Source organism: Choloepus didactylus, chromosome 13 (assembly GCF_015220235.1).
Source record: "Choloepus didactylus isolate mChoDid1 chromosome 13, mChoDid1.pri, whole genome shotgun sequence".
Taxonomy (NCBI): Eukaryota; Metazoa; Chordata; class Mammalia; order Pilosa; family Megalonychidae; genus Choloepus; species Choloepus didactylus.
Window position 1 is genome coordinate 75,613,807 of NC_051319.1, and position 282,846 is coordinate 75,896,652.

At 38.5% G+C, this 282,846-nt stretch overlaps 6 protein-coding genes and 4 pseudogenes across 10 annotated transcripts; 5 read left to right on the forward strand and 5 right to left on the reverse strand.

Annotated features, from left to right (window-relative positions):
- Positions 1–3,428: 3,428 nt before the first annotated feature.
- GDF9 (growth differentiation factor 9) lies at positions 3,429–8,219 on the reverse strand. Of its 2 annotated transcripts, XM_037801525.1 has the most exons (3): positions 8,059–8,219; positions 5,917–6,112; positions 3,429–4,772 (listed from the first exon to the last, which is right to left on the reverse strand). In XM_037801525.1, the coding sequence occupies exons 2-3, from the start codon at positions 6,047–6,049 to the stop codon at positions 3,841–3,843; spliced, it is 1,065 nt and encodes a 354-aa protein (XP_037657453.1). In that variant the 5' UTR covers positions 6,050–6,112; positions 8,059–8,219; the 3' UTR covers positions 3,429–3,840. The 2 variants fall into 2 exon arrangements, with proteins under 2 accessions (XP_037657453.1, XP_037657452.1); XM_037801524.1 differs by lacking the exon at positions 8,059–8,219 and having other exon boundaries at positions 5,917–6,971.
- Positions 8,220–8,257: 38 nt separating this feature from the next.
- Positions 8,258–9,611, forward strand: LOC119508135 (cytochrome b-c1 complex subunit 8). The gene is made up of 3 exons (XM_037801638.1): positions 8,258–8,373; positions 8,575–8,742; positions 9,414–9,611. Exons 2-3 carry the CDS (start codon positions 8,589–8,591, stop codon positions 9,506–9,508), a joined length of 249 nt encoding a protein of 82 aa, XP_037657566.1. The 5' UTR covers positions 8,258–8,373; positions 8,575–8,588; the 3' UTR covers positions 9,509–9,611.
- A 4,793-nt stretch (positions 9,612–14,404) lies between these two features.
- Positions 14,405–15,480, forward strand: LEAP2 (liver enriched antimicrobial peptide 2). Its single transcript, XM_037802203.1, has 3 exons — positions 14,405–14,549; positions 14,761–14,900; positions 15,202–15,480. The coding sequence occupies exons 1-3, from the start codon at positions 14,493–14,495 to the stop codon at positions 15,236–15,238; spliced, it is 234 nt and encodes a 77-aa protein (XP_037658131.1). The 5' UTR covers positions 14,405–14,492; the 3' UTR covers positions 15,239–15,480.
- Positions 15,481–16,081: 601 nt separating this feature from the next.
- AFF4 (AF4/FMR2 family member 4) lies at positions 16,082–158,008 on the reverse strand. 4 transcript variants are annotated; one of them, XM_037802200.1, is made up of 23 exons: positions 157,588–158,007; positions 126,962–127,087; positions 122,017–122,108; positions 121,430–121,556; positions 118,466–119,260; positions 117,073–117,117; positions 113,330–113,416; positions 61,364–61,400; positions 59,758–59,806; positions 55,944–55,998; positions 55,448–55,485; positions 54,737–54,899; positions 53,116–54,033; positions 50,680–50,768; positions 49,850–50,090; positions 34,983–35,077; positions 34,323–34,386; positions 34,067–34,203; positions 33,732–33,803; positions 32,367–32,460; positions 31,492–31,535; positions 28,311–28,531; positions 16,082–21,916 (listed from the first exon to the last, which is right to left on the reverse strand). In XM_037802200.1, exons 4-23 carry the CDS (start codon positions 121,550–121,552, stop codon positions 21,789–21,791), a joined length of 3,495 nt encoding a protein of 1,164 aa, XP_037658128.1. In that variant the 5' UTR covers positions 121,553–121,556; positions 122,017–122,108; positions 126,962–127,087; positions 157,588–158,007; the 3' UTR covers positions 16,082–21,788. The 4 variants fall into 4 exon arrangements, with proteins under 4 accessions (XP_037658128.1, XP_037658126.1, XP_037658127.1 ...); XM_037802198.1 differs by lacking the exon at positions 122,017–122,108 and having other exon boundaries at positions 157,588–158,008; XM_037802199.1 differs by lacking the exon at positions 126,962–127,087.
- On the forward strand, positions 84,047–84,479 carry LOC119508554 (thymosin beta-4-like). Its single transcript, XM_037802204.1, is given in 2 exon segments — positions 84,047–84,176; positions 84,179–84,479. Coding segments are annotated over 2 exon segments (120 nt in total). The 5' UTR covers positions 84,047–84,109; the 3' UTR covers positions 84,232–84,479.
- Positions 104,161–104,568, forward strand: LOC119508552 (annotated as a pseudogene).
- Positions 140,723–142,684, forward strand: LOC119507759 (annotated as a pseudogene).
- A 4,112-nt stretch (positions 158,009–162,120) lies between the features above and the next one.
- On the reverse strand, positions 162,121–164,203 carry LOC119507760 (annotated as a pseudogene).
- Positions 164,204–196,684: 32,481 nt separating this feature from the next.
- Positions 196,685–219,090, reverse strand: ZCCHC10 (zinc finger CCHC-type containing 10). Its single transcript, XM_037802107.1, has 4 exons — positions 219,033–219,090; positions 203,289–203,450; positions 200,176–200,217; positions 196,685–199,516 (listed from the first exon to the last, which is right to left on the reverse strand). Exons 1-4 carry the CDS (start codon positions 219,071–219,073, stop codon positions 199,249–199,251), a joined length of 513 nt encoding a protein of 170 aa, XP_037658035.1. The 5' UTR covers positions 219,074–219,090; the 3' UTR covers positions 196,685–199,248.
- LOC119508505 lies at positions 207,522–208,285 on the reverse strand (annotated as a pseudogene).
- Positions 219,091–282,846: the final 63,756 nt, after the last annotated feature.

Sequence of the window (282,846 nt, forward strand, 5' to 3'; positions counted from 1 at the left end):
AAGGCTCAAAGTTTCAAGGGTAGAGGGGAAGTGGTATAAGTTGAAAAAAAAATGTTGAATCATTAAGTAAATCCCATCAGGGGATATCAAAACTCTATTGATGTTAGGTTCGACATTTCCTTGGCTCAAATACATTTCGATGTCAAACATTCTCATTGAATCAATTCAATATTTTGGTTGTGATAGTCTTTTATCTTTAAGGGAAACTGGATTTAAGGATACTCAGGATATCTCTGAAATATTTCTTATAACTGCATGTGATTCTACAATGATCTCAAAATTAAAAGTTTAAAAATTCTAGTGTAAAGGTAAGATAATTTAGTGTTCATTCAGCTGCTTATGTAGTACCTACCCAAAACGCATTCCTCAACAGTGATGAATGCTCACTGATTGAACTTTGGATAATGAAAGAAATCTCCATTTCTGGTGGGTGATATATTTTCCTGGAGCTGAGAACATCAGCATCATTACCTGCAGTGCCTGGCCCGTAGTTGGTGTTGAATAAATATTTATTCAATGAGCTAATTATTACTGAGAAAGTCAAAATGACTTCCTGGCATAGGCTGTGAACTCTTAAAACACTGCCTGCCATGACATTCCAGTGGGGAAAGATAGAGCATCAAAGACAGGTCTATAAATGACTCTGTAAACTGTCCACAAAGCACTTATTCTGAAACAAGAGGATGCCCAAAATATAAAATTGACCCTTATCCACATGTTTACTTACTCAATTCTTTGATACAAATTGCAATATATAGTAAGGTAAGACAGAGGAATACACTGTTGGGCCATGTATAAAGTCTTATTCTTTCAATGGATACTGAAATAGTCCTGGTCTGAAGAAAGCAAGGCCCTTTCCAGAAACTAACTAGTAAATCGGTGGTTTGGAAAGGACAGCAGCCATCAGGAAGTAATTAATACCAAGAGACCCTACTTGACTTGTCAACTTTGGTGAAGAATGAAGTGTCTGAATCTCCTGGTTGTGTTTATTTTTTCCTTTTATTAAGAGAACAATTAATGGATAAAGCAGCATACTTTTCTATTGAATTCAGCCAATCTAAATACCTAAGAAATGTGTTGGGGACTGTCATCCTCTAAAAGAACAGTTAAAACATTTTAATTTCACTTCATTTATCATTTTATAGGTTACAAAGTCTTCAAAGTTACAAATTATAATTGACTACTTAAAATTTTGATATAAACCAACTTCTCGTATCTGACCAATTCTTTTACCGCTTTATGTAACCATGAATAGTTCCTTCTTCACCCCATGAAAGAGTAACTTTATTTTCCCCACAGACTGTCTAAACTGAGCTCTAAACCAAGCAGTGTCAGTCGGAGTCCCTGCTACCCTTGAAGCTGATTAGTAAAACACAAAGTAGCCAATGTAACACAGGAGTTGATTTAAACGGATAAAGGGCAGGAAATTCAGAGCTGAAGGTAAAACCCGCTCCTGACATGCCCCATTGTTCCTTGGCTTACTTCAGCACTCATCACATTAGGTGACCTCATATCTCATCTGGACTAAATACCAAAGTTGAATGCATCTATTTAAGGCAGATGTAGCTTCATCCTTGAATTTCCAGATTTAAATCACTGCTGTCCTTTCTTACTTATTTTCTAAAGTGGCAGCTTTTCTAAGAGTAAATGAAGCAAAATGGGTTGGGAGTGAGGAGGGAAAAGAATAGTATATCCTTCTTGATTGTGTATGAGAATCTTTGAAGTTTAAATTTAACAGACATATCAGCCTGGAATATTAAAAATAGCCTACAAATGAAACTAGATTGACAATGTCCCCCCAAAAGGCCAAACACTGTTCTATTATAGTGCTTCAAGCTATCATTACTCAATTATAGCATTAAAAACACTACACAAAGGAAGATTTTCAAGTAAAGCAATTTTAAAACTTGCTTATAAGGGTGACCATTTTCCTTCCCCTAAATTCTGAAATGACCATACTACTTAACTTTCATCAGAATTCCCCTTAATTTTCTTTCTTTTTTTTTTTTTTAAACCTTCAGCTTTCAGTTCATTCCATTCTCAGCCACAGAACTTCGCCATGTGAAAAATAAAAACACACAAAACCAAACCACCTGTTCCAGCCAAAATCTACAAATCAGCTTAGGGTAAGTGGGAAACTAGGAGGAATCCTTTAAGCTGATACATATTTCATGTGGTCCATTTGAAACCAGGCATATTTAAGGTAGGTTTACTTTCAAATAAATTCAATTGAACATTGCCACATTACTCATGCCCTTCATTCCAAATATTTTTCACTTTTAAGAATGATACAAAAAGATGATACAAAATCTTTAACACCATCTTTCTCAGACTTTCAGCCTCATTTTTTAAAAAAGGCATGATTCTTTTACGTTACCCAGCAAGATGCCAAAGTTATTTGGAATTGGGTCATCTAAAACTTCGTTTCAGTTCTACTTGTGAAAAACGTTTTTGAGAGGAAAAAATCGTGCAGGTAAGACATTTATGTCAATACATGCAGGCTGATGTGTGCAAAGGATAACACCAGGAAAGGATCATTTAACAAGAATGAAAGACACTTCTTGCATCTAGGAGTTACTTTTGGTTTATGGATTAGGGTTTAAGAAACATTGAACCACCTGAGTTGCATCAGCCCTAACTCTGTGTCCCTCCCCCAACAACTCTCTCAAGGCAAGAAGTCTATAGAAAACCCCTGTAAAAACTCTCAGATCCAAACAAGGCTAGCTGGATAGAAGGCCCTAATCACTGTCAGCTCAGTTTACCACAGCAGCCCTCAATCCACCTGGGAGGCTGGGATGGGTGTGAAGGTATAAGCAGAGGTTGCAGTCAGGGGGTGCTGAACAGACGTTTCCTGGGCCCCTTCCCTCACCCCAGCTTCTGACAATTGGCACTTCAGTTCATGTTGAGTGGGGCAAAGGCGAAAAGGTCTGTAGAGTGGAGGGAGCTGAGGGGAAGGGGAGGAGCGGCGGGGGGGTGGGGGGTGGGGGTGGGGTGGGCGGTCACTTCTTGGCGTCTTTCCATAGGGTCAGGTGTTTCAAATATATAAAGAAAATACATTTTAAAAATCTTGGCCAAGTTTTCCTGGAAATATCTGCAAGGCAATCTCCTTTAAAGGGGACAAGGATGTTCTTCTTTTATGTGACTCAATTGATTTACATAAACCAGCTAGCATACAGAATTAGTATATTGTTTAGCCACCACACTAAGACAACAGCAATGGTTATGTTCCATACTCTCTAGTTTTAGTGAATCTCATTTCATCAGGATTTAGGTAGAGAAGTTAGCTGACCTTTTATTCTGAAGAAAGATCAAAAGTTGAGCACAGACCAGCTTTTAGGCATACTTCCTCTCTTCCAAATGGTCATTTAAAAATGAAAATAAAGAAATCTTTAATAATAAAACACATACACAAAACTTATGCCACTAACAGGAATTTATTCTTCCATTAAATAAGATTACAGCACTTGGAATTGTCTATTTATAGCTGCAATTCCAACCAAGATTTATGCTAATTAATATTTCCCCCTTACATCAAAAACAAGACTCCTATGAAAAGAAAACTGAAGGGGAAAAAAAAACTTTTAAAGCTCTCCAAAATAATCATGTTTCAGTTAAATTTGGAAATAAAAAAGGCTCAGTAGCAACAAATGATACTATCCTTCACACACTGAAAGTTGCCAAAGAACATGCTAGTCTACTGATAGGCTCCTCCTTACACATTACACTGCATTATATTTAGAGATTTGACACATGACATCTCCTCCTCCTGAAGGCACAGATAGGCACACAGCATTTATATAGCCCAAAGAGACTCAAGGTTTTAGTTTAGAGGACCATGTGTTAACGACAGGTACACTTAGTGGCGATCATGTCCTCATATTCTTTATAAACAATCGAGCCATCGGGCTCAATGGTCAAAACACTCAAGGGGCTATATTTGGCAGGTACACACGATGGCCTTGGCACTGAGGAGTCGAGCTTCTCATAGATGATGTTCTGCACCATGGTGTGAACAGGAGAGCCATACCGGTGCCCAACTGCCCTTGGACAGTCCCCTTTACAGTACCGAGGGTTGTATCTGTGTGGGGCCACAATCCAGTTGTCCCACTTCAGCTGACTGAAGCTCAGTCTAAAGTCATGGAGCTCACACTCGTTTTGGGGAAAGAGAAACTGTTTGAAGTATTCACTCAGATTGAAGGAAGGTGAAACCAGGGGCTTCTTCACTTCAGAGCTGACAGTTTCCTGACCTCTCCGGTGCCTGGGAGACCTCCCACCCTGTGCTGCCTCTTGTCCCTTGGGATGGACAGACAGCCCTGCCTTCTGGTCAGGACCTCGCAAAGGCCCCCTTTTATAGTGATAAGCCTGAGTGCTTGTGTCGTTCAGGTACAGGAGCAGTGAGGGAGATGCCAGAAGAGACATGTTAAACAGACTCTCCTGCAGCTGGTCGTTCACACAGGTAAAATTTACAGAAACGTGAATACTTCTCTTGTTGGAAGCCACTAGAGGCTGAATGACAGTAGTCACATCAAGCTCAATCCATTTGTGTGTCTTTCTAAGTTCAAACTGTGAGTTAAAGGTAAACGAGTGTGGCACTTCAGGGAGAGTCTTGCTGGAAGGCTTTGGGTTCTTTATCACAAGGTTGCACATACATTTAACAGCAGGGGGGAAAGAAATGGAGTCGTTGAAAGGGTATAGCAAGACTGACTTGAGTAAGTGTTCAAGAGCAGTAACACCATCCAGGTTAAACAGCAGATCCTGGGACGGAAGGATTCCTGAGAAGAAAAACAATCACCAGTAGTGCTTGAATACAAACCAAACATCATAGGAAGTCAAGCCAAGGAATCAGTACTTCTTATGCTTTCTCCTGGCTTTTCCCCCAATTACTCAAGCTTAAAAAAAAAAAAAAAAGCTGCATGTGTTTTCTATACAGAAAACAACGGTAATCAGTACCAGCAGCTACAAGTATATATTTTATCACCAGGAAGTCATCAGAACAGCTTTGGTGGTGAGTTAAAGAAACAGGGAATCATTAAATCCTGAATTTTAGAGTCTTGATAATTCGCCACCCCCCCATCCCCCCAAATAAAGAAAGCTAATAAACAGAATAGTATTTTCCTCTCGGAGATTCTCTATAGGGAAAAGTATCAGGCTCCTAACAGGGTTGTTAAGAAGACATTCTAAGCCCTAGAGGGGGAAGTTAAAGAAAACTTAATTGTCTGAGTTAATTTAGAACACCTGAGGTTGAAAACGGCAGCTCTAAAATCACTATAATAAAACAGGACATCAAGAAGGCTGGAAGGGTTTTAAACCGCCAGAGTTGACCCGTTAGGGTAGAACAGTTTTCTTTAAGTCATAAGCTAATGAAGATAGAATTTTTTTTTTTTTTTTTAAAGCACTGCAACTCTCCCACCTACCAGCTGAGTTAAATTGTTGACCAATACTTCTCTTCTTGTAAGGACCTACCATTCCACATTAACATAGGATTTAAGCTATCCTTTCACAGAAAGCAATAAGCAAGGGAAAAATATCATTTTTAATAGAGCATATCAATAGCTATAAGCAATATTTCAGGTAAATTTTCAGGCCAGTAACTTCGTAGAGTAGAAAGAATAAGCAATTACAAGTCAAAATACCTGATTCCCAGTCTTGATTTTGTGCTCCAGTAGCACTTTCCTCAGCCTTTAGTGTCATTATGTCTCTTCTAGCTCTAAAATTCTATCACATTAGCCCACCTTGACCCATGAGGGCATTAAGAACAAACAATAAGATCAAGTATCACATTTGTCTGAATTTGGATGAGTACTATGCAAAATAAAATGCAATTCAAGGAGCATGGCCCAGCTCCCTTCTGTAAGAGAAAATCAGAAGCTTCTATCACCTTCCCTCCACCCAGTTAAGCATTTTGCTCCTACACACCTGTCACTTCGTCACCAGAAGCCTGCTTGTGCTGAGCACAGGAGGTGAAAAGCCGAACAGTGTTGTAGAGGTGTCTTCTGTTGGATTTAGGGATCCCTTCCTTGGTAGCATATGCCTTATACAGTCTCTTCATGTAGTGTAAAGCTCTGGAGTCTGGCTGCAGCCTAGGGATCCCTTCTTGCTCATCGGTCAGAACCTTGAAGAGAGGGGGAAAGAGGCCAGATCTGTCTTTCCTTTCTAGAGGCTGCAGCGAGGACCAAGGCTTAGCTTCAGTTTCCAACTCGGCATCGGCTGCAATCTGAGCTTCTCCTCTAAAAACCTGAGAAGCAAGGCCAATACAAAAACACAGCCAGGGAAAGCAGCAAAACCAAAGGAGGAATTTGCTGGAAAGTGCCATGGCTTGGAAGAACTAGCAAGGAACACAGTCATTCCTCCATACCACTCTTCTTCCTAAAGGCCCAGAAGAGCCTAGCTTAGTTTCTTAAATAACTTTTAGGTGCATGGATAGACTAGGGTCACTTCTTTAATCAGTTCTCGGGGATGCCCAGCTGAAGATAATTTTATTGGTTCTATATCAAACAGCTGATAGCATCCTGGTTATACAATTTGTCCTTTTTAGATACAGATTTATTGGGTTATTTAGCTTTCCTCTCCCTTTTTCCTGGCATTTCCAAAAAACTTAAGTTTTGGTTATACCAACAGGCTACTATGTAGCTGAAGGCTAAAAGAAATTGAGGAATAATCTTAAAGCCTCCCCTTTTTTTGAGAGAAATTGGGATTCTTAAAATTTCCTTAGCGCTTGCTGAAACTTCCAAAGCATGTGGAAAAGCTAACTAATTTTTCATGATGACACATAGATCTGTTGGTATGTGATTTATGTATTGAGTTTACTCATCCTGTCTCCATCCTCGTCACCTCTCCCAATCCCAGGTGCTCAGAATAAATACTTTAAAAGTAATTATTTACTGAATGTTGATTTGGAAGATGAAAGTCACAATTGGCATAGAAATTCCAGACAGCAGAAAACCATGGTGTTGTCCAGTCCTCCCAGATGACTTGGCATAGAATATGCATTTTAAATATTGCAATTGTATTGCAATATGCTTAAAAGAGGACATCATCTTCAACCTTGACTTATTTTTAAATATATCTTGATGTCCTTACTCTGACTGGCCTGCATATCAGAGTTTGTTTTTCTTGAAAGGTTTAGTGATGTTTGCATGTGCTATAAAATAAACAAATGCTTTATTTTTATTAATCATCTAAATGGTGGTTAGTACAATATTTTTGTCTTTAACTGTCATAAGAGTTTATGCTCTTGCTTTGGGACTTAGACCAGCCTAGAGATTGTTTCAGAAAAATGAGGCAAAGATGCACCATAAAAAAACCAAATGAGCTATCCAGTGCCACCCAAAGGAGACTATTTGCTGAAAGACAACCTACATTCATAGTACTAGATACAGAACCAGTATGTGCAGTTCCTAGACTGAAAAAACTGAGGCATGCTTGCAAAATTTATTTACTGCCTGCGGTACCTCTCCTCAAGAAGGTCTGTGGCTGGAAAGCACAGTGATCAAGCACATCCAAACTACTGATTATATGGCCAGTAATTCCATCAACAAAACATTTACAGATACTGCATCAAGTACAAGTCATCTGATTAGGACAACAGCATCCTTACTTGGAAAACACAGGAATACCTCACACACAACCTTCCCAGCTTCTCAATGGAGAATTGCGGTTATCCTGACATAAAACCACGGGGTCAAAGAAGCTGGGGGAAAAGCTGGATGCTGTCGTGTTAGCCCCTTCCTTCCCGCCTACCACCACTAACAGCCATTTATCAATTACTTGATTATCTGATGGCCCCTGCTGCTGAATTTGGGGAAACGTTTTTATTATGTCTTGGGAAAGTCTGCCAATTAATTTTAAGAGAAGCCCTGGAACTGTGTCACTGGTTTTGGTACTGGAGAAACTGACTGTCTGAAAATAACCGAGCCCCCTTTTAGCTGCTGGACCACATAAAACTTCCCATCCCGCTGCCGTGTGGTGACACCCCCTCAGGTGCGCTCGTCACTACTGTGAGGATTCACAGGCCCTAAGCTTCCGGGCGGCACGGCCCTCGAGGTCGTTTCTCTTCACCTATTTGTCCTTGTCGGCACCCAGCCACTTCCTGCCCGAGGCGCCACAAAAAGGCCAAGGGCTGGAGCGAGAAAAGTGAGCGCCTCGAGGGGTCTCCACCTTTCCGATAGCCCCCGCCCACGTCTTACGGACACGCGACCTCACGGGGAACAACGGCCCCTTCCCTCGAATAGCGGGGGAGTGGGGGAGTGGGGGGGGTGGAAATGGTATTTTCCGGAAGTGACTTCATGGCCACCAATAGGAGTTTCCGATTCTGCCGGAAGTGACGGACGGAGGCCGGTAGATCCCGCAACTGTGGAGGGCGAAGTGACCCCGGTGAGGGAGTGGGGTGGGCCCGTGCGGCTTTGGTGGCCTCTGGGGTGCTGGGAGCGCCCAGCTCTTGGGCGGCCCGCGATCGCGGGTGTGGGAGGGATGAGCGAGCCAGCGCCAGGCAGGGCATTTCGAACAGGGGACCCGGCGCTGGCTGCGATGCGTCCCGGCACTGAGCTAAGCGCCTGTCCGCCCCTCATCTTGCAGGTGTCACCGCGACGATGGGCCGCGAATTTGGGAACCTGATGCGGATGCGGCATGTGATCACCTACAGCTTGTCGCCGTTCGAGCAGCGCGCCTTTCCGCACTACTTCAGCAAGGGCATCCCGAACGTGCTGCGCCGCACTCGGGCGTCCATCCTTCGGGTTATGCCGCGTGAGTGCCCCGGGCCGGGTGCGGGGAGAGAGGCGGGTGTCCCATCCACAGTCGTAGTAACAACTGCAGCTCACCTCTTCGCGGGGTGGGCACTACGTCACATGCCGTACACGTGTTTTCTCGTTGAGTGAATATTCCTGACGGCCCTTAGAGCTAGTCATATCATCCTCCCCGTCTTACAGATGAGAAGCTGAGTCACAGAAAACTTAAGTGAATGGCTCAAGGTTGTGTGACTTCAGCGCCTCTCTCTGAGGTCATCTTCATCCACTTCTTTCCTAGACAGGGATGAAATGTTTTGCGTTAAATGTGCAGCAGATAGTTGAATAACATTGTGAATATACTAGAAAAGCAGTGAATTGTACACTTTAAACTGGTTACAATAGCGCTTTTTATGTTATGTGAATTTTATTTCAAAAAATGTTTTATCTTAAATTTGCAGCAGGGGAGAGAGGAAAAAGTGGCAAATTGGTCTCAGATTTCCCTGGACACACCCCTTTCTTTTTTGCCACCTGAAAACTGGGTTTGTAATACTACCTTTCTTGATCATCTGGCTTAAAAGTGGTTTTTCAAAAACTAGAGTCAGGTGGGCATGATTTGCTGTGAAGAAGAGGACTGGGACGCCTGTGTTTGATATGCGCTCACTGCTTTACTCTCCCTTTTGATTTTTAAAGCGTTTGTAGCATTTTATCTTATCTACACATGGGGGAACCAGGAGTTCGAGAGATCCAAGAGGAAGAATCCTGCTGACTATGAAAATGACAAATGAGCAACTCACCTGGATGATGTCCCTATCTGTGAAAGACCCTTTCTTGGGAGAAGAGTATGCATTGTGGTGTCTTGAAGACACAATAAACTTATTATGGGCTGCATTATTGTGATGTTGCATTTTATGAGTAGATTCTTTTGTATGACTGCTCATATTCCTTAACTGGAAGGCAAGAGGCCTGAATAATTTTGGCTTGTCTGAGGGTTTGGCAAAGGAGTGGTTCCCACCCCTTGTTCTAGAATCTTCAAGAAAGTGCCTGCCTGCCTTCTGCAGCTGACCAGTTGTAGGTGGCATGAGCTGTGGGGAGTTTTGCTTCCTGACCCTCTGCCCCAATAACGATAAAATCATGTAATTATGCTGTCAGGCACTGTTCTAAGCCTTTTATACAAATTCATTCTTAAGCTTCACAACACTCTTTGAAGTACGTATATTATTATACTTATTTGGCAGGTGAGAAGACAGGCACAGAGAGGTTAAGAAACTTGCTCAAGATTATATTGCTAGTGAGTGGTGGAGTCTGGCACCAGAGTTCATGCTCTTGATGGCCTTTCCTTTTAAGGCAGGCCTGCCTTAGCCCCAGGGGGAATCAGCTGTGAAAGGAGATGAGATGATCCCTTGGCCTCTAGAAGAGGGGATGGCAGACTACTGCTGTTTTTGTAGGACTATTTTAGAATGCTTTTCTAACCATATGTGGCCCATAAGGCCTAAAATATTTACTCTTTCCCTTTCCTTTGTAGAAAAAGTTTGCGAACCTTTGCTTTAGAGACTTCGAGTTATCTTTTTAGTTAAGAAGGTTCCCTTTTTCTTCCACCAGGAGATGGTAGGGCAGGTTTGGTTGGCAGAGTTTGTTTTATGCCTTTGGTTCCCTGCTCTGTTTCTAGAAATTTCCTCTCCTAAAGATACTTCCTGCTGGTCCAGGGCAGCACCTTTCACAGTCTGGCTCAGCTTTTGTCTCAGGCAGTATCTTCTTATTTTAAAGATTGCTGTTGCCTTTTAAGGACCAAAATTAAATCTATAAACAAAACAAAATCTATAAGATAATTTGCATTGATTGTGAGGCAGAATAAGAGGGAAAGGCTGAGTTTGAGAGACTTGGGTTCATACCTTTAAACTTGTTTCCTTAGTCTGATACAGGCAAATAACCTCTATTCTTTTGCCTTAGGTTTCTCGTCCACAAGTTAGATGTAGTAATACAAAGTCATAGGGTTGCTGTGATGGTGAAATGAGACACCAGAGTTTCTGGTAAGGTGGTGCAGGCTGAATAGAAAAAAGCTCTCTGATGAAAACTTGCCTCACCAAACATGGTCCAGGTTTTTCCCCAGGGTTTGCTGTCTGATGAGTAACATATTTGGGTTATGGACTCCTCTGAGGATCCAATGAAAACTGGAGCTGAAGATGGTATAAATGCACCCATCTTTAACTTTGCATAGTTTCAATAGGTTCACAGGCCCAGGGAGGACCACTGCCCTAGTAGGCCTTCAGTCTCTTCTCATTGTCTCTTCTTTCTCTGATTTTATCCCCAAACTTCTTAAGGGAGATGACCATCCTCTCCCATCTTCCTGACCTGATTTTATCCTTTGACTCCTTTGGAGATAGCAGCTCATAAAAATCAAACTTACCCCTTCTCAGACCAGGCAATACACCTGTTGATCTAAATCCTTTTTATCCCAGGAGTGCTGTACTGAGAAAACCCTTTGATCTGGCTTAGTTTCTGCTTATGGCTAAAATTGTTAGAGGCTGCTTTAGATCTGTCTCTCATACAGGGGCTTCCCTCTCTTGAGCCTGGGAATCTGGATCTCACCTGTGAGGCAGGGGGTACATGGAATGTGATGAACTGTCAGCTTAGTGCCTATACACTATGGAATCGGGGATTATTTTAGGGTCCATTCTATCTGTGGAAATCCACAGAGAAAAGGAGAATTTGGTTTTAAGGAAGGAGGTACAGCTGCTGGGGGCCTCAAGGCCTATAAACCATCCATGGAGCCTCCATTGCTGACTGGCTCCTTCACTTGCTGCGGTGCAACCACTTGCTCCACGTACTCCTATGCCCCTGCAGTCCTCCTGCCCCCACACTGTTGTGGGGCACTTTTATCTATGGGCTGCAGAATCGGGTGAAGGGAGCTCTCTTCAGTCTGCCAACATAATTCCCAAAATGCAGGCCTAATCCAGGCCTGGGATTCTTGCTAGTTCCAGCCAGCAACAAAACAGATACACTTTGGCCCTTTGTTGAAATTTTACCTGGAAACATTTTTCCATTTCAGAGTCATCTTTTATTAGGCATGTCTGCTCAGACAACAAAAAAGTATACAGTTACTGCCAAGTCCTAATGCCTCCTCCACCTGGAATGTATTTTAAACAACCACTCATGCATCTCCATCCTCTTCATCCCATTTCATCCTAGGTACTTACCTCAGAAGCAGAAAATCCCTAGGAGTTGTGCCCAGAGCTACCGAGCTCTCAGCCATCAAACCTACTTCAGTCTCATTTTCTTCTTGTAAATGAATCATTCGAACCCACTAATGGTGGTACCTGAGAGGCCTCAAAGATCTACTCCCATTTCCCTGACAGGATCTTATAAAACCCACAGAAGGGGAGGGGTTGGCCTGTGGTCAGTCACTGCCTAGACCCTAAGGCTCCTGCCTCTCAGCCAAGCATTCTTTCCTTATGACTAAAATCGTTGAAAGACCGCAGGTCCCTTCTGCTGGAGGAAAGAACATGAAATTATGTGTTTATTCATTCAGTCAAATTACTTGATTGAAGAGAGCCCATGAATTTTTTATTTTTATTTTTTTTTTAATTTCAGGACGAGGCTTTTACAGGTACTCACAAGGGTGTGGGATACCTGTAGATAACTGCTGCCACTTAAGTTGAATATAGCTTGAATGCTGCTTTGCTTTTAGAGGTTTGATTTTTGCTCCATATTTAATTTAAATAAAAACTACAGAGTTAGTGTAGTATTTGTTGAAACACTTTCCTAACAGTGGTTATTTCCACAGGCAGTAATAAATGGGTATTTTCTGATGGGGTGAGGAATGGAACACAGGATAGGGGCTTGAGCACAAAGGCTTCTGCAGTGTTGCACTTATGACCATAAATGGTCCATTTTTCCACACAGTGGGCCTGGGGGCATACAGGCTCTTCCCTTGACTGTGGTATGGGTTTTACCAAGTAACACAAAAAGCTCGTTTGGTTTTACTTGGGAGTATAGGAATGAAGAAATGGAGGATTAGGAGAAAGTACTCATCTTTGGGATGAGCAGTTTCCAAAGCCCATTTGGCACATCACTCCAGGTTGGTTTAGGGGAAGCTGGCACTGGGTCCATAAACCCAACTGTCTCTACGACATCACGTTGCTCAGCCTTTTGCTTATCTAATCAGATTTGTTTTCTTACCAAAGGTTCACTAGGTCACCACGTAGCCTACCCTTCCTCCAGTTCCTAGTTAAGCCCCCACCTGGTGCCATCCGCCATCCAAGCTCAGGGGTAAAGGAAGGGAGCAGCTAGCTGGTCTCGAACTTGCATTACAGCCTAGGTGGGTTGGGCACAGATCTGCTTCTCAACGTTCACCAAGTGCAAGCAGCAGAATGCCCTTCCAAGCCCAACTGCATGGTCCTGAGAGGACTGGAAGCAGGACAGACAGATCTGATGTCACACCCCACCAAATATCAGCTTCTGAAGATCACCCTACCACCCTCTTCTTCTTCGGGGAGATGCAACCTCTATTCCCCTGGCAGCAGGGTTGGTGACCCTCCTGTGTCGCCATCAGCTGTGCTCTTTTCCTTGGGGTTAGAGAACAGGAAGGGTCTTATCCAAACACCCAACCTCAGAAGATAAGAAGGGCCCCAGGAAGAGCTATCAGACAAGTTTTTAGGGAGATACCAGGCAGGAGAAAGAATCTTGTTGCAATTGCCTTGTTGGCTTATCTTTCCAGATCCTAGGAAGATCTTAATTCCTATGAAACTCCTTATCCAGAATTCACACCTTTCCCTCAGATTAAAATGACCATCTTTAAACAAGTACCCCGAACTACTCATAATTTGGAGATACATATTCTTTCTTGATCTAGAAACCTGCAGCAATTTCTTCTTAAGCTGTTGGGCGTGTTTTGGGTTTTGGAGATTTCCCAGCCCTTGTCCTGCCTCACTGAGCCTGCTGAAAAGAAGCTCTCAAGAATGCCCTAGCCCATAACTCAAGGCTTGCAAAATGATTTGTCACTGCATGAGCTTTCCTACTGATTTAGGAGTGTGTGTCTGCCATCTTCTCATTCACATGTGTTTTAATAAAAAGTCCAACTATAATCGTCAACTTAATTCACCCATGGTTCAAAGAGCTCTCACATCCATCCTGATTGCCCTGGAAGTGATGGCAGGCAGACCACACATTTAACTTTCCATAGTTGAGTGTTCATTCCATAAAGGAGATAATCTGGAACAGACGGTGACAGTCCAACTGTGCAAATACAGGATCTGGGCACTGTAGACCATGCTTGCTAAAGCATCCTATCACAGAAGGGAGATAAGGGCCTTGCCCAATTCCCTGTACACATCAGTTTTCCTTTCCTGGACAAGGCTGAAAGGGGTCAACACTATTTCTGAAGACATGATTAGAATTCTATTTTGATTAAAGTGATCTCACTGAGCTATTTTGGAACTGAAATGTGGTCAGGTGTCTGGCTTCCCTCAATAGCTTCACATGGCTTTCCCAAGGGAAGGAAGGGGCAGTGCTGACACTTGGCAAATGGGTAGAAGGGTCCAGGCCAGCAACACAATCAAAGTCCAGATGAGGGATCAGTAAATCAGTTCCAGGCTGAAATGCAGCCTGGAACACATTTCCTCTGACCGACATTAACTTATCAAATGGACCCTGACTGCAAACATAAACTTTGCCATCTCATCTGGCAACCACAAAAGGGGTGGACCTTAGCCTATAAAGGGAAGTGAGCACTGACCCTGGCTTTTCAGGGTCCAATATTTTCCCTCTGTCAAGATGTGGCACCTCAAACTCTTTGCAGTGCTTATGACTTGTCTGCTGCTGTTGGGCCAGGTAAGAGAGAGTGTGTGTATGTATGTTTGTGGTGGTAAAACTGTTAAGTAGAACTGAGATACTAAGAGCCAGACAGGGCACCAGACCTCACTCCTGAGGAATGCTTCCTTTGCTCTGAGTCTGCAGCATCCTAGGGGTGATAATTCTTCCAAGGTGAGCAGCAGGGTGCCAACTCTTTCATCCCTGAGGCATATTTGTATTTGTCCTACAGGTAAATGGCTCACCAATACCGGAATTGAGCTCAGCAAAGAGAAGGCTGAGGAGAATGACCCCATTCTGGAGAGGGGTTTCCCTCAGGTGCATTGGAGCCTCCTGCTTGGATGATTCGGAATGTATCACAAGGCTATGCAGGTACTCCTCAGAGTTGGAAGCAGGGCTGGCCAGAGAGCCCTGGGAAGCCGAGCAGGGGAGAGGTCAGGAAATATTCAAACCAAGGAAATAAAGCTGGGACTGAGGGATGCCTGGGATGAGACTGGGAGCCTGTGGAGAATCCCTCAGGAGTTAAGAGCCAAGGAAAGCTTTACACATGTACCATGACATAGGTCCTTTGGTCTTTCCTGAGACTGAACAGATAAAGCAGAGGGGAAGGAAATGTAGGAGAGGTGGCCTTGGGCACTGGTTAAACCTTTGTCTTAAACTTCTCCCCCACCAGAAAAAGACGCTGTTCCCTAAAGGTGGCCCAGGAATGATGTACAAACCAGAGAGAGAGAGGATTGTCCTCACCTACAACATTGCTGTGTTTTATGGAATCCTGATTAACTGCATTTTGGCTGGAGATACATAAGTGAAGCAATCTTGTATTTTTAATATTTAAAGACAGATGTATGCTTTTATTGGTCTCCATTTTTTCTTAGAATCTTAGTATATGACTAAACTTTTCAACTTAGAGTTTATTTTTATATGTATACTATTAAATGTCTCAAATGTGAAATCTTGGCCATCTGGAATTCAAGCTTTTCAGGGGAGGAAAGATTCACTTCCAGACATTACAGAAAAAACAGCATTGTCTAATAATGATGTGTTAACTTTCAATCTGGAAAGTATAAAAGACTTAATTTTTTTTTTTTCAAGAAATACAGAACACAATGGCAGTTTAAAGGCAAAAGTTCAGCAATAGCTAAGTAATCAGCCTTGGCAATTTCATAAGCTGTGGTCCTAGATCCTAGCCCTTCACTCTTCATGTAAGAAACTCTTCAGTGTGGCATCAACGATTGGCAATTTTGGCACTCATCACCTAATCATACATCCATGTCTATATGACTATCTGAACATAAGGCAGAACTGGAAGAAAAATCTAATGTAATAAAACCATAAAAGCCAATTCCACTAGGAACATCAAAAAGGATTTGTTTGAAATCTTTGTTGGAGCAGAGTGAATTTCCATTTTTGTGGCAAGTTTGGAATTTCTGTAATTAGAAAATGTGACCTGGGATAGTGGCACCAGACTTTTAAAAGCATTAGACCCTAAAATACACAACAGAAACGAAAGGGCAAAGTTAAGAGTTGAAGAAGTATAGAGAGCACATTGTATATAAACTTTAATACAGAAAATCTATTTGATATTTATTAAACTTAGTTTCTCCAGCTATGGTTTGGCATTATACAAAGCATCTTAATGACACAGTAGAGTTAAAAAGATCTTTACAAATTGAAATGTGATACCCCTGTCTCCAAATATTTTAATTGCCATAAATTTGTTTAAAAATACACATTAAACGCATGTTTGACACTCTAAACTTTCTATAATCTCAATACCACAAAATACATATATTATACAGATGTGAAAAAATCTAGTTAGTATATAATACTTTGCTCACCATTAACAGCTTTATTATGTGAAATGCACATACTGACTTAGAAATCCTAGATTTTGAGCCCCCAAGTACCTCTGAAATTTTAATGTATTGCAACAAATAAAAATCACAGTATATATAGTTGAAATTTTGGTTGAAAATGTCAGATGCCTCAATATTTTGGATAAAAGAAATGTAAAACAAAGATTTGAATCATGTACAAAACAAAGGCATCCTATCAGTCACTAACAGTACCCTTCTGCAGAATCAACAAGGCTTTTATCAGTGGCATTACCTCCCCTTCAAAACCCTCCCCAAATATCAAACCATTATTCACCAAATAATTTTAATTTCAAATAAGATAAAAGGACTTTCAATAAATATATAAGCATTTCTATCCTCCATACACAAAATTTCTTAAAACCTTTCAAAACGGAGGCTAGATAGAAATTTTCATAACTGTGCTTACCAACCCCATATCTGGTTCTCAAAGGAGTCGCCTTTTCAGGAACTGCCACCAATTGAGCCAGCTCTGTTGGTGAGCCTCTCCCACCCACCCCCCACCCCAAACCCAAGTACTGATGAATGCTCATGTCAATGATTTGCTAGGTGTGTGCATAAAGTTGTAAGATGGGGACACTTCTTGAACAGCAACAACAAACTCAACAATATGGATAATCATGGCATTGATTTGAAAGGCAGCATTTCCAAATAGATATTTTCTAGAGAAAACACAGCAGGTAGAAAATTCCAATGGTTAAAAGCTGAAAAGAAACCCCACACAGAAGCAGTAAGAGTTCAAAATTGAGTATTACTAAAATTTCTGGGTGGGAGCTTTCCATTCTCATTTGGAGGGCTTTGTTGTTTATTTCTTTTTAAAAATGGCAATTTATGCTTAGCTGAGCAATGAGAGGTCAATGCTGACACTCTTAAAAGTCAACTTCATCACATGATGATTATTTAGGCTGCTATTTTAGGATGCTTAAAGACCTACAGATCTTGATTTATGCCTAACCCTAATTTATTGAGATTCTGTGATCAAACTCCATGAAAAAGAAGAGATTTAGATATTTTCCATTCACTTTCCTGGAAACAGCAAGTTCTTTTTAATGAACCATGGGGTTCGTTGAATAGGAGCCTGGTAGACCAGCATCCACTTTACCAACTACAACTATCAACAACTTCTGGTCACTTGCTCACTTGGGTTCTAGGATACAGAGAGGTTTGAACTCAATTTCTCCATTAGTGAATATATTAAAGATACGCTCACAAACATGGGAAATTTGGCCTTTGTTCACCACATATTCCAATTCATTCAAAAGTTAGTGTTAGTTATATCTCCTATTCATTTTACCGAATAGCAACCTTAGATGTGTAACATTATTTATTATTGGAAAAAATCTGCCTCTCCAACACACTAATACATGAAGTTGAAATGAAATCTGTGTTCCACATAATTAGGAAATATGAGTTATAGGAGTCCAGAAGAATTTGAAATGCTTTGCTCTCCAAGTTATTTCATTTTTTTTTTTTTTTAAATATCATCACAACCTGCCTAAAACTGTCGGTCATCCCCAGTAGATGCTCCTGGGACCCCTACAATTAAAAACACATAATGAGGCCATTTTGTTCAATTAAAACTGGAAAATTAAAATCTTTCCCACCCTGTGAGAGCCCTATTATACTACAGAAGGACTCAAATATATTTTAAAAGTTACTACAAATCATAGTAATTAAACTTCAACAATCTAAAGGAATACACATTGCACCCCTGAATATTAATATTCAAGGTGTCAACAAGAAAGTGTCTTAGATCAATTTAATAAATAATGTGGAAATAGTTGCACTAAGCTAAAACACTGAACACACACATTTTTGACAAACTAATTTCATGTTTCCATACATACATACATACATATATATAAACTGTGTATGTGTACATAATTTTAAAATCCAAAGTTGCATACCCTCACACCTAGAAGAGTACACAGCATCCCTTGTGTACTCTATCTAATTAGGCATCACTGATTGGAGTGACCACTTGGCTGCTCTGCAACTCCACTGGCCTCCAGAGCCAGAACTTTCATTTATAACAGGTGCCTTTTCTAGGCTCTTGCTTCACAATGCAAGCTCATTCATTAAAAGTTAATTTCCCCAAGTTTCTGTCTTTAAATACAAAATGATGCTGTCTGATCTAATCTGATAAAAACCTTTCCTTAATGAAAAGATACAAATGACAATTTAAAAAACCAACAGTAAATTTAATAAAGCCACAAGTGTGTCATTCAAAGTGCAGCCCAGATGCCTATGGATCCATCAGTGCAAGAGCTCCCGAGAGGCACACGTGCACACACTGCTCTAGATTGCTTTTACACACTGGAGAGTTAAATCAGTGCTTGTTAACCTTCTCCACTCTTCAGCAGCTACAGCTGTAAATGTATCTGAACATATCCGTATTCACTGCTTGTAAGTCACTTCTTGGCTACTTGCCCAGAGAAAGGTAGCACTGAGGCAAGAACTGGGCTGGAACCAGGGCTGGGCTGGGCTGTGGAAGCTTGAATCACCTGGATGGGAGGGCTCCGCGCAGCCCAGCCCAGGCTGGGCAAGACCACCATGTGACAACTTCATCCACCACAATCTGTGTGTTGGTAGCCTGTGAAGAGTTCGATGCTGCAGGCTGCTGCTTCCTGGCATACAAGTGTAGTTTTAAAGAGCCATCAACATAGTAATTTTTTAAATAGTTGCTATTTCTATAATTAACTATAGAATAAGTACAAGTTTCAGACTAAAGTTTTTAGCCACTTGTCAAATTCAGCTTTCAATAGTTAGAAAACATTGAAGACACCTATTGAGGAGGGAAGAATGGTTACCTGTACAGGAGTATAAAATATGTGCTGGAGCAGATCACCCAGTCAGAACATTTATGAAGACAGACCCAGATGAGAGGGAGTGGTATTTCCACAGACTATAGCATTGAAAATTCAATTATTTAGAATAAAATTTTGATCCACTGCCCATTACCACCTGGTGGAGAAAACTCTCCACAATGAAAATCTTCAAAGAGTCATTCTCCAAGAAGTAACACAGTTTTAAAGAGAGAATATCTTAGAGCAGCACCATAAAACATGCAGGAAACTCTGCTTGAACAAAATATCAATGGGACCCCAGAAACATTCCTGCTGCTTTTCAGGACACACAGAGTCTAGAACACACTGGACTCAGAGGCACCCCACTCACTGTTGTTGTTGAAAGTTAAAAGCCCAGAGGACACTTTTTCCATTTCTAAGACATCACTGCCAACTAAGGAAGCAGGGTCAGAGAAATCAGAGAAGGAGAGGACATACATCTACTTGATTAACAGTGGAAGGTTTCTTACTAAGTAACTATCATGACTGATGAGAAAGCGGACTCTTAAGGAAAACTGTTGCTAAAACACACAGTAAGATTAAATTAGAAAGGTATCAGAGATAATTTCTCCAAGAGAAAAAGGTTAAATTCAACACAATTCATAGATCTTAAAATCTTCAATGATACGTAAAATACAACTCGAGATACAAAACGTAAAGAGCTCTAAAAATACAAAGCCAAAGGACAACGAAAGTTCACTAGCTTCAGAAATAAGGGTAAAAGAGACACAAACACAGAGGATTCACTGCACCATCGGACTTGGGGATTTTCTATCCCTTGCTTCGCATTTCCCCCTTAGAGCCTTGGCAATCATCTATAAATAGTAGGCAATCCTTTCTTTTGATTGGATGGATTCATTTTTGGAATGGGGATAAGGACAAATTATTTTTTGAAGCAGCATTACCTAACAGGTTAGACTAAGTCATGTACCAAAGCATTAGCTTTACTGAAAGAATCTTCATGTGACCCTAAAGGAAGATATAAAAGGAAACAGAATTTAACATGATTACTACAGAAGACCAATCATGTGTGGACGACCTGGTCCTAGTGTAAAACTTCATCTGTAAACAATCCACAGAGTCTTCATCTAAAGTTAAGATTTAAGGCACACCAGACATGATAGGGGCACTAAAAACAAAGTATAAAGGGTACATTTCTCACCTTTGACTCCTATATGCACCTTATAGGGGAAAGTACTTTGATATACAACTCTTACAGAGCTGACTTCTTAAACTTGAACCTTGCTCCCATCCCCTTTCCAAGAGAGCTCACATTGAACCAAGTTAGGTACTTTTCTAGTGTAAATTTTCTGCTTCCCTCAGAAACATCCACCATTTGTGGGGGGGCGGGAGGGGTGCTTCATAATAATAAGGGAGTAAATAACAAGATAGGTTTAAAAAGAGAAATTCATCATCTCTTCATCAGGCATTAGAACTATAAGTTGAAAAGCAAAAGCACACACACCATAGCTCTAGCTCATTAGTCACTGCATGCTCACATGAGAGCATCACAATCTAGTATGGGGAAAAATTAAAATAACAATTCTGAAGAAAGATTTTAACCTCGAAACATCATCAATTAAAGAGATATAGGCAGCAACCCTCAGGAACTGGATCACCCTTTTTTCAACAACAATTTGAAGCATTCTGTTTCAGGTAAGTGTCAAATGACTAGCAACAAAAAAGAACATATAGTTTTAATAAAATTGGTTAAGTCCAAGATTGTCCTTTTATGAATGCTTTGCCTGATGTATTTCTCCTAGAAAGTTTGCCTGCCCTCTTTTATAATGCATTAAATGCAAGTTAAAGTCACCTTGTGATTGCTATAGTGTTAACACATTCACAGTTCTTGAAATAATGCATACTGAATCAGACACATTTCATCTCTCATTCACGAAGAAGTCCATCTTCTCATATTTAAGTGATTTTTCATGTGTAAAAGAATATCCTTAATATTAAGTAGACATTCTGAAATAATAAAATTGTAGTTAAGATTTGAAATAATATTGGGTAGTAGGTGTGTAAAGAACATGTCCATATTTTAGATGAACCAACTGTTACTCTTTTATAAGAGCTACCACAAAACGACATTAAGTAACAAAGCTTGAAAAGTATATAAATAAAAACATCTATATTAAATTTATGCTAAATATTCAACAGATTAAGTTTATAGGTAGAAATAACTAAGTTTTTTATACTAGCCCCAATCTGGTAACTTAAAAAAATTAAAATAAATAGAATTTCAATTGATTAGTTATGAATTGCAATTGGAAATTCAATCTTATTATGGATCAGTGAAACCATCTTATCAATGTGCTACAGATTTAAAAATATTTAAATAATTTTTCCATATTGGGAATATTGAAAGGGTCAACAGACATGATGGCTTTGGGTTATTTAAAAACAACAACACATGAACCAGGGAGGAGAAAACCATTCCTCATTCTTAGTGTCGACTAGGTGGTGTGTTATGGCAGTTTTCCTTCATGATGTGACACAGTGTTGTGGAGAAAATCAGAGGCAACGAGAATGTGTTCAGTTCAAGATATCAACTTGGAATCCTGGCGAAGCCAGTGCAATCCCTGCCGGGTGTAACGAACTAAGTCCGTCATGATGCTTGCATTAAAGATGAGAGGGCCCATTACTTTATCCAGTTCAGCAAAGAATTCTAGAGAATAAAAAAAAACTTATTAAATGATGCATATCTTTGAAGTACTGTTTTAAAATCTTGAGTCCAGCCTGTAAAATAACATTTATATAAAGTAAAAAACACCCCACCCCGCATTAAAATGATTACTGTCCATGTTTTAGAGAAACCATTCCAGAGTCTCTTAAGTTCTCCAGTCCCCCTAAATCAGGCACATTTTACATAGAATGCATAGTTAGGAATTAAGTATTACACATAATAAGCAGAATTCCACTGATGGAAATTATAAATTGCTATTATGCAGTTAACTTTATTAAAACAGAATCTTACTGTCAAAATGTATTATTTGATTATTCAAAACATTCTCTATGTACTGTGTACAAAAAGGGAAGGTTTTTTTTGTTGTTGTTTTTTGGGTGCATGTTTCCCCATAAAAGCCCCTAAGAGGTGAGATACTTATGTATCCAATCTTTCTGCTGTAATAATTTGCCACATACCATTAATAAATTAAATCCCATGTTTTTAGACAGTAGTTTAAATATTTAAGGGATGGAAAGAAAGATTCTTTATATAGAGACAAGGAAATGTCAATATCCTAAGATTGATCCCTATGCAATTAAAAAAAAATTTTTTTTTAAATTAGAGAAGTTGTAGGTTTATAGAACAATCAAGTAGAAAATACAGCATTCTCACATACCCCCGCCCCCCATTATTAACACTTTTTATTAGTGTGGTACCTTTGTTACAACTGATGAAAGAATATAATAATTTAATGGTAGTACATAGTTTACATTAGGGTGTATTATTTTTTTCTCCCAATATACCACCTGGTTGTTAACACCTTGCCTCAGTGTGGTTACATTTGTTACAATTTATAAAAGAAGATTTTAATAATTATACTATTAACTATACTATCTATGCATTTTGGGATGTAGGACACAGACATTAAGAGGGTTTTTAGAAATGCAGAGAAATAGGAATCATTCCCATGATAAAGATATCAACCTATTCAAACAAGGCAAGAAGTAACTGAATAGTCAAGGAGGGAAGGCTCTTCTTTATAGAATTCTAGCTAATAAATGCAGAAGGAATGTCAGAATAGAAAACTTCTAATGAATATCTATTCCCTAATGAAATAATGAATCTAGGCAATGATCATCAATGGATGCTAAAAACCTTTGAAGTTCAGTAGGGAATCATACCAAATGATCAGGTTGACACCAACTGAATCTACTCCTCAATCTTAGTATCACTGAAAAAGGGATAACCATTATGTCTTCTAATATGATGCAAGAGGAAATACAGGGCACCACCTACAAAATATTCTTATCTAAAATACTGAACTTGAATCTATCAAAGTCTCAAGATATAGTATCAGTAGACAGGATATAGGGGAACAGAGGAACAAGTTAAATTATACTGCAAGGAAGTAATCAGTCCAATCCAGAATATGACACATTCTACAACCTGGTTTCTCCCTGACATCAATGGCATTACCAAAAATGAAAGTGGAGGAGGGGGAGGTAGGACTATTACAGAATAAAAAATATGTAAAAGATTTATCAATGAAATGCAACGTATAGACTTTGCTTGGATCATGTTTGAAACAAATCCAACTTTAAAAGAGGCTTATTTGAGACAATGAAAAAATGTGATTATAGACTAGGTATTACATGACATAAAGGAGTTATTATCAATTTGAGGAGCTGAGATAAAGGAATGGTGTTTATGTTTTTGGAAAGCCCTTAACACTTAAAGACGCATACTAAAGGATGCAAGTGAAATGTCATTGTATCTGGCATTTGCTTTAAAATATTGCAGGAAAAAAAAGTGTAAGTGTGTATGTGGGTATCAGAAGCTAATGGTGAGAGTGAAAGATACATGGGGTTCATTATAGCATTCTCTTTCCTTTTCCCTATGTTTGAAAATTACCATAAGAAAGAGTAAACAACAACAAAAACAATGAGAAAAAAAGAGAAAAGAAAAAAAAGAAGCTAGAAAACTGGTTATCAGGGAGAAGAATGGAGAATAGGGAGGACTAAGATGAATTAATTTCTGATTGGTACTAACATTTAAAAAAATTTAGGAACAAATTAAGTTTTTAAAAATAACAACTTTAGATAAATGTTGGGGTGCCTTTACTACCTTTCTATCACCTCTACCCCTCATCATTACCTCCTTTTTCTACAATTCTATCACCATTGCCCCAATGAAAGGAATCTTTAATTTCCATCTGATAATCTGCTCGTAATGTAAGTATTTAAATGAACTCTGTGACAAAAGGACACTTGACTGGTTGGCTACTTTAGTGTTTCTCTAAAAAGGATCTATGTGGGTAGATGCTACACACATAGTTGCTAATAATATCTACTAAAATTAATATGGTGTTTATACAGGAGTCTTCCCTAAGATCTTTATAAATACTCTATAATTCTCAATGTCCTTATTTTGGGAGATAATAAACTCAAAGTGCAAAGGCTCGGGGAGGATCCAAGATGGCGGCATAGAGAGAAGTGGAAGCTAAGTAGTCCCCCTGGAACAACTGAAATAAAAAAAAAAAAAAAAAAACCAGAAACAACTAGTAAATAATCCAGAATAACTGCAGGTGGACAAATATTACTGTCCACTCATCATACACTAACCTGAATTGGGAGGATTGCCCGAGATCACAGTATAAAATCTGTAAGTAAGAACTGCAGATCCAAATCAGGTGCCAGAGAAAAGCTTTCTCCCAGCAAGCGAATACAGCTCAGCTGAGCTCCAACTGGGGTTTTAATTAGTGAGTGTGAACTGCTCACTATGAGGTACAAATCCCCAACAAGTAGACAGAGGCTTTGGGTGACGACTGACCTTGGAGAGCCGGAGGGTCGCCTTGGACTAGCTCTGTTCCTTTTTCGACTCAGTGGAGAAAGCCTCAGCCATTTTCAGTTCCCAGTTCTGTGACCCAGAGAGGGGTGTGGCATAGGCAGAGAGAGACCATTGAAATGCTAACGACCTCCCCCTAAGGCGTCTATCTTCTCTAAGAGGAAAGCAGTGGGGCCCAGCTCTACTACCTGCCTTTCATTCAGAACTTACACCAGTCAAGAATTATAGACTAATCTTTGCATTAGGCAGAGAGAGCCCCTGCACGGCCCGGTGGCCCGGGGCTTCCCTTGAGGGACGACGCGCACTAGTGATGTAGCACAGCCTTCCCTCAGCAGAGATCCTGGAAGATCACAGCTGAGAAGGGGGGCCCGCTCGGAAAACCCAGGGACGCTATATTAATGCCGGTGGTTTGTGGGTCAGCAACAGAGAAAATCTGGGGCAAAACTGAAATGAAGGCTTAGACTCTTGCAACAGCCTTGAATCTCCGGGAACACCTGGGAGGTTTGAATATCAAAAGCTGCCCTGCCTACCTAACGACCCAGACACATGCCCCACATTCAGGGCAGACAGCTCCAACAACAAACCCAAACTGAGTTCACCAACTGAACCCCACAAAAATCATTTCCCCAAACACCACAGACACAGAGTTGGGGAGAACTGACTTGAAGGGTATAGGTGACTTGCAGATGCCATATGCTGCTTAGCTGGAGAAAGTGTATGTCACCAAGTTGTATTTCTGAAAAATTAGATTGGCTATTTTTTTTTTTACAACTTGAAAGAACCCTATCAAGCAAAGCAAATGCCAAGAGGCCAAAAACAACAGAAAATCTTAATGCATATGATAAAACCAGACGATATGGAGAACCCGATCCCAAACACCCAAATCAAAATATCAGATGAGACACCGTACTTGGCACAATTAATCAAACAATTACAATCGAGGAATGAAAACATGGCACGGGATATAAAAGACATGAAGAAGACCATGGAGCAGGATAAAAGGGACATAAAGAATACCCTAGAAGAGCATAAAGAAGAAATTGCAAGAGTAAATAAAAAACTAGAAGATCTTATGGAAATAAAAGAAATTGTTGGCCACATTAAAAAGACTCTGGATACTCATAATACAAGATTAGAGGAAGTTGAAGGACGACTCAGTGTCCTAGAAGTCCACAGAACAGAAAATGAAAGAACAAAAGAAAGAATGGAGAAAAAAATTGAAAAAATCAAAAAGGATCTCAGGGATACAATAGATAAAATAAAACGTCCAAATTTAAGACTCATTGGTGTCCCAGAAGGGGAAGAGAAGGGTAAAGGTCTAGAAAGAGTATTCAAAGAAATTGTTGGGGAAAACTTCCCCAATCTTCTACACAATATAAATACACAAAGCATAAACTCCCAGTGAACTCCAAATAGAATAAAGCCAAATAAACCCACTCCAAGACATATTCAATCAGACTGTCGAATAGTGAAGAGAAGGAGCAAGTTCTGAAAGCAGCAAGAGAAAAGCAATTCACCACATACAAAGGAAACAACGTAAGACTAAGTTGTGACTACTCAGTGGCCACCATGGAGGCAAGAAGACAGTGGCATGACATATTTAAAACTCTGAGAGAGAAAAATTTCCAACCAAGAATACTTTATCCAGCAAAACTCTCCTTCAAATTTGAGGGAGAGCTTAAAGTTTTCACAGACAAACAAATGCTGAAAGATTTTGCCAATAAAAGACCTGCCCTACTTCAGATACTAAAGGGAGTCCTACCGACAGAGAAACAAAGAAAGGAGAAAGAGATATATAGAATTTTAACAGACATATATAGAACCTTACATCCCAAATCACCAGGACACTCATTTTTCTCTAGTGATCACGGATCTTTCTCCAGAATGGACCATATGCTGGGACGTAAAACAAGCCTCAATAAATTAAAAAACAAAAAACAAAAAACAATTGAACATATTCAAAGCACAATCTCTGACCACAATGGAATACAAATAGAAGTCAATAATTTTTGAATTGTAACTCCACTATTTACTTCCTACAAGATAAAAAATACACAAACTCTAATGACAAATCAGCGGTTTTGAACTCAACGTAAAATATGTAATTTTTGACAAGAACTATATAAAGGTGGGGGAATGGAGGAGTATAAGAACATAGTTTATGTGTCCTATTGAAATTAAGTTGGTATCAAAGAAAACCAAGATTGTTATGTATTTAAGTGGTTAACTTTAAGCCCCACAGTAAACGCAAAGAAATTATCAGAGAATATGACCACAGAAATGAAAAGTAGAGTATGGGTTAAGAGAAATGGGAGAAGGGGCAATGGGGAGTTAAGAAATGAGTGTAGGTTTGCTGTTTGAGGTGAAGGGAAATTTCTAGTAATGGATGGTGGGAAGGAGACAGCATTACAACATTCTAAATGTGATTAATCCCACTAATGGAATGCTAGGGAGGGGGTGGAATGGGAAGATTTAGGCTGTATATATGTTTCCACAATTGAGGGGAAAAAAAAAAAAAAAGACAGTCTAAATAGATGACAATTGAATGCCAAGGATGACCCTGGATGGGATCTGAGGATGGAGGACAGGAGGCTCAAAGGGACACAGTTGAGACATAAGGAAAAGGAAATATAGAATGTAAGCTCTTTATCATTGTTGAATCTCTTGTACTTCCCAGCTGCGCTTAATGGGATTGCCTAAAAGAATGTTCTTGTTCACGGGAATTGTATGTGAATTATAGTGTTTGTTCAAGGATGTGTGCAGCTAGTTCTCATATGTTCAGAAGACAGAGCAATAGATGATGGATGATAGATAGGGAGGGAGGGAGGAAGGGAGGGAAGGAGGGAAAGAAATAGCGGTGTGACAACATGTTAAAGTTAGTGGATTGGAGTACTGGGGGGGGTCAGGGAATGCTGGAGTTCTGTGTATGGGGTTTGTATTGTTTTTGCAACTGTTCCTATAACTTTGAATTTATTTCAAAATAAAATGTAAAAATAAATAAATAAATAAATAAAGTGCAAGGGCTCAAATGACCTAATTTTAAAGAATACTAAGATAGCTATTCATCTCAAATCACAGAAGTGTCTTTTCAACACACCTAAAAATTCAGTATGTACATGCTTTCTTATATATTAAACATTTCAGGTATACAAGATGTCTGGATGTAATCCTTTTATGCCTATAGCCAAATTTACTGTTAACAATTCTGGAGTAGAAAATTTTGTTACTTACATAGTATAGTATTAGCTGCATATAATGTGTCAGAATAGAGGCATATTTGTCTCAGACTAAGAACTACTTTTAGTGTCACCAATATCATAAAAGATACATATATATATATATATATATATATTTTTTTTTTTTTTTTTTTTTACAAAATTCAGGTACATTCAGTATTACTGTTAAGCCATGGATATTAGCAAACCCATTATCATTGACTCTACACTAAATAATAAATTAAATACAGACCAGGTAGTTATTTAATTAGGACATAAAAGTTCCTTTTACCAATTTCACCCCTCAGTCAAAGATTTTCCAGAGACCTACCTACCTTTTTGTTCTTTGGAAAGCTGTTCAGCTTGGTCCCAAATTTCAGTAGCATAGAGGAAGTTAGATGTAACCTGAACATAGCTGGCTGCCATGTGGTGGATCCTCTGTGGAATGGTCACTGAAGAACCACTTGCTGAAGCACTACTGGCCCCAGAAGAATAATTTCCCGAATTGCCAGGCGACAACTTTGGAGAAACAGGAGAAGGCATCCCAACAGCTTTGCTACACACAGAGAAACAGGAATCTTGTTCATACGGATATGGTCAATGTTATGAAATCAAAGTAGTACTGGTTCTTCTTAAATAAAGGCTTTTAAAAATTTAAAGATTCTTTTAAACTAAAAGGGTTCCCAGAGAAGTACAATTTCTTCTGAATAAGTACTTACCTCCCTAAAGGCCACCGTGAGTGATGATCTTATCTAGACCTTTGTTTTAATGAATGGCAACAGAACAAGAGTTGGGAAATAATCAAAGTTGCACACTTTGTTAGTAGTGTTCAAAGACTTAGAAACCAGATCTCCTTGTGCCCAGTATAACATCTATTCAGAGATACGTATTCAGAGATATGATTATGTATTTTTTAAACTGTTTCATATAAGGGTGGGTGGAGTTAACAATTAACCCCCCAAATTGTGATGGTAAGTGGGAACATTTTGAATTCCATAATGCCTGACTCTTTACTAATTTAACCAAATAATTCAAAGATGATAAAGCTGATAGCCCTCTCAATCATTTGCAATGATCTCAGACTTCCTGCCGATTAAATATTTCCTAGAAAACACATGTTGAAGACTGACAGATTCATTTCAAGCATTTCAAGAGTACTAAAATTTGTGAAAATGCCTAAGACCAGGATCACATACACACAAACAAACAAACAAAAGGAAAACTGAACAAAAGTTGGGGAAAAAGCTATTAAGAATATTTTTGCTCTGTCATTTGGTGCATAAATGTTTAGGCTGTTTATGTTTTTCTGATTAACTGACCTGTTAATCACCATGAAATAACCTTCTTTATCCCTGGTTATAGTCTTTGCTCTGAAGTCTACTCTACGTGAGCATTAGTGTATATAATTTTATTTATAGTTTTTTACTTTTGACATATTTGTGTCTTTATGTGCTTCTTGAAGACATCATAAAGTATGGCTTTTAATTCTATCAGAGAATCTCTACTTTTAACTGTGGTGTTTGACTATTTAATTATTGTGATTATTGATATATTTTGGTTTAATTATATCACTTTACTGTTTGCTTTGTTCCATCTTTGTCTCCTGTTTCATTTGGACTGATTAAGTATGCTTTATCACTTTTGCTTGTTTATTAGCTTTAATTCTTTGTCATCCAATGGTGATTGTTGCTTTAAAATTTATTGTAAATATGTATAATTTATCACAGTCTAACTTCATTCGATATTATATAATCTCATGTATAGTTAAAAGAAAAAAAAATACTTTTACCTGTTTTCTTTTGCTGCTATAAATCTTGTTAAGAAACTAAATAGTGGGCAAAGACAGAATGACAATCTACATAAACATAATAATTTAACAGACAAACTTTAAAAATAAAAAAGATTTGATGATAATAGAGTTGAGAGGCTATCCTGGAGGTTTCTCGCATGCAAGCTCCATCTAGACATCCCAAATGGCTACAGTATGCCCTTACCAAAAGCAGTCCCCAAATATCTAGGTCCCTACCTGAGATTCTATAAAAGATTCACTTACTAAGTTTTATCTCTCAGAAACTTAAATCCACCCAAGTGTTCCTATGCCAGCAAGTCCTAAAACCCAGAGGCAATAGCGTCTTTAAGAATAACAATCAGATGCAGCCCCCTTCCCCATGCTGTTGACACCCCCTTTCAATATGAACATGTTAGGGTAGTCACTGTCTGGACACCCCTGAAGATGGAGAAAGGGATTAAGTGAGAGGAAGGGGTAGCCACAAACACAATAGGATTTAACAAAGGTCTATAAATACTGAAACTTTATATAAATACATACATATTTTTAGATGCTGAGGTGTTGGAATAGCTGGAAGGAGGTAAATGACACGGTGGAACTGTAACCTGTAATATCCTTTGAAATTTGCTCTATAGCTACTCGTTGAATTGTGCTTTGGAAGACTTCACCTTTCTGTATATACTCTATATTGCATAATAAGGAAAGAACTATAACCCATAACAATTTCTGAAATTACCTATATAACTGCTTGTTGAGCTGTACATCAAAATTTGACAACTTACTGTATGTATATTTTACAATGAAAATAGCTGAAGTTGTGAACTGTGACCCACAACATTCTTTAAATTTGCTCTCTACTATTTGTTAAATAGTACTTTGAAAATTATCACTGCTATGTACATATGTTAAAGTACAATAAAAAATGCATTAAAAAAAAGGTTTGACGGTATTTTTCCTTCTTCTGGGGATTAGTGGAATAAGGTGATGTGGGGATGGAAGAGAAACTACAATCATGCCACTGTTACCAAATTCTCTCAGTGTTAGGACTTGAGTAAAGATAATCTCATAGTTAAAAACCCAAGTAACTATGGAAATGAAACTGTGAGAAAGGCTGAGGTACTCTTGTAGAAAATTCAGATTTTAAAAAAATTTTATTGATGTAATACATAAATTTGAAGTGAAATTTGTTATTTTAACAATTTGTAAGTGTACAATTAGTGGCATCAATTACAATTGCAGTGTGTACTATCTTCACCATCATCCACTACCAAAATTTTTTCATCACCCCAAAAGAAACTCAGTATTTTTATTAAGATTAACAACACCCCATTTCCCCCTCTCCCTACCTCCTGGTAACCTCTAGTTTCTGTCTCTAAGAATTTGCTCTTTCCAGATATTTCATATAAGAGGAATCATACAATATTTATTCTTTTGTGTCTGGCTTATTTCACTTAGTTTAATGAAAAACTCATATTTTTGCAGGTGAAATGTCCCATCTCTAATTTTTCTAAGAGTATGTTCATTTATACTTTCAACTTATAAAAAAACAAGAGAAAAAAATGATGACTTCTAGGACAGATAACAAACAAACACTTTATTGAGATGGTTTTAATATAAAACATATACTCATCTTTCTATTTTTGGAAATTGGACCCTAGCCATTCCATTTTTACATAAATAAACAAACTTGCCACAAACAACATTTTATAGAATAAAATTTTACCTACCTTCCCAAGCCAGGTGATGGAACTTGAGAATTATTATAAGAATTCTGTGGGGAAAATAAAATGTGCTTAAAAACAAAACAAAAACTACTTATAAAGTACTAAATATATTTAAAAACACTGGACTAGAACTGATCTTAAGAAGCTTTATAAATTTAGCAAAATGTGTGTGTGGAAATATGCAGCAGAAGGAAATTATTTAGCTGAGAGCTGGGAGGTTCTGGAGGACTTCACAGGGGAGAATAAGTAACATTCAGCCAGATAGAGAGGGAAGAAGGCGTAGAGAAATGAGTCATACTATATACAAAAGCTGTAGGAAAGAGGATACATGTGACCCATTCAGTTTGGCTGGAACAGAGATTTAGACAAGGAACAAGAGACAGAGAGATACTAAGGGCCTTGCAGGCCAGAGTAAGAGCCTGGCTTTTGACTTGGCCCTGTAGGCAACAATAAGCTACTGGAGGGTTCAATGTCATGATCAGAGCAGGATTTTAGGAAGATTTTTGTGGTGCTGTCACAAAAAAAAAACCACAGGAAGACATTTTAGGAAATGAAGATAGAAGTCTAAAGAAAGGATGGCAGTGAAAACAAAAGACCATTTTTAAAGTATAAATTAGGCTTCACAATAAAAATAGACTACATCTACTGAAATGTTACTAATTGCTGCTGCAGAGGACTAACTAGGTTATATAATCAGATATATGTGCATTTACCATGGGTATAAAAACTTTCCAAGAAACCTCCAACATTTCAAAGTTCCTAAACAGTAGCTCCTCCCTTGCTGTGGGTAGGCAAAATATGAGGGCACTTTGGGGTAGGGATGGGGAACTTCACAAATTTTGTCTCTTGGAAAATGGACCCTCCTCTTCTACACTTACCTTCAGGTGTTCTGTCAGTGTCTTTGAGTACTTCAGAGCATTCTCCTTCTTCAGTTTGAAGAGCCTCAGGTACAACAAAGACTGGCATCGTAGGCTAGCCAATGGAAAAGGGCAGTTTACATTAGATTCTGGCCACATCTGCACAGGCAACCTTTGTGTCTTGTTAAAGTACAGGGCTGGCTCATGTGAGCAGACCATGTCATAAGGTCAACAACTCTAACCCTTAGGCAAAGCCCAAAGATATGTTCTTATTGTAGTACATATCCTAGGGAGGAGAAGATGGCTAAGAAACCTAGGGCTAGCCTCCAGTTATGTGCTCACATTACAAAAGCAGAACTTCACCCATAGGACACTAAAATGACACTGTAAGATGTGCATCAAAAAAAAATCCCTGAGGGACAGAATCTCCAAATCAAATTACAAATAATCTAAAACTTTAAAAAACAAAAACTAAACTAAAAAAAAATCCCAAGAAACTAATTATGAATGGCACAATCCTAATGAAACATATACCCTAATATGGTTTACAAAGGCCCTGCATGACCATCCTGGCCTGCCTAACCATTCACTTTCACCTCTCACTGGTATTGTTTTAGCTCCTTGAAAGTTTCCAATTCCTTTATACCACCTAGCTCTTGTACATGATGTTCCCTCTACCTAGAGAACAGGTCTCCCTACTCTCTATTCTTACGGTTGCATATATTTTTCTTTCAAAGTCCTTACTTTGTATACTTGCGTGATTATTTGATTAATTTCTGTCTTCTCAGGCTAGACTATATACTCCAGGAGGAACAGGCCCATGTCTGTTTTATCCACAGCTGCATTCCCAGTGTTAAACACAGTTCCAAGACTATAAGTAAATACTTATAACAAAGGAATTGATACTGTTTCCTGGGGACAGAGTTAACAAGTCACATTCTTTATTCTGAGCAAACTCATTATGAATGGGGCTATGCCCACCACCACGCTTTGGTTTAAAGGAGAACTGCCAAACTCCAGGTCTGGTTAGATACTTAAGACTTCAAATTTGCTTCTGTTATCTGCTGTTCGTTCCCTAAAAAAAGGTACATACAAGAATGGAAAGAGAGGGTACCAAAAGAAAAACCCAGAAGAGTGACCACTGAAGATAGTGGAGAGTTCTGATACCAGCCCCACCTTACCAAGGCTTTCTTCAAGAGAGCAATGGAAACTGACAAGTAAAATCTTTCAGTAGGAATTTTGAGTTATTTCCTGCTTTATCCATCAAGAACAGTCTCATGACAGGGTTATGGATGGTTGATTCAGGACTTTCAGAAGAGCATATACAGAAGAATTTAATACGGGACTGCCATTATCCAGCAGTAGCTAGAACACAAACATGCTTACCAAAGTACTGTGAGTCTTTTATCTGCAGCTGTAGCATCTGGAGCCAAGTAATTCTTAAGCTTCATAGTGTATCTGTGAGTTAAAAGGACAAATAAATGACAAGCAGAATATAATACTTCATTTTGGTCTTATGACCTCTTTTGTCCTCAAAACATTAGAATCAAACTTGGAAAAAGGCAAAAATATCCATTGAAGTATCTAATTCTCCTTATCCAAGGATAATAAAGTATTAAGTATTCTCTTCAGCTTTACTATATATATTTTATGGAGCCCCTTCTTGGACAGACCAGAGAAGCAATGTTATTGCCAATGATGTGGCTAGTCTTTCTACTTACTTTATGAGCTCCACTGTCTCTGAATACATAGGGAATGGGGACTTGGATTCCTGAGCATTCTTCTCTAATGCATTCCCACATTCAATAAAAGATACAACAGCATCAAGATAGTATACCGCTTTCTCAAACCTATCAGACTGAAGAAAGGAAAATAAAGGTAGTGAGAGCTGCACAGATCTACTATGGGTATAAACCACAAATTAGGATTTAAGGTAATTTGATTAAATATATAAATGTGAGAACAATATTTACATACCAATGCATCTGCATTGTGCTTTAGCTTTTTTGCTTCTTGTAAATAATGGTCCGCTGAATAATTTCTGCAATAAAAGTTTTATTATAAATAAAACGGTAACATTTTCCTAAGATAATACTAGTTCATTTTAGTCTCTAGCATCTTTCAGTTTTCAGGTTCTCAAAGAAAATGAGTTATCACTAAACATTTGTTTCAGTTTTTCTTGACAAATGTTTAAATCAGGCGAAGAGCATAAATTGTTTTGGTTAACTCATGGCAAGTCTTCAACTTAACAAAATAGAAATCAAATTCCCTAGCATTAAACACTAACTTACCGAAGTTGTTTCAAAAGGTTTTGAGTAAATAAAATGTGGGTAGGAGAAATGATCTGTTATGAAAATTGCTTAAACATAGCTAAGGAAGCCCCTTATTTTAAACAGTGATGCCAGAAGCGGTAATGTTCTATTGAAAGGCACATTATTCATATCCCCCCACGAGAGTCATGGAGTTAGTTAAAGGAGAAACATTTGGATTAATGGGTTATCTTTCAATTTAAAATCAGAATACTTAGTGGATCACAACATCTACAAGTATTAGTTCTTTTGGTCACTGACAGAAATTAAAATGAGCTAATCACATGCTGATTGAACAATTTCTTGTTAAAAAAAATATTTATCTTACCTGTCGTCAAAGGCAAGCTTTGTTCTCCGAGGCTTAGAAGCATCAGGAGTTGGTGTAGATGGAGGACAGTTAGACGAGCTATTTGGAGCCTTTTCCTGATCAAGAAAATTCATAACTATGTTGAAAATTGTGAGGAAATTAAAAATTAAACTAAAAGTATTTCTTCAGCCACTGGTTGAAAAGAAAAGAAATTTCCTCTGTTATGAAACTTTAAAACTTCAGAACATAAAATTTCTTTTTAGAAAGGGTACATTTTATATAAACAAAATATTCATTATTATACATATTATGGATCTACTATGTGCCAGGCACTTCAACGTAAGGAATACATTAGTCTTAATACCAAAACAGCAGTATCACTTTGGGCAAAACTTATTAGTAATTACAGATCAATGAAGAATCACAATAAATAATATCTAATGTTTACTGTGTGCTTACTACTTACCAGGCACTAAGTTAACTAAATACTTAGCATAGTTGTTAATCCTTCAATAACTCTTAAGAAATAGGTACTGCTGTTAGAATATAACAAGAAACAGTCTCAAGGAGATTGAGTAACTTGCCTAAGTTTGGACCACTTTTAAGTGGCAGTCCTGGGATATGGGTTTTATATCCAGATCTATCTGATTTCAAAGCATGGCTGCTTTCTTATATTCTATTCACTCTATGACTCCTACCACTGTCTTTCCTATTGCCTCCCTATCTAGCTTTGATAAACTGAATACATGTTTGTTTGTTTTTTTTCCCATAAAACACTCAGGAACAAGATAAGGATGCCCACTGTCACCACTATTATTCAAAAGTGTATTGGAAGTTCTTGCCAGAGCAATTAGGCAAGAAAAAGAAATAATAGGCATCCAAATTGGAAAGGAAGAAATATGTAGAAAATCCTGCAAAACACACAAGGCCCCTAGAGCTTATAAATGAATTCAGCAAAAGTGGCAGGGTACAAGATAAATCAGTAGTGTTTTTACACACAAGCAATGAACAATCAGAAGAAGAAATCAAGAAAACAATGGACATGATAGCATTCATGATAGCAACTAAAAGAATCAAATGTCTAGGAATATATCTAACCAAGCCTGTAAAGGAATTGTATACAGAAAACTACAAAACATTGCTAAAAGAAATCAAAGACAACCTAAATAAATGGAAGGAAATTTCATGTTCATGGATTGGAAGATGAAATATTAAGATGTCAATCCTACACAAAGTGATGTACAGATTTAATACAATCCCAATCAAAATTTCAGCAACTTTCTTTGCAGAAATGGAAAAGCCAATTATCAAATTTATATGGAAGGGTAAGGGGCCATCTTGACAAAGAAGAATGAAGTTGGAGGGGTCACACTTCCTGATCGTAACACTTATTATGAAGTCAAGGTAATCAAAACAGCACGGTACTGAGAGAACCTAAGATGGCGGCTAGGTGAGACAGCAAAAAAACACCTCCATGAAAAATACTAGATAAAAACCAGAAAGTGACCCAGAATACCACTTCCAGAGATGCACCAGCCGGAGAAGGTCTGCTAAATCCACAGGGGCCATGCACTCAGTGAAACCGGGAGTCTGCATTCTGAAATAAGTGAGGAAGCCGGCTGAAAGTCCCGTGGCCGCGCTGGGGTGTGGGGAAACTGCGGGTTGGCATTTGAAGACGGACTAGTTCTTTTTAAAAAAAAAAAAAAAACCAAAAAACCTGGGAGCAGCTGCAGATACGGCAGTGAGAACTGCGCAGCACTGCAGGAGCGGGCTGTAGCCAATGCCTCGGTGTCTGGCATGGAGGATAGCCCTCCCCACACCTGCTGCTGATTGTCCCGGGGCCACAGGGACAGAGGGGAGAGCCAAAAGGAGAAAGAAACCGCATCCCTTGCAGCCAGCTTCCTGGCGTGCTGGCTACACTACTGCCCAGGGTCATACCCACAGCCCAGAGCTGCGCCAGGAAACCCAGTCTGACAAGGAGTGTATCCCACAGCACCCCATGCACCCCACAATATCGGCTGTGGACAGTGGCCTTGGGTGCAAACACAGCTAGTTGTCCCGGGGCTGGGAAGGCGGAGCGGTGCGAAAAGGGGGGGGGTTGAGACGCCCCATTCAGCCATTTTTGCAGCAGGCTGGGAGCACCCCTGCATGGCCTGGTGGCCTGGGGCTTCCCTTGAGGGAAGGCGTGCACTTGTGACGTAGCACAGCCTTCACTCAGCAGAGGTCCTGGAAGATCACATCTATCAAGCAAAGCAAATGCAAAGAGGCCAAAAACAACAGAAAATTTAAAGCATTTGTTAAAACCAGACGATATGGAGAACCCAATCCCAAACACCCAAATCAAACGGTCGGAGGAGACACAGTACTTGGCACAATTAATCAAAGGACTACATTCAAAGAATGAGAGCATGGTACAGTATATAAAGGACATGAAGAAGAACATGGCACAGGATATAAAGGACATAAAGAAGACCCTAGAAGAGCATAAAGAAGAAATTGCAAGAGTAAATAAAAAAATAGAAGATCTTATGGAAATAAAAGAAATTGTTGGCCAAGTTAAAAAGACTCTGGATACTCACAATACAAGATTAGAGGAAGCTGAACAACTCAGCGTCCTAGAAGACCACAGGACAGAAAATGAAAGAACAAAAGAAAGAATGGAGAAAAAAATAAAAAAAAATCAAAATCGATCTCAGGGATATGACAGATAAAATAAATCATCCAAATTTAAGACTCATTGGTGTCCCAGAAGGGAAAGAGAAGAGTAAAGATCTAGAAAGAGTATTCAAAGAAATTGTTGGGGAAAACTTTCCCAATCTTCTACACAATATAAATACACAAAGCACAAATGCCCAGCGTACTCCAAATAGAATAAATCCAAATAAACCCACTCCAAGACACATTCTGATCAGACTGTCAAATACTGAAGAGAAGGAGCAAGTTCTGAAAGCAGCAAGAGAAAAGCAATTCACCACATACAAAGGAAACAACATAAGAGTAAGTTGTGACTACTCAGTGGCCACCATGGAGGCAAGAAGACAGTGGCATGACATATTTAAAACTCTGAGAGAGAAAAATTTCCAACCAAGAACACTTTATCCAGCAAAACTCTCCTTCAAAATTGAGGGAGAGCTTAAATTTTTCACAGACAAACAAATGCTGAGAGATTCTGCCAATAAAAGACCTGCCCTACATCAGATACTAAAGGAAGCCCTACCAACAAAGAAACAAAGAAAGGAGAGAGAGAGATACAGAGAATTTTAACAGACATATAGAACCTTACATCCCAAATCACCAGAACACACATTTTTCTGTAGTGATCACGGATCTTTCTCCAGAATAGACCATATGCTGGGACATAAAACAAGCCTCAATAAATTAAAAAAAACAAAAACAAAAAACAATTGAATGTATTCAAAGCACATTCTCTGACCACAATGGAATACAAATAGAAGTCAATAATTTTTGATTTGTAACTCCACTATATTTACTTCCTACAGGATATAAAATACATAAAGTCTAATGACACATCAGTGGTTTTGGACTCAATGTAAAGTATGTAATATTTGACCAGAACTATACAAAGGCGGGGGTATGGAGGAGTATAGGAACATAGTTTACGGGTCCTATTGAAGTTAAGTTGGTATCAAAGAAAACCAAGATTGTTATGGATTTAAGAGTTTAATTTTAAGCCCCACAGGAAACACAAAGAAATTATCAGAGAACATGACCATAGAGATGAAAAGTAGAGTATGGGTTAAGAGAAATGGGGGAAGGGGCAATGGGGAGTTATGAAATGAGTGTAGGGTTGTGTTTGAGGTGAAGGGAAATTTCTAGTAATGGATGATGGGAGGGTGAGAGTATTACAACATTCTAAATGTGATTAATCCCACTAATGGAATGCTAGGGAGGGGGTGGAGTGGGAAGATTTAGGCTGTATACATGTTTTCACAATTAAAAAAAAAAAAAAAAAAAAAAAAAAGGACAGTCTAAATAGATGACAACTGAATGCCAAGGATGACCCTGGATGGGATCCAAGGATGGAGAACAGGAGGCTCAAAGGGACACAGTTAGGACATAAGGAAAAAAAAAAAGGAAATATAGAATGAAAGCTTTGTATCAATGTTGAATTTCTTGAACTTCTCAGCCACGCTTAATGGGATTGCATAAAAGAATGTTCTTGTTCATGGGAATTGTATATGTGAATTATAATGTTTGTTCAAGGATGTGTGCAGCTAGCTCTTATAGGTACAGAAGACAGAGCAATAGATGATGGATGATAGATAGGGAGGGAGGGAGGGAAAGAAAGAAATGGCGGTGTGAGAGCATGTTAAAGCTGATGGATCAGGGTATCGGGGGAGGGGGGTCAGGGTATGCTGTGTATGGGATTTGTATTGTTTTTGCAACTGTTCCGGCAACTTTGAATTTATTTCAAAATAAAATTAAAAAACAAAAACAAAAACAGCATGGTCCTAGCACAACCATGGACATAAAGACCAATGGAATTGAACTGAGAGCTCAGAAATCAACCCTCACATTATGACCACTCAATTTGGAAAGAACAGTCTCTTCAACAAGTGGTGCTAGAAAAACTATATCCTCATTTTCAAAAAAAAAAAAAAAAAAAAGAGGAGGAGGAGGAGGAACCCTACCTCACACCTTATACAAAACTCAACTCAAAATGGATCAAAGACTTAAATATAGGAACTAGCATGATAAAACTCCTAGAAGCATCTTCAAGACCTTATGTTAGGCAGTGGTTTCTTAAGACTATACCTAAAGCACAAGCAACAAAATAAAAAATAGATAAATGATACCTCTTCAGAATAAAAAACTTTTGCACCTCAAAGGACTTTATCATGAGAGGGAAATGACTACCTACACAATGGGAGAAAATATTTGGAAATCACATATCTAATAATTTTTTTTTTAGGATTTTTAAAAATTTAATTTATAAAATAAAAAATTAACACATTAGCATCCACAGTGTACAATCAGTTCTTCACGTACTATTATATAGTTATGCATTCATCACAATCAATTTTTGAACATTTTCATTACCACACCCCCAAAAAATAAGAATAAAAGTTAAAGTAAAAAAGAACACCCAAAACATCCCATAACCCCCATCTCTCCCTCTTATTCACTTACTTATTGTCCTCAATCTTCTATACATCTGTCCACACACTGTATAAAGGGAGTGGGAGCCACAAAGTTTTCACAATCACACGGTCACACAGTATAAGCTATATAGTTATACAATTGTCTTCAAGAATAAAGGCTACTGGGATGCAGTTCAACAGTTTCAGGTATTTCCTTCTAGCTATTCCAATACACTAAAAACTAAAAAGGGATATCGATATAATGCATAAGAATAACATCTAGAATGACCTCTTGACTCTATTTGAGATCTCTCAGCCACTGAATCTTTATTTTGTTTCCTTTCTCTTCTCTCTTTTGGTCCAAGAAGGCTTTCTCAATCCTATGATGCTAGGGACAAGCTAATCCCTGGAAGTCATATCTCACGTTGCCAGAGAGATTTACACCCTGGGAGTCATGTCCCACCTAGTGAGTTTACCCACAGAGTTGGCTTAGAGAGAGAGGCCACATATGAGCAACAAAAGAGGTTCTCTGGGGGTGACTTAGGCACAATTTTAAGTAGGCTTAGCCTCTCCTTTGCATTAAGAAGCTTCATAAGGACAAGCCCCCAAATCAAGGGCTTGGCTTCCTAACTTGGTAGTCTCTAATGCTTGTGAGAGTATCATTAATTCCTCAAGTGGGGAAATTTAATACTCCCACATTTTCACCCAGTCCCTCAAGGGAGCTTTGCAAATACACCTTTATTTTCTGCATAAATTACTCCAGGATGTATTGGGGCTTCACACTAACCTGTACAAACCAACCAGATTTCACTCCCTATTCAATGTTTCATGTAATTTTGTTGTCTGAATAAACTAATCATACAAGTTAAATTAAATAATGTGTTACCAAATCATATAGATTTTACACTTAATAAAATCTCTTCCTCTGGTCTCACACAGAAGTTGAAGTTTTAAAACAGTCAACATCATCCTTTATCCTTTAGTCTGATATACCTTAGTCCTATTTTATCTATTTTGTCCGTATCTCTAATTGAAGTCTGACCTCTTTTTTTCAGACTCTTTAACATTTGTCATATGGGGTAATGCTGACATTCATAGCTGCTGGACTCTGGCTCTGAGTCTCAGGTGTCACACAGATACCCAAAGTTCCAAGGACTGACTAGATTATACACAAAGAGCTCAGCATCTCAGAATTTAGAAATTAACTATTACAGCTCAAAAATGGATGTAGCTGCTGTAAGAGCTTACAATCTAGGAACCTTTACAGAAAGCCTTCCCCTGATAACCTATGGTCTCAGATTCAATTCTCAGAGCCTGCACATTCTAGTTAGTCCATATTAGTGAGGCATTATGTTTTTCTTTTCATTTCTGGTTTATTTCACTCAACATACGGTCCTCAATGTCCATTCACCTCACAACTTCACTCCTTGTAGCAGCTCAATATTCCATTGTATGTATACACTACAGTTTGCCACTCCATTCATCAGTCGATGTACCCTTAGGCCGCCTCCATCCATTGCAAATCGTGAATACTGACACCATAAACCCCACTGTGCAAATGTCCATTCATGTCCCTCTTTTCAGTTCTTCCAAGTATATACCCAATAACCAAGTTGCAGGACCATAAGGCAACCCCGTGCTTAGCTTTCTGTGGAACCACCACACTGTCCTCCAAAGGGGCTGCATCATTCTACTTCCCCACAACGGTGATTAGGTACATCCCTTTCTCCATATTTTCTCCAGCATTTGTGTTCCTCTGTTTATTTTTTAGATGGTTTTATTCACATATTCTATCCTAAGTAAACAAACAATGGTTCCCTATATAATCACATAGTTATGCATTCACCAACACTATCTATATAAGGACATTTCCATTTCTTCCACAAAGAAAGAGCAAGAGGCAAAAAAAGTAAAAGTAAAAAAGAATAAGAAAGAAAAAAATGACAACTGAAAAGCAACAAAGGAAAAAATAAAATTAAAATAAAATATTATAAACGTCAGACAACACTACCAATGCCAAGAATCCCATACCCCTCTCTTATATCCCCCTCTTATAGACATTTAACTTCGGTATAATGCCTTTGTTACAATTAATGGAAGCATATTACAATGTTACTGTTAACTATAGACCATAGTTTGCAGTGACTGCATTTTTTCCCAAATATCACCCCATTTTTAACACCTCGCAAAGTTGACATTCATTTGTTCTCCCTCAGGTAAACACACATTTGTACATTTAATCACAATCATTGACCACTGTAGGTTTCACTAAGTTATTCAGTCCCAGTCCTTATTTTCTATCTTTCCTTCTGGTGTCCTAACCTTCCTTTTTCAACCATACTCACAGTCATCTTTGTTCAGTGTACTTACATTATTGTGCTACAATCACCCTATATTGTGCTTCAAACCTCTGTCTCCTGTCTTTTCCTATCTGCCTGCATTGCTTCCTTTAATATTTCCTGCAGAGCAGGTATCTTGTTCACAAACTCTCTCAGTGTCTGTTTGTCTGGGAATATTTTAAACTCTCCCTCATTACTGAAGGACAATTTTGTCAGATATAGAATTCGTGGTTGGCAGTTTTTCTCTTTCATTATCTTAAATATATCATACCGCTGCCTTCTCACCTCCATGGTTTCTAGTGAGAAATCCGCACGTGATCTTGATCACGATTCCCTTGTATGTGATGGATCGCTTTTCTCTTGCTGCTTTCTGAATTCTCTGTCTTTGCCATTTGATAATCTGATTATCAAGTGTCTTGGCATAGGTCTATTTGGATCCATTCTGTGCTTCCTGGATCTGTAATTTTATGTCTTTCATAAGAAATGGGAAAATTTCAGTGATTATTTCCTCCATTATTGTTTCTGCCCCTTTTCCCTTCTCTTCTCCTTCTGGGACACCCATGACACGTACATTCACACGCTTCATGTTGTCATTCAGTTGGCTGAGACATTGCTCATATTTTGCCATTCTTTTCCTTATGTGTTCTTGTGAGTGTAGGATTTCAGATGTCCTGTCCTCCAGCTCAACTCTCCAAATCTGCTGTTGTATGTCTCCACTGTTTTTAATCTCTTGCATTGTTCCTTTCATTCCCATAAGTTCTGTCAATTGTTTTTTCAAACTTTCAAGTTCTTCCTTATGTTCACCCAATGTCTTCTTTATATCCTTCATCTCTTTTGCTGTATCTTTGCTCAACTCACTGACTTGATTTTTGGATTGATTTAGGAGAGTTGTTTGATTAATAATTAGTTGTTTCAATTCCTGTATCTTGGTTGAAGTGTAAGTTTTTTCCCTTGACTGGGCCATATCCTCATTTTTTTCCTAATGTGACTCATAATTTTTTGTTGTCTAGGCATCTGGTTTTCTTGATTACCCCAATAAGATTTTCCCAGACCAGATGGGCCCAGGTCTCAAGAGGAAGGTGTAATCAGTATCAAGTTTACTTTGGAGCAGATTGTGAGACTCTCCTGTGAGGCTTCTAGACTTGGTGCTTTTCCTATCCCATCTAGCAGGTGGCACTTGTCAGCCCACAGCTCCCCACTGGTGTAAAGAGGTGCGATCCCTTTAATTCTCAGTGGACCCTGTCATGGCCAGGAGCCTGGGTGTCAGAAGCCAAGCTTAAGTTGTTTCTGTGCGCACCCCCTCCCCCCACCCACCTCCCAGCCAGGCCCTGGGGTCTGAGTTTTCCAAGGGAGGGCCGCCACTTGAGCTGGGCCACACCCCCCTTTTCTTAGGGAAGATACACCCTTTAGGGAGTTATCTTCTACGCTTGATTCCTCCTTTGTCTATCTGACCGTTAACTCCACCCTTGTCTGGGTCAGCACTGACACTTGAAAACGCCTAAGGCTTTCTCTAATGAGCTGCTCAGAATGAGAGAGAGAGAAAAAAAAGAGCAAAAATCCATTTTCAGGGCCAGTCCCCCCTCCCCCCAGTTTCACCAGTCGACCAGTGTTGGTACCTGGTTCTCTGTGCCCCCTTTCTTGGGACACAGCTGTTTTCCACTATTCTGAGCTCAGCCGTCTCCAAAAGTCTCTGTTTTTACTTATTTATTGATTACTATTATTTTTTTTCCATCAGCCTTGTCTCCTCTCTACTGGGAGGAACCTCAGTTTCCTTTCCTATTTGCTCTGGGTTTATCTGTGCTTGCCGCATGTATTCAGCAGTCCAAATTTATAAATTAAAACCACAATTGGAGCTTGGTTGAGCTGCATTCCCTTGCTCTGGGCAGAGAGTGCTTTTTTCTCCCACATCGAAGTTTTGCAACTCAGCCTGCTGTGACGGTGAGGGAGGGGCGCTAGCTCCACAGTTTTATTTACAGTTCTGTGCTGCGATCTTAGCTGTTCCACCCATTCCAGGCTGGTGTAAGATGTGTGATGTCCCCCAACGGTTGTTCCAGACTATTTACTAGTTGTTCCTGGCTATTTACTAGTTGCTAACTAAATTCCACACCTTGCTATGCCATCATCTTGCCCTGCCCCTCCTTTTTTTTTTGATCCAATAATGTTTTAATATCCAGAATATAGAAAGAAATCCTTCAACTTAACGAGAAGACAAACAACACAATCAAAAAATGGGAAAAGACTTGAACATAAATCTCTTCAAATGGTCAGAAAGCACATAAAAAGGTGTTCAACATCTTTAGCCATCAGGGAAATGCAAATCAAAACTACAAGATATTATCTCACACCCACTAGAATGGCTAGTATTAAAAAAATGGAAAATTACATGTGTTGGAAAGGATGTGGAGAAATAGGAACACTCATTCACTGCTGATAGCAATGTAAAATGGTGTAGCTGTTGTGGAAAACAGTCTGGTGGCTCCTCAGGAAGTTAAGTATAGAATTACTACATGACCCAGCAATCCAATTGCTCAGTATATACCAAAAAGATCTGAAAGCGGAGACCTGAACAGATATTTTCACGCCAGTGTTCATAGTGGCATTATTCACAATTGCCAAAAGATGGAAGCAACCCAAGTGCCATTGACCAATGAATGGATCAATAAAATGTGGTATATACACACAATAGAATATTATTCAGTCATAAAAAGGAATGATGTTCTGATACACGCGACATGGGTGAATCCTGAAGAATCACATCAAGTGGAATAAGTCAGACCCAAAAGGACAAATATTGTATGATCTCACTGATTTCCAACAATTAGAATTAGCAAACTCACAGAATCAGAAACTAGAATACAGGTTACCAGGGGACCGAATGGGGATAGGGAATGGGAAGTTAAGGCTTAAAATGTACAGGGTTCCTGTCTGGAAAGTGGAAATGTTTTGGTAATGGATGGTGGCTAATTGTAGCACAACACTGTGAATGTAATTAACAGCAGTTAAATATGTATGTGTTACAAGGGGAAATGTTAGACTGTAGATACATAAAAGAATAAAAAATTTTTTAAAATCCATGGAATTACACTACATGGAATCCTAAGTTAAACCATGGACTATCATTAATGGTATAATTACAGAAATGTGCTATCACCAATAGTAACAAATACTCCACACCAACGCAAAGTGTTAATAATAGGGTGGTGTTCCAGTTTGCTAATGCAGCAGGAATACAAATCACCAGAAATGGATTGGCTTTTTATAAAGGGGGTTTATTTGGTTACAAAGTTACAGTCTTAAGGCCATGAAGTGTCCAAGGTAAGGCATCAATAGATACCTTCACTGAAGGATGGCCGATGGCGTCCAGAAAACCTCTGTTAGCTGGGAAGGCATGTGGTTTCAAACTCTGAGAGTCATTTATCCTTGGGGCTTGAGAGAGTGGCAATCCCACACTTTTCAAAGGCTTACATGGCAGCCTTTTCCTCTGCAAATGCTGGGGTGAGTGCTCCAACATATCGACACATTGGAGAGACCACCTTCTTCTTGGCCCCACCCTCCTCAAACATTGGGGTGCCACCGGACTCTGCATCTTCAGGGCAAAGGCTCTACCTTTCCAAACACTGCAGTGGCAGCCAGGATCTCCCCACTCCCCAGGGAATATACTTCACCCTCTCTGAGGCCTGGGGTGGCAACACTTCCTGAGCATCAAGGCAGAATGACTGCCCTTGACCTCCAGGACAAACTCACCCTTTCCATGTGTGTGGGCTGCTCTGTTCTCCCTGCCTGAGGCTTCTCCAGACCTCAATCTCCACGGCTCTGTCTTTAAAGAAATATTTCCTTCAATTTGTTCCTTGTCTGTCTCCTTCGGTCCAGACCAGCAGCATCTCCATTTATAAAGATCTCGCAAAAATTCTGTTGGCGACAGTGGATTGTATACCATGGATGACTGTATGGTGTGTGAATGTATTTCAATAAAACTGAATTTAATAAAAAAAAAAAAAAAAATTCTGTTGGTTTCACATGAAGCACGCAGGGGTCAATGCCATCAGACAACAGGACTTCCCCAAAATCCTTACTGGATAACTCCATCTCCAATCCTGGCTTGTACTAAAATGGCGGTTGGGGTCCATGTTTGGTTAAATGCTCACTTGGGGCTGGAGCTTCTAGGGCCTCACTTTCTGGAACCCTGGAATTTTCCAAACGATCAGTTTCTGATTTCTTCATAACCAAGAGTTCAGTTCTTAGCTTATCTCTCTCTGCTGGCATTTTACTGTAAGTTTCAAGGAGAAGCCAAGCCATATCTACAACTTTTAGTCCCGAAATCTCATCAGCCAAGTACCCCAGCTTGTCGCTCTCAAATTCTTCCTTCCATCATCTGACATCAGGACACAATTTTGCCAAATTCTCTGCCACTTTAAAACAAGGATCGCCTTTCTTCCAGTTCGCAACAACACATTCATCATTTCTGCTCAAGGCCTTATCAAAGTATCTTTAGAGTCCACGTCTCCATAGACAGTCTCTTCAATGCAGTTTAGGCTTCTCTATCAAGCTCCTCACAATTCTTCCAGAGTCTACCCCTTATCCATTTAAAAAGCCGTTCCAACATGTTTGGTATTTGCAATCTCAGTTGCACCATACTCTCAGTACCAAATCTGTTCCAGTTTGCAAATGCTGCTGGAATGCAAATACCAGAGATGGACTGGCTTTCACAAAGGGGGTTTATTTGGTTACAAAGTTACAGTCTTAAGGCCATAAAGTGTCCAAGGTAAGATGTCAACAATACCTTCACCAAAGGATGGCCAATGGCATCCAGAAAACCTCTGTTAGCTGGCATCTGCTTGCTCTTAGGTTGAGTTTCAGCTCCTCTCTCAGTTCCTGTGCATTCTTCAGTCCCTTGTGGCTGTAGCAGCTTCCCTCCTTCTGTCTGAGCTTTTATAGGGCTCCAGTGAATCAATCAAGGGCCACGCTGAATGGGCGGGGCCACACCTCCCTGGAAACTATCCAATCAGAGTCATCACCCACAGCTCGGTGGGTCACATATCCATGGAAACACTCAATCAAAGAATTACAATCTAATCAACACTAATAGGTCTGCCCACACAAGACTGCACCAAAGATAATGGCGTTTTGGGGGACACAATACATCCAAACTGGCACAGGTACATACGGGTATCCTATATTGTTTGATTATTCTGTAAACCCACAACTTCTCTAATAAAGGAAAAAAAAATTTTAATGAAAATCCAATACATAAAAGAATTTTAATGTTTGTTGCTTAAAATCTATTTAAAATGAACCACGCAATATTTTTTTTTGTTTTTGAATGGTAAGAGCTTTTCAGTTCCATCCATTACAGTTTATTTCAAGGAATGGAAAAAAAGATGAGACCTGAGGAAACACTAAGTTCTTTATGGTAAAGTGTGCATGTTTATGAAACAGTTTCCTGAATGTTATGTTACAATAACATTACTAGGATAGCTTTTTCTCTATGTATTATGAATGACCTACAAGTGCCCAAGTTTAGATTTGTTTGAAGGAAACTTATATTTTCCAGCAAATAAGGAAGAGAATTTTCCAGGTACTTCAATACCCTTTTCTTATATAAAAATGTGATTGTGGTTTTCCAGATTGTCTAATTTTTCTTTATTTAATATAATAAAGAACAGCATTATCTTTTAATTAAAGTACAGGTTTTTCTTTAATAAACTCATATGTAACTGCCTAAATTGGAAACTGCCAAGAGTTACATTAATAACTTTAATAACTGTTAAGTACATAAGACCCTGAAATCAAAGTAGTCAGGGCCTATTTTTAGACAGCTTGTCAATAAAGATAAGAGTAACAAATGACTACCTTAATCCAACTAATATTTCCTGATTACCCAGTGAGCTTAGCAATAGATAAATCATAAAATAATTAAGATAAATTTCCCTGCATTCAAGAAGCTGACAAACCAGTTAGGAAGAGATAGTGACTTTACCTATGATACAGCAGAAGTCAAATGTGCAGGTCAGCTCACTTAATGAACACATTTTTTGAAAAAGAGATAAGAGGCCTCAAGAAATAAGCATGGAGGCCTCAATTCCTACAATAAAAGGATGGAAAATGGAGGAGGAGCCAGTCAGCAGGTAGATGGAAAACTGGGAATGGTCAGGTTCCTAAGGAGGCTGGGGCTAACTCTATAGACTACTACAAAAGAAGAGTGTTCAGCTAGAGGAAAAGCCTTCTGTAGACTCAAGCTGAGAAGCTGTTCATAATTAAAACTACCTCAATTTTAAAGATTTAATTATATTTATTAACCATGACCAAGTGTCTTAAACAGTCTAATTTTTCAATTCTCAAACCTGTGCTTTCTTGAGTCACAAGCATAAATCACTGAACTATGTTCTTAATAATCTTTGTATTTTCTTAATTTTGTCCTGTTCATTCTGATTTCAGGGAATTTCCTCCTGATCTTAACAGTTAAGAAAGTAATACGAATAACCTAGTAAACAAACTGAAAGTGAGAGTTGATCTATTAAAGTACGCCATGAAAAGGCTTCTCTGATCCACTCCCCACCCAAAAACATGAAGACTATTCCCCTACATTGTGAGTACTGTTCTAGGAATAATTTCAGGGCTAACTCAGATAAAGACTTTTTTTCTATATTATGAATGAAAGCCAAATGGTTTCTTTCTCAATTTATTTAAAATAAAATTTGTCTGTAAAATCTAACTCTAAAAAATTCAAAGCCAATTTCAGAACACAGTCAAGAATTCAATCTAAGCAAATGGTGCCATGTAAAATTAGATCAAGATCTTACACAAAAAATTTCCATAGCCCTTTGTTAAATGACACCATGAACAAACAGGCGAAAGGGGGTCATGGAATCTTACATTAAGAGACTTCAGAAACATAGCTAAATGGAACGTGTGGTTCTTGAGCAAATCCTGGTCAGCTATAAAGAAAATTTTTGGATATGTGAGGAAACAGAATATAGACTAGGTATTGGTTATGAAGGAATTACTGTAAATTTTGTTAGACATCATAATAACGTGATTCTGCAGGAAAACATTTTTTTAGAGATGCATACTAAACGCTGAAAACATAAGACAATTTAATACTTCAGGAAAAAAGTTGTATATTATTAAATCTAGGTAATGGATGTATAGGAGTTTATTATACTTGTATAATAAAAATAAAAATAATTTTTAAAAAAACTTCTAGAATGAATTTTCCCAATATGGGTTTCTATTTCAATACTCATTTGACCAGCTAACTTACTGCTTTCATGATCTCATATCACTGCATAAGTTTGTTACCAAGATGATGACATTTTGAGAGTAAAAAGTATAGGCCTATAACTTTAATAAGATGTTTACAAAAATTTCAAATGACAGAGTATCACCTTTGAGAAGTTACATACCAATGAGAGAGATTTTCAAAAGGCTCAGGCCCTTAACACCTTACCTTGACCTCCTTGGAGCTACTGGAAGTCTTCCCTTCAGTCTTCTTCTGCTTTGATGTGGAAGAACTGTTTTTGCTGCTGCCACCATTCTCCTTGTTGCTGTTACTGTTTGACTTTAAGGAAGAAGACTGACTAATAGTTCGCTTCCTCGAGCCATGCTCTGTTTTTGGATCTTTTGAAGGAGCAGGCCCAGCAGGAGAAGGCAACAAATCCTTTTCTTTTACAGAGGTCTGCTTAGATGACCTGCCAAAACAAACAAATGTTCTTATTTCTCCACACAGTAATAGAGGGGTGGTGAATTTTTCCATTCCTCTCTGTCTGCTTTTAAGACAACTTTTTTTTCCCATTTCATTACTAGGACACATGATTTCTGCAAACAATAATAATAAAACTATTAATTTCCATGAAGGCAGGCATCTTGTCTGGTTTTCTTGTTTCACAGTTGTATAGCCAGTGCCTAAAATATGGGCCGCCACACAATAAGTACACAATAAATATTTGCAGAATGAATGAATAAATGAATAGCGAACGAAGAGATTAATGCTCAAAGTTAGTAACTAATCTCCTGCATATTATAGATAAATTTTTTATCCACTCAGAAAGTGGTAAAGACCTGAATTCTAAAAGAATAGAGGAAGATGTGATTGAATCTTAAACCCTTTCCACCCCATTAGCTAAAAGCAAAAGTTTCCACTATTTTGGTATATGTCTGTGCGTGCATGCATATGACATGCTTACTAAAAGGAACACTCTAAGAGCACATTACGAAGTACCCAATAGTAAATGACACACATATTAACAACACTGGCATGCAACACGTTTGGGGACATACTCTCTGTTGCTGGATGGCTTGTGGCCTGCCGAATTCTTATCCTCTGTTTTGGGTTTCTTGCTCTCATTGACTCGGTTGTCATCTTCACTCTGGATGAAGAACAGAAAACAGCAGCTACTCAGCTACTAGGTTTGATTTATTTTGGGAAGAAAATAAACATGAAATGAAAGAATTCAGACAATATTAAAAAAAATTAGGTTTAAGGCTGAGAAGTTGTCTCCTATTTTAAACAGACAGAACTCAAACATTGAACCAGGTTTCCTGCAGTCTTCTAGACGGCATCTTTTCAGCCTAATGATTTTGTGCATGTGCATGTGTGGGGGTGACGTTTATGAAATTTTAATTGATATAATTCACATGTCATAAAATTTACCCTTTTAAAAAGTGCACAATTTAATGGTGTGTAGTATATCGACAGAGTTGTGCCACATCACCACAATTTTACAACATTTTCATCACCCTAAAAGGAAACCCATACCCATCAGCAATCACTCCCCATTCCCCCCTTCCCTAGCCCCTGACAACCACTTTTCAACATTCTATCTATGGATTTGCCTATTCTGAATATTTCATATAAATGGAATCACATAATACATATGGCCTTTTATGTTTGGCTCCTTTCACTTAACATGTTTTCAAGATTTGTCATGTTGTAGCACATACGTCATCTACATCCATTTTTATGGATGAATAATATTCCATTGTATGGAGATACCTCATAGTGTTTATCTAGTTGATAGACATTTGGGTTATTTCCACTTTGGGCTATTATGAATAATACTGCTATGAATATTCATGTACAAGTTTTTGAGTGGACCTATCCTTTCATTTTTCTTGGTATATATCTAGGAGCAGAACTGCTGGATCATATGGTAACTCTATGTTTAACTTTCTGAGGAAATACCAAACTGTTTTCCAAAGCAGCTGCACCATTTTACATTCCAACCACCAATTTCTCCACATTCCTGCCAACATTTGTTACTGTCCATCTTTTTTTTTTAACACGATCTTATTGAGATATTTTCAAACATTTTACAATCCACCTAAAGTGTAAAATCAATGGCTCATAGCACCATCACATAGTTGTGCATTCATTACCACAATCCAAAAGAAATATCTTAGTTTTCTGAAGAGCCGAGCCTATCACATTAAAGTCTTATTCCATATAATTCTATGAATAAACTCCATAACCAGGTCCAGTAATCTGAGGAAAACTGTACGTAATGGAAACTCATTAGCTACAGGACCGAAGGCAGTAAGCTTTAGTTTTCTAGAAATTCAAATAATGTAAACTATTTTAATCTCTAAAGATGAAAAAAACAAAACAAAACAAACAAAACAGTAAAGCACTACCCTAGTTTGTCCAAATATATGTCACCTGTACATGGTACTGAAGTTTTAAGAAAAAGAAAGAATAAAAACCTCTGACTCACTTCATTTTAAGAAAATGCTTTGACCTCCTTATCCTCCTATGTATGATACTCAGGTTAACTGAGATGGGTATCTGGGTTCTTAGACCACTTCGTGAAGCCACTCTTGTACTTATCTGTTTACGTGTATCAAGCTTAACTTTCATCCTTTTACAATCACATTCACACATAAATATCAGGGGAAATTAATTTTCTTTGATGCAGATTAACTTTGCTTTCTTCTAAAAATTCTTCATTAGAGCTGGAAAAAATCAAGCTTTTTACAAAGAGCCTTTTGTCTATATATTTAAGCTATTTAAATCTTTTCCTTATATGATTAGTATCCTCCAATCATAGACATCTGTGAGTTTTCACATGTACTACGCTTTGTCTCTAAATCCAAATTACCTTGGAAGCATTCAGGGATGAAAATCAGCTACATGCCAGCAGATCTTTTTAACTTCTGAACTTGGCAATATGAATGTTCGATTAAGGATAAAACCTGAGGCATAGATATGTACACTAAAGTGAAATTTTTAGGGATATGTCAAAATTGGTAGGTCTTTTTTAAATTGGAATGCAGATTACACAGTAATATCAAAAGTGTGAATTGATTTGGGTGCAAAACAGAAGAGAGTGGCAGGGATTGTGACAATCTGGAGACTATATATTCCAATTACAGACATTTGAAACCAAAATTTCAAGAAGGTACAAAGGTCAGTTTTCAGTCTCTGCTCCACTCTCACTTCTACACTAGACAGAACACATGGTAAGCAGAAGCACTGATTTATTCCTTTACTTGATGAGAAACTGTCCTTAACCAAAGGGGGCAGAGGTCCTCAGGGAACTGCTCTGTATTTAGCCTCATTTGGGAACTTGGGTTCACCTCGTTTTGCCCTAACAGCATATGATCCACATTGTTATTTTGCTGCTTACTGAGATTTCCATAGCATTTCAGATTCTGAGATTTAAAATAAAAAAACAAAAACAAAAACAATGACGACGACAACAATAATCCTTTACAAACCTTATGTTTCCTCTTGCCTTTGTTGGAAACTTTTTCGGAGGCTTGTTTCTGAGCCTCTCTCGTGTGTTTTTCTGTCACATTCTTCTTTTCTCCCTTGGGTGGCTCTGTTTCTTTGTAAGGCTTTCCTGGTATTCTAGTCAAGAGATTCAGGTCAATCTTCACAATAAGTGGATACCTGTCATCAGGCTCACTGAGGGGTGAAAGAAGTTCCTTCTCTTCCATAGGAGAGAACATTCGTTGCCGAAAAAAACTGTCTTCTTCCTCCACTGAGGAGGGCTTAACAGGAGTCCTATTGCTCTCAGGGTACTTAGGAGTTTGTGAGGAAGGAGGAAGGCTCTCGCTTTCATCCGAATCTGAAGATGAGGTATCTGTTTCTATGATTTCCCTTGACTTCTGGGAAGATTTACTTGTTGACTTGTATTTCTTTTTCTCTGCTGCAGGCCGAGGGGAAGATTTGGACTCCTTCTTTATATTGGGTTTCCTTGAACCTTTGGTGGCTGCTTTGTGTCTGCTGGAGGGCATGCTGGTAGCCATGTCTACTGGAGTTTCACTTTCTATCTTCAGGCCTCCCCGGGGCTCTTCAGCAGCTGCCTTCTCAGCTTTTTTGGGTTGTTTTTTGCCTACAGTTCTCCTCTGTGCTGTGTTGTCACTCTGTGCAGGAGACTTCTGCCTCCCTCGCCCACTTTCTGATCCCTTTTGGATGGTTTTGGAGTCTCGTCCAGGAGTAGCGGAACTTGTTTCTTTAGGTCCACCTGGATCAGAATAGCTATTCCCAGTGCCCTGTTCCCGGCCTTCCTTTTTATAGCCTTGAGAAGATGGGATGTTACTGTCCACTGAAGAAGCTGGTGATACTTTATGTGGGTTCACTTTATTCAACCAATTATCAAGTTGCCATTTGTTTGTTGGTGGTGGTTCAGGCTGAAAAATATAAAAATAAGTATGCTTTTTTTGATATTGTAGATACTCCTCCTCTACAGCACACTCTCAAGGAAGAGGAAAAATATAATGCCTGATGTCACAAAAGCATTAGTCAGCCATACAAAGAGGAAGAAACTCACGGTTCTGACTGACCCAACGCAAAGGGCTGAATATTGACCATTAGGTTCTACCACCTGAATGGGAAAGTAAGTTTAATGTTATATACAGTCTTTAAATAGCAAATATTCCTACTAGGGATCCAATTCCAAAGGTATTATAACAAATGACCATATAGTATATGTAATTCCAGAAAGTAAACAAATAATCAGGTACCAATACAGATTGTCAACCATATTTTATCAAGCTATAGTAAAATTATACTATGTAAGAACTCTTTTACCCACTATAACTAATAAGGTGAAAATATCATGAGTTACCATGTTGAGACATGAAAATATATCCGAAACTAAAGAAATCCAATATTTAGTGACTTTGCAATATGACATTAAGTGGCTCCTAAGCTAGACCAAATGTATGCTCAAATACCAAGGAAACTGAAGTATCTGGGTTTCTTCCAAGACAAAAACAGTTCAATTTCTTTGTGTCAGAATATGTAACCTTCTTTCCTTCATCTTTTTTATTTGAATCCACTCTTAACTGGCTATCACCAGGGGCTCTGAGGTTCCCCCTACCTCCCACTCACCTCAGGAGATGCACTCTGGGAAGGCTCATTTGCCTCACTGTCACTGGAACTACTTTCGCTCTCTGAGTCAGATCCAGAGCTGCTTTCAGATCCACTGTGGCTGCTAGAATCATCCCTAGAGTTATCTGCTCCTTCACTATTATGGTGTGAAGGTTCAGAATTACTAAAAGAGATAAAATACAAAAATGACAAGAAATATTTTTACAGTCCCAACAGGAAAATATCCACATTTGACAACCAATTTTATTTAAAATGTTTACTATTTGCTAAGCTGTTACAATTCTATAAATCCAAAACTTCATCATAAATGAAATAAATACTTCCTTAAAAAAACTTTCTATGCGCTGCTTAGCTATTACTATTTAACTTTTAAAAACTTTTACTGAGGTGTAATTTATACACCATCAAGTCCATCCATTTTAAGTGTATTAGAAAAAACTTTCTATTGTCTTGCTCAGCTGTTATTATTTAAAAAAACTTCTACTGAGGTGTAATTTACATACCATCAAGTCTGCCCATTTTAAGTGTACAATTCAACAATTTCAGCCAATTTACAGAGTTGTGCAACCATCATCACAATCAATAATACTTACTAATTTATAAGGCTACTTCTTATATCTTCTTATATCTTCTATATGTTAATAGGCTTCTATATGTTAATAGGCTGACCCAACCCTCAAACAAACAAACAGAAAATAAAACGATGCTTACCTTCCTGGTGTACTCCTTGGCACTGTCTTATCACAATCCTAAAATAAAAGCATGAGAAGGAAATTTAAGAGTGAATAAATAGCACTCTATCTGTGTAATGTGAACAACTAAAATCTTAATAGAAAACCTGGCTTCTCTAATGTCTACATCAATGTTTACTTGACAATACTCATATTGTTTTTACCTAAAGAATAATGGAATTGTCAGGCTAGGACCAAAGCTTTTTTAATAGTCCTTCTTGTCAACAAGCTCAGGCTTCATAAATATGTTCTCATCTGTGATAACTACTAAGAAAAAGCCATTTTTAAAAAGTGATTAAAAAATGGAGGTTTAAAAACAGATCAGAAAACCACAATATTCCCGAGTCAGAAAGCTTATGGAAAGAAATTTATTTTAAATGACTGGATTAAAATGTATTGTTTAATTATAAATTCTTATAAAATACAATGAAAACAAATACTATATAAGACTGGCAAAATCACAGTAGTACACATACCTGTTCCGCATCGCTGTCTTCACTGCTGCTTAGTTTTAAATCATCTTTTAACATACTAGAGGGAAAAAGCAGAAAGGATTATTATTTTTGGAGCAGTTTATAATGGCATACCAGAGTATTAAATTTCTACAAATAATTCTGGAAGTAATTATTGTGGTAGCCAAAGATTTAGTTGTAAAACATAGAAAAAAACCAGTAAGTCTTAATCTCTAGTTCACATCCAGAGTAAAAATTGAGACAGGAAGAATTTAACCATTTTACAAGCTCTAACCTTTCAATAAATAAAACACTCATATTTCTTTTCTAATTAAACAAAATCCACCTTTCACAAAGTCTCATATTCACTTCTGCCATCTCTAACTTTGTGCATGCACAGGCACACACATGTACTCATTCATCATTAAGAGAAATTACCATAGTCATATCCAACAGTCCACTATAGATATATAACTCCTAAAAAGCAAGAAGATAAAATGAAAGCATCAAGCAATTCTTCCTTTGTCCACAATGTTCCATGAAGAGATTTGTACAACTTTTGGCCACTGGGTAATTGTAAAATTCAGAACACAATTCCCCATGTCAAAGTTCTAGTCCATCAATGCACCTTGTCATGAAAGACAAGCACCCTCTGGAGAAGTAACAATTTTTTTTTTTTATTAAATTCAGTTTTATTGAAATACATTCACACATCATACAATCATCCATGGTATACAATCCACTGTCCACAGTATGATAACATAGTTATGCGTTCATCACCACAACCTATCTCTGAACATTTTCCTTACATCAGAAAGAACCAGAACAAGAATAAAAAATAAAAGTGAAAAAAGAACACCCAAATCACCCCCCCATCCCATCCCATTTGTCCTTTAGTTTTTATCCCCATTTATCTACTCATCCATACACTAGATAAAGGGGGTGTGATCCACAAGGCAGAAGTAACAATTTTGGCTAAGAGGCTTGACTGTATAATGGAAATGACCACCCACAAATTAAAAAAAAAAAAAAAAAGGACTGCAAACCTTTCTCATCAAAATTTAAATCAATTTAAACACACACACACACACACACACACACACACACACACACAGACACACACTAATACTATAAGCTGCTAGTTTCTGGATTTGTTAGTTTTTAAATACAGTTTTATTGAGATATATTCACAAACCCTAAAATCATCCACAGTGTACAATCAATTATTCACAGTACCATCATATAGTTGTGCATTCATCACCAGAAATAAATTTTTGAACAGTTTCCTTATTCCAAAAGAAATAAAAGTAAAAAAGAACACCTAAAACAATCCATCCTCTCCATCCCAACCTATTTTTTATTTAGTTTTTGTCCCCATTTTTCTACTCATTTGTCCATACACTGGATAAAGGAAGTGTGAGCCACCAGGTTTTCACAATCACACAGTCACACCACGTAAGCTACATAGTTATGCAATCACCTTCAAGAATCAAGGTAATTGGGTTGCAGTTCGACAGTTTCAGGTATTTCCTTCTAGCTATTCCAATACACTAGAAACTAAAGAGGGATATCTATATAGCGCCGAAGAATGTCCTCCAAAGTGACCTCTCAACACCATTTGAAATCTCTCAGCCACTGAAACTTTATTTTGTTTCATTTCATTTCCCCCTTTTGGTCAAGATTTTCTCAGTCCCATGATGCCAGGTCCAAGCTCATCCCCAGAAGTCATGTCCCATGTTGCCAGGGAAATTTCCATCCCTGGGAGTCATGTCCCATGTTGCCAGGGAAATTTCCATCCCTGGGAGTCATGTCCCACATAGGGGGAAGGGCAGTGAGTTCACCTGCTGTGTGGGCTTAGAGACAGAGAGAGGTCATATCTGAGCAACAGAGCATTCTCTGGGGAAGACTCTTAGGCACAATTTTAAGTAGGCTTAGCCTCTCCTTTGCAGTAACAAGCTTAGTAAGGTCAAGCCCCCAAATTGAGAGCTCATCGTACTAAATTGCTTGTCCTCGAAGTCTGTGAGAATATCATTACTAACCAGGTGGGGAAGTCCAACATTTCTGCATTTTCCCCCAGTTCCTCAGGGAGGCCTTGCAAATATATTTTTATTCTCTGCTCAAATTACTTTGGGATGTACTGGGATTTCACACTAACCTGTACAAACCTACCAGATCTCACTTCCTAGTCATAGTTCCATGTAATTATGATGTTTGAATAAACTGACCGTACAAGTTAAATTATTTAGTGTGCTGCAGAAAATATAGATCCTGCACCAAACAAATAGCTCTTCCCTTGGTCTCACATAGAGGTTGAAGTTTTAAAACACAGTCAACATCGTCCTTTACCCTTTGGCCTGATTTGCCTTAGTCCTAACCAGATCCTCTTTATTCATATCTTTAATTGAAGCTTAACAGTTGCTGTATGAGGTAATACTGACATTCATAGCTGCCAACCTCTAGCTCTGAGTTTCACGTGTCACAAAGATATCCAAAGTTCTGGATTTGTTCCTGCAAGTAAAATTAAAAACTTAATTTTTCCCTAAGGCCATAAACCCCAAATCATTAAAATTAAAATGTGAGTAATGGACCACAAAACACTCCTTGTCTTTTTATAGAAGAGGAAAATTCATACAAAGCTTAAGGGAGAACTGAAAATAGAAAAATGTCTCCCCTCAAAGTTTAACCTGAATTTATAAATCTGACCCCAAGTTCAAAGCATTACACAAAAGATCCCCTTGAAATAAAGTAACCAAATGATTATAGAATGTTGAAAAATGATTTAAAACTGGTTCAATTAAGTGAGGCCAAGTTTTTTCTTTGGAAAAATGCTTAGCGCATGTCTATGACTGATTTCCTATAAGGAAATATATTTACTATGAACCTCTTAGCCTTTATGATTTAATAATGCAGCTCAATGAGCCTGTTAACACATGTGAGTATGTCAAAGCTTTTATCAGACTACTCAAGGTCCTGCATACTTTTGTTCCCTCAGCAACCAAAATCATATGTACATGCATGGTAGGCACACGTCAGTTCTCCGCAAATAAATAAACATAAGTGATTAGCAGGAATATAATTTGAATTCTTCAACAGTGAGGTGGAAGACTTCTTGTATTCATATATTTTCATTCTCACTCAGTTCTCCTTATGTTCAGTTAAAGTGACTACCAGGCTGAGGATATCAGTCTAGTCTGTGGCTATGTCATAGAGAGCTGGCACTGTGGCCACAGTTTCTTTAGAACTTTGTTTTAATCACTGAGATAATGTGTGGCCTCAGAAATTTACTATTTAACATGGATTTATGATCAGCTACCCTACTACCTGACAATATATATTCCTGTTTCTGCCTATAAAATAAAAATAGGAAAACTTAAAGACAGAACAAACTATATTGCTTTAATATTTTACATCTAGTGTTAAATGGAGGGCTTTCCAAGAGGAATCTTGTCTTTGTTGATGTCTTCTTTATTAAAAAACAAAGAATGATCACACACATGAAAACCTACACACACACCTCTGAGAGATGAGAAAAACTTGTGATCTTAGAGCAGAGACAGGCAAACTATTTTTTAAAGAAAGTTTTATTGGAACACAGCCACTCTCATTGTCTGTGGCTGCTTTCAAGCTACCATGGCAGAGATGAGTAGTTGAGACAAAGACTATCTGGCCTGCAAAGCCTAAAATTAAAATTACTCCCTGACCCTTAACATAAAAGTTTTCCTACCCCTGTCCTAAGGATTAAATACATGTTAATAAGTTTTGTTCAAAATGTTCAGATATCACAGACAAATCTTCAGCAAAAAAGAACAACATTAAACTTATTAAGAAATACACTTACGATTTAGACTGGTGCCCATTTGAAGTTTTAGAAGAAGGATTATATCTTTCTAGAACAAACAGAATGCAGAAATGAGCAACTGAAGTATGGCTATTTAGATTACCAAGCATCTATCAATCCATCCTCACAGAAATGCAAATCAAAACAATCAGATATAATTCTTAATCCATCAAATTAGCAACACTTGAAAGTCCGATAATATGAGATGCTGGTGAATAGAAGGAAAGAGGCATGCTCATATGCTGCTGGTAAGATTGTAAACTCATGAACTCATATAATTTTTTGGAGAGCAATCTGGTAATACTTATCAATACTGAAAATGAACATATCTACTGACCTAGCAATTCCAGCAGAAGCAATGTGCCTTATAGCTATGCCCAGAGGAACACACACACACACACACTCTCACAAAGATGTTTATTACAGCATGGTATGTCATAGCAAAAAATGGAAAAAAATTAAAAAGTCCATGAATAGGGGACTAGTTAAACAAATTATGGGAACTTCATACAATGTAACACAATTTTAATGATAAAAAGAGTGAGCTAGAGTTTTATTCTGATACAGAATCAGTTCTAAAATAAATTAAGTGAAAAACACAAAATAATAAAGAGTAAGATGTAGCTTATCATCCCATTTGCCAATAGTTAGCTTTGAGGAGAGAGAACAGGGAGAGAGGCAGAAGTAAGGATGACAATTTCCTAAATAAGGGAGAAACTAAGCTTTCTGGCCTGTAGCTATTTTCTGTATATCAAGAGTGTCAGGTCACTTTTTCCTGTCACTACATCTTCAAGGCAGAACTAAGAAATGGACATAAAGTTATGGAAAGTTCGTTAACAACATTAAAGAGATATTCTCCTAGTTTCACCTTCTCTTTTAAAGATCACTAAAGTCAACAAGCAAAGGATCAAAAAGTTTCACATTTCCATCTTCCCAAATTGCTTACCACAAGGGTAAACATACCATAATTAAGAAGTTATTGCTCTTGGCAAAAGAGAACACCGATTTTGTTACAGAGCTACACTATGAAACTCAGATGTTAGTAACAATTCTTGTCCTTATCACCATCCATCTGCACAGCCACCATCTCTTGGGAACACATTTGTGAATTCATTAAGGCAATCTCCTCTTGGAGTTTTGCTAAGCAGCCAAGAGAATGGGTGTAAAGGTGGAAGAGGGAGTAGCCTTTCTTCCTAAATAGGAAGACACAGAAAGAACATACAGGGAGATTATAGACTTAAGAATGGAAGGGTCATTGTCAAATTACAATAACCCCTTCTTGTCTGGAATTTTACCATGATAGAATCAAGTCATCTTCATGAAGGAGGTAAAAAGACAGAAGAGTGGCTCTTGGGTTTATGAGATATCTAACAAACTGAATTCATGAACTTTCAACTATTAGTTCAAATATTTAATAAAAATACTTTATCTACAATGACTTATGATCTTTCATTTTTAAAAAGCATATCAAGAAATAGCTTAACCCATTACATATCAAATCATAAAACATACAAAAAAAGTTATTAAAGCAGTAGCTGATATGACCATGAGAACTGGAATGTTCAAAAAACAGCTTAATTTAAAAACCAAGAACAGAAATACTCACTTTGCTCTCCAGGGCCAAAATTGGATTGCTGAGACTCCTAAGAAAAAGGAACATAAAATTATATAAAGTGATTAAGAGAGAAAGGTTCATTAGTGAAAAATGCCTCAACTCAAACTATTCAATTCTAGCTACTGCAATGAAAAATCCCATTAGATTCCTAAGAATGCACAAAAGAAAAAACACAGAAACAATTTAATGATCCATATGATAAGCCTTGGCAATTTTGTGGTCAATAATAGACATTGCCAGAGCATAACAGAAAAAGCTTGAAGCTACCTAAGAGTTTTACTTTATCATTTATTTCTTTTCAACAGTATCCATGGTACTCATATCTTAATTTAGAGCCCAGTAGAAGCAAATGATTTCAATTTAAGATTCTTAAATTGATTCTTAGGTATCTCAGTAAGATTCTTAAGGAAACGTTTTAATGAAAAAAAAAAGTAGGAGTGTCCAGAGACCAAGATGACAGAGTGAGATGTTTCAGAGCTCTATCCACCCACAGAAGCACTGAACAACCAACAAGAACTGATAGAAACATCTTTCTGAAAGATCCAGAAAACAGATAAAGGACTGCAGTAACAGAGTGAGTACTGACTCAAAAAAAAGGCTACTTAGAAGAGGGAGGATCAAGAGGATTGTGGGAAGATGGCAGAGTATGAAGCTCCAGAAATCAGTCCCTCCACCAAAATAACTATTAAATTGGCAGGAACTGTCTGAATCACTACTTTGGAACTCCTGAGTCTAGTGGAACACTGTGCAGCATCCAAGGAGGAATGGGAGGAAGAGGTTGGTAAATTGAGGTAAGTACCTGTGAGTTTCACCCTCCCTGCAGTGGCTACCACCCCCCTTCCCCCAGCCTTGTGGCATGCAAGTGGGGTCTAGAGCAAGAGCTCCTGGCACAACTAGCTACTGCCAGGGTGGGACATAAAGACTAACTCCTCCAAACTCCAGGAGTGTGTAGTCTGATCCCAGATCTTTACACCTTTGATCAGCTACTTCAGAACATTGGGGGCCAGGGTTCTGAGGGCAGCCATTGTTCCAAATTCACTAGGGCAAAGGAATCTTAAAGATCTTAATCTTAAACACAGATAAAGGGCTGCAATAACTGGGCAAGTGCTGAATCAAGAAAACGCAGCTTCAAGCTGTTAAGGTGGAAGATGGTGAGGCAGGAAGCTCCAGGAATCAGTCCCTCCCCCAGACCAACTATTAAACAGGGAGGAACTGTGTGAATCAATGATTTTAAAACTCAGGAGTACAGAAGAACACAGTACAGCTCCAGGGAAGAAAAGGAAGAAAAAGGCTGGTAAATGATGGCAATACTGTAAATTGATCTCTCTGGGCAATGGTTAATGGCAGGCATCCCCACTCTTGTGGGAGTCAGCAATGGAGTCGGCTCCTGGCATTGTTTGCTGGTGCCAGAAGGGGACATAAAAATCCAGTCTCCCCAGATTTGGGATGGTCACAGGCAAATTGCTAATCACATTTTTTTTAAATTCAGTTTTATTGAGATATATTCACATACCATACAGTCATCCACAGTGTACAACCAACTGTTCACAGTACCATCTTATAGTTGTGCATTTATCACCCCAATCAATTTTTGAACATTTTCCTTACTTCAAAAAGAATAAAAATAAAAGTAAAAAAGAACACCCAAAACATTCCATCCTCCCCATCCCAACCTATTTTTCATTTAGTTTTTGTACTCATTTATCTCCTCATCTGTCCACACACTGGATAAAGGAAGTGTGAGCCACAAGGTTTTCACCATCACACAGTCACACCATGTAAGCTACATAGTTTGCAATCCTCTTCAAGAATCAAGGCTACTGGGTTGCATTTTCACAGTTTCAGGTATTTCCTTCTAGCTATTCCAATACACTAAAAACTACAAAGAGTTACCTATACAGCACATAAGAATGCCTTCCAGAGTGACCTCTCCACTGTATTTGAAATCTCTCAGCCACTAAAACTTCATTTTGTTTCATTTTGCTCCCCCTCTTGGTCAAGAAGGTGTTCTCAATCCCACGATGCCGGGTCCAGGATCATCTCCAGGAGTCATGTCCCTTGTTGCCAAAGAGATTTACACCCCTGGGAGTCATGTCCCTCATAGTAGGGGAGGGCAGTGAGTTCACCTGATGAGTAAGCTTAGAAAGAGAGAGATGCCACATCTGAGCAACAGAGAAGTTCTCTGGGGGAAACTCTTAAGCACAATTATAAGTAGGCTTAGCCTCTCCTTTGCAGTAACAAGCTTCATAAGGGCGCTTCCAAGGTAGAGGGCTTGGCCTACTAAATTGGTAGTTCTCACATTTGTGAGAGTATCATTAATAACCCAGGTGGGGAAGTCCAACATTTCCACATTTTTCCCCAGTTCCTGGGGGGGGGGGGGGGGCTGCAAATATATTTTTATTCTCTGTCCAAATTAATTTTGGATGTATCGGGATTTTGCAATGACCTGTATAAACCTACCAGATCTTACTTCCTACTTCAAAGTTACATGTAATTATGGTGTCTGAATAAACTGACCATACAAATTAATTTACCTAGTGTGCCTCAGAAAATATAGATCCTGTACCAAATAAACATCTCTTCCCTTCATCTTACGCAGAAGTTGAAGTTTTAAAACATACTCAATAATGTCTTTTATCCTTTGGACTGATTTACCTTAGTCCTAACCAGATCCTCTTCATCTGTATCTCTAACTTTAGTCTGAACTGTATTTCACCTTTTCTGACAGTTCTGTATTAGGTAATACTGACATTCATAGCTGCTGAGCTATAGCTCTGAGTTTCAGGTGTCACACAGATACCCAAAGTTCCAGAGACTAACTAGGTTATATACAAAGAGCTCAGCAAATCAGAATTTGGAGATAACCACTACAACTCAGAACAGATGTGACCACTGTAAGAGCTTACAATCTAGGGGCCATTACATTAAGCATTCCCCTGATAAGCTGTGCTCTAAGATTTAATTCTGAGTTTACACATCATAGTTAGGCCATATTAGTGAAGCATTATAATGTTTGACTTTTTGTTTCTGGAGTACTTCACTCAAAATGCTGTCCTCAAGATCCATTTACCTAGTTACATGTCTCACAGCTTCATTCCTTCTTGCAGCTGCTCAATATTCTATTGTATGCATACATCAGTTTACCCTTTTGTTCATCAGTTGATGTACCCTTAGGCTACCTCCACCCATTGCAAATTGTGAATACTAACAGCAGAAACACCACTATGCAAATGTCTATTCGTGTCCCTGCTCTCAGATCTTCCAAGTATATACCCCATAATAAGGCTACAGGACCTTATAGAACCCACATGCTTAGCTTCTTGTGGAATCACCACACTGTCCTCCAGATAGGCTACACCATTGTACTTCCCCACCAACATGAGATAGGTACATCCCTCTCTCCATGTTTTCTCCAGCATTTGTATCCCTCTGTTTATATTTTCCCCTGCAATCTTATCGAGATATATTCAGATATCATACAATCATCCACAGTGTACAATCAGTTGTTCACAGTACCATCATATAGTTGTGCATTCATCACCACAATCAGTACTTGAACATATTCATTACTCCAAACAAAATTAAAAAAATAAAAAAGATAAAATAATTAAAATACAATACAATACAGTAATAGGTCAGACAACACCACCACTACCCAGAGTTCCATACCCCGCCCTTATATCCCCCTCTCATGGACATTTAGTTTTGGTATATTGCCTCTGTTACATTTAATGGAAGCATATTTCAATGTTACTATTAACCATAGAATAAAGTTTGCATTGATTATATTTTTTCCCCAATACCAGCACGTTTTCAACATCTTGCAAGGTTGACATTCATTTGTTCTCCCACATGTAAAAACATTTTTAAATTTGTACATTTTGTCACCATCAATGACCACTCCAGGTTTCACTAAGTTATCCAGTCCCAGTTGTTATCGTCTATCTTTCCTTCTGCTGTCATACATGCCCCCAGCTCTCCTCTTTCAGCTTTACTCACGGACATCTTTGTTCAATGTACTTACAATATTGCAGTACCATCACACAGTATTATGCTATCCATTTCTGGATCTATATAATCAATTCTGTTGAACATTCTATATTCCTTCAGCATCAAATGTCTGATCTCTACCCTATTTCTATCTCCTGATAACCTGTGTTCTCAGTTTTTGACTCTCAAAGTTTGCTCAATAATGTTAGTTCTATTAGTGAGACCATACAGCATTTGTTCTTTTGTTTCTGGCTAACTTCGCTAAACATAACATCCTCGAGAGGCGGGGCAAGATGGCGGACTGGTGAGCTGTATGTTTTAGTTACTCCTCCAGGAAAGTAGGTAGAAAGCCAGGAACTCCGTGGACTGGACACCACAGAGCAATCTGACTTTGGGCATACTTCATACAACACTCATGAAAACGTGGAACTGCTGAGATCAGCGAAATCTGTAAGTTTTTGCAGTCAGGGGACCCGCGCCCCTCCCTGCCAGGCTCAGTCCCGTGGGAGGAGGGGCTGTCAGCTCCGGGAAGGAGAAGGGAGAACTGCAGAGGCAGCCCTTATCGGAAACTCATTCTACTGATCAAAACTCCAACCATAGATAGACTGAGACCAGACACCAGAGAATCTGAGAGCAGCCAGCCCAGCAGACAGGAGACAGGCATAGAAAAAAACCAACACGAAAAACTCCAAAATAAAAGCGGAGGATTTTTGAAGTTCTGGTGAACATAGAAAGGGGAAGGGCAGAGCTCAGGCCCTGAGGCGCATATGCAAATCCCGAAGAAAAGCTGATCCCTCTGCCCTGTGGACCTTTCCTTAATGGCCCTGGTTGCTTTGTCTCTTAGCATTTCAATAACCCATTAGATCTCTGAGGAGGGCCCCCCCCCCTTTTTTTTTTAATCCTTTTTTCTTTTTCTAAAAGAATTACTCTAAGAAGCCCAATACAGAAAGCTTCAAAGACTTGCAATTTGGGCAGGTCAAGTCAAGAGCAGAACTAAGAGAGCTCTGAGACAAAAGGCAATAATCCAGTGGCTGAGAAAATTCACTAAACACCACAACTTCCCAAGAAGAGGGGGGTGTCTGCTCACAGCCATCATCCTGGTGGACAGGAAACACTCCTGCCCATTGCCAGCCCCATAGCCCAGAGCTGCCCAAGACAACCCAGTGTGACGGAAGGGCTTCAAATAACAGGCACACACCACAAAACTGGGCGTGGACATTAGCCTTCCCTGCAACCTCAGCTGATTGTCCCAGAGTTGGGAAGGTGGAGCAGTGTGAATTAACAAAGCCCCATTCAGCCATCATTTCAGCAGACTGGGAGCCTCCCTACCCAGCCCAGCAGCCCAGAACTGCCCTGGGGGGACGGCACTCACCTGTGACATAGCACAGTCATCCCTCAACAGAGGACCCGGGGTGCACAGCCTGGAAGAGGGGCCCACTTGCAAGTCTCAGGAGCCATACGCCAATACCAAGGACTTGTGGGTCAGTGGCAGAGACAAACTGTGGCAGGACTGAACTGAAGGATTAGACTATTACAGCAGCTTTAAAACTCTAGGATCATCAGGGAGATTTGATTGTTAGGGCCACCCCCACTCCCCGACTGCCCAGAAACACGCCCCACATACAGGGCAGGCAACACCAACTACACACGCAAGCTTGGTACACCAATTGGGCCCCACAAGACTCACTCCCCCACTCACCAAAAAGGCTAAGCAGGGGAGAACTGGCTTGTGGAGAACAGGTGGCTCGTGGACGCCACCTGCTGGTTAGTTAGAGAAAGTGTACTCCACGAAGCTGCAGATCTGATAAATTAGAGATAAGGACTTCAATAGGTCTACAAACCCTAAAAGAACCCTATCAAGTTCAGCAAATGCCACGAGGCCAAAAACAACAGAAAATTATAAAGCATATGAAAAAACCAGACAATATGGATAACCCAAGCCCAAGCACCCAAATCAAAAGACCAGAAGAGACACAGCACCTAGAGCAGCTACTCAAAGAACTAAAGATGAACAATGAGACCATAGTACAGGATACAAAGGAAATCAAGAAGACCCTAGAAGAGCATAAAGAAGACATTGCAAGACTAAATAAAAAAATGGATGATCTTATGGAAATTAAAGAAACTATTGACCAAATTAAAAAGATTCTGGACACTCATAGTACAAGACTAGAGGAAGTTGAACAACGAATCAGTGACCTGGAAGATGACAGAATGGAAAATGAAAGCATAAAAGAAAGAATGGGGAAAAAAATTGAAAAAATCGAAATGGACCTCAGGGATATGACAGATAATATGAAACGTCCGAATATAAGACTCATTGGTGTCCCAGAAGGGGAAGAAAAGGGTAAAGGTCTAGGAAGAGTATTCAAAGAAATTGTTGGGGAAAACTTCCCAAATCTTCTAAACAACATAAATAAACAAATCATAAATGCTCAGCGAACTCCAAATAGAATAAATCCAAATAAACCCACTCCGAGACATATACTGATCACACTGTCAAACACAGAAGAGAAGGAGCAAGTTCTGAAAGCAGCAAGAGAAAAGCAATTCACCACATACAAAGGAAACAGCATAAGATTAAGTAGTGACTACTCAGCAGCCACCATGGAGGCAAGAAGGCAGTGGCACGATATATTTCAAATTCTGAGTGAGAAAAATTTCCAGCCAAGAATACTTTATCCAGCAAAGCTCTCCTTCAAATTTGAGGGAGAGCTTAAATTTTTCACAGACAAACAATGCTGAGAGAATTTGCTAACAAGAGACCTGCCCTACTGGAGATACTAAAGGGAGCCCTACAGACAGAGAAATAAAGAAAGGACAGAGAGACTTGGAGAAAGGTTCAGTACTAAAGAGATTCGGTATGGGTACAATAAAGGATATTAATAGTCAGAGGGGAAAAATATGACAAACATAAACCAAAGGATAAGATGGCTGATTCAAGAAATGCCTTCACGGTTATAACGTTGAATGTAAATGGATTAAACTCCCCAATTAAAAGATATAGATTCGCAGAATGGATCAAAAAAAATGAACCATCAATATGTTGCATACAAGAGACTCATCTTAGACACAGGGACACAAAGAAACTGAAAGTGAAAGGATGGAAAAAAATATTTCATGCAAGCTACAGCCAAAAGAAAGCAGGTGTAGCATTATTAATCTCAGATAAAATAGACTTCAAATGCAGGGATGTTTTGAGAGACAAAGAAGGCCACTACATACTAATAAAAGGGGCAATTCAACAAGAAGAAATAACAATCGTAAATGTCTATGCACCCAATCAAGGTGCCACAAAATACATGAGAGAAACACTGGCAAAACTAAAGGAAGCAATTGATGTTTCCCCAATAATTGTGGGAGACTTCAACACATCACTCTCCCCTATAGATAGATCAACCAGACAGAAGACCAATAAGGAAACTGAAAACCTAAACAATCTGATAAATGAATTAGATTTAACAGACATATACAGGACACTACATCTCAAATCACCAGGATACACATACTTTTCTAGTGCTCACGGAACTTTCTCCAGAATAGATCATATGCTGGGACATAAAACAAGCCTCAATAAATTAAAAAAGATTGAAATTATTCAAAGCACATTCTCTGACCACAATGGAATACAATTAGAATTCAATACCCATCAGAGACTTAGAAAATTCACAAATACCTGGAGGTTAAACAACACACTCCTAAACAATCAGTGGGTTAAAGAAGAAATAGCAAGAGAAATTGCTAAATATATAGAGACGAATGAAAATGAGAACACAACATACCAAAACCTATGGGATGCAGCAAAAGCAGTGCTAAGGGGGAAATTTATAGCACTAAACGCATATATTAAACAAATTCGCCTACCCCACCTCCATGGTTGCTAACATGACCACAGACATAGGGGACTGGTGGTTTGATGGGTTGAGCCCTCTACCATAAGTTTTACCCTTGGGAAGACGGTTGCTGCAAAGGAGAGGCTAGGCCTCCCTGTATTTGTGCCTAAGAGTCTCCTCCTGAATGCCTCTTTGTTGCTCAGATGTGGCCCTCTCTCTCTGGCTAAGCCAACTTGAAAGGTGAAATCACTGCCCTCCCCCCTACGTGGGATCAGACACCCAGGGAAGTGAATCTCCCTGGCAACGTGGAATATGACTCCCGGGGAGGAATGTAGACCCGGCATCGTGGGATGGAGAACATCTTCTTGACCAAAAGGGGGATGTGAAAGGAAATGAAATAAGCTTCAGTGGCAGAGAGATTCCAAAACGAGCAGAGAGATCACTCTGGTGGGCACTCTTACGCACACTTTAGACAACCTTTTTTAGGTTCTAAAGAATTGGGGTAGCTGGTGGTGGATACCTGAAACTATTAAACTGCAACCCAGAACCCATGAATCTCGAAGACAGTTGTATAAAAATGTAGCTTATGAGGGGTGACAGTGGGATTGGGAATGCCATAAGGACCAAACTCCACTTTGTCTAGTTTATGGATGGATGTGTAGAAAAGTAGGGGAAGCAAACAAACAGACAAAGGTACCCAGTGTTCTTTTTTACTTCAATTGCTCTTTTTCACTCTAATTATTATTCTTGTTATTTTTGTGTGTGTGCTAATGAAGGTGTCAGGGATTGATTTAGGTGATGAATGTACCACTATGTAATGGTACTGTAAACAATCGAAAGTACAATTTGTTTTGTATGACTGCGTGGTATGTGAATATATCTCAATAAAATGATGATTAAAAAAAAAAAAAAAACAGGAAGAAAGAGCCAAAATCAAAGAACTAATGGATCAACTGAAGAAGCTAGAAAATGAACAGCAAACCAATCCTAAACCAAGTAGAAGAAAAGAAATAACAAGGATTAAAGCAGAAATAAATGACATAGAGAATAAAAAAACAATAGAGAGGATAAATATCACCAAAAGTTGGTTCTTTGAGAAGATCAACAAGATTGACAAGCCCCTAGCTAGACTGACAAAATCAAAAAGAGAGAAGACCCATATAAACAAAATAATGAATGAAAAAGGTGACATAACTGCAGATCCTGAAGAAATTAAAAAAATTATAAGAGGATATTATTAACAACTGTATGGCAACAAACTGGATAATGTAGAGGAAATGGACAATTTCCTGGAAACATATGAACAACCTAGTCTGACCAGAGAAGAAATAGAAGACCTCAGCCAACCCATCACAAGCAAAGAGATCCAATCAGTCATCAAAAATCTTCCCACAAATAAATGCCCAGGGCCAGATGGCTTCACAGGGGAATTCTACCAAACTTTCCAAAAAGAACTGACACCAATCTTACTCAAACTCTTTCAAAACATTGAAGAAAATGGAACACTACCTAACTCATTTTATGAAGCTAACATCAATCTAATACCAAAAGCAGGCAAAGATGCTACAAAAAAGGAAAACTACCGGCCAATCTCCCTAATGAATATACATGCAAAAATCCTCAACAAAATACTTGCAAATCGAATCCAAAGACACACTAAAAAAATCATACACCATGACCAAGTGGGGTTCATTCCAGGCATGCAAGGATGGTTCAACATAAGAAAAACAATCAATGTATTACAACACATTAACAAGTCAAAAGGGAAAAATCAATTGATCATCTCAATAGATGCTGAAAAAGCATTTGACAAAATCCAACATCCCTTTTTGATAAAAACACTTCAAAAGGTAGGAATTGAAGGAAACTTCCTCAACATGATAAAGAGCATATATGAAAAACCCACAGCCAGCATAGTACTCAATGGTGAGAGACTGAAAGCCTTCCCTCTAAGATCAGGAACAAGACAAGGATGCCCGCTGTCACCACTGTTATTCAACATTGTGCTGGAAGTGCTAGCCAGGGCAATCCCGCAAGACAAAGAAATAAAAGGCATCCAAATTGGAAAAGAAGAAGTAAAACTGTCATTGTTTGCAGATGATATGATCTTATATCTAGAAAACCCTGAGAAATCAACGATACACCTACTAGAGCTAATAAACAAATTTAGCAAAGTAGCAGGATACAAGATTAATGCACATAAGTCAGTAATGTTTCTATGTGCTAGAAATGAACAAACTGAAGAGACACTCAAGAAAAAGATACCATTTTCAATAGCAACTAAAAAAATCAAGTACCTAGGAATAAACTTAACCAAAGATGTAAAAGACCTATACAAAGAAAACTACATAACTCTACTAAAAGAAATAGAAGGGGACCTTAAAAGATGGAAAAATATTCCATGTTCATGGATAGGAAGGCTAAATGTCATTAAGATGTCAATTCTACCCAAACTCATCTACAGATTCAATGCAATCCCAATCAAAATTCCAACAACCTACTTTGCAGACTTGGAAAAGCTAGTTATCAAATTTATTTGGAAAGGGAAGATGCCTCGAATTGCTAAAGACACTCTAAAAAAGAAAAACGAAGTGGGAGGACTTACACTCCCTGACTTTGAAGCTTATTATAAAGCCACAGTTGCCAAAACAGCATGGTACTGGCACAAAGATAGACATATAGATCAATGGAATCGAATTGAGAATTCAGAGATAGACCCTCAGATCTATGGCCGACTGATTTTGATAAGGCCCCCAAAGTCACTGAACTGAGTCATAATGGTCTTTTCAACAAACGGGGCTGGGAGAGTTGGATATCCATATCCAAAAGAATGAAAGAGGACCCCTACCTCACCCCCTACACAAAAATTAACTCAAAATGGACCAAAGATCTCAATATAAAAGAAAGTACCATAAAACTCCTAGAAGATAATGTAGGAAAACATCTTCAAGACCTTGTATTAGGCGGCCACTTCCTAGACTTTACACCCAAAGCACAAGCAACAAAAGAGAAAATAGATAAATGGGAACTCCTCAAGCTTAGAAGTTTCTGCACCTCAAAGGAATTTCTCAAAAAGGTAAAGAGGCAGCCAACTCAATGGGAAAAAATTTTTGGAAACCATGTATCTGACAAAAGACTGATATCTTGCATATACAAAGAAATCCTACAACTCAATGACAATAGTACAGACAGCCCAATTATAAAATGGGCAAAAGATATGAAAAGACAGTTCTCTGAAGAGGAAATACAAATGGCCAAGAAACACATGAAAAAATGTTCAGCTTCACTAGCTATTAGAGAGATGCAAATTAAGACCACAATGAGATACCATCTAACACCGGTTAGAACGGCTGCCATTAAACAAACAGGAAACTACAAATGCTGGAGGGGATGTGGAGAAATTGGAACTCTCATTCATTGTTGGTGGGACTGTATAATGGTTCAGCCACTCTGGAAGTCAGTCTGGCAGTTCCTTAGAAAACTAGATATAGAGTTACCATTCGATCCAGCGATTGCACTTCTCGGTATATACCCGGAAGATCGGAAAGCAGTGACACGAACGGATATCTGCACGCCAATGTTCATAGCAGCATTCTTCACAATTGCCAAGAGATGGAAACAACCCAAATGTCCTTCAACAGATGAGTGGATAAATAAAATGTGGTATATACACACTATGGAATACTACGCGGCAGTAAGAAGGAACGATCTCGTGAAACATACGACAACATGGATGAACCTTGAAGACATAATGCTGAGCGAAATAAGCCAGGCACAAAAAGAGAAATATTATATGCTACCACTAATGTGAACTTTGAAAAATGTAAAACAAATGGTTTATAATATAGAATGTAGGGGAACTAGCAATAGAGAGCAATTAAGGAAGGGGGAACAATAATCCAAGAAGAACAGATAAGCTATTTAACGTTCTGGGGATGCCCAGGAATGACTATGGTCTGTTAATTTCTGATGGATATAGTAGGAACAAGTTCACAGAAATGTTGCTATATTATGTAACTTTCTTGGGGTAAAGTAGGAACATGTTGGAAGTTAAGCAGTTATCTTAGGTTAGTTGTCTTTTTCTTACTCCCTTGTTATGGTCTCTTTGAAATGTTCTTTTATTGTATGTTTGTTTTCTTTTTAACTTTTTTTTCATACAGTTGATTTAAAAAAGAAGGGAAAGTTAAAAAAAAAAAAAAAAGAAAAACAAGGGAAAAGAAAAGATGTAGTGCCCCCTTGAGGAGCCTCTGGAGAATGCAGGGGTATTGGCCTACCCCACCTCGATGGTTGCTAACATGACCACAGACATAGGGGACTGGTGGTTTGATGGGTTGAGCCCTCTACCACAGGATTTACCCTTGGGAAGACGGTTGCTGCAAAGGAGAGGCTAGGCCTCCCTATAATTGTGCCTAAGAGCCTCCTCCTGAATGCCTCTTTGTTGCTCAGATGTGGCCCTCTCTCTCTGGCTAAGCCAACTTGAAAGGTGAAATCACTGCCCTCCCCTCTACGTGGGATCAGATACCCAAGGGAGTGAATCTCCCTGGCAACGTGGAATATGACTCCCGGGGAGGAATATAGACCCGGCATCGTGGGACGGAGAACATCTTCTTGACCAAAAGGGGGATGTGAAAGGAAATGAAATAAGCTTCAGTGGCAGAGAGATTCCAAAAGGAGCCGAGAGGTCACTCTGGTGGGCACTCTTACACACACTTTAGACAACCCTTTTTAGGTTCCAAAGAATTGGGGTAGCTGGTGGTGGATACCTGAAACTATCAAACTACAACCCAGAACCCATGAATCTCAAAGACAGTTGTATAAAAATGTAGCTTATGAGGGGTGACAATGGGATTGGGAAAGCCATAAGGACCACACTCCACTTTGTCTAGTTTATGGATGGATGAGTAGAAAAATAGGGGAAGGAAACAAACAGACAAAGGTACCCAGTGTTCTTTTTTACTTCAATTGCTCTTTTTCACTCTAATTATTATTCTTGTTATTTTTGTGTGTGTGCTAATGAAGGTGTCAGGGATTGATTTAGGTGATCAATGTACAACTATGTAATGGTACTGTAAACAATCGAAAGTACGATTTGTTTTGTATGAGTGCGTGATATGTGAATATATCTCAATAAAATGAAGATTAAAAAAAACTAAAGGACAAATGGGGTGGGATGGGGGATGATTTGGGTGTTTTTTTTTCACTTTTATTTTTTATTCTTCTGGTTCTTTCTGATGTAAAGAAAATGTTCAGAGATAGATTGTGGTGATGAACACATAACTATGTTATCATACTGTGGACAGTGGATTGTATATCATGGATGATTGTATGGTGTATGAATGTATTTCAATAAAACTGAATTTAATTAAAAAAAAAACAAAAAACAAAAAACATAACATCCTCAGGGTTCATCCATGTTATTATATGTTCCATGACTTTGTATCGTCTTACAGCTGTATAATATTCCACCATGTGTATATACAAGTTTGTTTGTTTATCCACTCATCCATGGATGAACATTTAGGTTGTTTCTATCTCTTGGCAATCGTGAATAATGCTAATATAAACATCCGTTTACAAATGTCCATTCATGTCTTAGCTTTCAGGTCCTCTGAGTATATACCTAGTAATGGGATTGCTGGGTCATATGGCAGTTCTATACTTAGCTTCCTGAGGAACTGCCACACTGCCTTCCAGAGTGGCTGCACCATTCTACATTCCCCAAAACAGTGAATAAGTATGCCTCTTACTCCATATCCTCTCCAGCAACTGTAATTTTCTGGTTTTTTCATTTGTTTGTTTGGTTTTGTTTTTCATTTTGATAATGGCCCTTCTAGTAGGTGTGAGATGATACCTCCTTGTGGTTTTGATTTGCATTTCCCTATTAGCCAGTGAAGGTGAGCATCTTTTCATGTTTTTGAACCATCTGCATTTCCTCTTCAGAAAAGTATCTCTCTGTGTCTTTTGCCCATTTTTAAATTGGGTTGTCTTTCTGTTGTTGAGTTGCAGGATCTCTTTATATATTTGGGATATTAAACCCTTATCTGATATGTGGTTTCCAAATACTGTCTCCCATTGTGTAGGCTGTCTTTTTACTTTTCTGACAAAGTCCTTTGATGTACAAGAGTGTTTAATTTTGAGAAGATCCCGTTTATCTATTTCTTCTTTCACTGCTTGCGCTTTGGGTGTGAGGCCTAGGAAATCACCTCCTATTACAAGATCTTTAAGATATTTCCCTGCATTTTATTCTAAAAGTCTTATGGTCTTAGCACTAATGTTTAGGTCTTTGATACATTTCCAGTTAACTTTTGTATAAGGTGTGAGATAGGAGTCCTCTTCATTCTTTTGGATATAGAATCCAGTTCTCCAAACACCATTTATTGAAGAGGCTGCTCTGTCCCAGTTGTGTTTGCTTGACCGCCTTATCAAAGATCAATTGTCCATAAAAGAGAGGGTCTATTTCTGAACACTCAATTCAATTCCATTGGTTGGCATATCCATCATTATGCCAATACCATGCTATTTTGACCACTGTAGCTTTGTAATATGCTTTAAAGTCAGGCAGTGTGAGACCTCCCACTTCGTTCCTCTTTCTCAAGATATTTTTGGCTATTTGGGGCACCTTGCCCTCCCAAATAAATTTGGTTCTTGGTTTTTGTATTTCTTTAAAGTAAGTTGGTAGAATTTTAATTGGTATTGCATATAATCTATAAATCAGTTTACGTAGAATTGACATCTTAACTATATCTAGTCTTCCAATCCATGAACACAGTATGTTCTTCCATTTTTTAGGTCCTGCTCAGTTTCGTTTAACAGTTTCTTGTAGTTTTCTGTGTATAGGTTTTTGTGGCATTGGTTAAGTTTAAATACTTGATTCTTTTGGTTGCTATTGTAAATAGAATTTTTTTCTTGATTTCCTCCTCCTGTTGCTCATTACTTGTGTATAGGAACACTACTGATTTTTGCATGTTGATCCTGTAGCCTGCCACTTTGCTATATTCATCGATTAGCTCTAGTAGCTTTGCTGTAGAGTTTTCTGGATTTTCTACATGTAGGGTCATGTCACCTGCAAACAGTGAAAGCTTTACTTTGGATGCCTTTTATTTCTTTTTCTTGCCTAACTGCTCTAGCTAGAACTTCTAGCACAATGTTGAATAACAATGGCGACAGTAGGTGTGCCAGTTTGTATATATTATGTCCCCCAGAAAAAGCCATGTTCTTTAATGCAATCATGTGGGTACAGACATATTAGTGTTGATTAGGCTGGAACCTTCTGACTGAGTGTTTCCATGGAGATGTGACTCACCCAACTGAAATGATAACTCTGAATTATTTCCACAGAAGTGTGGCCCTGCCCATTCAGCATGGGTCTTGATAGTCTACTGGAATCCTTTTAAAAGAGCCACACAGGCCAAGATGCTTCCTGACACTGATGCTTAGAGATACTTGGAGATGCAGACAGGACATTTAGCTAAGAGATGAAGCCCAGAGTTTGCCCAGGGATATGCTAAGACAGGACCCCCCAGGCACTTAGAGAGAAATGTCCTGGGAGAAAGAACCAAGAATGCACAAGAGCTGAGAGAGGAGCTGGAACACAACCTGGGATCAACAGATGCCAGCCATGTGCCTTCCCAGCTAACAGAGGTTTCCCGGACACCACCAGCCATTCTTCAGTGAAGGTACCCTATTGTTCATGCCTTAGTTTGGACACTTTTCTAGCCTTAGGACTGTAACTTTGTAACCAAATAAACCCCTTTATAAAAGCCAATCCATTTTTGGTATTTTGCATAATGGCAGCATTAGCAAACCGGAAGAGTGGGCATCCCTGTCTTGTTCCTCATCTTACAGGGAAAGCTTTCAGTCTTTCCCCACTGACTGATGTTAGCTGTGGGTTTTTCAAATATTACCTTTATCATACTGAGAAAGTTCCTTTATACTCCTATCCTTTGAAGTGTTTTCATCAAGAAAGGGTACTGAATTTTGTCAAATGCCTTTTCTGCATTGATTGAGATGATTATATGGTTCTTCCACTTTGATTTACTGAAGTGGTGTATTACATTAATTGATTTTCTTGTGTTGAACCAGCCTTGCATACCTGGAATAAATCCCACCTGGTCATGGTGTATAATTCTTTTAATGTGCTGCTGGATACAATTTGCGAGTATTTTGTTGAGGATTTTTGCATCTATATTCACTAAAGGGAGTTGGTCTATAGTTTTCTTTTCTTGTAGTATGTTTGTCTAACTTTGGTATTAGAGTGGTATTGGTTCCATAGAATGAGTTAGGTAGCTTTCACTCTTCAATTTTTTTGAAGAGTTTGAGGAGGACTGGGATTAATTCTTTCTTGAATGCTTGGGAGAATTCACATGTGAAGCCATCCGGTCCTGTGTTTTCTTTTTTTGGGATCTTTTTGATGACTGACTCAATCTCTCTACTTGTGATTGGTTTATTAAGGTCATCTATTTCTTCTCGAGTCAGTGTTGGTTGTTCATGCTTTTCTAGCAAGTTCTCTATTTCATATAGGTTGTCTAGTTTACTACCATACAGTTGATCGTAGTATCTTCTCATTATCGCCTTTATTTCTGTGGGGTCAATAGTTATGTCCCCTTTCGCATTTCTGATTCTACTTATTTGCATCCTCTCTCTCTCTCTCTCTCTCTCTCTCTCTCTCTCTCTCTCTCTGTTGTTGTTAGCCTAGCTAAGGATCCATCAATTTTATCGATTTCCTCAAGGACCAACTTCTGGTTTTGTTGATTCCCTCCACTGTTATCTTGTTCTCAATTTCATCAATTTCATTTATTTCTGCTCTAATCTTAGTTATTTCTTTCCTTCTGTTTGCTTTGGCGTAGTTTGCTGTTCTTTCTCGTTTCTCCAAGTGAGCAGTTAATTCCTCAATTTTCTCTCTTTCTTTTCTTTTAATATAAGCATTTAGGGCAATAAATTTCTCTCTCAGCACCACCTTTGCTACAACCCATGAGTTTTGATATGTTGTGTTTTTACGGTCATTTGCCTCAAGGTATTTACTAACTATTCTTGTAATTTCTTTCTTTACCCACTGATTATCTAAGAGTGTGTTGTTAAGCTTCCATAGATTTTTGAATTTTCTGACCTTCTGCCTGTTATTGGTTTTCAACTTCATTCCATTATGATCTGAGAAAGTGCTTTGTATAATATCAATATTTTTAAATTTGTTGAGGCTTGCTTTGTGACCCAACATGTGGTCTTTCCTAGAGGATGATCCACGAGTACTTGAGAAAAATATGTACCTTGTTGTTATGAGTTAGTGCTCTATAAATGTCTGTCAAGTCTAGTTTATTTACTATATAATTCAACATCTCTGTTTCCTTATTGATCCTCTGTCTAGATGTTCTATCCATTGATGAGAGAAGTATATTGAACTCTCCAACTATTATTGTAGAGGTATCTATTTCTACCTTCAGTGTTGTCACTGTTTGCCTCACGTATTTTGGGGCACTCTGGCTCAACGCATAAATATTTATGATTATTAGGTTTTCTTGATGAATTGACCCTTTCATTAGTATGTAGTGTTTATCTTTGTCTCTTTTAATTGTTTTCCATTTCAAGTCTAATTTGTCCAATATTAATATAGCTACTCCGGCCTTGTGTCTGGTTGTTGTTTACATGAATTATCTTTTTCCAACCTTTCACTTTCAACCTATTTTTGTCCTTGTGTCTAAAGTGAGTTTCTTGTAGACAGCATATAGACGGATGCTGTTTTTTAATCCATTCTGCCAGTCTATGCCATTTTTGGGGGGAGTTTAATCCGTTAACATTTAGTGTTATTACTGTAAGGGGAGTACTTTCTTCTGCCATTTTGTCTTTTGGATTTTATATGTCGTATCTTATTTTTCTCTCTCTCTCCTTTTACTCTTCCTGATAATCTTAATTTCTACAGTCTTCTCCAAACCTCTCTCTCTCTTTCTTGTCTATACCTATCAGCCTGTAACACTCCCTTTAGTATTTCTTGTAGAGCAGGTCTCTTATTCAAAAGTCTCTCAGCACCTGTTTGTCTGAAAATATTTTAATTTCTCCCTCATTTTTGAAGGATAGTTTTGCCAGATACTATCTGGTTGGCAATTTTATTCTTTCAGTATCTTAAATATATCATACCACTGCCTTCTCGCCTCCATGGTTTCTGTGGAGAAATCTGCATATAGTCTTATCGAACTTCCTTTGTATGTGATGGATCACTTTTCTCTTGCTGCTTTCAGAATTCTCTTTGTCTTTGACATTGGACAATCTGATCAGTAAGTATCTTGCAATAGGTCTTTTGGGATCTACTTGGGTTTGGGTATACTGCACTTCTTGAATCTGTAATATCATGTCTTTTGTAAGAATTGGGAAATTTGCAGCAATTTCTTCTATTATTCTTTCTGCCTCCTTTACTTTCTCTTCTCCTTCTGGGACAGCCATAGCATGTATATTCATATGCTTCATGCTGTCATTCAGTTCCCTAAGACCCTGGTCATATTTTTCCACTCTTTTCCCTATCTGTTCTTTTGTGCGTATGGTTTCAAATGTTCTGACTTCCAGTTAACTGACCTTTTCCTTTGCTTCTTCAAATCTACTGTTGTATGTCTCCATTCGGTTTTTCATTGCTTCTATTGTACTTTTCATTCCCATAAGTTCTGCCACATTTTTCCAAACTTTCAAGATCTTCCTTAAATTCACCCAATGTCTTCTTTACTCCTTCATTGCTTTTGCTACATCTTCCCTCAGCTCATTGATTTGATTTTTTAATTGATTCAGCATGCTGGTTTGAACATCTTTACTTGTTTCCATTCCTGTATCACAGTTGAAGTGTTTGTTCCTTTGGATGGTCCATATTTTCCCGTTTTCTAGTATGGCTCATTATTTTTAGCTAAGCACCTGATTTCATTGATTAGTTTACTCTGGAGCTTGTTTTCACTCTTTTACCTAGGGTTTTCTTGTTGGTTGGCTTTGTTCTCTATCTGTTCTTTGGCGTTCAGTTTAACTTACTCTAGACCTCTAACATAGCTTCTGTTTAGTCGATCAGAATTTTTCACCTCTTGTTTTACTGTTTCTTGTCCTGCCTCTATGTAACCTTTCTGTGAGAGGGTCTCCCCAGATATGATCGACCCATCAGATTTTCCCAGTCCAGACAGGCCCAGGTCTCAGGAGATTGTATGCTGCCCTGAGAATGAGACCCTGCAGGTCATCTAATGCTCCTGTGAAACCTCTACACTCTGTCCTTTTCCTATCCTGTCCAGCATGTGGCACTTGTCAGCCCACAGCTCCCCAGCAGCGTAAAGAAGTGCCACAGGTATCTTTAATTGTCTGCAGAACCTGTCCCTGTTTGGGGCATGGTTGACTCAAGCTGGTTACTGTTTTCTAGCCTCTGGGGTCTGAGTTCTTTGAAGGAGCTGGGCCACTTGAGCTGGGCCCCACTCCCCCTTTTCTTGGGGAATTTATGCCCTTTAGGGAATTGTCTCCCCGAACAGACTCATAGTTTTGTCTCTCAGACCTACCTTAGCTCCACCCTTGCCTAGGTCCAGTGGCCAACTGCAAATAACCAAGGCTTTCTGTAATGAGCTACTTAGAATAGCTATCTGAAAAAACAAAAAAAGTCCCTTTTCAAGGCCTTTCCCTAGCCCCCAAGTTTTGTCAGTACCAGTACAAGACTATTTAAGGATATGCCCTTTCAGGCTATTATCTCTTTCACCTGAACAGTTACTCTCAGACAACTTTAATTCCACCCTTGTCCAGGGAAGTGCTAAGCAGGAGCTCTGATGGGCTATCAAAAAGTAAAAAGATACAGAATAGGAGAGCAAGGACAAAAAGAAGAAAAAAAAAATCCTTTTTCAGAGCCAGACCTGAGCTCCCCGGGTTTGCAAACGAGAACCCGAGTTGGTACCTGTTTCTGTGTGCCCCCTTTTCTTGGGGCCCAGCCCTTCTCTAGTATTCTGAACACCTCAAACTCCAAAAGTCTTTGTTTTTTCTGCTGTTGTTAGCTCCGCTTCCTCTCTGCTGGGCTGAGTTCCTCCACTCCTTTCATGCCTGCTCTTGGTTCATCTGTGCTTGGAGCTTTTATTCAGCAGTCTGAATTTGTTAATTATTTCTGCAACTGGGGTGGGATTGAGACCCCTCCTTGCTCCCAGCACAGACTGTTTCTTTTTCCCTCAGTGAACCAGTTCCAAGACAACCTGCCATGCCTGGTGGGAGGGATGCCAGCCCCCTGGCAGGGGAAACTTACAGGTCTTCACTGCAATCTCAGCTGTTCCATTGATGCGTTGACCAGTCACAGAAGTCCTCGAAAGGGCTGTTTCAACCTGATCACAGCTTTTAATTAACTATTTTGGAGTGATGGGCACCCAGCTCTGAGGGCAGTCATTGTTCCAACACGCCCAGACAAAGGTGATGAAGGAGACTTAAGGACATATGCTTCCTCCGAGCATATGTGAAGGGTGAAGGCCTGCATTGGCTGGGAGGGTCAAGAAAGTACAGCTCTGGGGAATGTGGAAGAAGTCTCAGGGCCTGGCCCCTAGATCATCTCCTTTCTCAGGCAGTTTGGAGCCAGCCAGTGCTCCTTTTGTGGGTCCTTGGCCTTGTTTTGGCTGGGAAAAGCTGACTTGAAAAACTCCTCACTAATGTGCTCCTCTCCCAGAATTTGCCCTCTAGGCAAAAGCAGCTTGACATAATGAAAGCAGTGTAAGAAACAATTCAGGCAGATGGCCTAGGGCAAAGGCTTATCTGCTTTAAGTCTGACAGTAGAACACGCAGGACAGGGAGAAGGTTTGTCTCCTGAGAATTAGAGGGGACATTCAAACTCCTGTAAACAGGGAAAGTCCTGAGGCCAATAGCAAGCAAAAGCCCAGGACAACACACAGGCCAAGAAAAGACAGGGAGGACCCTGCACTCTGCATTCGTCTTAAGCAGCCTTTCCTGATGGGAGGGGTGACACTCAAGAAAATTCTGGTATATCACCAGCTGGTTACAAACTCAAGAACAGACATTTAAGGGAATAAATCCAAGTAAATATTTTAAAGTATTAAAATGTACAGTGTGCAATAAAAGATTACAAGATGAACAAAGAAACAGGAAATGATGGTCCTTCCAAAGGAAGAAGATACAAACCCAGAAAACATCAACAAAGGAGACATACTGGACAGAAAAACTTTAAAAAAATGATCTTTAGTAAGCTCAAGGAGATGCAGGAAAATACAGAGAAAGAAGTAAAGGATATGAGGATGAGTACTGTGAGGAACCAAACAGAACTACTGAAGATCATAGTAACTAAGATGAAAAATTCCTAGGAGGTTTCAACGGCAGACTGGAGCTGGCAGAAGAGATAATCAGCAAACATGAATAAGACACAATTGGAATGAGTTAGGCTAAGGAGCAGAAAGAAAAAAAGTATTATAAGAAGCAAAAATAGCCTAAGAGACCTATAAGACACCATCAAGCATACCAATATATGCATTATGGAGGTCCCAGAAGGAGAAGAAAGAAAGGGACAAAAAGAATATTCAAAGAAATAATGACAGAAAAGTTCCCAAACTTAGCTAAAGTCCTAAATATGCATATACAAGAAGCCCAGAGAACACCAAAAGGGTTGAATGTGAATGGCCCTTGAGGACACGTTGAACGAAAGAAGCCAGAATCGTAAGGACAAATATTGTATGGTCTCACTAATACGAACTAACTATAATGAGGAAACTCTGAGAGTTAAAGTTGAGAGCATGGGTTATCAGGAGTTGACAGACGGCAGAGACTGGGCAGTCAATGCTTACGGAATACAGAATGTTCAACAAGGATGACTGTAAAGGTTCAGAAAGGGATAGCACAATACTCTGCAATGGTAGCACAATATCTTAAGTGTAATTAACAAAGCTGAGTATGAGTATGGTTTAAAGAGGGAGGCTCGAGGTGTATATGTCACCAAAAGGAAAGCTACAGAATAAAACCTGGGACAGCATAACTTACCAAAACCTAAAGTGGACAATGACGGTGGTTAATTGTATAAATATAAGAAAGTTCGTACATGAGCTAGAACATACATATGTCACTATTACAAACTACTAACAATGCAATGGTATATGAGGAAAAATACAATTAAGGTAAACTAATGTCTATGGTTAACAGTAATATCATAATAGTCTTTCGTTAATTGTAACAAAGACACTATACCAAAGTTAAATGTCAATAATGGGGGGATAAAAGGGGTATAGGATTTTTTCCTTCGGAAGAAATAAGAATGTCCTCGTTTTAACTGTGGTGGAGAATGCATAACTAAGAGATTATACCAAGAGCTACTGATTGTAAATTTGGAATGGTTTGTATGGTGTGTGAATAAATAACAATAATAACAACTAGGATTCTGTTCCTTGTGCCCAGCTGGGGAAACTCCAAATTTCTTCTCTTCTAAGCAGCTCATACTTTTCAGGTAGGACAACTTTGAACCTGAGCAGATGACTGTTTGAATAAGACTTAATTCTAGTGAAAACAGACAGCTTGCAGTGCAGTGGGTCTTAAATATTGGCCAAGAAAGAGTGCTCCTATTGCCAAACCTCTAACCACGCATTCTTTGATTTAAAATGCTATTCATGAGGCGGGGCAAGATGGCAGCACAGAGAGGTGTGGAATTTAGTTAGTCCTCTAGAGCAACTAGTAAATAGCCAAGAACAACTAGGTAATACTCTGGAACAACTGCCAGGGGACAACCACGACAATCCACATGTTGAACAACAGCCTGGAATGGGTGGAATGGCTGAGACTGCAGCATAAATGCTGTAAGTAAAAGCTGCGGACCCGCACCGGGAGGCCCCTCCCCACACGGCACACTGAGCTGCAAAAAGCTGTGGAGACACTCGGCGGCGGCCACTGTGCAGATCAGACTCCTCTCGCTCACGCACATCGCTCGGCTTCCTCTACAACCATGTCTGACAAACCCGATATGGCTGAGATTGAGAAATTCGATAAGTCGAAATTGAAGAAGACAGAAACGCACTGCCTTCCAAAGAAACGACTGAATAGGAGAAGCAAGCAGGCGAATCGTAATGAGGTGTGCGCCGCCAATACGCACTGTACATTCCACAAGCATTGCCTTCTTATTTGACTTCTTTTAGCTGTTAACTTTGTAAGATGCAAAGAGGTTGGATCAAGTTTAAATGACTGTGCTGCCCCTTTTCACATCAAAGAATCGAGAACTACTGACAAGGAAGGCCGTGCCTGCCTCTCCCATCTGCCTGTCTGGCTGGCAGGGTAGGAAAAGAACTTGCATGTTGGTGAAGGAAGAAGCTGGGTGGGACAACAGTGAATCTAGAGTAAAAGCAAAGCTGGTCCAAGATGCCCTACAGGCTGTAAAATGCAGTTTAATCAGAGTGCCATTTTTTTTTTTTCAAATGATTTTAATTATTGGAATGCACAATTTTTTAAATATGCAAATAAAAAGTTTTAAAACCTGAAAAAAAAAAAAAAAAAAGCTGTGGAGAGAAAGCAGCAGGCCCTGTCGGGAGCAAACAAACATAGCTCAACCTAGCTCCAAAGGGGTTTTTAATTAACAAATATGGACTGCTGAATACAAGCTGCAAACACAGACAAACCCATAACAAGCAGCAAAGTACCCTGAAGTTGCTCCCAGTGGATAGGGGGTGGGGCTGACGAGAACAAAAATACAGAGCGGCTTTTGGAGACAACTGTACTTAAAATACTCCAAAAAAGCATGTGCTCCAAGAAAAGGAGCACAGAAGACTGGGCACAATCTGGCCAACAGGCAAAACTGGGGGGGCTAGAGACTGGCTCTGAAAAGGGGCTTTCTTTCCCCTTTCTTTTCTCTCTCAGTCTGAATGGTTCAATGGAGAAAGCCTCAGACATTTTCAGTTCTCAGCTTTCTGACCCAGGCAGGCATGGAGTTAACAGAGTCAGAGAAACAAAGGAGTAATTCAAATACAGAGGAGGATAACCCACTAGGGGGTGTACCTTACCTAAGAGGAGGGAGGTGGGGCCCAGCTCAAGTGCCTGCCCTCCGTTCAGAACTCAGACCCCAAGGTCTGAGGGGAAACAGTCAAAACAGAAACAACTTAAGTTGAGAATTAAAGGGGCCACACCTCTTTACACCAGTTGGGAGCGAAATGCTGACAGGTGCCACCTGCTGGGCAGGTTAGGAAAAGCACAGCAGCTAGAGGCCTCATAGGAAAGTCTGTCAATCTTCTAAGACACACCCTTGGGGAAACCAGATACCCCCCCTGAGACCTGAGGCCGTTCTGGTCCGGGAAAATCTGATTGGGGCAATCAAGGAAACCAGCTGCCTAGACAAAAGAAAACTGCAAATCACATTAGGAAAAACAAAGATACGGCCAAGTCAAAGGAACAAACGTACACATCAGCTGAGATACAGGAATTGAAACAACTAATTATTCATCAAATAAATCTCCTAAAACATTACAAAAATCAAAGCAACAAGCTGAGGGAAGATATGGCAAAAGAGATGAAGGATATAAAGAAAACACTGGGCAAATTTAAGGAAGAACCCAAAAGTTTGAAAAAAACAACTGGTAGAACTTATAGAAATGAAAGGCAAAACACAAGAGATGAAAAACCCAATGAAGACATACAATAGCAGATTTCAAGAGACAGAAGAAAACATTCAGGAATTGCGGAACAAGACACCTAAAATGCTACACACAAAAGAACAGGGAAAAGAATGGAAAAACATTAGCAATGTCTCAGGGAACTGAACGACAACATGAAGCGCATGAATGTATGTGTCATGGGGGTCCCAGAAGAAGAAGGGAAAAGGGGCAGAAGCAATAATGGAGGAAATAATCACTGAAAATTTCCCATCTCCTAGGAAAGACATAAAATTACAGATCCAAAAACACAGCATACCCCAAACAGAATAGATCTGAATAGACCTACACCAAGACACTTAATAATCAGATTATTAAATGTCAAAGACAGAGAGAGAATCCGGAAAGCAGCAAGAAAAAAGCGATCCATCATATATATACAAGGGAAGCCTGGTAAGACTATGTGTGGATTTCACAGTAGAAACCATTGAGGCAAGAAGGCAGTGGTTTGACATATTTAAGATACTAAATGAGAAAAACCACCAACCAAGAATTTTATAACCAGGAAAACTGTCCTTCAAATATGAGAGAGAGTTTAAAATATTCTCTGACAAACAGACAAAGAGAGAGTTTGTGAACAAGATACCTGCTCTACAGGAAATACTAAAGGGAGCACTACAGACAGGAAGAGACAGGAGTGAGAGGTATGGAACACAATTTTGGATGATAATAGCACAACAATGTGGATCCAGTGAACAAAGGTGTCTGTGAGTATGGTTGAAAGAGGAAGGTTAGGGGCATGTAGGACACCAGAAGGAAAGAGGAAAGGTTAAGACTGGGACTGTATAGCTTAGTGAAACCTAGAGTGGTCAATGATTATGGTAAAATGTACAAATACGTTTCTATATGAGGGAGAACAAATGAATGTCAACCTTGCAAGGTGCTGAAAAGGGGGTGGTGTTGGGGAAAAAATACAATCAAGGCAAACTAGAGTCTATAGTTAACAGCAACATTGTATTATGCTTCCTTTAATGTAATAAGGGCAATATACCAAAGTTGAATGCCTATAAGAGGCGGATATAAGGGAGGGGTATGGGATTCTTAGCATTGGTGATGTTGTCTGACTCTTTCATTGTACTTTATTTTTTATCTTTTCTTTTGTTGCTTTTGCACTGTCATTTTTTTTTCTTTTTCTTTTGTGTCTCTTTTTTTTTTTTTTTTGCCTCTTGCTCTTTCTTTGTAGAAGAAATGGAAATGTCCTTATATCGACAGTGGTGGTAGTGGTGAAGTGGTGAATGCATAATTACGTAATTATACAAGGAACTATCAATTGTTTACTTGGGATGGAATGTATAGTACATGAACAAAACCGTCTTAAAAAATGGGTTAATGGATGAACCTTGAGTACATTATATTGAGTGAAATAAGTCAGACACAAAAGGACAAATATTGTATGATCTCTATGACAGGAACTATTTCTAATATGTAAACTCACAGACATGATATATAGGTTACCAGGATACAGAATTAGGCTAAAGAATGGGGAGCGGTTGCTTAATATGAGTAGAATATTTAACTAGGTTGATCTTAAGCGTTTGGAAATGGACAGAGGCGATGGTAGCACATTATTGTGAGAATAACTAACAGTGCTGAATGGTGTGTGAATGTGATGGAAAGGGGAACTTTAAAGTCACTTATGTCACCAGAAGAAAAGTTGAAGGTTAAAACATGGGATGCATAACACCATGAATCTTGTGGTGGACAATGTCTGTGATTAATTGCACAAATATTAGAAATTTATTTCCTGAATTAGAACAAATGTATGACACTATAACTAGAACTTAATACACAGGGATACATAGGGAAAAAATGTACCTATTGCAAAATATGTACTACAGTTAGTAATATTTTAACATTCTTTCATCAACAGTAACAAATGTACTATACCAATACTATGAGTCAATTACGGAGTGGGGAGGTTAGGGGTATGAGAGGATTTGAGTTTTCTTTTTTATTTTTATTTCTTTTCTGGAGTAATGAAAATGTTCTAAACTTGAAAAAAAAATTAATTGTGGTGATGAACGGACAACTATATAATGGCACCATAACTGATTGTATACTTTGGATAATTGTATGGTATCTGAAAAATCTCAATGAAATTGAATTTTTTTTAAAATGCTATTCATGAGAAAGTCTCAAAACCTTGGATTATGTCAACTCATTTGCCCTATAAACAAAACCAGTGAAATATAAAAAGTATTATACATAAATAAATGAGGGAAGACACATTATCAGATATAATCAGGGGGGTACTTCACACAGGAAATGGCATTTGAGTCTCTAGAAGGATAAGTGGGAGTTTGCTAACAAGACAAATGGGAGGACATCCTAGGTAGAAGCAACACATTGAGGAAAAGGAATGGAGATATTATCACTTAGGTAGCCATCATAAGTACTTCAAATATGTAGAGGAATACAGGATGAGGCTAGGAAAGTGGATTGGGTATAGTTCTTTTTTTTTTTTTTTTATTAAATTCAGTTTTATTGAAATACATTCACACACCATAGAATGGGTATAGTTCTTAAAGGACTGTTTCCACCTAGAGTTTGTTCATTTAAGGTATTTTAAAGGTGAGAAACAGTCATGATGATGGTAGTGATTCAGAGAGTTACCTAATAGCTGCCTGGGGTAATGGATAGATAGGAGGCAAAAGAGACCAAACTCAGGAAGGAAAGTTAGAAGATGTCTACAATATTCTAGAAGAAAGATTTTATGTATCCAGTGAGCTAATAGTATTTATAGGGATTTGGTGACAACTTCAAATCCAAGAGATACTTGAGAGGGAAAACTGATACCACTTGATAAATTCATGATGGTGAAAGGAGGTTCTAATTTAGAGAACTGAGTGAAAAACATTCTGCTTATCAAGGTGGAGCAGGATTGGGTAACCAGGTACTCTAGTAGTGGACATACTGAGCTTGAGGTATGTGGTAGTATGGAGGTTTTATGGACCCCAGAAAAGATCATGTCCTTAGATTTAATCCATTCTGGAGGCTGTAGACTTAGGTAGGTGGGACATTTTGATTCAGTTATTTCAATTGAGATGTGATCCACTTCATTCAAGGTGGATCTGAATACTCTTATTGCAGTCATTTATAAGAGGATGAAAGCCCAGAGAAAGACAGAGAGAAGCAAGACACAGAAGTGAAGAGAAATCCAGAGAAGCCTAGAGAGAAATAAGCTGAGAGAGGAAGCCATGGAAATCAGAAGCTGAAAACAATGAAACCTAGGAGAAAAGGACCAGGAAACGCCAGCTGTGTGCTTTCCCGCGTGACAGAGGTGTCCTGGAGGCTGGCAGCCTGTCTTCAGAGTCTAGGTATCATCGTGTTGATGCCTTGGGTTGGACATTTTCATGGCCTAAGAACTGTAATTTTAAGTTAATAAATCCCCATTGTAAAAGCGAAAAAAAAAAAAAAAAAAAAAAAAAAAAAACCCCCATAACTGAAGGGAGCAACAGATGTTTCTACAATAATGGGAGACTTCATTTCAAGACACCACTCTCTTCAATAGACAGAACATCTAGACAGAAGATCAGTAAAGAACTAGAAAACCTGAATAATGTGACAAATGAATTAGACCTAACACACATGTATAGATTGGTGTACCCCAAAACAGCAGGATATACATTCTTCTCAAGTCCTCATGGAACATTCTCCAGGACAGACCATATGCTGGGGAACAAAACAGGTCTTTTTTTTTTTTTTTTTTTGAAATAAATTCAGTTACAGGAACAGTTGCAGAAATAATACAAATCCCATACACAGAACTCCAGCATACCCTGACCCCCACCACCACCAATAGCTCAATCCACCAACTTTAACATGCTGTCACATCGCTATTTCTTTCCCTCCCTCCCTCCCTATCATCCATCATCTATTGCTCTGTCTTCTGAACAAATGAGCGCTAGCTGCACACCTCCTTGAATAAACACTATAATTCACATATACACTTCCCAAGAACAAGAACATTCTTTTATGCAATCCCATTAAGCACAGCTAAGAAGTACAACAGGTTCAACAATGATACAAAGCTTACATTCTATATTTCCTTTTCCTTATGTCTCAACTGTGTCCCTTTGAACCTCCTGTCCTCCATCCTCCAATCCCATCCAGGTTCATCCTTGGCATTCAATTGTCATCTATTTAGACTGTCTTTTTTATTTTTTTTCAATTGTGGAAACATATATACAGCCTAAATCTTCCCATTCCACCCCCTCCCAAGCATTCCACTTGTGGGATTAACCACATTTAGAATGTTGTAATGCTTTCCCACCATCCATTACTAGAAATTTCCCTTCACCTCAATCAGCAACTCTACACTCATTTCTTAACTCCCCATTGCCCCTTCCCCCATTTCTCTTAACCCATACTCTACTTTTCATCTCTGTGGTCATATTCTCTGGTAATTTCTTTGTGTTTACTGTGGGGCTTAAAATTAACCTCTTAAATCCTTAACAATCTTGTTTTTCTTTGGTACCACCTTCACTTCAATAGGACACATAAACTATATGCCTATACTCCTCCATTCCCCCACCTTTATATAGTTGTCTAAAATTACATATTTTACGTTGAGTTCAAAACCACTGATTTGTCCTTAGAGTTTGTGTATTTTATATCACGTAGGAAGTAAATAGTGGAGTTACAATTCAAAAATTATTGTCTTCTATTTGTATTCCATTGTGGTCAGAGAATGTGCTTTGAATATATTCAAATTTTTTTTTTTCTAATTTATTGAGGCTTCTTTCATGTCCCAGCTTATGGTCCCTTCTGGAGAAAGACCCGTGATCACTAGAGAAAAATGAGTGACCTGGTGATTTGGGATGTAAGGTTCTATATATGTCTGTTAAAATTCTCTATATCTCTTTTTCCTTCCTTTGTTTCTCTGTTGGTAGGGCTCCCTTTAGTATCTGAAGTAGGGCAGGTCTTTTATTGGCAAACTGTCAGCATTTTTTTGTCTGTGAAAAACTTTAAGCTCTCCCTCAAATTAGAAGGAGAGTTTTGTTAAATAAAGTATTCTTGGTTGGAAATTTTTCTCTCTCAGAGTTTTAAATATGTCATGTCACTGCCTTCTCATCTCCATGGTGGCCGCTGAGTAGTCACAACTTAGTCTTATGTTGTTTCCTTTGTATGTGGTGAATTGCTTTTCCCTTGCTGCCTTCAAAACTTGCTCCTTCTCTTCAGTATTTGACAGTCTGATCAGAATATGTCTTGGAGTGGGTTTATTTGGATTTATTCTGTTTGGAGTTCACTGGGCATTTGTGCTTTGTGTATTTATACTGTGTAAAAGGTTGGGGAAGTTTTCCCCAACAATTTCTTTGAATACTCTTTCTAGACCTTTACCCTTCTCTTCCCCTTCTGGGACACCAATGAGTCTTAAGTTTGGACGTTTTATTTTATCTATCGTATCCGAGATCCACTTCAATTTTTTCAATTTTTTTCTCCATTCTTTCTTTTGTTCTTTCATTTTCTGTTCTGTGGATTTCTAGGACACTGAGACGTTGTTCAACTTCCTCTAATCTTGTATTGTGAGTATCCAGAGTCTTTTTAATTTGGCCAACAATTTCTTTTCTTTCCATAAGATCTTCTATTTTTTAATTTATTCTTGCAATTTCTTCTTTATGCTCTTCTAGGGTCTTCTTTATGTCACTTATATCCCGGGCCATGGTCTTCTTGATGTCCTTTAAATCCTTTGCCATGTTTTCGTTCCATGATTGCAGTTCTTTGATTAATTGTGCCAAGTACTGTGTCTCTTCTGATATTTTGATTTGTGTGTTTGGAATTGGGTTCTCCATATCGTCTGGTTTTATCATATGCATTAAGATTTTCTGTTGTTTTTGGCCTACTGGCATTTGCTTTGCTTGATAGGGTTCTTTCAAGTTGTAAAAAAAAAAAGATACCAATCTAATTTTTCAGAAACACAAGTTGGTGGTGTACACTTTCTCTAACTAACCAGCAGACGGCATCTGCAAGTCACCTATACCACTCAAGTCAGTTCTCTTTAACCTTGTCCCTGCAGTGTGTGGGGAAATGATTCTTGTGCAGTTCAGTTGGTGAACTCAGTTTAGGTGTGTTGCTGGAGCCGTCCGCCCTGAATGTTGGGCATGTGGCCGGGTGGCTAGGGAGGCAGGTCAGGTTTAATATTCAAACCTCCCAGGTGTTCCCAGAGATTCAAGGCTGTTGCAAAAATCTAAGCCTTTATTTCAGTTCTGCTCCCGATCCTCTCTGACGCTCACCCACAAACCACCGGCATTGACGTAGTATCCCTGGGTTTTCTGAGCGGGCCCCCCTTCTCAGCTGTGATCTTCCAGGACCTCTGCTGAGGGAAGGGTATGCTACCGTCCCTCAAGGGAAGCCCTGGGCCACTGGACCGTGCATGGGTGCTCTCAGCCTGATGCAAAGATGGCTGAATGGGGCGCCTCCACCCCCCCCCCGCCTCACACAGTTCCTCCTTCCCAGCTCCAGGACTACTGGCGCGGCTCTGGGCTGTGGGCACGGCCCTGGGCAGGAGTTATCTCCAGCCTGCCGGGGAGCGGCTGCAAGCAGTGGGATTTCTTTCTCCTTCCGGCTCTCCCCTCCATTCCCCTGGCCTTGAGGGAATCTGCAGCGGGCTATCCTCCATGCCAGACACCGAGAGGCTGGCTTAGACTGCTCCTGCTGTGCTTCACTGCGTGGTTCCCACTGTCGCAACTGCAGCCGCTTCTGGGTTTTCCCCCTTTTTTTTTTCTTTAAAAAAAAGAACCAGTCTGTCTCCAAATGCCAACCCCCGGCTTCCCCACACTGCAGCGCGGCCGCAGGTCTTTCCGCTGGCTTACTCACTCGTTTCAGAATGCAGACTCCTGTTTTCACCAAGTGTACGGTCCCCGTGGTTCTAGCAGACCTTGTCCAGCTGGTGCATCACTGAAACTGGTATTGTGTGTCACCTTCTGGTTTTTATCTAGTATTTTTCACGGAGGTGTTATTTTGCCCTGTCTCACCTAGCCACCATTGTAGGTTCCCCCCAAAACAGGTCTTAATAAATTTTAAAAGACTGAAATTATTCAAAGCACTTTCTGTGACCATAATGGAATGAAGCTGGAATTCAATAACCACTAGAGAACTGGAACTTTCACAAAAATACAGAGGTTAATCAACATGCTCTTAAACAATCAGTTGGTCAAAGAAGAAATTGCAAGAAAAATCAGTAAATATCTCAAGATGAATGAAAACACAAATATACAACATACGAAAATTTACAGGATGGGTTTTTTTTCAGGAGCTAAGATGGCAGCATAGAGAGGTGTGGAATTTAGTTAGCCCCCTGGAGCAACTAATATACAACCAGAAACAACTAATAAATAATCTGGAACAACTGCTGGGGGACAACCAAGGCTGTCCCCGATGGCAGGCTGAGCTGCAGGACCTCTCTGTGGGAGAAAGCAGCATTCTCAGAGTGAGCAAATATAGCTCAGCCCAGCTCCACCTTGGGTTTTAATTAACAAAGTGGACTGCTGAATACAAGCTACAAACATAAACATCAGTGAAGCACCCTGAGGTTGCTCCCAGTGGAGAGAGAGGTGGCGCTGATGGGGAAGAAAAAAAATTAATTAAAAAAAGAAAAAACAACACAGAGACTTTTAGAGACTGACCTTAGAAAGCCAGAAAACATCTGTGCCCCAGAAAAGGGAGCCCAGAAGACCAGGTGCTCTATCTGACCAATGGGCAAAACTGGGGGGCTGTGGACTGGCTTTAAAAGGGGGCTTTCTTTCCCTTTTTTTCTCTCTCAACTTCAGTGGCTCAGTGGAGAGAGCCTCGGCCATTTTCATTTCGCAGCACTCTGACCCAGACAGGGGTGGAGTTGACAGAGTCAGAGAGACAAATGAGCTACTCAAATGCAGAAGACAGCTCCCTAGGGGGGTGTATCTTCCCTAAAAGGAAGGAGGTGGGGCCCAGCTCAAGGGCCTCCCTTCCCTCAGAACTCAGACCCCAGGGCCTGGGGAAAAACAGTCAAAACGGAAACAACTTTAGTTAAGAATTACTCCTTACACTAGTCGGGAGCAACAGGCTGACAGGTTCCACCAGCTGGGCAGGTTAGGAAAAGCACAGCAGCCTGAGGCCTCACAGGAAAGTCTGTCAATCTTCTAAGACACACCCTCAGGGAAACCTGACTCTGAATACAGCCCCACTCTGAGACCTGAATTCGGTCTGGTTTGGGAAAATCTGATTGGGGTAATCAAGGAAACCAGATGCCAAGACAACAGAAAACTACAAATTACATTAGGAAAAATGAAGATGTGGCCCAGTCAAAGGAACAAACTTACACCTCAGTTAAGATACAGCTGAGATACTGTTTCACTTTAATGAAACAATCAATTAAAGATTTTCAAAGAAATATGGTAAATCAAATCAAAAGTCAATCAATGAGTTCAGGGAAGATATGGCAAAAGAGATGAAGGATATAAAGAAAACACTGGGTGAACATAAGGTAGAAATCGAAAGTTTGAAAAAACTACTGGCAGAATCTATGGAAATGAAAGGAACAACACAAGAGATGAAAAATACAATGAAGACATACAACAGCAGAGTTCAAGAGGCAGAAGAAAACACTCAGGAACTGGAGAACAAGACACCTGAAATCCTACACACAAAAGAACAGATAGGAAAAAGAATGGACAAATATGAGCAACAGCACAGGGAACTTAATGACAACATGAAGCAATGAATGTATGTGTCACGGGTGTAACAGAAGGGAAAAGTGGAAGAAGCAATAATAAAGGAAATAATCAATGTAAATTTCCCATCTCTTATGAAAGACATAAAGTTACAGATCCAAGAAGCACAGCATACCCCTAACCAAAGAGATCTAAATAGACCTACACCAAGACATTTAATAATCAGATTATCAAATGTCAAAGACAAAGAGAGAATCTGGAAAGCAGTAAGAGAAAAGCGATCCATCATACACAAGGGAAACTTGGTAACACCATGGAGGCAAGAAGGAAGTGGTGTGATATATTTCAGATACTAAAAGAGAAAAACTGTCAACCAAGAATTTTATATCTGACAAAACTGTCCTTCAAATATGAGAGAGAGTTTAAAATATTCTCTGACAAACAGACAAAGAGAGAGTTTGTGAACAAGATACCTGCTCTACAGGAAATACTAAAGGGAGCACTACAGACAGACAGGAAAAGACAGGAGTGAGAGGTTTGGAACACAATTTTGGGTGACAGTAGCACAACAGTGTAAGTACACTGAACAAAGATGACGGCTGAGTACGGCTGGAGGAGGAAGGTTAGGAGCATGTGAGACACCAGAAAAAAAGAGGAAAGATAGAGACTGGGACTGTATGACTCAGTGAAACCTAGCGTGCTCAACAATTGTGATAAAATGTACAAATAAGTTTTTATATGAGGGAGAACAAATGAATATCAACCTTAAAAGTGTTAAAAATGGGGTGGTATTAGGGAAAAATACAATCAATGCAAACCAGAAACTAAAGTTAACAGAAACATTGTATTATGCTTCCTTTTATGTAACAAAGACAATATACCAAAGCTAAATGCCTATAAGAGGGGGATATAAGGGAGGGGTATGGGACTCTCGACATTGGTGATGTTGTCTGACTCTTTTATTGTACTTTAGTTTAATTCTATCTTTCCTTTTGTTGCTTTTTAGCTTTCATTTTTTCTTTTTTTTCTTTTTCTTCTGTCTCTTTACCTTCTTTGACTCTTTCTTCCTCTTTCTTTGTAGAAAAAATGGCGATCTCCTTATATAGACATAGGTGTGGTGGTGAATGCATAAATATGTGATTTTACAGGGAACCACTGATTGTTTACTAAGGACTGAATGTATGGTGGGTAAACGAAACCATCTTAAAAACAAACAAAAAAAACGGGATGATGAAGAAACCTTGAGAGCATTATATTGAATGAAATAAAACAGACACATAAGGTAAAATATTGCAGGGTCTCACTGATATGAACTAATTATAACATATAAACTCATAGACATGAAATATAAGTTACCAGGATATAGAACAAGGCTAAAGAAGGGGGAGAGGTTGCTTATTATGAACAGAATGTTTAACTAGGTTGAACTTAAGCGTTTGGAAATGGACAGAGTTGACGGTAGCATGTTATGGTGAGAATAACTAACAATGCTGAATGCTGTGTGAATGTTGTGGAAAGGGGAAGCTTAGAGTCATGTACGTCACCAGAAGGAAAGCTGGAGGTTAAAATATGGGATTGTAGAAAACAGTGAATCTTGTGGTGGACAATGTCCATGATTAACTGTACGAATATTATAAATTTCTTTCATGAACTAGAACAAATGTATGACACTATAACTAGAAGTAAATAATAGAGGTGTATATAGGGAAAACATATACCTATTGCAAACTATATACTACAGTTAGTAGTATCTTAACATTCTTTCATCAACAGTAACAAATGTGTTTCTAAATGCTAGTAATGAGCTATCTGAGGAGGTAATCAAGAAAAAAATTCCATTCACAATAGCAATCAAAAGAATCAAGTATGTAGTAATAAACTTAACCAAGGATGTAAAGGACCTTTATAAAGAAAACTAGAAAACATTGCTAAAGGAAATCAAAGAAACCTAAATAGGTGGAAAGACATTTCTTGTTCAAGGACAGGAAGGCTAAATGTCATTAAGATGTCAATTTTACCCAAATTGATCCACAGATTCAATACAATACCAATCAAAATTCCAATAACCTACTTTGCAGAGTTGGAAAAGTTAATTACCAAATTTATTTGGAAGGGAAAGAAGCCTCAAATAGCCAAAAACATCCTGAAAAAGAGGAAGTGGGAGGACTCACACTTCCTGACTTGAAGCTTATTATAAAGCCATAGTGTTCAAAACAGCATGGTACTGGCATAAAGACAGAAATATTGATCAAAGGAATTGAATTGAGAGTTCAGAAACAGACCCTCAGATCTATGTTCAATTCATTTTTAACAAGGCCCCCAAATCTAATGAACTGGGACAGACAAGCCTCTTCAATAAATGGTGCTGGGAGAACTGGATATCATATCCAAAGGAATGAAAGAGGACCCTACCTCACCCCATAGTCATAAAAGTTTAACTTAAGTGGAAAAAAGACCTGAATATTAGAGCCAGTACCATAAAACTTCTAGAAGAAAATATAGGGAAATATCTTCAAGACTTAGTGTTAGGAGGTAGCTTCTTAGACCTTACACACAAAGTTCAGGCAATGAAAAAAAGAAAAAGATAAATGGTTAACTCCTCAAGATTGAATACTTCTGTGCTTCAAAGGACTCTGTCAAAAGGGTGAAAAGGCAGCCAACTCAATGGGAGAAAATATTTAGTAATCATACATCTGGTAAAGGTTTGACATCCAGTATATATAAAGAAATTTTACATATATAAAGAGATCCTATATTTCATCAACAGTAGCAAATGTACCACACCAATACTATGGGTCAATAATGGGGGGTAAGAAGTATGGGAGGATTTTCTTTTTTCTTTTTATTTCTGTTCTGGAGTAATGAAAATGTTCTAAAACTGATCACGGGGATGTATGCACAACACTGTGATGACACTGTGAGCCACTGATTGTACATTTCAGATAGTCTGTATGGTGTGTGAATATATCTCAATAAAACTGCATTAAAAAAAAAAAAAAAAAGAAATCCCACAAGTCAACAATAAAGAGAGAAACAACCCAATTATAAAATGGGAAAAGACAGGAATAGACATTTCTCCAAACAGGAAATACAAATGGCTAAAAAGTACAGAAAAGATGCTCATTTTCCCTTGCTATTAGGGAAATGCAAATCAAAACCACAATGAGATGTCTCACACCTATAAGAATGGCCACTATTAAACAAACAGGAAACTACAAGTGTTGGGAGAGGATGTGGAGAAACTGAAACAATTATTCACTGTTGGTGGAAATATAAAATGGTACACCATTGTGGAAGACAGTTTTGTGGTTCCTCATAAAACTAAATATTGAATTGCCCTACAACCAGACAATTCCACTACTCAGTATATACCCAGAAGACCTGAAAGAAGGGACGCGTACAGACATTTTCACACTGATGTTCACAGCAGCATTATTCACAATTGCCCAAAGATGGAAACAAACCAAATGTACATCAATAGATTAATGGATAAACAAAATGTGGTATATAACATACGATGGAATATTACTCAGCAGGAAGAATGAAGTTCTGAAGCACACGATAACATGCATCAACCTTGAGGACAAAATGCTGAGTGAAATACGTCAGGCACAAAAAGACATTATATGATTTCACTAATATGAACTAACTAGAATATATAAACTCACAGTCATAAAATGTAGAATATAGGTCACCAAGAGACAGATTAAAGCTAGAGAATGGGGAGCAGTTTATACAGAATTTTTAACAAGGTTGAACTTAAATGTTTGGAAATGAATAGAGATGAGGGTAGATTGTTATTGGGATTGGAAGTAACAGTGCAGAATTGTAGGTGAATTTGGTTGAAAGGGATTGTTAAGAGTCATGCATGTCACCAGAAGGAAAGTTAGAGGTTTAAATATGGAACTGTGTAACACAGTGAATCTTGAGGTGAACATTGTTTAAGATTAACACTACAAATATAAATAAGTTCTTTCATGAACTAGTACAAATGTATAACATTTGTACAAAGAGTTAATCATAGATTGTATACGGGGGGGAAAGTACCTGTTGCAAGCTATGGACTATAGTTAATAGTAATATCTTAATATCCTTTCACCAATAGTAATAAATGTACCACACCAATACTAAGGGTCAATAATAGGGGAGGAGAAGTGGTATGGGGTATTCTGGGTTTTCTTTTTTTATGTCTATCTGTTATTTTTCTTTTTGGAGCAATGAAAATGATTTAAAATTCAATGTGATGATTGTGCAACTATGTGTTGAGACTGTGAGACACTGATTGTATACTTTGGATTATATGGTATGTCAATATATTTCAAAAAAATTTGCAGTTAAAAAAATGAATTACAGTTTAGGCTATATCTTCTCTCTAGTATATCTGTCCTTGAATGGAGCACAGAAAGTAGTTCTTCAAGTATTTTATGACTGAAAATGGATCTAACAAATATCATAAGCTGAGCTATATCAGAAGCACTTTGTGTATTTCCTTCATTTATTAAATGATATCTACAAAAATCCCACAACTCACATCATATTTAATAATGAAAGATTGACTGTATTTCCCACCATGATCACAAATAAGACAAAAGTCCACTCTCACCACTTTCATTTTTTTCACAACATAGTGGAAATTCTAGCCAGTGCAATAAAGAAGGAAAAAAAGAAAAAAGAAAAAGAAATGAGGCAAGGAGGCTTCCAGACTGAAACGAAAGTAGGAAAACACTTTTATTCAGATGACATGATCACTTTGTAGAAAATTCTATGGAATCAACAAAAATGCCACTAAAATCAAGTAAATTTAGCAAAGTTGCAAAATATAAAAGATAAGAAATAAAATGCAGATCTATAAACTAGCAAGGAAAAATCACATTGAATTTTTTATCAAATACCATTTACAATAGCATAAAAAAATGAAATACTTTGGGATAACACTGATAAAAGATATGTTAAGACCTGCATACCGAGAACTACAAACAATGCTCAGAGAAATTAAATTAGACCTTAACAGAGAGAGATAAACATATGCAGGTCAAAGATTTGATAATGTTAAGATGTCAATTCTACCAAAATTGATCCATAGATTCAATGCAAACTCAATCAAAATCCCAGGAGGTTTTTCCACAGAAACTGAAAAATTGGTGCTAAAATTCATATGACAATGTGAGGGAAATAGAAAACAAAGATAAAAAAAAAAAAAAAAGAAAAAAACTTTGAAAAAGAAGTATACAGCAGAGGATTTAAATTACTGTAGCTTTATAAAAAGTCTTGAAGTCAGATAATCAAGACAATATGGTACTGGCATCATGATAAACAAATAGATCAAACAGATCAGTGAAATGTAACAGAGTCAAAAATACATCCACATATATGCTCAACTGCAACTGCAAAGGCAATTCAGTGCAGAGAGGAAAGTCTTTTCAATAAATGATGCTGGAGTAATTGCATATCCATATACAAAAGCATGAACTTTGAGCAATATCTTGTTACCAAATAAAAAAATTCACTTAAAACAGATCATACACCTAAATGCAATGCCTACAACTATAAAAACATCATGAAAAAAAAAAAACATAAGAGAAAAATCTTTGTGATCTTGGGCTAGGCAAAGATTTCCCGGACATCAAATCATCATCCGGAAAAAAAAAAACTGATGAACTGGATTTCATCAAAATTAACAACTCCTGCACTTTAAAAAACAGTGTTAGGAGAATGAAAAGGAAAATCAACCAACAGGGAAAAAATATTTGAAAATCACATATCTCATAATGAACTTCTATCAAGAATATATAAACAAATCTCAAAATTCAGTAAGACAATTCAATTAAAAAAAAAAAAAGCTCAGTGGATTCAAATAGACAATGCACCAGAGAAGATGTACAGACGGCAAATACATACAGGAAAAGATGTTCAACATTGTTAGTCACAAGAAAAACATAAATGAAAACATTAACAGATTGGAAATTTGTGGGCAGATGGCAGAGTAGGAAGCTCCAGGAACCAGTAACTCTACCAAAAGAACTGCTGAATTACATGAACTGCCTGAATCAACTATGTTGGAACTCGAGAGTCTAGTGGAACATGAGTTGGAAGAATAGGCTGGTAATTTGCAGAAAATATTGAATTTTACCTTCTGTGTAGTAGCTAACATTTACAAATCCACAATCTCAAGGCAGACAGCTATGGAAACTTCAGCCTGGGTTTCTGGTGTAGGCTGCTGGTGTCAGGGTGGGCTGTAAGGACCAAGTCCTCCAAAATTCACAAGTGTATGATCTGAATGCTGATATCTGCTTTTGATCATCTACTATAGATCGCTGGGGGACCGGCACCAAGGTCAGCCATTGTTTCAACCCCCCCCCCCCCAACCAGAAAAAAAGGCAGAGGGATCTTAAAGAAGTAGTACTTTTTTTTTTGGCTTTTTACCGTTTCCATTCCCCATTTAGAGCAAAACTACTTTAGAAAAGACACAAATTGATGGCTCCAGCCTTCAATGAGAAAAACGAAAAACAAAAACAAAAACAGAAACAAACCAAACAATTTAGCAATTCCAAAGAAGTGGGAGAATTAGATTTCCAATGTTACAACATAATACTCAGAATGTTCTGTTCTCAACAAAAATTACAAAACACACAAAGAAACAGAAAAATATGGCACACTCACAGAAAAAAAAAACAAACTGACAAAAACCATCCTGGAAGAAGCTCATACACTGGAACATATGAGGAGCAGAAAGAAAAAAAGAATGAAGAAAAATGAACAGAGATTAAGAGATTTGTGAGACACCATCAAGCATACCAACATACGCATAATGGTGTCCCAGAAGGACAAAGAAAAGAAGAAAGGGGCAAAGAAGTATTTGAAGAAATAATGTCCGAACACTTCCTAAGACTGATAAAAGAAATGAATACACACATCCAAACTGCCCAAGAAACTCCAAGCAGGATAAAGTAGAAGAGATCTGCACCAAGACAAATAAGAGAGAAAAAGTGAAAATCCAAAGAAAAAGAGAATTTGAAAGCAGCAAGAGAAGTGACTTGTACAAGCAAGGGAGCAACAACAAAATTAAAAGCAGATTTCTTTTTTTAACTTTTTTTTCTTTTTTAAATCAACTGTATGAAAAAAAATTTAAAAACAAAAAACAAAAAACAAAAAATATACAATAAAAGAACATTTCAAAGAGACCATAACAAGGGAGTAAGAAAAAGACAACTAACCTAAGATAACTGCTTTACTTCCAACCTGTTCCTACTTTACCCTAAGAAAGTTACCTAATATAGCAACATTTCTGTGAACTTGTTCCTACTATATCCATCAGAAATTAAAAAAAAAAAAAAAAAAAAACTAGGAAAAAAATATGTAGTGCCCCCTTGAAGAGCCTGTGGAGAATGCAGGGGTATTGGCCTACCCCACCTCGATGGTTGCTAACATGACCACAGACATAGGGGACTGATGGTTTGATGGGTTGAGCCCTCTACCATAGGTTTTACCCTTGGGAAGACAGTTGCTCTAAAAGAGAGGCTAGGCCTCCCTATATTTGTGCTTAAGAGCCTCCTCCCGAATGCCTCTTTGTTGCTCAGATGTGGCCCTCTCTCTCTAGCTAAGCCAACTTGAAAGGTGAAATCACTGCCCTCCCCTCTACGTGGGATCAGACACCCAGGGGAGTGAATCTCCCTGGCAACGTGGAATATGACTCCCGGGGAGGAATGTACACCTGGCATCGTGGGACGGAGAACATCTTCCTGACCAAAAGGGGGATGTGAAAGGAAATGAAATAAGCTTCAGTGGCAGAGAGATTCCAAAAGGAGCCGAGAGGTCACTCTGGTGGGCACTCTTACGCACAATTTAGACAACCCCTTTTAGGTTCTAAAGAATTGGGGTAGCTGGTGGTGGATGCCTGGAGCTATCAAACTACAACCCAGAACCCATGAATCTCGAATACAATTGTATGAAGGTGTGGCTTATGAGGGGTGACAATGGGATTGGGAAAGCCATAAGGACCACACTCCACTTTGTCTAGTTTATGGATGGATGAGTAGAAAAATAGGGGAAGGAAACAAACAAACAGACAAAGGTATCCAGTGTTCTTTTTTACTTTAATTGCTCGTTTTCACTTTAATTATTATTCTTGTTATTTTTGTGTGTGTGCTAATGAAGGTGTCAGGGATTGATTTAGGTGATGAATGTATAACTGTGTGATGGTACTGTGAACAATCGAATGTACGATTTGTTTTGTATGACTGCGTGGTATGTGAATATACCTCAATAAAATGAAGATAAAAAAATAGTGAAAAAAAAAAAAAAGCAGATTTCTTATCAAAAACTGTGGAGGCCTGAAGACATATTTAAATTGTGAAATAAGAACTCTCTGTCCAGCAAAATCATCCCTCCAAAGTGAAAGAGAAATTAAGACATTACATATAAACAAAGCTGGAAGGAATTCATTACCAGAACACCTGCCCCACAAGATATGTTAAAGGGAGTTCTTTATGCTAAAATAAAAGGACACTAGACAGTAACTCAAACAAATAAGAAAAATAAAGAATATTGGTAAAGGTAAAATACACAGGTAAATATAAAATCCTGTATTATTGTACTTTGGGTTTGTAATTGCTTTTGCCCAACATGACATAAAATGCAAATGTGTAAGACAATAATTAAAATCTATTTTAATGGGCATATAATGTATAAATAAGTAATCTGAGTCAGCAATATTAAGGGGATGGGACAGAGATATTGAGAAATAAAGCATTTATATATTAAAATTACACTGATACTATTTGAACTAGGTTGCTATTTGTTTAAGATGTTAAATGTAATTACAAAGGTAGCCACTAAGAAAATACATTTAAAATATACAGAAAAGGAAAGAAGGGAATAAAAACAAATGCTACAAAAAATCAGCAAAATAAAGAAAGAGTCAATAATAGAATAATTGAGGGGAAAAAAAAACATACAAGACAGACCAAAAAATACCTAGTTGGAAGTAGTAAATACTTCCTTATCAGTTATTACTTTAAACTCTTCTATCAAAAGGTAGATTGGCAGATTTGTGGAAAAACATGATCCGTCTATATGATGTCTACAAAAGATTCACTTTTGATAAAAAACAAGGATGTTGAAAGTAAAAGGGTGGTGATTTACAGTAGAACAAGATGGTGGCAGAATGTGCTCCAGCGTGCCATCGCCCCAGAAAATCACTGAACAACTAGCAAAAACTGGCAGAGCCACCTTCCTCAAAACTCCAGAAAAGAGTTAAAGGGTTGCAGTAACTGAACAAGTGACAAATGAAGAAAGTGAAGCTTTAAAACAGTAGGAGAGGCATGTGGTGTTGTTGCTGGACTTTCCCCAAACCCCTCCCCAGCACGGTGGAAACCAAATCTGTGCCCCTATTGAGGGTCGATGGATGAAATAGAGAGTAAAAACCAATAGAGAGAATCAACACAACCAAAAGTAGGTTCTTTTAAAAGATCAATAAAATGGAGAAGCCTTTAACTAGACTGATGAAGGAAAAAGAGAACACAAATAACTAAAATCAGAAGGGAAAATGGAAGCATTGCTACCAACCCCACTGAAATAAAAGGACTATAAAAGGATACTATGAACAACTGTACACCAGTAAGTTAGATAACCTAGATGAAATCAACAAATACCTAAAAACACACAAACTATTTACACTGATACAAGAAGAAAATGGATCTCATTAAGGCTGCAGTGGCAGCAACTGCTCTCTGAACTTCGCCATGCCGCCCAAGGACAAGAAGAAGAAGATAGATGCCGGAAAGTTGGCCAAGAAAGACAAAGACCCAGTGAACAAATCTGGGGGCAAAGCCAAAAAGAAGAAGTGGTCCAAAGGCAAAGTTCGGGACAAGCTCAATAACCTAGTCTTGTTTGACAAAGCCACTTATGACAAATTCTGTAAGGAAGTTCCCAACTACAAGCTTATAACTCCTGCTGCTGTCTCTGAGACTGAAGATTCAAGGTTCCCTGGCCAGAGCAGCCCTTTAGGAGCTGCTTAGTAAAGGACTTACCAATCTGGTTTCAAAACACAGAGCTCAAGTAATTTACACCAAAAAATCACCAAGGGTGGAGATGCCCCAGCTGCTGGTGAAGATGCATGAACAGCTCCAACCAACTGTACATTTTGAAAAATAAAACTTTATTAAATTAAAAAAAAAAAAAAGGAGAAGAAGATGCCAACAAAATAATAACTAGTAAAAAGACTGAATCAGTAATCAAAAAACTCCCAACTTGAAGACGGTTGCTGCAAAGGAGAGGCTAGGCCTCCCTATATGTGTGCCTAAGAGTCTCCTCCTGAATGCCTCTTTGTTGCTCAGATGTGGCCCTCTCTCTCTGGCTAAGCCAACTTGAAAGGTGAAATCACTGCCCTCCCCCCTACGTGGGACCAGACACCCAGGGGAGTGAATCTCCCTGGCAACGTGGAATATGACTCCCGGGGAGGAATATAGACCCGGCATCGTGGGATGGAGAACATCTTCTTGACCAAAAGGGGGATGTGAAAGGAAATGAAATAAGCTTCAGTGGCAGAGAGATTCCAAAACGAGCCGAGAGATCACTCTGGTGGGCACTCTTACGCACACTTTAGACAACCCTTTTTAGGTTCTAAAGAATTGGGGTAGCTGGTGGTGGATACCTGAAACTATTAAACTACAACCCAGAACCCATGAATCTCGAAGACAGTTGCATAAAAATGTAGCTTATGAGGGGTGACAATGGGATTGGGAATGCCATAAGGACCAAACTCCACTTTGTCTAGTTTATGGATGGATGTGTAGAAAAGTAGGGGAAGGAAACAAACAGAGAAAGGTACCCAGTGTTCTTTTTTACTTCAATTGCTCTTTTTCACTCTAATTATTATTCTTGTTATTTTTGTGTGTGGGCTAATGAAGGTGTCAGGGATTGATTTAGGTGATGAATGTACAACTATGTAATGGTACTGTAAACAATCGAAAGTACAATTTGTTTTGTATGACTGCGTGGTATGTGAATATATCTCAATAAAATGATGATTAAAAAAAAAAAAAAAAAAAAAAAAACTCCCAACTAGAAAAGCTCAGGGTACATGGCTATACTGGTGTATTTTACCAAACATCCGAAGAAGAATTAGTACCTATCCTGCACAAACTCTTCCAAACAAACTGAAGAGGATGGAACACTCCCTAATTCATTCTATGAGACCAACATCACTCTGTTATCAAAGCCAGATAAGATACCACCAGAAAATTACAGACCAAGTTCTCCAATTTCTCTAATGAGTACAGATGCAAAAATCCTCAATAAAATACTTGCAAACAGAATCCAACAGAATTATACACCATGATCAAGTGGGATTTAGTCCAGGTATGCAAGAGTGCTTCAACATAAGAGAATCAATGTAATTTACCACATTAACAGAATGAAGGGGAAAAGAATCACAATTACGTCAACTGATAGAGAAAAGGCATTTAACAAAATCTAGCACTGCTTCTTGGTAAAAACACATGAAAACAAGGAAAAGAAGGAAACTTGCTCAACATGATAAACAGCATACATGGGAAAAGCCTAGGGCTAACATCATACTCAATGATGAAAGACTGAAAACTTTCCCTATAAGATCAGGAACAAGACAAACATGCCCACTATTGCCACTTGTTCTGGTTTGCTAATGCTGCCAGAATGCAAAACACCAGAAATGGATTGGCTTTTATAAAAGGGGGTTTATTTGGTTACACAGTTACAGTCTTACAGCCATAAAGTGTCCATCAACAAAGGGTACCTTCACACTGGAGAAAGGCCACTGGCATCCGGAAAACCTCTGTTAGCTGAGAAGGCACGTGGCTGGCGTCTGCTTGTTCCCAGGTGGCGTTTCAAAATGGCGTTCTCCAAAATGTCTGCATCAGCTTCCAACAGCTGTCTTCAAAATGTCTGTCTCAGCTCCAGCTAGCTATGAGCAACTTTTGTCTCCAGTAAACTAAACAAGGCCCAAGCTGAATGGGCAGGGCCATGCCTCCATGGGAATTATCCAATAAGAGTTATCACCTATAGTTGGGTGGGTCACATCTCCATGGACACTGAACCAATAGGTTCCAACCCAAACCACACTAATACATCTGCCCTCACAAGAATGCATTAAAGAATATGGCTTTTTCTGGGGGACAAAAATATACAAACCAGCACACCACTGTTATTCAACACTGTTATGGATGTTCTAGCCAGAGCAAATAAGCAAGAAAAAGAAAAAAAAAAGCATCTGAACTAGAAAGGAAGAAGTAAAACTTTCCCTATTTGCCAATGATATGAAAATCTTGAGAAATCCATAGCAAAGCTCCTAGAGCTAATACATGAATTAAACAAATTCTGATATTGAATTAGTACCTATCCACAAAATCAGTAGTGTTTCTATACACTAGTAATGAACAATCTGAAGAGGAAATGCAGGAAAAAATTTCCTTTTACAAAAGCAACTAAAGAATCAAATATCTAGGAATAAATCTAACAAAGGATGTAAAGGACTTGTACACAGAAGACTACAAAACAATGTTGAAAGAAATAAAAAAAGACCTAAATTAATGGAAGGACATTCTGTGTTCATGGATTGGAAAAAATATATTATTAAGCTCTCAATTCTACTCAGTATGATTTACCAGCTCAATGCAATACCAATCAAAATTCCAACAACCTTCACTGCTCAAAATGGAAAAGCCAATCACCAAATTTATACGGAAGGGCCTTCAATGGCCAAAGCCATCTTCAAAAAGAACAAAGTTGTAGGATTCATAGTTACTGATTTTAAAATTTATTACAAAGCCACAGTAAACAAAACACCATGGTACTGGCACAACCACAGATATACAGACCAATGGAATCAAATTAGTTCAGAAATCAATCTTCACATTTTATATAAAGCCAACTGATTTCTGACAAGGGGGCAAAGACCACTCACTTGGGAAAGAATAGTCTCTTCAACCAATAATGCTGGGAAAACTGGATCTCCATTTGCAAAAAGATGAATGTAGACCCCTACCTCACACCATATACAAAAGTCAGCTCAAAATGGACTAAACACTAAATATAAGAACAAGAACTATAAAACACTTAGAAGAAAATATAGCGAAACATCTTTAGGACCTCATGTTAGGTAATGGTTTCTTATACTTCAAACTCAAAGCACAAACAACAAAAGATAAAATAGATACATGAGACCTCATCAAAATTAAAAACTTTTGCACCTCAAAGAGTTTTATCTTGAAAGCTAAGTGACAATCTACACAATGGGGTAAATATTCGGAAACCACTTATATCCAGAACATATAAAGAAATCCTTCAACTTAACAACAAAGAGACAAGTAACCCAATTTAAAAATGGACAAAAGACTTGAACAGACATCTCTCCAAGGAGGTATTCAAAAGGCCAAAAAGCACATGAAGAAATGCTCAATATCATTAGTTATTACGGAAATGCAAAGCAAAGCCAGACTGAGATACTATTTCACACCTACTAGAATAGCTAGTATTAAAAAAATGGAAAATTACAAGTGTTAGAGTGGATGTGAAGAAATAGGAACACTCATTCATTGGTAGTGGCAATGTAAAATGTGGCAGCTGCTGTGGAAAACAATTTGGCAGTTCTCCAGGAAGTTAAATATATAATTACCATATGACCCAGGAATTCCACTTTTAGGTATCTGCCCCAAAGAACTGAAAGGAGGAACTTGAACAGAAATTTGTACACCAATGATCACTGCAGCATTTTTCACAATAGCCAAAAGGTAGAAGGAACCCAAGTGTGCAACAATAAATGACTAGATAAACAAAATGTGGTGTATATATCCATAGAATGGAATGTTATTCAGCCATAAAAAGGATAAAGTTCTAATACATGCTAGAACATGGATGAACCTTGAAGACATGCTGAATAAAATAAGCCAGACACAAAAAGAAAGATATTGAATATTTTCTTTTTTTTTTTTTTCCCACTCCTCCATTTTTTAAAATATATATAAACAGACAACACTTTAGATGCTAGAAAATGATGTGACCTAGAAAGTGAGATGACAGATACAATGAGGGAAGGATCTCCAGGAACACAATCTTGTCGAGCTGGATCTTGTCAGAACAGATTTTCTGTGACCATAATAAAGGGCTTTTAACACGAACCGGGTTGCCTCATTTCCGAAGAGTAGAAGCTACAGAGATTCTTTTTTTTTTTTTTTTTTTAATCCTTTTTCCTTTTTCTAAAACAAGTACTCTAAGAAGCCCAATACTGAATATTTTCTCTTATATGAAATATTTAGAATAATTAAATTCTTAGAGTCAGAAAGCAGAACAGTGGTTACTAGGGATGGGGGGGTAATGGATAGCTGATGCTTAATTGGTATGGGTTTCTGGTGGGGATGAAGAAAATATTTTGAAAATAGCGGTCAAAGTTATACAGTATTGTCAATTTACTTATACTGATGCATGCTACAACATGTATGAACCTTGAAAACATTATGCTATGTGAACATAGCCAGTCATGAAAGACCACATATTAGAAGATTCCATTTTTATGAAATGTCCAAAATAGGCAAATCTATAGAAACAGAACATAAATTTGTGTTGCCAGGGGCTGTTTGAGTAAAACGAAGATGGAGGGCAGGGAGATGTGGTGTGTAACTGGTAATGGTACAGAGTTTCTTTTTGCAGTAATGAAAATGTTTTAAAATTGATTGTAGTGAATGGCTGCACAACTCTGCAGATATATTAAAAACCACTGAGTTTTGTACTTTAAACGGGTTAATTATATGGTATGTGAATTATATCCCAATAAAGCTGTTAACAAAAAGAAATTTTAAAATGAGTATTAACCAGAAAAAATGAACTTAGGTTCAAAGTCTTTTCATAAACTCAAGATTTGATTTTACAAATTTAGCATATCTACTAATTAATAGATGAGATAAAATGGAATATTAAAAAATATTTAATCCAAAATAATCCTGAAAAGGTGTAAAAAGAAACAACTAATGGGAAAATAGAAAATAAATACCAAAATGGTATATTTAAACCCAACAATATTAAAAATTACATTAAAATGAAATCACCTGAATATTCCAAGATTAAATGCCAGAGACTGACAAACTAGATAAAAAAGGAGGACCCAACTATATGCTGCCTACATGAAACTCACTGTAAGTATAAAGGCAGAGACAAATTAATACTAAAAGAATGGGGGGGGAGGTAAAAGAATGAAAAAAGATAATCAACATCATAAAAAGAAAGCAGGAATAGCTATATTTATATCAAAGTAGACTTCAAAACAAGATTTATTACCTGACATAAGGAGGACACCTCACAATGAAAATAGGATTAATTCATCAGAAAGACACAGCTATTCTAAATGTGTATGCATTTAATGACAGAACTTTAAATAGATGAATCAAAAATTAACAAAACTGAAAGGCGAATGTTATGTATTGAATTGTGTCCTCTAAAAAGATACGTTGAAAACCCCAGTCTCAATAAATGTGGTCTTCTTTAGAAATAGGGTCTTTGCAGATATAATTAAGTTAAGATAAAGGGCATTAGGATGGGCTCTAATCCAGTATGACCGATGTCCTTATGAGAAGAGAAGAGAAAGAGACACAGACACAGTGGGAAGACGACCATTGTAAAGAGGGAGGCAAAGATTTCTAGGTAGGCTGCCACAAGCCAAGAACATAAGGACTGCCAACAAACCACCAGATGCCAGAAGAGACAAGAAAGGATTCTTCCCTACAGAATTCAGAGGGAACATGACCCTACTGTCACCTTGTTTCAGACTTCCAGCCTCTAGAACTGTTAAGACAAAACATTTTTATTTTAAGACACCAGCTTGTAGTACTTTGTTACAGCAGTCCTAGGAAACCAATAGAGAAATAGCCAAATCCACTCATACAGATGGAAATATCAACACTCCCCTTTCAGTAACTGATGTAACAAATAAAGTGAAAATCATAAAGATACAGAAGTCTTAAACACTCTCAACCGACTTGATCTAATTGATAAGAATAGAACATACTGTGTCTAGGCAAAAGGAAGAGTCATTAAAGTAGAACATTTCATTTATTAAAGAAACTTTAATAAATTTAAGAGAGCTGAAATTATATAGTGCCTATTCTCTAACAAGAACATAAAATTAAAAATCAACAACAAAATGATATCTGGAAAATCCTCAAATATTTGAAAATGAAACCACATCCTAAATAACCCACAGAACAAAGAAGTCACACAAGAAATCAGGAAATATTTTGCACTGAATGATAATAAAAATACAGCATATCAAAATTTCTGTGGTATAACTAAGGCAGGGCTTAAGAGGAATATTTATAGCTTTAAATGTTTATATTAAATGCCCTCTTAAGAAGTTAGAAGAAAAGCAAATAAAACCCGAAGTAAGGAGGAAGAAAATAATCTCAATTAAAAAAAAAAAAAAAATCAAAGAACTAGAAAACAGAAAAAAATGAATCCAAAGGATGGTTCTTAGAAATATCAATAAAACTGATAAACTTCTAGCTAGGATGATCCAGGGAAAAAGAGAAAACACAAATCACCAACATCAGGAAAGAAAGAGTCATCACTACATCTAATATCCTATAAATATTAAAATAGTAAGTATATATCATAAATAACTATGCCAAAAAAATTGACTACTTCGATAAAATCAACAAACTACCAACAGTGACACAAGAAGAAAAAGAGAATCTAAATGGCTCTATCTCTATAAAGAAAGTGAATTTGTAATTGAAAACCTAACAATGAACACCGCAGGCCCTAACTGCTTCACTTCTAAGCTCTATTAAACATTCAAGAAGAATTAATACTAACGATCCACAACTATTTCAGAAAATAGATGTGAAGGGAACATTCCTGCTCCTTTTACAAAGCTAGCATTACCCTGACACCAAAACAAAACAAAGATATTATGAGAAAAGAAAACTACAAATGATGCTTCCCTGCCACCACCAAAACGTTCATCAACTGGTAAATGAATAAGCAAATTTTGGTACTTTTGTACAAATACTACTCAGCAATAAAAAAAGAAAAAATCACTGAAACATTCGAGAACATGGAAGCATCCCAAAAGCATATGCTGAACAAAAGAAGCCACATAGAAAAGAGTACATACTGTATGGATTCCATTTATATGAAATTCTAGAAAAGGCAAAAACTAGTGACAGAAAACAGATCAGTAGTTGCCTGCCACCACTGGTGGGACATGGGGCTGACTGCAAGGGAAGATGAAGGAACTTTTACGGGGTGACAGCAATGTTCTCATTCTTGAACAGGGTGGTGGTTACACAGGTATATATCTGTCAAAATTCAATTTTACATTTAATACAGGTGCATTTTTGTAAGTAAATAAAGTTGATTTTAAAAGAGTGAATCTGGCACATTTACAGACAAAAAGTTGTATCTCTACCCTCATATCATTCACAAAAATAAACTGGGCTAAAAATAAACAAAAAACCAAAACACTGAAAGAAAAATAAATAGGTATGTTTACGATCCTGGGAAAGTAGAAAGTCTTCCTTAATAAAATATTAAAAAGGAAAAGCTACAAAGGAAGAGGAGGATATATTTTATTCACCAAAATTAAAATCATCTAGCCTGTAACTAAAAGACAAGACTCTAACTGCCAGATATACGTGTGGCATGTGTAAGAAATTATTAGAATCCAGAAATTTTTAGAATTTTGTAAAACAAAAACAAAAACAAAAGAAAACAAAAGCCCTCCTAAACTCAACAGGTAAAAATAGCAATGGGAATACAGAAAGGGAATAAACAAACTCATGCAAATAGAAATCAAATGGATGACAAATGTATACAAATGATGCACCTCACTTGTAATCTAAGAAATGGAATGCCGCTTGACACTCAAAACATCGGTGCTTAATAATATAAATGGTATTGGTGCTAGTGAGGAACAATAAGTAATGCAAATGAGAGTATCAACTGGCACAACCATTACGGAGAAATATATACTCTCAATACTCAGCTATTCTACTTCTTCCTTTTAACCCTAAAGGAACTCATATGCACACAAGAAGGGAGAACAAAGATATTCATTAAAGCAACGTTTATAGAAATGAAAAACTGGTAGCAACCTAAATGCCAAAGAGGAATACATTTATGTTATGGACTCAATTAAAAGAAATGAGATACCTCTATACGTAATAAAATGGAAAGGTCTCCAAGACATACTGCTGACTGATTAAAGATACACAACAATGTATTTGTGTAGAAAAAAAAAAAAAAAGAGAAAATTCTTATATGTTATAATTACATATATATACGTAAATACAGAGAAAAAGACTTGAAAAGATACATATGTAAGTAGCTCTGGTGAGATGCAAAGGGCAGAATTGGAGAAATGTATCTATTAGGGGTCCTGGTCAAACTTGTGTAGAGAGACTATACTCTTATATTATTTGTGTAAGCATGAATTAATTATAAATAAATGAATCTGCTGATTTTAGAGGATCTTGCAACTGCTGTCTGAGGAAACTTTCCATAGGACACAAGATTGTTAAGTCCTATGAAAAGAAATTCCTCAGACAATGTGGTTTGAGATGCTCTTACCACCTTTGGCCTAGAATACTGTAAAGGTTTGCAACAAACATCAATGCCTTTTAAGTCTCTCCCCCATATTGCCTCCTCTCAATCCAAGTCACTCTCAATCCCATTACCCTGTTTTATTTTCTTCATAGCAATTATCACTATCTGAAATAATCTCTTTATTTACTTATTTATTTCTGTCTCCCACTAGTATGGGAATGGCAAGACAGAATTTTGTATTCATATTATTTTAGTCAAGCCATTTAGAGAGTTTTCTTACAGTACCAAAGACAGATTTTATTTACTTACCTTGGTTGGAAAAGGAAATTTGGAAGGTTCTGTTTTGCATGGTGTATGAATAGCCGTTAGAGGGGGAGGCCATGAATGCGTCATCTCCTGAAATGTAATTATTACAGTTTGTTTTCAACCAGGTCAAGGATAAAAATTATACAGCTACTAAAACCAGATCTGTATTTATAAATGCTGGTTTCATGATTGCTCCTCCAAAATAATAACATATTTAATCAATAAATATTAATTAAGCACAATTATGTGCAAGGTACTATGGGGTAATAGAAAGATAAATACTATACACTCCCCTGACTTCAAGGAGCTTACGGTTAGGATGATGACACCTGTGAATAGTTACAGAAATCACCCTGTAATCAAATACAAGGCACATGGTAAAATGCTACTATGGGAGTGGGAGGGGGGCGTTAATCATAATGAGAGCAGCTAACATTTACTGTGTACTTTTAATGGGTCAAACACTGTGCTAAGTGCTTTACATGGCTGTTACTCATTTAATACTCACAAAGACATTATAAGGCAAATACCATTATTATCCTCATTCTATGTAGGATGAAATTGAAGCACAGAGGTTTATTCATTTAAGATCACACACCTACTTAGTGATGGACACAATTTCATCCCAGAAAGTCTGGCTAAAGTCCTGCACTGATAGGAAAATGTCAGGTGGAAGAAATCAGAAGAGAAACTTCAAAAGCACATGAGGAGGAAGACAGGCAAGGCCCTAAGTCTAGATTCATTCAATGCCTGCTGTCTAATCATATGCCAAATATGTCCAAGGAGGGTTGGAAAGATCACCCACGTGTATTTTAGAGAAGCAGGGAGGGAAAGATATCAAACTTAAAATAAGAAGGGAGTGTTTCACTTCTGGCATTTAGTTCAAAAGTAAGCTATGAGGTAGACTAAAATAATACAAAAAAAAATCAAAGGTAGTACTGATTTCTAGGAATTTACCCTATGGCTAAAACCACACAGTTATACAAAAATACATGTTTTCAAAGGGCTAATAATTAAAAATGAAAACAGCCTAAGTGTCCAACAGAGAATCCATACAATAGAACACCAAGCAGACATTAAAATAAGGAATTTAATTGCTAATATGAAATGATGTCCACAGTATATTACTAAGGGACAAACACAAGTCACAGTAGATGTCCTAGTAAATGTTTATATATGAAAAAAAATCTCTGGAAGGATAGTTAACAGTGACTATACCCTTGGGCAATAGAATGACAGAAGGGAAAACAGACAAGGGCACCTGACAAGTCTATACTACTTGAACTCCTTAAAACTGCCTCTTGTACTGTCATAGCTCTTTACTGCTCTTTCTCTGACAATGCTTTAGTTTTAACAGCATTTCATTTCCTGAAATAATAATATAAAGTTGATTATTTCCTATACTGTCCTCTAGAATGTAAGCTTAAAGGGTTAAGGGCTATTAATTCTTATTACCACAGTATCCCCAATGCTTGGCAAATAGTAGATGGTCAATTAATAACCTTTGGATTAATCATCAGTATTTTTACAATAAACATAGATTATTTTCAGAATTAAAGAAATTTTTTCTTTAAATGTGGTGACTACAAATAGCAAGAAAACATGAAAGGAACGCAGACCTGAAGTTCCCTGCAAATGGTACACAGGGAAGGGAAAGGGAAACTCATCTACCCCAGGTTTTTTGTGTTGGTATGTTATACCTCAAATATAAAAATATTCTCAATAGAAAATCTATCCAATTATCATCAAATGATTGAGCACCTATTACACTAAAAGCCATGTGCCAAGCCCTGGGCATATAAAATGTATAATAAATGGTCAGTAACATCAAAGACATAATCAAATATAAGAAAATCTAAGGTTTCTTTCAGATATTAAAATTCCACACATTTTTCAGGATTTGGGGGAAAAGACATATGCTACCTTAAACTGACAAATGAATGCTATATGAGGTTCAAAGGAAAAAGTTATCACTGTGATCTGATACAGGCAGAAGGAAGATTTCACTTGGATTCTAAGGAAATACAGAATCTAGATATAACAAGAGAAAGGTGAAACACATTCCAAGAACATTTACATTAAGGAGGTAAAAGAGCAGGAAAGTGTATTGCTTAGTGAAACCAGTTTGGCCAAAGTGGTCAATCAGTAGTGGGAGGGGTCAGCACTGACCTGTGGAAGGTATAGAATGTTAAATTTGGATTCTATTCTTTCTGTGGGCCTTAGAGAGCCACTGAAAATTTCTAAGAAGAAAAATAACTTTCAAGAACAGAAGCTGGTAGCAACGCAGAAGGATAGATGAGCAGGGAGACTCTGGAGCAGAAACACAGAGTAAGGACTGCATATGCAATTATATGAGCTCAAGATGGCAGGAATGAAAAGAAAGGAGTGGATACTTTCAAGGAATATTCAAAGTCTAAATCTAGCTTTGAGATTAAATAAAACATGAGAGGAAGAAATCAGAGATAATTAGGATTCTACACTCACAGCATGGGAGAACGGTGGTACTACTAATAGAAGGAAGTCTGACAGTGGCTTTAGCTATGTTGAATATGAAGCAGCAGCAAGAAATTCAAATGGAAACCCAGCTAAGAGGTAATTAAGAGATATAAATCAAAACCCCAAAGAAGCCAAGGCAGGAGAGGAAGATTGTCTGATAAAACCATGAGAATGAAGGAAAAGGCAACTCAAAGAGCAGAAAGAGAAGGGGAGAAGGTAAAACAATGTACCCATACTTCAGAGATTGAGAGAGAACACAAGGGTTCCAAAAAGGCAAAGAAGGAAAGAAAAGAAAGGTGGATGTGAAATAAAAGTAAAGCAGCTCAACAGCCAAGGAAGGAAGAATGATGTTTCCAAAGGAAAACAAACAAACAAACAAACAAAAAAAAACAAATAAAAGCAAACCTCTTTAAAACAGCAGAGACGGTGAAGAGAATGAGAACATAAATGAAGCCCCTGGATGAGGAGGAAGACAGTGGCCTTAGAGAAACAGGTTCAGCAGAAAGGTAGAGGTAAGAGAGAGATCGTAGTGGGCTAAAGAAGGAATGGGAGAGAATAGAGTGGAAGCAGGCAATGCAGAGCTGTCTTTCAAAACAAATGCAAGTATAGACACAAAAAATCCAGGAGTTTATGAAAAACAAGTATAAGTATTATGTGACTGATAGCTGCATCTTTTCTCTATTGAGCAAAAGTAGTCCTTGTCACTCACTGGTTCACTGATGGACATTACATCAACTTTCTTTTTTTTTTTTCCAAAAGTGGAATGTAATTTTTGGTCATGTGTCGATTTTAAGTATATACCATTAAATATCCCAAAAGTGCAGCATTCAGAGATCTTTATTGTAAGATTTGACCAGTATGTACAGATTACTTGCAAAGCAAGCTATTCTCACAGTAATGGACTGATACGTTACTGAGTTCTTTAGCACTCAAATTATTAACTGATAAACCTGAGAAAGTACAAAGTTATATTTGATTTTTTCCTCTTTTCAAGATAAAATGTTGACTGGAATTTGTTTTATTAAAAAAGAAAATCAACTCTTTGAAGGCAAATAGTAAAAAACCATGTGATTTGGAACCTAAGTAAGAATATATGAGCAGAACAGAGTCAATTGTTTTTGATGGACATAATCAAGTTACACACATAAGCAATCTGCTGTTTGAGATCCTTTGTGAAAGAGAGGGGAGTGAGGTAGGGAAGGGTGACAGAGCATCAAAATTAAATAAGAGATTGAAACTATACAACTTACTTTTAGAATTTCATCCACACAGCTCACATCACCAGAAGCAGATGCCTTAGGAAGAAATAAACATACATCATATTGGGAGTCATTTATTATTAAATTTTTATCATTTGCTGCACAGATATAAAACATTATTATAAATGAAATAAGATTTACTACTCCAAATGAGAACACTAGCTAGAGTCTCTGGACTAATTTCCTTCAAGTATAAAATATTTCAAGCACTAAAAAATTTTAATCAAACTGTACATGGCTTAAGGAATTTAACTATATTTTTCAAAGGTTTTTAAAAGTTTTATCTTTCTTATACTTAGATTAGAAATAATGTTTTAAACATAAATTTTCAGGTGAGCAGTTTATCAAAATATTAAAAAGTTTACTTAGATACAAATACAGCATGATATTGAGATACATCATTTCACATAAACAAATAAATAGATAATTCAGTATTACTGGAAGATTATTTGTCTGGAAAATGATGGACATTTTACATATTCTTTCTTAAATCAAAGAAATTAAGTTGCTTATTCTAAGAAACAAACAAGGAATTAGAGAGCTGTAGTGCAAACTCAAGTCTAACTCCAAGGATAATGTTGAAGAATGAACAAATTACCATTGTACTATCTCTTGAGAGAAGTAATTAGGTGACAAATGCCACTGCAATGAGTTTCACCAAAGGCCACATGGAAAGATTTTTAATTGTTATCAAATAGCATTTTACCCATTCCTTACCCCTGAGCTATGAGCTATGATTTTTGGCTATTGACATTACTGTTTAATTTTTTTTATTACAACAATTACACTAAAAAATAAAATTTCAGCTATTTTATAATGAATACTCACTTCTTTGGTTATTCTGAATATCATGTTTTTATATGCAATTAAAAATACTGTAAATTTCAAACTCCCTTGGTGAATTTGGAACAGTTATCTCAATTCTTTAAGTAAAACCAGACAAAAGGATCACAGCATCCAAACCATACATTACCATCTCCATGAACCCAAAAATAGACCTGAAATTTACGAGTCATAGCCTGCATCTCATTCTAGAGTATCACAATGAGAAGTAATAGAGAAGTTAATTTCTTTTAAACAAAAGAAAACAAGGTGCATTATTGGTGCATTATTCCATCAAATTAAAAGGAGGAAATCTAAGGTATCAATGGATCATGAATCATGTTTTCATTCTATAACTGACTTGTCATTTTAATTTCTGAAAACAATGAATGACAATCTCTCTACTGCCCAAGGGGGGAAGCTAACAGCTCTATGGATCCACTTTGGAGTGACTCACAAGTCTTTCTTTAAACTTTTATTTTCCTTACTATTAAGGCAAAGATTTCATGAAAAACTTGTGTCACATATTTGCAATATTAACAGTTCTAAAAGTGTAACTTACATCCAGGGGTTGAGAAGGTATTTTCAGCTTGGTGAGATGTGCTTTGCTGCTGGGCTTCAGCTCAGTCATGCTGTTGCTATGGGACTGGCTGCTGTAGTGCTCAGAGGATAGCTTTGGTTCCATGGACTCCTGTCCATCCATGGGCCGCACATAAGCAGTGGGTTTCTGTAACATTGAACTGGACTTTGACATCAACGAAGGTGGGAAAGACTGATTTGAGTGCTGTCCACTTGAAAAAGGTACACGAGAAGGAGAATCCCAGTTTGCATCAGGATCCCGAGGTGATTTGGAACGCTGATGTTCCTTGCTATGGTGATCATTCCCATGAGATCTGGAATGACTGGAGCTTAATGAAGAAACAGCCTGAGGTTTTCCGGGACTGGAAGAGCGTGATTTGGAGTGTTCTGATCCATGTTGGCCTTTTTTCCGGCTACTACTCCCACTACTGCTATATGAGTCACGGTCATGCCTCTGGCCACTACTGTTAGTGCCACTACTGCCACTTGCACTGGTCCGCTGGCTACTATGTCCACTCTGTAAGCCTGAGGACCGTTTTTGAGACTGAGAAGTGCTGGGTGCAGGTCCTACTGGAGTCCATTTGCTACTCTGATGAGAGCTCCCATGTCTCTGTTCAAAGAAATTTGGATTAGATTTTTCATCCACTGTTGGTGGTACTGTAGGCTTGGGAATCGCAACAAGCTTTGGTATCGATCTGTCTCCTATGAAATCCTTCATTTCATCGTAGTTTCCAAGCATACTCTGAATACGACTTGATAACTTGTCTTCTTTGCTAGTCTACAAAAAAAAAAGGTAAATTAAAATTATACAATTCACAAAATCAGAAATAAAATATGCTTCTAAACTTGACTTTCCAAATTTCAAATGGAAAAGGGTCTTTTTAAAGTTGGAAGTTTCAACTCATAACTTGAGGTTACTATCTGGAAGCAAACTCCAAATATACAATTTTCATAGTGAAAAATATTCACTAAAAGTATCTAAAAGTAACCTTACTAAAATAAAAATATTCCATAGGCCACTGAGAAATGTATACAATAATTCCAGGAGGAAAAATATTCAAATTTCACCAATACACATACATACTGGCATAGCAGCAAAAGTCTTCTGAAGAGCATAAAAAATAGACTCCGCCTTTAGGTAAATAAGGTCCAGACCAGCAGATTAATCAACTCTCATATTTTGGCAGGCTAAGAAAACATTATATTCCTTATAATTCAACATCATGGTTAGAAGTAGAAACAAAAATTTAATGTAACAAGTTACAACTAACTGGGTTTTTCATCTTAATTTCCTCTGTTCCTTTGACTCATCAAGTTAATTAGAGTCTCAAATGACAAATCAAGCATGGAAAAACCATTCATTGATAAAGTTTTAAATTCTGGCTAGTATTTATGACCAATAAATGCTTCAACTTTTGAAGTCAACAGTACATACTTAAGTTTCAAAATATTATTCTTGGGTAATAAGAAGGTCCCAGATGTCTACAAGCTCTAGGATCCTTTCATATTTATGTACATGGAAGAAACAAAATTCACTGGTTACATTAAACATGGAATCAAAATTGAACTACCACTGTTTATTGGAGATTGGCATGAATCAGTAACAATGACTTTATCTCAAAATGTCTCATTTATACTAAACAAGGGTAAATATACTGCCATTTATAGACAATATCAAGGTCAGAATCAAATCCAATTTATTAGTGTAATTAAAATATAAATGCAGGATCCAGAAGATTCGGGACAAAACTCTTGTTTTTTTCCAACATGGCTTTTTAAATCCCTAATACAGGTTTTGTGTTACACTCACAAAAATGATCATGACAGTATGATTACCTTTAAATTGGAAAATCCTTAAAAGCTCCAAATACATGGCTTTTATAAATTTGATTGATGGTTTCTATAAACACCAAATGTTATATGGATAAAAACCTAGAATATGTTGTACTTTAATATTTCATCAGAAATAAGGTCTAATGCTCTCAATTTCATAAGCCAACAATGATAAATACTGTTGTAATAGTTTTATTGCTAATATATATAGTATAAGCCTTTAAAAGGTAAGGAAAACTGTTCAAATGAAATCTAAAACCAAACCAAATGTTGGAGAGACATTATGGCCATTACATTAGAGTCATCAGAAGTGGTATCACATTTAGTATTCTATATAATCCCAAATCAAATATAATAGTAATAATAAAAATAGCAATTGGTTCAATTTATTGAACACCTCTGGCACATTCGAAATATAAATCTGATATGTTGATTAAGCAGCAAATTCATTAGAAGGAAAATCAGAAAATTTAGCCTATGATAACTGAAAAAAAGTCAAATTGATACACAAGACGCATTTATTCAGACATACTAATAATTAGTGAAATTTAATAAACTAAGTAACCAAATGGCAAGAAATAGGAAGCAACAAAAGTATCCATAAAATATTATCTTTTATTGATGTTATACCCAAAGAGCATCTAGGAAACAGCAGATGACAGGTAATGATTCATAAAAATTTTAATTTAATTCATAGCTTAGAATGGTGAAATACCTGCCTAAGGTTAATGGCAGGGCCAGAAGTATAGAGATGAATGTTTGAGCCAATCCAAACCACATTTTAAGAGTACAGGGCAGTAAAAAAAATTAAAAATAAAGAAAAGAAAAAAAAGAGTACCAATAGGAGGGGACGTGAGAAGGGCTTGTAGGTGCTAATAATGTTCTAATTCTTGAGCTGGGAACTAATTACATGAGTGTGTTCTTGTTATGAAAATTCACACAGCCATAACACTTAATTTATGTACTCTCCAATGAAAAGTTTACCTTAAAAAAAGTACATACTATTTGGAGGAACGAAAAACTGTTAAAGAACAATATATAACAATTCTTTTCCAATATAAAAATACAATTTTATCATTTATTGGGAAAATACATTCAAAGAAGGACAACTTACAACTTTGTATGGCTCAGCAAAGAGAGGAGAGCTGGGTGGGAAGGCGTCTTCGCCCTGCTGAATTTCCTGATTCCGCCTTTCCCGTTCTTTCATACGCAGCACATTCCGGTCTTCACGGTTCATGTTGCTATGAAAAGAAACACAATCTTTACATCACAAAAACAGAAAGAAAAATTAAATTTTCTGTTCTGATTTTGTCAGTTTAATGCTTCAATCAGAGATCCCTTTTTGACTGCCAAGTAATAATAGGCGTTAGTACTGAAGTTGGGTTTTGGCAATATACCAATAGTTCTTCCAGAACTATCCAGAAAGGAAACACTCACCCAGAATATTAGGACCCACCCCCATCAAAATACTTAGCCTTATCAATTTTTAAAGAACTCTGGTAGCTAAAAGTCAGCTAACACTTGTACATTCAGAGGGAAGGTGGTAGTTAAACCCAAATCCTCATTATTTCCTACAAGCCTTTCATGGCTTCCTCCTCAGAAATCTAACTATTCTTGACCATTGGAGGTAATACAACCCCACTCCCACCTACCACCCCTTCCCCCCACAGGGTCCAGTGCTTTTCTCTACTTTGCATCTACCTTATCTTGATTTCTTTTTGTCTCAAACACAGCTTCCTTGGTGTCCATCCTTATGGCAGTTTGACCTCAGCTTTGCTGTTGCTCTAGGTTCCCTAAAAAACGACATTTCTGCTCTAAATATATTAATATTTCAAATAACACCTCAATAAATGGCAACACTGAGGTTTTCAGCAATAGTATCTAAAATTAACTTAGGTTAGTAACAGCAGTTGAAATAAGATTGAAAAATAAAGTCTTTTGGGGTGGGGTGCAAAATGGGTGCCATTTTTATAATCATGACAATTTGTTCTATTTTCAGTAAGAACAAACCAAGGGAAATAGCTTATTCATAGGAGTAGGAATTTTGGTTAAACAGACAATAATGATGAAAGTTGTCAAACACTAGGACAAGAGATTGCCAAAGATTCTGCAACACCCATCCCTGGAGACATTAAACCATCTGTCCTGATTTAGTTTTGTTTTCTTAAAAAAAAAAAAAGTCCTGTTGAAGGCCAAAGGGGACAAAATCAGGTTGCACCTGTAGAGCATTTCTAGTCTTATGATTCGTAAGCTAAATCTAATTTAGAAAATTACAGTCAATCAAGATTGGGGAAAACTATAATTGTAAAATTAGAATTGGGAGCAAAAACCAGTACACTGTTAAGGACTTGTATCAGAGATGAGCAAAGTGAAAGTACACATCCAAAGGTAAAACTTCCTGATTTGTACAATTTAATATGCAAATATACCTATTAATGTTAAAAAAAAAGAGAGACTATGCTAAGAGAAGTATTCCAAATGGGTATGTAAGTTGTTTCTTATTTGTACAAATTTCCAGTAATCTTAGACAAGATATAAGCTATTGCAAGGCATGGAAATAATTTGTGCTTTCTTTGGTCTCTCTAGTACCTAGCACCATATAGAACCACAAAATAAATATTTGAATCTTGCTTTAATAAACAAAATAAAACATCTACACTTAGGTAGTCAGAGAATAAAATTAAAAACCCTCAAGCATACTACAACCAACTAATAATTGTGTATCACTAAAAAATCAAGTTTCAAATAGACCACATGAGCTATGGCGCTGTCAAAATAAAAATTTGTATCTGAGAGAGTCTAAGGGGCATATTAATTATCAATTTCCTAAATTCAACTCCTGAAAGACCAGAAAACAACAGAAATGCCTTTACAAGTATGCTTTAAATTTATATATTCAAAAGCACTAAAATAACCATCCCAGAAACACTTGTGTATCACAAAAATAGAGATGACGTTGTTGAAAATTCCCACAATAGAATTCTTTATATAATTCAATGCCAAAGAAACTTTATTTGCTTTTCTGAAACAATGAAATCCATTCAACTGAAAGTTGCCAGGAAGCTCAGAGCTAAAGTAACTGGTTCACGTATAAGAACCAATATCCCAGTTGTGGCTCTTTAATTTTTTTCTGATCTCCCTCATTTTCACACTTAATTTATGAGTTCTACTTTTTCCTGTGTCTTGGAAAATCAACTATCTCTGCCTTAGATAAAATAAAGTCTGCCACAAAAGGAATAATTCCAGTAATTTGAGCTCCACTAAAATTAACATGAAATTTAACTATAAGAAGTCAATATGAAGTATACTTTGTTGTAAACGCAAAAATTATTTTATAGCATGTCCCTCAGAATATGTAGAACTATTGTACTGAAACTGATTCTGTTAAAATCAACTAATTGTTGTATCACAGTGCTTGTTGTATCACAGTGCTCCACCTGAAATTTTTGGTTACTTAAGACAAATTTTAAGTTAAGTCCCCATCATGTACTTATGTTACGATGGTACATTAATTATAAACAACAGTCTAAGGACAAAAAGAACTGCAAAGAAATCTTAAACTTTACTTCTAGGTTTGTTATTCATAGTGGTATGGTGTAGCAATTTCTTAAACTATTTTGTGTATTTCTTAAACTATTTTGTGTATAACATTAAGCAAATGAGTAAATACATTGAGACTTTTCAGGAAACAGGGATCTTACTGTGGGAGAAGAAAGATGCAAATATAGAATGGAGTAAGGAGAAAAAGACCTTTTACACCTTAGGAATCAGAAATAATACTATGAACTCATATGTTTAAATATGAAAGAGTTCAGGAGCAGTGACAACCCAGTAAAAAGGAGCACACCCAGCATCCAGGTTTTGATTTCTAATATCATTCCCTACTAAAACCAGAACTTCTTAGAGAAATAGCCAATACCAGAGCTTCAAGTAGGGAAAGTACAAAGGAAGTCTAAAATTCTTAACAAGGCACAGGAACCAGTCTGAAGGGGTGCTCATGGTCAAATTTAGAAAAATATGAGCATCAAAATGAATAATGACAAAAATGGAATATAACTCAATGGGGGAAAAAAAAGAATCTGAGTCAATAGCAATAAAAATAAATTTTAAAAACAGATAAATAAAACAGGGAGGAAATGCCCTTCTTTATAGAATACCAACTAATAGCTGTAGAAGAAATAAAAGAATTAGAAAATCTTCTTGTTGCAGCCACTAAAGTAATAATTCTGACAAAAATCATCAATGGATGCTAAAACCATTGGGTGAAAAATTTGGGGGGAATGGGATAATCTTGTCAAAGTATTGCCCCAAAGACTATTAATTAATTACAAAGAGAAAAGAGAAATAATTACAATGGAGTAATAAAACAAACATGAACCCTACTCCTGTGCCTCCTGATGTGATGCGCTGAAGACACATCACCACCTAAGTGGATTTCCTACTAAAAATATTTAACCAAACTCTAATCTCAAGTAAGTAGACACACCTAAATTGAGAAAAATTCTGCAAAACTGGCCTAGACTCTTCAAAAATGTCCATACCATCTGTTCTAGTTTGCTAATGCTGCCGGAATGCAAAACACCAGAGATAGATTGGCTTTTAGAAAAGGGGGTTTATTTAGTTACACAGTTACAGTCTTAAGGCCATAAAGTGTCCAAGGTTAACACATCAGCAATCGGGTACCTTCACTGGAGGATGGCCAATGGCATCCGGAAAACCTGTTAGCTGGGAAGGCACGTGGCTGGCGTCTGCTCCAAAGGTTAAAATGGCTTTCTCCCAGGACGTTCCTCTCTAGGCTGCAGTTCCTCAAAAATGTCACTCTTACTTGCACTTGGGATATTTGTCCTCTCTCAGCTTCTCCGGAGCAAGAGTAGGCTTTCAATGGCTGTCTTCAAACTGTCTCTCATCTGCAGCTCCTGTGCTTTCTTCCAAGTGTCCCTCTTGGCTGTAGCTCCTCTTCAAAATGTCACTCACAGCTGCACTGAGTTCTCTCTGCCCATCAGCTCATTTATGTGGCTCCACTGATCAAGGCCCACCCTGAATGGGTGGGGCCACACCTCCATGGAAATATCTCACCAGTTATCACCTACAGGTGGGTGGGGCACACTTTCATGCAAATCTAATCAACACCAAAATGTCTGCCCCACAAGACTGCATCAAAGAATATGGCTTTTTCTGGGGGACATAATACATTCCACCCCCCCCCCCAAAAAAAAAGTCTGGAGAATAGTTCTACATTCAAGGATACACAACAACTAAATGTAAGACCTGATCCTCATTTCCCAGATCCTGGATCCAGGGGTGGGAGACAGTGGTGGTGGGAGTGACGCCCATTATTGGGAAATTTGGAGAGATTTTAATTTGTATTTCAGAATAATCATATAAATGTTAAATTTCTCAAAGGTATGTGGTTATGAAGGAGAATGTCCTTGATTCTTAGGATATACATACTGAAATATACAGGGGTAAAATGTCATCAGTCTGCAACTCTCAAATGGTTTTGCACCCATCCAAATAATATATACATGGAGAGAGAGAGAAGGACGTAATGAGGGCAAAATGTTAATTGGTATATTTAGATGACAAGTATATGGGGTGTTCACTATACTTTAATTGTGGGTATGAAATTTTTCAAAATAAAAGATAGGAGGAAGACAGTGATAAAGTTGACTTATTAGAGTACTGTGAACGTTTTTCAACACTTTTCAGCCCAGGGATTTACTATTAAACTGTCCCTTCCCTAGGGCCTTAAGTATTTCTCTTATGCCTAAGGAACACCCCCTCATCCCTCCAAATTCACACTGATCATCCAATTCTCCTCAACAACTCCTCTGGGTCACTATTACATTTGAGAAAGTTACACTGCAACACCATGCTTAGTTAGGAAGGGACACCATCTAGCATGTCAAGGCTCAGTTCTCTAAGGCATAAATGGGCATCCCAAATTTATCTAAAGCAACATTTACTATTTATAATTTATTATTTGTATTTATTAACTTAGTAAATAAACATTAAGCATCCATTATATGCTAGGCATGGGGAGAGAGGAACAATTTCCCACACCAGATATTAAAACTTGCTGCAGTGGGTCCCAGCAGTCTGGGCAGTAGGAGGAGCCGCTGCAGCCAACAGCCCAGCTTTGCAAAGGCTCTCAGCTCACCACCGCCCACAGTACCCAGCATGTGCCCTCTCTGCCACCAAGGTGACCAAGAGGAGATCAGTACTGTGCTATGAGCTAGGAATATAATAGAAAATGACACACCTACGGTTCCTGACCTTACAGGGCTCTGAATCAGTAATTGCATTCTACTGAATTTCTTTGACAATTTGTAAGACTGGACATCTTTCTCAATAGGCCATTCCTGTTTCTTCTTTTGTGAAATGGCTTTTTATGTCTATTGTCCATTTTTCTAAAAAAGTCATAATATTTTTTACGTAATAATTGTGTTTTCTCAACCTGTCATCTATTTTAACCATAAGATTTATTTTAACTATAAAATTCTATTTTATAATAAGAATTAAATTGTATATTATTAAACCGTGCATCCTAATTCTACTGATCACCTCTTCAAGACTTCTGCTTCCTCTTCCACACCCACTCTCAATTTCCACCCCCAAGTCGATCCCGGCACAGTAAGATACAAACCTCATTGCAGTTGTTCAGATCTGTCATATTCTCTCTAAATCTCTTGATTTATTTCTATTTGCTTTCTTTCCTTTCACCTTGATCGGCATCTGCTCAGCCTCCTTGCAAGTTTTCCATTCTTTGTTTCTGTGGGGGTAACAGTAATTAATCTAAACAATTTTAAATGTCTATACTACAGACACCATACTATCTATATATCTATACTGCAGACACTGTGTGTGCTGGTTAGGATGTATCATGGCTCCCAAAACCCCATTATCTTTGATGCAATCTGTGGAGGCAGATGTATTAGTGTTGATCAGGATGGAACCTTTGGATTAGGTTGTTTTCATGGAGATGTGATCCACCCAACTGTAGGTGATAACTCTGATTAGATCATTTCCATGGAGGTGCGGCTCCGTCCATTCAGTGTGGGCCCTGATTAGTTTACTAGAGCCCTATATAAGAGCTCAAACAGAAGGAACTCAGTGCTGCAGCTTAAAGAGACATTTTGAAGATGGCTGTTGAAGGCTGAAACTGACACTCTGAAGAACGCCATTTTGAAACGCAACCTGGGAGCAAGCAGACGCCAGCCATGTGCCTTCCCAGCTAACAAAGGTTTTCCAGATGCCAATGGCCTTTCTCCAGTGAAGGTACCCTATTGTTGATGCCTTACCTTGGACACTTTATGGCTGTAAGACTGTAACTTTGTAACTAAATAAACCCTCTTTGTAAAAGCCAATCCATTTCTGGTGTTTTGCAAAACAGCAGCACTAGCAAACCAGAACAAATTTTGGTACCAGAAAAGTGGCGTGCTGCTGAGTTTGCAAATACCAAACATGTTGGAACAGCTTTTTAAATGGATAAGGGGAAGATTCTGGAAGAATTGTGAGAAGCCTGAGAGAAAAGGCCTAGATCGTTCTGACAAGACTGTTGGTAGAAATATGAACTCTAAAGATACTTCTGATGAGGCCTTGAGCAGAAATGATGAATGTGTTGTGGCAAACTGGAAGGAAGGCGATCCTTGTTTCAAAGTGGCAGAGAATTTGGCAAAATTGTGTGCTGGCACTGGACGGAAAGCAGAATTTGAAAGCGATGAGCTGGAATACTTAGCTGAGGAGATCTCCAGACTACATGTAAATCAACAACCTAAGCCTCCACCTTAAAAAAACTAGAGAAAAGGAAAGAGGAGGCGGGGCAAGATGGCAGACTGGTGAGCTGTATGTTTTAGTTACTCCTCCAGGAAAGTAGGTAAAAAGCCAGGAACTGCGTGGACTGGACACCACAGAGCAATCTGTCTTTGGGCATACTTCATACAACACTCATGAAAACGTGAAACTGCTGAGATCAGCGAAATCTGTAAGTTTTTGCGGCCAGGGGACCCGCGCCCCTCCCTGCCAGGCTCAGTCCCGGGGGAGGAGGGGCTGTCAGCTCCAGGAAGGAGAAGGGAGAATTGCAGTGGCTGCTCTTACCGGAAACTCATTCTACTGATTCAAACTCCAACCATAGATAGACTGAGGCCAGACACCAGAGACTCTGAGAGCAGCCAGCCCAGCAGAGAGGAGACAGGCATAGAAAAAAAACAACACGAAAAACTCCAAAATAAAAGCAGAGGATTTTTGGAGTTCTGGTGAACACAGAAAGGGGAAGGGCGGAGATCAGGCCTTGAGGCGCATATGCAAATCCAGAAGCAAGGCTGATCTCTCTGCCCTGGGCACCTTTCCTTAATGGCCCTGGTTGCTTTGTCTATTAGCATTTCAATAACCCATTAGATCTCTGAGGAGGGCCGTTTTTTTTTTTTTTTTTTTTTTTTTTTTTTTTTAAATCCTTTTTGCTTTTTCTAAAACAATTACTCTAAGAAGTTCAATACAGAAAGCTTCAAAGAATTGAAATTTGGGCACGTCAAGTCAAGAGCAGAACTAAGAGAGCTCTGAGACAAAAGGCAATAATCCAGTGGCTGAGAAAATTCACTAAACAACACAACTTCCCAAGAAAAGGGGGGTGTCCGCTCACAGCCACCATCCTGGTGGACAGGAAACACTCCTGCCCATCGCCAGCCCCATAGCCCAGAGCTGCCCCAGACAACCCAGTGTGACGGAAGTGCTTCAAATAACAGGCACACACCACAAAACTGGGCGTGGACATTAGCCTTCCCTGCAACCTCAGCTGAATGTCCCAGAGCTGGGAAGGGGGAGCAGTGTGAATTAACAGAGCCCCATTCAGCCATCATTTGAGCAGACTGGGAGCCTCCCAACACAGCCCAGCAGCCCAGAACTGCCCTGGGGGGACGGCACTCACCTGCAACATAGCACAGTCATCCCTCAACAGAGGACCCGGGGTGCACAGCCTGGAAGAGGGGCCCACTTGCAAGTCTCAGGAGCCATACGCCAATACCAAAGACTTGTGGGTCAGTGGCAGAGACAAACTGTGGCAGGACTGAACTGAAGGATTAGACTATTGCAGTAGCTTTAAAACTCTAGGATCATCACGGAGATTTGATTGTTAGGGCCACCCCCCCTCCCCGACTGCCCAGAAACACGCCCCACATACAGGGCAGGCAACACCAACTACACACGCAAGCTTGGGACACCAATTGGGCCCCACAAGACTCACTCCCCCACTCACCAAAAAGGCTAAGCAGGGGAGATCTGGCTTGTGGAGAACAGGTGGCTCGTGGACGCCACCTGCTGGTTAGTTAGAGAAAGTGTACTCCACGAAGCTGTAGATCTGATAAATTAGAGATAAGGACTTCAACTGGTCTACAAACCCTAAAAGAACCCTATCAAGGTCAGCAAATGCCACGAGGCCAAAAACAACAGAAAATTATAAAGCATATGAAAAAACCAGACGATATGGATAACCCAAGCCCAAGCACCCAAATCAAAAGACCAGAAGTGACACACCTAGAGCAGCTACTCAAAGAACTAAAGATGAACAATGAGACCCTAGTACGGGATATGAAGGAAATCAAGAAGACCCTAGAAGAGCATAAAGAAGACATTGCAAGACTAAATAAAAAAATGGATGATCTTATGGAAATTAAAGAAACTGTTGACCAAATTAAAAAGATTCTGGACACTCATAGTACAAGACTAGAGGAAGTTGAACAACGAATCAGTGACCTGGAAGATGACAGAATGGAAAATGAAAACATAAAAGAAAGAATGGGGAAAAAAATTGAAAAACTCGAAATGGACCTCAGGGATATGATAGATAATATGAAACGTCCGAATATAAGACTCATTGGTGTCCCAGAAGGGGAAGAAAAGGGTAAAGGTCTAGGAAGAGTATTCAAAGAAATTGTTGGGGAAAACTTCCCAAATCTTCTAAACAACATAAATACACAAATCATAAATGCTCAGCGAACTCCAAATAGAATAAATCCAAAAAAACCCACTCCGAGACATATACTGATCACACTGTCAAACATAGAAGAGAAGGAGCAAGTTCTGAAAGCAGCAAGAGAAAAGCAATTCACCACATACAAAGGAAACAGCATAAGACTAAGTAGTGACTACTCAGCAGCCACCATGGAGGCGAGAAGGCAGTGGCACGATATATTTAAAATTCTGAGTGAGAGGAATTTCCAGCCAAGAATACTTTATCCAGCAAAGCTCTCCTTCAAACTTGAGGGAGAGCTTAAATTTTTCACAGACAAAGAAATGCTGAGAGAATTTGCTAACAAGAGACCTGCCCTACTGGAGATACTAAAGGGAGCCCTACAGACAGAGAAACAAAGACAGGACAGAGAGACTTGGAGAAAGGTTCAGTACTAAAGAGATTCGGTATGGGTACAATAAAGGATATTAATAGAGAGAGGGAAAAATATGGCAAACATAATCCAAAGGATAAGATGGCCGATTCAAGAAATGCCTTCACGGTTTTAACGTTGAATGTAAATGGATTAAACTCCCCAATTAAAAGATATAGATTCGGGGGCAAGATGGCAGACTGGTGAGCTGTAAGTTTTAGTTACTCCTCCAGGAAAGTAGGTAAAAAGCCAGGAACTGCGTGGACTGGACACCACAGAGCAATCTGACTTTGGGCATACTTCATACAACACTCATGAAAACGTGGAACTGCTGAGATCAGCGAAATCTGTAAGTTTTTGCTGCCAGGGGACCCGCGCCCCTCCCTGCCAGGCTCAGTCCCGTGGGAGGAGGGGCTGTCAGCTCCGGGAAGGAGAAGGGAGAAGTGCAGTGGCTGCTCTTATCGGAAACTCATTCTACTGATTCAAACTCCAACCATAGATAGACTGAGACCAGACACCAGAGACTCTGAGAGCAGCCAGCCCAGCAGAGAGGAGACAGGCATAGAAAAAAAACAACACGAAAAACTCCAAAATAAAAGCGGAAGATTTTTGGAGTTCTGGTGAACATAGAAGGGGGAAGGGCAGAGCTCAAGCCCGAGCTCAGGCCCTGAGGCGCATATGCAAATCCCGAAGAAAAGCTGATCTCTCTGCCCTGTGGACCTTTCCTTAATGACCCTGGTTGCTTCGTCTATTAGCATTTCAATAACCCATTAGATCTCTGAGGAGGGCCGTTTTTTTTTTTTTTTTTTAATCCTTTTTTCTTTTTCTAAAACAATTACTCTAAGAAGCCCAATACAGAAAGCTTCAAAGAATTGCAATTTGGGCACGTCAAGTCAAGAGCAGAACTAAGAGAGCTCTGAGACAAAAGGCAATAATCCAGTGGCTGAGAAAATTCAATAAACAACACAACTTCCCAAGAAAAGGGGGGTGTCCGCTCACAGCCACCATCCTGGTGGACAGGAAACACTCCTGCCCATCGCCAGCCCCATAGCCCAGAGCTGCCCCAGACAACCCAGTGTGACGGAAGTGCTTCAAATAACAGGCACACACCACAAAACTTGGCGTGGACATTAGCCTTCCCTGCAACCTCAGCTGAATGTCCCAGAGCTGGGAAGGGGGAGCAGTGTGAATTAACAAAGCCCCATTCAGCCATCATTTGAGCACACTGGGAGGCTCCCTACACAGCCCAGCAGCCCAGAACTGCCCTGGAGGGACGGCACTCACCTGTGACATAGCACAGTCATCCCTCAACAGAGGACCCGGGGTGCACAGCCTGGAAGAGGGGCCCACTTGCAAGTCTCAGGAGCCATACGCCAATACCAAAGACTTGTGGGTCAGTGGCAGAGACAAACTGTGGCAGGACTGAACTGAAGGATTAGACTATTGCAGCAGCTTTAAAACTCTAGGATCATCAGGGAGATTTGATTGTTAGGGCCACCCCCCCTCGCCGACTGCCCAGAAACACGCCCCACATAAAGGGCAGGCAACACCAACTACACACGTAAGCTTGGTACACCAATTGGGCCCCACAAGACTCACTCCCCCACTCACCAAAAAGGCTAAGCAGTGGAGAACTGGCTTGTGGAGAACAGGTGGCTCGTGGACGCCACCTGCTGGTTAGTTAGAGAAAGTGTACTCCACGAAGCTGTAGATCTGATAAATTAGAGATAAGGACTTCAGTAGGTCTACAAACCCTAAAAGAACCCTATCAAGGTCAGCAAATGCCACGAGGCCAAAAACAACAGAAAATTATAAAGCATATGAAAAAACCAGACGATATGGATAACCCAAGCCCAAGCACCCAAATCAAAAGACCAGAAGACACACAGCACCTAGAGCAGCTACTCAAAGAACTAAAGATGAACAATGAGACCATAGTACGGGATATGAAGGAAATCAAGAAGACCCTAGAAGAGCATAAAGAAGACATTGCAAGACTAAATAAAAAAATGGATGATCTTATGGAAATTAAAGAAACTGTTGACCAAATTAAAAAGATTCTGGACACTCATAGTACAAGACTAGAGGAAGTTGAACAACGAATCAGTGACCTGGAAGATGACAGAATGGAAAATGAAAGCATAAAAGAAAGAATGGGGAAAAAAATTGAAAAAATCGAAATGGACCTCAGGGATATCATAGATAATATGAAACGTCCAAATATAAGACTCATTGGTGTCCCAGAAGGGGAAGAAAAGGGTAAAGGTCTAGGAAGAGTATTCAAAGAAATTGTTGGGGAAAACTTCCCAAATCTTCTAAACAACATAAATACACAAATCATAAATGCTCAGCGAACTCCAAATAGAATAAATCCAAATAAACCCACTCCGAGACATATACTGATCACACTGTCAAACATAGAAGAGAAGGAGCAAGTTCTGAAAGCAGCAAGAGAAAAGCAATTCACCACATACAAAGGAAACAGCATAAGACTAAGTAGTGACTACTCAGCAGCCACCATGGAGGCGAGAAGGCAGTGGCACGATATATTTAAAATTCTGAGTGAGAGGAATTTCCAGCCAAGAATACTTTATCCAGCAAAGCTCTCCTTCAAATTTGAGGGAGAGCTTAAATTTTTCACAGACAAAGAAATGCTGAGAGAATTTGCTAACAAGAGACCTGCCCTACTGGAGATACTAAAGGGAGCCCTACAGACAGAGAAACAAAGACAGGACAGAGAGACTTGGAGAAAGGTTCAGTACTAAAGAGACTCGGTATGGGTACAATAAAGGATATTAATAGAGAGAGGGAAAAATATGGCAAACATAAACCAAAGGATAAGATGGCCGATTCAAGAAATGCCTTCACGGTTTTAACGTTGAATGTAAATGGATTAAACTCCCCAATTAAAAGATATAGATTCGCAGAATGGATCAAAAAAAATGAACCATCAATATGTTGCATACAAGAGACTCATCTTAGACACAGGGACACAAAGAAACTGAAAGTGAAAGGATGGAAAAAAATATTTCATGCAAGCTACAGCCAAAAGAAAGCAGGTGTAGCAATATTAATCTCAGATAAAATAGACTTCAAATGCAGGGATGTTTTGAGAGACAAAGAAGGCCACTACATACTAATAAAAGGGGCAATTCAGCAAGAAGAAATAACAATCGTAAATGTCTATGCACCCAATCAAGGTGCCACAAAATACATGAGAGAAACACTGGCAAAACTAAAGGAAGCAATTGATGTTTCCACAATAATTGTGGGAGACTTCAACACATCACTCTCTCCTATAGATAGATCAACCAGACAGAAGACCAATAAGGAAACTGAAAACCTAAACAATCTGATAAATGAATTAGATTTAACAGACATCTACAGGACATTACATCCCAAATCACCAGGATACACATACTTTTCTAGTGCTCACGGAACTTTCTCCAGAATACATCATATGCTGGGACATAAAACAAGCCTCAATAAATTTAAAAAGATTGAAATTATTCAAAGCACATTCTCTGACCACAATGGAATACAATTAGAAGTCAATAACCATCAGAGACTTAGAAAATTCACAAATACCTGGAGGTTAAACAACACACTCCTAAACAATCAGTGGGTTAAAGAAGAAATAGCAAGAGAAATTGCTAAATATATAGAGACGAATGAAAATGAGAACACAACATACCAAAACCTATGGGATGCAGCAAAAGCAGTGCTAAGGGGGAAATTTATAGCACTAAACGCATATATTAAAAAGGAAGAAAGAGCCAAAATCAAAGAACTAATGGATCAACTGAAGAAGCTAGAAAATGAACAGCAAACCAATCCCAAACCAAGTAGAAGAAAAGAAATAACAAGGATTAAAGCAGAAATAAATGACATAGAGAACAAAAAAACAATAGAGAGGATAAATATCACCAAAAGTTGGTTCTTTGAGAAGATCAACAAGATTGACAAGCCCCTAGCTAGACTGACAAAAACAAAAAGAGAGAAGACCCATATAAACAAAATAATGAATGAAAAAGGTGACATAACTGCAGATCCTGAAGAAATTAAAAAAATTATAAGAGGATATTATGAACAACTGTATGGCAACAAACTGGATAACATAGAAGAAATGGACAATTTCCTGGAAACATATGAACAACCTAGACTGACCAGAGAAGAAATAGAAGACCTCAACCAACCCATCACAAGCAAAGAGATCCAATCAGTCATCAAAAATCTTCCCACAAATAAATGCCCAGGGCCAGATGGCTTCACAGGGGAATTCTACCAAACTTTCCAGAAAGAACTGACATCAATCTTACTCAAACTCTTTCAAAACATTGAAAAAAATGGAACACTACCTAACTCATTTTATGAAGCTAACATCAATCTAATACCAAAACCAGGCAAAGATGCTACAAAAAAGGAAAACTACCGGCCAATCTCCCTAATGAATATAGATGCAAAAATCCTCAACAAAATACTTGCAAATCGAATCCAAAGACACATTAAAAAAATCATACACCATGACCAAGTGGGGTTCATTCCAGGCATGCAAGGATGGTTCAACATAAGAAAAACAATCAATGTATTACAACACATTAACAAGTCAAAAGGGAAAAATCAATTGATCATCGCAATAGATGCTGAAAAAGCATTTGACAAAATCCAACATCCCTTTTTGATAAAAACACTTCAAAAGGTAGGAATTGAAGGAAACTTCCTCAACATGATAAAGAGCATATATGAAAAACCCACAGCCAGCATAGTACTCAATGGTGAGAGACTGAAAGCCTTCCCTCTAAGATCAGGAACAAGACAAGGATGCCCGCTGTCACCACTGTTATTCAACATTGTGCTGGAAGTGCTAGCCAGGGCAATCCGGCAAGACAAAGAAATAAAAGGCATCCAAATTGGAAAAGAAGAAGTAAAACTGTCATTGTTTGCAGATGATATGATCTTATATCTAGAAAACCCTGAGAAATCAACGATACACCTACTAGAGCTAATAAACAAATTTAGCAAAGTAGCGGGATACAAGATTAATGCACATAAGTCAGTAATGTTTCTATATGCTAGAAATGAACAAACGGAAGTGACACTCAAGAAAAAGATACCATTTTCAATAGCAACTAAAAAAATCAAGTACCTAGGAATAAACTTAACCAAAGATGTAAAAGACCTATACAAAGAAAACTACATAACTCTACTAAAAGAAATAGAAGGGGACCTTAAAAGATGGAAAAATATTCCATGTTCATGGATAGGAAGGCTAAATGTCATTAAGATGTCAATTCTACCCAAACTCATCTACAGATTCAATGCAATCCCAATCAAAATTCCAACAACCTACTTTGCAGACTTGGAAAAGCTAGTTATCAAATTTATTTGGAAAGGGAAGATGCCTCGAATTGCTAAAGACACTTTAAAAAAGAAAAACGAAGTGGGAGGACTTACACTCCCTGACTTTGAAGCTTATTATAAAGCCACAGTTGCCAAAACAGCATGGTACTGGCACAAAGATAGACATATAGATCAATGGAATCGAATTGAGAATTCAGAGATAGACCCTCAGATCTATGGCCGACTGATCTTTGATAAGGCCCCCAAAGCCACCGAACTGAGCCATAATGGTCTTTTCAACAAATGGGGCTGGGAGAGTTGGATATCCATATCCAAAAGAATGAAAGAGGACCCCTACCTCACCCCCTACACAAAAATTAACTCAAAATGGACCAAAGATCTCAATATAAAAGAAAGTACCATAAAACTCCTAGAAGATAATGTAGGAAAACATCTTCAAGACCTTGTATTAGGCGGCCACTTCCTAGACTTTACACCCAAAGCACAAGCAACAAAAGAGAAAATAGATAAATGGGAACTCCTCAAGCTTAGAAGTTTCTGCACCTCAAAGGAATTTCTCAAAAAGGTAAAGAGGCAGCCAACTCAATGGGAAAAAATTTTTGGAAACCATGTATCTGACAAAAGACTGATATCTTGCATATACAAAGAAATCCTACAACTCAATGACAATAGTACAGACAGCCCAATTATAAAATGGGCAAAAGATATGAAAAGACAGTTCTCTGAAGAGGAAATACAAATGGCCAAGAAACACATGAAAAAATGTTCAGCTTCACTAGCTATTAGAGAGATGCAAATTAAGACCACAATGAGATACCATCTAACACCGGTTAGAATGGCTGCCATTAAAAAAACAGGAAACTACAAATGCTGGAGGGGATGTGGAGAAATTGGATCACTTATTCATTGTTGGTGGGACTGTATAATGGTTCAGTCACTCTGGAAGTCAGTCTGGCAGTTCCTTAGAAAACTAGATATAGAGCTACCATTCGATCCAGCGATTGCACTTCTCGGTATATACCCGGAAGATCGGAAAGCAGTGACACGAACAGATATCTGCACGCCAATGTTCATAGCAGCATTATTCACAATTGCCAAGAGATGGAAACAACCCAAATGTCCTTCAACAGATGAGTGGATAAATAAAATGTGGTATATACACACGATGGAATACTACGCGGCAGTAAGAAGGAACGATCTCGTCAAACATATGACAACATGGATGAACCTTGAAGACATAATGCTGAGCGAAATAAGCCAGGCACAAAAAGAGAAATATTATATGGTACCACTAATGTGAACTTTGAAAAATGTAAAACAAATGGTTTATAATGTAGAATGTAGGGGAACTAGCAGTAGAGAGCAATTAAGGAAGGGGGAACAATAATCCAAGAAGAACAGATAAGCTATTTAACGTTCTGGGGATGCCCAGAAATGACTATGGTCTGTTAATTTCTGATGGATGTAGTAGGAACAAGTTCACTGAAATGTTGCTATATTATGTAACTTTCTTGGGGTAAAGTAGGAACATGTTGGAAGTTAAGCAGTTATCTTAGGTTAGTTGTCTTTTTCTTACTCCCTTGTTATGGTCTCTTTGAAATGTTCTTTTATTGTATGTTTGTTTTCTTTTTAACTTTTTTTTTCATACAGTTGATTTAAAAAAGAAGGGAAAGTTAAAAAAAAAAAAAAAAAGAAAGAAAAAAGACAAACAAGGAAAAAAAAAAAAAAAAGATGTAGTGCCCCCTTGAGGAGCCTGTGGAGAATGCAGGGGTATTCGCCTACCCCACCTCCATGGTTGCTAACAAGACCACAGACATAGGGGACTGGTGGTTTGATGGGTTGAGCCCTCTACCATAAGTTTTACCCTTGGGAAGACGGTTGCTGCAAAGGAAAGGCTAGGCCTCCCTATATTTGTGCCTAAGAGTCTCCTCCTGAATGCCTCTTTGTTGCTCAGATGTGGCCCTCTCTCTCTGGCTAAGCCAACTTGAAAGGTGAAATCACTGCCCTCCCCCCTACGTGGGAACAGACACCCAGGGGAGTGAATCTCCCTAGCAACGTGGAATATGACTCCCGGAGAGGAATGTAGACCCGGCATCGTGGGATGGAGAACATCTTCTTGACCAAAAGGGGGATGTGAAAGGAAATGAAATAAGCTTCAGTGGCAGAGAGTTTCCAAAACGAGCCGAGAGATCACTCTGGTGGGCACTCTTACGCACACTTTAGACAACCCTTTTTAGGTTCTAAAGAATTGGGGTAGCTGGTGGTGGATACCTGAAACTATTAAACTACAACCCAGAACCCATGAATCTCGAAGACAGTTGCATAAAAATGTAGCTTATGAGGGGTGACAATGGGATTGGGAATGCCATAAGGACCAAACTCCACTTTGTCTAGTTTATGGATCGATGTGTAGAAAAGTAGGGGAAGCAAACAAACAGACAAAGGTACCTAGTGTTCTTTTTTACTTCAATTGCTCTTTTTCACTCTAATTATTATTCTTGTTATTTTTGTGTGTGTGCTAATGAAGGTGTCAGGGATTGATTTAGGTGATGAATGTACAACTATGTAATGGTACTGTAAACAATCGAAAGTACAATTTGTTTTGTATGACTGCGTGGTATGTGAATATATCTCAATAAAATGATGATTAAAAAAAAAAAAAAAAAAAAAAAAGAACAGATAAGCTATCATGGGTAAATGTAACGTTCTGGGAATGCCCAGGAATGACTATGGTCTGTTAATTTCTGATGGGTATAGTAGGAACAAGTTCACAGAAATGTTGCTATATTAGATTACTTTCTTGGGGTAGAGTAGGAACATGTTGGAAGTAAAGTAGTTAGCTTAGGTTAGTTGTCTTTTTCTTACTCCCTCGTTATGGTCTCTTTGAAATGTTCTTTTATTGTATGTTTTTTTTAATTTATTTTATTTTTTTATTTTTCATACAGTTGATTTAAAAAAAAGTTAAAAAGAAACACAAAGGCATGTTATTTGAAACTTCTGTAATGTATATACTAATAATCACTTTCATATCTGATAAAACAGATGTAATTAAGACATTTATACTGGTTTACACATATTATGCCCCCCCCAGAAAACACCATATTCTTTGATGCAACATTGTGGGGACAGACATATTAGCGTTGATTAGACTGGAATTCTTTCACCAAGTGATGTGACTCAATCAACTGTGAGTGAAATGTTTGACTGGATAATTTCCATGGAGGTGTGGCTCCATCCATTCAGCATGGGCCTTGATTAGTTCACTGGAGTCTTATAAAGGGGCTGTCAAACAGAAGGAATTTGGAGCAACTGAGAGTGACAATTTGGAGCAGCTGCTGCTAAGAGAGGACAAAACATTCCAAGAGCAACACTTTGGAGAACACCATTTTGAAATGCAACCTGGGAGCAAGCAGACGCCAGCCACATGCCTTCCCAGCTAACAGAGGTTTTCTGGATGCCATTGGCCTTTCTCCAGTGAAGGTATCCTTTGTTGATGCCCTACCTTGGACACTCTATGGCTTTAAGACTGTAACTTTGTAACCAAATAAACCCCCTTTATAAAAGCCAATCCATTTCTGGTGCTTTGCAAAATGGCAAACATTCTTCTGCTTAAAAGTCATTATTAAGTCCAAAGTCTATAGAGACTCAAAGTCCAAAATTCTCATCTCAGCATTTAGAGCTGTCCACAGTACAATTCACACCTACTTTTATAACACTTTCAGCCTTTACCTAAGCCTGAAAGTAACCTACATACATTCAGATCCAGGTCTTCGCTCAAACTCGTCCCTCTACCTAGAATGTACTTCCTTCTTCCCACTTCTAAATACAACCATTTCAAATTTCATCATATAGCCACCCTCCTCCAAGATTCCTTCACCACTAGAATCATCCACTTCTAAAGCACTTTCTTTGTATCTAATTTTGGCACTAAACACTTCCCTGGCATTGGGGGTATTCACTGTTATTCTATCTCTACTCCCCACTCACTCCCACATCACAAGCCTCTGGAGAGTAAGAAAGACAGAGGTCAATTAATTTCCCTTTACTCCCCACTCCAGTGCTTAACACAATTCTTGGCATACAACAGATACTCAAAATTGTTTAATGAATCAAATTTTATAAGGTTAACAATTGAAATAAAACTAGTGGGAGAACCCACTAAAATCTGGGTTTCAGAATTGGTCACCCAGAACATGTCTATCTTATTTCCTCCTTAAGACTTTTGGCTACATTGATATCAACAAGAGGGCAGGTTATCTTTTCCTGTATTTAATATATTAAAAAGCATTACAATGGTATGAAATGAACTATGTTGTTTTTAAAACAATTTTGGAAAAAGAGTATATATATACAAAAAAATTTTGTAAAAGGAAAAAAACCCATCAATTTTTGAATGATCAATTTCCAATTTTACTTAAACTCTGTACTCTCAAATGTCCACCAAACATAAGTGCTAAACTGTAAAATCTCAGATACATACTTGGAAAACTGAGGTAAAAACTGAAACTTAGTCTACAGCATCCAGAAAGAAATGATTTGCTCAACAGAGCACGACATTTGTACTATCTGAAGATGCCAAGAGATAATAATGACAAATGCAAATGAAAAAATAATTAAAATAAAAGAAGAGCAGCGACAGTGGACCCGGGACCCACGTGTGTCTCAGCCCCATGTGTGCGAGTTGCTATGATGGAAGTCAAAGCGAAAAAAAATTCACAGAAAAGGGCACAAAGGCATCACAAGAAAAAAGCAGATTTCATAAAAATAATGATTCTGTTCCTTCAAAGACATTCCCAAGGAAAGCTGCTAAGGAAGGTGGACCTAAAAGTGCATCTAAGAACTTTGAGTAAGGTGCCACAAAACCTGGGGAACAGGGTGTGAAGCAGTTCAAGAATAAGCAGCAAGGAGATAAAGTACCAAAGAACAAATTCCAACAAGCAAATAAATTCAACAAGAGAAAATTTCACCCAGACAGTAAAAGTGATGAATCAACAGCCAAGAGACCCAAATGGGATGATTTCAAAAAGAAGAAGAAAGAGCTGAAGCAGAGCAGGCAACTCAGTGATAAAATCAACTATGACATTTTTGTTCAGGCCAAACAGATTTGGGAGATATTAAGAAGAAAAGACTGTGACAAAGAAAAAAGAGTAAAGTTGATGAGTGACTTACAGAAGCTGATTCAAGGGAAAATTAAAACAGTTGCATTTGCACATGATTCAACACGTGTCATCCAGTGTTACATTCAGTATGGTAACAAAGAACAAAGAAAAGAGGCTTTTGAAGAATTGCGAGAAAATTTGGTTGAATTAAGTAAAGCCAAATATTCCAGAAATATTGTTAAGAAATTTCTTATGTATGGAAGTAAACCACAGATTGCAGAGATCATCAAAAGTTTCAGAGGGCAAGTGAGGAAGATGCTGCGGCATACAGAAGCATTGGCCATCGTGGAGTATGCCTGTAATGACAAAGCAATTTTGGAGCAGAGGAACATGCTGACAGAGGAGCTCTATGGGAATACATTTCAGCTTTACAAGTCTGCAGATCACCCAACCCTGGAAAAAGTACTAGAGGTACAGCCAGAAAAACTAGAGCTTATTATGGATGAAATGAAATAGATTCTGATTTCAGTGGCCCAGAAGGAAACTGTTATTAAGCACTCATTGGTTCATAAAATATTCTTGGACTTCTTTTTACCTATGCACCCCCAAAACTAAGATCAGAAATGATTGAAGCCATCCAAGAAGCGGTGGTATACCTGGCACATAAACACAATGGCACCAGAGTGGCCATGCACTGCCTCTGGCATGGCACGCCAAAGGACAGGAAAGTGATTGTGAAAACAATGAAAACTTATGTTGAAAAAGTGGCTAACGGCCAGTACTCTCATTTGGTTTTACTGGCAGCATTTGATTGTATTGATGATACAAAACTTGTGAAGCAGATCATCGTAACAGAAATTATCAGTTCCTTGCCCAACATAGTAAATGACAAATATGGAAGGAAAGTCCGGTTGTATTTACTGAGCCCCAGAGACCCTGCACATACAGTTCGAGAAATTACTGACGTTCTATAGAAGGGAGATGGAAATGCACACAGCAAGAAAGACACAGAGATCCACCAGCGGAGCTCTTAGAATCCATTTCCCCTGCCTTGTTAAGCTACCTGCAAGGACACGCCCAAGAGATGGTGCTAGATAAGTCTGCCTGTGTGTTGGTGACCACCATTCTGGGATCTGCCATTGGAGACATTCAGCCTGTCATGAATGCTACTGCCAGCATGGCAGAGACAGAACTGCATCCTGGTGGCAAGGATGGAGAGCTTCATATTGCCGAGCATCCTGCTGGACATCTAGTTCTGAAGTGGTTAATAGAGCAAGAAGAAAAGATGAAAGAAAATGAAGAGAAGACCGTTTTGCAAAAACACTTGTAGAGCATGTTGGTATGAAATACCTGAAATCCTGGGCTAGTGTGAATCAAGGTGCCATTATTCTTTCTAGTTTTCTCCAGAGTTCTGATCAAGAAGTTGCAAACAAAGTCAAAGCTGGACTGAAAAGCCTCATTCCCACATTGGAAAAAAAAAACAAAAACAGCAGCAAAGGAATAGAAACTCTACTTGAAAAACTGGCAGCATAGGTGGAAAACAGTTACGAACAAGACGAAATCATTTTTCCTGTTCTGTCTTCCCAATGTGGGAAAGAAGAATTAGAATCTACCTTGCTGGCAGTTTGGGTTTTCTGTATATGTCTTTCTTCTTTGTATAAGAATCTGTTTATAAACTGGTTTTCTAAAAAAAAATTAAGAAAAAAAATAAAAGCAGTTTATTACTTACAAATGCAAAGAAAAGTGAACAAAACTTGAAAAGCACTGCATGGCAAAGACTCTCTAAAGTTTACACTAAAGAGGAATTTTATCTCATTAATTTAGTCTTGACTTGCATATGTAGAACACTAACAGTAGTAAAGTATCTGGATTTCTTGAAATATATTTAGGTCCTTAGAATACCACAAACAAGGTTAGAGGGAACATGCTAATGTACTGAATGAAGAAAACATACTCAAGACTTAGGAACCTCAAACAAGCCCATCCTAATTACCCCAAATTCTGTTAATAAGGTTCTACTGAAATGTAAACAAGAATATTGCTTTTAAAATGTTAAATATGGAGAACCTAAGATGGCGGCTAGGTGAGACAGGGTATAAAAACACCGTCATGGAAAATACTAGATAAAAACCAGAAGGTGACCCAGAATACCGGTTTCAGTGATGCATCAGCTGGACAAGGTCTGCTAGAACCACAGAGACCGTGCACTTGGTGAAACCAGGAGCTGGCATTCTGAAACGAGTGAGTAAGCCAGCAGAAAGACCCGCGGCCGTGCTGCGGTGTGGGGAAGCCAGGGGTTGGCATTTGGAGAAGGACTGGTTCTTATTAAAAAAAAAAAAAAAAAAAAAAGGGAAAAACCCAGGAGCGGCTGCAGTTGCAATGGTGGGAACCGCACAGTGAAGCAGGGCAGGAGCGGGCTGAGCCAACCTCTCGGTCTCTGGCGTGGAGGATAGCCCGCTGCAGATTCCCTCAGGGCCAGGGGAGCAGAGGGGAGAGCCAAAGGGAGAAAGACACCCTGCTGCTTGCTGCTGGCTCCCTGGGGGGCTGGAAACACTCCTGCCTGGGGCCGTGCCCACAGCCCAGAGCCGCACCAGTTGTCCTGGAGCTGGGAAGGAGGAACTGTGCGAAAAGTGGGAAGGGTGGTTCAGATGCCAGATTCAGCCATCTTTGCATCAGGCTGAGAGCACCCCTGCACGGCCCAGCGGCCCAGGGCTTCCCTTGAGGGATGGTGCGCACTTGTGATGTAGCACAGCCTTCCCTCAGCAGAGGTCCTGGAAGATCACAGCTGAGAAGGCGGGCCCGCTTGGAAAACCCAGGGATGCTACGTCAATGCTGGTGGTTTGTGGGTCAGCGACAGAGAAAATCTGGGGCAAAACTGAAATTAAGGCTTAGACTCTTGCAACAGCCTTAGATCTCCGGGAACACCTGGGAGGTTTGAATATTAAAGCTGCCCTGCCTCCCTAACCACCCAGACACACGCCCCACATTCAGGGTGGACAGCTCCAATAATACACCCAAACTGAGTTCACCAACTGAACCCCAGAAAATCATTTCCCCACACACCACAAAGACAAAGTTGAGGAGAACTGACTTGAGGGGTATAGGTGACTCGCAGATGCCATCTGCTGGTTAGTTAGAGAAAGTGTACGCCACCAACTTGTATTTCTGAAAAATCAGATTGGTATTTTTTTTTTACAACTTGAAAGAACCCTATCAAGCAAAACAAATGCCAAGAGGCCAAAAACACAGAAAATCTTGATGCATATGATAAAAGCAGACGATATGGAGAACCCAAACCCAAACACCCAAATCAAAATATCAGAAGAGACACAGTACTTGGCACAATTAATCAAAGAACTATAATCGAGGAATGAAAACATGGCAAAGGATTTAAAGGACATGAAGAAGACCATGGCACAGGATATAAGGGACATAAAGAATACCCTAGAATAACAAAGAAGAAATTGCAAGATTAAATTAAAAAAATAGAAGATCTTATGGAAATAAAAGAAACTGTTGGCCAAATTAAAAAGACTGGATACTCATAATACAAGACTAGAGGAAGCTGAACAATGACTCAGTGTCCTAGAAGTCCACAGAACAGAAAATGAAAGAACAAAAGAAAGAATGGAGAAAAAAATTGAAAAAATAAAAATGGATCTCAGGGATACGATAGATAAAATAAAATGTCCAAACTTAAGACTCATTGGTGTCCCAGAAGGGGAAGAGAAGGGCAAAGGTCTAGAAAGAGTATTCAAAAAAATTGTTGGGGAAAACTTCCCAAACCTTCTACACAACATAAATACACAAAGCATAAATGCCCAGCGAACTCCAAAAAGAATAAATCCAAATAAACCCACTCCAAGACATATTCTGATCACACTGTCAAATACTGAAGAGAAGGAGTAAGTTCTGAAAGCAGCAAGAGAAAAGCAATTCACCACATACAAAGGAAACAACATAAGACTAAGTTGTGACATAAGACTCAGCAGCCACCATGGAGGTGAGAAGGCAGTGGCATGACATATTTAAAATTCTGAGAGAGAAAAATTTCCAACCAAGAATACTTTATCCAGCAAAACTCTCCTTCAAAATTGAGGGAGAGCTTAAATTTTTCACAGATAAACAAATGCTGAGAGAGTTTGCCAATAAAAGACCTGCCCTACTTCAGATACTAAAGGGAGCCCTACCGACAGAGAAACAAAGAAAAGAGAAAGAGATATAGAGAATTTTAACAGACATATATAGAACCTTACATCCCAAATCACCAGGTCACTCATTTTTCTCTAGTGATCATGGATCTTTCTCCAGAATGGACCATATACTGGGACATAAAACAAGCCTCAATAAATTAGAAAAAAAAAATTTGAATATATTCAAAGCACATTCTCTGACCACAATGGAATACAAATAGAAGTCAATAATTTTTGAATTGTAACTCCACTATTTACTTCCTACATGATATAAAATACACAAACTCTAATGACAAATCAGTGGTTTTGAACTCAATGTAAAATATGTAATTTTTGACAAGAACTATATAAAGGTGGGGGAATGGAGGAGTATAGGAACATAGTTGATGTGTCCTATTGAAATTAAATTGGTATCAAAGAAACACAAGATTGTTATGGATTTAAGAGGTTAATTTTAAGCCCCACAGTAAACACAAAGAAATTATCAGAGAATATGACCATAGAGATGAAAAGTAGAGTATTGGTTAAGAGAAATGGGGGAAGGGGCAATGGGGAGTTAAGAAATGAGTGTAGGGTTGCTGTCTGAGGTGAAGGGAAATTTCTAGTAATGGATGGTGGGAAGGAGATAGCATTACAATATTCTAAATGTGATTAATCCCACTAATGGAATGCTAGGGAGGGGGTGGAATGGGAAGACTTAGGCTGTATATGTTTCCACAATTGAGGGAAAAAAAAAAAAAAAGACAGTCTAAATAGATGACAATTGAATGCCAAGGATGACCCTGGATGGGATCTGAGGATGGAGGACAGGATGCTCAAAGGGACACAGTTGAGACATAAGGAAAAGGAAATATAGAATGTAAACTTTGTATCAATGTTGAATCTCTTGTACTTCTTAGCTGTGTTTAATGGTACTGCATAAAAGAATGCTCTTGTTCATGGAAATTGTATAAGTGAATTATATAGTGTATGTTCAAAGATGTGTGCAGCTAGCTCTCATATGTTCAGAAGACAGAACAATAGATGATGGATGATAGATAAGGAGGGAGGGCAAGGGGAAGGGAAAGAAATAGCGGTGTGACAGCACGTTAAAGTTGATGGATTGGGGTATCGGGGGAGAGGGATCAGGGTATGCTGGAGTTCAGTGTATGTGGTTTGTATTGTTTTTGCAACTGTTCCTATAACTTTGAATTTACTTCAAAATAAAATTTAAAAAAAATGTTAAATATGCCAATTTCAAAATGTTTTAGGCAATGTTCATTAATCATAGGAAGACAAACTTACAAATCACAAATTAATTATATCTTAGGGTATAAAGGATATTTACTTTGAAAGATCAATCAGTGAATGAACAAGACACCTGCCCTACAGGAAATACTAAAGGGAGCACTACACGGTGATAGAAGACAGGAGTGCGTGGTTTGGAACACAAGTTGGGGAGATGGTAGCACAACAATGTAAGTACACTGAACAAAGGTAACTATGAATACCGTTGAGAGAGGAAGGTGGGGAGCATGAGACACCACAAGAAAGGAGGAAAGATAACGACTGGGACTGTGTAACTTGGTGAAATCTAGAGTATTCAACAATGGTGATAAAATGTACAAATATGTTCTTTTATGAGGGAGAACAAGCAAATGTCAACCTTGCAAGGTGTTAAAAATGGGGAGGCATTGGGGGAGGGATGCAATCAGCATAAACTAGAGACTGTAACTAATAGAATCATTGTATTGTGCTTCCTTTAAAGTAGCAAAGGTGATATACCAAGGTAAATGCAGATAAGAGGGGGGGATAGGGGAGGCATGTTAGACACTTGACATTGGTGGTATTGTCAGATTCTTTATTCTACTTTGATTTAAGGTTATTTTTCCTTTTGCTGCTTCCTAGCTGTCATTTTTTTTCCCTCTTTCTTTTGCCTCTCTACCTTCTTTGACTCTCCCTCCTGCCTTGTGGAAGAAATATAGATGCTCTTATAAAGATAATGGTGAAGGTGGTGAACACATAAATGTATGACCATGCAGAAAACCATCGATTATTTACTTGGGATGGAATGTATGGTGAGTGAACAAAACCATATTAAAAAAAAAAATGGGTTGATGACAAAACCTCAAGGGCAATATACTGAGTGAAATAAGCCAGACACATTAGGACAATTATTGCAGGGTCTCACTGATAGGAACTAATTATAATATGTAAACTCATAGACATGAAATATAAGGTACCAAGATATAGGACGAGGCTTAAGAATGGGGAGTGGTTGCTTAGTATGAGCAGAATGTTCAACTAGGATGAACTTAAATGTTTGGAAATGAACAGGGGTGTTGGTAGCAAGATGTGAGAATAACTAACAGCGCCGAATGGTGTGTGAATGAGGTGGAAAGGGGAAGCTCAGAGTCATATATGTTACCAGAAGGAAAGTTGGAGGTCAAAAGATGGGAATGTATAAAACTGAATCCTATGGTGGGCAATGTCCATGATCAACTGTACAAATACTAGAAATCACTTCCATGAACCAGAACAAATGTATGACAATACAATTAGAAGTTAATAATAAAGGGGCATACAGGGAAGAACTATATACCTATTACAAACTATATACTACAGTTAGTAGTATTTCAACATTTTTTCATAAACAGTAACAAATGTACTATATCAATATTACGAGTCAACAATTGAGGGGGGTTGGTTAGGGATAGGGGAGGATTAGAGTTTCCTTTTCTTTTCTTTCTTTCTTTTTTTTTTTTTCCACCTTTCACTTTATTTCTTGTCTGGAGTAATGAAAAGTTTCTAAAAATTGAACAAAAATTAAGTGTGATGGATGCACAGCTGTATGAGGGTACCCAGAGGCAAGTGATTGTACACTTTGGATCTTTGGATAATTGTATGGTATCTGAACAATCTCAATAAAAATGAAAAAAAATAAAAATAAAAAAAAAATAAAAAAATAAAGAGTAAATGTACCCTTAGCATATTTAAACATAATTAAAAGGATTTTGAAGGCTTTACAACTTTAATTTTAAAATCTGCCTCTTCAGGATATACCATATGTAAGGTACAATGTTAATACTGTCCTTCAGTCAACAACTACTTGACCAGTGTATATATTGTGCCAGGCACTACCCAACAGCTGAGAATTTGGATACAGAAATAAAAGTTCTCCCCACACACAGGATGATTCTGGTTGTAACTAGCCTGAGTAGAGAAAAGGGTGTGTGTGTATGTGTGTGTATTGTGTTCCAAGGACGTGTGTGTGTGTTGTGTTCCAGGCAGAGGAAACAACATGCGCAACAGCCCAGAAGAGGAGAGTTTACAGCACACCTAGGGATTGAAGGTTAATTAGTGTAGCTGAAAAATATGGTGAGGGGAGTAGAAAATGAAAGATAAGATGGAGAGATATATGGGATCAAACTGAACTTGTGTGTTTGTTTTTCAAACCTGAAAGAAGGATACCTCTTCAAAGAAAATGAAATCTCTCAGATCCTGATAATAAAATAACTTTTATTATGTTAATAAGATAGTATAAACATAAAACTAGGTATAAACTCATTATGTTTATAGCTCTTATGTAACTATAAAAATAAAACAACTTTAAAAATTAAATATAAAACAAAATTTAAAATAACATTAATATAACAGAAAATGTTCTGCAGAAACTAGACCAATGATGTTAGATTTTTTCATGGTTATATGTAGTCTCAAGCCTGGTTCTATACTTCTAAAACATTTCTGTAATTTAACTTCAGTAATACTAATACAGAGAATGCCTATAAATGTAGTATACTAAATGAACTTAATAACCACAAGTCTTTATGTGTAGTTTAGGGAAATCAGAACTCATACCAGCTAGCAGTTCTTGAAAGTCAATTTTAAAGAGGCCTTACTTTGTTAACTCTGGCAATCTATCTTGTTCATTTGTGGTTAAGTGCCTTACTGAAATCCACACTGAACGTGTATCTAGTATGACCACTGCTGAAGTTTGAAATAAAACACTCATGACGCAAGCAAGGTGTTTCATAATGCTTGATTACAGAAATGGGCTCCACAGATACATCTTACTTACTAGCTAAGGCTAGGGTTCTTTTGGTTTCGGCCTGCATGTACTAACACTTACCATGTTGTAACCCAGTATCTTTCCCTGCCTGAAACACCAGGCAATGTATTATAACTTGGCACAAGGACAATAATAAACAAAATGTAAACTCAGCAATAGGAGTCCCAAGGGAATATTTTGCTATAAAGCAGACCTTCAGCAGTTTCATACAACTCATGGATCCCTAAGAATTCCCAGCTAGAAAAATACTACCACAGATAAGGAAAGATGACCAGGGAGTTTTAAGAAAAGAAGTGACAAAATCAGATTTGCAGTGTATGGTGAAAAATCATTCTACTCTAATGGGTAGAGTTGATTAGACTGGCAATAAAGAAACAAGAAGATTGTTGGAGCAATCCAGGTGAGAAATGAAGGCCTGAATTAAGGCAACAGTAGGACTATAGATAACGTAGAGGAAGGTTTTGGATTCAAAGTTGTTAAGAAACTATTGAATCTTGGGGGCCAATTAGATGTGAGAAGCAAAACAGAGAGGAATCAAGGATAACTTGCAGGTTTCTGCAAAGAGTGTTAAGGGCTGGGTACTATTGCCAATCCCCAGAGCAAGGAAGAGAACAGAATATGTGTGTGAGGCACCGAGTAACAGAATGGTTAATTTGTACATGTTGAACACATGCACTAACTATTTGACCAGTTTCTACCCTCACTTTGCCCCCCAGCTTTTCTGGGAATTCTCTCCCTATGTCACATAGCTGTACCAAGAGCAGCCATGTTACGTGCAACCCACAGTATTGCTGACAGGTAGGGTTTGTATCCCTAACAAAAAGATAGGCCAATCACAGACCTATCCTATGATCCCAGCAGTTGGCCATTAACACATTCACTCTAGGATCACATGGGAGCAGGGCCAATCACCACCTCTTCCCTAGACTCCCCTCAACTCCACACAATTGAAGGGTTAACACTTCGGCCACCTACATCAAGTTCAACCCAGATCCCTTCTCTAGGATGTTAAGCCTGGAATCAAGGAAGAGTTGGACTAATGTCTCTTTGTTAGCCAGAACCCCAAGATGTAAAATTTGGGAGTTTCTGGCAGCCATATTTTCCATTTGAAGAAACGTGATCTGCAGTGAGAGCAGGCAGCATATCTACAGAAAAAAACAAAACAAAACAAAAACGAAAGAAAGAGTATTCCAATGGTATTTCGGAGTCTCTGGTGAATCCTTGTCCTTCCACGACTGGGCAATTCCATGTAGCCAGATCTTTTCAACAAATCCACTCCTGCTTCAGGATGTTGATAAGGTTTCTATCACTTAGCTCCAGAACAGTTCAAATATGGAAATTGGTAAAGGAATGAAGAATTGCAAGTAACAGATCCTAAAATGGGCAACTGGTTGAATCAAGTCCAGCTAGGAAGCAACAAGAATGCCCAGTCCTTGTCTGGGAAGATGGAAGCTCTTATTTTGCAGGTTTCCCTCAAAATTCAGATCAAGTTCTTACAGAATTGAAGTATTTGAAGCATGGCAACAACATATCATGCTTTTGGCTACTTGTAGCCTTCCGTACCATGCCACCAGACAGCATTCCATTCCAAGAAAACTCAACACAAAATAGAAAAAAGGGCAGGACAATCATGGAATTCTGATGAGGAAAGTCCTTTCTGCAAGTAAAATGCAAATGGACTGCTATTTGGGCCAGTTAGTCATGTATCACCGATGCACTGCAGAAGCAGAATTCTGTATCAATACTCTATAAACAAAAATATTAAATAGACACTTTGTAACTAACTGTTCAACCCTTAAGGCAATACCCAGACCCAAGTATGGACCTAAGGAAGGGGATGACAAACATCTTCTATGACGGTCCAGATAGTAAATATTTCAGGCTCTGCTGGCCATAGGGTCACAACTACTCAACTCTGCCTTCGCAGCAGTGAAAGGAGCCATAAACAATACGTAAACAAATGGGGGTGGCTGTCTGCATTCCAATAAAACCTTATTTATGGACACTGAAATCCGAATTTCATGTCATTTTCACATGCCATAAAATATTCTTCTTTTCCTCCCACCTTTTAAAAATGCAGAAACCATTCTTAGTTTGCAGGAAGTACAAAAACAGGCTGCATTTGGCTTGCTGATCTTCAGTTTGCCAAACTTTGTCCTAAAGCAACATACAACTGCCCCTCCCCAAATGTCCTCTCAGTGTTTGTTAACCCCAACCTAAGACAATAGATGAAGAAACTCCTCTCAGTGGACAGAAATGAAAACCTGTATACTGGCAAACCAACGACTCCATTTGCAATGAAGTTAGTCAACAAATGAAGGCCCATGTAATTTACTGGTTCTATCATTTACCTTACACTGAGCCATCCAGTAAGATATGGAATAAGGTTTGGAACAATGATACCTCACCTCCCCTTGTAAGAGTTTTATCTGAGTTATTTTGTTTTTTCCCACCACCTTGTATCAGTTATGCTAGGGATGATCAAATTTAGTATTTAACCCATAATTTTCAGGTTTGTGAGGAAGTTTATCTAGGCCTGAAACAAAGGCTATCACCTTAACAGTCTGAACTCAGAGAACAGTAGTGACCTCTGGATGTAGAAGCTAAACAGGAATTTGGGTTGTCTCCCATAGAAGAAGTGAGGGTGTTTGCTGGTGTTCATAAATAGTTAAGATTATGTTAAACAGAAAATATTTAATAAATATTTAGGGGAAGGTAAGAGTGTGTGTATGTTCTAAACAGCCATGGGATAAATAAGATAGACAACTATGTTTCAGAGTACCCTTTACTCCATTTCCAGCTCGGGCACTATACAGATTTATATACATATTGTCCCTGAGAAAAAGCCACATTCTTTAATGCAATCTTTTGAGGGCAGACATATTAGTGTTGATTAAGTTGGAACCTTTGGATTAGGTTGTTTCCGTGGAAATGTGACCCACATTTAGGTGACACCTCTGATTAGATCATTTCCATGGAGGTGTGACCCCGCCCATTTGGCTTGGGACTTGATTAGTTCACTGGAGCCCTATAAAAACTCAGACTGAAGGAGCTCACGGCGAGCTGCAACTGAGAGACACATTTTGAAGTCGGCCGTTGGAAGGTGACACTGACATTTTGGAGAATGCCATTTTGAAACCAGAACTCCGGAGCAGACGCCAGCCACGTGCCTTCCCAGCTAAGAGAGGTTTTCTGGACGCTACTGGCCATCCTCCAGTGAAGGTACCCGATTGTTGATGCCTTACCATGGACACTTTATGGCCTTAAGACTGTAACTGCGTAATCAAATAACTTCCTTTATAAAAGTCAATCCATTTCTGGTATTTTGCAAAATGGCAGCATCAGCAAACCGGATCAGGCATATTGTTACAATGTAGCACCCTAGCCAAAGCTGAAGGTCCAAAAGTGGGCTTATAACACCAGTCCCTTTCCTGTGTGTTAGGACTCAAGGGTATGGAGTCTCTCTCTGATGGTAGAAGACATTAGATCTAAAACTCAGAAGATATTAGCCAGTGCTAAAGTTGGTCTGCAGCAAGAAAGAACTAACTGAACATACAAAGAGCATCTCATATGAGAGACAGAGATACTCCTGAACACATTTGAGCCCTTAGATCCAGCTGTTCCTGAGTTCTAACTGTCCTCCTGTGACTTAACTGTTAAATTCTTTCTTGGAATTCATGTTCCCATAAATTCCTTTTTTGCTTAAGTTAGGTGTGTATCACTCTCCTTACAAAAACAAAGTGCCTATTGGACAATCTAAAGGGGGTATTCAGTTGCATGAAAGAATCCTGGTGCTCACAAAACACTTCGAGATGGTAGCTAGGGCAATACCAAATGGATGACATCACCCAAAAGAGTGAAAAGAAAAGGCCAAGGCTAAAATTCAGAAACTCCCCAATATCAAGGGATTAGTAGACATATAGAATCTGCAAAGGAGCAGCTAGTAGGAAAAAAAAGCCAGGTAAGAGGATGAGTCAGAAGAGTCAAGGAAAAAAACAACAAGGAGAAAATGGTTAACAGTATCAATTGTAGAAAGAGGTGAAGGACTAAGCAATGACCATTCAATTTCTCAATATAGAGGTCACAGGTGGCCTTGGTAACAGCGAGGAGGATAAAAAGCCAGGCTGAAGGTTTAAAAGTGAATAGGAAATAAACAGTACTCCCTATGAAGTATTCTTGCCATTAAACAAACAAACAAACAAAAACAAAACCAAGCATGTATATGAAATACAGGGGGCAAAGAACATATTATATGAAACCACAGGGACAAAACTGCCACAATCAGATTATGAGTAATTCCATAGGGCAAAAGACTCGGTTTCTTCAACAAACTGCATGGGAGCCACAACGACAAAAAGATGGAGCAGAATCTATAGATTAAAAGAGGGTTTTTAAAAAGAGAAAGAGAGAGAGCACGAGCATTGAAAAATATCAACTCAATGCAGTGTATGAGACTTATTTTGGATCTGATTCAAATATACTGTAAAAACAAAACAAAAACTGTAATTGGGGAAATTTGAACAATGACTGGATATCTGACAACATTAAGGGATTGGTGTTAATTTTTTGGTGTAAAATAACATTGTGATTACTGTTTTAATCCTTATCTTTTAGAGACATATAATAAAATATTGTAACATTTACAGTCTCTCTTTCACTAGTGAGTCTTCCCTGACACATTGTGCTCCATGTCACCCAGCAGGCTACACAGTCCCGTATTAGCTGCGTAATAAATAATTCAGAAAGATACAAAGAGATGCAGAGATTCAAAGGAGGGAGGTCACAGTTGGAGTAAGGTGGGAAATTAGACAAAATTTTAGGATGGCAATGGCACTTGCACTGGGCCTTAAAAGATGGTGAAATTTTGACAGGTGGGGACAAAAGAGAAAAAAACAATATTCCAGATGGAAGAAATGGCAGCAAAGGCAATGAGACAAGAAGGCCTGTCTACGCAGATATTTACCTGTACTTATGTCTTCATACAATTGTTCCTCCCCTAATGATGACATGAAAAATAAAAGCAAAAAGGTAGCTCCAAATTGGCAAAATCCTGAGAGAGCCATTCCAGCCAAAAGCAGCCCTAAGCCAAGGAGCTTAATGCCAGGACAGATCATGACAATCTCTGGGTCGAGAAACCACACTGATTTGCAGGGCAATCTATTCTTGTCAGTCCCCGATTTCTATTTCCTTACACAACTGCGGGAAAGGAATGCATGTCGTTCTTTTACTTGGCCTAGAAACTGATGATCAAAATAATTAGTTGAGTTTTTAGTATCCACTAATAAGCTGTATCTCTGCCTAACAGCTACCACCATGGTTCATCAGGTACTCCAAGAAGGTAAGGTTACATGAAGTTCCTTCCCTCAGAATTTTCCTCGGGTTAAAAAGATTTTTAAATAACATATAGTTGATAAAGTAGGTAGATTTCAAAAAAGATTTTTTCCTTCAAAAATAAGATTAACAGGTAGTCTCAATATGAAAATGTTTTGGAATATTTCAGAAATGAATTCAGTGGTTCTAATATTTCCAAATTTCTAAAATTTTCAGATTATGATGCCAGTGAAAACTAACTTCAAGACAAACAGGAATGCAGATGATCAACCAAAATTCAGTGACAGGAATGTTTATTACTGCCTTCTTCCTTGTACTAGAATATCACTTCAAATAACCAAGATGGGCAGTTGAGCAGGGGTGGTTTTCTTATCCCAAGGGAAAAGGCAGCAAGGTAACAGGTCAGGTTAGCTTTAAGCAGTCTATAGTCACTGACTACATATTATTTCACAATAACTGAGACTGGCAAACACCCTCCCAGAAATCAAATATAATTGTTTCAACTTATCAGAGGAAATGAAAAAAGGAATGGATAAAACACAATGAGGATTGGGGTTTCAAAAGTTAGAAATCTTTATATTACATAGGAAAGCTTTTATAGTAAGATAGATATTTTATAATAAAGCTAACATAAAAATAAAATCTAAGCCAATGATTTTTAGAATACACACTGCACTTCTGGGTCATTGTCCACGTATGTCCTCAATACTAAGGAACTCCTCTTTGATTTTATTAAAAATACTACAAAGAAAAGAGAAGGCCTCATATATCTTGGACCAGTAGATGGCCACAAAAGAAGAAATACCTGTTTTCTTTGTTTCTCTCAAGTACATATAAAACCATGACATTTCCCTTAACTCCTCAAAATAAAGAAAGATACATAACTTTTAGAAGACTTCATCTGCTGTCATCTTCTAGTTGATACACACATTTTCCCCTTCAAAAACTAACCATCTGCTCTTGCAGCTTTCTTTAGATTACCCTTTTGTGACATAATTTGACAGAATAACAACTTCAATTTCAAAACATTATCACATAAATGTATAAAATTTTATAAAATATTGAGGAGGATAGAGAATGGAATGAGTATGATACGGTCCTTGCTCTAAAGACACTACAACAGACAGGTATGAAAACTGTAATACAAAGTGGAAGGTAATAACTATTACAAAGGGGGTACAGTAACTCAAGAGCACAAAGAAGAGAATCTCATCTGACAAGTAAAAAGTGAATCTGAACAAAAAAATTCTATCCTTAAGGATCCTTAATTACACAACTTCACACTACAGAAACACCTTTAACCTCAAAATTGTACACCATTTTCCAATTAACATGGCTGAATTTTTTTGTTTGTTTGTTTTAACCAAACAATAAAAGTCTGGTCATTCACAGACACCCTATTTTATCCCCTCTTGAAGAAAATTTTTAAAATTGTAAAGTTTACCTACTGTTCCTACAGAGCTAACAAAAATCAGTCATCAGCCTGCAAACCACCACAAACTGAATGAACTGCTGGTATAAAAATTTTTTTATTGCTTCCAGGTTTCTAATAAGTTAAAAAATAAACTCTTGAGACATTTTTGGTGTTGGGTGACTGAAAGACAGTGATAAATGAGGAAAATAGAGAAATGTAAAGAAGCCAGCTTTGTGGAAAACCAAGTGGCCACTTGCCAACACTTCTTTATGTACACATATGATCAAAGATGATTCTAGGCCACAAAGGCTCTTTATCAAATCTCAAATTATTATGTTCTCATAAATATTTCAATTTTGATAAGTTCAAGGAAGTTAAATAAAGGAAACAATTTACAAAACTTCGCAGACTCAATATGGAAACAAAGCTTTGAGCTTTTAACATAAGTCCCAAAATACAGCACACGTTTTAAATGTCACGTTTAGAAACAGCTTATCCACAGGCACCTATGGCTTAGACTCCGTCAGGAAAAAATACTGGTCACTGTAAAAGGGTCGGGCTTTAGTTTAAAATCTTCATATGGCCAACAGAGAAATCACATAATTCTGAATTACAACTAGCAAAACTACAGGAATCCTAAATAGAACTCTTCGTCTTAGTTTGAACTCCACACACAGGCATTTCCGATTTGTACCTACGGCCCTCTATATATGATGTCGTTTGTGACTGAAAAAGCAGTAAGGATCCTCCCCAAACTCCTATACTCCATGATCCATCCTCAAAGAGTGAAAGGAACAGCAAAGTGGAAGGAACAAAGCACTGACGTCAATTACGAGATTAACCCCGAGCACAGGCAGCTGAAGGAAAAGGCCTGAACATCAATACCCGAATATAAGCTACCGGGATAACTAGCTAATATACCTATTCGGAAGTTGTGGGGGGTATTCAAGTATTACACCGCCCCGATCCCCATTTTTAATCAACCCTCTTCGCTAGCAGAAGGCAGAAATTTTTCCTTTTTTTTTTTTTTTTTTTTTGCAAAGGAGGGGAGGGAAGGGGAGGTGCGCAGGATCGCGAGAAGGAAAGCGAGAACTAGTTGAGTAATGATAGCCAGAATCTGGGCCTATTTTCTCCTTAACTAGAAATAATTTGAGATTCTGGAGGGAATTTAAAAGTAGCATTATCAGCCGATCGAATTGTGAGGGAAGGAACCAATGAAGGAACGAAAAAGGAAAGCAAAAAATGCTGAAAAGATGGAATTCTGGGAATTTTTGTTAGGGTTGGGTTAGCCTTTTTTTTTTTTTTCCCGCGGGAGGAGGGGATGGAACGCCAAGAAGAGGGGCGCAGCCGATTTAAGCAGACCTAGCCCAGTGGGTCTCTCCGGACCCCCAGGCGGGCCCTCTCCCCCCGGGGCCGGGCCCACAGTCAGTACGACGGCTCGTCTCACCTCCAGTCCCGGCTCCGCTAGGCCCGAACCATCTCCCGGTTGCGGCAGCGGCGGCGCTGGGCCTGCACCTTCACCCGACGCGCATTCGAGCCCTCCTGGTGGGCGGCGACGAGCTGCCAAGGGCGAGGGGCTCCGGGCGGCGGCGGGGATGAGGAGGCCTCGGGAGGCGAAAGCGGCGGCGGCGACGCACCTCACGCAGAACAGGCGGCGGTCTCGACCCGCTCCATGATTGTCAGGCCAAGGCCAGGATGGCTGACGGAGCAGGCGGGGGCGAGTTGGCGAAGACCTGGCACAGGGATCCCCGCCCCGTCCGCTGGCGGCGGCGGCGACAGGACTCCCGCAGTCTGGACTATGACTGACGCAGTGGCTGCGCCACCCATGTGACCAGGGCCGGGCGGGGTGTCACGTGACGCAGCTGCGCCCCTCCCTGCCAGAAGAGAGACGGGTGTCGGGCCTACAGATACGGAGGTTCCGCGCCGCGCAGTGACCAGCGACTACCCCGGGCATACCGAGGACAGGCTGAGGCGGCCCAGGCCCGATCCTGGGTGCCTGGCGGCCGCGTCAGGCAAGTTAGCCCGGGTATGACTGGGCCTGCACATCCTGGCGCGCGCACCCTTCTACGTGTAGTCCAATAGTGTAGTTCGAAAGGCGGGGCCAGACCGAGCCGGATCTGCCGGTTCTGGTGCTCAAGTGAGTAGGGTCTGGCCCTTGTGGACGACGCCGCCGCGGTCGTGCTGGAGGCCGCGCTCGCCTCCGGACCCGGCCGAACTCTGCCTGCTTCCCGGTGCTGACGCCGAATCCCTGAGCCCAGCCGTCCCTCCGAAAGCTGAAGGGGGCAGGAAACTTGTGTCATTATTCTGTTTAGAAACTTACCCCTGTCATCAGTAGATATCCCAGCGGTTCCACGAACCCAAGCCATCTATAAGCATTTTCCGTCAATAGTACTTTTCTTCAGGGTATCTTTTCGCACACATCCATTCACCTCTTCACATTCTACCAGTTAGAACAAGCCATAATTTAATTGAGAATTAAATAATAGTATAAACTGGACAGGATGTCCAAAGAATCATAGAACCTCGTGTGATAACTGTCCAGAGAGACCACCTTTAGTTCATTATTTGAAAAACACTTTACTAACATCTGTTTCTTACCTGTATTCTTGATATGAAGGAAACTCGTGAAGCTCTGTTTACATACTAATTTTGAAGCAAACATTTTAAAGATTCTGTTCTTAATAAAATACAAAGGTTTTGAGGAGCTTTGTAATTGACTATTGTGAAAATGTTTTTTTTTTATCAGACCCCAAAGCCAGTAGTTCATCAGCTTTAATACAGGTACAGTATTTCATTTTTATTAAAACTCTTAACTGACTATGCACTATTTCTTTTAAGTTTCAACCTGTTTTCATTATATGTGTATGAAGGTAAAATGAGGAAATGTATTAGTGCAAAACTCAAAATATATTAAGACGAGTAGAGTGAGAAATAATCACTGTTCCTATCCCTGTCTTTCAGTTATCCCAGTCCCAGAGGCATTCACTAATTTTCTAATGTATTCTTCCCAAGATACATTGTAAATATACATTAAAATGCATAGACTTCCAGTAAAAAAAAAAATACATACGCACATCTTTTTACACAAAATATAATGCACTATATATACTGTTCAGTTCTTTCCTTTTCTCACTTAAAATATCTTGGAAATCCTTCCACATCAATAAAGAAAGAACTGCTTCTTTCTTCCTAGGGGCACTATATTCCATTGTATGCTAATATGATTTCTTTAATTAGTCTCCTACAGATGGACATTTAGGTTGTTGCCACACTATTACTATTACAAACTTAGCTGCAATTAATAACCCCATACAATGGGGCACCTATACCTATATGATAAAATCTTAGGCTGTAATCTTTAGATCAGAGGGTATTTTTAATTTTGAAAACATTGCCAAATAGTCTTTCATAGAAATTGGTAAAATTGTATACAGAAAGCTCTAGGGGCCCCTCAGAGACAGACAGAAACAAAAACAAAAACATATCCTCTTAAGTTTCCTCTAATCTGTTGAAATTTGAAATCCCCACCAAGGCAGTTGACCCAGATAGCCAATCAAGCCCCTAGTTCATTACCTAGTTCATTAGCCCACCTGCCCTAAACCCATCCATATAATATGGACAAACCCTGGTCCAATCAATAGGAGTCAAGCTAATTTCCTTTCTATGTCTGTAAAAATCCTTTTCCAGCCCTGGACCCCTGAAGCTGCTTCCATTCTGGCTTATTTTGCTGCAGCAAAACTTTGATGTCCTGAATAAAATGCTGTAGTTTGCAAACTCGACTCTGATTTGTCTTTCACAAAATTGTACCAATTCCATTTGCTTTCCTTCAGAATCTACCTAGGAAGATTTACAAGACTATATTGGGGAGGAGAGAGTGGCAACAAGAAAGAGTTATTGTCATTTTACATGATAAGAATTTTAATTACAGAAGTATTAAAATGGAAAAAACAATCTTTATAAGATGTTTCTTTTGCTTATTTTGAAATAATGTTATTTGGCTAGCAGAAATGATAATATTCTCTTTGTTCCATAAAGGATTATGGTGATTTTTCAATACAAAATGAGACTTTACTTAAGATTAAATGTGGAGAAAGAACAATAAGGGACAGGCAAGGGATACAAATAAGGACTTTCCTTGGCATTATTCTGCAAACATAAGAATTTCTTTCCCTTTCTGCAAAGGAGAGAAAACAACTCTTAAAATTATTTCTCAATTCTTAACATGTTAACACTCCATCATTTTATTTAATCTGGTGCATCCATTTTAACCCAGTGAATTTTATGTCTCTAACTTCATGTTCTGGAACAATTTAAGACTTCTGCACAGAATGGAGGAATAGCAGAAACCATGAATCATAAAACTATAAGAGAAAAAAACCAAAAATATGATTGTTCTATTACATGGAAAAATTCAACAAGGGATGTAATGTATATTGTTATAGTAGCAATACTTGGTAGAGTCTGCAGGGTTTTTTAAGAGAGGTTTTTTGAGATATAATTCACTAAAAGTAGAATTCAAGCTTTTGAAAGTACAGTTCTAGGAGTTCTGACAAATACAATATGACTGTGTAACCACCACCAACAATCAAGATATAGAACATTTCCATCACCACAAAACATCCTTCATGCTCCTTTGTAGCAAACCTCTCACCTCAACCCCAGGCTCTGGCAACCACTGATCTGTTTTCTGACCCTACAATTTTACCTCATAGAGCCTTTTGAATATTTTCTTTCATTGAGCATAATGCCTTTGAGATTCATCCATGTTGTTGCATCTATCAGTAATTTATTCCTTATTATTGCTGAGTACTATTCTGTTACATGGATATAACACAGCTTATTTAGCCATTCATCAGTTAAAAGACATATGGGTTGTTTCCAGTTTTTGAGGATTATGAGTAAAGCTACTATAACCATTCATGTACAAGTTTTCATTTAAGCTTTAAAATGATCTTCCCCAGTATCTTCCTGAAAGCCACATGTAGATATAGGAAATACAAATTTACAACTACATCTGTATATACATTATTCTATATTATTTCAGAAACTCAGATAATTTATTCATTATTTATCAAATATTTATTAAGCACCTACTAGACAGCAGGTGTGTTCTAGGCACATGAGTTCAAATAATTGTCAGATGCTGGCTTCCTGGAAATACTGCCAAAACAACTTGTTGATAAGGCAAAGCTGAGTTTATTGCTTACTGCAATAAGAGAGATCACTACCTTGACAGAGTCTTTGAAGCATCTCGGGGCAGGGAGTTGGGGGGGAGGGGCAAAGTCAGGTTATTTATGAGGTTTTGGGATGTGGTTTAGGGAGGTTTTCAATTTGGGAGGCTTAACTAGGATTGAATAAGGATCATGATATAATAGGTTAGGATTGGTGGACAGCAAGGCAAGTTTTGTTGTTCTTGTTTGTTTGCTTTTTGGTATTTGACTCTTTTATTTCCCCATCAACAGAGACAGCAAGTAGCAGTTGCTACTTGTGAGCTAACATTTATTCATTCTAGTTACTCTCACCCTAGCAGAGCACATTCCTCCTAATGGATCTGGAAGAGATATTGCAAAAGAGCAGAAAACCAACCTTCTTAGATACAGGGAATCAAGAGTTGCTAAAACTATAATCTGAACTCCTATTTTTGCCTTCTATATAGTAACCATATTATCATTATATTCACTATTCCACCAGAAAGTCTTCACATATTAAATTAGTTACTCCCTTAAAATATTGCACTATGTTCAGGTAGTAAAAACAAGAACAGTGAATTCTATTGAATATTGCATTTGCTTATTACAATACTAGTTAAAACACCAGTTTAAAATCTTTTAACATTTAGTAGTTGAACAAATGCATGATTCTTTCAATCTGAATGAAACTGCAAGTAAACATTTCACCAAAAAATGTATGAAATCACAGCACTAATTTCTGCAATGAATGATTGAAATTCCTCTTTCCAACTTCTCCTATCAGGCCATCACTACTCTGCATGTTCCTGCTTTTGTCGTAGAATTAGTCACCGAATACTCTCAGTTGGAACGATAGCCCACACAATAAAACTAATTAAAAATAGTAAGGAAAATGCAAGCAACCAGTCACACTTTTTATCGGCTGGGAAGAGGGCCTATTTCATCTGGAGTTACCACCACATTTTCCTCAGCTTCTGTATCTGTCTGATTAAAAATGAAGATTTTCCGAGTTTCCAATGTTTGGTCTGTATGATTAAATCTAGCCATTGGTTTAGCTCCTTGAAATAACAAAATGTTGGAAACAGGTACGGTGCCAAACCTGGTAGAAAGGTTGCTGTGCTGAGATACATCCCAGTGCCAAAAAAATGAAGAGCTGCAAGTACCCGTGGCAAAGAATTAAAATGAGGGCTAAACTGGCAGAAAATATGCACCAAGGGGTGTAAAACAGGACTACAGTGCAATCACTACCGTTTGGGTTTAGAAAGTCCATAAGGTCCCTCCAGGCCGCGGGCGGGAGGCCCGAGCACCGACAGCAGAACCTGCGACAGCGGAGGAGCTGCCAGGCGCAGAGGGAACCGTGGCGGGGACTGCCACCCCCGCCCAGCGGCAACCGGCACACCCTGGTACGAGCGCTCAAGACAAGGGTTTTAAAGAGACTTGGGGAGTTATAAATTTTCTATTGCAAGTTTCCAAACAAATTACCACGAATTTAGGGGCTTAAAGCAACACAAATGTGCATCTAATAATTCTGTAGGTCAGAAATCCGACCTGGGTCTCACAGGGCCAAAATCACTGCGTGGGCATTTGCTCATTTCTGGAGGCTCTAGAGGAGAATCTGTTTCCTTGACTTTTCCAGATTCTAAGGGCTGCCCGCATTCCTTGGCTCCTGACTCCCTTCCTCTGTCTTCAAAGTCAGGGCTGGTTGAGTCCTTTTTCCTTGACTTTTCCAGATTCTAAGGGCTGCCCGCATTCCTTGGCTCCTGACTCCCTTCCTCTGTCTTCAAAGTCAGGGCTGGTTGAGTCCTTTTTACTGTGCATCACTCTGACCTTCTAGTGTGCCTCACTCTTCCACTTTTAAGGATCTTTGTGATTACATTGAGCCCACCAGATAATCCAAAATAATCTCCCTATTTTAAAGTCAATTGAATTAGCAACATTTATTCCATCTACTACCTTAATTCCCCTTTGCCATGTATCATAGCATATTCACCAGGTTTCCAGGATTAGTAAGTGGATGTCTTTTGGGGCCCATTATTCAATCTTACCACAGAGAGTAAGCAGTCATTTGAAGTCATCATTTGGACAGTTGAACAGTTTGATGTTCATTTAAGAGGGATATAGAAAAATTTCTCAATGAACAATAAAGTTATTTGCAATTTTATCTTCTTGGCCAAGAGGTTCCTGGAATAGTATAGTGATGTTGAAGATGACAGTGAAATATTAAAATTATATTAGTGTAAAGAGTAAGCTGTGCAGATCTAGATGGTTTCAATTTTTCATGTCCCCACCCTTTAATCATCTTCAGCCTGAGCTATAGATCATTAATATATGGGGACATAATCACCCCAATTCTTCATTGTTATTTGAGGTGTCATCATTACAAATCAAGTTTCTGGAGGTGGTTGTATCAACATACATATGTGCCAGGTTTTCCTGTTCTTCATCCTGCTAGGGAACTCTGGGGAAAAGTGAATAACATGCAGCTCAGAGCTATCCTGCATGAGGAGCAAGGGAGCTGGACTATTTATTTATACACCAACCCTATTGGTCATTGTTTAGTGCTCTCATGAGGGTGTTAATTCTTCATCAACTCTAGCGTGTTGCATGTGGTCAGAGTAGACTCCAGCAGCTAGAGAAATTTCTCAGGCAAATAAAAACAGGAATACCTGCACAGCTGAAAGTAAGACTGGTGTTCTCTGAAATGGTATGGGTGAGGGGATAAGGGCAGAACACCAATAATGTCGGCTTCAATGATAAGTACTCTATAAACCATGTGCGAGGCACTGTGCTAAACACTTTACATGTGTTATTTAATCTTCTTGATTCTTTCCACTCTGGCTTTCCCACCACTACCAACATTACCAACATCCCCATGCTGTCAAATCCAAAAGTCATGTCTCTGTCTCTACCTGGAGACATTCAACCCAACTGACCATTCTCCGATTTGAAACACAGTCTTCTCTTGGGTGTCAAGATGTTCTATACTCTCCTAGTTTCCTTCCTACCTCTGGCTGCTGCTTCTCAGTCTGATTTGCTAGAGATCTTCCACATTTCCTGACTCAAAACTTGATCTTTCACCCTTTTGTCTCTCTCTTTCTCTCCATGTTATTATACTTTAGACCAAGGGTCAGAAAACTTTTTCAGATGGTTAATATTTTAGGCTTTGCATGCCATTTGGCAAAAATACAACAAAGATTTTTTTCCCATAAATTTTATTAATGAATTCAAAATACAAATAAAAATAATTTAGCAAAAGTGTTTTTAATTCAGTTCTACTACTGAGAAGAATAAAATTCTTTTTTGAGGGGGGCTGGATGAAATTTCATACAGTGGCTAAGAGATTTCAAATAGAGTCAAGAGGTCACTCTGGTGGACATTCTTATGCACTATATAGACAACATTTTTTAGGTTTTAATATATTGGAATAGCTAGAAGTAAATACCTGAAACTACCAAACTCCAACCCAGTAGCCTTGACTCTTGAAGACAATTGTATAGCAATGTAGATTACAAGGGTTGACAGTGTGATTGTGAAAACCCTGTGGATTGCACTCCCTTTATCCAGTGTATGGATGATGAGCAGAAAAATGGGGACAAAACCTAAATGAAAAATAGGGTGGGATGAGGGGGTGATTTGGGTGTTCTTTTTTATTTTTATTTTTAATTCTTATTCTGATTCTTCCTGGTGTAAGGAAAAGGTTCAAAAATAGATTGGGGAGATGAATGCACAGCTATATGATGGTACTGTGAACAGTTGATTGTACACCATGGGTGATTGTATGGTATGTGAATATATCTCAATAAAACTGAATTTTTTTTTTAAAAAGTGATTTCATAGAAGCATAGACTGTGTTTCTGGTAAATTAAATAATCAATGTATTTTGACTTTAGATTGTGATGCAGGCAGGAAAACAGGGAATCACACTGGAAAGTTAGGTTGGAGCAAAATTATGGTGTATTTAAAAAAAAAAAACCTAAGTCATCATATTTGGATATGACTTTATAGGCTGTGAGAGCTGTGGAAGGCTTCTGAATGAAGTCATTCAAATAGTAGAAATTTCTTAGAATACTCTGTAAACTATTGTGTTTGCTCCTGAATGGTGCTTCTGATGTTTTATGGTGATTTGATTATGATAGAACAATGCACTATAGGCTGTAAAAACATATTGAATGAGTAAAACACAATATACTTGGAAAAAAAATGATTTCAAATTTTCTTCTGTTAATGCTGATCTGTAATGAGACTTCATATATTTCATCCTTGAAAATGTCTTTTCACACGAATAGGTAGTGCCAAATACTGATATCAATCCACTGGCATGTGATGATAATTTAGAATATTCATCACTTAGAAGGAATCTATAGAGTTCGACTAGATTATTCTCTTGATACATGCCTTTGAGCATATCATTACACTGAAGATTTATTGTCTCCAATTGAAGATTAGGTAGAAGCTCCTCAATTGTAACGTTAAATGGATTTTGAAATATGAAAATTTCCTTTGCACTTGCATCAAGTTCTGAAAAACACTGTGGGAACTGTAGTTTGAGCTCAGAAAATATATCTGCTGCAAATTTGTGTGGGAATGGAGATCTCACTTGTTTTAACTTTTGACAGCACAGGAAGTGTTTAAAGCTTGACAATACTTATGATTCAAACAAAGTAAGTTATTAGTTATTGTCAGTTTTTATCAAAATGACTTTACCACAGTAAAAGCTCCACATATGAACATTGCTTTCCCTTGTAATTTTAGGTTAAATTCACTAAGAAACATTATCAAAATATGCAGCAAAAGCTAATTTCCAAAACCATTTACTGTTCAATAACGTGGTTGAGGGCGGTTCTTACAATGATTTCCACTTCAGTCCTGAGCTCAAACAATCAAGATAAAACTTGACCAATGTTAAGCCTCAAACTGCTGTGTGGTAGGGCAAGTCAAGATATTCAGATATATTTCTGCCAAAAATTCATGGAAAACATGATGGCTAAGTCCACAAGAACAAATGAAATTCACTGCTGACACTATTAGCTCGATAACACGTGATAAGTTCAAATATTTTCCATAAAGTTTTACATACCTTATATTGTCACAAGCTTCGTAGATTTGTCCAACCAGGCCTTTTCCGCTCCATACTATTGGTGCCACCATCAATTGTAACACATGGTAATCAATTCTACCTCAGGATATACTGAAATAGTGTTTTCTCAACTTCTTTGAAAATATTCTCACATGTAGTTTCACACAGACTATTGTTAGAGATGAATTTTTTTGTCACTCCAAATTGGGCATTGACTTCTTAAATAAACAACAAGCGGTATCGTTAACATCTGTCAACTCATCAAGAATCAAGGGCATATAGATCAATCAAATATCTATATTTTTAAGATCTTTATATTATTTTTTAAATAATAAAAGCTATTATTTAAAAGAGTAGAGGAAACCACTCTTACTTGACTACCAATGTTGCTCCCAATGTCCTCAACTCTGAGCAACTGTTCTCTCCAAAAGGCTAATAGTCCTAACTTTATTTTCTCTGGAAATATTTCCTTGGCTGCTGCAATCAAACATGACCTAATTAAGTCACTCACCACCAGTAAATGACTTTCCTTGCCTGGCTAACAAAATGAGTCACTTGGACGCTTACTTGGGTTGCTGCCTCTTTTTCATTTTTATTTTTGTGAGAAATTCATCTGTAATGAGATATTGCACTTTAAATTTTCTAGTGTTTCTGACTGTTTCCTTCCTGTGAGTTGGGCATATTATAATGAGTGCTTGGTTTGGTAATGTCGACATATATTGTATTATTTTAGCTCGGTTACAGGGTCATTATGTAATAAGCTCAATGTTTTTACCATCTTATTTGATAACAAAATACTCCACAATTCACTGTGCCTTAGAAGCATGACTTTTTATATCCACTTTTCTGTTCTGTTCTTGTTTTGACCTAATAGGTATGCACTGGTAATAAAAAATAATAGTACTTGAAAAGCTGTGAAGTTATAACTGAGATTTGTAGTGCACCAAGCAGCAACAAGAGCACTACCTGTGGTCTCTGCTGTCCTAGCATGAAAGCAGCCATAGGCAATACGTAAACAAATGAGCAGGCTGATTCCAATAAAACTTCATTTGTGGAAAATAAATTTGAAATTCATGTAATTTTCACATGTCACAATATGTTATTCTACTTTTGAAGTTTTTTCAACCCTTTAAAAATGTAAAAAACATTCTTAACTCTCAGATCATGCAAAACTAGGCAGCGGGTCAGATTTGGCCCATGGGCCATAGGTTATCAATATTTTAATTTAAGAAGCATTGTGTTTCTTTTCCTGTCAAAAAAAGTTTAATTGAAAATCTGTACGATGCTTGTTATCAGTTATCTATTGCTACACAAAAATAGCAGAAACTTAGTTCCTTAAAACAAAATATCTCTCATCTCAGTTTCTGTGAATCAGGAATTTGGAGGTGGCTTAGCTGTGAGTCAGGAATTCAAGAATAGCTTAGCTGGGTGGTTCTGGCTCAGGATATCTCATGAGGATAAAATCAAGATGTCAGCCCGGGATGCAATCATCAGAAGAATTGAATGGGGCTGGAAAATACACTTCAAATAAGGCTCACTAACATGGCTGTTGGCAAAAGGCCTTAGTTCCTTGCCACGTGGACCTAGAGTAATTTGGGTGTCCTCATTACATGGCAACTGGATTCTCCCAGAGTGAATCCAAGGCAGCAAGATGGAAGCTGCAATGTCTTTTATGATCTAGCCTCAGATATCACACTGTCATTTCTGTAATATCCTATTGATTGCACAGGTCAGCCCTGCTCGGTGTGGAAAGGGACTACACAAGAGCATACATACCAGCAGGCAGGGATTATTAGAGGTCATTTCAGAGACTAGTTACCACAGTGACCTTCAAATAAACCAACAATGGAAAGAAAAGTGACTCAACAAAAATTCAGGTATAAACTTGATTTTTCACTTCCTAAAAGCTTATTTTGTTGTAATGATTCCATTGTAAATGTTAAGAAAAGTGGTTAGTACAAATTCACACATGTCCCATAGCCTCCATACTTCCCAGCCCCCAACACCCAATAAAAACCAAAATATACTAAGGCAAATGTGAAGGTTAATTTTTAATTCATTTTTAATTGTTTTCAACAATTATCTCTTGAGTGCCTATTACATACCAAGCATTCCGAGTAGTCCAAGCCTTAGAGGCAGTAGTAAACAAAATAAAATACTTGCCCTCATGGAACTTCCATTCTAGTGGAGTAGAAAGATATAGACACATATGCACACATACACACACACACAATTATATAATGTCGAACATACTGTCAGGTATAAATGCAAAGGAGCAGGGTAAAGAGACAGAATGTGTGCAGGTGCTGTTTCAGATACCTTGGCCAGGGAAAACCTCTCAGAGACAACAGACTGTGAGCAGAAACTTGAATAAAGTCTTATAATACATGTTAACTTAAAAACAGGGATGTTTCTCTTATTGATTTCTAATTTAGCTCTACTGTGATGAGAGAATATAACTTTTATGACTTGAATCCTTTCATACTTATTGAAATTTGTTTTATCATCCAGAATACAGGCTACCATGGCAAATACAACTCAGTAAATACTGTGGGTTTGAAAAGAATATGTATTCTACTGCTACTGGGTAGAGTGTTCAATTAATGGTAATTAAATCAGATTGGTTGATTGGGTTGTTCAAGTCTTCAATATCTTTTCTGATTTTCTGTCTATTGGTTATATCAGTTATTGAAATAGGGGTATTGAAATCTCTGACTATAATTCTGGATTTCTGTATTACTTTGTAGTTGTATCAGTTTTGCATCATATACTTTGAAGCTCTGTTATTAGGTCATGAATGTTTAGGATTATTATGTCCTCCAGAGGAACTGACCACATATCATAAAACATAACCTTCTTTACCCCTTGTAATATTATTTCTTCTCAGATCTACTTGGTCTGATATTAATATGACCTCTCTAGTTTTCTTCTGAATAGTGTTATCATACCTATTTGTGAATTAGTGGTGGATAGCATATGGTTGTGCCTTGCTTTTTCTTATCCAATCTGATAATCTCTGCCTTTTAATTGGAGTGGTTAGACCATGTATATTTTTAAATTTACATTTAATGGGATTATCAGTATGATTAGGTATAAATCTATCATCTGTCTATTTTTGTTTTTTTTTGTTGTTGTTGTCTTTTTTCCTCTCTTTCTTCTTTTGGATTTTTTATGATTTCATTTATCTCCGGTGTTGGATTATTAGCTAAAACTCTTTTTTTTTTTTTTTTTTTTGGTTGCTTTAGGGCTTATAGTACATCACTCATTCCACTCCTAGGAATTTTCCCAAGAGAAATGAAAGCATATGTCCATAAAAAGACATATAAAAATATTCACAGTAGCTTTATCCTTAACAGCCAAATACTGGAAACAATCTAAATGTCCATAAACACATGAGTGGATAAACAAACTTTGTTACATCCATACAGTGAAACACTACTCATTGACAAAAAGAAATTAACTGCTGACACACCTAAGAACAAGAATGAATCTTGACATCATTAGGCTAGACATATCTAGCTAGCTAGAAGCTAGCTATACGGTGGCTAGAAAAAACCTAGATTACAAAAAAGACTACATACCATATGATTCCAATTACATAAAATTTTAAAATACTAGCTACTTTACAGTGAAAGAAAGTATCTGTGTAGTTCTCTGGGGATTTAGTGGTAGGATGGGCAGAGAGGAAAGGTGGGAAAGATTACAAAGAGGGGTGAAGAAGTTTTGGAGGATGATAATTTTGTTTAATTAACTTGATTGTGGTGATGATTTAACAAATGTATACGTAAGTTAAAACTTATCAAATTATCCACTTTAAATATGAGCAGATGTGTCAATTATAACTCAATAAAGCTGAAAAGAGGAAACTGAGACAACAAAGTGAAACTTGAAGACATCATGTCGAGTGAAATAAGACAGACACAAAAGGAAAGATATGGTAGGATCTCACTGATATGAAATAATTAGAATAAGCAAATTCATAGAGTCAGGAACTAGAATATAGCTTACCAGGGGCCAGGGTGAGGTAAGGGAATGGGGAGTTAATGCTTAAATTGTTCAGAGTTTCTATTTGGTTGATCATAATGTTTTGGTAATGGATGGTGGTGATGGTAGCACAACATTGTGAATGTGATCAACAGCAATGAATTATATATTTGAATGTAGTTAAAGGGGAAATTTTAGGTTGTATATAAAAATTAAAAAATAAACAAACATAGGACTCTATGACACATGTACCCTATTGCAAACGATGGACTATGGAAAATAGTACAATTACAAAAGTGTTGTTTCATGAATTGTAACAAATATACCACACTAATGCAAGGTGTTAATAATAAGGTGGTATATGGAAACTCTGTATTTTATGCATGATTTTTCTGTAAACTTATAACTTCTTTAAAAAAAAGATTAAAAAAAGAAATTGCAACATGGGGGAATAAAAGAAAATTGGAAAATAAGGAAAGAAAAAAATATGATCTCTAATCCTACCACCCAAATACTAGAACTCTTAGCATCTTAGCAATTTGCTGACTATTACACATTATATACCTATTTTCAGATATACAAGTACTATCTGAAATTTTCAATATCCATATAGTATTTCATTATGTTAATAAAAATACTTTGACATTTCTCCCACTGCTAGGGTCACTTTGTATTTGTTATGGTAGTAATTGCTGTTTTTGTTATAATTATACTGAAATGAATATTCTTATTAAATATTCACATAATCTTCTAAAGAAGAGTCCTTGAAACCTTCTTAGGTACACCTCCTCCTCCTCCGTCAGAATCAAGTGTCACTAAGTTTTGTAATTACGACCTTCCCAATATCTCTCATACCTGTCAGCTCCTTCCCACTCTGATTGCTAATGTCTTAGATTGGACCTTCAGTTCTCTTCTGGACAATAGCAATAATCTCTCCCTTTCTTTATTTTAATGCTAAAGATATTAAACCAACAAATACAATAAAATTTGAAAAAAATTCTTAAGCATATAAACGTTGATACAAGCAGATCAAGTAACTAAATAATTATGTATTTTAGACGACTGTTACATTCTTACATATGGATACCTACAAATAACCATCAACATCATGGCTTTAATTAATTTCTTCATTATTTCTGTACTAACTTTTGTGTCTTCCTAGCTTAGTGCAATTCTCTTCTATGTGAAGAAACCAGTAATACTGTTTTGATTTCTTACCAGGACTAAATTATTACCAGACCCAAAAGAAAAATTGTACCATCTTGGGTCACAGACCATTTGCTTCTTGACAAGGCATAGGACTTGACTACTTCTTAGTCAGAGTCACTTAATTGGTTTCTTTGCTTCCAATCTCGAAATTCTTAAAAAGATTAAAAAAGTTCCTAAATGTATGACTCCCCTGTCATCTCCCAGATGATAAAATACAAATTACTTAGCCTGACCTATACTACTCTTTATTATATAGCAATCCTTTTCCCACCTTTGAAGCCTCAAACTTCACTAGTTCCCCATACAAATGAGCTTCCAGCCATGCTTAGCAACGTTCTCCAGCATGTTCTTTCCCACCCTCTCACCTTTATGCCTGCACGTCTTTTTCTAGAACACCCCATTTTTTGTTGTTGTTCCTTTAAATAACTCAAATATCACCTCTCCTGGAAGGCTTTACCAACCTTTACCTGCAATTGTTTAAGACTCGAAGTTCTCTAAGGACTTGTTTGTAGCATTTACAACACATATATAATTGTTTATTAATAGCCTGTGAGCCCTTGGAAGACAGGGACAAGAATTTAGTAAATAGTTGTTAAATTTTGCCTCATAATCTTAGGAAAAAGTTTTTTTGCCTGAATGAGTAAGTAAATGTATGTTTTCCCTTTTCTACACACCCTCACTGAATCCCTTCAAGATACCTAATTGGTCAGTCAGGGATGATTTTCCTTGTACAAAGAGCTAGTTGTATTAGATTACATGTTTTGTATCCTAGACTTTATTATGGATTTGCCAAGTACAGAAATCACCTTTTCAGAGTATCCTCAGGAATCTTTCTTAAGGAAGGGAAACAGATCATCAAGTGTACAGCAGTGTCCATGTATTTAAAAATTATTCAACAACAGTTCTATGATTTTTTTCATTCTTGATATTTTTTCATAGTAAAAAACTATTTTACTGCACTATGTATAAAACTTGGTAATACGGACTAAATATAGGGAGGTAATTACAAGTAGAGTTCTAACATAATTAGTCAATTCACCTTGATTCAGCTTAATATGATGTTTAGGCCTTTATTCTGACATAGGATACATCTTCCTTGCTCCCATCTGCAGCCTCAGCCAGGACTCTTAATTCTCTTGGACATTTGGCAGGTAAGAGCTTTGTTTTCTGGCAGGTTCTTACACAAAGCAGTTATTGGGTCACCCCAAGATTTAATCTTTCCATAGTCTCCTACTTACAGCAATCTTGTTGATTTAGCTTCCCCCAATTTCTGAGCACTTATCTTCTAGGACAAATTCTCTCAGTCTCTGAGCTACTGCTCCTAGGATTTTTGTTTGCTTACTTTTAAATTTTTATTTTGAAATAATTTCTAACTTACAGGAAGTTGTAAAAATAATACAAAGTAATATACCAACATACCTCCTACCAACATACCCATATTTACCAACTTTTAGGGTTTTACTACATTTGTTACATCACTCTACTCTCTAACATTCATCTGTCTATCATCTTTCTATCTTTTTTCTCAACATTTGAGAATAGGTTACATATATCATCATACTCCTCTAACACTTAACACATCAATTTCCATTTCCTAAGGAAAAAAATAATCACTTAAGTAACAATCTTTTTTTATTATTAGAGAAGTTGTTGGTTTACAGAACAATCATGGATAAAATACAGAAATTTCATATACCATCTTATTACTAACACCTTCCATTGGTATGGTACATTTGTTTCCATTAATGAAAGCACATTTTTATAACTGTAGTATTAACTATAGTCCATGGTTTAACTTAGGGTTCACTGTGTAGTATAGTCCCATGAGTTATTTTATAATTATTATTCTGTTACCATATAAACAATCTAACAAGTCTCCTTTTGACCACATTCAGATATATATTTCAGTGAGGCTAATTATGTTCACAATGTTGTGATACCGTCACCAGCATCCACAACCAAAACTTTTCCATCAACCCAAATAGAAACTCTGTACTTTTTAAGCCTTAACTTCCTATTCCCTACCCCACTCTGTTCCTTGGTAAACTATATTCTAGATTCTGACTCTGTGAATTTGCTTTTTCTAATCATTACATAGCACTGACATCATACAACAGTTGTTCTTTTGTGTCTGGCTTATTTCACACAATATGATGTCCTTGAGGTTCATCCATGTGGATGCATGTATCAGAACTTCATTTTTTTTCTCGCTGAATAAAATTCCATTGTATGTATATACCACATTTTAATTATCCATTCATCAGCTATGGACACTTGGGTTGCTTCCATCTTTTATCAACTGTGAATACTGCCTCTGGAAATCTGTGTGCAAATATATGTTCGAGTCCCTGCTTTCAATGCTTTTGGGTATATACCTAGAGGTGGGATTGCAAGGTCATATGGTAATTCTATATATAGCTTTCTGAGGAACAAGCTACCTTCCACAATGGCTGCACCATTTTACATTGCCACCAGCAATGAATGAGTGTTCCTATTTCTCCCCATCCTCCCCAAAACTTGTAATTTTCCATTTTTTTTTAAATTGAGGCCATTCTAATGGATGTGAAATGATGTGTCATTGTGGTTTTGATTTGCATTTCTCTGATGGCTAATGATGTTGAGCATCTTTTTATGTGCTTTTTGGCATTTGTATACCTTCTTTGGAAAGATATTCATTTAAGTCTTTTCCTATTTTTAATGGGGTTGTTTGTCTTTTGTTGTTAAGTTGAAGGATTTATTTTTAGATTCTGGATATTAAACCCTGGTCAGATTTATGGTTTCCATATGTTTTCTCCCATTGTAAAGGTTGTCATTTTACTTTCATAATACAGTCCTTTGAGGACCAAAAGTTTTTTATTTTGATGAGGTCCCATTTGTCTATTCTTTTGTTTTGTTTCTTGTGCTTTAGGTATAAAGTCTAAGAAACTATTGCCTAACACAAGGTCCTGAGGATGCTTCCCAATGTTTTCTTCTAGGAGTTTGATAGTACTGGCTCTTTCATTTATGTCTTTGATCCATTTTGATTTGGTTTTGTATAAGGCATGAGAGAGTGTTCCTCCTTTTTTTTCTTTATTTTTTTTTTTTTTTTTTTTGCAAATGGAGATCCAGTTTCCCAGCATGATTTGTTTAAGAGACTACTTTTTCCAATTGTGTGGTCTTTGCCCCCTTGTAAAAAATCAGCTGGCCATACCATAAATGTGAGCTCTCAATTTTATTATTCCATTGATTTTTTATTCAAATTGATTTCTGAGCTCTCAGTTTGATTCTCTTGGTCTATATATCTGTCCTTGTGCCAGTACCGTGCTGTTTTGATTACTATGGCTTTGTAATAAGATTTAAGTTTGGGAAGTATGAGTCCTCCAAATTTGTTTTTCTTTTTCATGATGGCTTTGGCAAATTGGGGCCAAAATTTACATATAAATTTGATGATTGGCATTTCCATTTCTGCAAAGAAAGTTGCTAGAATTTTGATTGAGATTGTGTCAAATCTGTAAATCACTTTCAGTAGGATTGACATCTTAACAATATTTAGTCTTCTGATCCATGAACATGGAATGTGCTTCCATTTATTTAGGTCTTCTTTGATTTCTTTTAGAAATGTTTTGTAGTTTTCTTTATATAAGTCTTTTGCATCCTTGGTTGGATTCATTCCTAGATATTTGATTATATTAGTTGCTATTGTAAATGGAATATTTTTCTTGATTTCTTCTTCCAATTGTTCATTGCTTGTGTTTTTAATTACTATTGACTTTTGTGTGTTGATCTTGTACTCTGCCACTTTGCCAAACTCATTTATTAACTCTAGGAGCTTTGTTGTGGATTTCTAAGGATTTTCTTGGCTCATGTTAAATACAAATAACAATTTTTGCTTCTTCTCCAGCTTGGAGGACTTTTATTTATTTTTCTCGCCTAATTGCTCTGGAAAGAATGTCCAGTGTAATGTTGAATAACAACGGTAACAGTGGACATCTTATGTTTTTCCTGATCTTAGAGGGAAATCTTTCAATCTTTCACCATTAAGTATGACATTAGCCCTGTGTTTTTCATATATGCCTTTATTATGTTGTGGAAGTTTTCTTCTATTCCTATTTTTCTAAGTGTTTTTATCAAGAAAGATGCTGGATTTTGTCAAATGCCTTTTCTGCATTGAGATGATATGAGTTTTTTTTTTCCTTCATTCTACTAAGGTGGTATAATACATTAATGTGGTATATTACATTCTTGTGTTGAACCACCTTTGCATAGAAGGGATAAATCCCACTTGATCATGCATGGTGTGTAATTCTTTAAATGTGCTATTGGAGAAAACCCTGAGAAATCGACGATACAGCTACTAGAGCTAATAAACAAATTTAGCAAAGTAGCGGGATACAAGTTTAATGCACATAAGTCAGTAATGTTTCTATATGCTAGAAATGAACAAACTGAAGAGACACTCAAGAAAAAGATACCATTTTCAATAGCAACTAAAAAAATCAAGTACCTAGGAATAAACTTAACCAAAGATGTAAAAGACCTATACAAAGAAAACTACATAACTCTACTAAAAGAAATAGAAGGGGAACTTAAAAGATGGAAAAATATTCCATGTTCATGGATAGGAAGGCTAAATGTCATTAAGATGTCAATTCTACCCAAACTCATCTACAGATTCAATGCAATCCCAATCAAAATTCCAACAACCTACTTTGCAGACTTGGAAAAGCTAGTTATCAAATTTATTTGGAAAGGGAAGATGCCTCGAATTGCTAAAGACACTCTAAAAAAGAAAAACGAAGTGGGAAGACTTACACTCCCTGACTTTGAAGCTTATTATAAAGCCACAGTTGCCAAAACAGCATGGTACTGGCACAAAGATAGACATATAGATCAATGGAATCGAATTGAGAATTCAGAGATAGACCCTCAGATCTATGGCCGACTGATTTTGATAAGGCCCCCAAAGTCACTGAACTGAGTCATAATGGTCTTTTCAACAAACGGGGCTGGGAGAGTTGGATATCCATATCCAAAAGAATGAAAGAGGACCCCTACCTCACCCCCTACACAAAAATTAACTCAAAATGGACCAAAGATCTCAATATAAAAGAAAGTACCATAAAACTCCTAGAAGATAATGTAGGAAAACATCTTCAAGACCTTGTATTAGGCGGCCACTTCCTAGACTTTACACCCAAAGTACAAGCAACAAAAGAGAAAATAGATAAATGGGAACTCCTCAAGCTTAGAAGTTTCTGCACCTCAAAGGAATTTCTCAAAAAGGTAAAGAGGCAGCCAACTCAATGGGAAAAAATTTTTGGAAACCATGTATCTGACAAAAGACTGATATCTTGCATATATAAAGAAATCCTACAACTCAATGACGATAGTACAGACAGCCCAATTATAAAATGGGCAAAAGATATGAAAAGACAGTTCTCTGAAGAGGAAATACAAATGGCCAAGAAACACATGAAAAAATGTTCAGCTTCACTAGCTATTAGAGAGATGCAAATTAAGACCACAATGAGATACCATCTAACACCGGTTAGAATGGCTGCCATTAAACAAACAGGAAACTACAAATGCTGGAGGGGATGTGGAGAAATTGAAACTCTTATTCACTGTTGGTGGAACTTATAATGGTTCAGCCACTCTGGAAGTCAGTCTGGCAGTTCCTTAGAAAACTAGATATAGAGTTACCATTCGACCCAGCGATTGCACTTCTCGGTATATACCCGGAAGATCGGAAAGCAGTGACACGAACAGATATCTGCACGCCAATGTTCATAGCAGCATTATTCACAATTGCCAAAAGATGGAAACAACCCAAATGTCCTTCAACAGATGAGTGGATAAATAAAATGTGGTATATACACACGATGGAATACTACGCGGCAGTAAGAAGGAACAATCTCGTGAAACATATGACAACATGGATGAACCTTGAAGACATAATGCTAAGCGAAATAAGCCAGGCACAAAAAGAGAAATATTATATGCTACCACTAATGTGAACTTTGAAAAATGTAAAACAAATGGCTTATAATGTAGAATGTAGGGGAACTAGCAATAGAGAGCAATTAAGGAAGGGGGAACAATAATCCAAGAAGAACAGATAAGCTATTTAACGTTCTGGGGATGCCCAGGAATGACTATGGTCTGTTAATTTCTGATGGATATAGTAGGAGCAAGTTCACAGAAATGTTGCTATATTAGGTAACTTTCTTGGGGTAAAGTAGGAACATGTTGGAAGTTAAGCAGTTATCTTAGGTTAGTTGTCTTTTTCTTACTCCCTTGTTATGGTCTCTTTAAAATGTTCTTTTATTGTATGTTTGTTTTCTTTTTTAACTTTTTTTTCATACAGTTGATTTAAAAAAGAAGGGAAAGTTAAAAAAAAAAACAAGGAAAAAAAAAGATGCAGTGCCCCCTTTAGGAGCCTGTGGAGAATGCAGGGGTATTCGCCTACCCCACCTCCATGGTTGCTAACATGACCACAGACATAGGGGACTGGTGGTTTGATGGGTTGAGCCCTCTACCACAGGTTTTACCCTTGGGAAGACGGTTGCTGCAAAGGAGAGGCTAGGCCTCCCTATGGTTGTGCCTAAGAGCCTCCTCCCGAATGCCTCTTTGTTGCTCAGATGTGGCCCTGTCTCGCTAGCTAAGCCAACTTGAAAGGTGAAATCACTGCCCTCCCCCCTACATGGGATCAGACACCCAGGGGAGTGAATCCCCCTGGCAACGTGGAATATGACTCCCGGGGAGGAATGTAGACCCGGCATTGTGGGACGGAGAACATCTTCTTGACCAAAAGGGGGATGTGAAAGGAAATGAAATAAACTTCAGTGGCAGAGAGATTCCAAAACGAGCCGAGAGATCACTCTGGTGGGCACTCTTACGCACACTTTAGACAACCCTTTTTAGGTTCTAAAGAATTGGGGTAGCTGGTGGTGGATACCTGAAACTATCAAACTACAACCCAGAACCCATGAATCTCGAAGACAGTTGTATAAAAATGTAGCTTATGAGGGGTGACAATGGGATTGGGAAAGCCATAAGGACCAAACTCCACTTTGTCTAGTTTATGGATGGATGTGTAGAAAAGTAGGGGACGGAAACAAACAGACAAAGGTACCCAGTGTTCTTTTTTACTTCAATTGCTCTTTTTCACTCTAATTATTATTCTTGTTATTTTTGTGTGTGTGCTAATGAAGGTGTCAGGGATTGATTTAGGTGATGAATGTACAACTATGTAATGGTACTGTAAACAATCGAAAGTACAATTTGTTTTGTATGACTGTGTGGTATGTGAATATATCTCAATAAAATGATGATTAAAAAAAAAGAGGATTAAAAAAAATAACTGTTTATTCTTAATAATTAATTGTAAATAAGTGTGTATATGTGTTCAGTAAACTATTTCTAGTTTTCATTAAAAAAAAAAAAAAAAAAAGAAAGGAAATGAAATAAGCTTCAGTGGCAGAGAGAATCCAAAAGGAGCCGAGAGGTCACTCTGGTGGGCACTCTTACGCACACTTTAGACAACCCTTTTTAGGTTCTAAAGAATTGGGGTAGCTGGTGGTGGATACCTGAAACTATCAAACTGCAACCCAGAACCCATGAATCTCGAAGACAGTTATATAAAAATGTAGCTTATGAGGGGTGACAAGGGGATTGGGAAAGCCATAAGGACCACACTCCACTTTTTCTAGTTTATGGATGGATGAGTAGAAAAATAGGGGAAGGAAACAAACAGACAAAGGTACCCAGTGTTCTTTTTTACTTCAATTGCTCTTTTTCACTCTAATTATTATTCTTGTTATTCTTGTGTGTGTGCTAATGAAGGTGTCAGGGATTGATTTGGGTGATGAATGTACAACTATGTAATGGTACTGTGAACAATCGAAAGTACGATTTGTTTTGTATGACTGCGTGGTATATGAATATATCTCAATAAAATGAAGATTAAAAAAAAAAAAAAAAAGGACATAATGCTGAGCAAAATAAGCAAATAAGCCAGGCACAAAAAGAGAGATATTGTATGTTACCACTAATGTGAATTCTGTGAAAAATGTACAATGTTTTATACTGTAGAATGTAGGGGACCTAGAGATACCAATTAGTGGAGGGGGAATGATAATCTAATAAGAACAGATAAACTATGGAGGGTAATCTCAATGTTATGGGAATGCTCAGGAATGATTATGGTTTGTAAACTTTCTTGGATATAGTAAGATCATGTTGGAAGCAATAGAGTTATTTTAGGTTTTTTTTTTTCTCTTATTCCTTTGTTTTCTTAGGGGTTGTTAATTTTCTTGGGGTATGGTAGGAACATGTTGGAAGCAATGTAGTTATTTTAGATTATTTGTTTTTCTTACTCCTCTGTTTGGACATGGTTTATTAATTTTCTTGGGGTATGGTAGGAACATATTGGAAGCAAAGTAGTTATTTTAGGTTATTTGTTTTCCTTAATCCATTGCTTTGTTTGAAATGTTGTGGGGTTTTTTTGGTTGTTGTTTGCCTGTTTGTTTTTAATTTTTTGATAAACAAAGTTAAAAAATTGAAAAAAAATCAGTAGAAAAATGGGAGTAAAAACTAAACAACAAATAGGGTGGGATGGGGGGATGGTTTGGGTATTCTCTTTTCACTTTTATTTTTTATTCTTATTCTGATTCTTTCTGATGTAAGGAAAATGTTCAGAAATAGATTGTGGTGATGAACGCATAACTATATGATCATACTGTGAAGAGTTGATTGTATACCATGTATGACTGTATGGTTTGTGAATATATTTCAATAAAACTGAATTAAAAAAAATGTGCTATTGGATTCTGTTTGGTAGTATTTTGTTGAAGATTTTTGCATCTAAGAGATATTGGTGTGTAATTTTCTTTTTTTGTGGTTTCTTTATCTGATAGGAGGGTGGTATTGGTCTTGTAGAATGAAATAGGTAGTGTTCTCTCCTCTTTAGTTTCTCGGAAATATTTGAGCAGAATTGGAATTGTTTTCTTGGAATGTTGTTAGAATTCCCTTCGTGTCCTGGGGTTTTCTTTCTTGGGAGGTTTTTGGATACTGATTCAATTCCTTTACTAATAATTGCTATGCTGATATCTTCCATTTCTTTTTGAGAAAATATAAGTAGTTTGTGGTATTTGTCCATTTCATCTAGATTATCTAATTTATTGGTGTACAGTTGTTCATAGTATCACTTATAGTCATTTTTATTTAAGTAGGGTTGGTAATAATGTCCCCCTTTTCATTTCTGATTTTTGTTATTTGTATCTCTCTCTTTTTTTTTTCATAAGTCTACCTAAAGTTTTGTCAACCATACTGATCCCTTCAGAGAACCAACTTTTGGTTTTGTTGTTTCTCTCTACTGGTTTTTCATTCTGTATTTCATTTATCTCCACTCTAATCTTTATTATTTCCTTCTGTGTTAGTTAGGGTTCTCTAGGGAAACAGAACCAACAAGAGATATCTGTAAATATAAAATTTTATACAAGTGTCTCATGCAACTGTGGGGATACGCAAGTCCAAATTCCATAGGGCAGGCAGTGAACTGGCAACTCTGATGAGGGTGTTCAATGAACTCCTCAGGAGAGGATGGCTAGCCCCTTAAAAGTCTTCGTCTGACTGAATTAAATCCAGCTGATTGAATTTTCTCATTGCTGAAGACATGCTCTTTGTTGATGTAATCAATCAGGTGCAGTCAATTGACTGATGATTTAATAAACCAGCCTTCTGGTTTATTAACCAGACATAAATGTCCTTACACTAAGAGTTAGGCCAGTGCTTGCTTGACCATACGCTTGGACACCATCATCTCGCCAAGTTGACACATGAACCTAACCATCACACCTTCCTTCTACTTACTTTAGGTTTCATTTGCTCTTAATTTTCTAGTGCTTCCATTTTAGGGGTTAGGTCTCAGATTTGAGATCTTTCTTCTGTATTAATGTAAGCTTTTAGAGCTATAGATTTCCTTCTCAGCCCTTCCTATGTTGCATGCAAGTTTGCTAAGTTGTATTTTCATTTTAATTTGCCTCAAATATTTCCTAATTTCGCGTATGATCTCCTTAACCTATTGGTTGTTTAAGAGTGTGGTGTTTATATTCCACATTTTTTCTGAATTTTCCATTTCTCCCTCTGTTATTGATTTCTAGCTTCATTCTGTTGTAGTCAAAGAAGATATATTGTATGATTTCAATATTTTAAAAAATTTATTGAGTCTTGTTTTGTGAACTAAGATATGCTCTAATCTGGAAAATGATCCATGTATACTTGAGAAGAATGTGTATTCTGTTTTAATTAGGTGAAGTGTTCTATATATTTTTATTGGGATGATTTGGTTTAGAGGATCCTTCAAGTCTTGTATTTCCTTACTGATCATCTGACTAGATGTTCTATCCATTCTTGAAAAGGGTATATTTAAAGTCTCTTACTATTAATGTAGAACTGTCAGTTTCTCCCTTCAACTCTGACAGTATTTGCTTCCTATATTTTTGTGCTCTTCTGTTCAGTATATGTTCTAGTTTGCTAATGCTGCTGGAATGCAGAACACCAGAGATGGATTGGCTTTTATAAAAGGGGGTTTACTTGGTCACACAGTTACAGTCTTAAGACCATAAAGTGTCCAAGGTAACACATCAGCAATCAAGTACCTTCACTGGAGCATGGCTAATGGTGTCCAGAAAACCTCTGTTAGCTGGGAAGGCACGTGGCTGGTGTCTGCTCCAAAGTTCTGGTTTCAAAATGGCTTTCTCCCAGGATGTTCCTCTCTAGGTTGCAGTTTCCTCAAAAATGTCACTCTTAGTTGCTCTTGGGGTGTTTGTCCTCTCTTAACTTTTCCAGAGCAAGGGTTTGCTTTCAACGGCCATCTTCAAACTGTCTCTCATCTGCAGCCACTCTCTCAGCTTCTGTGCATTCTTCAGAGTGTCCCTCTTGGCTGTAGCTCCTCTTCAAAATGTCATTCACAGCAGCACTGAATTCCCTCTGTTTGTCAGCTCATTTATATGGATCCAGTAATTTAATTTAGACCCACCCTGAATGGGTGAGGTAACACCTCCATGGAAATTATCCGATCAGAGTCACCACCCACAGTTGGGTGGGGCATATCTCCATGGAAACACTCAAAGAATTATGATCTAATTAACATTGATAGGTCTGCCCACACAAGATTATATCAAAGATAATGGCATTTGGGTGAACATAATACATTCAAACTGGCACAGTGCATATATATTTATAATTGTTATATCTTCCCATTGAATTGACCCCTTTACTAGTATATTATTATCACCTTTATCCCTCACAACCATTTTTAACTTAAAATCTATTTTATCTGATATTAGTATAGCAACCCCAGCTCCCTTTTGGTTACTACTTACATGGCCTAATTTTTCTATCCTTTCACTTTCAACCTACTCTTTTCTTTGAATTTACGGTGAATCTCTTACAGACAGCACAGAGTTGGGTCATGCTTTTTTATCCATTCTGCTAACCTCTGCCTTCTTTTAGTGCAATTTTATTGAGATATATTCACATACCATAAAATCATCCAAAGTGTGCAATCAGTTCACAGTATCATTATATAGTTGTGCATTTATCACTGCAATCAATTTCTTGAACATTTTCATTACTCCAAGAAATAAAAATAAAAACAAAAGTTAAAAAGAACACCCAAAACATCTCATACTCCTTCCCCCCAACTTTTATTCATTTATCTTTTGTCCCCATTTTTCCTCTCATCTGTCCATACACTGGATAAAGGGAGTGGGAGTCACAAGGTTTTCACAATCACACGGTCATCCCATATAAGCTATACAGTTATACAATCGTCTTCAAGAATAAAGGCTACTGGGTTGCAGTTCATCAGTTTCAGGTATTTCCTTCTATCTGTTCTAATACACTAAAAACTAAAAAGGGATATTTAAATAATGCATAAGAATAAGCTCCAGAATGACCTTTTTTTTTTTTTTTTAATCATCATTTTATTGAGATATATTCACATACCACGCAGTCATACAAAACAAATTGTACTTTCGATTGTTTACAGTACCATTACATAGTTGTACATTCATCACCTAAATCAATCCCTGACACCTTCACCAGCACACACACAAAAACAACAAGAATAATAATTAGAGTGAAAAAGAGCAATTGAAGTAAAAAAGAACACTGGGTACCTTTGTTTGTTTCCTTCCCCTACTTTTCTACACATCCATCCATAAACTAGACAAAGTGGAGTTTGGTCCTTATGGCTTTCCCAATCCCACTGTCACCCCTCATAACCTACATTTTTATACAACTGTCTTCGAGATTCATGGGTTCTGGGTTGTAGTTTAATAGTTTCAGGTATCCACCACCAGCTACCCCAATTCTTTAGAACCTAAAAAAGGTTGTCTAAAGTGTGCGTAAGAGTGCCCACCAGAGTGATCTCTCGGCTCGTTTTGGAATCTCTCTGCCACTGAAGCTTATTTCATTTCCTTTCACATCCCCCTTTTGGTCAAGAAGATGTTCTCCATCCCACGATGCCGGGTCTACATTCCTCCCCGGGAGTCATATTCCACGCTGCCAGGGAGATTCACTTCCCTGGGTGTCTGATCCCACGTAGGGGGGAGGGCAGTGATTTCACCTTTCAAGTTGGCTTAGCCAGAGAGAGAGGGCCACATCTGAGCAACAAAGAGGCTCCAGAATGACCTTTTGACTCCACTTTAAATCTCTCAGCTATTGAAACTTTATTTTATTTCATTTATCTCCCCCCTTTTGGTCAAGAAGTCTTGCTCAGTTCCACAATGCTGGGTCCAGGCTCATCCCTGGGAGTCATGTCCCATGTTTTCAGGGAGATATACACCCCTGGGTGTCATGTCTCATGTAGGGGGGAGGGCAGTGAGTTTGCCTGCAATGTTGGCTTAGAAAGGCCACATCTGAGCAATGAAACAGGTTCTCTGGGGGGTGATATTTAGGCACAATTATAAGTAGGCTTACCTTCTCCTTTGGAGTAACAAACATCATAAGGGTAAGCCCCAAGATCAAGGGATTGGCCTACTCCCATGGCGGTCCCTAATGCTGGGAAGAATGTCAGGAATTCCCCAGGTGAGGAAGTTTAATTTTTCCAATTTTTCCCCAGTCCCTCAAAGGGGCTTTGCAAATACTTTTTATCCTCTACCCAAATTACTCTGGGATGTATCAGGGTTTCATGCTAATATGTACAAACCAACCAGATATCACCCCCTATTCAAGGTTCCATGTAATTATGATATTGTGTAAACTGACCATACAAGTTACATTACATAATATGCTACAAAAAATATAGATTTTCCATCAAATAAACATCTCTTCCTTTAGTCTCACACAGAAGTCGAAGTTGTAAAACACAATCAATATCATCCTTTTTCCTTCTGTCTGATTTACCTTAGTCCTAACCAAGCCCATTTCCTTCATATCTCTAATTGAAGTCTGACCTCTTTTTCATCTCTTTAACATTTGCTGTATGGGGTAATGTTGACATTCATAGCTACCGAACTAGGCTCTGAGTTTCCGGTGTCACATAGATTCATCACCTCAGAATTTAGAAATAACCATTACAACTCATGAATAGATGTGACTGCTGTAAAAGCTTACAATCTAGGAATCTTTACCATAAGTCTTCCCCTGATAACCTATGCTCTCAGATTCAATTCTCAAGAGTTTGTACATTAGTGTTAGTCCATCTTAGTGAGGTGTTATAATGTTGGTCTTTTCAATTCTGGCTTATTTCATTCAGCATACTGTCCTCAAGGTCCATACACCTAATTGCATATCTCACAATTTCATTTCTTCTTGCCACTGCTCAATATTCCATTGTATGTATACACCACAGTTCACCATTCCGTTTATCGTTTGATGCACCCTTAGGTAACCTCTATCCATTGTGGATTGTGAATATTGCCACCATAATCACTAGTGTGCAAATGTCCATTCATATCCCTGCTCTCAGTTCTTCCAAGTATATACCCAATAATGGGGTGGCAAGACCATATGGCAACCCCATAGTTAGCTTCCTGTGGAACTGCCACACTGCCCTTCAGATGGGCTGCCGCATTCTACTTTCCTAGCAACAGTGAATAGGTACATTCCTCTCCACATTTTCTCCAGCACTTGTATCCCTCTGTTTATTTTTTAAACAGTTTAATCACACATTATACAATCCATACTAAGTAAACAATCAATGATTCTCAGTATAATCACATAATTATGCATTCATCACCAAAATCTATATGAGGACATTTCCATTTCTTCCTCAAAAATGGAAAGAGGAAAAGGAGAGGAAAAAATGAAGAATAAAAATATAAAAAATGGAAGAAAAATAAAATAAAATACAGTGAGGTCAGACAACAACACCACAACCAAGAATCCTTTATCACTCCCTTATATCCCCCTCTTATAGACATTTAGCTTTGGTATATTGCCTTTGTTACAATTAATGGAAGCATCTTACAATTTTACTGTTAACTACAGACTCTAGTTTGCATTGATTGTATTTTTTCCCCTATACCATCCAATTTTCAACATCTTTCAATGTTGACATTCATTTGTTCTCCCTCATGTAAAAACATTCTTATATTTGTACATTTAATCACCATCACTGACCACTCTAGTTTTTGCTGTTATAAAATTCCAGTCTTTATCTTATATCTTTCCTTCTGGTGTCATATATGCCCCTAGCCTTTCACTTTCAACTGTACTCACACTTATCTTTGTTCAGAATACTTACAATATGGTGCTACTTTCACACAGTATTATGCTATCCATTTCTGGATCTATACAATCAATCCTGTTGGACCTTATGTACTCCTTCAGCATCAAACACCCATTTTCTAACTTCTATCTCCTGACATGTTCTCAATTTTAACTCTCAAATTTCTTTCATCAATGTTAGTGCATATTAGTGAGTCCCTGGAGAATCCATCCTTTTGTTTCTGGCTAATTTCACTCAATGTAATGTCTACTGTCTACCATTTTGTCTTTTAGGTTTTACTTGTCATAACTTATTTTTATTTTCTCTCTCTCTCTCTTTTTACTCTTACTGATAGACTTCGTTTCTACTCTCTTCTCCAAACCTCTCTTTCCTGTCTGGCTGTAGTGCTCCCATAAGTATTTCTTGTAGAGCAGGTCTCTTGTTCACAAACTCTCTCAGGGTCTGTTTGCCTGAAAATATTTTAAATTCTCCCTCAGTTTTGAAGGTCAGTTTTGCTGGACATAGAATTCTTCATTGGCATTTTTTCTCTTTCCATATCTTGAATATATCATGCCACTGCCTTCTTGCCTCCATGGTTTCTACTGAGAAATCCACACATAGTCTTTTCAAGCTTCCTTTGTATGTGACGGGTGGCTTTTCTCTTGCTGCTTTCAGAATTCTCTCTGTCTTTGACATTTGATAATCTGATTATGTGTCATGAAATAGGTCTATTCAGATCTATTCTGTTTTGGGTATGCTGTGCTTCTAGGATCTGCAATTTTATGTCTTTCACAAGAGATGGGAAATTTTCTGTGATTATTTCCTCCATTATTGTTTCTTCCCCTTTTCCCTTCTCTTCTCCTTCTGGGAAGCCCATAACACATATATTCATGCTCTTCACATTGTCATTCAATGTCTTGAGACCCTGCTCATATTTTTCCTTTCTGTTCCCTATCTGTTCTGTTTTGTGTAGGATTTCAGATGTCTCATCCTCTAGTTCCTGAATCCTTTCTTCTGCCTCTTCAAATCTGCTGTCATATGTCTCCATTGTGTTTTTTTAAATCTCTTCTATTGTGCCTTTCATTCCCATTAGTTCTGCTAATTGTTTTTTCAAACTTTCAACTTCTTCCTTATCTCCACCCAATGTCTTCTTTATATCCTTCATCTCTTTTGCCATATCTACCCTCAACTTGCTGATTTGATTTTTTAATTGATTTAGCATATTTGTTTGAAAATCTTTAATTAGTTGTTTCAACTCCTGTATCTCCCTTGAAATGTAAGTTTGTTCCTTTGACTGGGCCATATCTTTGTTTTGGCTAGTATGTTTCATAATTTTTTGTTATCTAGGCATCTGCTTTCCTTGATTACCCCAATCAGGTTTTCCCAGTCCAGATAGGCCCAGGTCTCAGGAAGAGAGTGTAATCAGTGTCAGGTTTCCCTGAGGGTGAGATCCAGAAAGTTGTCATACTTTCCTCTAGATGCTGTGCTTTTCCTATCCTGCCCAGCAGGTGGCAATTGTCAGCCTGCAGCTCTCCACTTGTGTAAAGAAGTGCATTGCCTTTAATTCTCAGTAGATCCTGTCCCTGCCAGGGGCTGAGAGTGTTAGAAGCCAAGCTTAAGCTTCTCAGGCTCTGGGGTCTGAGTTCTCTGAGGGAGGGCAGCCACTTAAACTGGGCCTTGGCTCACCCTTTTCTTAGAGAAGATAAGCCCTTTAGGGATTTATCTCCTACAAATGATTTCTTCCTTTGATACTCTATCTGAACTCTACCCTTGCCTAGGTCAGCACTGACAACTCTAAATGCCTGAGGCTTTCTTTAATGAGCTACTTAGAATGAGAGAAAAAAAAAGGAAAAAAGAAAGAAATCCCCTTTTCAGAGTCAGTCCCCAGCCCCCCAGTTACCAGTCAAACACCAGAGTTGGTGCCCAGTTCTATGTGCCCCTTTTCTTGGGAAACAGTCCTTTTCCAGTATTCTGAGCTCAGCTGATTCCAAAAGCCTGTTTTGATTAATTAATTAATTAATTTTCCTGTCATCCCCACAACCTCTCTTCTCGGATGAACCTCCAGTTTCCTTTTCTGTTTGCTCCAGGTTTATCTGTGCTTGCAGCTTGTATTCAGTAGTCCAAATTCATTAATTGAAACCACAGTTAGAAGGGCTCGGCTTAGATGGTGGCATAGAGAGGAGTGGAAGCTATAGTCCCCCTGTAACAACTAATAAACAACCAGGAACAACTAGTAAATAATGTGGAATAACTGTGGGAGGACAAAAGTGACTGTCCACTTATCATACACCAACCTGAATTGGGAGGAACGCCTGAGATTGCAGCATAAAATTTGTAAGTAAAAACTGCGGACCCAAGCCGAGAGCCCCCTCCCCCATGGCGAACTGCAAAACCTGAGAGCCCCCTCCCCCAGAGTGAACTGCAAAGCCTCTCTGTACAAGAGAGCAGCACTCTCCGAGCAAGCTAATGTAGCTGAGCTGAGCTCCAACTGGGGTTTTAATTAACAAGCATGGAGAAAAGAGAAAGGAAAGGATCCAAGATGGTGGCATAGAGAGGAGTGGAAGCTAAGTAGTCCCCCTGGAACAACTAAAAAAAAAATCAGAAACAACTAGTAAATAATCCGGAATAACTGCAGGGGGACAAACGTGACCGTCCACTCATCATACACTAACCTGAATTGGGAGGATTGCCTGAGATCACAACATAAAATCTGTAAGAACTGCAGATCCAAATCGGGAGACCCCCACCCCCACAGCCTGAGCTATAGGTCCTCGTGGTGCCAGAGAAAAGCTTTCTCCCAGCAAGCGAAAGCGGCTCAGCTGGGGTTTTGATTAGCGAGTGTGAACTGCTCACTATGGGATACAAATCCCCAACAAGGAGACAGAGGCTTTGGGTGACGACTGACCTAGGAGAGCCAGAGTGTCGCCTTGGACTAGCTCTGTTCCTTTTTCAACTCAGTGGAGAAAGCCTCAGCCATTTTCAGTTCCCAGTTCTGTGACCCAGACAGGGGTGTGGCACAGGCAGAGAGAGACCATTGAAATGCTAATGACCTCCCCCTAAGGCGTCTATCTTCTCTAAGAGAAAAGGGGTGGGGCCCAGCTCTACTACCTGCCTTTCATTCAGAACTTACACCAGTCAAGAATTATAGGCTAATCTTTGCATCAGGCAGAGAGAGCCACTGCATGGCCCAGCGGCCCTGGGCTTCCCTTGAGGGATGACATGCACTAGTGACATAGCACAGCATTCCCTCAGCAGAGGTCCTGGAAGATCACAGCTGAGAAGGGGTGCCCGCTTGGAAAACCCAGGGATGCTACAACAATGCCGGTGGTTTGTGGGTCAGCGACAGAGAAAATCTGGGGCAAAACTGAAATGAAGGCTTAGACTCTTGCAACAGCCTTCAATCTCCGGGAACACCAGGGAGGTTTGAATATTAAAGCTGCCCTGCCTGCCTAACCACCCAGACACATGCCCCACATTCAAAGCGGACAGCTCCAACAACAAACTCAAACTGAGTTCACCAACTGAACCCCACAAAAATCATTTCCCCACATACCACAGAGACAGAGTTGGGGAGAACTGACTTGAGGGGTATAGGTGATTCATAGATGCCATCTGCTGGTTAGTTGGAGAAAGTGTACATCACCAACTTTTATTTCTGAAAAATTATATTGGTATTTTTTTTTTTTTATAACTTGAAAGAACCCTATCAAGCAAAGCAAATGCCAAGAGGCCAAAAACAACAGAAAATCTTAATGCATATGATAAAACCAGATGATATGGAGAACCCGATCCCAAACACCCAAATCAAAATGTCAGATGAGACACAATACTTGGCACAATTAATCAAACAATTACAATTGAGGAATGAAAACATGGCACAGGATATAAAAAACATGAAGAAGACCATGGAGCAGAATAAAAGGGACATAAAGAAGACCCTAGAAGAGCATAAAGAAGAAATTGCAAGATTAAATAAAAAACTAGAAGATCTTATGGAAATAAAAGAAATTGTTGGCCAAATTGAAAAGACTCTGGATACTCATAATACAAGATTAGAGGAAGCTGAAGGATGACTCAGTGTCCTAGAGGTCCACAGAACAGAAAATGAAAGAACAAAATAAAGAATGGAGAAAAAATTTGAAAAAATCAAAAAGGATCTCAGGGATACGATAGATAAAATAAAACATCCAAATTTAAGACTCATTGGTACCCCAGAAGGGGAAGAGAAGGGTAAAGGTCTAGAAAGAGTATTCAAAGAAATTGTTGGGGAAAAGTTCCCCAACCTTCTACACAATATAAATACACAAAGCATAAATGCCCAGCGAATTCCAAATAGAATAAATCCAAATAAACCTACTCCAAGACATATTCTGATCAGACTGTCAAATACTGAAGAGAAGGAGTAAGTTCTGAAAGCAGCAAGAGAAAAGCAATTCACCACATACAAAGGAAACAACATAAGACTAAGTTGTGACTACTCAGTGGCCACCATGGAGGCAACGAGACAGTGGCATGCAATATTTAAAACTCTGAGAGAGAAAAATTTCCAACCAAGAATACTTTATCCAGCAAAACTCTCCTTCAAAATTGAGGGAGAGCTTAAATTTTTCACAGATAAACAAATACTGAGAGAGTTTGCCAATAAAAGACCTGCCCTACTTTAGATACTAAAGGGAGTCCTACTGACAGAGAAACAAAGAAAGGAGAAAGAGATATAGAAAATTTTAACAGACATATATAGAACCTTACATCCCAAATCACCAGGACACTCATTTTTCTCTAGTGATCACGGATCTTTCTCCAGAATAGACCATATGCTGGGACATAAAACAAGCCTCAATAAATTAGAAAACAAAAACAAAAACAAAAACAATTGAACATATTCAAAGCACAATCTCTGACCACAATGGAATACAAATAGAAGTCAATAATTTTTGAATTGTAACTCCACTATTTACTTCCTACATGATATAAAATACACAAACTCTAATGACAAATCAGTGGTTTTGACCTCAATGTAAAATATGTAATTTTTGACAAGAACTATATAAAGGTGGGGGAATGGAGGAGTATAGATACATAGTTTATGTGTCCTATTGAAATTAAGTTGGTATCAAAGAAAAACAAGATTGTTATGGATTTAAGAGTTTAATTTTAAGCCCCACAGTAAACACAAAGAGATTATCAGAGAGTATGACCATCGAGATGAAAAGTAGAATATGGGTTAAGAGAAATGGAGGAAGGGGCAATGGGGAGTTAAGAAATGAGTGTAGGGATGCTGTTTGAGGTGATGGGAAATTTCTAGTAATGGATGATGGGAAGGTGATAGCATTACAACATTCGAAATGTGATTAATCCTACTAATGGAATGCTAGGGAGGGGGTGGAATGGGAAGATTTAGGCTGTGTATATGTTTCCACAATTAAAAAAAAAAAAAAGACAGTCTAAATAGATGACAATTGAATGCCAAGGATGACCCTGGATGGGATTGGAGGATGGAGGACAGGAGGCTCAAAGGGACACAGTTGAGACATAAGTAAAAGGAAATATAGAATGTAAACTTTTTATCAATGTTGAATCTGTTGTACTTTTTAGCTGAGCTTAATGGGATTGCCTAAAAGAATGTTTTTGTTCATGGGAATCGTATATGTGAATTATAGTGTTTGTTCAAGGATGTGTGCAGCTAGCTCTCATATGTTCAGAAGACAGAGCAATAGATGATGGATGATAGGGAGAGAGGGAGGGAGGGAGGGAGGGAAAGAAATAGCTGCGTGAGAACATGTTAAAGTTAGTGGATCGGGGTATCAGGGGGGTCAGGGAATGCTGGAGATCTGTGTATGGGGTTTGTACTGTTTTTGCAACTGTTCCTATAACTTTGAATTTATTTCAAAATAAAATGTAAAAAAAAAAAATAACCCATAACATTAAAAAAAAAATTAACAAGCATGGACTGCTCAATTCAAGCTATGAATCCCCAACAAGCAGACAGCGGTTTTTGGTAATGACTGACCTTGGAGAGCCAGAGGACCTCTTTGAGAGGGAGGGGGAGCCCAGAGGACCGGGTGCTGTCTCAGGCCAATGGGTGAAACTGAGGGTGGCCACAGACTTGGTCCTGAAAGGGGGATTTCTGTCCCTTTTTTGGCTCAGTGGAGAAAGCCTCAGCCATTTTCAGTTCCCAGTGCTCTGACACAGACAAGGGTGGAGATAGCACAGGCAGACTGTTTGAATGTAAATGACCTCTTCCCAGGTGTTGTACCTTCCCTAAGAGGAAAAAGGTGGGGCCAAGCTCTACTACCCTCCTTCCATTCAGAACCAGACCCCAGAGCCTGGGGAAAACAGCCACAGGCCACACCTCCTTACACCAGTCTGGAGCTACAAGCTGACAGGCATCACCCGCTGGGCAGAAAAGCACAGTGACTTGAGGCATCACAGGGTGTATCAATTGAAGACACCCTCAGGTAAACGATACTATTGCCTCCTTTTAGACCTGAGCCTGTTCTGGTCTGGGAGAACCTGACTAGGGTAACCAAGGAAACCAGATGCCTAGACAACAGAAAACCTACACTAAGAAAAACAAAGTTATGGCCCAGTCAATGGGACAAACTTACAGTTCAACTGAGATAGAGGAATTTAAACAACTAATACTAAATCAATTCAAAAAGTTTAGGGAAGATATGGCAAAATAGATGAAACACATAATGAAAACACTGCGCGAACATAAGGTAGAAATCAAAAGTTTGAAAAAACAACTGGCAGAATCTATGGAAATGAAAGGCACAACACAAGAGATGAAAAACACAATGAAGACATACAACAACAGATCTCAAGAGGCAGAAGAAAACACTCAGGAACTGGAGAACAAGGCACTGGAAAGACTACACACAAAAGAACAGATAGAGAGAAGAACGGAAAAATACAAGCAATTTCTCTGGGAACTGAATGACTACATGAAACATCTGGATGTACACGTCATGGGTGTCCCAGGAAGAGAAGAGAAGGGAAAGGGGCAGAAGCAGTAATAGGGGAAATAAGCAATGAAAATTTCCCATTTCTTATGAAAGACATAAAATTACAGATCCAAGAAGTGCAGCATACCCCAAACAGAACAGATCTGAATAGACCTACACTAAGACACTTAATAATCAGATTATCAAACATCAAAGACAAAGAGAGAATCCTGAAAGCAGCAAGAGAAAAGCATTCCATCACATACAAAGGAAATTTGATAAGACTGTGCGGATTTCTCAATAGAAACCATGGAGGCAAGAAGGAAGTGGGGTGATATAAGATACTGAAAGAGAAAAACCACCAACCAAGAATCCTATACCTGACAAAACTGTCCTTCAAAGATGAGGGAGAGCTTAAACTATTCTCTGACAACAGACAATGAAAGAGTTTGTGAACAAGATACCTGCTCTACAGGAAACACTAAAGGGAGCACTACAGACGGAAAGGAAAAGACAGGAGTGAGAGGTTTGGAACACAATTTTGGGAGATAGTAGCACAGCAATGTGGGTACACTGAACAAAGATGACTGTGAATATGGTTGAAGGAGGAAGGTTAGGAGCATGTGGGCCACCAGAAGGAAAGAGGAAAGATAGAGACTGGGACTGTATAACTCAGTGAAACCTAGGGTGCTCAATGATTGTGATAAAAGGTACAAATATGTTTTTACATGAGAAAGAACAAATGAATGTCAACATTGCAAGGTGTTAAAAATAGGGTGGGATTAGGGAGGAAATACAATCAATGCAAACTAGAGACTATAATTAACAGAAATATTGTATTACGCTTCCTTTAATATAACAAAGGCAATATACTGAAGCTAAATACATATGGGTGGGGGGGACATGGGGGAAGGGTATGGGACTCTTGGAATTGGTGATGTTGTCTGACTCTTCATTCTACTTTAGTTTAATGCTATTTTTCCTTTTGGTGCTTCCCAGCTGTTATTTCTCTCTCTCTCCGCCCCCCCCCTCTCTTTTTCCTTTCTCTTTTGTCTGTCTGCCTTCTTTGACTCTTCCTCTGTCTTTTTGGAAGAAGTGGAGATGTCCTTATATAGATACAGGCAATGGTGGCGAATACATAAATACATGACTATATAGGGATCCATCATTGTTTACTTAGGATGGAATGTATGGTGTGTGAACAGACCCATCTTAACAAAAATGGGTTGATGAAGAAAACTTGAGGGCACTATATTGAGTGAAATAAGACAGACACATAAGGACAAATATTGCAAGGTTTCACTAATATGAACTAACAAAAATAAGTAAACTCATAGACATGAAATATAAGTTACCAGGATATAGAACGGGACTAAGTCTTCCAATTCAGCCTGCCATGCTAGTGGGGGAGGGGCACCAGCTCTGCAGTTTGGGGAGATTTACTTACAGTTCTTATGCTGTGACCTCAGCCATTCCACCCATTCCAGACTGGTGTACAATGTTTGTCCAGTCACAAACGTCCCCCAACAGTTGTTCCAGAGTATTTGCTAGTATTTCCTAGCTAAATGCTAATTGTTCCAGAGGAGGAACTAAATTCCACACCTCCCTATGCCCCGATCTTGCCTTGCCTCTACCCTCTGCCTTTTGACTGGAGAGTTTAATCATTTTACATTTAAAGTCACTAATGATAATGCAGGGATTTCTTCTGTCATTTTGCTATTTAGCCTTTGTAAGTCTTGTGCCTTTTTTTGGTCCGTCAATTCTTCCATTAATGCCTATTATATGTATTAGATTTTTTGTATTGTACCATATTGAGTGCCTTCTCTTTTCTATCTAGATATATTTTCCTGTGGTTTCCATGGGGTTAAAATTTAACATCCTAAATATATAATAATCATATTTGGTTTGATACAAATGACTTCAATAGCATACACATATATTTTATCCTATACCCTGTCTCTCCATTTTTTTGGCACTTGTTACATTTTTTCTGAAACCATAGATTTATCATCAGTTTTGATGCACTTGCCTTTTAGGACCTGTTTGAAGTTTGAAATGGCATTACATACCAAACAATACACTCTAATAATATTGTTATTTATAATTACCCCAATGATTACCTTTATTGCAGGTCTTTATTTCTTTATCCTGCCTTGAACCACTGTCTAGTGTCTTTGCCTTTCCATCTAAAGAACTCCTTGTAGTATTGCTTGTAGAGCAGGTCTAGTGGTGGTGAACTCTCTCAGCTTTTGTTTATCTGGGAATACCTTAATCGCACTCTCAGTTTTGAAAGAAAGTCTGGTCAGATATAAAGTTCTCAGTTGGCGTGGTTTTCTTTCAGCACTTTAAGTATTTCAACCCACTGCCTTCTTGTCTCCATGGTTTTTAATGAGAAATTGGCACTCAATTTAATTGGGACTTCCTTGTACAAAATATGCATGAATTTGATAATTGGCTTTTCCATTTCTGCAAAAAGGCTGTTGGAATTTTGATTGGCATTGTCGAATCTGTATATTGCTATAGGTAAAATTAACATCTTAATAATAGTTTTCCAATCTGTGAAAATGGAATGTCCTTATTTAAATCGTCTTTAATTTCTTTCAATGTTTTATAGCTTTCTTATTGCCCATCCTGGCACCAGCAAGCTGCACCAGGAATGTGGGCTCCAGTTCCCACAGCTGCCTGCCAGCAGTTAGGGCATAGGTAATTGCTACAAGGTGAAATTCACCAATATTTACCATAATCTACCAGTCTTTTCATTCAGCCCTTCCCTTGATGCTGCAAGTGTTCAGTAGACTCAAGTTCCAAAGTAGTTGATTCAGACATTCCTATTAGTTTGACAGTTATTTTGGTAAAGGGACTGATGTCTGGAGCTTCTTACTTTGCCATCTTCCCCTCTCCTTCATAAGCTTTTTCATACAGAATTCCAATTAATAAATGTAGAAGAGGGAAAATATAAAATAACCATTAAGAAGACATCACATGGGTAGAAAAATGGGGGAAGGAAAAAAACAAACAAAGGCACCCAGTGTTCTTTTTTACTTTAATTGCTCTTTTTCACTTTATTATTCTTGTTACTTTTGTGTGTGTGGTAATGAAGGTGTCAGGAATTGATTTTGGTGATGAATGCACAACTATGTAATGGTACTGTGAACAATCGAATGTACGATTTGTTTTGTATGACTGCATGGTATGCAAATATTTCAATAAAATGAATTTTAAAAAAAAAAGAAGACATCACAGTAATAACTGTTGCAGACAAGGTCCACTGATCCACTAACGTTAGTGGGTGAGTCTGTGAGTTTGAGGAGAAACAATCTGCATGGTATCAAAACATCTCCTCCAAGACATTTATTTACTAAAAAACGAAGAAAAGTTTACATTGGAGAAACCTGACAGAAACCACCGTAACCAAGTGATCAAGGTCAACATCTCCAGTAACAAGACATAGCAACATTATGAATCCTGTGATACAATGCACTGATGACACAACTTCATTTCTGGAGATTTCTGCCAAAAAGCATCATCTCAGTTCAATAATGAGAAAACATCAGGCAAACCCAAATTGAGGAACATTAGAGAAAATAACTGATCAATATTCTTTGAAAGTGATAGGCACATAAAAGACAAGGAAAAACTGATGAACAGTTAGAGACTACAGGACACTAATGAAAAATAAGTTAAATGCAATAGGATTTTCTTGTATTGCATCCCAGAAGAGATTAAAAAAAAAAAAAGTATTAGTGGGAAAACTGGTGAATCTCAAAGTTTTGGTTTAACTGATAATATTGCACCAAGTGCTAATTTTTTAGTTCTGATCATTGTACAATGGTTTTATGTTAACATTTGGGGAAGCTAGTTGAGGTATATCTGGAAACCGTGTACTATTTTTTCAACTGTTCTGTAAAAGTATAATCAGTGCAAAATAAAATTAAATAAATATATGAAAACAAGCATGCTAAAAAAGTTATCCATTTTAAAGCCCACCTTCTGTGAACTTTAAAAAAAATCATTTCCAGTGCTAACTTGAGGCCTAATGGCATATCTGGATTCTAAGACAAAATTGCCACGTTGTATAGTCATACGAAATGTTTGTGGAATGGAATCCTGTGACTTAGTGGCGCCTTATGAAATAGTTGTGGTTGATAGATAACACATTTGCTGGGGACTCATTTTTCAGATTCCTGTTTTTATAGAAAGGATGGGGAAACTGGAAGTAAGTCTCTTCTTTCCCATCAATTCTTTTTTTGGGACTAGAAAAGAATAGTTCTGGACATCTGTTATACTCCAGATACAACTTTTAATGGTTGTAATTAGTAAAAATTTGAAAATACAATTTCTCTAAATGCCCCCACCCTCAAAAGGAATGCATAATAGGCATTAAATAAAATGGCAAAGGGATAACAGAAAGCTTAAGCTTGTGACCACAGTTTTATTAACTGTAAGTATTTTATGTATGCATATGTTTTTCCTCTTTCAAATTCTTTAACTGCCAAAATTAAATTACCCTTACAGACTACAAATATTGTAAAATGTATTAGATTATTAATTTATAAAATTTACCTGTGAAATGATACATTGTGTATGGAGTCTTTGAAATGATACTTACAATCATTGAAAGCAGATGGTTCTATAAACCTTACAAGTAATCACAGGCTCCTTAAACTCACAATATACATTTATTTCAAGGTTAAACAGAAGCCCATTTTCTTCAAAAGTAATTTTCTACTACTTTTTTCATAAAAATATAAAAGACTTAGCATTCATAGTTTTTACAACATTGAACCCAAACCCAGATTTTTCTACAAATGATACCACTTTCCAAAAAGTTTAAGACATCATCAAATAATGTGATGTTAAACCAAATGGTCTCATCACCACAAAGTATTTTACTTTTAAGAAACATTGTGCAGTATTTCCTTTTAAACCTGATTTTTATGTGAGATTTCAATTGTGTATATGCTATGTAACCACACAAGATTTAATCCAAGTCATTCATATTTATGCAGTAGACTGTCATGTGACCAGTTACCATATACACTGTCATACAGTAATTGCAGAAATGGCAAAAGGCAATCTTTATGAAAGGCAAAAAAAAAACCTTTTTAATAAAAGACAACCAACACTGCCATAATCTTCTGCAAAAATCACCTCTTCCTCCTACCTCTTTTCTCCTTCAAATGGTTCCATTTATAGCATGCCATTACTCAAAGATATTTATATCACTTTTACTTAAGATAGCTTTATACATGGTTGCTTTCTTTTATGATATGGGGAATTTATCAAAAGGCACCAAGATTAGACTCCTAAGTAGTTTCCAATTTTTTGCCCCTTTTGAGGTTCCTCTAGAATGATTTCCCTCAGACAAGTGTGACTCTGAGAATATAAGGAACCACAAGATAATGAATGATGCAACAAGCAATGTAAAACTTGTACCATTCCAAAGGTGTAAATATATAATAAGTTCCTTGAACTTTTCATTTAGGACAAGAAGTCAGAAAAACTTTCTGAATGTAAACATAAAAATAGAGCACATTTATCAACTGTAGGAAAACTCATAACCTTACAATAGCAAGGTATTAAATCTTATAGAATAACACATAGCCAAAAGCATTAGAAATTCATTGTCTGATATTCTGATGCATTATTCTGAAAACATGTCTGATAAATACATACCATTAACATATAACAAAATATGGCCTTTACTTCACAGGGGAAAAAAAGGTAAGTTTCATCACAAAAACAGATTTACTGGATTTCAGTTTTGATTTTAGAGATATATTTTAAAGATAAAAAAGCAAAACAAATTCCCCTTAAAAGTCTTTATATATGTAATCCATTATTAATACTTTTTATGATGCTCTTACAATGTAAAACATTTAGAAACTTTAAAACTCTAGAAAGTTTGACCAGTTACCCTTCTTGGCCTTAACATATTTTAAATCCCCTTTAGAGAATCACTTTAATGCTTTCAGTCCATAAGTCCAATATGGATGGAGCAGTTCTATTTCTTTTTCCTCTTCTTTGGTGGTTCATCCTCAGAGCTGCTATCTGTGCTGGTGGTACTGCTACTGGAGGAGCTGGAATCTGAGTCTGAATCAGAGGAGGAGGAAGAGCTTGTGGAGGAAGCTGAAGATGACGGACTAGAAGAGCTTTCGTCAGTGTCACTATCCTCTGAGGAGGATGAGGTAGATGTTCCTTCACTTTCTGATGAAGAATCACTGGCTGAACTGTCACTGCTATTGGTACTGGAACTGGTTACACTCTTAGACCTATTAGACAATGAACGGTTATATGCACAGGAAGCTGACATTTAACAGAAAGTTTAAAAACATTCAGTTTATATATATATACTGCAGCTTTGCTAACGTGCTACTCCTAGATTTGATGCTTTGGGGATTGTCTTATTGTTGTAGCCTCCCCCCTCCCCCCCCACAAGGTCTTTTTGTTACTTCCACAATACAACCCTCTTGGATGGAGTTCAACACAGGAATACCTAGTATATTATGCTCCAGAGTAAGTAACGTTAAAATAAAGTTGCAATATAACAACTGGGTTTATTTAAACCTCATACAGAGTGGTAATTGTTTCTTAATCTTTATTTTAACTATTTCAGACCAGGTTTAACTAACCAACAATTCTTATCAGTCTAAACATTTCCTATTCTAAGCTAAGAGAAGATAATTGTTTACTACTTCCATGTAGAAGTATTCTAGGAAGTTGGGGAAAAAAGGAGAAATGAAAGCAATAAATTTCAGACAGATAAGGAGAGAAACACATAAAAAAATAGGATGATATTTAATCATTAATTGCTAATAACAAACCTCAGATCCATATCTTACAAGAATAACTATTATTTAAAAATCACTATTCCTCTCCCTTCTATTAGTACTAGATATCAAGTATATAATAGTCCTGAAGCCACACATACCTTTTTTTCTTGTTCTTTTTTTCTATATTAGTTTCTCCAATGCTGATACACATGAAGGGGAAAAAAGCTCCTGTTAATAAAGTGATTATACACAGCTCAGACAAACCCTTATGCTATCCCCAAAACTGTTTTACACTGGTGAAACACTTTACCTTTTTTATAGCATGTACTCAGAGTACAGGATTTCTTGTTATAACCAAGTGGAAACTTTCCTATTGTAGGCTGCATATGGTATATGCAGCCAATTTACCCAGCACTTAAGACCGATTTTATTACCCGTACCTTCAAAGCCAGGTAAGTTAGTAGTCAAAATGGCTGAATGCACCAATTTGACTCTTTTTTAACTTGAAACTTAGTTTGACATGGCTAAATTAACTACTTACTGAACAACAGAACAAAGCAAACAATGGCACAACAATAGCTCTAATTTGAGTTTCCACAGCCATTACAAATGGCCATTTCATATAAATACAACAGCAACCTTTTAATTTAAAACAACCATTTTTTTCTGTGTGTACCCCAAATGTTCAGTCATTGACTGTTTAAAAACTAGAAATTTAATACTTAAGTCTGTGAACCCGCAGATTATTTAAAAAGAACAAAGTTTGATGATTTTTAATGAAATGTATGAATGGCTTGCTGCTGTACTTCTGCCAAACAACATGTATACTAAAAAAGGTTTGCAAATTATAGAAGTACTTTTATCACTCTCACACTGTCCTATAAATTTAATATTTCTATTTTCTGGACTTTTCTGCATTTACTAGGAAATGCTTATATCCCTTATTTCCTGAATTTTCAAACATAAATAAATATATATGTAAAGCTGGCCTCAGACAATGGCATTACCTACTGAAATGTCATTTTGGGAGTAAAATAAGTGGTAGAAGAATATTAATTCAAACCACAAAAATTCCATGATCACTGAAATTCATACATATCCATCATTTTATCACTAAACAAAAAATCAACAGTCTTTAACACAGCCAGGTCTAAATTTCATGGAGTCCTAAGTATTTTTTAGACTAAGCTACTCATGTGATACAAGTAGGGTAGAAAAACAAAAGTAAATGTTGGAATGGAATTATTCACAACTCTTATATTTTATCATCTTCAAACATTTTTGCTTACATTCCTAATAAAATGATACTGAAAAACTGCTTTCTCCTTGTACATTTTTTATTCTAAGTTTTAATATTTGCAAATGGTGTAATATTGGACATATTATAGATATTGCTGTTTTTTTTTAATTGTTATGTCACTCTTATAAATAAGTTCAATGGAAACTAAATGCCACAATAATTTGGTAACTATTGTCATTCACTTCAAAAATATATGAATAAGCTTATCTTTTACTTTGTCTTTTCCTTTCTCAATTCGTGATTTTTTTCTGCTTTCCACACAGAATATATGTATGCATGTATATGCGCACGTATGTAGCTATCTACATACATTTAATTTTAAACATTCATTTTGAAATACTTTCAAACTTACAGGACAGTTACCAAAATATCCTAATATATTTTTATGCCTGAAAATTTCAGTGATCATTTATGATACTTCTCTGGAATAAAAATATACACATAATTTGAATTTTTTAACTTCCTGTGTTAAGGCTTTAAAAGTGTAAAAATTTTGAACTGAGTTAGCATTACATGTATAATATTAGTATACAACTGATTAAAATAATATAAAATATATTATATTTTAATAATTATTAAGTAAAAAATAATTTTCTTAGAAACCCATTTCAATGACATGGATTTTTTTTCCTAGTTTTTATGTGTCAATGGAAAAATATTTATTCTTGCTAGGATGTGACTGTTCAGCATCAATTCTATTCCTATTTTTAATTTTTATAGATTTAGCTCTGAGAAACCTTGTTAAACTAAATAAGATGGATATAGAAAGAGTTGTTACAGCAAAATCATTTCAATTCTTTGAATTCTTTCCATGTTATATTCCACAAGTCACATAGTGATCTATCATTAAAATTATATTTTGACTCTTCAATGAGGTCGTCCTTCAATTTTGGGGGAGAAAAAACTTATGAAGGAATGTCCTTCCAATGATTATGGCCATTCACTTTCTCAACACAGACACCAGTAATTTGAAAATTCTGGTAGATTTTATAGATGAGGACAGTACACCGAAGTAAGATTAGAGATGGGTGAGAGGTATGCCTTTTTTGTGTGAAATTAAGAGCTGTTAAAAAAGGGGAAGTAGAAAAGGAGAACTAGTAAGCAAGTTCTTATACAGATCTATTTTTGGAAAAGTACATATAAATGTTGATGATTTAGAAACTGATTACCTATCCATTCCTGCATAACCCCTGAAGAGTATTCATGTCCACAAATACTGTTTCCTTGGAAGTCCAGATGTTTAAGACACTATTATAATAGCTAAAATCCTTATGAAGATGCCACTTCTAATATGTAGTACTAAGTAGAACCAAAACCCTCATTCTTCAATTTCTTTAAAACATGTATACTTACTTATTTCATAGAGATTAAAAAGGTTTTATTCAAAGGACTTAAAAAGGTAAATAATAATATTCCAGTCTCTATCCTTCCCAATTCTCCTAAGAAATAATTATTATTCTCAATCGTTTATATTTCCAAAAATATTCCATTATTTTTTCCCTCTTTAATTAAACATAGTTTGCTTTTACACTTAATGTGTCTTAAAGATCTTTCTATATCAGCTCATATTATTTACCTCATAGTATTCTGTTGTCATGTCAAAGGCAGTTGAGGCATTAAGGCAAAATGATTAAGAGCATGGATTATGAAGACAGGCTGGTTGATTTAAAACTTAACTTTTCTACTTACTAGTTTTGCAACCCCTAACAAATTACTGAACCTCTTTGTGCCTCAGTTACTTCATGTTTAAAATGGGGATAATAACAGTGTCTACTCTAATAGTATAGATGTGAGGCTTAAATAAGCTTACTTATAAAAGTAGTATAGTGCATGGGACATAGTAAGCATTCATTAAACTTTAGTAAGCATTATAATTTAAATGTGGAGAACCACCATGAGACATCTAGTCTCTTACAGAATTCTATAAAAATAAACAAAAAATATTTCCATGGATACCACATGTAAACTTACCTTTGCTGTAATAATAATCTGTTTTCTTTTTCTTTTAAAGCTTTCTTTAGTTCTGCTGTTCTTGAAGGCCTGTGTAGGTATTTCCTTTTTCCTGTGCATTCGTAAGTCCAGTGTCCAAATTCTAAGCATTTCTGACATCTTACATGTTGCTTATTTGCTTCCCTACAGAGCCAAAAATAATAGAATACAAGGCTTAAAATTGTGACTTGTGACAGTTTTGCCCTGAAATGCATAAACAATATAAAATGTAAAATGATGTTTATTATTACAGACTAACTCATGAAATGTATTAGGACATTAATATGATTAGATTTAATTATCAGGCAGTAAGTATAGTAAGTGGTTATGAGAATGGACCTTGGAGTCAGACAGAATTGAGTTCAAATCTTGGTTCCTCAATTCCATTTTAGATGAGGGAATTCAGAACAGCCATCTAGCTCAGAACTAGAAAAGCCAGTAAAAACATGTTTAAAAATCTGCTCGAGGCATCGAGAACTAACAAAAGAATAACTAAGCCAAGATATGGGAAAAGATGGAAATCCAGAGTGGTCAGTCTTGTATTTAAGTCAACTATTGTCCTGAGGAGTGTTTAACCATCTCCGGAGTCTAAGCAACACTTATTACAAACTAGGGAGACATATTTTGTGTCCAGAGGTAGGACTCGGGGGGCTGTACCCTCTGAATAACCCAAACCTTACACGGTTGGCAAACCCAGCTTTTAGTCATCGAGGAGACCAAGAAAAATATCAGTGCCTAAATTAGATTAATAGGCAGCAAGGAAAGAAAAATAGGCGGAAGAAGGGGAAAGGAAGAAATTAGAACTGTCCTTCCTCATTGATGATATATACTTGGCAAATCTAAAAGAATGTATAGATAAAATATTTTAACTCATTAGAATAAGTGAGCTTAGCAAGGTTTTAGACCAGGGATCGGTAAACTTTTTCTTACAGGCCCAGATGGCAAATATTTTAAGGTTTGCAGACTAAGAGGCAGAAATGAAGATGTTATGTAGACACTTGTATAACAAATTTCCACAAATATTTTGATAAGATATAAAATTTAGTAATAATAGGGTGCTAATTTTTGGTAATACAGGTTTACCAATGAGAAGAATGGAATTCTTTTTTTGAGGATAACATTTCATTCAATTGAGGTTCAAAGTTAGTGTTCCCCATCATCAAATCGATTTTACATGTTTGTATGTAAATACCATTCTTAGCTTGCAGGCGTACAAAATCAGGCAGCAGGCAGGATTCGGCAGGCTGTGGTTTGCTGAACCCTGTATTAGGTGTAAGGTCAATATATTTTTTAAAAGGTCAATACAAAAATTGGGTTTCTATAAAACAAAATAGTTAAAAATGAAAAAATTTTAAAAATGCTATTCAAATACATAGAGACAAAAACTAGATTATAGGTTACCAGGGGCTAGGGGGAAAGAGATAGATGGGGAGTTATTGCTCAATGGGTATAGAGTTACTGCTTGTGGTGACAAAAATGTTTTGTTAATGCATGGTGGTAATGGTAGCACAATTTTGGAAATGTAATTATTATCATGGAATTGTACAAATGAAAGTAGTTAAAATGGGAAACTTCGGGTTGTATATATGTTATCAAAATAAAAATATTTTTGCTATTCACTCTGCAAGACAATTTGACAGTTTCTTACAAAGTAAACATTGGCTTACCATAGAATCCAGCAATTGTGCTCCCAAATGTCTACCCAAATTAGCTGAAAAACTTTTGTCTATACAAACACTTGCATGCAAATATTTACAGCAGCTTTATTTATATCTGCCAAAACTTGGAAGCAACCAAGATGTCCTTCAACAAGTGAGAAGACAAACAAACTGGTACATCTACACAAAGGAGTATTATTCAACAACAAAAAGAAAAGAGCTATCAAGCTACAAAAAGACACAGAGGGACCTTATATACATGTTACTAAATGAAAGAAGCTAGTCTGAAAAAGCTATATATTGTATGATTCCAACTATATGACATTCTGGAAAAGGCAAAAATATAGAGAAAGGAAAAAGATCAGTGGTTACCAGAGGTTCAAAGGGACAGGAGGAGCGATGAATAGATGGAGCACAGGGAACTTTCAGGGCAGAGAAACTATTCTGTATGATTCTGCAATAGTAGATAAGACGTTATGCATTTGTCAAAACCCACAGAACTGTACAACAGAAAAAGTGAATTCTAAGGTAAACTATGACATTAGTTATTAATAATAAATCAATATTGGTTCATCAATTGTAACAAATATACGACACTAAAGCAAGATGCTAATAGTAGGAGAATGCATGCAGAGGGGAGAGGGGATATATGGAAGCTCTGTACTTTCTGCACAATTTTTCTGTAAACTTAAAACTGCTCTAAAAACTAATATTTATTAAAAGTTTTTTAAAGTTGCTATTCACAATATCCTGAAAAATACCCAACACCTAGAAATAAATTAAAGATGTGAAAGACCTTTATACAGAAAAATGTTACTGAGAGAAGTTAAATATCTAAATTAATAGCTAAGTAAATAGAAGGATATACCAGGATCATAGATTGGAAGACTCAAAAATGTAAAAATGTCATTCTCCCCAAACAGATCAAAGCAATGCCAATCAAAATCCCAAGAGGGTTTTTTTTCCTTTCTTTTTTTGGATGGTGAACTTACACTTGACAAACTTATTCTAAAATGCATATGGAAATTCAAAAGACCAAGAATAGCCAAAATACTCTCATAAAAGACCAAATAAGGAAGACTTGGATGAACAGATAATGACTACTGTAAAGTTATAATAATTTAGACAATGTGAGATGGGAGCAAAGATAGACAAATAGACCAAAGGAACAGAATAGAAAGTCCAGAAATCGACTAATGCATATACAAAGCTTGCTTTATGACAATGTGGCAGGACAGCAAAGTAGAGAAAGGACAGATTATAACTGTTGCTGGGACAACTGGTTACACATATGGAAATAATAAACATCCCCACTATACTCCTCTATATGCAAACATTGACTGCAGACCTGGCTAAACAAAAAGGCAATAAAAGTTTTAAAACATAACACAAGAAAAAATTACATCTATTTGGCAGAAGAATTTTTGTTTTAAAAACCAGAACACAAAAAGGCACTGATCATAAAGGAAAAGATTGGTAAATTAAACTATATTAAAATTAAGATGTTCTGTTCATCAAAAATTGCTATGAAGAGAATAAAAAGGGAAGCCAAAAGGTGGGTGAAGATATTTGCAACATATAACCAAAGGCCTCAATCTTCAGAGTACTCAAAGAACTCTTACAAATCAATAAGAAAATGGTAGATAGTAGAAAAACATGACTCAGAAATGGAAAGAGAATACAATGTTCATAGTAGCATTATTCACAATAGCCAAAAGATGGAGGCAACCCAAGTATCCATCAATAGATGAACAGATAAACTTAAATTTGGTATACACAAATAATGAAATATTATTCAGTCATAAAAAGAAATGAAGTTCAGACACATGCTACAACATGGATGAACCATGAAGACATGATGAGTGAAATGAGCCAGACACAAAAGGACATATATTGTATGATTTCACTTACATGAAATAACTAGAATATGCAAATTCATAGAGATAGAAAGTAGATTACAGGTTACCAGGGGCCAAGGTGGGGGAAGGGAATGGGAAATTAATGCTTAATTGGTAGACAGTTTCTGTTTGAGGTGATGGAAAAGTTTTGATAATGAACGGTGGTGCAGGTAGCACAACATTGTGAACATAATTAATACCACTGAATTGTATTCTTCAAAGTGATTAAAATGGAAATTTTATGTGGTATGTTATCAGGATAAAACTTTTTTTAAAAAAAGACTACAAAAATGGGGTGGGAAAACCCAAATAGCCAGTAAACATATAAATAAGATGCTCACTAGAATTCAAAGAACATCAAATTTATGTCCCAATGAGATACCACCATACACCTACCAGAAAGGCTAAAATTAAAGACAGGCAATAGCAAATGTGAGCAAGGATATACAGCAATAGGTACTCTCTCTCTTCCATTGCTGGTAAGAATATAAATTGGTACATTTTGAAAAAAACATTTACTATAATTGAAGAAATGCATAATTTATGACCCAGAAATTCTACTTAAAGGTATCTATGTAATAGAAATCCATGCACAAATATAACATAGAACATATATATATAAGGTTGTTTTTCCTTTATATAACATCTTAAAATCCTGAACCACTCACAAGCTTACAGAAAAGTTGTAATGATAGTTCAAAGAACTTTCATTCCAGAACCATTTGCGACTAAAGTGCCAAACTGATGCCCCATCACACCAGAATAGTTTTCTGCATATTTTCTACAAACTAGGACATTCTCCTACATAACAATACACCATCAAAATCAAGAACTAATGTTAATATATTCCTACTCTTTAATGCTCAGATCCCATTCATTCGGGTTAGATTAAATATCTCAACAAGGTCTCTTATGGCATAAGTTTAGCACCAATGGTGTATTTGTTGTCATGCCTCTTTAGTCTCCTTTAGCCTGTGTCTTGCTTTTAATGACCTTAACTCTTTTTGAACATTACATGCCAGTTTATTTTTTTATTTTGAAATTATTTTAATTTAGAAATGAGAAACATCTGGAAGAAAAAAATGACCAAAAAACAAAACAAAACAAAACAAAAAAACCCCACAAAACATACAGGCACAGTTTTACTCTATGATCTTCTCAAACCTTCGTTGTCTACTAACCCCCAAGATGAAAAACAGACTCTTCCAGAATGGTATTCAGCCCCCAACAATGTTGCTATTTATAGGAATATGAATCAATTTCACAAAGAAGCCAATGAATTCCATTATAGTATATCCTATGGCTCTGCCACAACAATCTTCTGAAATTCTTTTCTATCAGGTTTGGCACATCTTTTAACCAACCAAATTGAGGCCTTTACAAACTGCCGACTTGGCTCAATAAACTACATTACCTGATCCATGATTGTTCTGCCTCACCACCAGCAAAGATGCTGGGGACACAAAGCACAGCAGCTACAACATGCCAATTTTTTGTAGAATATATTTCAATGTCAATTGGAGGATTCACTTCCAAGCTCACTTATGTGGCTGTTAGCAGTTGGCCTCTCCAAAGGGCTACTCAAACATGGCTTCTGCCAGACTAACCCAAGAGAGACAAGCCAAGACAGAAATCACGGTCTTTTTTTTTTTCTCCAACTAGAGAAGTTGTGGGTTTACAGAACAGTCATGCATAAAATACAAGATGCCTGTATACTACTCTATTATTAACACCCTGTGTTGGTGTGGTACATTTGTTATAACTGATGAAAGCATTTTTATAATTGTACTGTTAAGTATAGTACACGGTTTAATTTGGGGTTCACTGTGTTGAGCAATTTCATGGATTTTTCTTTCTTAATTTTCATGCCAGCCACATATATACAATCAAAAAAAAATTCCCTTTAACCACATTAAAATAGGTAATCCAGTGCTATTATGTTCACAACGTTGTGCTGCCATTACCACTGTCCATCACCAAAACTTTTCCATCAACCCAAATAGAAACTTACATTTTAAGCCTTAACTCCCAATTCCCTATACTCATTGCAATGCCTGGTAACCTAACCTATATTCTAGACTGACTCCATGAGTTTGCTTACTCTAATTATTCCATATCAGTAAATCATCCACTACTTACCTTTTTGTGTCTGGCTTATTTCATTCAACATGATGTCTTCAAGGTTCATTCATATTGTTGCATGTATCAGACCATCATTCCTTTTTATGGCTGAATAACATTCCATTGTGTGCACATACCACATTTTATTTGTCCATTCATCAGCTGATGGACACTTGGGTTATTTCCATCTTTTGCCAATTGTGAATAATGCAACCATGAACATCAGAGTGCAAATATCTGTTCAAGTACCTGCTTTCAATTTTTTTGAGTATATACCTAGAAGCGGGATTGCCAGATCATAAGTTTACACATAACTTTCTGAGAAACTGCCAAACTGTCTTCCACAGCATCTGCACCATTTTACATTGCTACCAGCAATGAATGAGTGCTCCTATTTCTCCATATCCTTCCCAAGAATTATAATTATCCTTTTTTTTTTTTAAATAGCCATTCTAGTGGGTATGAAATGGCATCTCATTGTGGTTACGATTTGTATCTTCCTGATGGCTAATGATGTTGAACGTCTTACCATGGGCTTTTTGGCCATTTATATATCTTCTTTGGAGAACAGTCTATTCAAGTATTTTGAACATTTTTAAATTGGGTTATCTTTTTGTGGCTGCATTGAAGGACTTCTTTATATATTCTGCATATTAAACCCTGGTCAGATATGTGTTATCCAAATATTTTCTACCATTGTGGAGGTAGTCATTTTACTTTCAGGACACAGTCCTTTGAGGACCAAAAGTTTTTAATTTTGATAAGGTCCCACTTATCTGTTTTGTTTTGTTTTTCTATTGTTGCTTATGCTTTGGGTATAAAGTCTAAGAAACCACTGCCTACCATAAAGTCCTGAAGATGCTTCCCTAAGTTTTATTCTAGAAGTTCAATAGTCTGACTCTTACATTTAGGTCTTTGATCCATTTTGAGTTGGTTTTTGTATATGGTATGAGGTAGGGGTCCACCTTAATTCTTTCTCATATGGAGCTTGTTTTCCCATTATAATTTGTTGAAGAAACTATTGTTTCTGAATTGAGTGGTCCCTATCCCCTTGTCAAAAATCAGTTATTGATGTTTTTTTCCCCCAAGATAGTAGAATAGGGAGCTCTAGGATTCAGTTCTTCCTCCAGGGCAGCTAGTAAAGAGCCAGAAACTGTTTGAAACAATTATTTGGGGAACTCAAGAGATGAGAAGAACACTGTACACCATCCCGGGAAGAGTGGAAGGAAGAGACTAAGAAACTGAGATGAAAAGCTGTGAGGAGATACATGCTGCAGAAGCTGGTGTCCACCCCCCAGTGAAGCAGCAGGTTGCCTCAGGAGCCACTCCCTGCCTAGAAATAGAAGCCCTCTCTCCCAGGAACAGGGGTGGGAGGGCATGGTTGGGCATCAGCTGCAGATTCTGATTAGAGTACTGGGATGCCTGGGTACCACCTCTGGGAACAGCTAAATTTACATCTCACCCAGGACAGAAAGCAGACAGCAGACTTAATTTCTACCCTGTTCCCGGCAGAGAAGGAAGTGGGGTGGACTGAGAGACAAGTAACCATTTCGGGTACTGGGGATCAACTTGCTAAGGATGGCTCTCCCCCAAGAAAAGAGGAGGGGGAGGGAAGCCCAGGCACCACCTGCAGCTTTTGATTAGCAAATTTGGAGTGCTGGATTCCAGTTGCCAGAACAGCTACAGATTCACCCTGCCCCAGACAAAAGCAAATGGTAGCGTCTGTCTCAACCACCCAGCACGGGAGGAGTTGGTTGAGAATCAAAGCACAATACCACATTAGGACTGTGGAGAACAGGTGGTGGAAGAGCACCAACTGCTAGGCACACGAGGAAAGCACAGAATAGGGGAGACGTTACAGAGAAGACTGGCATCCTTCTGGGTCTCCTCTCCAGGGCACTTAAGAGTGGTTAAACACCTCTCTTTTGGGCCCCTGGGCCTGTTTTGGACTGGAAAAAAATGACACGGGAAGGTCCTCTCCAGGAGAACCCTCCTCCCAGAATTAGTCCTCCAGGTAAAAGCAGCTATAGAAAATGAAAGGAGTGTTAAAACATAAGATGCAAATAAAAAACAAACAGAATGGATCAACATTCCCAGAGAAGAAACGGGAACGGAAGCTTTTTACTGGGGGTGAACCAACTGCATAAATAATGCAATCTCAAAAATCATACTATAGTATCCAGGGCAAGATGAAATGATGTCCTATCTTATAAACTGTAATTATATCTGCCCCTATATAAATAGATTGTCCAGGGTCATTTCTTCTATTAAACCCTCTACTGGATTCTTACTGCTCTCTCTTCAGCATCCAGAGTAGTCATCTAGCTTTGGCTCGAAGACCTCCTGTAACAACAAACTCACTATCTCTTAGGGTAGCGTGTTATATTTTTTTCAAATCTAACAAAAAGTTATCTTCATATTGAGCTGAAAGGAAAATATTTATGAAGCCAAAAACCTGCTTCCTTCTACCTTCTCTGCTTTTGACTCAAGCTGTGATTTCAGTCAGTTACAAACCCTAAGTGACCAGTGATGTTTTCTGCCCCTATACTTTACTTTAACCAGAATGTCGTTTGCATAGAATTATACAATTTGCAGCCTTTTGAGTCCTCCTTCTTTCATTTAGATAATGGCTTTGAGATACTTCCAAGTCATTGCATATATCAATAGTTCCATTCTTTTTTCCCTACTTATTGAATAGGATTCCACTGTATGGATGTACTTGTTTATCTACCAGTTGAGTGACTTTTGGATTTTTTCCAGTTTTTGGTTGTTAAGAATAAAACTCCTAGAAACATTAGTGTGTAGGCTTTTGTGTGAACATAAATTTTCATTTCTCTTGAGCAAATATCTAAGAGTGAGACTGCTGGGTCATATGCTAAGTATACACTTAAATTTGCAAGAAACTGTCATTGTTTTTCAAAGTTCATTGTTTTGCTTGTAGTCACTCAGTTGTTCCAGTATAACCAATACCAACAGTTGAAAAGACTGTCCTTTCTCCACCAGATTACCTTTGTACTATCATCAGTAAGAGTTGTCTATACGAATAGATGGGTCAATTTCTGAACTCTGTTCTGTTTCACTGACCTATTTATCTATCTTTACACCAAACACCATACTATCATAATAACTATAGCTTTATAGTAAGTCTTCAAATCAAGTAGTGTTAGTCTGCTAACTTTGTTCTTTTTCAGAGTTGTTTTGGCTATTCTAAAGAGGTCAATTTTTATCCATTTCTACAAAACAGCCTCCTGGAATTTCAATCGGGGTTGCACTAAATCTGCAGATCAACCAAGGGAGAATTAACTTCTTGACAATATTGATATTGACAATATTTCTGGCCCATGAATATGTATATCATTTCCATTTATTTAGATTATCTTTCATTTCTCTCAGCAAAGTTTTGTAGTTTTCACCATACATATCTTGCACATCTTTCATTAGATTTATCTCTAAGTACTGTATTTTTAAATTTCAGTTTCCAATTGTTTGTTGTTAGAATACAAAAATACAATTGATTTTTGTATATTGACCTTGTATCCTGTGGTCTTACTAAACTCATTAATTCTGGTAGCTTTGTTTTGGATTCTTAGGGAGTTTCTAGGTAGATAATCATATTTTATGTCACCCTTTTTTTTTCCATATGCACATTTTTAATATTTTTGATGCCTACTGCCAAATTACCCTTTAGAGAGTTTGTACCACTACACAACTTACCCAGAAGTCAGTGTATCAGAGTGCCCACTCCCCACTTCTGCCAACAATAGTCATTAAAAAACAACTTTGCCAATATGGTAGGCATATCCTAATCTTTTTGGTATTAAAGATCATTTCTCATAAAAAGGCTTAGTTTAGGGTACAGAAATGGAATATTATTTGAATAGGCTATCCATTTGGGTCAAAAGAATGCTAATCCTCCTTATTTTGATGTTATTTCTGTCTAATTCAGCAATCTATTTGGCAGATAGTATTTTTAGGGGTGATTTATTAGTGTCTAGAACATACACTATAAAAGATGTTAATCATAGACAGGTTTTAGATATTTGTGAATATTCTATTTATAACAACAAAAAACAAACTCTACAATATCTGATACAACGTACCACAATATTTTTAATGGCTGGGATCTCAAGTTACAAATGGTCAGTGTTTGGAAAACAATCTATGCATTGGAAAAGAGTATGTTATTTTCTTGATTCTGAGAGGCTTCCCCCCCCCCCCATGTTTTCATTGTTAGGAAAAGTTGTAAAAGTCTTCAAAATGGCTATAAAGAAAATATTACTGGATGTCCTGTACAATCTACCCCCCCGGCTATGTAACTATGGGGGGCTGCACCTTTCATTGTCTTTGAGCCAACTCTGTAAGTTGTAGAAAGCGGACAGTACTGCATAAGATTCTTGCCCATAAAATTGTAATGCAACTGATTATTGCCCTGGGAATATTGACCAGTGTTCAGTTATTTGTAAATTCAATTCAGCATTCCTGATTGTCCTTGCAACTGGGAGTTACAACCAGTTGCTACATCTTACTCATTAATCATTAATATAATGTTAAAATAAGATCTTTGATGTGTTCGTTATTTATGTGAAGGTCATGGTTTTATATTTTTACAAAATTATCCTTTAATAAACGTTTCTGAGGTTGGGATGTATGTTAAAATTGTGTATATATTAAACATTAGTGTTTTTTTCCTGAAAAGCTGACATTAAGCTCATACAGTGTCTTATTATCAATGTCCTTAAACATTTGCTAGGATATTACTCATTCAGATAAGCTCTGAAATTATAGTCATGGTTCTGGCAGTTGTTTGCTGAAACTTCAGAACCACTACTAGGCAAAAAGTTGTTTTTTCTTTATTATCTTTAATATATTTTCTAAGTAGTCTTGGTTCATTACGTGAGCATTAGTTCTTCAAATGAGGATTGGCTTAAATTTTGGACTAATAATAATAGCTAACATATATTTATGTAATACTTTATGCCAGATGTCTTACTGCTTGCTATATACACATCCCAATCTGTAGAATGTGAGAATTTTTCTTAAACTCATTGGGTCATTATTGGTATTGGATGTAGATTATGCATAAGTAGTACTTAGCTAAATTCCTGGCACATAGTAAGTGTAAGTCATGGTTATGGTTTTACTGAATTCTCACAATAACCTAGTGAATTAGGTATTACCACATTTTTTAGAAGAGGAAACTGAGGTTCAAATATCAGTTTGCTTAAGATCCTATAGCTTATACAGTGAAAAGAGCTAAGATTTCAAAAAAATATTTATTATTTTGAAATATAACAAATGGACAAAGAAACTGATACAATATAAATATTGCACTTAATAAATTATTATAAAGAGACTATCGCACGTACCACCACCAAATCAAGAATTACTTCCTTGCTTCTGTTTTACTATCTAACTATGCAGTAGGTTTTAATTTGCTTGTATTTGAACTTTATAGAGAATCAGACAATATGGTTTTTTTTTCAAGTATGACTTCTTTCCAAGACCCATCTAAGTTGAATGAAACTATAGTTTGTTCTTTTATTGCTATGGACTCCCCTAGCTTCTAAAAGGCCTCCTTTTCTGAATCCCTGGGGAACTTACAGTCTGTATACCAAGACAGTTTTTATTATATACCATGTTTCCTTTTCAACAAGACCAGAAGTTCCTAAAGGTTAAGATTTATCTTTACTTCTGTGTAGCTCATGTACCACACACAGGCATACTGCAGAAATGGAACATTTTAAAACTAACTTTATGATACTTACGAAACAAGAAACAATAATTTTCTTCAGATGCTAGAAGTCTTGTTTTTCACTTCATCTTTACAGTAGACATTGGTTTTGTCAATCTAGCATTCTCCTACCACCTCTGATCTACCCACCCAGCTCATCATTTTGGCTGATGGTGAACATTTCAATTGTGCTGGGAGAAGAATGCAATCTAAGTCAATCAAGCCCTAGGGTTCCATATTCTCCTACGGTACAGGGTTGGGCATGTAATCAAATCTAGACCAATGAAATGCAAAGAACTTGAAGCTGAAAGGGTATAAAGGACCCTAGATAATGCAGCCATCTTGAGACCAAAGGAGAGAGTCTATCCAAGTGTGGAGTCAATACTCAAAAGAGCAAACCTGAGAAAAAGCATTCAACAAAATTCAGCATCTTTTTTTGATAAAAGCATTTCAAAAGGTAGAAATTGAAGGAAACTTCCTCAACATGATAAAGAGCATATATGAAAAACCCATGGCCAGCATAGTACTCAACGGCAAGAGACTGAAAGCCTTCCCTCTAAGATAGGAATGAGACAAGGATGCCTACTATCACCACTACTATTCAACACTGTGCTATAAGCTCAAGCCAGAGCAATCCGGCAAGACAAAGAAATAAAATGCATCCAAATTGGAAAGGAAGAAGGAAAACTATCATTATTTGCTGATAATATGACCTTATATTTGGAAAATCCTGAGAAATTGACGACATAGCTACTTGAGCTAATAAACAAATTTAGCAAAGTGGCAGGATATAAGATTAATGCACAAAGTCAATAATGTTCCTATACACTAGAAATGATCTAACTGAAGAGTCACTCAAGAAAAAGATTCCACTCTCAATAGCAAATAAAAAAATCAAGTACCTAGGAATAAATTTAACCAAGGATGTAAAAGACCTTGTACAACTTTACTAAAAGAAATAGAAAGGTACCTAAAGAGATGGAAAAATATAATGTGTTCCTGAATAGGAAGGCTAAATGTTAAGATGTCAATCCTCCCCAAACTGATCTACACATTCAATGCAATTCCAATCAAAATTCCAACAACCTACTTTGCAGAATTGGAAAAGCTAGTTATCAAATTTATTTGGAAGGGAAAGATGCCTCGAATTGCTAAAAACATTCTAAAAAAAGAAAACAAAGTGGGAGGACTTACGCTTTCTGACTTTGAAGCTTATTAAAAAGCCACAAGAGTCATAACAGCATGGTATTGGCACAAAGATGGACATACTAATCAATGGAATCAAACTCAGAATTTGGAGATTGACCAGATCTATGATCAGCTGATTTTTGATAAGGCCCCCCAATCCACTAAACTGGGACGTAACATTGTCTCTTCAACAAATGGGGCTGGGAGAACTGGATATCCATATCAAAAAGAATGAAAGAAGACCCCTACCTCACACCCTACACAAAAATTAACTCAAAATGGCTCAAAGACCTCAATATAAGAGACGGTACCATAAAACTTCTAGAAGATAATGTACGGTAACATCTTCAAGACCTAGTATTAGGAGGTTGCTTCTTGGACCTTACACCCAAACCACAAGCAATGGAAGAAAAAATAGATAAATGGGAACTCCTCAAACTTAAAAGCTTCTGTGCCTCAAAAGGAATTTGTCAAAAAGGTAAAGAGACAGTCAACTCAATGGGAAAAAAAATATTTGGAAACCATAGATCTGACAAGAGACTGATATCTTGCATATATAAAGAGATGCTACAACTCAATGACAATAGTACAAACAGCCCAATTATAAAACGGGCAAAAGATATTTAAAGACATTCTCTGAAGAGGAAGTACAAATGGCTAAAAACATATAAAAAAAAGTTCATCTTCACTAGCTATTAGGGAGATGCAAATCAAGACCACAATGAGAAATCATCTCACACCAATTAGAATGGCTGCCATTAAACAAACAGGAAACTACAAATGCTGGAGAGGATGTGGAGAAATTGGAACTCTTATTCATTGCTGGAGGGGCTGTATAATGGCACAGCCACTCTGGAGGACAGTTTGGCGGTTCCTCAGAAAACTAGATATCAAGTTACCCTATGATCCAGCAATTTCACTTCTCGGTATTTACCCAGAGGACCTGAAAGCAGTGACACGAACAGATAGTTGCACACTGATGTTTATAGCGGCATTGTTCACAATTGCCAAGAGATGGAAACAATCCAAATGTCCTTCAACAGATGACTAGATAAACAAAATGTGGTATATACACATGATGGAATACTACGCAGCAGTAAGAAGGCATGAGGTTGTGAAACATATGACAACACAGATGAACCCTGAAGACATAATGCTGAGTGAAATAAGCTAGACACAAAAGGAAAGATATGTTTGTTACCACTAATGTGGACTCTGCGAAAAATGTAAAATAAGTGTCTTAAAAAGTAGAATATAGGGGACCTACAGATAGAACCTACTGAAGGGGGAACAATAATCTAATATGTACAGATGTTATAACAAGGGTGATCTTAATGTTATGGGAATGGTCAGGAGTGACTATGGAACATTAATGGGATTCACCTTTGGGATTTGCTTCACAGCTGCTCATTGAATTGTGCCTTGAAGGTCTTCACCTTTCTGTATATACCTTGTATTGTATAAGGAAAGAAATGAAATTGTAGAACTGTAACCCACAACAGTTTTTGAAATAACCTAAACGGCTGCTTGTTGAGCTGTACAATGAGAGATGACACCTTTCTGTACGTATGTTACATTTTACAATAATGGAAATGGCTGAAGCTGTGGAACTGTGACCCATGACATTCTTTGAGTTTTGCTCTCAAACTACTTGTGAAATCGTACATTGACTGTTATCACTGTCATGTATATATATTAAAGTTCACAATTTAAAAAATGAAAAAAAAAAAAAAAAGCAAACCTGAGAGAGAGGAAGAATTGAGACCCTGGTGACATCATTTACCATTCCTATTAAGTATTATTATCACATTCTTCACCTGAAAACTGATTTCAAAGCCCTTCGCCACCAACTTTACTACTCTGACGCCCTATGTCTTTAACCCTATGTTTAAGGAACTTTTTTAAATTGGGAGCCAGAGGTGGAGGAGAGAAGAGAAGGAGCAGGGCTCTGAAAATAAAAGAAATATAAACAGAAAAAGAAATATAAACAAACATAAGCATATACAGGTATATACAGTATAGCAGACAATGAGCTCTATGAAGCTATAAATGTGCAAATGGTGAAGGCATGAAATGCTGAGAGAATGAAAAAGGGGCAGACATTGTTTGGGTTTACAGGTAGGTAGAAGAAAGTCTTCACAAGAAAGGGGCATCTGGCATGACCCCTGCATTATCGATCTGCAGCAAACCTCTGTAATCTCAGCTTGTGCCACTCTTGTTCATCAGCCAAAATGGCCTTTCCTGGTTCTTAAAAACTAAATTATCTCTAGCTTCAGGTCAATTGTGCCACTGTCTGGTTATTTTTCTCTTAAATCTCTCACAACTGGCTCCTTTCTCACCTTTTCAATCTCTGTTCAAATGCCACCCTTACAGAGATGCCTTTCCAGTTCACCCAACCTGAAGCGGTTCTTTCTCCCTTTCCATCAAAGCACTTCTCACCCCACTGTGCGTACTTAACTTGTTTAGCTTACCAACTATTTCCACTACTAGAATGTAAACTTCCTGAAAGCAGGGCTTCTCTCTTGAGCACCTCCTTTTCTTTATACCCAGATTCTGGTACAGAACAGTAGGTACTGAATAAATTAATGTTCATTGGAAGACAGAATGAATGGCAGAAATTGGGAGAAGAGTTGGCGATATAAACAGGCCGCTCCCAGGGAAGTCGTTTGAGAAAGGATGGGAAAAACCAGCTGGGCTGGAGGCTACACAGGGGCTGAAGTTTTACCGGCGGGAGTGGAGCGACTGACCAGGGCTTCAGGAACCACTTGGACGCGCATGGGGTGGGCGGCGGGATGAGCGGCGGGTCACTCTCAGTCAAGACACAATTTAGTGACCAACTCCTGGGCGTCCCCTTGGAGGGAACCAAACACGGTGGCTCTCCTCAAACATAACTCTGTCCCTCCCTGCGTACCTTATGTCCTCCACGAAACCGCTAGCCCATCGGCACCGAACTTACCTCACTGGCCCGAGCTCCTTGGGGCAGGCGCCGTGTTAGAGAAACGGCTACACTACGCCACTTCCTACTGGGGATCCAAGTCTGGCCTCGCGTCCCAGCGTCCGCTCACCCGCCGGTTGACGCGGTCTCCCCGCTCCCAGCCCGCCCCATCGCCCGACTCGGGCCCTCACTTACGCCTGTCTCCGCGCTATGAGACGGTGCATGGGAGTCGCCATCTTAGCGCAGTTCCGGACAGTCGTGCTGTGTCTTGGGAATCTCCTCAAAGGGGGCGGGGTCTTCGAACCCGGCGGCGGTAGACTTGGGCGGAGCCAGACGGTCCTCTAGGGCGTCTGGGGTAGATTCTTTAGGCAGGGTGCGGAGGGGGCTGGTGCGTGGTGCGGCAGTGTGTTTTGTACGGGTAACTTGATTTGAGGAAGATGAGTGAGGCGGCTATTGCATTTTGAAGGACGAGTACACGTATATTACGTGGATAAGGCACGGAAGAACATTCTCGAACGAGGGCCCTATTTCTACACAAAGATAAAAAAGAATGAAACTGTTCAATGTCCTGAAAAGTAGAGTACCCTGCAGAATACAATAGGAAAGAATGAATTAACAGGAATATGGTCATCAATTGAAAGAAAGACTTTAGCAAACCATAAAGTGCAAATGTGTTATTTTGATTTATAAGTATTTCACGGGGATGCTAAAAGGATCAAATGAGACAAAGTACACCAGGAAAAGGATTATACAAAATACAATTTATTTATATTTTAGCTGCACCTACATTTAATGGCAGACCATGGAGAGATTATTCTTTAAATCCACATTCTTTGAAATATATATAACTTTCTGATGTGTGTGTGTGTGTGTGTGTGTGTGTGTGTGTGTGTGTGTATAAATAAATAAATAAATACATTTATTTATTTATTTCTCCACCAGCCATTGTATTAGGGTTCTCTAGGGAAACAGACCCAACAAGAGATATCAATAAATATAAGATTTTATGAAGGTGTCTCACCTAACTGTGGGGATGCACAAGTCCAAATTCCATAGGGCAGGCAGTAAACTGGCAACACCGATGAAGGTAGTTCCATGAACTCCTCAGGAAATGCTTGGCTGGCTAGCTGAAGAAGAAGTGAAGATCCTTTCTCTCTCCCTTAAAAGTCTTCAACTGATTGGATAAAATCCAGCTGATTGAATTCTCTCCCTGCAGAAGATACCGGAACACAGGTGCAGTCAATTGACTGATAACTTAATAAACCAGCCTTCTGATTTACTAACCAGCCGCAAATGAGCAGACACCTGGACACCATCACCTGGCCACATTGACACATGAACCTAACCATCATAGCCATTAATATTTTTTTTCAATTAATTCTTACTTGAGACGTAAAATGTTGTAGGATCTGGGAATTGTGCATTGGACAAATAAAGTCGTTGAATGGATGGTGCTTTCTACAGACAATATAGCCTTAACACATAAAGGCTATATCCAATGAGCTTATAAATACTCTAAGGATAAATAATTCAGGATAAGGGGATAAATAGCAATTAGCTATGGAAATTAGGAATGTCTTTGATGATGTGACCTTTGAGCACATTTTATTAATTTAAAAATAGGATCTTATTACCTGTTCTGTTTTTAAGCTTGTTTTTTCATTACTCAATGATTTATGGACATCTTCGCCGTATCAGCAACACAGATCTAGTTCACTCTTTATGTATTATATTGTATGGATTACATAGCTACTCCACGATTTGTCCAACTAGTACCCTATTGTTGAGTAATTAAATCATTTACCACAATGATGGAATGAACAGATTTTTAAGCACTGTTCTGGCCCAGACTGAGTTCAGAAAAACACAGGCTAGTGCTGCTTTGAGACTGACAAACATGCCAGGTACAGAAGTAGACGTAGATTTATTGGGACTTACAAACAGGAGAGATTCTCCAGTAGTGGCTGGTTCAGAGGGATAGCACCCTGCAAGGAAGAGGAGTGTGGAGTTGGGATGGAGGTTGGTTAATACATGTATGATCTTAGAAAAAAAACATTCCATACAGTATGAGGATATTGGGTCTCTAGTATAATCATGAAAAGGGCTTAAGACCTGATGTTTTACTAAGATTAGTGTTTGAGATTAAGATACAGTTTTTTTTTCCTTCAGCAAGTCAGCCTCTCCTGGGGAGTTCATCGAAGACTTTCACTGGAGTCGTAGCTCACTGCCTGCCCTGTGGAATTTGGACTCATGCATCTCCACAATATGCTGGATACAATTACAAGAGAAAGGGATGAGCTGAAGGCTTCAAACTTGCCAATTAAACACTCTATGAAGATGGAAAGGTTTCTACATGTTCCCCAAAAGAAAATCTTATTTCCTGTGACCACAGACTACCTAGAGTCTCATTATGTGACTAGCAGATTTACAACGTAAACTAAAATCTCAACCTTGCAGGGTATCTGCTGTTAAAGTAAAGACATTGGTTGGAAAAGAATGTGATCCTGAAAATTGGGATGGGTACATATGGGTTGATAATGATGGCAGTGGGGACACTGGAACCCTGGATTCTCCTGAGTCCTTGCTAGATATACCTGTACTGCCCCACCCGACCTCCAGCCTGCTCTGAGGAAAGAACCACCCAATCTAAAGCCTGCTCTGAGAAGACGGCTACCTGACCTTCAGCCTGTCTTGAGGAAACAGCTTCCTAACCTCCAGTCTGCCATGAAGAGCCTGCTATCCAACCTCCACCTAAAGAGATGAACTCTTCAGTGCCTGCCAAACCTGTAATCACCTCCCCAGGGGAAACAGCCCTCACTACTCTGTCTGGAGAGATTAATCCTATTTCTCCAGAAGAAACTGCAATGGAATGCCCTGAGATCTTAGTTCCAAAAGAAGGAGTGCTCCTACCAGGAGACACAACAATGATTCCATTGAACTGGAAGTTAAGACTGCCACCTGGCCACTTTGGGCTTCTCATGCCTCTGATTCAATAGGCAAGGAAGGGTATCACTGTACTGGCTGGGGTGATTGATCCTAACTATCAAGGGAAAATAGGACTGCAACTACACAGTGGGGATAAAGAAGAGTTTCCCTGGAATACAGGACATCCCTTAGGGCATCTCTTAGTACTACCATGTCCTGTGATTAAAGTCAATGGAAAACTGCAACAAGCCAATCCAGGCAGGACTACAATGGCCCAGAAACTTCACAAATGAAGGTTTGGGTCACCCCACCAGGCAAAGAATCATGGCCAGCTGAAGTGCTTACTGAGGGTAAAGGGAACATGGAATGAGTGGTGGAAGAAGATAGTGATAAATATGAACTTTGACCATGAGACCAGTTATAGAAACAAGGACAGTGACGGCATGAATATTTCCTCCTTATTTTGTTATGAGTATGTTTGTATTTGTACATAAAACAAATATCTTTGTTTTTTTCTCTATCTTATCCCTTTATCATATGACATAAGTTGTATTGTTCATTTCATAGTATGTAAGTTTTAGGACATCAAGCTTCAGAGTGAATGTTACCCAAGGACCTGCACCCTATTCTGGAGACACTTGGAGATGCAGACAGAAAGACATTTGGAGATGCTAAGCTAAGAGATGAAGCCTAGAATTTGCCCCAGAGAAGCTAATAGAGGACCCCCCAATGCTTAGAGAGAAATGCCCTGGGAAAACAAGCAAGAATGCATAGGAGCTGAGAGAGAGAAGATAAGAGAGACAAAGTTCAGAGACATTTTGAAGAAAGACATTTTGAAACCAGAACTGGGGAGCAAAGGACCAGAAGATGCCAGCCACATGCCTTCCCAGTTGACAAAGTGTTCCAGATGCAATTGGCCTTTCTTCAGTGAATGTATACTCTTGTTGATGCCTTAGTTTGGACACTTTTATGGCCTCAGAACTGTAAATTTGTAACCTAATAAATCCCATTTATAAGAGCCAATTCATTTTTGGATATTTTGCAGAATGGCAGCATTAGCAAACTGCAACAGATACCATGAAGCATACCAATATATGCATTACTGGAATCCCAGAAGGAGAAGAAAGAGAGAAAGGGAAAGAAGGAATATTCAGAAAAATAATGACAGAGAACTTCCCAAACTTAACAAAAGACTCAAAGATGCACATACAAGAAGCACAGAGAAAAACAAGAAAAACATGAAGAAAAATACACCCAGTCATATACTGATCACGCTATCGATTGCAAAGGAAAAGGAGAGAGTTCTGAAAGTTGCAAGAGAAAAGCAATATGTTGGATACAAAGGAGTCCCAATTAAAATAAGTTCTGGTTTATCAGAGACCATAGAAGAAAGAAGGTAGTGGGTTGAAATATTTAAAGTGATGAAAGAAAACAACTGGAAATGAAGAATTTTATGTCTGGCGATACTTTGTTTCAAAAGTGAGGGAAGGATGATGGCGGATTGGTGAGGTGTATGTTTTAGTTACTCCTCCAGGGAAGTAGATAGAAAGCTGGGAACTGCGTGGACTGGACACTGCAGAGCAATCTGACTTTGGGCATACTTCATACAACACTCATGAAAACGTGGAGCTGCTGAGATGAGCGAAATCTGTAAGTTTTTGCGGCCAGGGGACCCGCACCCCTCCTTGGCAGGCTCAGTCCCATGGGAGGAGGGGCTGTCAGTGCTGGGAAGGAGAAGGGAGAACTGCAGTGGCAGCTCTTATTGGAAACTCATTCTACTGATCCAAACTCCAACCGTAGATAGACTGAGACCAGACACCAGAGAATCTGAGAGCAGCCAGCCCAGCAGAGAGGAGATAGGCATAGCAAAAAACAGCAAGAAAAACTCAAAAATAAAAGCGAAGGCTTTTTGGAGTTCTGGTGAACATAGAAAGCGGAAGGGCAGAGCTCAGGCCCTGAGGCTCATATGCAAATCCCGAAGAAAAACTGATCTCTCTGCCCCCTGGATCTTTCCTTAATAGCCCTAATTGCTTTGTCTCTTAGCATTTTAATAGCCCATTAGATCTGATAGGAGGGCTCTTCTTTTTTTTTCTTTTTTTTATCTTTTTTTCTTTTTCTGAAACAATTACTCTAAGAAGCCCAATACAGAAAGCCTCAAAGACTTGCAATTTGGGCAAGTCAAGACAAGAGCAGAATTAAGAGAGCTCTTAGACAAAAGGCAATAATCCAGTGGCTGAGAAAATTCACTGAACACCACAACTTCCCAAGAAAAGGGGGGTGTCCGTTCACAGCCATCATCCTGGTGGACAGGAAACACTCCTGCCTGTCTCCAGCCCCATAGCCCAGAGCTGCCCCAGACAACCGAGTGTGATGGAAGTGATTCCAATAACATGCAAACACCACAAAATTGCGTGTGAACATTAGCTTCCCTGAACCCTCAGCTGGTTGTCCCAGAGTTGGGAAGGTGGAGCAGTGTGAATTAACAAGCCCCATTCAGACAGCATTGCAGCAGACTGGGAGCCTCCCTACACAGACCAGCAGCTCAGAACTGCCCTGGGGGGACGGCACTCACCTGTGACATAGCACACGCATCCCTCAACAGAGGACCGGGGGTGCAAGGCCTGGAAGAGGGACCCACTCGTACGTCTCAGGGGCCGCAAGCCAATACCAAGGACTTGTGGGTCAGTGGCAGAGACAAACTGTGCCAGGACTGAACTGAAGGATTAGACTATTGCAGCAGATTTAAAACTCCAGGAACACCAGGGAGATTTGATTGTTAGAGCCGCCCCCCTCCCTGACCACCCAGACACACGCCCCTTATACAGGGCAGGCAACACCAACTACACACGCAAGCTTGGTAAACCAATTGGACCCCACAAGACTTACTCCCCCACTCACCACAGAGGCAAAGCAGGGGAGAACTGGCTTGAGGGGAACAGGTGGCTCGTGGACGCCACCTGCTGGTTAGTCAGAAAAGTGTACTTCATGAAGCTGTAGAATGGACAAATTAGAGATAAGGATTTCAATTGGTCTACAAATCCTAAAAGAACCCTATCAAGTGAAGCAAATGCCAAGAGGCCAAAAACAACAGAAAATTTTAAAGCATATGAAAAAAACAGATGATATGGACAACCCAAGCCCAAGCACCCAAATCAAAAGATCGGAAGAGACACAGTACATAGAGCAACTAATCAAAGAACTAAAGATGAACGATGAGACCATGGCATGTGATATAAAGGACATCAAGAAGAGCATGGAACAGGATATAAAGGACATCAAACAGACCCTAGAAGAGCCTAAAGAAGACATTGCAAGACTAAATAAAAAAATAGATGATCTTATGGAAATTAAAGAAACTGTAGACCAAATTAAAAAGATTCTGGATACTCATAGTACAAGACTAGAAGAAACTGAACAATGAATCAGTGACCTGGAAGATGACAGAATGGAAAATGAAAGCACAAAAGAAAGAATGGGGAAAAAATAAAAAAAATCGAAATGGACTTCAGGGATATGATAGATAATATAAAATGTCCAAATATAAGACTCATTGGTGTTCCAGAAGGAGAAGAAAAGGGTAAAGGTCTAGGAAGAGTATTCAAAGAAATTGTTGGGGAACACTTCCCAAATCTTCTAAACACCATAAATACACAAATCATAAATGCCCAGCGAACTCCAAATAGAATAAATCCAAATAAACCCACTCCGAGACACATTCTGCTCACACTGTCAAATACGGAAGAGAAGGAGCAAGTTCTGAAAGCAGCAAGAGAAAAGCAATTCACCACATACAAAGGAAACAGCGTAAGATTAAGTAGTGACTACTCAGCAGCCACCATGGAGGCGAGAAGGCAGTGGCATGACATATTTAAAATTCTGAGTGAGAAAAATTTCCAACCAAGAATACTTTATCCAGCAAAGCTCTCCTTCAAATTTGAGGGAGAGCTTAAATTTTTCACAGACAAACAAATGCTGAGAGAATTTGCTAACAAGAGACCTGCCCTACTTGAGATACTAAAGGGAGAACTACCAACAGAGAAACAAAGAAAGGAGACAGAGACATGGAGAAAGGTTCAGTACTAAAGAGATTTGGTATGGGTACATTAAAGGATATTAATAGAGAGATGGAAAAATATATACGACAAACATAAACCAAAGGATAAGATGGCTGATTCAAGAAATGCCTTCACGGTTATAATGTTGAATGTAAATGGATTAAAATCCCCAATTAAAAGATATAGATTCACAGAGTGTATCAAAAAAAAATGAACCATCAATATGTTGCATACAAGAGACTCACCTTAGACACAGGGACACAAAGAAATTGAAAGTGAAAGGATGGAAAAAAATATTTCATGCAAGCTACAGCCAAAAGAAAGCAGGTGTAGCAATATTAATCTCAGATAAAATAGACTTTAAACACAGGGATGTTTTGAGAGACAAAGAAGGTCACTACATACTAATAAAAGGGGCAATTCAACAAGAAGAAATAACAATCATAAATGTCTGTGCACCCAATCAAGGTGCCACAAAATACATGAGAGAAACACTGGCAAAACTAAAGGAAGCAATTGATGTTTTCACAGTAATTGTGGGAGACTTCAACACATCACTCTCTCCTATAGATAGATCAACCAGACAGAAGACCAATAAGGAAATTGAAAACCTAAACAATCTGATAAATGAATTGGACTTAACAGACATATATAGAACATTGCATCCCAAATCACCAGGATACACATACTTCTCTAGTGCTCACAGAACTTTCTCCAGAATAGATCATATGCTGGGACATAAAACAAGGCTCAATAAATTTAGAAAGATTGAAATTATTCAAAGCACATTCTCTGACCACAATGGAATACAATTAGAAGTCAATAACCATCACAGACTTAGAAAATTCACAAATACCTGGAGGTTAAACAACACACTCATAAACAATCAGTGGGTTAAAGAAGAAATAGCAAGAGAAATTGCTAAATACATACAGATGAATGAAAATGAGAACACAACATACCAAAACCTATGGGATGAAGCAAAAGCGGTACTGAGGGGGAAATTTATAGCACTAAATGCATATATTAAAAAGGAAGAAAGAGCCAAAATCAAAGAACTAATGGATCAACTGAAGAAGCTAGAAAATGAACAGCAAACCAATCCTAAACCAAGTAGAAAAAAAGAAATAACAGGGATTAAAGCAGAAATAAATGACATAGAGAACAAAAAAACAATAGAGAAGATAAGTAACTGTGATGGTTGGGTTCATGTGTCAACTTGGCTAGGTGGCCTAGCTGTCTGGTCAAGCGGGCACTGGCCTGATGATTCCTGTGAGGCTATTTGAGGCTGGTTGGTTTGTCGGATCATCAGTCAATTGACTGCAGCTGACTGATGATTCATCAAGGGGCGTGCTTCCACAGTGAGAGAATGCAATTGGCTGGATTTGGTCCGGGTGATCAGTTGGAGGCTTATAAGCCGGACAGTTAGAGAACCTTCACTTCTTCTTCAGCTGCTCAGTGAAGTTTTTCCTGGGGAGCTCGTCGAAGTTGCCAGTTCGTTTCCTGAGGAGTTCGTCAAAGTTGTCGGTTCGTTTCCTGAGTTCTTCAAAGTTGCCAGTTCATTTCCTGAGGAGTTCGTCAAAGTTGTCGGTTCGTTTCCCGAGGAGTTTGTCGGACGTCTTCCTTGGAGTTGACAGCTTGTTGACGGCTCTGCAGAATTTGGACTCGTGCGCTCCCGCAGTTGCGTGAGTCACTTTTACAATTTGATAATAAGAGACATCTCTCATTGATTCTGTTTCCAAGGAGAACCCTAACTAATACAACTTGGTACCGGAAGTGGTTCTTGAGAAACGGAATCTTAAAATGGGCTTTTACAACTTGTTTTCTACTCTGATTAGATTCAGAGGCACTAATGACTCTATTTCCAATAATCAAGAGGGTACTAAGAGTCCATGGCAGGAGTTGGCAAAGGAAATACGCAAAATAGCACCATTTGATTCTCCTAATTGTGCTCTAGTACGAAGCGAGGCTCTGGGTGACAGCGTTTTCGACACTTTCACAGAGTTTTGCAGTATTAAGAAGTATAATGATGTTGGCTGGCTGCTCTTAGATACTTTGGATACAGTTGTAAGAGAAAGGGATGAGCTAAAGGCTTCAAATTCAAAACTTGAATGCCGTATGACAGATGTAAAGAGTTCCATCTGTGCCCTGAAAGAAAATCTTATTTCCTGTGCCTGCAGACTGGAGGTTTCTGAAAATCAGACGCAGTCTCTTATTGTGCGAGTAGCACATTTACAGCATAAACTAAAATCTCAACCTCTCAGGGTGTCTGCTGTTAAAGTAAAGGCATTGATTGGAAAAGAATGGGACCCAGAAACTTGGGATGGAGACATATGGATTGATAATAATGACAGTGAGGACATTGGAACCCTGGATTCTGCTGGGTCATTGTTAGATTTACCTGTAGAGGGCTGTCCTGGGGAAACAGCTTCTCTGCCTCCAGTCTGCCCTAAGGAGCCTGCCACGCAACTCCCACCTAAGGAGATTGACCCTTCAATGCCTGCTAATCTTGTAATCACCTCCCCTGAGGAAGCAGCCCTCACTCTTTCGTCTGGAGAGACTAATCCTGTTTTAAGAGATGAAAATGCAACAGAGTGCCCTGAGGTGAATGGCTTGAGAGATAATTCTAACTCTTTTCATGACCCACCCCCACCACCAGTTTTTGCTTCAAGACCTATAACTAGGCTCAAGTCCCAACAAGCCCCAAAGGGTGAGGTACAAAGTGTGACCCATGAGGAAGTACGCTATACTCCAAAAGAACTGTATGAGTTTTCCAACTTATACAGACAGAAACCAGGGGAATATGTGTGGGAATGGATATTGAGAGTGTGGGATAATGGTGGAAGGAATATAAGGTTGGATCAGGCTGAATTTACTGATATGGGCCCACTAAGCAGAGATTCTGCATTCAATGTTGTAGCTCGAGGGGTTAGAAAGGGTGTTAACAGTTTGTTTGGGTGGCTGGCTGAAACATGGATCAAAAGGTGGCCGGCATTACCAGAAGTTGAAATGCCAGAACTGCCCTGGTATAATGTGGAGGAGAGGATTCAAAGGCTTAGAGAGATTGGAATGTTAGAGTGGATTTATCATGGAAAACCTGCTCACACAGTCCTGGAATGTCCAGAGGACACACCTTTTACCAGGACTGTAAGGAATAAATTTGTGAAACTAGCTCCATCATCCCTGAAGAGCTCTGTAGTCGCCCTTCTCTGTAGGTCAGATATTACTGTAGGAACTGCTGTCACTGAGCTGGAATCCTTAAACACAATGGGGATAATCGGGTCCCGAGTCAGCAGAAGCCAAGTGGCTGCAGTTAATCGCCACAGACAAGGTGGACAGGGCTACCATAATGTAAAACAGGCTCAAAGTAGCAATCAAAATAATATGACTCGCAGAGACTTATGGCGTTGGCTAGTGGATCATGGAGTACCAAGTAGTAAAATAGATGGGCAATCGACTAAATTCTTGTTTGAACTATATAAGCAGAAGAATTCTAGGCCACGTGAACAAAAGTCTCCCTTGAATTACAAAAACAGAGAGTCACGGCCCCTTAATCAATTCCCAGACTTGAGACAGTTTACAGATCCAGAGCCTCTTGAATGAAGGGAAGGCCGGGTACCCTTGGAGAAGGACCCTGTCACACTGCCAAAAATTTACACTGTTAATCTTCCTCCCAGCCTTCCCCAGGGGGACCTACGGCCTTTTACCAGGGTGACTGTGCATTGGGGAAAAGGAAATGATCAGATATTTCGTGGATTATTAGACACTGGGTCAGAAGTGACATTAATTCCCGGAGACCCAAAACGTCACTCTGGTCCACCAGTCAGAGTTGGGGCTTATGGAGGTCAGATGATTGATGGAGTTTTAGCCCAGGTCCGTCTCACAGTGGGTCCAGTGGGTCCCCGGACCCATTCTGTGGTTATTTCCCCAGTGCCGGAATGCATAATTGGAATAGACATACTCAGCAACTGGCAGAATCCTCACATTGGTTCCCTGACTCCTGGAGTGAGGGCTATTATGGTGGGAAAGGCCAAGTGGAAGCCACTAGAGCTGCCTCTGCCTAGCAAAGTAGTGAACCAGAAGCAATACCGGATTCCTGGAGGGATTGCAGAGATTAATGCCACTCTTAAGGACTTGAAGGATGCAGGGGTGGTGATTCCCACCACATCCCCATTCAACTCTCCTATTTGGCCTGTGCAGAAAACAGATGGGTCTTGGAGGATGACTGTGGATTATCGTAAGCTTAACCAGGTGGTGACTCCAATTGCAGCTGCTGTCCCAGATGTGGTATCATTGCTTGAGCAAATCAACACATCCCCTGGTACCTGGTATGCAGCTATTGATCTGGCAAATGCTTTTTTCTCAATTGCTGTCAGCAAGGACCACCAGAAACAGTTTGCATTTAGCTGGCAAGGCCAGCAGTTTACATTCACCGTGCTACCTCAGGGTTATATCAACTCTCCAGCCCTATGTCATAATATTGTCCGCAGGGATCTTGATCATTTCTCCCTCCCACAAGACATCACACTGGTCCATTATATTGATGATATCATGTTGATTGGACCTAGTGAGCAAGAAGTAGCAACTACTCTAGATTTGTTGGTAAGGTATTTGCGTGGCAGAGGATGGGAGATAAATCCAACAAAAATACAAGGCCCTTCCACCTCAGTAAAATTTCTAGGTGTTCAGTGGTGTGGGGCCTGTCGAGATATTCCTTCTAAGGTGAAGGATAAGCTGCTGCATCTGGCCCCTCCTACAACCGAAAAAGAGGCACAACGTTTAGTTGGCCTCTTTGGGTTTTGGAGACAACATATTCCTCATTTAGGTGTGCTCCTCCGGCCCATTTACTGAGTGACTAGAAAAGCTTCTAGTTTTGAGTGGGGACCGGAGCAAGATGAGGCTCTGCAACAGGTCCAGGCTGCTGTGCAAGCTGCTCTGCCACTTGGACCATATGATCCAGCTGATCCAATGGTGCTGGAAGTGTCAGTGGCAAATAGAGATGCTGTTTGGAGCCTTTGGCAGGCTCCTATAGGAGAATCACAACGCAGGCCCTTAGGATTTTGGAGTAAAGCTTTACCATCCTCTGCAGACAACTACTCTCCATTTGAGAAACAACTGTTGGCCTGCTACTGGGCCTTAGTAGAGACAGAACGCTTAACCATGGGCCACCAAGTTACCATGAGACCTGAGTTACCTATCATGAGCTGGGTGTTATCTGACCCACCAAGCCATAAAGTTGGGCGTGCACAGCAGCACTCCATCATAAAATGGAAATGGTATATACGAGATAGAGCTCGAGCAGGTCCTGAAGGTACAAGTAAGTTACATGAGGAAGTGGCCCAAATGCCCATGGCCCCCACTCCTTCCACCTTCCCTTTTCTTGCCCAGCCCACAGCTATGGCATCTTGGGGAGTTCCTTACAGTCAGTTGACTGAGGAAGAGAAGACTCGGGCCTGGTTTACAGATGGTTCTGCACGATATGCAGGTACCACCCGAAAGTGGACAGCTGCAGCACTGCAGCCCCTTTCTGGGATATCCCTGAAGGACAGTGGTGAGGGGAAATCCTCCCAGTGGGCAGAACTTCGAGCAGTGCACCTGGTTGTTCACTTTGCTTGGAAAGAGAACTGGCCAGAGGTGCGTCTGTATACTGATTCCTGGGCTGTTGCTAATGGTTTGGCTGGATGGTCAGGGACTTGGAAGGAACATGATTGGAAGATTGGTGACAAAGAAGTCTGGGGAAGGGGTATGTGGATAGACCTTTCTGAGTGGGCAAACAACATGAAGATATTTGTGTCCCATGTGAATGCTCACCAGAGGGTGACTTCAGCAGAAGAAGGTTTTAATAACCAAGTGGATAAAATGACCCGTTTGGTGGATACCAATCAGCCTCTTTCCCCAGCAACTCCTGTCATTGCCCAATGGGCTCATGAACAAAGTGGTCATGGTGGTAGGGATGGAGGTTATGCATGGGCTCAGCAACATGGTCTTCCACTCACCAAGGCTGACCTGGCCACAGCCACTGCTGAGTGTCCAATTTGCCAGCAGCAGAGACCCACACTCAGTCCCCGATATGGCACCATTCCTCGGGGTGATCAGCCTGCTACCTGGTGGCAGCTTGATTACATCGGACCACTTCCATCATGGAAAGGGCAGCGATTTGTTCTTACTGGAATAGACACATACTCCGGATATGGGTTTGCCTTCCCTGCACGACATGCTTCTGCCAAAACTACAATACGTGGACTTACAGAATGCCTCATCCACCGTCATGGTATTCCACACAGCATTGCTTCGGACCAAGGAACCCACTTCACAGCAAATGAAGTGAGGGGATGGGCACATGCTCATGGAATTCTGTGGTCTTACCATGTTCCCCATCATCCAGAAGCAGCTGGGTTGATAGAACGGTGGAATGGCCTATTGAAGACTCAATTACAGCGCCAACTAGGTGGCAATACCTTGCAGGGCTGGGGCAGTGTTCTCCAGGAGGCTGTGTATGCTCTGAATCAGCGTCCACTCTATGGTGCTGTTTCTCCCATAGCCAGGATTCATGGGTCCAGGAATCAAGGGGTGGAAACAGGAGTAGCACCACTCACTATCACTCCTAGTGATCCACTAGGGAAATTTTTGCTTCCTGTCCCTGCAAGTTTAAGCTCTGCTGGTCTACAGGTCTTGGTTCCAAAAGGAGGAGTGCTTCCACCAGGAAACACAACAATAATCCCATTGAACTGGAAGTTAAGGCTGCCACCTGGCCACTTTGGGCTTCTTATGCCTCTGAATCAACAGGCAAGGAAGGGGATTACTGTACTGGCTGGGGTGATTGATCCTGACTATCAAGGGGAAATAGCACTGCAACTACACAATGGAAGTAAAGAAGAGTTTTCCTGGCATACAGGAGATCCCCTGGGGCGTCTCTTAGTACTACCATGCCCCGTGATTCAAGTCAATGGAAAACTGCAACAACCCAATCCAGGCAGGACTACCAATGGCCAAGAAACTTCAGGAATGAAGGTTTGGGTCACCCCACCAGGCAAAGAACCACGGCCAGCTGAAGTGCTTGCTGAGGGTAAAGGGAACATGGAATGGGTAGTGGAAGAAGGTCGTGATAAATATGAACTACGGCCACGTGACCAGTTACAGAAACGAGGACTATGATGATATGAATATTTCCTCCTCGTTTTGTGATGATTATGTTTGTATTTGTCTGTGAAGAAAATATTTTTGCTTTCTTCTCTGTCTTATCCCCTTATCATATGGCATAAGCTGTAACGTTCATTTTGAAGATACGGTTTTAGGTGATGTGTACGACTGCCAAGTTGACAAGGGGTGGACTGTGATGGTTGGGTTCATGTGTCAACTTGGCTAGGTGGCCTAGCTGTCTGGTCAAGCGGGCACTGGCCTGACGATTCCTGTGAGGCTATTTGAGGCTGGTTGGTTTGTCGGATCATCAGTCAATTGACTGCAGCTGACTGATGATTCATCAAGGGGCGTGCTTCCACAGTGAGAGAATGCAATTGGCTGGATTTGGTCCGGGTGATCAGTTGGAGGCTTATAAGCCGGACAGTTAGAGAACCTTCACTTCTTCTTCAGCTGCTCAGTGAAGTTTTTCCTGGGGAGCTCGTCGAAGTTGCCAGTTCGTTTCCTGAGGAGTTCGTCAAAGTTGTCGGTTCGTTTCCTGAGTTCTTCAAAGTTGCCAGTTCGTTTCCTGAGGAGTTCGTCAAAGTTGTCGGTTCGTTTCCCGAGGAGTTTGTCGGACGTCTTCCTTGGAGTTGACAGCTTGTTGACGGCTCTGCAGAATTTGGACTCGTGCGCTCCCGCAGTTGCGTGAGTCACTTTTACAATTTGATAATAAGACACATCTCTCATTGATTCTGTTTCCAAGGAGAACCCTAACTAACACAGTAACACCACAAGTTGGTTCTTTGAGAAGATCAACAAGATTGACAAGCCCCTAGCTAGAATGACAAAATCAAAAAGAGAGAAGGCCCATATAAACAAAATAATGAATGAGAAAGGTAACATTACTGCAGACCCCGAGGAAATTAAAAAAAATTATAAGAGGATACTATGAACAACTGTATGGCAACAAACTGGATAATGTAGAGGAAATGGACAATTTCCTGGAAACATATGAACAACCTAGACTGACCAGAGAAGAAATAGAAGACCTCAACCAACCAATCACAAGCAAAGAGATCCAATCAGTCATCAAAAATCTTCCCACAAATAAATGCCCAGGGCCAGATGGCTTCACAGGGGAATTCTACCAAACTTTCCAAAAAGAATCAACACCAGTCTTACTTAAACTCTTTGAAAACATTGAAGAAAATGGAACACTACCCAACTCATTTTATGAAGCTAACATCAATCTGATACCAAAACCAGGCAAAAATGCTACAAAAAAGGAAAACTACCGGCCAATCTCCGTAATGAATATAGATGCAAAAATCCTCAACAAAATGCTTGCAAATCGAATCCAAAGACACATTAAAAAATCATACACCATGACCAAGTGCGGTTCATTCCAGGCATGCAAGGATGGTTCAACAATAAGAAAATCAATCAATGTATTACAACCCATTAACAAATCAAAAGGGAAAAATCAAATGATCATCTCAATAGATGCTGAAAAAGCATGTGACAAAATCCAACATCCGTTTTTGATAAAAACACTTCAAAAGGTGGGAATTGAAGGAAACTTCCTCAATATGATGAAGGGCATATATGAAAAACCCACAGCTGGCATAGTACTCAATGGTGAGAGACTGAAAGCCTTTCCTCTAAGATCAAGAACAAGACAAGGATGCCCACTATCACCACTGTTATTCAACATTGTGATGGAAGTGCTACCCAGGGCAGTCCAGCAAGACAAAGAAATAAAAGACATCCAAATTGGAAAGGAAGAAGTAAAACTGTCATTGTTTGCAGATGATATGAGCTTATATCTGGAAAACCCCGAGAAATCAACGATACAGCTACTGGAGCTAATAAACAAATTTAGCAAAATAGTGGGATACAAGATTAATCAACATAAGTCAGTAATGTTTCTATATGCTAGAAATGAACAAACTGAAGAGACACTCAAGAAAAAGATACCATTTTCAATAGCAACTAAAAAAATCAAGCACCTAGGAATAAACTTAACCAAAGATGTAAAAGACCTATACAAAGAAAACCACATAACTCTACTAAAAGAAATAGAAGGGGGTCTTAAAAGATGGAAAAATATTCCATGTTCATGGATAGGAAGGCTAAATGTCATTAAGATGTCAATTCTACCCAAACTCATCTACAGATTCAATGCAATCCCAATCAAAATTCCAACAACCTACTTTGCAGACTTGGAAAAGCTAGTTATCAAATTTATTTGGAAAGGCAAGATGCCTTGAATTGCTAAAGATACTCTAAAAAAGAAAAACAAAGTGGGAGGACTTACACTCCTTGACTTTGAAGCTTATTAGAAAGCCACAGTTGTCAAAACAGCATGGTACTGGCACAAAGATAGACATATAGATAAATGGAATTGAATTGAGAATTCAGAGATAGACCCCCAGATCTATGGCCAACTGATCTTTGATAAGGCCCCCAAAGACAGTGAACTGGGTCATAATGGTCTTTTCAACAAATGGGGCTGGGAGAGTTGGATATCCATATTCAAAAGAATGAAAGAGGACCCCTACCTCACACCCTACACAAAAATTAACTCAAAATGGACCAAAGATCTCAATATAAAAGAAAGTACTATAAAACTCCTAGAAGCTAATGTAGGAAAACATCTTCAAGACCTTGTATTAGGCGGCCACTTCCTAGACTTTACACCCAAAGCACAAGCAACAAAAGAAAAATTAGATAAATGGGAACTCCTCAAGCTCAGAAGTTTCTGTACCTCAAAGGAATTTGTCAAAAAGGTAAAGAGGCAGCCAACTCAATGGGAAAAATTTTTTGGAAACCATGTATCTGACAAAAGACTGATATCTTGCATATATAAAGAAATCCTACAACTCAATGACTGTAGTACAGACAGCTCAATTATAAAATGGGCAAAAGATATGAAAAGACAGTTCTCTGAAGAGGAAATACAGATGAGCAAGAAACACATGAAAAAATGTTCAGCTTCACTAGCTATTAGAGAGATGCAAATTAAGACCACAATGAGATACTATCTAACACCGGTTAGAACGGCTGCCATGAAAGAAACAGGAAACTACAAATGCTGGAGGGGATGTGGAGAAATTGGAACTCTTATTCATTGTTGGTGGGACTGTATAATGGTTCAGCCACTCTGGAAGTCAGTCTGGCAGTTCCTTAGAAAACTAGATATAGAGATACCCTTTGATCCAGTGATTGCACTTCTCGGTATATACCCGGAAGATCGGAAAGCAGCGACACGAACAGATATCTGTACGCCAATGTTCATAGCAGCATTATTCACAATTGCCAAGAGATGGAAACAACCCAAATGTCCTTCAACAGATGAGTGGATAAATAAAATGTGCTATATACACACGATGGAATACTACACGGCAGTAAGAAGGAACGATGTCATGAAACATGACAACATGGATGATCCTTGAAAACATAATGCTGAGCGAAATAAGCCAGGCACAAACAGAGAAATATTATATGCTACCACTAATGTGAACTTTGAAAAATGTAAAACAAATGGTTTATAATGTAGAGTGTAGGGGAACTAGCGATAGAGAGCAATTAAGGAAGGGGGAACAATAATCCAAGAAGAACAGATTAGCTATCATGGGTAAATTTAACATTCTGGGAATGCCCAGGAATGACTATGGTCTGTTAATTTCTGATGGGTATAGTAGGAACAAGTTCACAGAAATGTTGCTATATTAGGTTACTTTCTTGGGGTAGAGTAGGAGCATGTTGGAAGTATAGTTATCTTAGGTTAGTTGTCTTTTTCTTTCTCCCTTGTTATGGTATCTTTGAAATGTTCTTTTATTGTATATTTTTTTAAATTTTTAAAAATTTTTTTTATTTTTCACACAGTTGATTTAGGAAAAAAAAAAACAAGGAAAAAAATATGCAGAGCCCCCTTGAGGAGCTAGTGGAGAATGCAGGGGTATTGACCTGCCCTACCTCAATGGTTGCTAACATGCCCACAGACATAGGGGACTGGTGTTTGATAGAACATAGGGGACTGGTGGTTTGATGGATTGAGCCCTCTACCATGGGATTTGCCCTTGGGAAGACTGTTGCTGCAAAAGAGAGGCTAGGCCTCCTTATAATTGTGCCTAAGAGCCTCCTCCCGAATGCCTCTTTGTTGCTCAGATGTGGCCCTCTCTCTTTAGCTAAGCCAGCTTAAAAGGTGAAATCACTGCCCTCCACCCTACGTGGGATCAGACACCCAGGGGAGTGAATCTCCCTGGCAACGTGGAATATGACTCCCGGGGAGGAATGTAGACCTGGCATCGTGGGACGGAGAACATCTTGACCAAAAGGGGGATGTGAAAGGAAATGAAATAAGTTTCAGTGGCAGATTCCAAAAGGAGCCGAGAGGTCACTCTGGTGGGCACTCTTATGCACAATATAGACAACCCTTTATAGGTTCTAATGAATTGGGGTAGCTGGTGGTAGATACCTGAAACTATCAAACTACAACCCAGAACCCATGAATCTTGAAGACAATTGTATAAAAATGTGGCTTATGAGGGGGACAATGGGATTGGGGGGGCCATGGGGATCATACTCCCCTTTGTCTAGTTTGTGGATGGATGAGTGGAAAGGTGGGGGAAGGAAACAAACAAACAGACAAGGGCGCCCAGTGTTCTTTTTTACTTTAATTGCTCTTTTTCACTTTAATTATTATTCTTGTTATTTTTGTGTGTGTGGTAATGAGGGTGTTGGGGATTGATTTTGGTGATGAATGTACAACTATGTAATGGTACTGTGAACAATCGAACGTACAATTTGTTTTGTATGACTGCGTGGTATGTGAATATATCTCAATAAAGTGAATATTTAAAAAAAACAAAAAACAAAAAACAAACCAAGAAAAAAAAGTGAGGGAAGAGATGAAGACATTCAGATAAACAAAAGTGGAGGGATTTCATCACCACCAGACTAGCCCTACAAGAAATGCAAAAGGGAGTTCTTCAGACTGAAAGTAAAGGACACAAGACAGTAGTTCAAATAGGTATAAAGAAATAAAGACATGCAGTAAAGGTTAAAAAAACCAAAACAAACAAACAAACAAAAAAACACAGGGAAAACCAAAGACTAAGATACAATCAATGTTGTTTACATCCATGGCTACATTCTTCCCCCTCCAGGGAGATTGTTTACTTTCTTGACCCTTGTCCTTCACTAAAGCAGGCCTCCTACTTGCCCTTTAGGTGGGGACCCACATCCTTTGCCTTCCCATGTGACAGAGGAACCCCAGATGCCATCAGCCTTTCTTCAGAGAAGGTATCATTCCATTGATTCCATTTTCATGGCCTTGGAACTGTAAATTTGTGAACAAACAGAACCCCCATTGTAAAAGCCAATCCATTTCTGGTATTTTGCATTCCAGCAGCTTTAGTAAACTGGAACAGGAGGTGTGGTGGTTTGGAGCTGAAAGTATCCTAGAAAAAAATAGATAAAACTTAATCCATGCCTGTGGGTGTGAACCCATCGTAAGTAAGATCTTTTGATGAGGTTATTCAGTTAAAGTGTGGCCCACCTCTATCAGGACTGTATTACCAGAGTCCTTTAAAAGTCGAATGAAATTCAGACAGAAAAAAAGTCACAGAGAGAGCAGCCAGAAATGAAATCAATAGAACAAGGAAGAGAAGAGAGAGGCTGGGAGAGGCCACCAAGCGCATAGCCATGTGCCAGAAAAGCTAAGGTCCAAGAATCGCCAGTAGCCAAACCCAGAATGCATTCTTCAGAAGAAAGCATTGCCTTGATAATACATGGTTTGGACTTTCTGTTGGCCTCAAAACCATGAGCAAATAAATTTGTTTAAGATAAAGCACTGCATGATATATGCCCAAGCAGCCAAGGAAACTAAAATAGGAGGCATTAAATTGTTATATACTCATATCTGACAGTCTTTTTGTTTATGGAGTCCTAGATTTGACTCATATTTAGAATGACCTTTTATGTCTGAATGTTATTTTAGAATATTTTCTTTATTTTATTGTAATTATTAAATTATGATTTTAATACAGTTTTGTTTCTATGATTATAACTTTAATGCTAATTTTTATTTTATTGGAAAATCAGTTTTTAAATAATCTATCATTTCTCTAATGACTTGAAATGCCACTGTGTCATATATCATATATGCACAAATTCAGTCTGTTTATGCATTCTGTTTTCTTCCAATGATCTATTTGTGCTAGTACCCCCCATGCAATGTTTTAATAACCATGGTTTAAAATGCAAGTTACTCCTAATTGAGCCTTCTTTTCCCTCCATTTTCTTTATTGTTCTTAGGCTTTTATTCTTCTGTATGAACTTTATTTTCAAATTTTTAAGTTTCCTACAAAACAATATTATGATCTGTTTAATTGTCAACTAACTTTAAAAGAAACTGCATTGTAGCAAATGTGAAAAGGTAGAAGATAGAACAAGAAATAAAACAAAATGAAAGAAGGAAGCAAATCACAATATTTGTGATGATTTGGTTGCACTTACATAGAAAGCCTCTGAGAATTAACTCAAACCTCCTAGAGAGTTCAACATAGGGGCTAGACACAAAATAAAAATACAATTACTTGCTCTCTCAGTGGCAATACTAAGCCAATGTAGCTGTTTCCCATTGAGGGCCATGGGCTTGAGGGACTCTCAGCTTTGTCCAGAGGGCCCAGGCTAAAATTCAGACATTAACATTTTGTAAACCTTAATGGATAGAAGCTGGAAAATTAAAAACTCATGTGAAAGCTGAAAGTAATTTCCATCTGGCAAGAGTGAAGCCTTTACTGGTCTCAAGCAGATTAATTCCTTTATTTGGAAAAATCTCCCCAAATTGTCTTCCATAAGATGTCTTATGTCTATGTATGATGTCTTAAAGAACTGAGGAGTAGAGGGATGGATGTAAAAGGCATCTGTTGGAAGAAGAGTTGCATCTTTATGTTTTGCAACTAGTTATTGTAACTATTCAGGAAACCTCAGTATTGTAACTGGTAAAATTGGGCCCTGGTACAAAATCAGATGTGGATTCTCCCTTCATATATCTGCATATTCAACAAAAAAGAACACTTTTCCTTCAGTAGTATAAGAAAGCTTGACTAAGTTTGCTAAATACGGAGACACACAGAGCAGGGAGAACATTTGTATTGGAAAGTGAGTGGCCATACAAGGGGACTCATTAAAGGGCATCTTGGGCCTCCTTGGGTATGGGGCTCTGGTTCTTCAAATCAGAAAAGGAGGATTCTTCTATGGACCTTGGGACTGAGGGTGAGGAATGGGGCAGGAGCTGCCTTCCTCAATTATTTCCATTTTCCAAGAGGGCCTGAAAACTAAATATTCATAGGTTGTGTCAAGTTATCTTCAGGCGCCTCAGTCTTGGACCCTCATGCAACATTTTGCTATGGCATATCTTCATGCAGTGATCATAAAACCGAGTGGTTGAGAGTCTAAGATTTGCTGGTTCCATCTAAGGTGTTATAAATTTGTCTGCAGTAGGGAAGAAGGAAGTTGACAAGTTTAGAGAAGCAGAGATGAGCTCCCTAATTTGACTGTTTTTTCCTTTGATTCTCTGGGTTATCATAGCTTCCTTCTGTTAAATCCATTTTTGATTAAGATTGTTCAAGTTGGATTTCTGATGCTTGCCCCCAGCAGATCCTTGACTTTATGTCCAGAGGTAGGGTTTATCTCCATGATACAAATGAAGGGACTGAGACACTGATATGTTAAGAGATGGATTTATCCAAGGCCCACAGCCTGAGTTTTTTTCCATTACATAACAGTTTTATATGAAGATATGTATTGCATCTGAAGGGTGAGTTTTTAAAAATTATTTATTTTTTTTTCTTTATTAGAGAAGTTGTGGGTTTATAGGAAAATCATGCATAAAATACAGGATCCCATATACCATCCTATTATTAACACCTTATGTTGGTGTGGAACATTTGTTACAATTGATAATAGCACATTTTAATAATTGTATTATTAACTATAGTCCGTGGTTTAACATGGGGTTCACTGTTTGTGTAGTGTAATTCCATGGATTTTTAAAAAATTTTTCTTCTATTACCATATATACATTCTAACATTTCCCCTTTTAATCACATTCAGATATATCTCAGTGCTGTTAATTATGTTCACAATGTGCTACCATTACCATCCTTTACCAAAACATTTCCATCATTCCAAATAGGAAATCTTTACATTTTAAGCCTTAACTTCCTATTTCCTATCCCCACCCCACCCCCCAAAACCTATATTCTAGATTCTGACTCTACAAGTTTGCATATTCTAATTGTTTCAAGTCAGTGAGAGCATACAATATTTGTCCTTTTGTGTCTGACTTATTTCACTCAACATGATGTCTTCAAGGTTCATCCGTGTGGTTGCATGTATCAGAATGTCATTCTTTTTTACATTTGAACAATATTCCATTGTATGTATAAACTACATTTTTTTATGCATTCATTGGTTATGAATACTTGGGTTGCTTCCATCTTTTGCCAATTGTGAACAATGCCAATGAACCTCATTGTGCAAATATCTGTTTGAGTCCCTGTTTTCATTTCTTTTGAGTACTACTAGTGGGATTGCCGGGTCATATGGTAAATATATACTAACTTTCTAATGAACAGCCAAACTGTCTTCCACAGAGGCTGCACCATTTTATATTGCAAACAGCAATGAATATGTGTTCCTGTTTCTCCACATCCTTCCTGGATTAGGGTTCTCCAGGGAAACAGAACCAACAGGAAATATCTGTAAATATGAGATTTTTATAAAAGTGTTTCACACAACTGTGGGATGCATGAGTCCAAATTCCATAGGGCAGGCCATGAGGTGGCAACTCTGATGAAGGTCTTTCGATGAACTCCCCAGGAGAGGCTGGCTAGCTGAAGAAGAAGTGAAAGTTCTCTCTTCTCCCTTAAAAGTCTTCAACCAGGGGATTCTGGGAAGATGGCAGCATAGAAAGAAGTGGAAGACTTAGTCTCCCCCAGAACAATTCATAAATGAACAAAAAACCAGTAAATAACCTGGAATGGTAGCAGGGAGACAAATGTGACTATACACTCAACATCCACCAACATGAATTGGGAGGAATGCCCGAGATCACAGCATAAAATCTGTGAGTAAAATTGCGGACCTGTGCTGAGAGCTGAGAACCTAGAGCCGGGAGCCCCTCCCTCATGGAAGCTGTGCCGTGCACTTTCTCAGCCCAGCTCCAAGTGAGGTTTTAATAATAACTGCTCAATACAGACAGTGAATCCTCAACAAGCAGACAGAGGCTTTTGGTGACAACTGACCTTGGGAGAATCGGGGGAAATATTCTGTCTCTCGCTCTCTCTCTGTGGAGAAAACCTCAGCTGCTCTCAGCCCACAAGGCATTGCAGTAAAGACAGCCTCAGACATTCTGCAATCTGAAACGAGCTGAGAGCTCCGCGGCACAGCCAAGCGGCCCAGGGCTTCCCTAGAGGGATGGCGCACACTGATGACGTAGCACGGCATCCCCCTCGGCTGAGGGAGGATCGCGGCTGGGAGGGGGGATCTGCTCAGAGAACCCAGGGGCGCTACGCCAAGTCCGGTGGTTTATGGGACACTGAGAGAGAGCTGCCCTTCCTCCCTGGCCACCCGTGCGCACGCCCCACATTCAGGGCGGTCGACTCCAGCGGTGCGCCCAGGCTGAGCTCTCCAACTGAATACACAAGAATCATTTCCCCAGACTATGCGGGAAAAAAGGTTGAGAACTGACTGGAGGGATATAGGTGGCTCACAGATGCTGTCTGCTGTTAGTTAGAGAAAGTGTACGTCTCCAAACTGTGTCTCTGAAAAATTAGATCGATATCCTTTTTTTTTTTTGATACAACTTGAAAGAACCCTAACAAGCAAAACAAATGCCAAGAGGCCAAAAACAACAGAAAATCTTAATGCATATGATAAAACCAGATGATATGGAGAATCCAGCTCCAAACACACAAATCAAGATTTTGGAAGAAACGTTACATCTCGCAAAATTAATTAAAGAACTACAATCAAAGAATGAAAACATGGCAAAGGATTTAAAGGACATCAAGAGGACCATGGCCCAGGATATAAGTGCCATAAAAAGGACCGTAGAAGAGCATAAAGAAGACATTGCAAGAGTAAATAAAAAAATAGAAGATCTTATGGAAATAGAAGAAACTGTTGGCCAAATTAAAAAGACTCTGGATATTCACAATACAAGACTAGAGGAAGCTGAACAACATCTCAGTGTCCTAGAAATTCACAGAACAGAAAATGAAAGAACAAAAGAAAGAATGGAGAAAAAAATTGAAAAAATTGCAATGGATCTCAGGGATATGATAGATAAAATAAAACGTCCAAACTTAAGACTCATTGGTGTCCCAGAAGGGGAAGAGAAGGGTAAAGGTCTAGAAAGAGTATTCAAAGAAATTGTTGAGGAAAACTTCCCCAACCTTCTATACAATATAAATACACAAAGCATAAATGCCCAGCGAACTCCAAATAGAATAAATCCAAATAAACCCACCCCAAGACATATTCTGATCAGACTCTCAAATACTGAAGAGAAGGAGCAAGTTTTGAAAGCAGCAAGAGAAAAGCAATTCACCACATACAAAGGAAACAATATAAGACTAAGTAGTGAGTACTCAGTGGCCACTGTGGAGGCGAGAAGGCAGTGACATGACATAATTAAAATTCTGAGAGAGAAAAATTTCCAGCCAAGAATACTTTATCCAGCAAAGCTCTCCTTCAAATTTGAGGGAGAGCTTAAATTTTTCACAGACAAACAAATGCTGAGAGAGTTTGCCAATAAAAGACCTGCCCTACTTCAGATTCTAAAGGAAGCCCTACCAACAGAGAGACAAAGAAAGGAGAAAGAAATATAGAGAATTTTAACTGACATATATAGTACCTTACATCCCAAATAACCAGGACACTCATTTTTCTCTAGTGATCACAGATCTTTCTCCAGAAGGGACCATAAGCTGGGACATAAAAGAAGCCTCAAGAAATAAAAAAAAAAAAAAATTGAATATACTCAAAGAACATTCTCCAAACACAATGGAATACAAATAGAAGTCAATAATTTTTGAACTATAACTCCACTATTTACTTCCTACATGATAAAAAATACACAAACTCTAAGGACAAATCAAGGGTTTTGAACTCAATGTAAAATATGTTATTTTAGACAATTATATAAAGGGGGGGAATGAAGAAGCATAGGAACATAGTTTATGTGCCCTATTGAAGTGAAGGTGGTATCAAAGAAAAACAAGATTGATAGGGATTTAAGAGGTTAATTTTAAGCCCCACAGTAAACACAAAGAAATTATCAGAGAATATAACCATAGAGATGAAAAGTAGAGTATTGGTTAAGAGAAATGGGGGAAGGGGCAATGGGAAGTTAAGAAAGGAGTGTAGGGTTGCTGTTTGAGGTGAAGGGAAATTTCTAGTAATGGATGGTGGGAAAGAGCATAACATCATTCTAAATGTGATTAATCCCACTAATGGAAGGCTAGGAAAGGGGTGGAATGGGAAGATTTAGGCTGTATATATGTTTCCACAATTGAAAAAAGAAAAAAAAAAAAAGACAGTCTAACTAGACGACAATTGAATGCTAAGGATGAACTTGGATGGGATTGGAGGGTGGAGGACAGGAGGCTCGAAGGGACACAGTTGAGACATAAGGAAGAGGAAATATAGAATGTAAGCATTGTATCATTGTTGAATCTCTTATGCTTCTTAGCTGTGCTTAATGGAATTACAGAAAATAATGTTCTTGTTCATGGGAAGTACGTACATGAATTATAGTGTATGTTCAAGGATGTGTGCAGCTAACTCTCATATATTCAGAAGACAGAGAAATATATGATGGATGATAGATAGGGAGGGAAAGAAATAGTGATGTGACAGCATGTTAAAGTTGGTGGATTGAGCTATCGGGGGAGGGGGGTCAGGGTATGATGGAATTCTGTGTAAGGGGCTAGTATTGTTTTTGCAACTATTCTTGTAACTTTGAATTTATTTCAAAATAAAAAAAAATTAAAAAAAAAAAGTCTTCAGCCTTAGTTGGCCATGGATGTAATCAGCCACAGATGCAATCAATTGACTGATGATTTAATAAACCACCACTGAAATTCCCTTGCAGTAACAGTTAGGCCAGTGCTTGCTTGACCAGACAACTGGGCACCATCACCTGGCCAAGTTGACACATGAACACATCACAGTCCACCCATTGTCAACTTGGCAGCTATGCACATTACCTTAAACCATACTTAATCTCTAAGGAGAACACAATAACAGATTCACCTAACAATACTAAGCTGTCCTGTGTACAATTGGAAACCCACTAAATCTCTCCAGAATAGGGTGCAGGTCCTTGGGTAACATTCACTCTGAAGCTTGATGTCCTAAAACTTACATACTATGAAATGAACAGTACAACTTATGTCATATGATAAAGGGATAAGATAGAGAAAAAAACAAAGATATTTGTTTTATGTACAAATACAAACATACTCATAACAAAATAAGGAGGAAATATTCATGCCGTCACAGTCCTTGTTTCTGTAACTGGTCACATGGTCGAAGTTCATATTTATCATTGCCTTCTTCCACCACCCATTCCATGTTCCCTTTACTCTCAGTAAGCACTTCAGCTGGCCATGATTCTTTGGCTGGTGGGGTGACCCAAACCTTCATTTGTGAAGTTTCTGGGCCATTGTAGTCCTGCCTGGATTGGCTTGTTGCAGTTTTCCATTGACTTTAATCACAGGACATGGTAGTACTAAGAGATGCCCTAAGGGATGTCCTGTATTCCAGGGAAACTCTTCTTTATCCCCACTGTGTAGTTGCAGTCCTATTTTCCCTTGATAGTTAGGATCAATCACCCCAGCCAGTACAGTGATACCCTTCCTTGCCTATTGAATCAGAGGCATGAGAAGCCCAAAGTGGCCAGGTGGCAGTCTTAACTTCCAGTTCAATGGAATCATTGTTGTGTCTCCTGGTAGGAGCACTCCTTCTTTTGGAACTAAGACTGGTAGACCAGCAGAACTTATGGTTGCAGGGACAGGAAGCAAAACTTTTCCTAGTGGATAACTAGGGATGATAGTGAGTGGTGCCACTCCTTTTTCCACACCTTGATTCCTAGACCTGTGAATCCTGCCTGTGGGGGAAATAGCACCATAGAGAGGATGCTGATTCAGAGCATACACAACCTCCTGGAGAACATTGCCCAGACCTGCAAGGTTTTGCCACCTGGTTGGTGCTGTAATTGAGTCTTCAACATGCTATTCCATTTGTTCTATCAACCCAGCTGCCTCTGGATGATGGGGAAAATGGTAAGACCAGAGAATTCCAAAAGCATGTGCCCATTCCCATACTTCATTTGCTGTGAAGGTGGTTCCTTGATCAGAAGCAATGCTGTGTGGAATACTACAACAGTGGATAAGGCACTCTGTAAGTCCATGGATGGTAGTTTTGGCATAAGCACTGCATGCAGGAAAGGCAAACCCATATCCAGAGTATGTGTCTATTCCAGTTAGAACAAATTGCTGCCCCTTCCATGACAGAAGTGGTCTCATGTAATCAACTTGCCACCAGGTAGCAGGCTAATCACCTCAGGGAATGGTGCCATATCAGAGACTGAGTGTGGGTCTCTACTGCTGGCAGGCTGGACACTCAGCAGTAGCCATAGCCAGGTAGGCTTTGGTGAGTGGAAGTCCATGTTGCTAAGCTCATGCACAACCTCCATCCCTACTGCCAAGACAACTTCATTCATGAGCCCATTGGGCAATGACAGGAGAGGCTGGGGAAAGAGGCTGACTGGTCTCCACAAAATGGGTTATCTCATCCACTTTATTATCAAAACCTTCCTCTACTGAAGTCACCCTCTGGTGAGCATTCACATGGGCCACAAATATCTTCATGTTTTTTGCTCACTCAGAAAGGTATATCTACATACCTCTTCCCCAGACCTCTTTGTCACCAGTTTTCCAATCATGGTCCTTCCAAGTCCCTGACCATCCAGCCAAACAATTAATAACAGCCCATGAATCAGTATAGAAACATACCTCAGGCCGGTTCTCCTTCCAAACAAAATGAAAAACCAAGTGCTCTGCTTGAAGTTCTTCCCACTGGGAGGATTTCCTCTTACCACTGTCCTTAGGGACATCCCAGAATGGGGCTGCAGTGCGGCAGCTGTCTACTTTTGGGTGGTACCTGAATATCATGCAGAACCATCAGTAAACCAGGCCTGAGTTTTCTCTTCCTTTGTCAACTGACTGTATGAACTCCCCACAAGGCAATAGCTCTAGGCTGGGAAAGAAAAGGTATTGAGGCAGGAGTGGGGGCCATGGACATTTGGGCCACTTCCTCATGTAACTTACTTGTGCCTTCAGGACCTACTGGAGCCCTATCTTGTATATACCATTTCCATTTTATGATGGAGTGCTGCTGTGCATGCCCAGATTTATGGGTTGGCAGGTCAGACAACATCCAGCTCATGATAGGCAACTCAGGTCTCATGGGACTTGGTGGCCCATAGTTAAGTGTTCAGTCTCTACCAAAGCCCAGTAGTAGGCCAAAAGCTATTTCTTAAAAGGAGAATAGTTATCTGCAGAGGATGATAAGGTTTACTCCAAAATTCTAAGGGCCTAACTTGTGATTCTCCTATGGCACCCTGCCAAAGGCTTCAAACAGCATCTCTATTTGCCACTGACACTTTCAGCACCATTGGATCAGCTGGATAATATGGTCCAAGTGGCAGAGTACCTTGCACAGTTGCCTGGACCTGTTGCAGAGCCTCTTCTTGTTTCAGTCCCCACTCAAAACTAGAAGCTTTTCTGGTCACTTGGTAAATGGGCCAGAGTAGCACACACAAATAAGGAATATGCTGTCTCCAAAATCCAAAGAGAACAACTAGGCGTTGTGCCTCTTTTTGGTCATAGGAGGGGACAGATGCAGCAGCTTTTCCTTCACCAGACAGGATATCTTGACATGACCCACACCACTTGTGCTGGTTTGAACGTATTATGTCCCCCAGAAAAAGCCATATTCTTTGATGAAGTCTTGTGGAGCAGACATTTTGGTGCTGATTAGATTTGCATGGAGATGTGCCCCACCCAACTGTAGGTGATAACTCTGATGAGATATTTCCATGGAGGCATGGCCCCACCCATTCAGGGTGGGCCTTGATCAATGGAGCCATATAAATGAGCTGACATAACGGAAGGAACTCAGTGCAGCTGTGAGTGACGTTTTGAAGAGAAGCTACAGCCAAGAGGGACACTTTGAGGAAAGCACAGGAGCTGCAGATGAGAGACAGTTTGAAGACAGCCATTGAAAGCAGACTCTTGCTCTGGAGAAGCTGAGAGAGGACAAATATCCCAAGTGCAACTAAGAGTGACATTTTTGAGGAACTGCAGCCTAGAGAGGAACGTCCTGGGAGAAAGCCATTTTGAAACCAGAACTTTGGAGCAGCTGCCAGCCACATGCCTTCCCAGCTAACAGGTTTTCCAGACACCATTGGCCATCCTCCAGTGAAGGTACCTGATTGCTGAAGAGGATGGTAAGGTTTACTCCAAAATTCCAAGGGCCTGACTTGTGATTCCCCTATGGCACCCTGCCAAAGGTTTCAAACAGCATCTCTATTTGCCACTGACACTTTCAGCACCATTGGATCAGCTGGATCATATGGTCCAAGTGGCAGAGTACCTTGCACAGTTGCCTGGACCTGTTGCAGAGCCTCTTCTTGTTTCAGTTCCCACTCAAAACTAGAAGATTTTCTGGTCACTTGGTAAATGGATCATATGGTCCAAGTGGCAGAGTACCTTGCACTTTATGGCCTTAAGACTGTAACTGTGTAACCAAATAAACCCCCTTTATAAAAGCCAGTCCATTTCTGGTGGTTTGCATTCTGGCAGCATTAGCAAACTAGAACACCACTGAACACCTCAAAATTTTACTGAGGTGGAATTCCCTTGTATTTTTGTTAGATTTATCTCACATCCTCTGACATGAAAATGCCTTACCAATAAATCTATAGTAGTTGCTACTTCTTGCTAACTAGGTCCAATCAACATGGTATCATCAATATAATGGACCAGTGTGATGTCTTGTGGCAGGGAGAAATGATCAAGTTCCCTGCAGACAATATTATGACATAGGGCTGGAGAGTTGATATACCCCTGAGGTAGGACAGTGAAGGTATACTCTTGTTGATCCCTTAATTTGGGTACCTTTATGACCTTAGAACTGTAAATTTGTAACCTTATAGCCCCACCCCCACCCCCACCCCCCATTGTAAAAGTCAGTCCATTTCTGGTATGTTGCATTTTGGCAGCTTTAGCAAACCGAAACACCCCCCAACACTTGTAATTTTCCACTCCTTTAATAGGATGTGCTACTATAGAAACAAAGCATCCAGTCCCAGGGTGTTCCCCCCTTTCTCTGGAGCCCAAAGAATGCATCAGGGAGACACAGACGAATCATACAAACATTTATTTACGAAGCTTACATGTAAGAGATGTAGTCCAGGGCGGCAGCTGGACCTCAAGTAGTGCTCTGCTATTCATGTGGGGATATGCAGCACTATATATCAGAAGAGAACAAAGAAGGCACAATGCCAGGGCATAATAAATCACAGGACTTGGGAGGTATTTGGTGAAATGTGCATAGGCTTTCTTAATGTTCTTTCGTATGGTCTTTCCCATGGTCTTAACATTCTTTCCCATGGTCACAAGATTGGGTTTGTACATCTAATTCATATGGCTGTCTTTGTCCCATACCTGTTTATTTCTATATCAGCCCTATGTACCAGTCTTGCTCTATGCACTCAAAACTCCCTGTTCACAGAAGATTAATGATGGGTTAGGCATTCCTTCATTCCCATGGAAACAAAGTGGGAAATAATTCATAACAAGCAAGAGAGGCAAGGTTTAAGGTTTGCACAAATGAAACTATTTATCCTACATAGTAGTCCTTCTAGTTGGTGTGAAATAGTATCGCACTGTGGTTTTGATTTGCATTTCCCTGATGACTAATGATGTTGAGTATCTTTTCATGTGCTCTTTGGCCATTTGTATATCTTCTTTGGAGAGATGTCTATTCATATCTTTTCCCATTTTTTTAATGGGGCTGCTTGTCTTTTTGTTGTTAAGTTGAATTCTGGATATTAAAATTTTGTCAGGGGTAATGGGTATGGGATTTTGGAGTCTTCTTTTTTTTCTTTTTATTTCTTTTTTCTGGAGTAATGCATATGTTCTAAAAATTGTTGTGGTGATGAATACACAAATATGTGATGATACTCTGAACCATTGATTGTGTACTTTAGGTGGCCTATATGGTGAGTAAATATATCACAGTAAAATTACATTTAAAAAAACTTTATCAGATATGTGGTTTCCAAATATTTTCTCCCATCGTCTAGATTGTTGTTTTACTTTCTTGATAGAGCCCTTTGAGGATCAAAAGGTTTTAATTTTGGTGAGGCCCCATTTATCTATTTTTTTGTTTTTTCTTGTGTATTGGGTGTAAAGTCTCAGAAACTATTGTGTAACACAAGGTCCTGAAGATACTTCCCTATGTTTTTTCCTAGGAGTTTGATACTTCTGGCTTTAATATTTATAACTTTGATCCATTTTGTATTGTTTTTTTTTAATGCATTTATTTATTGTGAACTTTAACATATATACATAACAGTGATAACTTTCAAAGTATGATTTAACAAGTAGATAGAGAGCAAATTTCAAAGAATGTTATGGGTTACAGTTTCACAATTTCAGTTGTTTCCATTATTGTAAAATATAACATATATACAGAAAGGTGTTAACTTTCGATGTACAGGCAGTTATATAGGTAATTTCAAAAATTTTTATGGGTTACAGTTCCACAGTTTCAGTTCTTTCCTTATTGTGAAATATAGGTTATATATAAAAAGGTGAAAACTTTCAAAGTACAATTTAATGAATAGCTATAGAGCAAATTTCAAAGGATGTTTATAAGTTACAGTGCCACCATTTCAGTTATTTCCTTCTAGCTATTCTAATACCCTAGCATCTATAATGTATATATATAATTTCAGTATTTGTAATCCTTTGTTAAATCCTATCTTGTCTGTTGCTACTCCTTCCTCTTGTTTAATCTCTTTCTTGATCTTCAGGGAAGGGGTGTCTAGGCAGTGACCATCCTAACTTGTTCATATTAAAAGGGGTGTCGACAGTGTGGAGAAGGGAGCTGCATCTGATTGTTGTTCTTAAAGAGGCTATTGCCTCTGGGTTTTAGGACTTGTCTGGCATAGGAACACTCTGGTGGATTTAAGTTTCTGAGAGATAAAACTTAGTGAATGAATCTTTTATAGAATCTCAGATAGATAGGTACCTAGGTATTTCAGAACTACTGTTGGTAAGGGCATGGTTTACTGTGGCCATTTGGGATATGTAGCTGGAGCTTGCATAACAGAAACCTCCGGGATAGCCTCTCGACTCTATCTGAGATCTCTTAGCCACTGTAACCTTATTTTGTTACCTTTCTTTTTCCCCCTTTTGGCCAAGTAGGCATTTTCAGTCCCTTGCTGCCAGGGACAGGCTCATTCCTGGAGTCATGTCCCATGTCACCAGGAAGATTCATTCCCTTGGAAGTTATTGCATTTTTTTTTATATTCATTTTATTGAGATATATTCACATACCATGCAGTCATACAAACAAATCATACATTCGATTGCTCACTGTACCATTACATAGTTGTACATTCATCTCCAAAATCAATCCCTGACACCTTCATTACCACACACACAAAATAACAAGAATAATAATTAAAGTGAAAAAGAGCAATTAAATTAAAAAAGAACACTGGGTGCCTTTGTCTGTTTGTTTGTTTGTTTGCTTCCTTCCCCCATTTTTCTACTCATCCATCCATAAACTAGACAAAGGGGAATGTGGTCCTTATGGCTTTCCCAATCCCATTGTCACTCCTCATAAGCTACATTTTTATACAATCTTCTTTAAGATTCATGGGTTCTGGGTTGTAGTTTGATAGTTTCAGGTATCTACCACCAGCTACCCCAATTCATTAGAACCTAAAAAGAGTTGTCTATATTGTGCATAAGAGTGCCCACCAGAGTGACCTCTCAGCTCCTTTTGGAATCTCTCTGCTACTGAAGCTTATTTCATTTCCTTTAATTTCCCCCTTTCAGTCAAGAAGATGTTCTCCATCCCACGATGCCAGGTCTACATTCCTCCCCGGGAGTCATATTCCATGTTGCCAGGGAGATTCACTTCCCTGGGTTTCTGATTCCACATAGGGGGACGCATTGGTTTTTGTATAAGGTATGAAGTATGAGGAAGGGGAGTCCTTTTTTTTTTTTTTTTTTTAGCAAATGGAGATCCAGTTTTCCTAGCATCATTTGTTGAAGATACTATTCTTTCCCAGTTGACTGGTTTTTGCCCTCTTGTCAAAAATCAGTTGGTCATAAATGTGAGGGTTGATTTCTGAACTCTCAATTAAATTCCATTGATCTATATGTCTTTCTTTGTGCCAGTACCATGCTGTTTTGACTACTGCGGCTTCCTATTCAGTATAAGATCAGAACTGTGAGTCCTCCAACTTCATTCTTCTTTTTCAAGGTAGCTTTGGCCCAATAGCCTTCCATATAAATTTGATGATTGGCTTTTCCATTTCTGCAAAGAAGGGTGTTGGAATTTTGATTGGAATTGGTTGGATCTATAAATTGCTTTGCTTAGGATTGATATCTTAATGGTATTTAGTCTTCCAATCCATGAACACAGAATGTCCTTCCAATCATTTAAGTCTTTTTAAATTTTTTCTTAGCAATGTTTTTTAGTTTTTTGTGTACAAATCCTTTGCATCATTGATCATATTTATTCTTAGATATTTGATTCTTTTAGTTGCTGTTGTGTGTTCTGTTCTAGTTAGGTGAAGTGTTCTATAGATTTCTATTAGGTCTATTGAATTTAGGGGATCCTTCAAGTCTTCTATTACCTTTTTGATCTTTTGACTAGATGTTCTATCCATTATTGAAAGTGATGTATTAAAGTTTCCTACTATTAATGTAGAACTATCAATTTCTCCCTTCAATCTGTCAGTGTTTTCTTCCTATATTTTTTGGCCCTGCTCTTCAGTACATATATATTTATAATTGTTATATCTTCTTGGTGAATAGATCCCTTTTTAATATAGAATGACCATCATTTTTAATGCAATTTTATTGAGATACATTCACATATTATACAATTATCCAAAGTATACAATGAATTGTTCACAGTATCATCACATGGTTGTGTATTCATCACCACAATCAATTTTTTGAACATTTTCATTACTCCAAAAAATAAGAATAAGAATAAAAATAAAAAGTAAGAAGAACACCAAAAACATCTCATACTCCTTTCCTTCCCCCCTATTATTCATTTACTTTTTGTCCCCCTTTTTTCTACTCATTTTTCCATATACTGGATAAAGAAAGTGTGAGTAACAAGGTTTTCACAATCACACACTCACACTGTAAAAGCTATATAGTTATATGATTGTCTTCAAGAATCAAGGATACTGAAGTGCAGTTCAACAGTTTCAGGTATTTCCTCCTAGCTATTCTAGTACAGTAAAAACTAAAAAGGAATATCTATATAAAGCATAAGAATAACCACCAGAATGACCTCTCAACTCCATTTGAGATCTCTCAGCCACTGAAACTTTGTTTCATTTCTCTTTTCCCGTTTGGTCAGGATAGTTTTCTCAATCCCATGATGCCAGGTCCAGGCTCATCACTGGGAGTCATGTCCCATGTTGCCAGGGATATTTATACCCCTGGGAGTCATGTCCCATGTAGCGGGGAGGGCAATGAGTTTACCTGCAATGTTGGCCTAGAGAGAGAAACCATATCTGAGCAATGAAAGAGGTTCTCTGGGGCTGACACTTAGGCACCATTTTAAGTAGGCTTAGCCTCTCTTTTGCAGTAACAAGCTTCATAAGGGCAAGCCCCAAGATTGGGGACTTGGCCAACTACAATGGTAGTCCCCAATGCTTGTGAGAATATCAGGAATTCTCCAGGTGGGGAAGTTTAATGTTTCCACATTTTCCCCAGTCCCTCAAGGGGGCTTTGCAAATACTTTTTATTCTCTGCCCAAACTACTCTGGGATATATCAGGGCTTCATATAACCTGTACAAACCAGCCAGATCTCATCCCCTGTTCAAGGTTCCAGGTAATTATGTTTGAATAAACCGACCATACAGGTTAAATTATATAGTGTGCTACAGAAAGTATAGATTTTGCACCAAATAAACATCCCTTCCTTTGATCTCACACAGAAGTTGAGGTTTTAAAACAGAGTCAAAATCATTCTTCTCCCTTTAGTCTGGTTTACCTTAGTTCTATCAAGTCCATTTCATTCATACCTTTAATTGAAGTCTGATCTCTTTTTCAGCTTTTTAACATTTGCTGTATGGGGTAATGCTGACATTCATAGTTGCCAAACTCTGGCTCTGAGTCTCAGGTGTCAAACAGATACTTGAATTACAGTGACCGATCAGTTCAGCATCTCAGAATTTAGAGATAAACATTACAACTCATGAATAGATGTGACTGTTGTAAGAGCTTACAATATAGGAAACTTTACCATAAGCCTTTCCCCTGATAACCTATGCTCTTAGATTCAATTCTCAGAGTTTGCACATTATAGTTAGTCCATATTAGTGAGGCATTATAATGTTTGTCTTTTCGATTCTGGCTTATTTCACTCAACATACTGTCCTCAAGGTCCGTTCACCTAGGTGCATACCTCACAATTTCATTTCTTCTTGCCGCGGCTTGGTATTCCATTGTATGTATACACCACAGTTCACCATTCCGTTTATCATTTGCTGTACACTTAGGCCAACTCCATCCATTGTGAATCGTGAATATGGCTACCATAGACACCAGTATGCAATGTCCACTCATGGCATTCCTCTCAATTCTTCCAAGTATGTACCCAATAATGGGGTTGCAGGACCATATGGCAACTCCAGCTTTAGCTTCCTGTGGAACAACCACGCTGCCCTCCAGCTGGGCTGCACCATTCTCCTGCCCTACCAACAGGGAATATGTACTTTCCTTTCTCTGCATCTTCTCCAGCACTTGTATCCCTCTGTTTGCTTTTTTAACAGTTTTATTCATACACCATACAATTCACCCTAAGTAAACAATCAATGATTCCCAGTATAATCACATAATTATGCATTCACCACCACAATCTATATGAGGACATTTCCATCTCTTCTCCAAAGAAAGAGGAAAAGGAGAAAAAAAAGGAAGAATAAATATACAAAAGATAGAAGAAAAATAAAAATAAAATAAAATGAAAAGGTATAATGATCATATTTATCCCTCATAAATGTTTTTGACTTAAAGTTTATTTATCTGATATTAGGATAGTTACCCCAGCTCTCTTTTGGTTACTACTTGCATGGTATAGTTCTTCTATCTTTACACTGTCAACCTACTTGTGTCTTTGAATTTATGATGAGTCTCTTGCAAACAGCCTATAGCTGGGTCATGCTTTTTACCAATTTTGCTAACCTCTGCCTTTTCCCTGAAGAGTTTAATCCATTTACATTTAAAGTCACTAATTATAATGTAGGGATTTCTTCTGCCATTTTGCTGTTTAGCCTTTGGAAGTCTTATGACATTTTTAGTCCCTCAATTCTTCCATTAATGCCTTCTATTATATTTATTTGATTTTTCGTGTTGTACTATATTGAGTGCTGTCTCTTTTCTACCTAGATATATTTTTCATTTATTTTCCTTGTGGTTACCATGGGGTTAAAATTTAACATCCTAAATAGATACCAATTATATTTGGTTTAATACCAACTTGACTTCAATAGACATACATTTATCCTACTCCCTTCTCTCCCTTCACTTTTTTTTGTTGTTGTTCTGGAGGAGAAAAGAATTTATTTACAATCTTGCAAGATAGGGCATCCAGCCAAACATGTGGTAGGCTGGCACGCCAGAGGAAGAGAATGGTGATCTTTAAGTCTCCTACTCCTAATTTGGAAGTCCCTCCCCTGTTTCCCCATTGACTGGGTACTACAGAGTTTACAGCCTATCCGAGAACACTAACTAATTTATCTTTTGAGATTTTAATTTGTACAGCCTATCCCAGAGAGCCAACTAGCTCATTATTGAGATTTTGAACTGATCAGCCTATCCCAGAGAGTTCATTTAGTTTAAAAAAAAAATTTTTTTTTTTTGCTGTGAGTTCCCGCCTCTGATTTTACCTCATATCTCTTTACATTCCAGTAACTATGGCTACTTTTTCATATAAGGGGCTGGCAGATCCTTTCTTCTCTTTATCATGGGGCTTGTTTAAACTGGTTTTGCCTCCATTTCCCTTATTCCATGCTGTTTTTATGTGAAAACTAAACTTATCCCTTTCTTACAGATTCCCTCCTCTTTTTTTTTTTTTTAAACCCTTTTAGTTTTCACATTTTAGATTCTCAAATTTGTTAAGGGCTTTTTCACATTCCTCATTATAGGGATCTTTCTTATTTTTGATTCGAGTGGTTTTGATGGGTTTTTGAACTAGCCTCTGGGCACACGGGATGATGTAGCATTCAGCTGTTATAAACATTTTGGCTGGAATGATAAGGAAAATTAAAATAGATGTTGCAATTCCTTTCCATTTCTTGAACCAATTTTCCAACCATTTTGTGAGTGGGTTGTTGATGCTAGAATTTTTTGCTAGTTTCTGAAATAAGGCTGTTAAGCCTTGTAGGGCTTTGGTGATAGTATCATCAGGTGCGGTATTATTGGGGATGAATGTGCAACAATTTCCCCTAACTATAGCACAGACACCTTCTTTTTCAGCTAGCATCATGTTTAGGGCCATTTTGTTTTCCCATGCCATTCAGCTAGTGGCATCTAACTGTTCTGCTATTCCTTTAATGGCATCCCTGGTATAGTTGATAAATTTTAGCTGATGATCTACATTTTCACTGACGGTGACCCACCAGAATAAGGAAGATTCAAATTCTGCAGCTACTTGATTTTTAGCTTTAAACTCATTAGGAACTTTCCGGGGGACCCCTATACTATCTACAAACATTTTTTTATTGAAGGAACCAGGTACATTTTGTACATTTTTCTTTTCTCCTTTGCCTTGGGTTGGTACTTTTTTATTACTTTCAAATGCCAGGGTAAATGAGATAGCCAATTGAACCAGAGCACAGGTTCCTCCCCACCTTTCAGGTAGTGTTGGCCAGAGGATGCCCTTCCCACAGTACCACCAGAGGTCTGCTTGGGGTATAGTTAGGCTGGAGAAGTTGCCAGTACTATCCTTGCTCACATTCCACACCTGTGTACACAAAGCCATGGTACCAAGATCCTGGAGCCCTTCTTCCCATCTGGAGAGACAGGCAGAGTGGTTTCCGGGACCAAGGTGAGACGCTGGTATGGCTTTGACACTTCCCTTCTGGACTGGAGGGAAAAAGGAGGACAATGTACTACAACTTTCACCAGGAGTAGCATTTTGAAAGAGGAGTGTTATACATTTAAACTCCCTTTCATGCTTTTTCATCCCCAAGGGGAAGGGCACAATCTGAACAGTGGGTTGTTTGGTTGTACAAGCATAACAGTCACTTCTGTTTAGACTCTGGATGGTATATTTGACCCATTCTACCCAGGCATTTGTATTTCCATAACCTGTCTCTATTTCTGTGGTTTGCTTTAAGTCTTTGGCCTTAAGTATTCTAATGACCTTGGGGTCAATTTGAACTGGAAAGTTAAACTCCAGCCAAGTTTCCCTTAATGGTTTTTTCTCTAACCTGGGTAAGACCCATCCCTCATACTGTGTGGTCCACCAAACAGTGTTCTAAGAATAACAGGGGTTAGATGACTCATAAGTTATACTCTTAAATGTTCACCCCCCAATAATCTTGTTCTCTATTTGAACAGTCTGCTTACATAAATGCTTATATTCTCCCTCAGTTGTTGCAGATGTTTTAGATTTTTACAGCTAATTACTTGACAACCGTCAGATTGTACAGTTTGAGACTTTAAGCCTTTGACTACACTTGTAACCAGCTTAGCAGAACTTGTTACTCCTTGAATATAGAACATTATGATCAGTACAAGCAATTTCATTATTAAGCTATACACAGAGCACAATGCAGACACAAGGTTTAATCCAGCCCTTCCTCCCTCCTAGTATGTTCTTTTAATGGCTGCCTATTTAGAGTAATCCTTAGGGGATCTGAGGTGGGAGTCACTTTCCAGGATTCAGGTTGAGTTGCTGGATACTTATCATCTGGTTCAGGCACTGGTCCCTTTACTCGTGTGTAATGAGTCCAGCCTCTTTCTGCTGTTTAGACTGCCGTCTCAGTCGTCAGCAAGATTTGACAGGATCCCTCCCAGATCAGTTGAAGTTTGGACTCTCTCCATGACTGGATCAGAACTCAGCTGCCGGGCTGATGTCGATGGGCAGCAAATTTAAGAGGCGGGGTCTGAGCCAGCAGTTCACAGTGCCTTGGTCCGTGCACGGAGTTGCCTGGTCAACCAGAGGCAGGCTTTTCCTTTTCCCCCTTTTCTCATCCACAACCGGCAGATCCAAGCGTCTGGTCTCGGGCCCTTTAGCTGCCGGAGATGGGCCCCCAATGGCGGAGTCCGAGACCACTCAATCAGTGGGGCGTGCCTTCCCTTTGTCCACCTCGGGGGTCCCCCTCCGAAGCTTCGGATCCCAGATGAGCCCCCATGTTGTCGGAAATAAAGCAGTACCTGTAAGGGAATAAACGCTCACTCGGTTCTGGAGGAGAAAAGAATTTATTTACAATCTTGCAAGATAGGGCGTCCAGCCAAACATGTGGTAGGCTGGCGCGCCCCTTCACTTTTTTGTACCCATCATCACTTACATCTTTGTACATTGTTATGTCTGAAACCACAGATTTCTCATTACATTTTATGCATTTGCATTTTAGCACCTGTAGGATGTTAGAAATGGAGTTACGTACTAAACAATATTCAACAATAATACTGGCATTTATAATTACCCATATAATTAAAATTACTAGTGGTCTTTATTTTTTTTATGTCACTTTGATCCATGGTCTAGTGTCCTTTCCTTTCAGTCAGAAGAATTCCCTTTAGCATTGCTTGTAAGAGCTGCTTTAATCATGATGAACTCCCTCAGCTTTTGTTTATGTGGTAATGTCTTAATCTCTCCCTCATTTTTGAAAGTCTGGCAAGACATAAAGTTCTTGGTTGGCAGTTATTTTCCTTCAACACTTTAAGTATTTCAACCCACCATCTTCTTGCCTCCATGGTTTCTGATGGGAAATCATCACTCAGTCTAGTTGGTACTCCCTCATATTTATCACGTTGCTTTTCTCTTGCAGCTTTCAGAACTCCCTCTTTGTCCTTTGCATTTGATAGTGTGTTCAATATGTATTTCTTCATGTTTATCCTGTTCGGTGTTCTCTCGGTTTTTTGAATGTGCACATTCATGCCTTTTGTCAGATTGGGAAGTTCTCTGTCATTATTTCTTTGAATATTCCTTCTGCTACTTTATCTCTTTTTTCTTCTTCTTGGACTCCCATAATTTGCATAATGTACACTTGACGGTGTCCCAGAGATTTCTTAGGCTATTTTCACTTTTTATAATTCTATTTTCTTTCTGCTCCTCAGCCTGACTCATTTCAATTTTCTTGTCTTTGAGTTCAATGATTCCTTATTCTGCCAGCTTCAGTATGTTATTGAAACCCTCCTGGGAATTTTTCATTTCAGTTACTGTGGTCTTCAACTCCAGTAGCTCTGTTTGGTCCTTTTCTAAAATTTTCTATGTCTTTTCTAAGATTCTCATATTGCTCATTTATTGTTTTCCTGATAACCTTTAGTTCTTTCTCTGTATTTTCCTTCATCTCCTTGAGCATTTTTAAGATTTTTTTTTAGAAGTCTTTGTTCCGTATGTACACATTCTGATCTTTTGCATTGGCATTTTTGGGATTTTTAACCTCTTCCTTTGGATGCGCCATCGTTTCTTTTTTCTTTGTTGATCTTGTACTGTTTTATTGCACATGGTACCTTTTAATATTTTAAAAATGCTAACTCTGAGATTTTATCCTTGAGATGTCTGTTTCTTGAGTTTGTAACCAGCTGGTGATAAGACAGAGATTTTCTTGAGCTTTAGCCTTCCTATCAAGAAGGTCTGCCCAAGGCTAATGCAGTGTACAGGGTTTCTCTGTTTTTCTGGGCCTGTGTCTTGTCTTGGGATTTTGCCTGTTAGTTGTTTTGGAGTTTTCCTATTTTATAGGAGTTTGGTTGTCCCCTCTATTTCCCAGGACACAGACCTCCCTCTCCCAGGTGTCTGAAGCTGGCAAGCCTTTGCCCCAGACTCTCTGCCTCTATTGTTTCTTATACTCCTTTCCTTGTCTCAAGTTGCTTTTGCTTAGAGGGAAAGTTCTGGGATGGGTGGCACACCAGAGAAGGGTTTCCCAAGTCAGTATTTTCCAGCTGAAACAGGACCAGGGACCCACCAAAGGGGAAAGTCTGGCTCCAAACTGCCCTAGGGACAGGTTCAGGGAGGACACCAAGAGCTTCTCTCATGGCTTTCCAAAGCTGAGCTTTCTCGGCTTCCCCTGCAAATGCAGCCCTTCAGCTAACCTTCCCATGTAGCCCTGAGGAAGCACAGAGTCTTTAAGTCTTGAAAAACTATCTGCCCTCAAAGCTGGGCCCTTAGCAATTGGAAGTCACTAAGCAAATGCCATGGTCAGTGATTGGCTGTGCCCACTCCTGATCTTGGGGAAGAGGATTTTTATGTCCCTTTCTTCCATCAGTGAGGTAGCCAAGGGCTGGACACTGTTCTTTACTGTAATTTATCAGCCTCTTCTCTCCACTCTTCCCTGGATGCTGAGCAGTGTTCTTCTGGCTTCTGGAGTTTCAAAATAGTTGTTTCAGACAGTTCCAACCTGTTTAATAGTTGTTCCGGTGGAGTGACTGAGGCCTGAAGCTCCTTACTGCACTATCTTCCCGCAATGCAACCTCCATGGTGAGTTTATGAATGTGGTTGTTTTTCAGTTAGGGCTCCTCAGGTTGCAAATCACAGAAATCAAAATCAAAATGAGCCTTGAAAAAAAGGGGATTTAAGAGATAGATACTGGTAGATGTCAGAAGTAAGACATCTCTAGTAAGAACCTGGGAAGTAATGCCTTTTGCCAAGACAGGTTGGTTTCTCCTTTCCTTTCTTCTGGATAATGGCCTGATTCACTCAGACTGCTCTCCATGTTTGGCAAAATAGCCACTGGAACCTTGGGAACACATCCATACAACTCTACAGCCTGTCAAAGACAAAAACTAAACAAATAAGGGAATTGATTTTATTCAGGCAATAAGGAGAGCATCCCTGACCTGAAGATTAGAATGTCTCAGTGGAGTAGTTTTGTCTTAGACTTTTACAGGGAGGAGTAGATAACTTATTGGTGGGGTGATTTTACAGTTGGGATTGTTTTGACAATCAGAAGGTGTCTCAGTCAGCGGAAGAGGAAATGTTTATCTCTGAGTCTAGCTAGTTTCAGGGGGACAAACAGTTTTACTAATCATTTACAAGACAAAGAGTGGAAATTCAGAGGGTCTGTGTCTGGCCATGTTATAGATGAACAAAGAGGTCATCGGCAAGTCTTATCTAAGTCATACAGGGAAGGGTGGTTCACTGCAGTAAGCTATTTCCCAGAATACAAAAGGGTGGGGGGTGATTTCTTAACCATTACAGTTTTCCAGGAGCACATGACTCAAGTAAAGTTCAACATCTTCAAGCCAGAGAAGACAGAAAGAATCATTCTCACCAGCTGCAAGAGACAAGTCTTTAGGAAGGGCTCCAGTTGGTCAAGTGCTTGGTCACACTCAATCTGCCCATCTCCTGGTGGCCCAGTGCAAGGATGTGCTGTGAATGATTCAGCCGGGTCATCCCCACTCCCATTGTTAGAATAGCAAAGAGAAGGGGTACCGGGCAAACAAAGAAAATAGCCACTATGGTGCACAAACTCTCACAATTTAATTCCATTTAACTAAATTTGAGAACTTTTCCTTAAAGCAGAAAAAGACAAACCTTTTGTTCAAAATTAGACAAAAGCACTTTAACAACGATACTGGTAAATTACCATGAATCCTTTTTCTAGACCTCTAAGCCGTTTGAGTCTCACACGATATCCCATGATTTCTTCCTCAGAAAAATTGTGCTTCTTTCCAATCTTAATGCTATAAAGTTGAAACAGGAAATATTGACACTTCAGTATTACTTCAAGTTACTCCTCTGTTTTGGACAATTTCTTTCAATGTTCTTATCACTTTCCCGTGATACCTTAAGGCCTAATTTTGTTGACTATGGCTAGAGGTTGCAGAAATCCTTGCTCCCACCATCCAAAAATTTTAAGTTCTCAAAGTGTCTGAATCAATAAGTTGGTAAAATAGCCCATTGTAATAAGGTTCCATGGAAATTTGACTCCCTAGGTCAGCTGATGCCTGGAGAAGCTAATGTAGACTAGACATTTAGAGTCTAAGGAACATAGAATTTCGAAATTCCTCACTTTTCCATACCACCAGTCCAACTGCAGAAAGAAACAGAGCCCCCAAACCCTCTCCTGTAAAGGGTCAGGATTGTACCTTGTAGTTAGTTGGGTTTAATTTAATCACAGATTACTTAATCAAGCTCCTATTGGTGAAATCTAGGTGGTTTCCAATTTTTTTTTGCCATGAAAATTGTAACCTAAATGTCACCTAGAGCTTTGCTGCACTTGGAGACTTGGATCAGTTGCAAACCAGGTTGCAAAGGGACTATAAATTTTAAAATTACAAGATCAATTGTGGGTTCGTGGGCATGAGACACATGTAACAGGGAGAGATAATGTCTGTGGGCCCTCCCTGGGGAAAGAAGGAGGTAAATTTAGAAGATTGGAGAATGAAGGGACAGAGCAGGAAACAGAGCAGTAATAATTAGAACTGTGACTCCAGTTACAGTTCTATGGTATAGTCATAGAAGACCAGTGTTGGTCTTTTAGTCAGTTCTAAAAGCTGTATGACTACAGCACATTTGCTTGACCCTTTGGTGTAGCTCAAAGACTACAGGTGATAGAAGACAAGTGTTGGAGTCAGAGTGCTAAAAGCTGTATGACTACAGCACATTTACTGGTTTAATTTCTCTTAGGCTTCTTTGTCTCTGTTTCTGTCCCAAGTCATACCTGGACAAGAATCTGCATCCCTCTTGCTGGCACTCATGGGAAATCCAATCACACTGATTTTTCATGATTTTACTGATCTGGGGCTATAGTATAAGGTCATCACATCACAGGTGACACGACCACTCTCTCTCTTTGGTACTCAATGACCTCCCTCACTTCCTCTCAGATCAACACCTCTCTGTCCCTTCCAAAAGCCCACAGGTCCCACACATCACCTTGTGAAACTCTCTGGAAAGTGAGGTATAGTAACTGACCTCCTCTGTACTACACACACACACATATAGATGATGTTTATTCCAAAGATCTCCCGGGCCTATTGGATTCTTCAACCCCCTGACATTCCATGCACAACGTTTTCTCCATTTTCTCTCACTACATCAACACTGTGAGACATCTTTTAGAGTGTCTTTCTAGTTCATGATGACAGTCCTCTGAGAACTGGGTAATAGTGACCCTGTCTCCCCAGCTACACTTGACTGAACAGGGTTGCCACTTGATCCAAGCTAGCCAATCAGAGTCTCTTACCTGGGAATTTTATATTAGAGTTGAAGTTCATCAGTTCTCATTCCTGCCTAGGGCTGGATTTGAGGCATGTACATTCAGACCTAGGGGGCAGCCAGTGTATGGAGTGTTCTAGTTTGCTAATGCCACCAGAGTGCAAAACACCAGAAATGGATTGGCTTTTATAAAAGGGGGTTTATTTGGTTACACAGTTACAGTCTTAAGGCCATAAAGTGTCCAAGGTAACACATCAGTAATCCGGTACCTTCACTGGAGGATGGCCAATGGTGTCCGGAAAACCTCTGTTAGCTGGGAAGGCACGTGGCTGGCGTCTGCTCCAAAGTTCTGGTTTCAAAATAGCTTTCTCCCAGTAAGTTCCTCTCTAGCAAGCTTGCTCCTCTTCAAAACGTCACTCACAGCTGCACTGAGTTCCTTCTCTTTGAGTCAGCTCATTTATATGGCTCCACTGATCAAGGCCCACCCTGAATGGGTGGGGCCATGCCTCCATGGAAATATCCCATCAGTTATCTTCTACAGTTGGGTGGGGCGCATCTCCATGCAAACAACCTAATCCAAAAGTTCCAACTTAATCCCCACTATTATGTCTGCCCCACAAGATTGCATCAAAGAATATGGCTTTTTCTGGGGGACATAATACATTCAAACCGGCACATGGAGAGACAGAGAAATCTGGTCTATAGAAAAAGTACAATAATTAAGATATTTTGGCTGGAAGTAATAGAAACCTTGACTCAAAAGTTTCATATTTAAGTTAAAATTTAAGAATTAAATTAAATTAAGTTCAAATTTAAGAACATGATCTTTTCTGGGGTACTTAATAGCTTCAAACCCTCACAATCTCATATAGGTTAACATCTAATTTTACAGAGTCTGGGCCCTATCATAGAAAATGGCAAGTCAAAGTTACATTTTCCTAGAGAATCACATGATCCTTAGGTGGGCTAGTTAGACAATGTTTTAACATGATATTGAAAGAGCAAGTAGTTATCAATTTTCGCCTTGTTTCCAAATTTTGGATAACTTTTCCTAATTTTGTATTTGTTGCCTTGCATCTTGTTTATGGTATTTTTGCATAAATTTTTCTATCTTTCTTTTATTTTTTTGTCTTTTGGTGTTATGCATACAAAAGATCACTGTGTGTGTATACAAGTATATATAAAAATGTATATGTATATCTCCACTTTTGTTTTCTGATAATTACAGTATATGTTTTATTTTTGAAATTTAATTTGTACACCTTTAAATATTCGATTTATATATTCTTGCACATGGCTTGAGGTGGGGATCTAACTTTTTAGCTCTAATGGTTAGCTAATGTTTGGACATCACTTCCCTCCTCCACTAGTTTGAAATGCCATGTGTCAGACACCAAATTCTCATAGTTGGGTTTGTCTTGCTCCTGTTCTACTCGATTCATCTCTGTTTTTTTCTGGTGCTGGTATCACAGTTCTAATTATTACTGCTTCATTACCCTGTGTTCCCTCTTGCAGTTCCGACAGGATGGCTCTACTGCCAGCAACCACACACACCTTTAGTTAAGAGAGATGCTGCTTACAGAGGAGGGGCAGTGGGTAGGCCACGCTTCACAAATAGCAGCAGTTCTCAAATGTTGCAGTGAAAATGTGTCGCATGCTTTAGGAAATTCCATTGGAAATCCTAGAGAAAGACATAACCTAAGGAAAGTGAAAGCAAATGGTGAGTGTGGTCTGTATGTACATGTGTGAGTGATACATCTACATGGAAACAGAGAGAAAGAGATACTGAGACAGAAAAAGAGAGATGGCGGAGGAGAGGGAGAGGGAGAGAGAGAGGAACTCACTTCTCGCTTTCCTCTTTCTTAGGCCATTCCTCTTGTGCTGAGGCTGCATCACCTCCTCCTCCTTCTCATGCTGTGGGGTCCCCAGGGACTGCCATGCTGGCTGCAGGTACCTGTGTGCTTCAGGACAACAAGAGTAGCTTGTTTCTGGGAAACAAGCCAGAAGTTCAAGACTGGAGTTTTATAGGGTTTTAACTGCCTGGTAGAAACGCAATGAGCAGTTTTCCGAAACCAGCCAAGTACGCACAGATCTTCACTCTGTTTCCTGCTCTGTCCCTTCATTCTCTAATCTTCTAAATTTACCTCCTTCTTTCCCCAGGGGGGACCCACAGACATTATCTCTCCCTGTGACATGTGTTTCATGCCCATGAACCCACAATTGATCTTGTAATTTTAAAATTTATAGTCCCTTTGCAATCTGGTCTGCAATTTCACATTCAGAGTCCCTTTTAAGTTACTCCATGGACCCCTGAACATGGGGCTAACACCTAACCAGACCAGACCCAAAGAAATGAAGAGAAATGATGCATCTGGGTCCAGGCTCATCTCCAGCATCCAGAGGAAAAATGGTTGGGCCAGATATCCTGTTTTCTATAGTCAGGTCATGGTGCTGAGAGGCCTGACTGTTTTTGGTACCATCCTAGCTTGTCCTGGTACCTTATACTCATTCACGTGGAAACGCCAGATTGTCACTGTGTTCCCCCTACATTGAAAAGGGATTTTATTTTTAGAGGAGTATCCCTAACACAGAACATTTGAGAGAAGCCCTAATGGAGGCATTTCAAGCACCATTCTAAACTTCCGGAGAGCTTTTAGTGCAGGTGGGGCATTTTTGGGTCCCAGAATATCTTCTCATTCAGGGGTAATAGGTAGGCCAAAGAAGGATGTGCTACTCCTTCCCAACTACTCAAACAATATGTGCTAATGCTATTGGAATAAACAAGGATATCCTAAGCTCTCCTTATTGGCTCAGGCTGGTAAACCCAGTGAGAATATCCAGCTGGAATCTTTAGGGTCACTGCTCTTTCTTCAAAAATAAAATTTTGCCTTTGGTGGAAATGTCAGAAAATAGACTAAACAGTATTCCTAAAGGGCCAGACACTCTGTTTTGAAGAAAAATATTTTATTAACCACATTTTTATTTTCTGCTGAGTAGCTCATTCTTTCAGAGCATTTCAAGAGCTACAGAAAGTTCTGATCATCCTTTTTGCTTCACAATATCTCCATAGTGGAACCTTTCTGGATGATGCCAGGTCTCTGTCTAGGATGATGCTTGGCCTTTGTCTTGTTTGGAAGATTTTCTGCTGCTGCCAGTGAGCTCAAGTCATGTCACTTGTTTCAGCCTGCTGTTGTTGCCTTTTCCCGTAGGGAATAGGGATCCCATGACATTCCCAGGAAAACATGTTGTTAGTTTTCCTTCTCTGAGTTAGGGCTTGCACTGCTGGCATTCAAGTGTCAAACAGTAATCGTTTGTGATATATTTAGATTCTGAACTCACATTGCCTTTGAACATTAACTACATGTCACAAGAAATAAATGGTCCTCTTTTGGTTGTGAAGCAATGTATGGGCAGGATGCCACATGAACTTGAGGCTGTTCATAGTAACACTAATCCTCTATCAAATTACTAATATTCGCATAAGTTTACTCTTTAATTGGGAAACCTGAAAAATGAGTTATTACTGGGTACATCAGGGCCTTTTAAAATCATTGTCTTTAATGTCTTAGAGCAAGAAGCAAAGAGCGTTCTGTTCCAAGACAAATGAGCTGTATTTCAATTTGATTAAAAGGTGACATGATAAAGAAAGTTTTTTCAGATATAAAAACTAGGCAGCAGCTGCTACCATGGCAGGATAGCTCCCCGGGGGATCCTTTCACACTTGGGAATGGGTCAAGCCAGAGCAGAGCTGGGCTTAGCAGGTCAGTCACGTTTCTGCTATCAGCAGATCAGATCAGCAAGCAGGACACTGGGGTGGAGTTGGAATGTCAGCTGCTAGAGGTGGAAGAAGGCCTAGTCTGGAGCTGGTTGAGGACAGAGTGGAAAGGATAAATAAGGAGACTGTGTGCCAGGCCAGGGAATTTGGTGGTGGTCAAGGGGCCTAGTTGAAGGGGGTAAATTTTCATGGATATACCAGCTTGGGTGGCCTGAAATCTGTGCAAAGTTCACCCAATGTTTTAAAATTATAAAGAGGGAAAGGGCTGGGTCTGTCAGTGATGCTGCAGGCCATATGCATAAATGTAATCAGCCTGAATAGGGCAAAAAAATGAGGCTTTGGGAAAGGATCTCAGAATGAGATGAGATCATAGTGCTCCCATGTCAGCAGATAGTTTGAGTGGAGTGGAGTAAGACTCTGAGATTTTAGCCCATTTTTGTTATAAGGGAACTGCGAAGGCAGATTTTATTTGTTGTTGTTGTTTCTGAATCTGAAGAGTGTTATGGTTAGAAAAACGGGTGAAAAAAGGAAGATACTAAATTGTCTCTACTGTTTTCCTAACCCAATACTGCTTATGTTTGTATTTATATTTGTATTGTTGATTATACACAGTTAAACAGGCTTTCTACAGGACTCCTCAAAGTCTTTAAAATGGCAATATGAACTTATTAATATCTCCTGGAGCACTGTCCTGTGGAACAGAGTTTGGGAAAGGCTAGTTTAACTTAATGTTAGAAAAGGCACAACCAAATTCAATGCTTATATATATCAAAAATACTGGAGTGGAAGGAAGTATTCCACAATGTCAATAGTGAATGACTAGTTGATTTTAAAATCTGTTTTGTGATTCCTATATTTACTTTAATAAGCCTTTACAAAGAACATAAACTGGATGAAAGCAGTGGTATAGTCATAGAAAACCAGTGTTGGAGTCAAAGTTCTAAAAGCTATATGACCTTGAGCAAGTTACTTAACTTCATTAGGTCTGTTTCTTCAACCATAAAATGGTAAAATAGCACCTACATATGGGTTTGCTATGAAGAATAAAGGTATTACAATATCCAAATCACTTAGTACAGTAACTGACACATGAAGGAGCTAGAGAAGTGTGTAACTACCATTATTATTGAGATTAAATTACAGTTTCATAGTATAAGAAAGGGGTGCTGGTTTGAGTAAGAGCACTGGTCCACTCTACATGAGATCGGGAAGGCCAAAAAAGCATCGTTAATTGAGCCTGTAGCTTCATTGTGAAACAAAGAATTGCAGAAACTGCTCCAGAGTGTAGGAAAGGATTCCTTCCACTGGCAGGGAGGATTACGAGTTCCCAAATGACTGAGAATATTTTATCTCCTGGTGGGCAGCCTATAACACTGTATGTTAAAAACAAAAACAAATATAATAAAACAAAAAACCTTCTGGAGTGCTTTAAACTAAATTTTATCATTGTACAGGAGAAATGCATTTAAGATATTACTTCCTGCCTCTAAAATACTTAAGATGCTTTGCTGAATAAGAAGAATTTGTGCTCCAAGCAGGAGGCCTCCAACATTGAATATTTTGGCAAATTTATTGCTTCACAATTGTAATTCTTGGAAAGTTGCCACTTCAGATTCTTCATAATTCTGAAATAACTTTTTCTGATTTCAATTATTAAATATCCCAGAACAGCCTCTTGCACTATAAGTTTGATGATCCAGACAACTATTTATAGCAGGATGAGTACCGTCTGTGACTGATGCCGTGTTTTACTTTGAGAAGGACAAATCATTTAAGAGATAGGGCTGATGGCATTTTAAACTAAAAACAGTGTCAAAGCAAACAAGGCAGGTGTCACAGCCCAAGAGGACTATGCCGGTCCAAAGGCCAAAGAAGACAATGAGCATTTTCTGATACATGAACTTTTATTCAGGGCTTACTTACAGGGTGAGAAGTCGTGGAGAGATCATGATGGCTCTCTCAGACCAGGCAGGCATCGCATTCACAGGGAAGATGACTGAGCAATGCAAAAAGGGCAGAAAGCCTTTTATGAGGGTTTAAGACAAAGGCTTTCCTAAGGGTGGGGGGAGCAAGGATGCAGGAATAGGTCATTTTGACCTGGGGGGTGGTGCAGGAAGGACTAGAATAACACTTGAACAATTACATTTTGCTCTTTTTGTGAGACTAAAAGCCTCTCACTTCCTGCCTGCTTGCATAAAATTACATTTTAAGGTCAATTTACCCTTTTTTGCTTTACTGGCTTAGAAAGACAATAGGTTAAACATTTAGCTGCGTAGGTCATGCACCAAAGATCTGCAGGCCTGTTTTGCTCAGGGCACGGTTGCTACAATCCACCCCTGCACAAGTTTGCATTGACCATAGGACAGACTTGACATTTATAATTCACAACAATACAATGAACATAGTAATAATACATTGGTACAGAGAGATAATAAACCTATTAGCAAGTGGTGCTATGGCCAGGTTAATGAGTTTTACCATTTAGCACAAATACTGCCTGGGCTAAAATAGCTAAAGGGTAACACTACCAGGCATTTTGCTTTATTTTGTATCTAGTTTTTACTATTTTTTCAACCTTGATCACAGAAATAAATTTCCCTTTCCACCAACTTTCTGCAACTTTCTATATTCATTCAGGTTTTGTTCTATATCCCCTGTTTTTATTCTGATACAACCAGTCATTTAGGAAAAAAACGACTTTCTTTTCCTTCAATAAAAAAAAAAGACAACCCTCATTCCCTCTACATTCAAGTCATCAGAGTAATTCTGGAAATTGTTCTTAAGCATTTCACAACATATTATTACTAATAACATTACACTTGTCAGAAGGCTGAATACTGAAAACATTTTAGTCATTGCATTATTGAAATAGTAACATATTTTTTTTAACAAGAATTAACAGCACATGTAAACATTAAATTGGACAGCTGAGTGGTTTAACAATATATATAAAATGAGTCTTCATAGTAGATAAAAGGGTTCCAGGTGAGGGGGTTTTAAATACCATGTTTCTTCCCCCTGCAGGGAGCCCTTCAGTGTCAGAACTTCAGTTGTTCCCTATGTAATTCTACTATTCATGGACTTAGGATTCTCAACCAGCGTGGCTGCATGGCCAGAACCAGAGCCAACTGACTTTATTTTCCCCAATTTCTAGTATTTGTGGCACAGGTAAGAGAAAGTTATTATTATTGCCCTGTTGTGGATTGAAGGCAGCTGGCCCCTTTATCTGGAGTTAATGCTGATACAGTCCTCGAATCCATTGTTTCTATCATCCTTTAAGTATATTCAGTCATGTCCACAGTGGTGAAGCCATATTTTGTCCCTTTGGACAGAAAAAAGGGGCCAATATAGTTTACTTGCCACCAGGTGACAGGAATCTGGTGTCCTTGGTGCCCAGTCTTCTGGCACAGCCATTCAGCCACTTCATGCATCATTGGTGTTAGGCTGTGGAGTTTTGCTAGGGCATTCGCTTCTGTGTTACCCTGGTAATGAATTGGTGTTACAGGCAGAGACATGAAAAACGGTTACCCTACATTTGTGGCAGCCAGTCCAGATGTCTTCCCACTAGATGGTGTCAGTACTGGGCTGGACAGTCACGGCTCTCCAGGTAACAGATTGCCCATGTGCCAATCCATGCAGAGTCAGGTGTATTTTCTTGTCCGTCAATGGTGGGCATGGGAGGAGCCATCTAGGGAGGATCCACAGGAAACAGGGCATGCTGCTCTTTCACACAGGAGGCTGGTCCTAAAAGTTCATGCATCTCTGTTTTTAAAGAGCTGGTGTCAAAGATGCCAGGTCATAGAAGGTAGACTTTTCATTCTGTCAGCGTTCTCACCTGAGCACTCCCCAAGTGGGGCTTATTTATAGTGTTCTGTATCTGTAAGGTCACTGGGCATCTGAGATAGACCTTCAACACTCACAATGGAGGATTACAAACTGTGCACAATTGTTCTTTTAAAGGGCCATAGCTGAGTCCTGTGCCCTTCCATAGTTGGGACAAGAATCTAATAGGTACACATTTAGCTTGTTGCCTTTGCCACAAACCCCACCCAAAGCCAGTATTGGCACTGGCCATTTCCAAATCACAGGGTATATCATGGTTCACCCCCCTTAAAGCCTGTGCTTGCAAAATAGTTCACTTAGTCTTTTTAAACACAGCCTGCTGTGGAAAATCCCATTCCCACACTTTTCCTTTTCTAATTAGGGTATATAAAGGTTTTAAAATTCATACTAAATAGAGTATAAACACTTTCCAATAACTTAACAAACTAAGAAAAGCCATCAACTGTTCAGAAGTAGGCAATGTGGGATAACTTCACATTTTAACAACAACAGCTGAAGGAATAGCCTTAGTTTTACCTAACCAGACAAAACCCAAGAACTTGATAGAGTAGTCAGTCTCTTCTGGAGGTTCCCACATTTGAAGGTATCCTTGTGGAAGCACAGCAAATCTCCATTGTTGTTTTCCCCACATGAAGCCTAACACATGTTGACTAGAAAATATCTAAAAATATTCTAAATAACATATTAGCAAGGTTTAACACAAAATGAAACAGGAGCAACCAGTTTGCTAATGGCTGTCTAGGTTTTTGTCAATATTAATCACTAATATCTCCTAATTCCCCTGGGGAAAACTCCCAGGATGAAATGAGCACCCTCTGATCAGAAGCTGCTGCAACTGCCCCATCTTCCTTCCTCCATGGGGGATCAGGGCGCCGAACTTCCTCTGCTTTAACCCTTTGTTGGAACAGAGGTCGAGTACACCTACTTTCCTTAGTATCAATTTCCCAGTCAAAGAGGGGCTCATCTTTTTTTTTTTTTTTTAGTGCCCACTTGTTGATATTTATTCTCAAGATTCACACACCAGCACAAGGAGAATGTTTAAGAACTCACAGCAGTTAATAATACCAATTCAGAAACAACTAAAATATTCGTGGGTGGGTGGCGGGGGGAGAAAGTTTGAATTAACCCTAGCATCAACAGACAATGGAACACTAAGAAGCCGTTAAACTGAATGAACAAATCCATCTGGTCAATTAAAAACAAAACATAGGAAAATGTATTCTTTAGTGAAAACAGTTGCAAAAGGGAGCATACATTTGGCATAATTTAGATAAAAACTTAAGATTTGCAAACAAATGACATGTTACTATGTATATGTGTGTGTGTGTGTGTGTGTGTGTGTGTATACACATACATATAACATTTTTTTTAATCTTCATTTTATTGAGATATATTCACATACTACGCAGTCATACAAAACAAATCGCACTTTCGATTGTTCTCAGTACCATTACATAGTTGTACATTCATCACCTAAATCAATCCCTGACACCTTCATTAGCACACACACAAAAATAACAAGAATAATAATTAGAGTGAAAAAGAGCAATTGAAGTAAAAAAGAACACTGGGTACCTTTGTCTGTTTGTTTCCTTCCCCTATTTTTCTACTCATCCATCCATAAACTAGACAAAGTGGACTGTGGTCCTTATGGCTTTCCCAATCCCATTGTCACCCCTCATAAGCTACATTTTTATACAACTGTCTTCAAGATTCATGGGTTCTGGGTTGTAGTTTGATAGTTTCAGGTATCCACCACCAGCTACCCCAATTCTTTAGAACCTAAAAAGGGTTGTCTAAAGTGTGCGTAAGAGTGCCCACCAGAGTGACCTCTCGGCTTCTTTTGGAATCTGCCACTGAAACTTATTTCATTTCCTTTCACATCCCCCTTTTGGTCAAGAAGATGTTCTCCGTCCCATGATGCCGGGTCTACATTCCTCCCCGGGAGTCATATTCCACGTTGCCAGGGAGATTCACTCCCCTGGGTGTCTGATCCCATGTAGGGGGGAGGGCAGTGATTTCACCTTTCAAGTTGGCTTAGCTAGAGAGAGAAGGCCACATCTGAGCAACAGAGAGGCATTCGGGAGGAGGCTCTTAGGCACAATTATAGGGAGGCCTAGCCTCTCCTTTGCAGCAACCGTCTTCCCAAGGGTAAAACCTATGGTAGAGGGCTCAACCCATCAAACCACCAGTCCCCTGTATCTGTGGTCATGTTAGCAACCATCGAGGTGGGGTAGGCAAATACCCCTGCATTCTCCACAGGCTCCTCAAGGGGGCACTACATCTTTTTTTCCTTGTTTTTCTTTTTTTTTAACTTTCCCTTCTTTTTTAAATCAACTGTATGAAAAAAAAGTTAAAAAGAAAACAAACATACAATAAAAGAACATTTCAAAGAGACCATAACAAGGGAGTAAGAAAAAGACAACTAACCTAAGATAACTGCTTAACTTCCAACATGTTCCTACTTTACCCCAAGAAAGTTACCTAATATAGCAACATTTCTGTGAACTTGTTCCTACTATATCCATCAGAAATTAACAGACCATAGTCATTCCTGGGCATCCCCAGAACGTTAAATAGCTTATCTGTTCTTCTTGGATTATTGTTCCCCCTTCCTTAATTGCTCTCTATTGCTAGTTCCCCTACATTCTACATTATAAACCATTTGTTTTACATTTTTCAAAGTTCACATTAGTGGTAGCATATAATATTTCTCTTTTTGTGCCTGGCTTATTTCGCTCAGCATTATGCCTTCAAGGTTCATCCATGTTGTCATTTGTTTCACGAGATCGTTCCTTCTTACTGCCGCGTAGTATTCCATCGTGTGTATATACCACATTTTATTTATCCACTCATCTGTTGAAGGACATTTGGGTTGTTTCCATCTCTTGGCAATTGTGAATAATGCTGCTATGAACATTGGCGTGCAGATATCTGTTCGTGTCACTGCTTTCCGACCTTCCGGGTATATACCGAGAAGTGCAATCGCTGGATCGAATGGTAACTCTATATCTAGTTTTCTAAGGAACTGCCAGACTGACTTCCAGAGTGGCTGAACCATTATCCAGTCCCACCAACAGTGAATAAGAGTTCCAATTTCTCCACATCCCCTCCGGCATTTGTAGTTTCCTGTTTGTTTAATGGCAGCCATTCTAACTGGTGTTAGATGGTATCTCATTGTGGTCTTAATTTGCATCTCTCTAATAGCTAGTGAAGCTGAACATTTTTTCATGTGTTTCTTGCCCATTTGTATTTCCTCTTCAGAGAGCTGTCTTTTCATATCTTTTGCCCATTTTATAATTGGGCTGTCTGTACTATCGTCATTGAGTTGTAGGATTTCTTTATATATGCAAGATATCAGTCTTTTGTCAGATACATGGTTTCCAAAAACTTTTTCCCATTGAGTTGGCTGCCTCTTTACCTTTTTGAGAAATTCCTTTGAGGTGCAGAAACTTCTAAGCTTGAGGAGTTCCCATTTATCTATTTTCTCGTTTGTTGCTTGTGCTTTGGGTGTAAAGTCTAGGAAGTGGCCGCCTAATACAAGGTCTTGAAGATGTTTTCCTACATTATCTTCTAGGAGTTTTATGGTACTTTCTTTTATATTGAGATCTTTGGTCCATTTTGAGTTAATTTTTGTGTAGGGGGTGAGGTAGGGGTTCCCTTTCATTCTTTTGGATATGGATATCCAACTCTCCCAGCCCCATTTGTTGAAAAGACCATTATGACTCAGTTCAGTGACTTTGGGGGCCTTATCAAATTTCAGTCGGCCATAGATCTGAGGGTCTATCTCTGAATTCTCAATTCGATTCCATTGATCTATATGTCTATCTTTGTGCCAGTACCATGCTGTTTTGGCAACTGTGGCTTTATAATAAGCTTCAAAGTCAGGGAGTGTAAGTCCTCCCACTTCATTTTTCTTTTTTAGAGTGTCTTTAGCAATTCGAGGCATCTTCCCTTTCCAAATAGATTTGATAACTAGCTTTTCCAAGTCTGCAAAGTAGGTTGTTGGAATTTTGATTGGGATTGCATTGAATCTGTAGATGAGTTTGGGTAGAATTGACATCTTAATGACATTTAGCCTTCCTATCCATGAACATGGAATATTTTTCCATCTTTTAAGGTCCCCTTCTATTTCTTTTAGTAGAGTTATGTAGTTTTCTTTGTATAGGTCTTTTACATCTTTGGTTAAGTTTATTCCTAGGTACTTGATTTTTCTAGTTGCTATTGAAAACGGTATCTTTTTCTTGAGTGTCTCTTCAGTTTGTTCATTTCTAGCATATAGAAACATTACTGACTTATGTGCATTAATCTTGTATCCCGCTACTTTGCTAAATTTGTTTATTAGCTCTAGTAGCTGTATCGTCGATTTCTCAGGGTTTTCTAGATATAAGATCATATCATCTGCAAACAATGACAGTTTTACTTCTTCTTTTCCAATTTGGATGCCTTTTATTTCTTTGTCTTGCCGGATTGCCCTGGCTAGCACTTCCAGCACAATGTTGAATAACAGTGGTGACAGCAGGCATCCTTGTCTTGTTCCTGATCTTAGAAGGAAGGCTTTCAGTCTCTCACCATTGAGTACTATGCTGGCTGTGGGTTTTTCATATATGTGCTTTATCATGTTGAGGAAGTTTCCTTCAATTCCTACCTTTTGAAGTGTTTTTATCAAAAAGGGATGTTGGATTTTGTCAAATGCTTTTTCAGCATCTATTGAGATGATCAATAGATTTTTCCCTTTTGACTTGTTAATGTGTTGTAATACATTGATTGATTTTCTTATGTTGAACCATCCTTGCATGCCTGGAATGAACCCCACTTGGTCATGGTGTATGATTTTTTTAATGTGTCTTTGGATTCGATTTGCAAGTATTTTGTTGAGGATTTTTGCATCTATATTCATTACGGAGATTGGCCAGTAGTTTTCCTTTTTTGTACCATCTTTGCCTGCTTTTGGTATTAGATTGATGTTAGCTTTATAAAATGAGTTAGGTAGTGTTCCATTTTCTTCAATGTTTTGAAAGAGTTTGAGTAAGATTGGTGTCAGTTCTTTCTGGAAAGTTTGGTAGATTTCCCCTGTGAAGCCATCTGGCCCTGGGCATTTATTTGTGGGAAGATTTTTGATGACTGATTGGATCTCTTTGCTTTTGATGGGTTGGTTGAGGTCTTCTATTTCTTCTCTGGTCAGTCTAGGTTGTTCATATGTTTCCAGGAAATTGTCCATTTCCTCTACATCATCCAGTTTGTTGCCATACAGTTGTTCATAGTATCCTCTTATAATTTTTTTAATTTCTTCAGGATCTGCAGTTATGTCACCTTTTTCATTCATTATTTTGTTTATATGGGTCTTCTCTCATTTTGATTTTGTCAGTCTAGCTAGGGGCTTGTCAATCTTGTTGATCTTCTCAAAGAACCAACTTTTGGTGATATTTAGCCTCTCTATTGTTTTTTTGTTCTCTATGTCATTTATTTCTGCTTTAATCCTTGTTATTTCTTTTCTTCTACTTGGTTTAGGATTGGTTTGCTGTTCATTTTCTAGCTTCTTCAGTTGATCCATTAGTTCTTTGATTTAGGCTCTTTCTTCCTTTTTAATATATGCGTTTAGTGCTATAAATTTCCCCCTTAGCACTGCTTTTGCTGCATCCCATAGGTTTTGGTATGTTGTGTTCTCATTTTCATTCATCTCTATATATTTAGCAATTTCTCTTGCTATTTCTTCGTTAACCCACTGATTGTTTAGGAGTGTGTTGTTTAACCTCCAGGTATTTGTGAATTTTCTAAGTCTCTGATGGTTATTGACTTCTAATTGTATTCCATTGTGGTCAGAGAATGTGCTTTGAATAATTTCAATCTTTTTAAATTTATTGAGTCTTGTTTTATGCCCCAGCATATGATCTATTCTGGAGAAACTTCCATGAGCACTAGAAAAGTATGTGTATCCTGTTGATTTGGGATGTAATGTCCTGTATATGTCTGTTAAATCTAATTCATTTATCAGATTGTTTAGGTTTTCAATTTCCTTATTGGTCTTCTGTCTGGTTGATCTATGTATAGGAGAGAGTGATGTGTTGAAGTCTCCCACAATTATTGTGGAAACATCAATTGCTTCCTTTAGTTTTGCCAATGTTTCTCTCATGTATTTTGTGGCACCTTGATTGGGTGCATAGACATTTACGATTGTTATTTCTTCTTGCTTAATTGCCCCTTTTATTAGTATGTAGTGGCCTTCTTTGTCTCTCAAAACATCCCTGCATTTGAAGTCTATTTTATCTGAGATTAATATTGCTACACCTGCTTTCTTTTGGCTGTAGCTTGCATGAAATATTTTTTCCATCCTTTCACTTTCAGTTTCTTTGTGTCCCTGTGTCTAAGATGAGTCTCTTGTATGCAACATATTGATGATTCATTTTTTTTGATCCATTCTGCGAATCTATATCTTTTAATTGGGGAGTTTAATCCATTTACATTCAACGTTATAACCGTGAAGGCATTTCTTGAATCAGCCATCTTATCCTTTGGTTTATGTTTGTCGTATTTTTCTCCTCTCTCTATTAATATCCTTTATTGTACCCATACCGAATCTCTGTAGTACTGAACCTTTCTCCAAGTCTCTCTGTCCTGTTTTTGTTTCTCTGTCTGTAGGGCTCCCCTTAGTATCTCCAGTAGGGCAGGTCTCTTGTCAGCAAATTCTCTCAGCATTTGTTTGTCTGTGAAAAATTTAAGGTCTCCCTCAAATTTGAAGGAGAGCTTTGCTGGATAAAGTATTCTTGGTTGGAAATTTTTCTCACTCAGAATTTTAAATATATTGTGCCACTGCCTTCTTGCCTCCATGGTGGCTGCTGAGTATTCACTACGTAGTCTTATACTGTTTCCTTTGTATGTGGTGAATTGCTTTTCTCTTGCTGCTTTCAGAACTTGCTCCTTCTCTTCTGTGTTTGACAGTGTGATCAGAATATGTCTTGGAGTGGGTTTATTTGGATTTATTCTATTTGGAGTTCGCTGAGCATTTATGATTTGTGTATTTATGTTTAGAAGATTTGGGAAGTTTTCCCCAACAATTTCTTTGAATACTCTTCCTAGACCTTTACCCTTTTCTTCCCCTTCTGGAACACCAATGAGTCTTATATTCGGACGTTTCATATTATCTATCATATCCCTGAGGTCCATTTCGATTTTTTCAATTTTTTTCCCCATTCTTTCTTTTATGCTTTCATTTTCAATTCTGTCATCTTCCAGGTCACTCATTCGTTGTTCACCTTCCTCTAGTCTTGTACTATGAGTGTCCAGAATCTTTTTAATTTGGTCAACAGTTTCTTTAATTTCCATAAGATCATCCATTTTTTTATTTAGTCTTGCAATGTCTTCTTTATGCTGTTCTAGGGTCTTCTTGATATCCTTTGTATCCCATACTATGGTCTCATTGTTCATCTTTAGTTCTTTGAGTAGCTGCTCTAGGTGCTGTGTCTCTTCTGATCTTTTGATTTGGGTGCTTGGGCTTGGGTTATCCATATCGTCTGGTTTTCTCATATGCTTTATAATTTTCTGTTGTTTTTGGCCTCTTGGCATTTGCTGAACTTGATAGGGTTCTTTTAGGATTTGTAGACGAATTGAAGTCCTTATCTCTAATTTATCAGATCTACAGCTTCATGGAGTAAATTTTCTCTAACTAACCAGCAGGTGGCATCCACGAGCCACCTGTTCTCCACAAGCCAGTTCTCCCCTGCTTAGCCTTTTTGGTGAGTGGGGGAGTGAGTCTTGTGGGGTCCAATTGGTGTACCAAGCTTGCGTGTGTAGTTGGTGTTGCCTGCCCTGTATATGGGGCGTGTTTCTGGGCAGTCAGGGAGGGGGGGTGGCTCTAACAATCAAATCTCCCTGGTGATCCTGGAGTTTTAAAGCTGCTGCAATAGTCTAATCCTTCAGTTCAGTCCTGCCACAGTTTGTCTCTGCCACTTACCCACAAGTCCTTGGTATTGGCGTATGGCTCCTGAGACTTGCAAGTGGGCCCCTCTTCCAGCTTGTGCACCCTGGGTCCTCTGTTGAGGGATGACTGTGCTATGTCACAGGTGAGTGCCGTCCCCCCAGGGCAGTTCTGGGCTGCTGGGCTGTGTAGGGAAGCTCCCAGTCTGCTGAAATGATGGCTGAATGGGGCTTTGTTAATTCACACAGCTCCACCTTCCCAACTCTGGGACAATCAGCTGAGGTTGCAGGGAAGGCTAATGTCCACACCCAGTTTTGTGGTGTGTGCCTGTTACTTGAAGCGCTTCTGTCACACTGGGTTGTCTGGGGCAGCTCTGGGCTATGGGGCTGGCGACGGGCAGGAGTGTTTCCTGTCCACCAGGATGATGGCTGTGAGCGGACACCCCCCTTTTCTTGGGAAGTTGTGGTGTTTAGTGAATTTTCTCAGCCACTGGATTATTGCCTTTTGTCTCAGAGCTCTCTTAGTTCTGCTGTTGTCTTGACCTGCCCAAATTGCAAGTCTTTGAAGCTTTCTGTATTGGGCTTCTTAGAGTAATTGTTTTAGAAAAAGAAAAAAGGATTTAAAAAAAAAGGGCCCTCCTCAGAGATCTAATGGGCTATTGAAATGCTAAGAGACAAAGCAATTAGGGCCATTAAGGAAAGGTCCACAGGGCAGAGAGATCAGCTTTTCTTTGGGATTTGCATATGAGCCTCAGGGCCTGAGCTCTGCCCTTCCCCTTTGTATGTTCACCAGAACTCCAAAAATCCTCCGCTTTTATTTTGGAGTTTTTCTATGCGTGTCTCCTCTCTGCTGGGCTGGCTGCTCTCAGATTCTCTGGTGTCTGGTCTCTGTCTATCTATGGTTGGAGTTTGGATCAGCAGAATGAGTTTCCGATAAGGGCTGCCACTGCAGTTCTCCCTTCTCCTTCCCCGAGCTGACAGCCCCTCCTCCCACAGGACTGAGCCTGGCAGGGAGGGGCGCGGGTCCCCTGGCTGCAAAAACTTACAGATTTCGCTGATCTCAGCAGTTCCACGTTTTCATGAGTGTTGTATGAAGTATGCCCAAAGTCAGATTGCTCTGTGGTGTCCAGTCCACGCAGTTTCTGGCTTTCTACCTACTTTCCTGGAGGAGTAACTAAAACATACAGCTCACCAGTCCGCCATCTTGCCCCTCCTCCTACATATAACATTTTTACCAAATTTTTTATTGAAGTATACTAAGCCTATAGAAAAGTGCACAAAAAAGTATGAGATAATAAAAAGAAACAGCTTAATGTGTTTTCACTAGTTGAAAACACCTGTGTCAAGAAAACAAGTCAAGAACAGAATACCGTTTGTGCCCCAGAAGCCCATCTGTATCTGCTTCCAGTCACTAACCCCATTTACTTAAAAAGAAAAAAATAAAACAGCTTTATTGAAATAAAATTCACAAGCCGTAAAATTCACCCCATTGAAGTATAAAATTCAGTGATTTCTGGTACATTCACAGAGTTGTGCACCTATTACCACAATTTACTTTTGGAGCATTTCATTACCCGCCCTCTCCAAACAAGCCCTGCACACATTAGCAGTCACTCCTCTTACTCCTCTCCCACGGCAACCACGAAGCTACTTCTGTCTCCAAGGATTTGCCTATTCTGGATATTTCATATGAATGGGATCATACAATATGTTTCCTTTTGAGACTGCCTTCTTCCACTCAGCATGGTGTCTTCAAGGTTCATATATACATTGTAGCAAGTATGAGGACTTCCTTCCTTCTTATAGCTGACTAATAGCCATTGTATGCATGGATATGCTACAGTGTGCGTATCTGTTCACCTGTTGATGGACATTTGGTTGTTACCACATTTTGGCAACTGTGAATAATGCTGCTGTGAATATCCACGTACAAGTTTTCGTGAGGACTTAGGTTTTCATTTCTCTTTGGTATGTACTTAAGAAGTGGAATTGCTGGGTCATGCGTAATTCTTCATTTAACTTTTTGAGGAACTGCCCATCTCCCACTGCAGCATTTTTGACTGCAGGGGCTCATCATCTTTTGATGAGGAATCAACAGGTTCCCACTTTACACTTCCAGTCAGGGGAGGCCAGGATATGCCTAAGTTGCCCTTTGGGCAGCTTATGCCCTCTTACTCTAGTGTGCTGGTATGCCAATATTTCTCAACTTTTATCCAGAGCATCTTTCAATTCCACTTCTGCTAGCCTCATATCTTTTTCTACCTTTAATTTACCTCCCAGGTGGCTTACAGCCACCTTGGCTGCTAAAACTTCCTTAGTAGCAGTGTATACAGCCTCTAACAATGGCCAACCCACTGCAGCTGCAATTTGGCGGCCCTTTTTTTTCTTTCTGAATCCCCAGTGGTCCTGTGGCCTGATACAGGACAGCTATTTGAACAGCCAGAGAGTTATAAACATTTCCATACTCCCTCGGCAGATTCCACTTATCTAGGAGGGTAGCCACCCCTCCCCACATAGACATCCATTCCACTGGGAGGGTGGGCAGCCCTTCCCACATAGACGTTGCAGGCCTCCCTAGTATCCCTCCCGGGGCCTTCTCCTTTCCCCTCCCTAAGTTTATGTCATCAGTGCCTGGGATCTCCTTAGCCTCTGGCTGGCAGCTATTTAATTCTCCTGGCTGGTTCACCAATTGTTGCAGCCCAAGAGGGCCATGCCAGTCCAAAGGCCAAAGAAGACAATGAGCATTTTCTGATACATGAACTTTTATTCAGAGCTTACTTACAAGGTGAGAAGTCGTGGAGAGATCATGATGGCTCTCTCAGGCCGAGTAAGCATCGCATTCATAGGGAAGATGACTGAGCAATGGAAAAAGGGCAGAAAGCCTTTTATGAGGGTTTAAGACAAAGGCTTTCCTAAGGGTGGGGGGAGCACAGATGCAAGAATAGGTCATTTTGACCTGGGGGGTGGTGCAGGAAGGACTAGAATAACACTTGAACAATTACATTTTGCTCTTTTTGTGAGACTAAAAGCCTCTCACTTCCTGCCTGCTTGCATAAAGTTACATTTTAAGGTCAATTCACCTTTTTTGCTTTACTGGCTTAGAAAGACAATAGGTTAAACATTTAGCTGCCTAGGTCATGCAGACTGCTGTGCACCAAAGATCTGCAGGCCTGTTTTGCTCAGGCCATGGGTTGCTACAGCAGGTGAGGAAGGATGTTGGGACATAAGATGTGGATGAACTTTCTGCTAGTTGAGCTAAAAGCTGGGATAGGCCTCCCAAGAGAGGAGGAAGGCAAAGACAGTGATACCCAGATATGGTGATTTTTAGGTAGACTGGACACTTCAGCCTATGGCAGCCTGGGCTCTTGTTTGTTTAGTGCTTAATAACCCAGAACAGACAGAGGCAGACAGGACTCTTTGTCATAATTAAGGTGACACTGTCTTTGGTATTACTGATATAACCCTGAGTAGGAGAAAAATAGGAGATAGAGAAGAAAGGTCAAGATCAACCATTTTTTTTTTTTTTTTTAAATTTAAAATTTTCCAAAGACTTTTCCTTGCTGTCTCTTCTTCTGTTTCCTACCCCTGAGGTACCACCTAGCACCAGTCTTTGTCACAAGATAAAAACAGGTTTGG

Excerpts from the sequence above, each read along its gene's own strand:
- ZCCHC10 (XM_037802107.1), bottom strand. The coding sequence starts at position 219,073 with ATGGCGACTCCCATGCACCGTCTCATAGCGCGGAGACAGGC. Across the intron at positions 203,451-219,032 it reads CTCATAGCGCGGAGACAGGC|GGAAGCAAATAAGCAACATG; the intron begins GTAAGTGAGGGC and ends TTGGCTCTGTAG. Across the intron at positions 199,517-200,175 it reads AAAAAGAACAAGAAAAAAAG|GTCTAAGAGTGTAACCAGTT; the intron begins GTATGTGTGGCT and ends ATTGTCTAATAG.
- GDF9 (XM_037801524.1), bottom strand. The coding sequence starts at position 6,313 with ATGGCACTTTCCAGCAAATTCCTCCTTTGGTTTTGCTGCTTTCCCTGG. Across the intron at positions 4,773-5,916 it reads TTCTGGTGACGAAGTGACAG|GAATCCTTCCGTCCCAGGAT; the intron begins GTGTGTAGGAGC and ends TTTTCTTCTCAG.
- AFF4 (XM_037802198.1), bottom strand. Across the intron at positions 55,486-55,943 it reads AAGACAGCGATGCGGAACAG|GATTGTGATAAGACAGTGCC; the intron begins GTATGTGTACTA and ends CTTTTATTTTAG. Across the intron at positions 28,532-31,491 it reads CCATCACCTGGCTTGGGAAG|CAAAGCTGTTGGGATGCCTT; the intron begins GTAGGTAAAATT and ends CTCTGTGTGTAG.
- LEAP2 (XM_037802203.1), top strand. The coding sequence starts at position 14,493 with ATGTGGCACCTCAAACTCTTTGCAGTGCTTATGACTTGTCTGCTGCTG. Across the intron at positions 14,550-14,760 it reads GTCTGCTGCTGTTGGGCCAG|GTAAATGGCTCACCAATACC; the intron begins GTAAGAGAGAGT and ends TTTGTCCTACAG. Across the intron at positions 14,901-15,201 it reads TGTATCACAAGGCTATGCAG|AAAAAGACGCTGTTCCCTAA; the intron begins GTACTCCTCAGA and ends CTCCCCCACCAG.
- LOC119508135 (XM_037801638.1), top strand. The coding sequence starts at position 8,589 with ATGGGCCGCGAATTTGGGAACCTGATGCGGATGCGGCATGTGATCACC. Across the intron at positions 8,743-9,413 it reads CATCCTTCGGGTTATGCCGC|CGTTTGTAGCATTTTATCTT; the intron begins GTGAGTGCCCCG and ends TGATTTTTAAAG.